At 36.6% G+C, this 264523-nt stretch overlaps 5 protein-coding genes and 1 non-coding gene across 6 annotated transcripts; 2 read left to right on the forward strand and 4 right to left on the reverse strand.

Moving 5' to 3' along the window:
* Nucleotides 1-646: 646 nt before the first annotated feature.
* On the reverse strand, nt 647-50031 carry LOC112058532 (protein Wnt-10a). The gene is made up of 6 exons (XM_024099419.2): nt 49272-50031; nt 38092-38339; nt 20216-20502; nt 4042-4173; nt 3282-3403; nt 647-2197 (listed from the first exon to the last, which is right to left on the reverse strand). Exons 1-6 carry the CDS (start codon nt 49367-49369, stop codon nt 1963-1965), a joined length of 1122 nt encoding a protein of 373 aa, XP_023955187.2. The 5' UTR covers nt 49370-50031; the 3' UTR covers nt 647-1962.
* A 24841-nt stretch (nt 50032-74872) lies between these two features.
* Nucleotides 74873-74943, forward strand: Trnag-ccc (transfer RNA glycine (anticodon CCC)). The gene has a single exon. It is a non-coding gene; the product is annotated as a tRNA-Gly (tRNA).
* A 19190-nt stretch (nt 74944-94133) lies between these two features.
* Nucleotides 94134-162448, forward strand: LOC112058531 (protein Wnt-6). Its single transcript, XM_052891217.1, has 6 exons — nt 94134-94390; nt 130997-131217; nt 158797-158903; nt 160166-160369; nt 161517-161657; nt 162072-162448. The coding sequence occupies exons 1-6, from the start codon at nt 94329-94331 to the stop codon at nt 162390-162392; spliced, it is 1056 nt and encodes a 351-aa protein (XP_052747177.1). The 5' UTR covers nt 94134-94328; the 3' UTR covers nt 162393-162448.
* Nucleotides 162449-162478: 30 nt separating this feature from the next.
* LOC112058595 (GATA zinc finger domain-containing protein 4-like) lies at nt 162479-165016 on the reverse strand. Its single transcript, XM_052891218.1, has 3 exons — nt 164825-165016; nt 164286-164446; nt 162479-163535 (listed from the first exon to the last, which is right to left on the reverse strand). Exon 3 carries the CDS (start codon nt 163488-163490, stop codon nt 162699-162701), a length of 792 nt encoding a protein of 263 aa, XP_052747178.1. The 5' UTR covers nt 163491-163535; nt 164286-164446; nt 164825-165016; the 3' UTR covers nt 162479-162698.
* Nucleotides 165017-170948: 5932 nt separating this feature from the next.
* Nucleotides 170949-200027, reverse strand: LOC112058530 (protein Wnt-1). The gene is made up of 4 exons (XM_024099417.2): nt 199868-200027; nt 189204-189466; nt 175594-175892; nt 170949-174246 (listed from the first exon to the last, which is right to left on the reverse strand). The coding sequence occupies exons 1-4, from the start codon at nt 199969-199971 to the stop codon at nt 173719-173721; spliced, it is 1194 nt and encodes a 397-aa protein (XP_023955185.1). The 5' UTR covers nt 199972-200027; the 3' UTR covers nt 170949-173718.
* Nucleotides 200028-243227: 43200 nt separating this feature from the next.
* LOC112057276 (protein Wnt-4) lies at nt 243228-244561 on the reverse strand. Its single transcript, XM_024097769.2, has 2 exons — nt 244488-244561; nt 243228-244290 (listed from the first exon to the last, which is right to left on the reverse strand). The coding sequence occupies exons 1-2, from the start codon at nt 244559-244561 to the stop codon at nt 243339-243341; spliced, it is 1026 nt and encodes a 341-aa protein (XP_023953537.2). The 3' UTR covers nt 243228-243338.
* Between the last annotated feature and the right edge of the window lie 19962 nt (nt 244562-264523).

The following is a 264523-nucleotide window of genomic DNA, read 5'->3' on the forward strand; positions in this document are numbered from 1 at the left end:
TTATTCTATATACTAAGAAATATTCTAACAACTAGCGGACGCCCGCGACTTCGTCCGCGTGGAAATCAATGTAAACTTTCATGCCCCATTTCACCACTCTAGGGGTTGAATTCAAAAAAAATTTGAATTACATTATTTTTCATATTTGTTTATGATTTATCAACAAAATTTCAACACCTATTTCACCCCCTTCTCATTTTATTTTCGCAATAAAAAGTATCCTATGACCTTCTCCGTATTATGGTCTTAAACCGTGCCTAGTTTCATTTGAATTCATTCAGTAGTTTCAACGTGATACCCGAATAACAAAAAACAAAAGTATAGATTCTAGATGGCGCTGTCATCCGTTATGCCACGCTAACGTTTGTTGTTAGAAATGGTATAAGTAAAATCTCAAATTGCGAATAAATGTATAGAATTCGACCAGTTTTATTAACCGACTTCCAAAAAGGAGGAGGTTCTACGTTCGGCTGTATGTATGTTTTTTTTTTTAATTTTTTTATTTATAAGTATAGATTGTAATGGCAGTTACTTTTTGGCTGACATTGAAAACAATTGATTTTATGCTTTCTATTCTTTTATTTTCCATCGATCACTCTTATTTGATTTATTTAATTAAAAGGTTTAATAATAATTCAAACAGAACCTGGTTTTATATCTTCATGTACTCCTTAAAATATTACATAGTCACCTTATTTCCTATATAATAAATAGTAAAATTACTACAAGATTCCGATCTACAATGATCTTCCTTTGTAAAGCTTTTTAATTAAATTGATATTTTTAAATCTATTTTTTTTTTCTAAAATTTATTCAATTCAATTCATTCTATTTTTCAATAAATTAAACATTACCTGAATAAAAATGTATATTAATTCAATTAAAATCTCGATAAGCAAAGCTAATCAGACTATCAATAAATATCACCGAGGCTGGGAATGTTAGTTGAAACAATAATATGTACAAGTAACAATTAAATAAGGAATGTATACTAGGAATGCTTTATACAATTTCAAGGTACCTTATAGTAATTAATTAGTCAAATATCTATGGATTATTGAGTATTTTTAACATCGTTCCAAAATCTTAATTTATTAGTAAAAATTACAATACTACAACTAAGCGCTTTGTATAAATTAATTTCTATTTTAATACTGATGGAGTAACAACTATAAAGTTTTCAACTACTTTTCTAAAATTAAAGGTTTACGTAATTGATCTTTCTTTTGTTTTCCAGAGAACAAGTTTCTTATAAAAATGGGTCATTATGAAACTTGCATTAGCTAATAAATAAAATTAACAATTTTTATTACACAATTGTGCTAACAAATATGTCTTTTGAAGTACTAAGTCTTATTATTTATTATGTTATCAAGATATTTCAATATCTCTTTATACCGATGGGAAATTTGGGCAACATTAGATATATATCAGCTATCGACGTATTGATTTTATAATGCCTTTAGAATCTCCATCAAAAATTAGCGTTTTTTGTTGTGTGGTAGAAATAGTCGAAACTATTTCTTTTATGCAATTCGTTAATTATTATAGGCTCATTTAATTTGTCGCCTGAATCTTCAATTTTCTGCATTGCTGGATATTCTGTCTCCATGTAAATTTCCGCGATCTTTGTGAAAAAATACTAATTTGAACTATTACGAGTACTTGTTAATTGGAATTAAGAACAGGGATGATGCCAGTTTTTGAATTGTTATAAATTAAGAATGTGCTAATAGTAAAGAAATTTGTCAGTATCGATTAGTTATTTACCCGAATGTCTCGTAAACATCAATATATTCAAACCTAGTCATCATCTCCATTGTCCTCGCTTTTGGGCAACATATTCAGCAGCATAAAAATATTAAATTACACAAAAAATGTCCAATTAATGTTCAGCCTGGTATTCTCATTCAATACAAAAGACTAACCATCTTAGAAGCAAAATCTGCTAACTACACGTCGTTACTTGCAAATTGAAATCCATTTATCATCCTGGCACCTCTGACAGTCGACTCTGCAGCACCAGTGAAAGGTGCAGTTACATGGTTTGATACTTGACTTTCTGATGAGGGCGTGTCCTCGTCCGCAGCACAGCAGGTCACAGGATCCAGTCCTTGTTGTCCTTCCGATGCGGCATACTCTCCCTGATGTACCCGCGGAATCAAATTTCGGGTCTGCTTCACAAAAACTTGGGGACCTGGTGATAAATATTTCCAATTTTGAAATGCTTTTTGCTTGGATTCTCAAGGCGACAAATCAAGAATACTGGTAGTGTGATAAATTTGCTTCACTGCGATACTACTCACCTTTGGCGGTAGGCTATGTTGTAAGTGACACCACCATTATTGTTGTGCATGGTAAAATGCACAATAAAAAAATATTATGGGGTCTATTAATTGGATTGTCTACAAATTATTCGACTTGACCTTGAACCCAGGCCCAGGCCTACCCGGAAATTTACTTATATCTAAAAATATCTTTATAATTCTAATTTAATAATGAAATCATTAGGTACTCTAACTAAAAAAGTTTGCTACAGCGTTTTATGACATTTTAAATTCATCTTTAATTTGTCCACAAAGGGGACAAGCTAAGATCGTTGACCATTCAGCCTGAGTTTTACTATGTTTTTTGAAGACTTATGATTGGTTTGTTTGTTCGTTTTCTTGTTTGTTAAGTTGGTTGGTAACAGAAAGAATAATACAAAAAAAATAATGCAGCTTCAAATGTTACTTCGCCAACAGAAAGAATAATACAGCTTCAAATGTTACTTCGCCTTATTTGTTATTTTTCCTATCGTTATTTTAATTTACCTCAAGAAACATCTTTACTAATCCAATAATTTAACCAGATCCTTATTTATATATTTATACATCATATTATCATGTCCATATACTTTTATACGGGTACCTATACCTGGGTTCCCTGTGCCGACGTTGTATGGGCAGGTGGACATTCCCCTTTCAGGATGTAGCAGAGGCAAGTGACTTTTTTAATAGGCATAGCGTGTGTCAGCGAAATATCTCGACAAGAGAATACATATCGTGACATATTGACGACTAATGGCGAAGTTCTTTCGTCCCAACGCAATGAAAGAGGGAACTATATCTCCGACTGCGTCGGTATTAGGAAACATTTAAATCTTGATCATTTGATGATCTTTCTCTCGTCTGATATGTCGCGCTTCGTAGGCATACAATTATATATTAAGTCTCGGTAAATCTGTATATCTAATCATTACTTATAAGTTATTATTGCCTTCCTATCTTTATTGTACTTACTTCTCAAAAAACAGCAAGCTAGACTTCGGTGCAGGTCTTGCTCGACTCCTCCTTCTTCCTCGTGGCCGCCCTCGTAACACTGAAGGGCTGTTATTGAGCTCTTCTTGGGCTACTACTAAAGCCTAAAAATGAATGGGTGTCATCATAAGTATAATTAATATCTCACTCTCAACACATGCACGTAGCATTCTGGACAAGACATAGCTGTTTAGGTTGAAAGGCTTAGGCAATAAAATCAGGTTATTGTCAAGTATGCCGATCAAATATGCCGCGATAGCCCAATGAATATGACCTCTGCCTCCGATTTCAGGGGGTGTGCCTTCGAATCCGGTTCCGCAATTCCATTTTAAGAAATTAAATATCACGTGTCTGCAGGTCTCAAATGGTGAAGGAAAAACATCGTGACAAATCCTGCATACTCTGAGAGGAGACTCGAGCTCAGTATTGAGTCGAATATGGGTTGATAATGATGATGAATGGTGAGTATTTAATTCAGACCTGTTGGGCCGAATCCGGAAACCCGTCTGAAACGGAAGTTACCATAAATAGGTCTTTCATCTTTTTTTTGACAAATAATCGTTTTAGGAATATGCGAGTAGGTAGGTGCCTTCGTAGTTTAAAAAATGGTATAAATATTTTGTAAAAAGCGTCACATGGAACTGCTGGTTTTCCAACAAAATTCGTTGTTCTAACAAAAGTCCTGCAGTGGACGCCCATCGACTAATGCTATGTAATATGTGAATTTTTAAGCTCAACTTACTTTGCGGTATTGTCTCTTAATAGTAGAAGCCACAGCTCTGAAGTCGGGCGTGGCGCGCCAACACGTCCGCAGTTGACAACTTCCTGACAGCCCGTGACACTTGCACCGCACCTCCATGTGAGATGATAGAATCTGGGAAAAATTTGCACACTTTAAAAACCTTGACAACTCCTTGCCTTGGAGAATAGGCTACTTGCCTCTTTTGTAAACAGTGTTTAAACTGAATTATGGAAGTATTATAAGGTATATTTTATTTTGTCCCGTCAATAATGAAAAGTAAAAAAAATAATATAAATGAAAAAATATCTACGTAAAATTTTTGCCGCCGAAACACAACAGATTAGCAAGTGACGTCATTCATAGAGATAACAGCGTGATTAGCGTTTGCAGTGATGTGTGTGTATCACGTCACCGCAAGCGCCAATCACAAACCGATGATTTGTAGCGAATGACGTCACAGTTTATGATTGGCGTTTGGGGTGACGTGATAAAAAATACAATTTTGTTTTATAAAGATATTACAATTACGAGATTATTTTCACAAATAAAAATGTGATTAGAGTTTTTAGGCATCTAAACTGCCTATATGCAAAAAATTTTATTAATTATTTACAGCTTTTTTACAAGTAACTGAGAATTCTCAAGTTTGAAGCCTAGTTCTTCATTGTGTTTTACCTTTGTCGTCTTAAGCAGTCATGTATTGCTTAAAATGTTATAAGTTCGTAAACTGATTTCCCATGAAACTCTCATCGCTTTTGAATTGATAAAAAAGAGCGTTTTATTCTTTTTAATGATGCCATTTTCAAGACGGTGAAAACATTCTTGACAACAATTGTCCAATACCAAAAAGTATATCTACATTTTTCAGACAGATCCGTCCAAAAAGCGCCGCACAAAGTCGTAAACCGTCCCGATACGTGAGTGCATCCCGCACAACTCCTCGCCACCCACTAGTTCATAACATTTACATAATTAAACGCCTCGCCGCAATCACGCTGACGTCTTAATTTCGCGAGAGCCGCCGGCGGAATAATTTCCCAAATTGAGTCGGGGCAAAAATTCAAATAAATCGGCGTCCCGGCCCGCCTCTCGATCCTGCGGGCCTTAATAACCCGGTATTAAGAGCGCCCGCGATAGAATTCGCCACCCAAGACGTTTGTAATACGTCGTAATGAAGCCGGAATATTAAAAATGGCCTCGAACCGCTTATTATGTTCTCACCTCGGCGGGCGTTTCGTGAAATACGGCGGGCTAACATGGGCCCCGGGGCGCGGGCTCGCCGCATAAGGTCATAATGGTGGCGCTTTCTGTAACACTTTGGGCTGTTTCGGTTGTATTGACCTTTGCTATGACGCAAGCCGTAATTGTCACAAGTGAATGGGCTAGAATGGATGCCGTATTCCTGGCGATAATGCTTTAGTTGAACCACATAGTAATGGTGCCGCTTTCTGTAACACTTTGGGCTGTTTCTGTGGTATTGACCTTTGCTATGACGCAAGCCGTAATTGTCACAAGTGAATGGGCTAGAATGGATGCCGTATTTCTGGCGATAATGTTTTAGTTGAACAACATAGTAGTGGTGGTGCTTTCTGTAACACTTTGGGCTGTTTCTGTGATATTGACCTTTGCTATGACACAAGCCGTATTTGTCACCGGTGAAGCTGGCGATAACGCTTTAGTGAGACAACATAATGCCTAAGTTGCCTATCCTGCAGTGGTCTAAATTCTGGGAATCGGTGAATTGTGGAAGAAAATAGAAATAAACATTTAGGCGCCTCAATATTTCACCCACTGACAGACGTACCTACATGATTTACTCGCGAAAACCGGTCCATTAGTTTAAAATTATATGGGTGATACTTGAACAAATAAACAGGAAAACATAATAACTATGATCCGTGCCACATCTATTCTATACTTATAATAAATCTGTAGAGAGGTCAATTCTGTACATGAAATATATTTCCAAAATAACTATCAGGGGGTGATTAGTGATCGATACTGATGCCAAAAATGCAATCATTAAAATTTTTGTCTCTCTGTCTGTCTGTCTGTCTGTCTGTCTGTATGTTCTTTATAGAAAAAAAAAACTACTGGACGGATTTTAACGAAACTTGGTACAATTATTCTACATACTCCTGGGCAGGTTATAGTATACTTTTCATTATGCTACGATCAATAGGAGCAGAGCAGTGAAGAGAAATGTTGAGAAAACGGGATAAGTTACTCAATTTTTTAAGCTTCCTTCGCGTGTACAGCCTTAATGGTTAAAGCTACATAGAAATCATGTATGACGGAAATGTTCTCCTTAAAATTATCTATAAAAACACAACAGCATATATATGTCAATCTATTATGGTTGACTCACACTGTTGTTAACACGTGTAACTCCCGATAGCTTAGCAGTTCGGAGCTTTCTAATTATATTTGTCTACTCTTATGTTTATAACACTCATAACTCATCCCTTATGAGAAAGTTAACATTATTACCTATTCAATAAAAAAAGAATCATTAAAATCTAGGGCAGGGGTAGTGTAGGGTAGGGGTAGGGTAGTGGTAGGGTAGGGGTAGGGTTGGGATAGGGTAGGGTAGGGGTAGGGTAGAGATAGGTTAGGGTAGGGTAGGATAGGGGTAGTTGAAAGTTTACGACGACTTTCACGCGGACGAAGTCGCGGGCGTCCGATAGTTTATTAATAAAATAATATCGTACACATATGACTTCCTCGTGTGTACCTTCTTCGTCTTCTCGGTGTATTAGCTCTGAGAGTGAAGTTTTTGAGATACTCATTGAAACCGCTGTACCTACTGTTAAATCTATGATTAAACAGTAGGTACAGCAACATCTAAGAAACTTTGAAATGTTGAAAAGGTAACATTATTTTAAATAGGATAGATAGGAGGCGGTGAACAGGAATGCGCCGAAAGCTCAGACCAATTATAGAAGGACCTGAATCGCACTCATAGTCACGAAGAAAATTGTATTTCATTTTCTGAGGAAAACGAGCTTAGATTTGGTATATATCTTATACTAAACGTTTTTGCCCGTTATTTACACAATTCAACAACACAAAAAGGTATTTTTACGGAGCTCTTAAACCGACGAACACGATTACAACTGTTTAACATCGATTCTATAGAGACAGTTTTTATAATCGCATTAGATCGTTGATCATATACTTTGACAGAAAAGTAACGTCTAGCGACGTAATTGGTCTGAGGCCGAAAGGCACGCAAATAGTGTGACATAGGCATGCGCTATGTAAGAATTTTCCAAAGTTCACTAAAGGTAGTTCTTGCATAGTAAAACTCCCACTAATACGAAAACAACGGGTACCAGCTTTTTATTAAACAAACAAAATAACAATCTACAAAACTTGAGTGATACTTGTGAACGAAATCAAGTGGTACTCACGGTAATTATTAAGACCGTTAAAATTATCAAGACCCAATTGAAATGGCCAGAAGAATTTGTAATCATTCGTCAAGCGCTGCTCGCGGTTGTGTACGCGCAACTATCATCAGTATATTGATCCCAATCAGCCTCTCTGGAGCGAAAGATTTGTTTATTCCTCCCAACGATGGACGTATTAACACTTTAATATAAATTGCTCTTGAAACTAGACTAAATATGATGTCATTAAGTGATCTCTCACACTAGCTTGTATGAGTAAGAAGTTTCTTTTGCTATATTTATTGTGGGTGTTTTTTAATGATTGGTGTAAGATAGCGTTTGACCGCAATCATGGGATGTTAAAATTTACCTCTTATATTAAAAAGACGCACAATCATGGAGAAAATTTCACTTAATAACTGGCTAATTATGATTTGACAGTTTTAGAATTATTGGTAAAGAAAATTATACCTAAATGCCTTTAAATATAGTCCAATCTATACTTATAATATATTCAATAAAATCCCAAATTCAGAGCAAATTCAACCTTAATGATTGAGTTTAAGGTTGAATTTGCAAATGCGGCTACTTGAATTGAGTGCCAAGAAGTTGTGTTTGACACTTATTGAGTGGGGACGTTTTTTGGTCGCCGATTGTGCATTCACTTTTTATAGAAGATCGATGGATGTTAAGCGTTGATATAGCATACCTATCTAATACCTGTAATACGCGCTTGCCTAGAAGATGCCTATTCACTGCTCCAGTTGATGCTTGTCTCAGACCAATTATTTTATAGGACCTGCCTCGCTAGACGTTAGTTTTCTGTCAAAGTATATGATCTAATGCGATTCTAAAACCTGTCTCTATAGTATAGATGTTTTATAGTTCTAACCATGTTCGTCGGATAGAGAGCTCCGTAAAATACCTTAATGTGTAATTAAATGGTGTAAAAAACGGGCAAAACCTTCTACTTTAATATAAAATAGGCATATAAGCTCGTTTTCCTTAGAAAATTACAGACATTTTTGTTCGTGAATTTTGGTGCAATACTGGCTCTATCATCATCATCACTATCAGCCGATGAACGTCCACAGCTGGACATAGAACTCTTGCATGGACTTCCAAACAAAACGGTCCCTGCAACCCGCTTGACGTCTTCGCTCCACCTAATGCACCTAACATTTATAATAATAGATAATTGGTCTGAGGATGCTTTCCGGTGCGGGGTCGCCATTCCAGCTCCTTGGGACCCCAACGTCCATCGGCTCTTCGAACTACTGGCCTGCCCATTGTCACTTCGCGACTCGCTGAGCTATGTCAGGTCCATTTATAATAATAGATAATTGGTCTGAGGATGCTTGTAGATGCTAGGTGGTAGGGAAATTGAAAGCTGGAAGGCCAGGACTCATATAAACATTTTTATTCAGTTTTTCATGTAATTTCGAGCAAACAGCATTTTATTTAAATATACTTTGCATTTGCATTTTTATATCTAGGACAAACGATCCGCTTTTAACGAGTACCTTCTCTGAAAAATAAATGTTTAAATAACTATTATCCCATTTAAATCAATTCAGTAGTTTTGAGAAAATCACAGACATAAGCGGAATATCGGATCAAATACAGAATACTTTTTTTAAGTTTTTTGGCAGTGCTAGTTTTTGATAAATAAATTAAATAAGTGTGATAGGGGCTTAATATACGAGCAGTAGGACTGCGGTAGCAAAAACTAGACAAATAACGACAGGCCACAGCCTAACGTATCATTACATACAATAGCTCCAATTAAAAACGTTCTCTGGTATATAATTTTGTATGATGTGTGTTTAAAAATAACAGATTAGAGGTGACTTTGTCTAGAGGTTGATATTATCATAAATTAATCATTATTTATATCCTTAAGCTTCTTTACTGGTCACTATCTGGGTGATGGGTCTTAAGTGCTGTTGTAAATACGTTTGACAAATATCTTATTGTATTTTTGAGGGGTTATATTGACAATATTTCAAGCTTATTATTTTAATTTTATAAAATACCCGTCGTCGTCGTGTGTCGTATCTACCTAATATTTATAATTTCTACCGGTTTAAAAAAATTAGAGCATTCAACAAAATATAAGTACCTCTTATTAGCCACTATTTTTACACTATAATATATAATAATGTGTTTTTTATATTTTCCATAATTTGATGATGATTAATGATGATGAATTTAAAAAATCATATAAACCGGCAAACGGTGCTGGGACACGGAGCGGGGTTAAATAAAATAAATTTAACATACATTTATTTAACATAGTCTGCAATTCCGCTCCGCAACCTCACTCAGCTCCGGTGGGAAGATCAACTCAACTCCGCTCCGCATTAATCCGTTTCTCCGCCACGCTCCCTCAACTTTGGTGGACAGGCCTTAAAAATTGCTAATATTTCTTTCTCTTTCCAATTACTCGTAAAATCTGGTTAGAAATACGACTATAGTTGGCCTAATATCCGTTATGAATAACAATACACGTTTAATTTTGTTAGCTTTATAAAAGTTAGATACTCTTAGCTATTGGAAAATATTTTCTTTTTCGAATAATAATAATGTAATTAAATAAGTAGAAATAAAAACCACGTTTAATATTTGGACATAGTGATGACGGCAATAGGTTTGAAGATATTGATTGTTATGAGACGTTTGGGTGAATGAGGTCAATATTAACTAATTAATTACTGAAAAAAAAATTGTAGTATAAATACGACTATGAAATTTTATCAACTAAAATTTCAATTAATTCTAGCAATTACTGTTATCGTAATTGGATGAAAAATACATTTTTAGATTCCTTACATTGCACGTGACATTTTTTATTACTTAAACAAATAACAAAGACATTTGTAAGTTAGTTTGTACGCCCATACAATTAGAGACCATTGCCATTTAGTATCGACGTTTACGTTGGATGTACGTTTTTGAGCGATCCGTGGCAGCGCCGTAAATATGACTCTTTAAGTCCCTGTAGCTCCGAAAGTAATGATCGAAGATCTACATAATTAATTTGTTATTAGCATACTCTTCATTTAATTACAATTAAATAAAAATTATCATTTCTATCGAGGCCCTTGAAAGCTGCTACCTCCCAAATCAAGGTCCAAAGTCCAAACTCCAAATCTGTAAAATTAACGGATTTCGGAAAACATGAGTCGACAGACTTTTAGCTTTTATAAAATGACTTGGTCTTTGGTCTAAATATCACAGCCTCTTTGTTTATTTAATAAATATTTTAAAAGAAAAAAATAGTCAATGATTCACAGTATAATCTACAGGTCGATTAGGATTTACAGTGACTAAGTTAATCGGTTTAACGTACCCGTAACTAATCCGACGTTCGAATTAGCTATGGATAAAACCCCACACGAGGACTGGCTATTAAGTAGGCACCTAAACAGCTTTTGCCTGATACGCACGTGTATATAACATGCAATGAGTATTAACATCATCTTCAGCCTGTTTTGATCGCCCACTGTAGTATCAAGCTTCCATCATCATCATCATCATCTTCATTATCAGCCGATGGACGTCCACTGCTGGACATAGGCCTCTTGCATGGACTTCCAAACAAAACGGTCTCGAGCCGCCGGCATCCAGCGGCTCCCTGCAACGCTTGATGTCTTCAATCCACCTAGTGGGCGGTACGTCTTAGTCGGTAGGGTAATTAGCCACGGTCAAAGCCTCCCAACAGCCAGTCTTGGACCAATGAAGAAAACCTCAATTGACCCAGCCGGGGATCAGACCCAGGACCTCCGTCTTGTAAATCCACCGCACATATCACTGCGCCTCGGAGGCCGTCATACTGCGCCTCGGAGGCCGTCATACTGCGCTCCGGAGGCCGTCATACTGCGCTCCGGAGGCCGTCATACTGCACGCCGGAGGCCGTCATACTACGACGTCACGGAGGCCGCCAAAACTTGACCGCCAAAACGTCTTTAAAAAACATTAAAAATATCCAAATCGGTCCAAGCGTCATCTAGTAATTGGGGATAGATTTGAAAATTAACGAATAAGAGCCTCCTTTTTTTGAAGTTGGTTACAATCTTCCTACTACAGTTAACCAGTGGCGTACCTAAGGTTTTAAACTAGGGTATGCACTATAAGGCTAAATTGGAAGATTCCTTGTCCAACTATGTATTCTGTGGTTCAACATAAGTTTTTATTAAGGGTAGGCAGTGATTCTTTGCATATATGAAGTGCACGCCACTGCGGTCAACCTATCCCAACAACACTGTCCCTACTATTAATCTATTATTATTAATGTAATTGTCACTTCATGCGGTATTTTGTAGGACTTCAGTAATGCGATAGGCGGAGTTTTATTATAGGTGACATTCGAACCTTGGCGTCACTTACATGTGACCAAGGCCTTTATATAACAATTTTCAATAAGGTTCTTAGTAATTCTTTTTATTCTATACAAGTATTAGCAGTCACCTGTAACATCGCCAGCGTGGTAAACTAATATCTAACGTCAAAGATTTCTGATCTTTTTTTTCCTTACAGTTAGCCCTTGCTACAATCTCACCTGATGGTAAGTGATGATGCAATCTAATATGAAATCGGACTAATTTGTTAGGAGGAGGGTGAAAATCCACACCCCTTTCGGTTTCTACACGACATCGTACCGGAACGCTAAATAATTTGGCGGGACGTCTTTGCCGGTATACATTTTTAATATAATTTGTCTAAAATTTCCAACAATTATCGACATATTTCAAACAATTGATATAAAACCTAGACTAATTATACCTATTAAGTACTTTCCTCATACATTTTTAAATTTATTTGCGAAAACCTTATAAAAATGCGTTTAGTAGTTTTTGAGTTTTTCGCGAACAGTCAGACGCGGCGGAGACTTGTTTTATAACTAGCGGACGCCCACGAAATTCAGTTTTTCACAAATCCCGCGAGAACCATGGATTTTGCCAAGATGAAAAGTAACTTATGTGTTAATCCAGAGTAAGATCTATTTCTATTCCAAATTTCAGCCAAATCGCTTCAGTAGTAGCGGCGTTATTCAGTAACAATGGGAATAAAGAGTGAAAATCTCATGAAAATACATTAAGTTGTTTCGTTTTTGGATACATAGTTTGTTTAAAACGAAGGAAAGGGTGTACTTACTGTATAAGTATGACCGTTCCTGCGTGTTTAAGTTATATATAACAACTACATAACAAAATATTAACTCATCCGATCGATTTTTTCTAATATAATTATCACCTCGCTCTCTAATGTAGAACCTAATTTCTTGCGTGGGTTGGAATCTTTTATTGTACCGGTAAGGGAGGGACTGGCTGACTGTTACACTGTAGTGTAATATCACTAACCTCGTTTCGTTGCTGTAACATTCGTTGCGAGCGTCACGAGTCACACCATTATCTTGTGGTTTTATTAGGCAAATCATATTGACGATTAAAATCCCCTTCGACTAACCAGTACATAACTACGAGTAGTATAGTACTGGTTTTGACAATCTTAATTGATAAATTACGTCTCATATGCAGTAGATTTAACGAAAATAAAATAAATAGATCAATGATTAAGGTATTAAGGTTTAATGTTATTAATAAAAAACAGTTTTACCAATATTTTAGACTGAGAATCGTGATAGTCTAGTGGATATAACCTCTGCCTTCGTTTCGGAGGGCGTAGGTTCGCATTCGGTTCTGGGCATGCACCTCCAACTTTTCAGTTATGTGTATTTCAAGACATTTAATATCACATTGTCTCGAACGGTGAAAGAAAACATGGTGAACAAACCTGCATACCTGAGATTTTTTTTAAATATCTAGGTATGTGAAGTCCGCTAATCCGCATTGGGCCAGCGCGGTGGACTATTATTTTGACCCCTCTCTTGCTTAACAGTGAGTCGAACATGGGTTGTTAATAATGAACATGATAATAATGTCTTTGTGGTCTTCAAATTCAATATCTTATACGTCTGGCTTAGTTTTCTTAGTTCGTAGTCGGATTTAGAACTTTTTTGAAACCAGAATCTGTACATGAACAATAATCCCGTGGAACTAAGAGGAACTAATTCTATTACTAACAAGTAACAGATTTGTATAAAATGCGTACACCAATCATCTCAGACGACGCTACAAATTAAAAATTCCTGTTACGCTACGGTGTGAGCGGAGCCGACTTTATTTTGACATTAATAAAAATATCATCGTGGGTTATTATAACCGAGCGTGTCTAACAGAGATCCCACTGGGTTGGAGGCTGTTAATTATGTAGCTACAAAACAAAATGGAGGGAACAATGGTCAAGTGTGGTCGGACCACCGGGGGCGTGGGGCAATCTCACCGCGCCTTTATCGGCCGAGATCATTGATTGTAATGATGATGATATAATGTAATGTTGCTAGAGTACGTCTAGTGTTGTGGAAATGAGGGTATGTACGTAATTTGTTCTCTTTGTTAGCAGCGGCATGCGATCTCCTTGTACGGAGTCGCTGCATACTTATTTGGTTCATACAACTGAAAGTAACTAAAATAGTACACAATAAAAATTGTATATGTTATGGTTAGGTACATGCTAATTAGTAACTAAGTTACAAGAACTATTAGGTATAAACCATTACCGAGTGATCGAGTATCATATAGGAGAGGGTCCACGTTTAGATGCTTACAGTGGCGGATTTACAAATTTGCCGCCAGTAGGCTATTGAATTTTTGCAGTCACTACTGAACTCTGAAATTCGATAGGTATCAAATCAATACAATTACCTTTAATTGTGTCAATTAATATTTTAGTAGGACTGTACAGGGCGTACAGGACGTACAGGACTAAAATATTGAAATTATCGTTACATTTTTTAATTTCTGTAGAAGATAATGTTTTTTGGGTCAAATTTGCCGCCCTCTGAAATATGCGCCCTAGGCTCCAACCTACTTTTAGCCTACTGGTAAATCCACCACTGGATGCTTATACCTTGACACCGGTGACTAAAATGCAATTTATAATTTACTTATTAATAAGAACTTAGGTTCATATTTAATCATCAATACATTTTTTTAGTATTTTACATATTTTAGCATTCCAAACTTAAGGAGATGTAGGTACGTAAAGTCACAAACAAAGATAGTGAGGAATATTTTTGTAAAGTAGTCTGTTCATTTATAGTAGTTAGGTCACCACAAATTCGAAAAGATTTGAGAGAAATAATTGGCTAAGAACTAAGTAGCTTCACTTTTAATTAATCTATACTAATATTATAATGAAGAGTTTGTTTGATTGAACGCGCTAATCTCAGGAACTACTGGTGCGATTTGGAAAAATCTTTCAGTGTTTGATAGCCCATTTATCGAGGAAGGCTATGATATATATTATCCCCGTATTCCTACGGGAACGGGAACCACGCGGGTAAAACCGCGCGGCGTCAGCTTACAATAATTAACAAAAATTATTACACCCATTAGATAGTACCAGATGACTGCAGACCCCCTCCCTACCAAGCTCTAAGGCCCTGAGTAAAACAGATATCGGACCTTATCACATTAATTACACCTATATTTCATAAATGTCCCTAGGCCATTTAAAATATAGTAGGTGAGTAGGAGCAACATTGTACGATAATCATTAGTTTTGACTTGGTTTTATAGCGACCACAGTGTTCGGTCATAAAACGTCAAATTAAAATACATGATAGTCAAATAGGTAATAAACTAATAAGACTTTCTGACTTTGTTTGCCTAAGGCAGTCTTTTAATGAAACGGTTGCAAGAAATATGTTGCCCGCTCCTGCTTTTCCCTTTCCCGGCTTAAGCAATTGTTTTAGATAAATAGATAGATAAATTATTTATTGCACATAAAAAAAAAATTCAATATTTATCAAGAAATAAAAATAGGTAGCCGAGCCGTGATAGCCCAGTGGATATGACATCTGCCCGGAGGGTGTGTATTCGAATCCGGCCCGGGGCATGCACCTTCAACTTTTCAATTGTAAGCATTTAAGAAAAAATAATAATAAATATCACGTGTCTCAAACGGTGAAGGAAAACATCGTGAGGAAACCTGCACGCCAGAGATTTTATTGGCCTAACCCCTCTCATTTTGAGAGGAGATTCGAGCTCAGCAGTGAGCCGAATATGGGTTGATAATGATGAAAATACGTAGAAATATGCACAAATGTTTTAATGAAGTTACGTTTTTAAAAATCCTTCATTAATTAGCTTTAACCGACTAAAAAAACATTTTTTTTGCAAATTAATGGTGCTATTATGTACTTTGCACTATAAGTCAGTCAATCATTTCTTCAATCTAGATTTATGAAGGAATAGAAATTTCACGGGGATATGTAATTGGCCCATCATCTCATCATTCCACCGAAAAGCCTTAAGCCAAAAGCCGTCAAATAATTTACCTCTCTAGTCTCTTTTATAACCTATTCACTAATTTGGTATTTATTAACAATCTATTAAAATAAACATCAAATCCATTGAAATGTCACATACCTACTGAATGATATCTACGAAGTGTCAGTAGAGACCGGATGACATTTGTTACATATAATCTCAATTTCGTATATGTCAACTAACATACGACAAAGTTTGTGAATTAGCCAACTCTCAATAAAATCAGATTATCAGTTCAAAACTGAACAAATGAGATCGAAGAATAAGTTACATTTATGAATATTGATTTCATGCTACGACGAATTAGCAATAGATAATCGTCTGCTAAACACATCGGTCCACCTCTAGTAGCATAAATGTTTATTAAGCTTAGAACTAACATGCTAATGCCGATTTAAAGGATATACTGTTATGTGCTTATAATTAGATAAACTCGTACATACTTACTAGACTGCGGCGATTAACAACAATAAATAAAGGCATTAAGAAGTCAAGCTATACGCCATTGATATCATAGTGATCGCATAAACATGTCAAATGCTGATTTGTTATTGTCAGCTTACAAATCTACCGCGAGCATCGGTTGACAGCTAAGCCAAAATACTCGGCCGACCCTACCGGATTACTTCTAATAATTTAATAGGCCTTCCGCCTAATAATAAACATGTCAAAGCGATTTTAAACACGCCACTGCAACGTTAGAAACACGTAATTAAACTTAAATGAAAATCAATTATCGCCTTTATTTTAAAAGCATAAAGAGTGAGCGTTAGTTTGGATGGAAACAAAGTTAATGTGGCGAATAATGTTATATTTCTGTCTGTAACAAAATCTGACACTAAAGCCGCATACCACACGTTCTTATTAGTATTTTATTAATATAAGTAATTTCATTTAAATGTTAGTGTTTTTTTATAGTCGCGGTATAAATTGTTTAATTTCTAATTCGTTTATTGTGCCTAATTATACGTTCAGTGGCTTTATAATTTTATATTGATGGAGTCTGGGCGATTAGTGACATTTATGGTGGAATAATTAGGTTGTTTTTACTGAGAACTTAATCGGTTTTAGATGTTCTTATCTATTTTATGCACTGTAGCGTATAATCATTTTGATAATATGCATAACATAGAGTGTTCTATGTCTGGTGATGATTAGTAGGATTTTTACGATTGTTTTATGAATCGCAAATGTTCATGCTAATTGGTTATTGCAAGTAATTCAATTAAGATTTTAGGAAATCTAGGTATGGTAGTTAAAATAATTAAGAAAAAACGTTTCTAGTTAAGAAATATCTAACTATAAATAGTTTTTGACGGCTAAGTAGTTACTTAAAAAAGGACTAAACCCTAATTCTATGCAGAGAATTTAAAATCCCGAATTGCTCTCCTATACGTAAATCTGAACAAAAATAGTATATGTAAGTTTTTGTAAACAAATATGGCCGTATTCATCACTGACATTAGTTGTGACGTCATCCTAGGGATGGGCCGTTGATGAACTATATCGAGAATTAACTACTACTAATCGAATTTTATATCTATTGTAAAAAAATCACTTTACTTAAAAACTCACTTCTAAGTTGGCAACACTAATCACACAGTAAAAATACGCGCGATATTAACTATCTACCTCTTTCTGTTGCATATTAATTAATACCTATCAAATATATATAATCTGTTTGTTATAAATTAAAAGAGTTTTAAAAAATTTAGGCAGTACTTGTTAACGCATTATCCTTTTTTAACATATAAGTACGTAACTAACTAAACAGCGCTATGAAAAAAATACTTTATTCAAATTACTCAATTACGATATCGATACTGAACGGAATACATTCGATATTTACAATCGGTAAATCGTTCATTTTTAATCTGTGGTGACAATTTTACTTGGCACAACCTTAGAGAGACGAAACGTCAAATTAACATTTAAATGTAATCTGTGAGCATAATTTCGTGTTTAATTTCGTTTATTTCTAAAAATTTTGATTAATAAACCCTGTGTAAATTAAAAAAATGTTACGTTTGTATGATTCTCCATAGGTGGATTGTAAAGAACAAAGTGTTTGTGCGTGTTTTAATAGTTTGATGGTTCTGAAAACTGTTATGAAAGTTTGGCATCGACAAAAGGGTTTGTTTATTTACCAAATAGCGCAATTCAATCTGGACATGGTATAAGGCTATATTTATCCCCGTATTCTCACGGGTGAGACCGCGGGGCGCGGTAGTCGTCAAAACTTTCCAGAGTTAGGACGGTATACCCTGTTTGTGTTATAATTCTATATTGAAACATCAATGGGCCACCCATCTGGCGGTAGAGGTGCCACGCCCTCTCACCGCTTTTCAATTCAAACTAAATATGTGTTATAACTTATGCCTGACGTCTATACGGCCATTTTGAACACCTTAAAGGTACACCCCCTTATTTCTTTGATCCCAAATATTGCCTTTTGGTTAATTTATAAGTTGTCAGTGGCGTGTTTGGCAGGGTCGGGACTTTTAAAAATTATTTACAGACATTTTTACGGTTCAATTTGAAAAATGTTTGTGTATAAAAGTCAGCTAAAAGATAGGTACTCAGTAGATACTGAAATAAGTTATTATATTTCATTGATCAACCCATATTCGGCTCACTGCTGAGCTCGAGTCTCCTCTCAGAATGAGAGGGGTTAGGCCACCACGCTGGACCAATGCGGATTGACAGACTTCACACACGCAGAGAATTGAGAAAATTCTCTGGTATGCAGGTTTGGCGGTCGCGGGCCTATTGGAGTCGGGAGGCCTTTAAGAGTCGGGGGGGCCTTTTGGGGTCGAAGGGCCTTTTGGGGTCGGGGGGCCTTTTGAGGACCTTGGTGCTCACCAGCTGTCTTCAGGTCACGGCTTACAACTATAGCAAAAACATTACCCTCCTTCTTACGCAGTCGGGTAAAAAGGGTCGTTACAACTTTTTGGTCTTAATTTTTTCCGTCTAGCCCCCTTTCGCAAGTAAGGATAATATTATTCATTTACAGTTCGTTTCATGTAGGATGGTGCGGATGACAGTTCGTTTCACTCTTGAAAGTTTGCCGCGATTCGCGATATTATGAACGTTATACAGGCGTCTGTCACCGTACTCATGCTATCTGAAAAATACTAGACCTAGAGCATAATTTTTTTATATAGACGCTTATAATATCCGTGTGCTATTAATTGAGGCAATTTTCAACTATCAAGCGTTTCAAATTCATTATTCACCCCTTCGATGATCAAACTGATGTTATGCGATGACGCATCTAATAGAGAAATTGAAGAGCCATCGGCTGGAGTGTCGCGGCTTTGTAGCTCCCTTCAGTCTGCCGACATCAAACAACAGTGACTTTTAAATTAACTTGCGGTAGACGGTGCTACAGCGCGAGCGTAGCTTCTTGATTTAAGGAATTTCTGCCTTGTTTCATCATCACCTTGATAAACCTAAAGACTAGGTACGCTACTGCCCTAAAGCCTAGTTCAGACTACTTTAGCAGTTTAGTCGAGTAGCGTAAAATTTAGCTGCTAAACTCCGAACACCAAAAATTTAGTCGAGTAGTCATTAGACTAAATTTTTTGTGTTCAGACAGCCTAGTTCAGACTACTTTAGCAGTTTAGTCGATTAATTAGACTAAATTTTTGGTGTTCAGACACGTTTAGCAGCAAAATGATACGCTACTCGACTAACTGAGGTAAAGGGCAAATAAACAAATGGGGCTCCACACTATCTAAACTGGTTTGGTTTTATCAAGTAAAAATATTAAATACATAATTATACAAATATATAAAAATGCTTAGTTACTAATCAGCTCTTTTTCGTTTTCAAAATTTTCTTACTTCAGTTCGCGATTTTCTGGTACGGATCAGAAGGCCTCCTGAGATTGAGGGGCCCGGGACACCGCCTTGTCCCTGGGTAGCTATGCCATTGCTCATGGGAATCACAAATAATTTATGTACCTACATTGTACCTATTTTATTTCAGCTACAATTTAGCGCTTGTAACATAATTATGTAAAGATAAAGTAACTGTATCATTAAATGGTATTGTACCCTCACTCTTGAAGGTAAGTCTTTGTCAGTAAGATGGTTGATTAGGTTAGGGCCAAAATTGGTCAATATTGTATGACGAACAAATCTCATTGTTTAAGAGTTAACCAAGTAATTTTTCATGTTGACTCCCATATTCAGATGTCGTCTATTCACTTTACACTTTGCGTTTGCGTATGTAGGTACCTACGAAATTTCAACGTACCAACCTATACTCGGTTTAGAAGCTTTGAACAAAATTGACTGTAACAGACGGACGGACCTCAGGGTTCTGTTTTGTCCTTTGGACGTGACTCTAAGATATTTTTTCTCAAAGGTCAAAGACACTCACCGATCTACCAGCATTGTTATTATGTACGTTGATCTTCGACTGCAGATCGTCCACCTTTTCCCGTACATCAAGGAATTTCTTGGAGAACTCGACGCCATAGGCCAGGTTGTGGGAGCAGCCACTCCACTCCCACTTGTTGGTCCTCGTGCGGCCCCTCTCATGGGCTGCGCGGTATCCCAGGGGGTCGCAGCCGCAGGATATGAGCCGGCCCTGGGCGCACGCCCGGGCCACTGCGTGAGATACTCCCGCTGCTGTTAGGGCGTATAGGAACGCGGTTTCCCGGAATCCTGGATAAAAGTAAACAAATTTGAATACAAATCGGCATATTTTAACGGCACAAATACCCTCCACGCTGCTCATAAGAGAGGTATATTACTAGCAAACGCCCGCAACTTCGTTAGCATAAAATTCAGTTTTTCATTAATCCCGCGGGAACCATGGACTTTTTCAGGATAAAAAATAGCCTATATTCGCTGATGCTAAAGAGTATCCCAGAGAGGAGCTTGGGGTTGACCAAGGAACTGATAGTGAGTCGCCGGAGAAAGCAAAATGCAGACCGGCTGCTAATAGGGCTCGTGAGCAGTTAGCTTTATATTTTAAGAAAAAATTGTGTTAATGTTAATTTAAATATTTTTCTTATTTTTCTTTAAGGGAAAGATGTTATAGAATCTGTCAGATGGAATTGTTAGAAAACAAAGGATTAAATAAACAGTTGGAATTGTTAGAAAACAAAGGATTAAATAAACAATGGTCTTTTGCTACTTAATCCAGGGTATTGTCTATTTTCGTTTTAAATTTGAGCCAAATCGGTTCAGTAGCTATCATGACTAGAGCGGCTGTTCCGTCACGCTAGAGCGGACATTGAATATGTTTACATTCAGTGAATGTAAGCAAATTCACGTTAGGTGTGGAGGCTCTCTTCGGCAGGTGCCTACTGCCTAGATTCGCTTAAAAACGATTTCTTATGCGTTAAAGTGTAAACAAATTCCAAAGAGAACCAGCACCGTATCTTCGCAATGCATCTGTTATAATATTAACTACGCTTTCGCGTTCACCGCTCCGATCCACGGAACGCGGACGTCGCGATCTCCATTTATCTATTTCATTGCAATAAATTAAATACAAACCATTCGAGATTGGAAGATAAGCTATTGGCCCCTAACAATGTAATCTTTTAACCATAAAGATAGAGATTTGCATTTGCAGAAGGCGTCGTTCACACGACAGAAAATTATTGCGACTTTTTATTTTGTATTATTAGTTCACATACAGCTAAATTAGATCAAAGACCATCTAAATGGCTGACATTTACTAACTATTTGATTATATGTTTTAGTTACAGAAACCAGTTAGGGTTATTCGCTAAATAAACTGTACCACTTCTAAGTTATCCCACTGTAACATATACCTAGTCATTAAATAAATAAAAGTATATTTGCTCTCACTGCGTTCCGAAAACGATGAGCTGAATCACAAGCACAAACAGCTGTATTACTCAAATTCTTATAAATGCGTAAGCTTTTTCAAGCTCTTTTGGGAAGTCGAGATTGTCTTTTGAAGTAACTCTAGATCCACTATGGAAGGCAAAATCTATTGCAAAGAGTCAGTCTTTAATATTATATAGGTACATCATTCAAAAATCATTGTTTATTATCTTGGGTAAAGCATTAATGATGAAAGGTGATAATATTACCTCCAAACATCTCATGCTGATAAGAAAGCTGTTTGGCAGAGTAACCTCGATATAATATCTGTGGCTTAACGAATTGCTTTCGGAACGACCGATAATTTCATTTTGTTTTCATACAATAATAGAACATACAACAATAATATATACATGAAAAATCTATCCAAGCATAGTAATAAGATACACGTACCAAAATAAAGCATACCCAATAGAAAAATAGCGTTAAGACAACTTATAATGACACAGCGACATATTAATCGTGCGACAGTTTTACATTTACAATGTCGGCGGTATATTCGCACACGTGTGTCTGATGCTTTATGTTCGATGTAACCGGTGCTTAGCTAATTGTATTCGGTTGTAAGTCTTCAAGGATAATTATGTGCTATTCCTGCTATTTCATTGTGCTCATGTCAATAGCGCTTGCAACCAATACCTAATGCGTCTCTAAAGTTATCTTTTATTAATGGGCGGATAATTGCCGTTGTGAAGCTAATTATCTAGCTTATTTGATGATTGGGTTACGGAGATATATTGAGTTTGAGTAAAGTGGATTTATTTAACGGTTTTTTTAAGAAGTTGTAGGTTTTATTTGTAGGTCTATTCATATCGTGGACTTATGGATCTAATATTTGTGCAATGCAAGTAATAGCGTGTTATTTCGCGTTTTATTTTAGGGATTCAATCGATTTTTTTAAAAGTATTTTTGCAATGATAGTGATGAGGGTAGGGGTAGAGGGGGTTATATATCGTTGCTATCGTTCTATTTTTAAATTTTAATAAGTTAATCTATCTATAGATAGATTGCAACGATTGCAACTATGTTAACTACAGCCTTGATAAGTACTGTTTACCAAAAAAAAAAATTAAAAATGAAGGTAGAAAACGTATGTCATTTCATAATTTAGTTGTTATAAATTATGTATGGTTTCTTTATAAAATGTTATATAAAATATATTAACAATATCTAATTGTTCTAAGCTTATAAATCAAATGTATTTTCATTATTTAACAAGTTAATTATAATTATTATTAGATGTGAAATGACTAGTGATTTATACCCTCATTTTTAATTTGATTGTTGGTAAACAGTACGCATCAAGAAAGGCTCTAGTATAGGTCCTAGGATAACCAGTTGTTGAACTATAGTGATTTTTAAGGATTAAGGTTGTAATCTCTGGATGTACCAAACCGATTTAAAACTTATTTTACTATTAGAAGGCCATTTTATTTGCAATTGTAGGTTATAGTTATCCCCGTATACCCACAGGAACGAGAACTACGCGGGTAAAACCCAGGGGCGTCTGCTAGTCCCCAATAAATTTGGATATAATACAGCTGTCTTGACGACATCGTACGCAGTAAAAAACCACACGGTTACATTATTACTGAATGAATTGATTGCAATCAGCATTTTTCACTTATTAATGTTTTAATTAGTAAAATCCTTCCAAGCACAATGATTCAACAAAAAAAAAATTGTCTCAGTCCAGCAGCAACAAACACGAGGAACATGAAAATTTATTAAACTCTCGAAACATATCCGTCTCGGCTCTAGGTCATCAAACCGCGCAAAAACCGTCCGCGACATGATTTAGGATGATTCACGTATAATAATATGATAATCATTATAAATCAAGCATTATCTCCGCGAGCTGATCGCTCTTCAGATGAATTAATACAGCCTTAAGATGATTGGTGCTTTTACACCTCACGACGTCTACGATTTATAAATCTTTACTGTCTGACCCGATAAACGTTGCTATATAAATTTCTTTCATACAAAATTGTGATTAAGAGCGCGCAGCGCGTCGGTATGGATAAAATTCGAAGCGCAAGCGAGACGTCGAATTATGACTTTCACGTGAGTGAAAAGCACGGAGCGATTGACGCGCGACGCAAATTTTATGACGTGAGCGCCAAAACCATTTTTACCTAATTCCAAGTAAATTAAACAACATAACGAAAAACAAAATGGCCATGTTCAAGATATATACCTAATTTTCTATATAAAACAAAAATTTAAGAAAATAAGTTTGCTTTTCCTGAGATTGAAAGCAAAATGTGAGCAAAACATGTATTTTTCAAAAAAATAAACTATCGAGAAAAGTTTTACAAATTGTGTATTTTGTATAGTCATAACGAAGCTAACACTTTGAAATATCATTTACCCAAATATCAGGCTCCTAACTTTTCCAGAATCTGAGATCCAGAACCATTTGTAACCACCAATTTACATATTGCACACTCTTAAAAATGGGGTTTGGGGTGTAAGGGGAAACTTATTTATCATTTTACTGACTGGAATTAATAACCGTACCTACTATATGTATTTTAAGTGCCCTACGTATAATCCAGGTCCAGGATTTTTTTTCAGTGCACGAGACTTATTTACTCATGTGTTTAAGGTTAGGTTAGGTTAGGAAAATGCAGGAAGTGTATGAAACTGAATAATGGATTAAGCAAAGTTTAAAAAATAGAAGTTTTTTTTCGGAGCTGACATTTACACCCCTTATAGGCCTTTCATTAATATTATAGATATAGTATATAGGTTTAGAAGTTAATAATATTGTATCGCACTAATAATAAGTACCTATAGGCTAACTTGATGGCCTTACATTTAGAAACCATCTTTGTAAGTGGTCACTTTTATGTTTCACATTGCTGCTTCAATGAATAATTATCTTAATAAGACATAATAATTATTTTCATGGAAAATACCAATAAATGTGCAGGTACAGGCATACAAAAAACTACTTATTTTGTATGCCAAACTAAAGAGCCTACCTACATATTATTTGAAGGACATCAAACTTTTACTACTAGTGCCTACTTGAAAACCCTACACTCAGCAAATGAAGAAGAAGAAGAAGAAGAAATATACTTTATTGTACATTAAAAACAAAAATAAACAATAACTTATAATAACACTTAGAAACTAATGTACAAATGGCAGTCTTATCGCTAAAGAGCGATCTCTTCCAGACAACCACCAAATGAAATACCTATATAACTATAAAATATTTGTTCTTAGGTTACGCGTACTTTGTAAAGTAATAGATAATAATCATCAAACAACCGTTGACGCAAAAAGATTGTAAAATAAAACAAGTACATATGTCAGTATAGAATAAAATGTTATCACAAAATCGCCATCTAAATGTCGTATAACATAAACTGCCTCTACACTATCGTTCGAAATCGAGCACGGACCATCGAATGTTACGGTGTACGGACCAAGTAGGGGTATGTTATTGTTTATTTATAAACTTGCCCAGCTTTTTCCGAAAGACCGGTGACAAATTTATACTTGTCGATCGACTGGGACGCGATAGAACGGATACGAGGCGATTTATTGCACGCACCATTGATCGATTTCGACGATTTCGACGTAGTCTTTGAGATAGTTGTAACATTTTCTCTAGTTCAAATACATGGAATTCTGTAGATGTTGACTGGATAATAATTGATACATTAGTTTGTTAAAATATAGAGAATTTCAATTAAAAAATTAAAAAAAAAATACGTACATAGAAATTAAAAAATACTAGTTTTATGACGTATATTTGGTTGTGACGTAATCGACTCTTCATAAAGGGGTGGAGACGTAGAGCTTAGACTGTCTCTATGCGGTTTTAAACTCATTTATGGCCACAATCTAATGTCAATGATAATAACCGAGTCCAATAAGTTTTTTTTTCGTATACAGAAAGGGAATCTTCATGGTTTTCTTCGTATACAGAAGGGGAATCCTCATGGACGCTTAGCTGAGTTAGGTAGTGCCGGACTTTTACCGGCTAAAACTTTACTTTTACCCTAAAACCGCCTTGTTTTTCGTGTACCCGCCTTTCAGCCTAACAGGGCAAATAATGTTGTCTTTTATTTGTCTGTCTTTCTCCATTTCTCTACCGAAACAGATAGGCTAACTACTGGACAAACGATACAGTTATTGATTTACCACATCATACTAGACCTTTATATAGCTTATCTATAATGAATGTCATTTCCATACATTTTTAATTTTCGAATCGTCAGCGTTTGTAGAAAAAGAATCGACGAGCCACATGGCTACAGACCAAGGATCTCTCTGCTGTAAACCAAGACACTATCAAGTGTGCCCGAGAATCTGGTCAATATCTCTTACTAAAGAACATAATGGCAAAGCACAAACAGCGTCAGAACTGATATTTGGTTTTCGGATAATATATACCTATGGTTGATCATATTAAAGTTGGTTTATTAACCAGTTGTTGAAGTTTATAGTGAATTTTTTAGTCTTTACAAATATTATAAAGAGGTAAAATTGGTGAGGTTGTAATCTTTGGATCTACTTAACCGAATATCAGCAGCAGATTCTCTAGCACACTACACTTACGAACACTACACTTTGTAAGTGTTTTTTTTTTATTCTTTACAAGTTAGCCGTTGACTACAATCTCACCTGATGGTAAGTGATGATGCAGTCTAAGATGGAAGCGGGCTAACTTGTTAGGAGGAGGATGAAAATCCACACCCCTTTCGGTTTCTACACGGCATCGTACCGGAACGCTAAATCGCTTGGCGGTATGTCTTTGCCGGTAGGGTGGTAACTAGCCACGGCCGAAGCCTCCCACCAGCCAGACTTGGACAAATTAAGAAAATCTCAATCTGTCCAGCCGGGGATCGAACCCAGGACCTCCGTTATGTAAATCCACCGCGCATACCACTGCGCCACGGAGGCCGTCAAAAACAAAAAAAAGTGTGACAGAAAATTTGCGTAATATCTCTTACTAAAGAACATAATGCCAAATCACAAATATAACGTGAAAAAAGAGTGAGAACTGTGTACCTAATGTGAGTTTTCAATATTTTCATACTGTTACTATCGCGTTAGCGTAAACGCGAATTGTTATGGAATTGAAATAGTTGTGCAGTAGTGCCACTAGATGGCGCTATTTCAATTCCTTAGAAATTCGCGTTTACGTTAACGCGATAGTATCAAACTGCTACAAGGCCATTTGATATGCAGAATATATCTGCATATCATAAACATGGTTGATCATATCAAAGTTGGTTGATATGGTGACCAATAGAAAATCTGCTACTCCATTAACTCCCAGTCTATTAAATGATTTCCGTTCACTGTTATTGGAAAATTTATAAGTGTCAGTATGTTTGTTTGCTCAGCCAATCACATATAAATCTGATAAATTTATTGCTAAACTCCGCCACTATTAATAGGCGTTTCTTTATTGTGTGATAATTTAATTGGTTATTTATGCGATTTTGTTGTGTGTTCCTAACACGTTCTACAGACATGCCGACTGTCGACTTAAGCTTTTACACACAACTGTGTTTTGTGATTTATCCTAAGTGATATCCACAGACGTTCCGACGTGGGACTCCAGCTTCGGTCTTAAACCACTTTTGTATAGTATACGATCACGATTACATACCTATTTCTTATATTTAGTAGTAAAGAACTGATATAAAAAGAACATGTGCATCATCATTCTATTAAGAAGAAAAATTATATAATAATAAATGTACAAATCCTACATTCCACTATGTTAATTTATTACCTAGCTTGTATAGTCGAAACGTATCGTGATAGTTTGAATTTTCAAGTTGGCTCGACACAGCTGAGGGCTGTTATTAAATAAAATAACATTTATTACGCCTTTTTACAACAAATAATATACTCTTTTCTTATCTAAATACCAGGAGTAAATACAAGAATACATCCACATCCGTTCAGCCTTTCGATTAAGATTACGAATAGATTTGTTGGCACGTCTGTAGAAGGTGTAAAAATTTGTTCGCAAACAGGCAGCCGTAAAGATAATGCGATACATCCGAGTGTGAATTAAAAGTGAGTTATTGATATACGCAATAATTCAGATGCAGTTTCAAACTTTAGAGGAACTCTATACTTGCTAGAATTTTATGGCAAAAATAAATGGTAGTTTATATTTGCCAATAAATAAATGGTAGTTTGATCAAATGCTGCAATTGATTTTGCTTTGCCATGAAGCATTGCAGTGTTTCAGTCTGAATGGGGATGCTGACTAGTTTTGAATATATTGATTTTTATGATATATTCGGGTAAATAAGGTCAATGCTAACTAATTTATACATAAAAAGCAAAGATTGTCTAGATATTTGCAAAATAAATAAGATTATAAAATTTCAAAATCTATTAATTTTTTTTTATCGTAATTAGATGAAAATTCATACAGTTTTCGCTTCCTTACATTAAATGTGACATTTTTCAATAAATGAACTATAAACATAAACGCACAAATAACAAAGATATTAGTAATTTTGTTTGAACGCCCATACAAACCTAACCATTTTGCCATTTTGTATGGAGCGTTTTTTGTATGGAGCGTTTTTCAGGGATCCGCGGCAGCGCCGCAAATCTGACCCTTTAAATCCCTGTAGCTCCGAAAGTAATGATAGCAGATACGCTGTTACTTTTACAAAATTGCTTTGCTATTAGTAGTACTCTTAATTTATATACAATTTAAAAAACTGTCATCATCCCTATTGTATAATTTCCCGAGTAATCACACAGTATATCTATTGACTTTTAGTTCTGTGCTTAATACCTATTTGAGAGTGCACTATATTTGTGTTTCTAGCCTTGTGAGTTTCTAGTCTACTTACATGCAAATAAAAAAAAAAATTAAACAACTGTCCAATGAGAGGCATGATAGCCCAGTGGATATGACCTCTGCCTCCGATCCCGGAGGGTGTGGGTTCGAATCCAATCCAGGGTATACACCTCCAACTTTTCAGTTGTGTGCATTTTAAAAAATTAAATATCACGTGTTACAAACGGTGAAGGAAATCGTGAGGAAACCTGCATACCCGAGAATTTTTTTAATTCTCTGTGAATGTGAAGTATGCCAATCCGCATTGGGCCAGTGGTAGGTGGACTAACCCCTGTCATTATGAGAGCTGACTCGAGCTCAGCAGTGAGCCGAATATGGGTGTAAAACTTAAAAACTGAAGTGACAAAGTCACAAACGCAGTGTAGCGAAAGAGATTCAAGATTAAACAATCTGCCTCAATGTATAAATGTATAGAAACATCTGTAGCTCAGCAGTCAATACGGTTAAATTTCCCTCCATCGCAACTTAAATCTCCCTTAATGAATTCAGCTCGTTCATTTGTAACTTTTTTAAGCGAATACCCTGAATTTCGAACGGGTGACAGATTTTAAATTCTTCCCTTACACTTGTACATCTCCTCTTTTTTCCCCGGGTTCGTATCAATAATGCATGACATGTAATTATTTTCGATAAAAGTTGTGAACGAAAAACCGATTCCGATTTACGATACAGGGGTTCTGCAAGTGAAATTCGGTGCTTGTATAATTTTTAAACGAATTGATAAATAAAATATTAACATAATGTTTAGGTGTTATACACTGTGTTGGCCTGTGTCCGTGGTTTTAGGCGTAGTATCGGTTGAGATGCGGATCGGATCGGCACAAAAACGGGCCCCGTCCGTTACTAGGACAGGTGACTGGCGCGGCGGTGGCGCGATGGCAGGGCCATTCGATTCCTGGAACCGCGGATTAAATTGGCAAATCACCATTCAGGCCATGTAAGGCAACTCGGCGCCGGACGGCAAAAAAATTCACAACGCTCCTAAGTAAATACAAATTTTAATTATCATATTGAACGTTTTGTTTTCATCTTCGATTCTTTATTTAAAAATGTACGGTCGAACGTGGACATTTATTTAATGGGATGCGCATATTGATAGGTTTTTCCGATATCCCTTGCGGTGGTCGACTTTTTCCGCCATGTTTAACATAGTTTTTGAGGCGCGCGCGCATCTCCCGCGCACGTCCATGTTATTTACGATTCCGTACTTTGTTATTTTAAATAGTTTTTCGCGACGATTCTCGCTTCCAACTTGATAGGCTATAAATCTGGTGCCAAAAATGAATTAACTCACGTTTATTCCACGGATTTTGGTGAGGAAAGTGCGTGTATTTGAAAACAATTTTATTCATGTAAACTTTTAATAAACTGTTTATTAAGACCTCCCAGTGGCTTCAGTTAAAACCTAAGATGCGATAAACTTCAGATGGTTTTTTGATTTTTTGTACCGCAGCAATCTTTTATTGTGTACAATATTAAAAATTACTTTTATTATATAATGATTTATTTATTTTGCTATCATCCGCGAAAAGTCGACGAACCCATGCGATAACGTCACCCAGGTCCGACAAAATACTCTCTACGTACGTTTCACCCCGAAACCGGAGCATCCTCAGGAGATGTCGACTCTACAACGTGCAATTGCAATTAGTATATAATAGATAGCAAAATAAATAAAATATTAAATAATCATGATGAACTTCCGCAAAGTAACGCCTGCTTCTATCCAATAATTACTTTTATGTTATCACCATTTGTTTCCTTTATTAATTGTTAAAAAATTCTTCAGTACGCCTAGCAATCGCCCCAAAATATATCTGGTGAAGACAAATTTCCGGTCGAGCGCTATTAGCCGATTTTGTCTTCACGAGTTGCATGTTAGGAGTACGTGCCATAAGAACGCTCAATTTTACTACAACAGAACAAACTGATGGCAAGTCAAAAAGTTATCGTACGCACTACCAAAAAAAAAAGAACATTATTAAGGTATTGTTGGCGAGCAGGTTGAACCTAATTGGTTCAAGCTTGGCCTTTGTCGGTGTGACGAATCGCTAATCACCGAAACAATACCTAACCACGGTTGGAGGTTACGGCAAACGCACAACAAATTGGCAGACTATTGTTATTCAGATTTTGAGGATTAAAATTATATTGGATTATTGAGCAACTCCTTTATCATCAGCCTTATTAATTGGCACACAATCAGGGTCTTCAGATACAGTTCGTGCAGATTAACTTGACACCTGGCGCGAATGATATGTGTTTGTTTGGATGTGTTTGATAGCTAGGTGTCAACTTAATGCGCACCAGTTATATATGTAACCAATAGACATGTTATATGTCATTATCGATATGTAACATGGCTATCGATGACATATCCGATGGAAATGATAACGCGACCTCTTGATAACGAATATCATTCCTATACACTTTAGTTTTCGAAGCTTTAGCGTTTGTAGAAAGAGATAGATGTGAACATGGCAAGAGACCTTCCATCATGTTCCTCCAATGCGAGTTGGTGGGCTTAGAATTATAGTATTGGACTTTAACTATTACTATCAGATGTTAATGATAATAATAATCTACAGCTTAATCTACCTACTACCCGAGAAAAGGAAGACCACCTTCCCAAGTGGCGTGCATAAGGTTGTTAATCAGGGTATGCACTACTAAAATAATTTAACTAAATTGGGAAAATGTGCATTGGATAAGCATTAACAAAGCATTCGTTAGGGTATGCTGTACTTTTTTTTTTAATTTTTTTTTTTAATTCTTTACAAGTTAGTCCTTGACTACAATCTCACCTGATGGTATGTGATGATGCAGTCTAACATGGAAACGGGCTAACTTGTTACGAGGAGGATGAAAATCCACACTCCTTTCGGTTTCTACACGACATCATAGCGGAACGCTAAATCGCTTGGCGGTACGTCTTTGCCGGTAGGGTGGCAACTAGCCACGCCCGAAGCCTCCCATCGTCCAGACCTGGACCAATTAAGAAAATCTCAATCTGCCCAGCCGGGGATCGAACCCAGGACCTCTGTTTTGTAAATCCACCGCGCATACCACTGCGCCACGGAGGCCGTCGTAAATGAAAATGAATATATGAAGTGCACGCAACTCAGGAATTTTTTGGAAGAAAGAAAATTCCAGTATTTGAACTTAAAACCTGATGATTCGAAGAAATAGCTTATATCTGGATCAATATGCTTCAAATTCCTTAAAATAATTGAACTTCACGCCAATCACAGAAGACCCTCATCACTATTGCACTGTGCACATATCAATGGCCCTTACTAATTCTGCAACCTCACTGCCACTCACTTAATTAGTTCTCAAAGGCAGAGTACATAATCCGTTAGCGAACAAAAGCTAACACAAAAAAGAACACTTCATGTCACGTCGGAGACCAGCGTCTGAAGTACTTTGGACAAAGTCATATTTTTATGGCCCTTTTGTGTTTTTTCTCACAGTCGAGATGAGTTTGAAGGAGCACGATTAGGTAAGGTAGTGACAGAGATGTTATCATGCCTATTAGAAGGTTTTACACATTTAGACACGTCCAATGCTTATTTTAACTCTTCTGTTATTTTAGGACATCGCTAATAACTTCCATCACTACATAGTTTATAACAAAGTCGCTTTCTCTGCCTCGATATCCCTATGTATGCTTAAATCTTTAAAACTACGCAACGGATTTTGATGCAGTTTTTTTTTAATAGGTAGAGAGATTAAAGGGGAAGGTTTGTATAAGTATAACTAGCGACCAGCTCCGACTTCGCACGGGTATCACATTAATAAAGGCTAAAGTTTGTGTGTAAGTGTGTGTGTATGTTTGTTCCTCTTTTACGCTGCGGCTACTGAAGTGATTTGGCTGAAATTTGGAATGGAAATATATTTCACTCTGGATTAACACATAGGCTACTTTTCATCCCGGAAAATCCATTCCTGTGAAATTTCTGAAAAACTGAATTTCACGCGGACGAAGTCGCGGGCGTCCGCTAGGCAATAATTTTTAAACTTTTTTTATGAAAGGAATATTTGCCATACCTTTTAAATACGACCAATATTCCCATTCCCCCCAACTAGTTGGGAAATACTGTATTAGGAGTGGGTACGACAATAGACCAACGGCGCGGGGATAGAACCACCACCCCTCGGTGTGAGTCCGACCGCTCTTGCCGTTGAGCTATTGAGGCTCTAAATATAATAAATCTATGAAGGTGTATTTTTTGTTCTATTAATAACTTTTTCTTATGTGGTTGAGTAAAAAAGAACTCGTTCAGATGATAAAGTCGTCACTGCGTTTCCTGACAGTGTTCCCACGAACAGCCGCCAGATAAGACGTCTCGTTACGACGCATCTCGTTTTTGCAGCCTCATAATCATACTTTGTCGCCGCCACTTCGTCACCTGTTGACACGTGGTTGATATAAAATGCCAATAAATGTCACTTTTTATGACACACCCGCCGCTTGTATTCGTGTCACGCGCGCTCGTCAGATTTGTATCGAGGCCCGCGTTCGCCACCCTCGCCGCGACATTTGACTTAGGGTTCCCGCACACGAGCCATTGGCCGCAACCACAAAACGCCGCTACCGACATATTTCCTGTAGTTTTTATATACTCGCCGTAAATGCCGACAGAAAACGCAGTAACACGTAAATCGCGCGATTATGATACTACATGTATGGGTTAAAAAAGTAGCAGCCACCGACCGCAAGTGTCGAACACCGGCCACAAGTGGCTGTCGCGCGCTACAGTAAGTTTTGTGGCCCTTCTTGTAGAGGCGTTTTTACAAATTATAATTACAAATTCTTTATTTGCTGAATACATCGAAATATGCAATACATTCAACTCTGGCATGCAAATTAAATGAATTAGTCTAAGAACAATTTATATTACATTAGTATAAAAATTCGTTTACTGAATATAAGCATTAATCTAACAACCACGATAATAGAGTTTTTTAAAAATTGATTTAGAGGTTGTTGACGTAACTGTTTTTGTGGAAAAATGACGTATTGGGCTTATAGTTCAATAACAATCTATCCTTATTTCTCATTGGTCATTTACGTCACCTGCTTAAGATAAGAGGTCACTATGTTTTTTAACAAAGAGACATATGTTAATAATATATAGGCATGGAAGTGGCAAAATACGTAAAGGAGATGGTCCAAAATTGTATGGAGCCCAGGTTCAGTCATTATATTAGTCATAGCGTAAATAAAAGAAAATATTTTTTTTAACTATTTTTGATTATACAAGTCTACGAATTTACTTTAATTCTTTCGAAATAATATTCATTATCTCCCAAGAAATGCAACACTAATAAGGATAATAATGGCGGATTACTGACGTTTTCAATGCAGAAATCGATTTGACGTTTGCTGTCAATAGGGATGATGACAGTTTTTTAAATTGTATATAAATAAATAGTATACTAATAGTAAAGCAATTTTGTAAAAGGAACAGGGTATCTGCGATCATTACTTTCGGAGCTACAGGGATTTAAAGAGTCAGATTTGCGGCGATGCCGCGGATCCCTGAAAAACGCCCCATACAAAATGACTCGAAATAATGACGTCATAGGCAATGTAATGATCGTTAGATTTGTATGCGCGTTCAAACAAAATTACTAATATCTTTGTTATTTGTGCGTTTATGCTTATAGTTCATATATTAAAAAATGTCACATTTAACGTAAGGAAGCTAAAACTGTGTGAATTTTCATCTAATTACGATAAAATATTTTTAATAGTTTTTGAAATTTTATAATCTCATTTATTTTGCAAATATCCAGACAATCTTTGCTTTTTATGTATAAATTAGTTAACATTGACCCTATTTACCCGAATGTATCATAAAAATCAATATATTCAAACCTAGTCATCATCCCCATTGTTATATCATAGTTGTTTTAAGGGCGCCATCTTGGAATAACTCAAAAACTCATTGGGTTTTAATTTTATTCATTTATTTTTATTTAGTTACATTTATTCACTTTAATAAATTTTAATAAGATCCTTGTATCTTTAAAATTTTAATGATACGGGGTACAAGAGTGGACCTGAAATGGACCGTCTCCTTTGTGGCTGTCGCGTGTGGCCCGTGTGCGGCGACACTTAGTCGTAACTCGAAACGTCTGCTAATCTCTCCGATCGACGACTATTAACGCCTGAGTCGAACGCTTTTTCCGACAATCGCCTCATTAGCTGTATAGAGCTCGTAAAATCCACCACATTGTCCTCAGCATTGTGCCAACGTCACGTACGTAGCGCTAACAACGTGTGGAAGATCGCGGGGAAGCGGAACGAATTGTGATCTATCCCGAATGCCATCCATCCCAGCGCTCTTTCATCAATATGTCTACACGATAAAAAAATCCAACGGTCCGGATTCATTATTATCTTTCTTCGTCGATCATCGATCGCCATTATCCTATTTAAAAGCATCTCTTGATTTGTTCTTCGATTTTTTTTTCCGTTTCGTTCACTCGACGTTTCAATTCGGGCCCCTAACAATGGGTGAGTTAAGAAAGATGTTTAAGTGTTTAGTTACGCTATTTTTTCACAATTTTTCAATTTAAACGGAATCGTGTATTGGAAGGGCCGGAAGGTGTCGTTACGGAGTGTTACTGCACTAATAGTGTCTGGTGAACAAAGGAGTCAACGTAATCCTTGTCAAACTCGAGTCCACATCAGTGCATATTGAGATTTTGACATGACGAACAAACGACCAAACATATCAATCTTCGATTCCGATGGAAATATTTATTTATTGTCAACAACTAAAAATATCGTACGTAAAAATATTTTGAGGTTTGGTTAACAAAAAAAATATATTAATTTTTAGTCCTTTAGTTCTGTAATATTTTTTTTTTTTTTTCAAAATCAAAAATCATTTATTTCAAGTAGGCTCAGTTTACAAGCACTTTTGACACGTCAGTTGACTATTTGTAAAGATTCTATCATTCTAATTTAAACACGGTATAAAAAGTAAATCCAAAACTTCTGTGTATTTCATATTTATTATTCCCATCTTATTTGAGGAGCCTTTTGACAAAAGTAAGTGTAAAATCAAGTTATATATAAATGATAATTTATTCGATAAAATTTTGTATGAAAATTAAGCATATGAATACCTACTTAGTAAGCTAGACCAGGTTTTCTCAAACTTACGGCTCCACGAACTGCTGTTAAAATTTCCAAGTGACAGGTGAACTCCTTACTAAGTAATGGGAAACCCTTTGAGAAAATTTGACTGTTGAAGAAAATAAGGTTTTTATAAAGTTTAATAAAAGGTAGCAATAAAGTACTAAAAGAAATGTCTTTGTAATATTAATGTGATGGGTGTGCTTGTTTGTTGACGCAAAAGGATTCAATGTTATGAGTAATTTTGGATAATTTCAACCTTAATTCTGACTCGGTATCAGTTATCAAGCCACCATTACGTAAATCTTGTCGCGAACCCCCTGCCGTCGAATGGCGAGCCCCTAGAGGTTCGCGTACCCCACTTTGAGAAACCTTGAACTACTAAGTTAAGAGTTCATATTAAGCATTACTAACTTACTCAACAGACTTTTAATGGGGGCTTTGTTTATTGGTTAATTTTATGAAACTAAAGGCTTTCGCTTTTCTTTCCTCTGTGATAAGATTTGTGACCAAAAAAAAGAAAATGTATAAAGTCGCGAGCGTCTGCTTAATATAATAAAATTTATTAATTAATGACATACCTACTTGATTTTGACATTTTAATTATTTTATTATTATTGTAAATTTTTGGTAAATTTTCTTAGATTTAAGTGTAGGTTAATTTTTTACTTTAAGTTTTTAACCGGACTCTGCAGTGCTGTGAATGCCTGTAAAAGATGGCTGCAGTAGTCCAGGAATTTTGTAACTGATTTATATATAATGTTTTCTGCTGTCATTGTTGGCATTACAAATAAATAAATAAATAAATTATAATAAAATAGCAATGGGTTGAGATAGCTTCAGTTAAAACTGTAATTGGTTCAGGGCACAGCTCGGAGTGTCTCGGACCCACACGTAGCGTGAAATCGCCGGCGCGGGAGCGGCCCGATGCCACCAAGGACTGTCTTATTATTTGTTGTCCGCCATCTTCCACGCTCGTAAATTTCCACGTCAACGTGTGCGATGATTGTGGACGAAAAAAAACAAGATCGACAAAGCCTTTTCACACCCGGCGATACAGACATAAAGACTCACCACGTAAATACCAATATAATGCGATCCCACCGGTGGGCTCTTAATATGCGTGTATAATTTTTCGTCGTAATAAATTCGGATCGTAATGGCCGATCGCGATTGGTTTGAATGTTTAGTTGCGTTTTATTTCAATAAAATTTTCATATGAAATTACGCCTCGGGACTGGTTTGTTGTTAATTGCTGCCACCTACGTGTTCCCGGTGGAGCCTACAAAGTCTTCGGCGGTCGATTTGCGACAAAGGTTTCGTAAATAAATAAGTATTTTTATTGTCGTTTTGAAGGTTTTATTACTGCGGATAATTAAACAATCGCCTCCGGTGGCAGCTCGACCTTCAATAACATTTGTTTATATGACTTACAAAGTTTGTCGCGTTGGACATGATTTTATTTGGACTTAGTCATCTTTTGTTAATTATTATTTGTACCTTTTTTTCTGATTGTGTAAGAGCCGTAGGCTCCTTATGGGACCTCAGCGGCGTCACCGGGGGGTTTGGGCGAGCGCAGAAGCATCGCCTGATGGGGCCCGAAGGCAGAAGCAGAGTAGATGGGCGGATCGACTCTTTAAGGACGTCACCTCTGTGACTCGGACCTTAGAGGGCCGTTCGGGTAAGGTGTTTTTGCCTGAGTGTATTAGTCTGGGGATCTGATCCTACATCACTATTAAAATTGAAATTGATTACTTATATAGATACTGTTGCTATTCATGATTTTAGTATTTCGTAAATGTATTGCATGTTTTATTTTTCAACACATAATCATCATTGACAACCTATATTCGGCTCAATGTTGAGCATGAGTCTCCTCTCAGAATAAGAGGGTTTAGGCCACCATCCACCACGATGGCCTAATGCGTATTGGCAGACTTCACACACGTAGATAATTAAGAAAATTCTCAGATATGCACTATAATATATACCACTGCGCCCCGTACCTCACATTATCATCTGATAGTGATCGTAAATTAAGTTAGTTTTAACAGCCTCCGTGACGCAGTAGTATTCGCGGTGGATTTACATGACGGAGGTCCTGGGTTCGATTCCCGGCTGGGTCAATTGAGTTTTCTTAATTGGTCCAGGTCTGGTTGGTGGGAGAATTTAGACGTGGCTAGTTACCAGTTACCACCCTACCGGCAAAGTCGTACTGCCAAGAGAAACCGAAATATTTTCGTCCTCCTCCTACCAAGTTAGCCCGCTTCCATCTTAGGTTGCATCATCACTTACCATCAGGTGAGATTGTAATCAAGGGCTAACTTGTAAAGAATATAAAAAAAAACCGGTTGAAATTTTTATCCGAAAAATAACTAACCTCTCTTCATAATAGCACTGGCATGGGGATTGGAACTCTTGACCAGCAGACTGGAGCAGTTCCACCTGTGCCAGCGGAACTGATGCTGGCACTCCTTGACCGCCATCTGCAGACCCTCGAAGGCGATGGCTGCTGTATCGGCCGCGTCGTGGCAGACAGATCTCTGTTCTCGGGTCAGACCACCGATGAGTCGACAAGTTAGAGTAGAACTGAGCTTAAGGTGGTGTGGCAGCATGTTGTCTCTTGAGCTGTGGACAAAATACCATCATCATCATCTGGAGGCATCCATCTTTTCCATCCACGAAGAATATTGTCCATAATCTTTTAACCACAGCAGAACTCCGTGGTTTAACCCGTGTAATTTCCATTCCTATGGGAATATGGAGATAAACTGTAACATATGTTACTCCCTGATAATGTAGCTTTTCATTGGTAAAAGTTTTTTTTTGTAATCGGTCCAGCGTTTTTGAGTTTATACGTTACGTTAAGAAATTAAATAATCCGAGTCTCAAACGGTAAAGGAAAAACATCGTGAGGACACCTGCATACAGGAGAATTTTCTCAGTTCTCTGCGTTTGTGAAGTCTGATAATCCGCATTAGGCCAGCGTGGACTATTGGCCTAACCCCTCTCATTCTGAGAGGAGACTCGATCTCAGCAGCAGTACATATGGGTTGACAATAAAATGTCCCATTCGCAGGACCTATTAGAAACGCAATCTCTGAGCGGCCGGATTTCAAAAAGGTACAAAATAGTTAAGCCCTCGATGATGAGTCCGACTCTAGGCGAGGCTATTTTATTATACCACTATTTAGTACCTCATAATTTTCAGCCAAAGGCCATCTACCAGGTATCCCTCATTATAGGAGAGGATATGAAGTTAAACTTACAACCCACCACAATGTTCCAATACGGGTTGGTTGGGCTACTACAAATTTATTGAATATGTGCACTGAAATTATGAAACTCCTTAAAAAAATGTCATCTACCTATAGATAAAAAGATTATCCGGCATTTAATTATAAATCATTAAGTCACTAAATCCGTGTCCACCGAAATTGAACGTTAATTGGCTTATAAAAATTTGGTTATAATTAATAGTCGAAGAGATGGTGCCAAGAAATGCTAAGAGTTAAAAACATAGAAGGACTTATTATATTTTTAGATTTTCTTTACCTACTATGTATAATAGACTATGTATAGTTAAGTATTTTAAAATCTGCCAAAAGCATAAAACATCAAAATCCTGTAAACTGTAAGCATACAAAGTCAATACTGGATAAGGAGTTGAGATGCATTTGCTTTGCTTGCAAATACTTTTGAGAAAGTTTAATGAAATCGGCAATTTTTATTGTTTGTTACAAGAATATTTGCTATATCTCATTAGGTAACTGACCAATATTGCCGTAGGTATGTTATATAAACTAGCAGACGCTTACGACTTTGTCCGCCCTTAGACCTCTTTAATTCGGCCGTGTCGCAGAATCCGTTATCAGTGGATATCTTTTAAGTGTACCTCCATCTACGTGTACGTCATCGTCAAGCGGTTTTTGATATTTCGTGATGGGTGACGTTTTGCTTATCAGAGAGAATAGTCTTTTTAGCATAATAATGGAATCGACTTCAAAGACGTATTTAAGTTATTTTGATTTTAACACAACATTAATAAACCGATTTTTATGAAATAATCTGGATGTAGGTATACATACCTACCCTTTCAAACAAAAAAGAATATTCAAAATTGTTTAATAGGTAAATGACGAAGTTTAAAAACGAACTTTAAAAAAAACATACGCGTCGAATTGAAAACCGTCTCCTTTTTTGAAGTCGGTTAAAAATAAAGTAGAACGACAATCTCTTAAACACTAATTAATTTCAATACTGATGTTATCACACGCGTCTAAAATATTTTATTAATGAAACAATTTGTATTCGCTTCCAAGTTCGTACAAATATTTTGAAAGAATTCCGAAGTATTCCATGTTGGAATTGTTCGGGGGATTTTAATTAATAATTTGGTATCTCTTTCTGTTGCTTGTTATTTAGGGGGAATCTTGTTGATTATTCGCTTATTTAAGCGAATTTGTATACTTACATATTTACGTTGTTTTAACTGGATATCGTTTTTGATTCTTTAAATATTATATCAGTTATTTTTATTCAACTTTTAATAGGTAACTACTTAGACCTGTTGGCCAATTCACTTTTTTTGATTTATGTCAGTGGACATATACGAAATTTACCAACTATTATAGATGACATTGGTCAGTTGACATTTTGATTTTACTTTGAACTTTACGAAAAACGAAACATGCAGTTCTCATTTATTTGATGATAATTATATTAGGTAGCTAACATATTACGTCAAAATTAGTAAATCCGACTGATCTATGTATAAACGACATTAATCCTAAAAGTACCTAAATAATGTTCTATATGTCTTTGTAAAAAAAGAAAATATAAAAAAATGTTTGACAGACCCACCATATTTTTTAATTAACTTTGAGGCTTAAACGAGTAAGACACATCTCCACATTTCATGCAGGGGAGGCACACTAAAAAACAATTTTCAAGATTTTTTTTACGATTTTGTCAGCCATATTAATTTACATACTCATACAAATCGCAGTTTACTAGTCTTTATTCTTTAATTGCAGAGGGAAAGATGAATATGGCTAAACTTTAAGGGTTAACGGTTACGGAACCTTAAAAACCACATCCTTCCAAAAAAATACCTACTCACATTTGACATCGCGACACGTCTCTGTCACGTACTAAGTACCTAGTATCCTGACATCGTGTTATCGTTGATGACTGGTCAGGTCAGCACGTGACTCACACTGGAGCAAGTTTATCTTTCATAAAAATTAGGTGTGTAGCAGATAAAATATAGAGTGAAACTATGACATAGCTCAACGAGTCGCGAAGCTGAAGTGGCAATGGACGGGTGCATAGTTCGAAGAGCCGATGGACGTTGGGGTCCCAAAGTGCTGGAATGGCGACCCCGCACTAGCAAGCGCAGTGTTGGTCAACCCCCACCAGGTGGACTGACGACATCAAGTGAGTCGCAGGAATTCTCTGGATACAGGCGGCTCAAGATTATATAATGTTTGGTAGTCCCTACAAAAGGACTATGTCCTGCATGATGAAACTATGTGTCAATTTCGTCTATGGTCTCCTATACTATAAATCAAAAGACAGTAATATTGCCTGGCAGTTTTACACTCGCTTGTAATTGACATGTTCCCTATCAATATATGTCGTGCCAATTATAAGTGAAGAGATTCGGGCCCGAATTACTGTTATAACTTAAAAACTTGCGAAGGCGGTAGCAAAATTAATTGCGCAGTACATTACGGACGATCTAATGGACATTGGTCTAACTTTCCTTTTTATAATGGGGAAAACGATTTTAATAGGACTTTCACTGGAAGTTGCAGGCATCCGCTATTACTCGCATCCGTACTTTGTTCGTAACACTCCCGATGGTCCGCGCGGGCCGGGGGGCGTGTAGCGACGAATGAAAAACCCACGACTAATGCACCTCACTTCCCCGCCCGCATGATTTCACACCCGCGCAGTCTTTCCCCCGTCGCCCGCATATCATGGCAGTGTCATCAACTTGCCAGGCTATACTAATTAATACTGGACCTGTAACCACGTGGTACGTCGATTAAATATCTACGATCGTGAACGCTTCGAAAATTAAATAATCTATGGGAATGACATTTGCTATCGACAGGTCACGTGGCCAAGCCATCGATCGGATTTGTCAAAATTGGCGTATCTAAGATTATTTCCTAGGGTAGGCTTGGCCCCAGACATCAAGTCTATTATTAGTATCATAATAGAATTCCATATCGGTAGCCCAGAATCCTGGGGTGGGTACAGGTCCATTCCAGACTCCTCTATATACGCCTATGCATCCTTATACATTTTTTTAGTTTTCGAAGCGTTAGCATATGTAGAAAGAGAATCGATGTTTCCACATGGCTACAGACCATGTATATACAGACAGTGCAACGAGCTCTAATAACGTTTTAACAATTCGTGTTAGTTGGGAACTTAAACAAATCTTCAAACTCCGGAAACTACGTAACAGACAACAATATGTTTAATTTTAGTCTGTCCGCTTCAGATTCCACTAAAAAGGGCTTAATGCGTGTAAGTATCGAGGTTTGTATATAGTTTAAGGTGTGTACACATCTATTTAACTTCCAGGAACATGCTCCATCTGTTATCAGTTAATTGCACTTTGGAAAGTGACGTGACACGATATGTGGAAAGCGACGTACTGGGTTCCGTCGAATTTTCTATTCTATACTAGCGGACCCGGTCAAGCTTCGCTTTGACTTATGTGCACTTCTTCCCTATCCCTACTCTATATTACTCTACCCCTACCCTACCTCTATTCTACCCCTACCCTACTCCTACCCCTACTTAAAACTCAAACGTTTATATGGGAAATAGAAAAGGGTTGATTTTATGGTTTTCCCAGCTATTATTTTAATTTTTCTCACCTTTTAAACCTTCCCTATACCTCCACGAACATTTCAAGACCAAGATGAGATAAATCCGTTCAGCCGTTCTCGAGTTTTAGCGAGACTAACGAACAGCAATTCATTTTTATATATATAGAAGATTAATTGTCATACCTAATATATTCAGTTGTAGTTTTTAACGGATTTTAAATGTTTCATTTATTTTTCAATAACCTTATTAGACTGTTTTGTAATAGATTAGCAGAACCTCACGGTTTAACTCGCGTAGTTTCCGTTCGCGTAGGAATAAGGGGATGAAATATAGCCTATATCACTCGGGGATAGTGTAGCTTCTAAATAGTGAAAGAAATTTGTCAAATCGATTCATTAGTTTCAGAGCAAACAAACAGTCTTTCCTCTTTATAATATTATGTACTCGTAGTATAGACGATACTATTTAAGAAATTAAATATCACATGTGTCAAACGGTGATGGAAAAACATCGTGAGGAAACCTGCATACCTGAGAGTTTTTTAACTCTCTACGTGTGTGAAGTCTGCCAATCCGCATTTGGACAGCGTGGTGAACCTAACCCCTCTCATTCTGAGAGGAGACTCGTGCTCATCTGGAAGAGGTTAAGACAGTAACCATCAACATTGTGATCGTTATAAAATCAAACATTAGCATCCACAGTCGAAGCTCAATATTCCGTCTCTTATAGTGAAGAAAAGGAAGGCTCTATAGTGTGACGATTAAAGAAACTGATGATACACGTCGTCGCGGATCACTAAATTTAAGCTGCTTGATGAGTCTAGCTCCAAGTCTTGTAAAGAGACCTAACCCTGTAATGGACCCTCAAAAAAGGCCTATGTAGATAATGATACACATCATCACGGATCGCTAAACGCGTCCGTAACAAAAGACAAACACCGTTTTCCGTCTTTACATAACTGTGTAAGTTATCTCGTTGCCTTCCCACGCTCAGGCACGCCGCGTCGTTAAAGGGTTGAGACGGACGACACGCTTAATGATCTTAATGATACGCACCCGCCTTTTAAATCGTTGTATCATTTTTGCATTACTTTGTAATACATGATTAACATTCAACACCTTGGTGTTTAATTTTAATCCAACTACGGATTGCTTGTTGTTGCCGACAATCGCTCATTGATACAAATAGCTGAAGGTCTGTACCTATACATACATTGGTCCACACTTGATATTATAAATGCGAATTCTCTCTCTCTGTTTCACGGCTACACCAATGAATTTGGATGTAATTGTAGCTTGGTTTCAAGTGTCTAGACACTTTATTAACCATCATAATTATTAGATTTCGCATAATATGTGGTGACCCAGAAGCCAACTCGCCAGTCACTTGGTTTTGATAATTAGCGTTGTTTTTGGTAGGATTGTCTATTAGTTGAAAGTCTCTACCAGGACTGCAAAGTATAACTATCTAGGTCCTAAAGCGTCAAACAATCTTTAGCAAAAAACGCATATTGGACTTGCAAGGATTAATTTTCACGTCACAAGCTGTCAAGTGGCGTAATAAATGTAGAGATCTCCCTGCCGACACCGAAATTATGATTGCAGTTTAAGATGGAATTACTCACTATAAAATAAAGTGGCCAAGTTTTCTTCGTCACAGTGATTTGTGTATGTTGTAAAGATAAAATTAGTTTTTCACCGCAAATCGCCGTGCGGGGGGAATTAACCGGCAGCTAACAGCAGTCGTTAAACTCGGTGATCCAATTAAAACTCCTGCCTGAGCTTAATATAATTGCTTCGAAAATTCCATCCGACGAGATAAAAACAATAATTTCGTGCTTTAAGACCCGAGGGAGTAAAAAATAATAAATCCAATGTCGGGGCCGGCTGATGAAATGCTACGATACTCATTCAAAAAGGTTATTTCAATACAAATTACAGCTACTTGCGTTGCTTCTCTCTGCGTGCCGACAATTCTGCAAATACTTTTCTCTTCTCTAACCCGCGCGTGCATAAAGACTCCAATAAAAACTGTGTAAACGAAAACCGGCTTTATTTCCTTGTGCCCTGAAGCTAGACTGGCGTGAACTAGTATGCAAATACGCCGTTATTATTATATGCATTGAACGGTCTGATTGAAATTCCATGCTCCAACAATGTGTACCCGTGCTTAGTACTTATTTGTTCAGTTTATACTTTACTAGCGATAGAACACGGATTCGCTCGTCTTTTATAAATATTAATAATATTTGACAAAAATAACTGAGGAACCTGTACACATCAATTCTCTTTCTACAATTGCTAACGCTTCGAAAACTGATAAATGCATGGGGATCAACTTATCGATCGAATATGTCCCATACGATTTTTTTAGTATTCGAAGCGTTGGCGTTCGTAGAAAGAGAATTCATGTGTAGATGTACATGCACATGGTTAAAGACGCTGAAAATATGAAAAATGTAGTTACGGTACACAAAATATTGTGCAAAAAAAATTTTTTTTTTTAAATATGCTATGGGGAAACTTGAAAAGCCTGAAGTTGAATTTAGCCATTTTGTTTAACCTGTAAGTTCGTCAGCTTTGAGTTCCCATAGGCAAGTGAGGTAGGCAACTGTGGAGTCAGAGCCCAGGTGACACGAGAATTTTATATATGTGATGATATACTCGTATACAACATATTATGTTAAATATTTTCCACTAAATAAACTTATCAGCCAATACATACTTACCTAAATAAAAAAAAATAAAAAAAAAGATCGCAATTGTATCCCTCCAATAAACAAACAAACTGATAATGCGTTTAAATATATTGATGTAGATAACCTAAGTACATAATTTGTAGAGTCCCTTAAAGTGTTACCAATATACGCAATTAGTTCAATCGATTAGCCATCCAACCACATCGATCTCTTGGACATTAAGAGGGATAAAGCATTTAAAAAATGCTATCAGCTCCGAAGTTATTTCTAGTGACTTTATAAACGACTATTGGCGTTAGCTATATTTAGATTATCTAAACTATTCTTGACTTTTCTCAAGTTAACTATAAAATTCATATAGCTAACTATTAGAGACACAAATTGAAAACTGGTCCAGTTCTATTTAGGGTATGGATTGAATATAATATACCAACCTACAATTTCTTGCTACATCAGTTGACTATTTTATGTATTTAAGTTTATTAATATATATGTATATACTTATTTATTTATTCTATATGGAAACATAAAAATGTAAACTGTTAATTAAATTTTATAAAAAAATAATGACTTGTTTTAAGGTTTGTTTTTTATTTTTTTTTAATTTTAATATAGCTAGCCCTCGATAATTTCTATTGGCAAATAATAGCCGAAAAATCAAAGAGACCCAATTTACCTAAAGTCCCTCTTCGAATTTTCCATTTTCTTTCTTCAAATTCGGATTAATTGACAATAGTTGGCACTTTTTCCAGCAGGCTAATTCATTATCTTTGACATAAGCTACTTGACATTATACGAAATTGAGATTCTATGTAACAAATGTCATCCGGTGCTTGTATTACTAGCGGATATCATACTGTATGTAGATGACATTTTGTCAATGTTTATTTTAATAGGTTGATAATAAAGATCAAAATAGTGAATAGCTGGCCGTGCTAGGTTCATCAGTAGTGAAAAGTAACGAAACAAAGTCATTGGAAATTGGCATTACTTTGAGTTGGTAAGCTTCAGAGCTGTATGTTATCCTCTCTATTCGAATGGGAGTAAATAAATTGAGCACAATTAAGCGTATCTAAATTACCGTAGAGATAAACGTATTCTGTCCATTAGTACACTAGTTTAATATAGATTATTTTTGTTTTATCGTTCGTGTTATTATTAAACAGGGTACGTCGTGGGTTCCGATGTTGTTTAAGTACTAAAAATGGCTAATGTTTTTCAACCGACGTATTAAATGCAGGTTCTGTATTCGATACTCAAGTGTGGTGTATGTTTGTGTGTCCGCAGTTTTCATTAAAGAAAACTGCGGACACAAACTCTGGCTGAGTTTGTTGTGGGCTCTTCTCGGACCAAGGCGCGTTTGGAACCCTCGTAACTTTAATTTTAAGTTTCGAATAATTATTATCACCATTATCTTAAGTTTAATATTATTACCTGACGTTTCGAAAGTAAGTCTATTTTAAATAAATGAATTTTAACTTTGACTTTGACTTTTTGACTTTGACTTTGAACCAATACCCTTCGGAACCGCAGGCAGATATATCCACTGGGCTATAATGGCTCTATTGGAATTAGAATATAATAAAGTATTTCCTATAATTGTCTTAAAATCCTATTCAGTTGTAAGTCCACCCAATTAGAAGGTAACTCCGTTAGCAGTATATCAATCACCCGGCAAACAGGCCGGTGATTATGCGACCACGTGCAGTGGCATATCGAGCCGCATTTACATACCCGGTAAATCTTGTGCCGCTGGGTGGCCCGACAAATGATTGTCACCTTTTAAATTTGCATTCATTACCATGCTTTAGCGTAAGGTGCGGCGTATAGACGCGATGCCAACAACAAAATGAAAATCAAAAATATTTATTGATTTGATTTTCGTTTGTTTTGTCCTGACTAACGTTTTAACTGGGCAACAAGATCATCTCCAAGGTCCAATGCTGCACATTTTTTTTGTTATATTGTAATCGTTACTGAAATTAATTTTTTTTTTCTGTCTATTCGTATTTTGTTGACTGGGCATCACGTTGAAAGTACAAAATGAATCCAAATGAGACTTGGGACGATTGGATACTTTCGCGAATTGAATAAGGATTGAAAGTTTGTATGGAAAGTCCCGCATTTTTCAAGCTACTTGTAAAAATTGTGCGCACCTCGAAAAAGACTAATTCAAGATTTTTTTTAAAAAAGGGGTTACGGTTTTTTTTAACATATAAATCATTCATGTTTTGAATTATACTATTTTTTGAGTATATTATTTGAAACACGCAGATAATTAAGATAATTCTCTGGTATGCAGGTTTCCTCACGATGTTTTTCCTTCACCGATTGAGACACGTGATATTTAATTTCTTAAAATGCACACAACTGAAAAGTTGGAGGTACATGCCCCGGACCGGATTCGAACCCACACCCTCCGGAATCGGAGGCAGAGGTCATATCCACTGGGCTATCACGGCTTATACCTACTTATGTGTAACTACGCCTAATATGAACTTAAGCGAGCTCACATTATTCATTGGACCTTACGATGCATGATTAGTGTCGTGATGTTTACGTTTAGTATTCATTGTGACGCCCCTGGTTGTCTGCGATTACTATTCGCGATTAGTTCAAGTATGGTAATTAGGACCTAATTACCGTGGCATAAGACTGAGTCTTGTGTGAAATTAAATTGTAGGTACATAGGTGCGGTAGCTTAGTACTCGTTACACAGATTCGTTTAGGAACTAGCAGATGCTCGTGGTTTTAAACCAATAGAAGCTTTATTATTACATGTTTATGCTATTTGGTTCCACTAGAAAGGCACTTTATTCTCACAGTAACGGGAACTACGCGGGTGAAACCGGGTGTGGGCTAGTTAGGAAGGTATAAATGAAAAAGAGTCTTTTTTTTATTATTTACAAGCCCTTGACTACAATCACACCTGATGGCAAGTGATGATGCAATCAAAGATGGAAGTGGGCCAACTTGTTAGGAGGATGAATTTCTGTTTCTACACGACATCGTACCGGAACGCTAAATCGCTTGGTGGTACGACTTTGTCGGTAGGGTGGTAACTAGCCACGGCCGAAGCTTCCCACCAGACCTGGACTAATTAAAAAAACCTCAATAGGTCCAGCCGGGGATCGAACCAGGACTTTCGTCTTGTAAATCCACTGAGCCACGGAGGCCGTCGAATTATTCTAGCATTACTTATATAAGACGACTTCTCGCGCATCGAAATGAGTTGTTTTCTTTCTAAAACAGGTTTAGAGGCGCAATTTCTAATAACAGGCATATCTAGCAGTTGTATACTCTATATATTTTTTTTTAATATAGCTATGGTAAATCGGAATCTTCAAGTACAGAGGTAGTAGTGTATTTATGTAAAGAAAGAAAGAAAGAAAATTTATTCAAATCTAAAAGTGTTAAATAAATGTTATTTAAGAAACTGAAAGAAATGATTTATATAATTTATTTATTTAATAACGCTATTTAAAAACATACAGATTTGCTTACTCGTACTTTGTGATACTGATTTAGAAAAGTAACCTCTGTATCTTATATATTTAGGGTTTATATTGTAATGTTGTATGCTCTAGTTACGTAGGTAGGTTCTGTCTATTAGTCTGTTCAAGATTAACTCGACTGAACAGATTTTCATGCGGTTTTTACCAATAGAGTGGTAGATAGGAAAATTTTTCAAGGTTTTGTAAATTTTGTTGTACCTACATTGGTCGAAATATATGACTAAAATCGCTTGGGAGCTTTCATCAAAAACGCTGCATAATCCCTTGAACATATAACAAAATAGTGTTGTGGATTATTAGTATTTTTAGACCTTCAAAGAAGACTGCGATAGCATATTAAAGGATAGCTTAAGGAGAGCAAATATGATCACGTACAATGAACTAATGATCTCGCGGACGAAGTCATATATGCCAAGCCATATACATATGCCATTACATATTGCATATGCCAAGTAGATAGACATATAAATTCAAAAGACACTTGCTTATACTCACCTCACAACCTCAAAAAATGCAATCAGCACAAAGTATATCGCCCCCGGGTACGTTCTGTGCATTCTGCGTTTTCCAACTGCAACTTTCAACTTCCTCATGTTGGTAACACTACATCTTCTCTTTCCGAATTCATCCTTTACGAAACGCGTTAACTCCCCGAAAGCCTCCCGCAAAACTAAACAAGATATTCTGCGACACCGAAAGTCATTTGCTCACTAAAATCCATGCGAATTTTTCCGTAAACATTGCATATAACACACGTTGTGTACAAACGGTATCGAATAATAAATACCGCGATAAATGTGCGGAATTTTATCGCTCGATGTCGTTAGTTGGGCCTAATTAGGGGAACGCGGAGCGGCTTGTTGTTTTCGGTTCACTTTTCGCATCACGCGGTTTGAAAGTTTGTATACGCGGAGGCCGTCGGCGCGTCGCCGACGCGTCGGTTTCTCTTTGGAGCGTTTGGCGGACGCGATCGCGCGTGGGATTCGAGGCGTGCTCTCCGCGCCGCCCAGACGTCGAGAAAAAAGTTAGAGGGGCGTGTGAGCGCCTCCGCCGGCTCCACCTACTCTCATTATCCTTGTTTACGCAATATTCCCCGATATTTCGGCACGGGACTGTTGCACACTTATCCGATTATACGCCCAAAGAAAGCGAGGAAATAATAATGACGTAAAACTTAAAAAATCAAAGGTCGGTTTGTCAATGTCATCGGAAACCATGACCTGATAGACGCAGCCGTGTGTTCGCAGGGCGCTCGCGTTTGACAGTGGCAACGTGGACACAGACCCTGCGTATATAAAATGCCGCCCCACGCGTATTCCCGGCCATGGGAAACGATATCCCGTTGTTATTGGTTTTTAAATTGTTTTGTTACGAAATCCTTTTGATTTGTATCTCGTTTTACTCAACAAGTATGTCTAGCTTGTAAAACGCGATAGCTATCCAATAAAAAAACGATTAGGTGTGAGTGAAGCTTTAAGCAAAATTATTGACGCCTATATCTTTTTAGTGAACAACGTAAAAAGCATATCTACATGGGTCGATATTATCCTAATTCGGTTGAGCCGATGTGGATGCTACTTTGGCTATTAGACAGATGTTTAAAAGGGGAAGATTAAACATTATACGCCAAGAAATGTAAAATAAAAAATGAAATGCTTTCGTCGAAGTTATATTTAAATGGAGTTTGGTTATGGCCTATAATAATAAATCATTGAATAATAAAAAAAACATACCTATCAAATTGAGAACATCCTCCTTTTTGAAGACGGTTAATAATAAGCATAAGGCCTCCACAATAATTACTACCCAAATAATGTCAATCGTCGCTGACAAACCACCCCGTTGATAATGAATCGTCGTATGATTGAGAGGGTTGTGCATTGAAATTGACCCGGAAGGGTGACGACCCCTCATTAGGGTGACGCGTGCGCAACGATATGCAAATAACATCAATAATGTTGTACTTAAATAAATAAATATAAATGGGTAGACACGGCAATGAGGAATAATGTAGACAAAAACATGATTTTGTTACAAATAAACTACCTTTTCATAAACAAATACATATACAGGTTTATTTCAAAATAATATTAAAACTACCTACCTACTTAAATTTACTATCTAAATCTATTATATTAACTACTATAAAAAAAACATTGGCCCAGAAGGCTGGCAGTACTGACACGTTGTATGTTACGAAATAGTACATTTATTTATTAATTTATTTTAAATAAATAAATAAATCTACTTTTTATTAAAATCTAATTAAGTGAATTTATTCACTAACAAAATAAAAAGAAATAAATAAAATTAAAACCATGGCGCCCATGGTTAAAGCAACTATGACATGACAATTGACAGCAACCTCAAATCGATTACTGCATTGAAAACGTCATAAATCCGGCATTAAAACCCATATTAGTGTTACATTTCTTGGGAGAGAATTTATATTATTTCGAAAGAATTAAAGTAAATTCGTAGATTTGTACAATCAAAAGTAATTAAAAAGAATATTTTCTTTTATTTCCGCCAGGGAAACTGATCCTGGGCTCCATACAATTTTGGACCATCTTGTTGCCATGAAGCCAAAAAATATATTATACCTACTAAACGAAACCACAAGATTTCTGTATAAAATTGTTATGATTAAAGTACGGCACCAGATTACATTATCCAAGAAACGATTGGCTTAGTTACGCGAGACTGTTTATGCGCTGTCAGGGTTATGCTAATATTCCTTTGATGTAGCGGCCACGCGCAGTCGAGGGTACTTGTATACGAGTATTGGTTTCATTTCATTATTTCCATGAAATTGATTGATCTCGGAAAACTTGAGGAAAAATACAAGTCAACTGGATACTTCGAATATGAGGAAAATAAGGTCGACTCTTACTAGGTAAATGGCGGCTCCAGACCGTTTTTGTTGGAAATCCATGCAAGAGGCTTATGTACATCGGCTTGATGAAGATGATGAAAAAGTCAACTAGTTGATGCTGGTGACTTCTTCCAAGAGAGATTTCTTTTTTCGCCAAGTGCCACCTCAACGAAATATGTGTTATGCTAGAGAGAATTTAATCTACTTCTGAAAACATCGTGATTGTAGTCCGAGAGCTGGTCGACATTTTTTAGTAGTTATATGGGGATAGCTGAATTTGATACCTCTCCTATAACTATAATCCAGAACTGGAAACCTAGCTGGAGAATAGTGAAGCTTTATTATTTAAGAAAAATATCCCTGAGGATTTTTTTTAGTATTTCTATAAAATATCCTTAAAGCCATTTTTAGCATTAGTCACGTTTTCAGCTTGCCTTAATTTTTTTTATTATTTACAAGTTAGCCCTCAACTACAATTTTACCTGATGGTACGTGATGATGTCTAAGTCAGTCTAAGATGGAAGCGGGCTAACTTGTCAGGAGGAGAATGAAAATCCATACCCCTTTTCGGTTTCTACACGATATCGTACCGGAACGCTAAATCTCTTGGCGGTACGTTTATGCCGAAAGGGCCGTAATTAGGTACGGCCGAAGCCTCCCACCAGCCAAAATATCAAATGTCGACTAACTCTCCAGCTATTAGTTCTTGTATGGAGATTCATTGAACATTGTAAAGCTGATGATTGTCCGATTTCAGAATGTTATTTAATGTAAGAAATAATATGAATAGCAGTAAATTAAATTCACACAATACATTCCTACAGTAAAATAAATTCACATAATTTAATTTCGGATAAGTAGGTACGACTTTTCTTTATGTATTCATTTGCTTTCATTAGCTTTTATTTTTATGGGACTCTAAAAAACTGAATTATATACATTGATAACGAAGTGTACGATGAAGATTGTACATGTTACATATAACTTTTATTACTTGACAATACATTCATGAGTTTTTACTATAAATACTGCAGGAAAATAAATTCACATAGTTAATTCCATATAAGCAAAATAAAATCACATAATTATTCGAAACTAAGCATGACTATCAATATACCTACATTTACTTTTCTTAGGTTTACATCTTAATAGACTCCAAATAATAAAATAAATTTTATAGAACAGTGTCCGTTAAACATTATACTTGTTAGATACTTAGCTCGTCTTTTACTTTACTATACATCAGTATAAAATAAGCATTTACTATAAAATAACTGTAGTAAGATAAATTTACATAATAATTTCCTGCAGTGAAATAAATGCACATCATCAGGCCTCAAATAATAAAATAAAAGTACATTTATAAATCAGTTTTCGGTTAGCGTGTTAATATTTGACTATACATCTATAAAATAAGTAATTACTATAAAAACCGTAGTAGGTAAAATAAATTTACATAATCAATTACTACAGTAAAATATATTCACATCAATTCAATTCACATTACGACTATCTACAAACATTTGCTACGCTTACTGTTTAGCTTTTCTTTCTATCAGGCTCCAAATAATAAAAGTACACTGATAATACAGTATACGATAAACATTGTACTTGTTACTTAGCGTGTCTATTACTTGACAATACATCCATAGAACAAGTTGCGGCAATAAACTGCCGGTGGTCAGTGAACATTTATTACGTTATAAACTCGCGGTAATCACAAATGATATTAACATTTAAAAGCTTCTTAAGGGGCTTCGCCGAGCGTTTTGCTTGTAATTATTTCATTTATTATTTTGTTTTTGTATTTATATAAAACTAGCGGACGCCCGTGACTTCGTCCGCGTCCTACCCTACCCTACCCCTACCCTACCCAACCCCTACATCTACCCTACACCTACCCTACTCTACCCCTACCCTACCCTACCCTACCCCTACCCTACCCCAAACCTACCCCTACCCTACCTTACCTACACCCTACCCCCATCCTACCCTTACCCTCCCCGTATCCTATCCCTTTCCTACCCCTATTCCACCCGCACCACTATCTCACGCCTATCCTACCCCTACCCTACCACTTTCCTATCCTACCCGTACCTCTACCCTACCACTACCTCACCTCTACCCCTACCCTACCACTACCCTAAACCCGGCCCTAAACCTACCCTACCCCTACACTACCCCTACGCTTCCCTACTCGTACCCTACCCTACCCTGTAACTTCTCTATCTTACTCCTACCCTTAGCAAAATCGGTCCAGTCCTTCTTCTTCTTCTATGCTAATAATATAAAGAGGTAAAGTTCGTGTGGTTGTAGAAGGTAATCTCTGGATCTACTGGACCGATTTGGAAAATTGTTTTACCAATAGAAAGCTACGTTATTTGCGAGTGTCATAGGCTATGTTTGATCCCCATATTAACACGGGAACGGGAACTACGTAAATGAAAGCGCCGGGCGTCATATAGCGGAATTTCTGCGTCTTTTAGAAATTTTGTATTATCTCCGAAACTATTTGAGTAATTAACATACTGTAAAGGGCAAATCTTATCTCCATAATATCCTTGTGATTATTAAATAATTTATTTTAATAAGGATTAAAGTTTAGTTGTATAAATAATGACGTAAACCTAAGTATATAAAATTAATATTTTTTAAAACATAAAATGTACTATATCTGCTAATATATAGAAGATAGATATATGGCGTCGCGGACTTTTTTGTAGAACTTTTAAAGATACATAAAGTCTCCATACATTAATTTCAATGTTACACAATAGTTAAGGCAGCGCATGCGAATAAGTCTGCTTAAGAGGATTTTTAGTCCGACCTGTATAACAAAAACTGTGATAACTCGGCTAATATATATGATACCAATATAAAATATAGCCTATAGCACTCCCCGATAATGTAGCATTCTGCTGGTGAAAGAATTTTTAAAATCGGACCAGTAATTCCGAAGATTACCCCATTTAAAAAATGTGACAAACTTACAAACTTACAAACTTTACCTCTTTATAATATTAGTATAGATTTTAATACTTTGTCTCCAAGCATTTGAGTATTTATATCATATTACTCTGGGTATATCATCATCATAATCATCACACTAATATATGATAGTAGGCAATCAAATTAATTTCTCAATTTAAAATACATATAATAAATCCTAGTGAACTATTAAAATTAGGCAACGTTTAGAAACTTACCATAATAAAACTAAAACTTTAGACGGCCCCCGTGGCGCAGTGGTATGCGCGGTGGATTTACAAAACGGAGGTCCTGGGTTCGATCCCCGGCTGGGCAGATTGAGATTTTCTTAATTTGTCCAGGTCTGGCTGGTGGGAGGCTTCGGCCATGGCTAGTTACCACCCTACCGGCAAAGACGTACCGCCAAGCGATTTAGCGTTCCGGTACGATGCCGTGTAGAAACCGAAAGGGGTGTGGATTTTCATCCTCCTCCTAACAATTTAGCCCGCTTCCATCTTAGACTGCATCATCACTTACCATCAGGTGAGATTGTGGTCAAGGGCTAACTTGTAAAGAATAAAAAAAAAAAAAAAAAAAAAAAAAACTACTCTTTTTACCGAAATTTTTTTTTTTTTCTAATATTACAATATGGGTATCAAATTCAAGAACTTTTTATGAGGATTCTAAAATCATGTCCAATGTCCATGTTAAAAAAAAACTACAATTAGAAAAACGTTATTTATTAGTTGTCTATACAAAATACGCGAGGCGGATGACTATAGGTGCAAGCAGGTTTGTGAAGTGAAGTTATAAAATAGACTAAATTAAATATATTGATTATAAAAATCGGCTAAGTGCGAGTCGGATTCGCCCACCGAGCGTTCCGTAGCGTATCGTACTTTGTAATAAATGTAATAAATAAATCCGAAATAAACCCTGTATCGTAACTAAAAAGTGTGAAATAAAATAAATAAATTAATTTAACAAATAAAAAAACCCGACTGCATAAAGTATAAAAAAACTGAAAAGAAAAAAAACAAGCTCAGTCCAGAAGTGTAGAAAGCAATTAGAAAACAGTCGGGACCTATTAAATAATGTAGAAGAAAATCATTCTATCCAATATCTATATAATACATACTTAAGTTACGTTTTGACTGCCTCCGTGGCGCCCGTGGTATGCGCGGTGGATTTACAAAACGGAGGTCCTGGGATCGATCCCCGGCTGGGCAGATTGAGATTTTCTTAATTAGTCCAAGTCTGGCTGGTGGGAGGCTTCGGCCGTGGCTAGTTACCACCCTACCGGCAAAGATGTACCGCCAAGCGATTTAGCAATCCGGTACGATGCCGTGTAGAAACCAAAAGGGGTGTGGATTTTCATCCTCCTCCTAACAAGTTAGCCCGCTTCCATCTTAGACTGCATCATCTCTTACCATCAGGAGATTGTAGTCAAGGGCTAACTTGTAAAGAATAAAAAAAAATGCTATCTACTCGATCATGTTCCATTAATGTTATAGAAATAAACTAACACATCCCAATCCAACAAACGTCAGTTATTATTTCTAGAAACCTCTCATAAAAGCTTGAACAAAAAAAGATTTCATTCACTCATTCATCTTTATGTGAATCACAAAACTTACTCGTAATTCACACTTATACAAACATGTCGTTTTATAAAACGTAGGTCGTAGCTTCATTAATTGTCTGAAAGCAAAAAAAAAATGCTATATACTCGTACGTTCCATTAATGATATAGAAATAAACTATCACATCCCAATCCAACAAACGTCAGTTATTATTTCTAGAAACCTCTCATAAAAGCTAGAACAAAAAAGATTTCATTCACTCATTCATCTTTATGTGAATCACAAAACTTACTCGTAATTCACACTTATCCAAACATGTCGTTTTATAAAAATTGTCTGAAAGCGGATGACTAAGCGTAGTTTCCAGATTGCATGTATTTAATGCTGTGAATGTCGGCAATGAATACACCATTGTCTGTCATTAGGTCGTAAACACTGGTGTTTAAATAAATCTCCCCCGAGGTCCTGCGAGGTTGCTTAATGTTGCCAGTTTTGTAAAATCTCCATTTTTGGCGAAACCCAAAAGTCTTTTTATGTTTTTATTTAGCTGCGTTGGTAACTATTGCGTATTACCTAATCGAGTGTTTATGTGTAATATTTTTATCAAACATGTATTCATTTTAAGCTTCCTACATTACCGAGCTAACGTTTTATAAAACGTAGGTCGCAGTTGCTTAATGTTGCCAGTTTTGTAAAATCTCCATTTTTGGCGAAGCTTTTCTTAGTCTTTTTATGTTTTTAATTAGCTGCGTATATTATTAATATTGTGTGCTATTGGTAACTTGTTTAACAATAATAATCAATTTGTTTTATTAAACACGTATTAATTTTAAGCTTCCTACATTCTGCTCTTCGTTCATAAAAAATACTTCATATTTTAACACCGAGCTGGTTTGAAACTATATAGTTAGTCATATATAGACGATAGGACTTCATGGGTTTCTATCGTTCTATAGAATTAAGGATTTCTAATGGCAGTCTTGCAGTCAGATTCTGTAAGTACAGTAAGTATTTGTCTAGTTGATCCACACATAATATCGATGCTACAAAAGACTGTTATACTATTTTAAAATTACAAGTCTCCCCTGCTTTTCTTTATTTTTCAAGATCTAGCAACATTTAATTTGGAGCGCAAATACCAAGATTGTTTCAAGTTACGCCACAGCGCTGGCAGCTACTGTCATGCATCATTTTCTGTTATTATCAATTACCTCGTGAATGTCTCAGCCACGCTGGGAAACAATGCCGCGCATCGGTGTTGCCAGATGCATTGTGAAATTACCTTTTGCAATTGTTATTCGTTGGTGGTATTTTGATGGATCAGCGGTTTTGTAACTAGTTTTGGTAGTAATAAAGATTAGAGTCGGCATTTTTTTGTTATTAAAATTATAACTGTGTTGCTTTAAATAATATTTTTTTAACATTGAATGTTAAAAAAATATTATTTTGTTAATAGTAAAATCATAAAGTCACGCAAAAAGAGACCCAAGCTATTATCACAGAATATACCTATAAAGGTGCAAGTATGCTACGAAGTCCCTAATATAATAAAGAATAATATTTTTGTGCAATCTATATGATTTTGTCCATGTACAGAATTGCTTACCCTAATCTCTTTTAATCTCTTTCACACTGTACTAAGGCGTAGTACTAAGAGTCTTTGTTCGCAGGAAGCAAACTACTTAGCGTACTAGAACGATACCTTCCCCCATTAGATACCAAAAAGGTTACAAATAACAATAATAGAACCATAAAATCACAAGCCATCAACACGGGATTCTCATAAGCTCGCGCTAATTACGGGAGATTGTTGAGGCGATGCTCACCACTGGCTCAATTAGAAAACTTAGGGGCTATATAAAGGGGCTATAAATCAGCCGAAGGGCGATTGTATTAAGGGATATGCACATGTGATGCAAAAACGACTGCCAATTTTATTCAAAGCTGCTTTAAAATACTAGCTTTGCTCACGTACCTAAATATAGCTGTAGATACGGTTCATGTATTTTTTTTAGAAAGAAGACCGTCTTAAAAGTTACTATAATTAATTATCGACAGAATTTATAATAACGATAACAAATCTACATACTCGAATTTATATTACTCGTCAGTATTTGTATGTACCCGTAATACGTAATGTTTTCATGTTGTTATAAGCAAATTTTTCCAACAACATCAAGAAAATCTATCATGATTTTCTGTTCAATTGAATTTATAATTACTCAAAAAAGGCTGGACTATATTTAGGTCAGAGAATCAGTATTGCCATATAACGTGGCAATACGTCACTGGGCACTTTACCAATGATCATCGATTCGAATGAATTCTACGACACCTAAGTTTGTAGATATAATTTTATATTTTCTTTTATTTTATTTTTATAATAAGTTTAGGTTAGGTTAGTTACTAGTAATTTAAATATTATTGTATTTAGTCGTATATGTATAATTGTAAAAGCAAACTTAAGTTAACTTAAGAGTGCTCAAAAAAGTGGATATTATGATATCGTTATGCTATATGAAAATTATTTTCAAAATCTTACTTTGAGAAAAAACAAAAAAAATATGAACTATACTATGTCTACTGAATATTGCAGAGGGTTTTCAATTATTTTGAAGGAACACATTGATATTTTTCGTTGTTAAAGAAAAGATGCGGACGCTGCGTTTTACCTGCAATGTGTTCACGTCTTGATTCAGTTGGCTGTATTATATTGTTATCGGGCATGCGCATTTTGTATAAGGCTGCGCTTCGGTGTGCGGGCGCACGCACACTCGCCTGGATCTCGTTAGCAAGTGTATGCGACATTTCACATGCGCTAATTGCTAGCATTTACCCATCTTGATAAACTGCCCGCGTCCGTGAGATTTACTCCGCAGATGGGCCGCGCGAGCAATCGCTTTTATCCTGCAGTGTATAAACATCTTTATTTCGTTGCGTTCTTTAGGGGTATATTTTTTTTTATATGGTAATAATATTTTGGTAATAATATTATTGTGTTTTCATAATATAATGAGAGCCTAAGTTAGCATTCCTTTATGATACGAGTAGCTAAAGTTAATCAGCCTATGCTTCGTTGTTAGCAATTTAGGCTTTGGGAGATTATGGTATAATAATTAGTAATTCTTTATATTTTCCTCGGCATAAATCATGTCCCCAGCCACGTAGCTTCGTGACGTCTACAAGAAGTAAATAAATAAATTAAATTAAATTAAATTAAGGATCTCTAGCGGAGAGTTTTATACGCTTCATAATCATCATCATCAGTCCACTGGACATAGGCCTCCTGCATGGACTGCCAAATACAACGGTCTCCAGCATCCAGCAGCTAACTGCAACCAGCTTGATGTCCTCGGTCCACCTAGTGGGGGGTCGACCAACACTGCACTTTCTGGTGCGAGGTCGACCAACACTGCGCTTTCCGGTGCGGGGTCGCCATCACCTTGGGCGGATCTCCTAATTTCTGATTCGATTACGCAGAGAAACTCCAAGCATAACTCGCTCCATCGCCCGCTGAATGACTTTGAGTCTTCTATTAAGGCCCATTTATACAGTTAATGTCCATAATTAAGCCTCAATAGCTCAACGGTAAAGTGTCCGGACTCATCACTCAAGGGTGTGGTTCGATCCTCGCCCCGCTGGACTATTGTCGTACCCACTCTTATACAGTCTTTCCCGACTAGTAGGATGGGAATGGGAATATTAATCACGTTTATACTAATCTGTACTAATATTATAAAGCTGAAGAGTTTGTTTGTTTGATTGAACGCGCTAAACTCAAGAACTAATGATCCGATTTGAAAAATTCTTTCAATGTTAGATAGCCCATTTATCGAGGAAGGCTATAGGCTATATATTATCCCCGTATTCCTACGGGTACGGGAACCACGCGGTTGAAACCGCGCGGCGTCAGCTAGTTTAACAGATTTTAGTTTATAGCAAATATTATTTAAAAAATATATATATGAATTAGTATTTAAAGGTACCTTCATATAAGTGTAGTTATTTCATCTAATAATAGTTAGATATTGAAAAAATATTTTCTAAAATGTATAGTCTAGGTATTTGCAGTTTGGTGCCTGGTTCATCTGTGACCATCTCATCTCTAAACAGTTAGTTATCGCGTCGATCGATTCCTTCCATTAGCATTCTAAACACTTGCGCGCCACGATAACTGAAACACGGCTATAAACTTCCCTGCGAATAGGACAACTTTCTCATTATATATTTTTATTGCACTTGGTTATTGATATATTAAACCCTAGACCTTTTTTCAAGTTATTAGTCCAGTCGATATGACCTCTGCCTTCGATTCGAAGGGAGCTGGTTTCAATCCGGTCCAGAGCATGCACCTTCAGCTTTTCAGTAAAGTACATTATAATAAATTAAATATCAAGTCTCAAACGGTGAAGGAAGACATCGTGAGGAAACCTGCATACATGAGAATTCTCTTAATTACGCATTTGGCCAGCGTTGTGGATCAAGGCCTGTGAGAGGAGACTCGTGCTCAACATTGCGCTGAATATGGGTTGTTAATGAATGAATCTAATGTAAACTTTTGATAACCTCTCGTGCTGTGGTTCTTAACAGAGAGCTTCTGGGCTTCATTCTCAGCTCCGGTCCCTTTAAGATTTAATATTTTCTAAATTCGTCGTTATCTACTGGTAGGACTCGGTCGTGGCTAGTTAGGTACCATCCTATCGGCGAAAACGTGCCGCCAAGCGATTTGGCGGTCCAGTACGATGCCACGTAGAAACCATCAGAGTATAATGAACTTGTATCTATTCCAAGCAAGCCGTGAGCCGTGATAGCCTAGTGGATATGCCGCCTGCCCCCGATTCCGGAGGGTGTGGGTTTGAATCTGGATTCAACTCCAACTTTTCAGTTGTTTGCATTTTAAGATATTAAATATTACGTGTCTCTAACGATGAAGGAAAACATCGAGAGGAAACCTGCATACCAGAGAATTTTCTTAATTCTCTGCGTGTGTGAAGTCTGCCAATCCGCGTTGGGCCAGCGTGGTGGACTATTGGCCAAACCCCTTTATACTGAGAAGACTCGAGCTCAGCAGTGAGCCGAATATGGGTTGAAAACGAACGAACGAACTTGTTCCAAGTAAACCCGCTTCCATCATAATCTGCATCACATATCGGATGAGATCGTAATCAAATAAAAAAAATATTCGATCTGTGTATCTTTGCATCACTATATCCATGTTAAGGCTTTGATAATTCGCTAATACATACAGGATTGTATGATAATGTGGGAATTATCATCGAATGGCTATCAAAGACTAGTTCTTTATCAAGTCACTCAGATGGAAATATAATGTGTGTACTGTAATACTTTACGTTGATTGTCGATGAGTGTGTACGGGCTTTTATACAAGTTGCATTTTATTGTTCGAATTAAAGATTGCTACGGAAGAGATTATTTTTATTGAAGTCTAGACTCACTGATTTTTTTTAAACGGCCAAGTGCGAGTCGGAGTTGGAAATAAAGGAGAAACATTACGAGTTTTCAGAAAGTTACTTGGTTATTTAATATCTACTTTATATTTCTCTATGCCAAATTTAATGTTTCTACATAAATGGGAAAAAGTCAAAATCCATTTTGATCATGAAATACCCTATTAAGTTTTTCTTCTTCTTTCTTGTTCATTGCACTTTGTACCTACTGCGATTCTTTCGCTAGGGTCAAGGTAGTGGGAAAGACAGGTTTTGGGGCTGTGCGAAAAATAAAATGTCACTAACAATAAAGTTGCCATAGAAATGAGCGATGTCACATCCTTGTAACTTTACAGAATGCAGGGGCAGGCAATGATAATTTTACAGTATAGATCGGTTACGTTTCTACAAAATCACCGCCAAAATTGATCCGAATAATGGGCTACAACACTAAGCGCACACATACATAATTTTGTCTTTAATCTATACTAATATTATAAAGAGGTAAAGTTTGTAAGTTTGTCACATTCTTTAAATGGGGTAATCTTCGGAACTACTGGTCCGATTTCAAAAATTCTTTCACCAGTAGAACGCTACATTATCGGGGAGTGCTATATGCTATATTTTATATTGGTATCATATATATATTAGCCGAGTTATCACAGTTTTTGTCATACAGATCGGACCGAAAATCCTCTTAAACAGACTTATTCGCATGCGCTGCCTTAACTATTGTGTAAAATTGAAATTAATGTATAGAGACTTTATGTATCTTTAAAAATTCTACAAAAAAGTCTGCGACACCATATATCTATCTACTATATATTAGCAGATATAGTACCTTTTGTGTTTTAAAAATTAATTTATTTAATTTAATTTTATTAACTTAGGTTTACGTCATTATTTATACAACTAAACTTTAATCCTTATTAAAATAAATTATTTAATAATCACAAGGATATTATGGAGATAAGATTTGCCCTTTACAGTATGTTAATTAGTCAAATATTTTCGGAGATAATACAAAATTTCTAAAAGACGCAGAAATTCCGCTATATGACGCCCCGCGCTTTCATTTACGTAGTTCCCGTTCCCGTGTGAATATGGGGATCAAACATAGCCTATGTCACTCGCAAATAACGTAGCTTTCTATTGGTAGAACAATTTTCCAAATCGGTCCAGTAGATCCAGAGATTACCTCCTACAACCACACAAACTTTAGCTCTTTATATTATTAGCATAGAAGTCTCTATTTCCCTTGGTCATCGCACCACTCTCGAAGGGCTGGACCGCTTTTGCTATGGGTAGGAGTAAGACAGAGAAGTTATAGAGTAGGGTATGGTACGGGTAGGGGAGCGTAGGGGTAGTGTAGGGGTAGGATACGGGTAGGGCTAGGGGTAGGCTAGGGGTAGGGTAGGGGTAGAGGTAGGGTAGGGGTAGAGTAGGGGTAGGGTAGAGGTACGGGTAGGATAGGCGTGAGATAGGGGTACGGGTGGGATAGGGGTAGGAAAGGGATAGGGTACGGGGGTAGGGTAGGGGTAGGGTTGGGGTAGAGGTAGGGTAGGGATAGGGTAGGGTAGGCGTAGGGTAGGGTAGGGGTAGTAGTAAAGTTGACTTCGAATTTTACGCGGACGAAGTCGCGGGCGTCCGCTAGTTCCATTATATACCTACATAACTATATATGTATATTCCATAATAAATATATTCCCTTCCTGAACACATAACTCGACATTGCAGACAATATTTAGGTTTTATTTGTTTATTTAACGTTCGTTGTTGACCTCAAAATGTGTTGTGTATAAACTTCCTCTTTTGAGCGCCTCATTTTTCATGCGCCTGTAACACATCTAACAGTATTTAATATCAGTGGGGGCAGGACAAGCATTTAGATTCAGTTTGAGGAATTTCTGAATCTTCTGAACGTTGTTGGAAATTATTTTAGTCACGTTATTTGTGAATGTCATTTGGCTACATTTTGTTCCCGTATTCTTACGAGGGATTTGTTTATTTTATTTATTTATTTAAAGCACGCCAACAATACACATATTAACCATTAAAAACAATACAATATGCCACAAAAAATCTGATATGTATATTAACGCTAGGCGCACATAACATTTTATATAATTTCATGTCAACACTTTCATAATAATTATATGTCAAGCTTATACTAATATTATATTATGTCAAAGTTAATAAAAAAAGTATACTATTATAGAACATTAGCATAAAAGGAAAACAAATTGATTGAATACAATTATTAAATTAGATTACTAGGTAAAATTACATACAAAATTAAATTAAAATTGACAATATATGGGGGATGATGGATAGTAGTTAAATAAAGACGTTCAAGTTTAACAACCTTTTTAATCTTGCCTACGGATAGTACATCTGAAACTCATAAATCAAAATGTCATCAAACAGAACCAAATAAAATACAAGCGCACTATCACGACTACAGAACACCGATACAATTAATCTACTTACTATACAAGACCTAACTAAAAGCACTTAACTGTGGCTTAATACTAGCAAAACATATATCAAGTGGGTCTATCAATCGAGCGCAGACAGGGCGTTCGGTATAATTTGTCAGCGATATCGATAGTATCGATTCATCGACAGTCGATAGGTTTATCGAGTTAATCGATCTAATTTCGTCAGTTCGGCCGGTGAGCGATGGCGGTCGTTGTGGGAACGCCACCGCGGTGCGCAGTCATTCTGTTCGGCATAGATTAGCTAAATGTAGAATGTGTTTCTGATAATAGATTTTTATTGTTGTATCTTTTTACAAGATTTTTTATATTTTTCGTGTTACATAGCAACATAAGTTATGGTTAAAAGAGAAAAAAGACTGTGCGAGGCACAGGAATTGAGTCTAGGACAAATGCAACAAAACGCTAAGGTTTGTGAGCTTGTATGGATGTTTGTTACTCTTTCACGCAATTTCAGATAGTATAATCCAGAATAATAAAAATCAAAATATCGACGTTTTTTCTTTGATATATCAGACATCAAAGTAGCTAGAAATATTAACTAAATTTATTATTAAATTTGTTCTAAATCCTACCATGAATACCTCTATAAAATACGAATTTTATCAAAGATCTATTGTGTGGATGAAAACGGAAAAAAATAAATTTTGATCCCGTAAAACTAAAGAATTCGCGTAAAATACTAAAATTCTAAATACAAGCAGACAGCAACATAATAATATCTATTCAAAACATTAAAAATAAACATAGTAATTTCATAGTATCAAATAGACAAACTTGTCTCACAGAGGCTTCAAAATATTAGGTACAAACATGAAAAAAAGATAATGATTAATGATGTTTGTGATTATTTTATTATTGCGACCACCGGCGAGAGATCCGCCTAGAATATTTGGATTGTGGTTTAATTACCTCCTATTGTAGCCAGTGATTCGTATCTATTATGAGCACGATTACTTTTAATGTGTGCGTGTATATGTGTATGTAGATGTACAATTAAAAACCATTGGCCTCTGAGCCTTGATGCCTCTGTGTTTTTGTATGTAGCCAGTGATTCCTCGCTATTGCATCGATAAAGTAGTAAATCTTGTGAATCATTTCAAATTTTTGAGAACAGCTCAGTTCTTCCTTTAACATTGTTAACTTTTAGGTAATGAGATATGAGAATTATACTTACATTTGAAAAAATGCACTGACCTTCCTGTTTATTATACGCCTTTAAATAATCTATCGTTTCTAGTTCAGTTCTATTCAATTTAATTAAAAAAAAATCTTCATTTTTAAATAGGGTAGGTCTCAGGGGTAGGTAAATATGGCTTTGACCTGTCTGGTATACATTGAGTAAACTGGTGGTTGTTTATAAATGTCTTATTCCTATTAGTCTCGTCTCAGGTTATTTAGTTTTGGACGACCTGTTAGGTGCAGTTGTCAGTGCTGTGGTTCTCAACTGAGAGGTCCTGGGTACGGTTCCCAGATAGGGTCAGTATAGGATTTTATATTTTCTTAATTGGCGCAAATTTGGTCTGGTAGCAGGCTTCGGCCGTGGCTATGTTTAGTCAAGCAAAGTCGTACTGCCAAGCGATGTAGCGTATCGGTACGATGCCGCATAGAAACCTATGGGTATGGTTCGAATAAACTTGCACCGCTTCCTTCCAACTAAGCCCGCCTCCACCAACTGCATCACTATGATAGCAGTCAAGGGCTAACTAAGGACGCCTTCAAATTTGTCGCTAACTGTTTCGCTCAATATTGGTTTTGGTACGCTACGAGAATCCGAATGCAATGTAATTGTTCTTCTTTAATGAAAACTTTTTAAATAGTTATATTTTTGGATATTCTTTTTTTTTATTCAAACACAAGCCCTTAAGGCGCCTTCAAATTTGCGGCTAAGTGCCGCGCGGAGGATGCGCGTCTACGCGCGCTAGGTTTGAGAACGGTAGTGATGTATTTTAAGTTTTACGATGGACTCAGACGAAGAAACACTGCTCTTAGTGATACTATTAAAAAGAAAAAGTATTTGAACAAAAAAAAACAAGCCTAAGACAACGTTGCCATTATTTTGTATAACTCAACAAACTGAATTTTATAAAGTGATAAGTTTCATTTGCGGTATTTTCAATAAATTTATTACATATTTCTTCCCAAGCCTTTTTCTTTTCGATTTTATTGCTGTACTTATGGAACCTCGAATCCCATATCGCTGGATGACTTTGGACTAAGTACATCGATAAATTCTTCAACCTGATTTTCGTTCATGTTAGACTTGAATAACAAATTCTAGTCCATCACTAGACCATCACTAGTCGATCGATGAACTGATGCGCGGACGCGTAAACGCGCGTTTTTTATCTGAATGGACTGTGGTATGGATTTACGAAGCGCAGCGCTTCAGACGCGCTGCTTCCGCGTGGCAAATTTGAAGGCGCCCTAAGAGCTAAGGACTTGTAATTGAATAAAAAAACGAATAGTATCGAAAAATATATTTATTTAAAAAGTTTCCATCAAAGAAGAACAATTACATTGCATTCGGATTCTCGTAGCGTACCAAAACCAATATTGAGCTCTCTATTAAAAAGATTCCAACAACGCAGAACAATAAACTGCGTTCGAATACTCGTAGCGTATAGAAATTTTTATCGTTCGGAATTCGAAATTGAAAAAGAGGGAAATTGGGCAATCGAATGCGAGGGCGTTGGGCGTGTAGGGGCGGGGCCCTTGAGTAGGCCCGACGTTATCGTGCCGATATCAGGGCCCAATACCTAAGTAGGTGTTTAAACATGTAAACATATTTATATAAATAATACCTATATCTAATTTAATTATTACATGTCAATAAATGTCCCATTGGTCCATAAGTTAGCCTATGTGGTTTCGGATCACGAGGGCCTGGGTTCGAATCCTGGTTTGAAATACTGAGTTTTATTTTAGAGAAAATTTTCATCTGGACTAAGGAAGTTGAAGAAAGCCGTCGGCCCCGATATTTATCATTAATATCTGATAATGTTTGATAAATAGTCAAAACATTATTTAAGCCAACTACCCTGGCAGTGGCGTAGCGTGCCTTGGAGGGGCCCTGTATCAAAATTAGTTGGAAGGCTCAAATGAAGAGTAAAGATTTCTTAAAAAAAAGAAACAAAAATGGTCGCCTAAAATAAATATGACAGTGACAACCTACTATGTAGAATGTTTCCAACTTTTGGGCGCACGCTTGACCGGGGAAGAAAAAGTTCTTTTTAATTTTGTCATTTAAGCAGTGCACATTCTGGGTTCCGAGTTCTTTTGGGTTTTTTTTCCCGGGAAGCACTATATTAAGTGAGATTAATACATTTTACTAATTTTTTGTTTTCACACGTAAGGGGCTCTGGGCCCTTATAGTCTGGGGTCCATCATTGATACGGTTGATACGGCGGTAGCTATGCCCCTGTACCCCTCATTGAAGCAGTGTGGTGGGTCAAAGCACCTATTATGCTTAAGCTTGGTCCTGTAGTGAACAAGTAGGTTAATTATCAGCCTATTTGTGTAACCCACTACAGGCCTGCCTTCTTATTTTTAAGCTGAAACTCACCACGCTGTGTGATTATTTTTTATTCTTTACAAGTTATTCCTTGGCTACAATCTCACCTGGAAGGTGGGAAGAGGATGAAAATCCATCCATCGGTCTATACGACATCGTAACGTACCTAACGCTAAATCGCTTGTGTAATCGTAACTAGCCACGGCCGAAGCCTTTTACCAGCCAGACCTAGACCAATTAAGAAGGCACGACGAGCGCCTTATATCGCAAGTCGTTTCCGCCAACGGATTGGTACCCCTCTCTAACTCCCCACTCTTTACGGAAACGAGTCGCGCGTCGCAAACGAGTCTGACGTCATATGTGTTGAAAAGTGTGACACACCAACATCCCTAATCCAGGCTCCTACTAAGAACTTTCTGGTTAGCGTTAGTTAGTTACCACGTGTAACCATATCAAGACGTTTACGCCATTAAAATCGATTGCAAAAATATCAATTATTAATTGACATCTTTTAAGTACCTACCTACCGGGAAATCACGGATCACGTATATAACACTTTTGTTTCCAATTGTTACCTGCACGATACGTCCTCCTTTTCGAAGTCGGTTAAAAAGCATATCGGCAATGATACGCAAATAATTACATTATGACGCGTCAAAATCATTTTGTCTCAACGTCGATCATCGATGACGAGCGATCCCACAGAAAGTACCGCCGATACCATCAGTGAAACGCACAAACTTACTTATTGCTTCCTATATAACCTTTATTTTGTGAGCCATAAGAGCTATATTTGTTTGGACATGTATGGTACAGTGTGGTGATAGGTAAATTAATGTGTCAAGCGCCCCTCCTTCGATGACCCCTCTTCATTCTCGGTTTGAAAAGTCGAGGAAATACTATGTTTTATTATAATATTAAGTTAAAAGTGTATGTTCTATTGAAACCTTGTCTTAAAGGCTCTTTAATATTGTTTTTTTTTATTTTATAAATTTAATTAATGATAAATAAAATTAGGATTTTAATCCAATTGTATACTTGTAACTGTTAAATCTTCAAAAATCATGTGCCAAATATATCTGAGTGGTGTAGCATTCATAAACATGATTAATATTAAAGTAGCAGTCGTCGTTATCAACCCATATACGGCTCACTGCTGAGCTCGAGTCTCCTCTCAGAATGAGAGGGGTTAGGCCAATAGTCCACCACGCTGGCCCAATGCAGATTGGCAGTAACAAGATTAATTAGAAAATATCTTCTTCTTCTTTTGATTTTGCTTTTTGTAGTGATATCACCAGCACAATGCATTTCGCCAACGACAAATTATCAAGAGAAAAGAAAATATCGGCTTAGTTTATGACTGGTGGGTGAGGAAATGTCTTAAAAATAAAATCCCTGTAAATACTATTCCTTTTGACAGCTTCCGTTGAATGAGCTGCGCAAACGATTAAAGTTACGCAAATATTGTTCTTCTTTGTCGTTACACTCTTGACAGAGTGGTCGTGCCTCACTATCCGTCGCCATTCCTCCCGTAGTGTGACTCTCCTAAAACATTCGTGGAACGATCCATGGAGAGCGATTTTTATTGGTCAGTCCAGCGCATTGGTAAATATTGTTAGTGACTATAAAAGTCACCATAAAAAATTCTAAAAAAAATCGCGAACGAAGTCACAGGACAATCCGTTATTCATTTATAAAATATGAATTGTATTATTATCCATACGTGCAGCGCACATTCTACAACCGTAGTAAGGAGTATGAGGCAAAAAAGTTTTATCCGACTTCGAGGAACCTCGGCGAGAGTGAGTGAGCGCCCTCGAAGCGAGGCACGTTATTAATAATCATGTCACTCCGTGAGAATCTCCGTCCCATCTCAAGTGACGAGGTAACTATTAATTTGGACGAGATCACAAGATTATTGGGTAATTGACGGTGTTGGTTTGTGCTTATGTAATTAATTTTATTTAATTTTCGTATTAGGTTGGGAGACTGCTGCGTCATGCGTGGTGTATGGAAGGCTTTTGTGTTGGTACCCATGATGTTATTATGGATTCTGTTGTGACTTACCACTTTGTATGTAGACCTTTGTTTGGAGAAGACGACCACCGTGGCGCAGTGGCATGCGCGGTGGATTTACAAGACGATGGTCCTGGGTTCGATCCCCGGCTGGACCGATTGAGGTTTTCTTTATTGGTCCAGGTCTGGCTGGTGAGCCGTGGCTAGTTACCACTTTACTGACAAAGACGTACCGTCAAGCGATTTAGCGTTCCGGTACGATTTCGTGTAGAAATCGAAAAAGTGTGGATTTTCATCCTCCTCCTACTAAGTAACTAAAGTTAGTCCGCTTGTATCTTAGATTGCATCATCACTTACCATCGGGAGAGATTGTAGTCAAGGGCTAACTTGTAAAGAATAAATAAAAAGAAGACAGTTTAGATCTATGCAAACAGTAAACATAGTTTTAATGAATTACTTAGTTTAAAAATTATTAAAGGTAAACTAAAATTTTCATTTGGCACACCACGATGAATTTCACCGATCATCATTATCATCATCAACAATCGATATTTGGCTCACTATTGAGTACGATTGTCCTCTCAGAATGAGAGGGGTTAGACCTTAGTCAACCACGCAGGCCAAATGCGGATTGGCAGACTTCACACACGCAGAGAATTAAGCTATAAATTCTCAAGTATACAGGTTTCCTGACGATGTTTTCCTTCACTGTTTGAGACACGTGATAAATTAAACAAAGTCTATCTAAAGTTAAACGTATTTATACGTTTTGTTTTATGATCATTGATCATTTATAAACAGTTTCTTTTCGATTATTTCTGTTTCTAAAATTAGTGTCAATTTCGAGATACTATTTTGTATAATCTAATCTCCAAAACTCAACACATTTTCATGCAGTTTTCACAAATGAAGCAAGCTAAATTTAGAATTAGTAGATACGTGTACATGTTAGTTACTACTTTGATATACATTTCATATATGTATACGCCCGCGACTTCGTCCGCGTGGAATTCAGTTTATCACAAATTCCTTGGGAACCATGGATTTTTCCGGGATGAAAAGCCTATGTGTTAATCCAGAGTAAAATCTATTTCCATTCAAAATTTCAGCCAAATCGCTTCAGCAACCGCAGCGTAAAAGAGGAACAAACTTACTAACACACTTACACACAAACTTTCGCCTTTATTATATTAGTGAGATAGAGTGATTAGTCTGAAGTGTGATTAACTTCTTTCAATAAAAATTGCACCATAATCGATTAGTATTACGCATATACGGATATGGTCGTACCAATGAAATTCCACCTTCAACAATGGCGGCTACTGAGAAAATTACGTGAATCATATTTAATTGATAAGTTTATTCATCTCTGAAAAGCCTGAATGACTAACAGACTGTCAAGGCCACGGTCTGACTAATTTTATATAGTTAATTTCACACTGAAGATATTGTACACTTCCGTAGGGCCGATAAAATGCCGCCATACACGAAATGTTTTTTTTTAATATGCCATACGAGGCAAAGTCGACGTTCCTGAATTTTTTTTTTTAAGTGACCGTTAGATGATGATTTTTGAAATGTAATTGAAATACACTTTTTTTTTGTAAATATTAATCTAATTGATGCTAAGAAAAATCGAAATTTAAAAGTAAATATTCTTTAATCATCTAAGCTTTTTCTGGAATGTGTACCTGTAATAGCCGGATTTGTTAAAGTTAGGATAGTTATGGGTATAATTTTCCCGGATTGGTATTTTTTCAATGGTGGTTAACAACAGAAGTAGCAGGACTATTATTTTAAAATTAAGATTAAGCCTATTTAACCTATTAGTAATTTAGTGTTATAATTAACATAAATATTTAAATGTAAGACTATTACGCAGGAGTTAATCATTATAAATGTTTGTTCAATAAGGACACTTTTCTTTTGACTTCACGTTAAAAATATGGGAGTATGTTGAGCGTCATTTTAGCGGCCAGTTTAAGGCTATTAGCGATCCATTAGGGTAGAAATTATATTGATTCCTGCCCCGCGCTCGCATTCCGATGAAATTGGTAACCCGATAACATCACCGGTCATTAGGAGCGTGTGAAGCTTTCATTTTGACATCGGGAAGCCGGTATTTTGTTGCAATTTTACGTATACCTCATGGAGAGTTGTAATTTTTATTTTTTCATTAATTGCTATTTTTTTTTAATTAATTATATTAGGTACAATAGTTAGAACATATCGCGAGACTGGTTGGACTTTAGCGTCCTGGGTGGGGACAAGAAATTATGAGCTTTTCTTTCTTCTAAGAAATTTTTAGTAAAATTCTTAGCACGGAATTGGAAAGTTCGTGGTGCTAGCCCCGTGTAAGCTGTAGGGCCTGTTATGTTGGTGGTACCAATATTTTTTTTTTATCTGAAAAATTCTTAGAAGTAAAACTCAGTATTTGATTGTCTGACCCAGGGTTCGAACTCAAGACCACATAGGCTAACCATTAGACAAACAGGGTATATTATTATCTATAATATTATACAAAGGAAGGAAACATTTGGTTGTATGTATGTTTGTTTATTTGCATTGAATTCGCTCTGAAACTGAACTGTCGGGAAACTACAGTAATCCCCGAGTGCTTTAAGCTATATTTTGTCCCCGTATACCTGGAATGGTGACCACGCGGGTAAAACCGCGCGGCGTCTGCTAGTCATTGATAATTTTGAAATATTTTTTATACACAGTAAAGAAAATTCATTTGTCCATCAAGTACAACTTTGAATTTGATGGACAATAATTATTAATATAAATTAGTAAGCATTTTTAACATTAATGATATTTTGGCCAGGAGTTTTTGAGGCAACCTCGTGATATATTTTGATATAAATTTGATTTAAAACACTTTTTCATTCATTAAACAGATGAGTGATGGTTTTTATTACGGTTCTAAGACTAGGTATATAGACTGCTAGTTAGCAGTTAGTCCAATGCGTAATTTTGGCGACTGATCGACACAAATGAAGAAGTTTTGTATAAATAAAACGCTCAAACTCCCGATGAAACCTAGCCCCATTTATTAATTTTATCACTTGACACCTCGTTCCATTGGCACTTATCTGCCTCTAAACCCATACGATTTACTCTCAAGATCACATAAATGTCAGACTTCGAAACTTCTGCTTTATGTAAAGTGCATCAATAATCTGACCCATTCTCACTTGGTGGAGGGAGATAGTTATACGGTATTCCATGTGTTGGAAAGGGATGGCTTGTGAATAGAAACATCAAAATTTTACAGCTTTTTTATTGCGCGTGCGCCGTACGCTGTTTACGTGCCGTGTCCGGTAGGTTTTTGGGTGTTCAGTACGTTTTTATTTTTAGTAAGTATCGATTATTGAGGTAGGATTTTAAATAGGTCTTGGTAGATAGGTCTGTCCCGAATTAGGTCGAAGCGAATTACTGTAATTTTCAAAATGTTTGTTTAGTTTGATTATTTTTTAGTACAAGTATTTTACTTTTGGTATTTTAGCCAGGTTATTAATACTAGGTCTTTCGTGAAATAGGTCGAAGCGATCAATCTCTGATTTTTATCATGTTTGTTGTGTTTTACGTTTAATTTTCATGCCCTACAATTTTATTTTCCGTAAGTGTTGTTTTTAAGTTCAGAACTTACCTTTGGTATCGCATTTTAACTCATCAACAAAATTGTTTGTCGTTTATTAATAAATAAATAACTTTTTATTTCGGTTTACACCATAGAATTGAAAATTAATCCAGAAGAGTTAGTAAGATTAGTAACAATTTTTTATCTTAAAATCTACTTTAGTATTGTTAGTGAACCTAAACTTAAAGAGTTAGGTATATTTCTTTACTTACTTCTTGGCCACAGTTACCCAATGTACCACTATTGGGCAGCTCAGCCTTTTCTGTATTGACTCTAGGATGCTTTTTGAGGGGGACGAGGTAAACGCACACATTGAAAATATTTAACACTAGTAAATATGTATCTAGTTAGTATAAACACGTTAGATCTTACCCTTTTGACAGAGGGACTAATACTATATAATATAAATCCTATGGTAATTGATCTGAGGTTAAGGTAGGTCAAGCTGGTTTTAAATTCTAGGTCTCTCGTGAACTAGATCGACATCATAAAAATGCTATGATTCTAAAAAATATGGTTTTTTAAATCTGATTTTGTAAAAAAAAACGCATTAAACTCATTGAGTTTTTCACCATATTTTAAAAGTGCCAAGTGTTTTTACCAAATTTTGTTATTTAGCTGCAAAATTTATCTATTTGACGCGAAACTTACGCCTAAAAATAGATTAAGGAATTTTTTGCAACAAAGAAGTCTCTAGTTTTAGAATAGATAAAATAATTTTCAAAAATTGATTGTGGCCTAGAATCAACATTTTATTTATCTAAAGTATGCCAACAATACACGTAATTAAACGTTATACAAAATAAAATATGCCACTTTTTAAAAAACATGCCGATATATATGTGTATATTAACATTTACATAAGTACACAAAGTCACCCGAGTGAGTCTTTACAAGCAACGTACTGAAGCCGGTGAAAGCCATAAAAACAAACGACACGCGTCTCCTTGACAACCACATATTTTGTATATGCGGTTGTCAAGGAAACGCGTGTCGTGTCTTTTTCATAAATTGTATTTCAAAACTTAATACTAACAAATATTACGTAAATTATTATAATAATCAATAATTACCAAAAAAATACCCCATCTTATTTCTTTAGTTGTAAACAGTTTTAAAAACATTTAAAAACTCAAGACGCCATTTTTCTTGAAAAATATTGAAAATTACTGATGCGACGGTTCGTGTCGTACTGACTCGAGAATGTATTTACTCTTTGAATATCGTATTTGAAGCGGCTACGACACCGTCGTGTTCCGTGCGCTCCATCTGTATATTATTGATTAATCTTTGCATAAATATAATATGTTGAATTTATTTTACAGATACATCAATAAAATTTAAAAATACACAATCGCGTTAGGTCTGCTTCTAGTTGGATTTTTCCATACTTCGTTATTCGTTTCGGGAAGGCTTTAGATTTAGTTTTCCACTAGATGTCGCTGACGTTTGATGAACTGCGCAGTTTATCGTCAAAGCATAACTTCCAAGAAGAAAAGCGTGGAAAAATCTCTTATACAGTACTATATAAATAATTCAGCGTCTTGCAACAAGCACTGCTGGTGTAGTGGTATCATGCAAGATTCCCATTCTTGCGACCCGGGTTCGATTCCCGGGCAGTGCACTCTTTTTGTAGAATATCATTTTAAATTAACTTGGTTAGGTTTTTTAATATTTTTATATGGTTTTTGAGACATATTTTCACAAAAAATAACGAATTATTGATTAACAGTAATAACTAAAGGATCCTCCCATAGATGTCGCTAGCGCTATTTCATACATTTTTGTACTCATCATCTATGTACTTTATTGTACTAATACTGTAAAGAGATAAAGTTTGTGGTATTGTGTGGTAATCTCTGGATCTACTGAACCGATTTTGAAAATTCTTTTACCACTAGAAAGCTATCTACGTTATTTGTGAGTAAAGGTTTAATTTTTTCCCAGAATTCTCACGTGAATGGGACTACGCGGATGAAACCGCGGGGCGTCGGCTAGTCTTTTAATTGCAAAATTAATTATACTTAAATGTAAAAAAACTATTATAGGATATTTTATAAGTATGTAGCTTATATACCCACACTTTAAATACCGATCATATTTGAAGCGTTAGACGCTGTAGGTCGACATGGGAATCGAACTTGCTATATGCGGCAAAAATCCCACCGAACATTCCAACTATGGGAAACTTACAAATTAGCCAAAAGATTTCACATACATGCGTCAGTTGTGATACAACATGGTTCTAAATTCCTTATATTCGTTCCTTAATTTGGAACTTTGTCAAATTGATCCGATAAATGTGAGTCAGAGATGAATTATGTAAATTGGTATTTATTTATGTGAATTTATTGTGACAGAAGCCGAGATTGAATGTAAATGAGACGGGCCACTGCTAATTATTGTTTAATTTGTATTTGCAAAGCGGAAAATACTTATTAACCGACTTTAAAAAAGGAGGAGGGTGCCAATTAAACGCGTATTTTTCTTTAGTGTCTGTTGTCTTGTTACCCCGTCATAACTCAAAACTGATCTTTTTTAGGGTTCCGAACGTACCTATGTACAAAAATGGAACCCTTATAAAATCACTCGCGTGTCCGTCTGTCCGTCTGTCTGTAACAGTCAATCTAATTATTTCGTTTAATATTTTGTTTTTTTTTTTTTTCATATTTTTATGTTGAGTGATAAACGAAGTCGGTTGAATTTTGTTTTTAATTTATTTTGTACGTGTGGGAAAAGCTTGGAAAAACTGTGAGACCTTATATTTTTCATTTAAATGAATGAGCCAAATATAGGCCTAATAGGCCTATATTTGGCTCAGGTATTGGTCTAGTTAACATTACAAATATTTCTAAGCTATAAAATAAAAATTCTTGCACTATAAGAGGTTGAAATCATGAAAGAAATCTATATACATATAATAATATAAATGCGAAAACAATCCAGTCTGTTTATCTGTTGCCTTTAAAAAAAAACAATTTAAATGAGTCTTTAGTAAAGTGATGAACAGGGCCTTTGAGCAGAACTTTTATAGAGAGTACATGGTAAGACAATACATGGTTATTGCGGGATTTCTAAAAAAAAAAAAAAAAAGAATTTAACAGGAAAGAGTTACGGGCGAACGCTAGTATCTATACAATACTTGTACTAAGGATAATATAATACGTTAGTAAGTCTTTCGTGAAGTAAACTCAAAAAAGTACTTTTGCTAAGTTTTACATTGAGCAGTACCTATACTCTTCTATGAAAAACCATTGAATCCTCCATAATTCCAAGTGAAAGGAGCATTCAATACCGAGTGGATATGGGGTTTGACTGGACTGGTCCGGCCCTATTTATAAACATATATTAATATTTAATCCACAAAGTAAACTAGACTTAATCAGTACTGCTTAAAGATCACTTTACTTTGATGAAAATTGATGTTTATGAAGAAGAACTGTTTAGAGTAGAACTGAAATATTAGTCATTTTTAAAAGATAATATATGGCTAATATTAAAATGAGTTAAATGAGCTCGGTGACTGTCATTATCTGACAGCGATTAAGATAATAAGTAGTGATATCCCAGTGGATATGACCTCAGCCTCCGATTCCGGAGGGTGTGGGTGCGAATCCGATCCGGGGCGTGTACCTTCAGTTGAGTTTCAGTTTCAGTTGTGTGCATTTTAAGATATTAAATAACACGTGTCTCAAACGGTGAAGGAAAAACATCGTGAGGAAACCTGCATACCAGAGAATTATCTTAATTCTCTGCGTGTGTGAAGTCTGCCAATCCGCATTGGGCCAGCGTGGTGGACTGTTGGCCTAACCCCTCTCATTCTAAGAGGAGACTCGAGCTCAGCAGTGAGCCGAATATGGGTTGATAATGATGATGATGATGATGATTAAGATAATGAATAACCCAGTAATTGTTGAGACTATTCGCAGACCTTTACCTGTTAAAAGATCGTAATTGACTATCAATCTATCTAATGTAGACCCAGCTTTATAGTTTATCTTTTTCAATAAACCAAAGCTCGTAAACCATTAAAGGAAAACAATGTTAGAAATTGCTTAAGTGATTTACTTCAATATAATTATTATACAGTCATATAACTTAGGCGTAGTGTACACTAGAAGAAAATTAATAAGGATGGGGTTTGGCTGGGGTTTAACCCCTAACGCAAAAAAGGGTGTTAGAAGTTTGATGGGTCTCTCTGTCTGTCTGTCTGTAGCACCATAGATCCCGAACGGATAAAGCGATTTAAATTTAGTTTTTTTTATGAAAGTGTTCTTATAGTCTGGCAAGTTCGTTGATAACACTCCCATGATATGCGGGCGACGGGCGGAAAGAAATCGCAGCGGCGCGGGTGTGAAATCGTGTGTGCGGGGAAGTGAATCAGTCGTGGGTTTTTCATTCATCGATACCGCGCCCCGCGCGCAACATCGGGAGTGTTATGAACGAAGTTACCAAGCTATAGACATTATTAAAAACAAAAAAAAAATCGGAAGTAAGAAACCGTATTCTGATTTTTTTTGGTTGGCATTAGTTATACATAATTGTATAATGTACAAACAGTTGTTAGGCAAGTGCGTTTGTGTAAGTGAAGAAGCGTTACATACAGAAACATGTTTGTAAAATTGTCATATATCTGTGAGAGATTGCTAAACGACAGTTTGTTGGTAATCGGATTTCTACGCCACAAGGCTCCTAGTCAGGGATTCTTGGAACATTTTGTACACCGGATTACTAACAAGCAAATTTTTCGTTAATAGCTTGATGAGACGATCTACTTTACGATATTATTATAATATATTTACGATAATTCTTGATTCTGGTAACTGAGTTACCAGGAAATGAAAATTTCAGAGCGTCGGAACGAGATAATGTACCACGCAATTTGTAGGACATTGTGGCTGTTATGTTGTATAACTATTAATTAATCAAAATTTAAAAAAAAACATCTGGTTAGTAACAACTTTTGTTACTTTACCCTCCTCCCAACTTGTATCAATAACGAGGTTATTAAAAGTTGTTACTGCTTACAAGCACTTTGGAACGTCAAGTTTGATAACTGTAAAGACTTTACCACACCGGTTGGGAAATTCATCGTCTCCTTACTGTTTTTTATTTAGTAAGATCTAGATATGCTGTAGTGTAGACTCAGCTTTAACTCGGCCACGTATACATTGATTGTGGCCAGAAAAACCACGATCGGCGACACGAGCGGAATGATGGATTGCGTGCACTGTCATAAAAAACTTCATAATTCATCTCATTTAACCTTGTTTATATACCGCCTGGATAATGTGGCACTTACGTAATGTATTACATCTAATGATAAACTTTTTGTACAGTATAGAGGTTTAAACTCACATTAACTATGTTATATCATCATCATCATCATATCAGCCAATGGACATCCACTGCAGGACATAGGCCTTTTGTAGGGACTTCCAAACATTACGATACTGAGCCACCTGCATCCAACGAATCCCTACGACTCGCTTGATGTCGTCAGTGCACCTGGTGGGGGGTCGACAAACACTGCGCTTACTAGTGCGGGGTCGCCATTCCAGCACTTTGGGACTCCAACGTCCATCGGCTCTTCGAACTATGTGCCCCGCCCATTGCCACTTCAGCTTCGCAACTCGTTGAGCTATGTCAGTGACTTTGGTTCTTCTGCGGATCTCCTCATTTTTGATTGGATCAAAATTTTTCTAACATAGCTCGTTCCATTGCCCGCTGTGTGAACTTGACTATGATAAATAGATATTAATTAAATAACTAGCGAACGACTGCTATATTATATTTATATTTTCTACATATAGTAGTCTCGTGGTTTCACTCGCGTAGTTCCCGTTCCCGTGAGAATACAGAGATAAAATATAGCCCATGACATTCACAAATAACGTGGCTTTTTTATTGGTTAAAGAATTTTCAAAATTGGTTTAGTAGATCCAGAGTTTGGGGTTACCCCCTACAATACCACAAACTTTGCCTCTATTATAATGTTAGTATAGACTAAGACACGCAGAGAAACTCCAAGTATACCTAGTTCGCTCCATCGCCCGCTGAGTGATTTTGAGCCTTTTTATGAGGCCTATAGTTAGCAACCAAGTCTCGGATCCATAAGCGAATATTATTTGTTAATATATTGGTAATTACTGAAATCGGAAATTACGTTATTGCAATATAAATTTTAAAAGAGCCGTGATAGCCCAGTGGATATGATCTCTGCCTCCGATTTCGGAGGGTGTGGGTTCGAATCCGGTCCGGGGCATGCACCTCCAACTTTTCAGTTGTGTGCATTTTAAGAAATTGAATATCACGTGTCTCAATCGGTGAAGGAAAACATCGTGAGGAAACCTTAGCAAAACCTGCATACCAGAGAATTTCTTAATTCTCTGCGTGTGTGAAGTCTTCCAATCCGCGTTGGGCCAGCGTGGTGGACTATTGGCCTAACCCCTCTCATTCTGAGAGGAGACTTGAGCTCAGCAGTGAGCCGTATATGGGTTGATAACGACGAATATAAATTTTTTAACTATAAATGTCGGAATTGAATTTTTCATCTCGCATTAGGGCAGTGTGGAAAACTCGTATAGACTTGTGCTCTGCATAAAGACTTTGATGATGCTGTTGATTTTAATATTCAAACTGAAGCGGCAAATCAATTCCCTTTGATTCGTTTGAACGGATTGTGGAAATAATTAGTGCCTTTTCAAAAATGCTCATTTGTAACGGGTGATAAATGTTTACGAGTTATTGTTCTTGGATGTTGGGAAAGAGTTGTATGGATGCGCCGAGTATAGATTCAAAACACTGTATTAAACAGAAGATTTGTGTATTTTAAATCAATATATAGATTTACAGAAACATTACAATTTAAAACGATTTGATATAGTTGGTCTATGATGGTTTGTGTTCAGGGTAGGATGTAATGGTTATACGTCTTATATTACTTAGTCACTTAAAAGATATAAAAATATAGATTATTATTATAAAATTGAAAGAGGAAAGCTAGCTATTAATGCGGTTTGTCCATTGTACATAATGCGTTACAGCAACCTCATCCGCAGACAAAACTCACTCACTTCAGTCATGACCAATTGAAAAAACACAGTGCAGTATCGCTATTCTGTAAAGATGATTTATAACTGTAAGTGTTATGTGTGAGTTTCGAATTCGTTTTTATCTTTCTCTGTCGATAGGATCGTTTCAGAAGAAGAGATAAAGAGACGAATTCGTGATTTAGCGTTACAGTTTCAGATCTCCGTGAGAACAACATATTGCAGTAGGGCAACAATGTTTTGCTATGATGATAACTCGCAACTTCACCTCTATTTTTCTCATTCTATATTATCGTGTTAGACAGAGAGAGAATGCGAGACTTGCACTAGCGAGTTATAAAAACTTTACTGATTTCAAGAGTTTTGTTTGATGAACGTCTTATCCACATTATCCTAGCATTTATTCGTTAGTATATTAAAACACGGTCACAAGCGTTTACAGTAATTTCATAATAACACAATATTTTATTAGTTCTCGGCGAAATGAGTTACTTAATTAGTTGTGTTCAAACAATGCGGTTGTAGCGAGCTGATTGCGAAGCTTATTGAAAAGGACCGCATAAACGCTTCACAACCAACTTTGTACAAAGCTTTTTACCTATTTTATGTTTAGCGTACGCCCTTGAAATTTTTCAGATTTCCTGCGGGAACCACGTATTTTTTGGTTATAAAAGAAGCCTATGTGCTAATCCAGGGTATTATCTATCTTCGTTTTAAATGTCAGCCAAATCGGTCCAGTAGTTGCGTCGTAGAGTAAGAAACATCTATACAAACTTTCGCGTTTATGATATTAGTAACTAGGATAACTTACATAGGCCTACCTAATATAGTGAAATGTATAAAGAGTTAGGTTTATCGTTTTATGTTTTGTGCTTGTAGACGACGTCATTAGCCCTGGTCTGTGAAAATAGTGATAACTCTTCTACAAAAGCAATCACTCGCTCCGTTACAATGCTGAATATAAACCAGTTAGAGAAGAAATTGAATAAACTATCTCTTCTGTTGTTTTAAAGATGCGGCAAAGAATTTCATCAACTCCGCAGTTTTAGATTGTATTTATTTTCTACAAAAAATTAACGCATCGATTAAATTGATCAGACAAAAAGAATACAAAACAACACCATGGATTAATAATAAAAATAGTTGTAATCGTTCGAAATAGTAGATTATTATCTCAACTGTCCCTCCATTAGACTCTCCTCAGTCAATATCCTTTCTACATGCGTCATTATAAGTCACAATTCATTAAGTTTTTCGTCAGGCTCACGATTTCAATAGGGATGTCTAGTGTCCGCATCGGAGACATATCGACATTTACATCTCAGATCATTATCGAACCATTCCTGCATAGTCACTTGACCGGGGTGGCATCATGTCTCATAGTATTACAGCTAGACTAATGTATGGAATTTAATTCCGATATAAAAAGACAGGTTGTAATATAAAGCGTAATGGCGTTTAAGACGTTTCAGATTACAGATTATGACATTGCCCGTAAGTTGAAAGCTAATCAAAATGTTTTAATCGATGACGCGATAACATCAGTGATGTTCGTATTACAGTAACTTGTTTATCGATAGAGTATCGTTATTTATAAAGACATTAAGCGTTTGTGGTGATTAAAATTATACATACTTTATAATTTTGCTGGATTCCATGTCCGGCGATAATTACATACTACTTTTCAACTTGTAAAACGCGTTGACAAAGTAGATATTATGTAGTACTTAAGTTGCAATTGGAAAATCAATGCATTAACTAGCTATTAAATAAATTATTAGCGTCACGTATCTACCTAAATTTAAAAAGAGTGCAAGTTTGCACTTTTTAGCATTTATTGCTGAAATTCTTAATGTTAAAACAACTTTTACCTTAAAGCTTAATTTAAAGTAACAATATTATGCTTAGATTTTTAAAGATATCTAAACCAGCATTATGACCATTAGCTTACCTTAATAAATATTGATCTTAATTCTCATAGTTCTTATTTACCAAAAGTTGCAAGTTTCAAACAAAACAATAATTTTATAATCGGACCAACATTGGAAAATTTGTGGACATGCACATCTTTACTAATATTATAAAGCTGAAGAGTTTGTTAGTTTGTTTGTTTGAACGCGCTAATCTCAGGAACTCCTTGTTTTATTTGAAAAATTCTTTCAGTGTTAAATAGCCCATTCATCGAGATAAGCCCATATGGGAACGGAAACCACGCGGGTGAAACCGAGCGGCGTCAGCTAGTAAATAATAATCGAAATCATGATTTCCTCCTTAATTAAAGTCGTTTGAAGATCTATTACAAATACAAATAAATAGACATCACTACGTTGAGACCTCCAAGAGTAATTTTCGATATCATAGAGACCAATGACATCAAATATTCACATCACCAGAGGTGAACGAATTCTTCGCATTATTTTAATTGATTTGTTGAATGTTTCTTGTTAAGTGTGCCTCTATTAATTGGCATTTGAATTATTTTAGATCGTTGTTTCGTGATATCGAAAACACATTACAATGGTGGGAATAACTGGCGTATAAATAAAATTTATATAGTTGAATATAAAATATCGTTGTGTCCGCATTCAAAATTTAATTTACATTTTGCAGTTATATGTTAATTGGAATAAAACATCAAAATATTACGATTAGTTTTATGTTCAGTAGACATGACAGAATTAAAATTAGGGAATGCTTTAAGTCTATACTTATTTCATAGTAGTCCTTTTTAGGTCGTAAAAATTATGACACCGCTTTTCCATCACTAAAATAACATTGATATTCAACGACAAAATAAAGCCTATACACAAAACGTTTTTAACCATATGCGTTGAAGATTACGTTTTACGTCCCACTAATCATCTATAAATCCTTCTACTGCATGTAACTTGTATTGATAAAGTACCCTCAGTAGCCTCCCATCTGTAAATAACAGACAACAAATAGACGTTCAATAAATACCTAGGCATATACATTCTAAAGTCAGCAACCGAAACGGTCGAGAGCAGCGCCCGCCGATATCGATCATACGATTAGTTGATTTTACGGTCGACAAGCAAAAAACGTAAAGCGTAAAGTTCGACATCGGATTCGTTTTAACTCAAGAGAGCACTCGACGTGTTTTGTTTGCGCGCGAGTGTTGGCCCTTTGCATTCTAGAGACCAAGTGGGCTATTTAGTTTGCCGTGACAAGTGCTGACGCAAAGGTCCCCGTCCATTTGTGCAAGGATGCGTGTATTTGCGGCAGTAAAAGGACCGGACGGTTGGTTGTGAGCCTCGATAGTTCGACGGTAAACGGGTTGACTAAAATCTTATTTGTCCTTTGTAGGCCAAATAAGATTTTAGTCAACTGCACTGGCGCACTGGTAACTTCATTATTATCATTATCAACCCATATTGATCTTACTGCTGAGCTCAAGTCTCCTCTCAGAATGAGAGGGGTTAGGCCAATAGTCCACCAAGCTGGCCCAATGCATTGCATGCAGGTTTCCTCACGATATTTTTCGTTCACCGTTTGATACGTGATATTTATTTTTTTTAAATGCACACAACTGAAAGTTGGAGGTGCATACCCCGGACCGGATTCGAACCCAAACCCTCACTATCTATCACGATTCTCACTGGAAACTTACTGATGATAAAATATTACTAACTAGCGGACCCTACCCAGCAAACGGGAAATAAATCCTGGCTGAGTTTGTTATGGGCTCGGATCAAGGCACGTTTAGAAACCTCGGAACTTTAATTTTAAGTTTCGACCTTTAATTAAAAAATTATAAGTTTCGACCAATTATTATTACCATTATCTAATATCTTATATAATCTATATTAAATAAATGAACTTTGACTTAGAATTGACTTTGACTTTATGGGTTTGATCTTATAATAATATAGCAGTTTTCATCTTAGGTGGAATAGCAACCTTGGTTTTTCGTGACAAGTGCCGGTATTATGTGAAGGTCCGAGTTTATTTTTGGAATAGAAATAGAGCAATGGGTGAATCGATGACCATTTTGTCGATATATGTTGCACGCATCCCTAGACTTCTAAATTAAATAATTGTAAAAATATATTATCAACAACAAAAACTTGCAAGTCAAATAGGAAGTACCTAGTAGGTATATTAGGCAGTATTCGTAATAATAAAGAGCCGTGATAGCCCAGTGGATATGACCTCTGCCTCCAATTCCGGAGGGTGTGGGTTCGAACCCGGCCCGGGGTATGCACGTCCAACTTTTCAGTTGTGTGCATTTTAAGAAATTAAAAATCACGTGTCTCAAACGGTGAAGGAAAACATCGTGAGGAAACCTGAGAATTTTCATAATTCTCTGCGTGTGTGAAGTCTGCCAATCCGCATTGGGCCAGCGTGGTGGACTATTGGCCTAACCCCTCTCATTCTGAGAGGAGACTGGAGTTCAGCAGTGAGCCAAATATGGGTTGATAATGATGATGATTCGTAATTCGTATCACATCACACTAATATTATAAAGGCGAAAGTTTGTGTGTGTAAGTGTGTCTGTTTGTTCCTCCTTCCGCGCTGCGGCTACTGAAGCAATTTTTCTGAAATTTGGAATGTTAATAGATTTTACTCAGGATTAACACATGGGCGATTTTTGACGCCGGATCAATGATTCCCGGGGGATTTGTGAAAAACTGAATAAACGCGGACGAAGTCGTAGGCGTCAGCTACATACATCGCAGTTGTTTACTTAAACATGTATTATTCGTCTTCAAACCATAGAATATCTAGATCTATAATGTTCTGTGTGTTACCTACCTCCTCTATCCAGTTTCTTTTCTATTTTTTTTTTGATTTATTCTTTACAAGTTAGCCCTTGACTACAATCTCACCCGATGGAAAGTGTTGATGCAATCTAAGATGGAAGCGGGCTAACTTGTTGAGGAGGAGGATGAAAATCCACACCCCTTTTCGGTTTCTACACGACATCGTACCGGAACGCTAAATCGCTTGGCGGTACGTCTAAAACATATTCTCCTTTCCAAACAGAAACATTGGTAAATTTCTGAGCTTTTAAATAATTTACAAACATCGTTTCGTAACTGAGTATGTACTTGTATTTGTTAGTTAGTTTTTTTAGTTTTTTAAAAAGAATATTTGCCATATATTTTATAATATGACCAATATTCCCATTCCCCTCCAACTAGTCGGGAAAGACTGTGCTAGGAGTGGGTACGACAATAGACCAACGGGGCGGGGATCGAACCACCACCCCTCGGTGATGAGTCCGACTGCTCTTACCGTTGAGCTATTGAGGCTTTGTTTAATATTAACTCATTTCATTTGAAATAATGCTAAGTGAAGTTTCATAATCTTTATGAAGTTTTACGGAAACAGCCGTTGAGCTTCATCGAAATCAAACAAATATTTGAACTCAAAAGAACATTTTGAGATTGTCTAACGTTTTAATAATATCCTTTGTCGAATACTTTTTAAACAATCATACTTCGGTTCGTCGAATTCTTTGATGTTTGTAAAGAGCTGAATATTCTTTTGAAGGTTTTATTGTAAACAGGCGCAATTTCAAAACTGATTCTTGTTAATGTTTTATTGTTAGCCGTGTATATGCGTATGCCGATATTAGTATATCGAGCCAGGCGCCTCACTATCAGTTGTGTGAACTTCATAGAATCAAAACTGCACTGCCTACTCTAAGTAATTACGAGTACAAACCTGTTTCAATTTTGTGCAAATTCGATTTTTTGTATTATTTACAAGTTAACCCTTGACTTTACAATCTCCATAGGCGTATGTATAAATCTGAGGGGGGGGGGTCCCATGAATACTATACTAGCAGACGGCCGCGACCTCGTCCACGTGAAATTTAGTTTTGTACAAATCCTTAAAACTGTACTGTAAAGTTTAACAAACATCCAAACATCCATACAAACTTTCGCGTTTATAATATGAGTAGGATTTTTAGTTCATAATTTCATAAGATTTTGATGGAAATTTGTGTAGTTAAAGATAAATGTTGGACTAAAGACGACTTTAAAATAGAAACTAAAAGAAAAAGTTTTGGTACCCCAGATCAGAACGCTTCTGCAACAGTATGATTTGCGATTCGATTCTCAAGTTCATCTCTCCAACAATATTTTATACTAGCTGACTCCGCGCGGTTTCACCCGCGTGGTTCCCGTTCCCGTAGAAATACGGGGATAAAATATAGCCTCCTCGATAAATGGGCTATCTAGCACTAAAAGATTTTTTCAAATCGGACCAGTAGTTCCTGAGATTAGCGCGCTCAATCAAACAAACAAACAAACTCTTCAGCTTTATAATATAAGTATAGATTAGGGCACTAACGCATTAAAACTGAGGCGGACAAATGTGCATTTTAGTTAGTTTTAGTAACCAACGAAAGTTATTTAAACAAATAATACCTAAATACAATGTTGAGATGTGAATTCAGGGAGTGTGAACTATAGACTTAAATACATAATGTAAACACGAAATTGTGCATGTGTGCGCTCAGTGAAGCTCGGATCACTTTTTGTCGTGATTCTGTAGGCACGTAACATGTCTATAGTAAACAATGTCATTGTCTCTTTCTATATCTGTCTGAAAAATCCGAGATAACCCAGTGAATATGACCTCTGCCTCCGATTCTGGAGAGTGTTGATTCAAATCCGGTCCGCGGCATGCACCTCCAATTTTTCAGTTGTGTGCATTTTAAGAAATTAAATATCATGTGTCTCAAACGGTGAGGGAAAACATCGTGAGGAAACCTGCATAACAGAGAATTTTCTCGATTTTCTGCGTGTGTAAAGTCTGCCAATCCGCATTGGGCCAGCGTGGTGGACTACTGGCCTAACCCCTGTTATTCTGAGAGGAGACTCGAGCTCAGCAGTGAGCTGAATATGGGTTGATAATGATGATGATGATGATGATGATGATATCTGTCTAACAAGATATTTAGATAGAAAGATACATTCCAAACTCGCGCCGTTGTTCTAGACATCATTTCAGAATAGTGCTGCAGGTTCATCTGTCATCTATTCAAATTCAACGAATCCTTGAGCGAGCGTTTCACCGGCGTGGTGTGAACTCGGCTATAGGATGTTTAGTTTTTCCTACTGGTCTCAAATTATCTCTCCGTTACATGTACTCTAGTATGAATGAAACGTGGTATCTATTTAAAGAATCTTAGAAAACATGGGCTGTCCGTGGTTTTATAAATAGGTTTCGCATTGAATTCCTAGTTCTGGTGCAAACTCACCTTCGATAGTTCGAATAGCGTCTGTATGTCGTTAGTTTCATCTTGCATTGCTCGTGGCTATAATATTGCCTACAACATTTATAATGTCCTCTCATGAGATAGCAGAAGATAAGAGTGAATGAATTGCTACGCAAATTGCAGAATCGCTCGATCCGAGGTTTAAACTATTCCTTATTTTCATAGACGCTGAAATTTCTAGCAAGATCTTTTATGACCCGTTTACATTGGCTGTGTAGATGTTTACAAAATGTACATTATTATGTATTTACAGTCGGTACACCGCGGGCTTTGAGTAAACGTAAACGTAGTCAATATCTCTAGGTCTAGGATATACTTACGCACAGCACTTGGACTGCCTTTCCAAATCTTCTCTTTTCTAGTATCTTATGAGCAAGCGCGCACAGACACAAAGTGCATCATTGATTTCCAGTTGTGATTGTATTCATATTCAGATATATAGTTTTTTTTTAAGTTAATTATAAAAAGGTGCTATTCAATTTGCAGTGACATCTACTATAGTGAATAGACTCACATAGAGCTTTTATATCATGTAACTAAATTATTGCTTAAATAATTATTAATTAATTTAACACGTCTTCGGTGTCATACTTAAACGTGTAGGTACAAAACTCTAATGTTTTTCGTTCTGCTTGCTTTTCTAGGCTTTTGTTTTTCGTACAACCTACAAAATTAAAATTGGGTTAGCTTTTTAACCCAATTTACGCGGCGTTTACCATTAAAATTGAAATCCAGTTGTTTTTTCGCGAAAACCCACTCTAAGCAACCACAATCCAAATGCGTATTCAGTTAGGTCATCATCATCATTATCAGCCAATAGTCCACTGCTGGATATAGGCCTCTTGCATGGATTTCCAAGAACATCGGTCTCCAGCCGCCAGCATCCAGCGTGACCTGCAACCCGCTTGAAATCCTCGGTCCACCTAGTGGGGGGTCGTCCAACACTGTGCTTTCCGGTGCGAGGTCGCCATTCTAGCACCTTGGGACCAGAACGTATATCGGCTCTTCGAACTATGTGGCCTGCCCTTCAGATTCGCGACTCGCTGAGCTATGTCAGTGACTTTGGTCCGTCTGCAGATCTCCTCATTTCTGATTCGATCACGCAGAGAAACTCCAAGCATAGCTCGCTCCATCGCCATCGTGTCTTTGAGCCTTCTAATAAGGCACTTAGTATGTTCAGTAGATATCTACTAATTTAGTATAGCGCTAGAAAAGCATACCGGGGCAATAAATACATAGCGTGTTTATAATTAAGGAAACTTTTGACATTAATAGGGTAATAAAAGCATTTATCAGTTAAACTGGATCAACTAATCTTAACCTGCAGTATGTACCAATATTTGGATTATGTTCTTTTTTTTTATTTTTTTTTTATTCTTTATTAGTTAGCCCTTGACTACAATCTCACCTGATGGTAAGTGATGATGCAGTCTAAGATGGAAGCGGGCTAACTTGTTAAGAGGAGGATGAAAATCCACACCCCTTTCGGTTTCTACACGGCATCGTACCGGAACGCTAAATCGCTTGGCGGTACGTCTTTGCCGGTAGGGTTCTCGTCAGTGAACTAAAATTGTATCCAACTGCGCAATTAATATTCATTTCTTTATAATATAATTTTTCAGCATAGGTAATGTCTAATAAAACAAACGTTCGTTGAATACATATTGAATACAGGTTATACTTTAGTGTCCCTAGTGTCAAAGTGAATTTATTAAATCCGTTATACAGGGTGGTCCCGTAATTAATGGATATAACGCAATTTTGAGATACCTAATTATCTAAAATTAATTTGAATAGTTTTTAAAAACCCCTAGGGTGACCAAGCTATATTTATTATTCAGATTTTTGAAGTTTTTCTATTTTGAATCAGTTTTTTCAAAACTGAAAAAATCACCGCTTATTATTTGATAAATCCGAAAAAAATATATAACTTGGTCACCCTGGGAATTTTTGGAAAACTATTCAAACTAGTTTTAGATAGTTAGGTGGTGTATCTGCCATTTGCGTTTTATCCATTAATTACGGGACAACCTGTATATGTATATATTTGCTCGTAGTGTCCCAATGAATCTGTTAAATCCATTATATATTTTTTGCGAGAATTTAGATGTACTGTACACCTAATAATAAAATCGTTCGTTATGTACTAATTGGACACATGTTACACTTAAATAACACAGTACGGTGTTCATTAAGTATATTGATGTGTGTATAAATAAATAAATAAATGATGCAGTTGGAAAAAAAAACAAACCATTCTGCAGTTTATGAACCTAATGCAATCTCTAATTAGTTAATTCGTTACAATGTCTAATATACGTGAAATAAATAAATCTGTAGCCTGTTAGTATGGTGTATGGATTAGAGTTTTATAATACATATAAATATTTATATAATTTATAAATACACACAGACACTGGAAAAAAACTATGCTCATCACACAAATATTTTCCAATTGAGGGAATCGAACCCACGGCCGTGGATGCAGAAAGCAGGGTCACTAGCCACTGTGCCAAAGGCCGTCATAGGTGGCTAAATGTCTTAATTTCATTTAGTTGCTTAATAAACAAGGAAAGCTATTAAAACATATAATAACTAAATATTGTCTGGGTGTTCCGTAATTTATTTATTTATTTACTTAAACAGTACCCTATCAAAAATCCCTAGGGTGACCAAGTTATTATCATTATAGACCATTACAACAGCTACAGCATTGAAAAAACTGATTCCTGATGATGAAAAATCCGAAACAAAAATATACCTTGGTCACCCAAGGAATTTTGAAAACTTTTCAAATTAGTTTTAGATAATTAGATGGTGTATCTACCATATGCGTATTATACATTAATTACGGGACATCCTGTATAATGTAAGTAAACACAAAATCGAGCATGTGTGCTAAAATAGAGTAGCTAAACTAGGATAACTTTTTGCGGTGATTTTGTAGGCTTAACATGTCTAATGTACATACAATAATTAGTTTTAAATTTACCATTTCACCGCGGCTAGTTGCCTCGACTGGTGACAGAAGGGCTGGCTCATTTTTTGCGCAAAGGATCAGCCTGGCTGTCCAGCGCGGAAATGCAGCCAGTATTCTTGCCACCATTCCACGTGGGCATGATTTGTATAGTTACTAGGATAAGTTAGCTTAAGTTCCCTATTGTATTCTTTCTCAATTAAAAAAAAAAAGTTTTAAATTTTAATAATAATACATATAACAATATTATAATAATATGTTATTTTTAGCTTCAATTATGGCTTGTTTTTGTAATTACAACAAAAAACTTACACTTATTATATCTTTGTAAGTCATAATTAAGACAAATTTGTATAGGAAACTATTAAAGTTTACAACGACAAAAAACTAAACTATCTAGTAAAAAACCGCGTTAATTAATTCTTCAATTGTCTAATTAGTTCTCTATTAAGTGTATCAGTATAAAGATTTTTTGTTAAAAGTTAAGTAAAAAGTTATATAGTTCGAGTACGAATAATTTATCTATTTTCAGATTAAGCATGTTGACATATCCGACACTAGATCCGTTCAATAATAAGAAGGTAATTTTATACAGGGTGGGTGAAAGTTTCGCACCTCCCATCCATTTTTACTAGCAACTTTGTAACTATTAAAAGTAGACGCAAGTTTTATACCAATTTACAAACCTCGATAACTGCACAAGTTTTTAAAGTAGTCGTACCCATCAGTTTTATAATTTTTTTTACAGAACACATTTTTAAAGTAAGGTCATCTTGATGAAAGAAAAATAATTATTGCATTTAAAGCTTCTTCTACACAACAAATAAAACATTATTTATAAAAATAGCAATAAAGTATTTTGGTAATTCAATCCGTAATGTTTAAAAAAAATTAAAACTTTAAAATCTTAATTACAACAGCTACACCATTGAAAAAACTGATTCAAGATAGATAAATTTGAAAAATCCGAAAAAAAATATTACGTGGTCCCCCTAGCGATTTTTGGAAAACTATTCAAATCAGTTTTAGATAATTACCTAGAAAATATTTAAAATCATAAAACGCCATTTTTCTTGATTATAATGAAAAATTACTGATGCGACGCACCGTGTCGTACTGACTCGAGAATGTATTAGTTTTTGAATTTTGTATTTGAAACGACTACGACACCGTCGTGTTCCGTGCACTCTATCTGCCTATTATTCTTTAATTACTGTCTACTAATAAAAAAAATACCAAAAACTCAAAGTTATTTCGGTGATCGGTTCACGTGTCCAATTCGCGAACGTGTTCCTGAGAGAGACCACTACTGACGTTTGCACTCGATGTATCAATTAATATGCATTATTAACAGCCGATTGGGTACCATGATAGCCGTGTGCATATGCAGCCGACGGGAAGAACGCGGGCACAGGTTCTAATCCACGCTCGTTTTGGTATTTCGGTTTAATATTTTGAATATGGAATTATTTATAATATTACATCATTACTTATCGCCGCGTAAAACTCCTTGGTGGCAATTCTCCTGTTCTTAGATTGTGTGAAACCCTAAATCAGCATTGCATTATTAACAGATTGGGTGCCATGATAGACGTGTGCATATGCAGCTGACGGGAAGAACGCGGGCACAGGTTCTAATCCAACCTCGTTTTGGTATTTTAGTTAAATTTTTTGAATATGAAATTTCTTATAATATTACATCACTATTTCTAATATATAGTGGAAGAATTGACTAAAGCTCAAAACTCATTATAAGTAACTCATTATAAGTAACGGTATGCAGGTTTCCTCACGACGTTTTCATAGGAGAAGTACAGGACAAGTTTGTAACTTGTTTAAAATACCTACTCAAAAATGTCCACCAGCTCTCGGAAATTCGAAGTGACGTAAAACGTTATCGGCCGGCGAGGTTGACGGCAATCCGTCGCCGGGTGGACCGTCGGCGGGGTGATACCGTTACGTATTTGAGGCGTAATAGTGAGTTTTAAGCTTAATTTGCTTCCAATATAATCCGATAATTCGTTAACAGCTGATCGGTTGTCAAACTCAGCCCGCCGCCGACTCACCGTGCAGGTTAGTAAGCGATTGTTTGCTTAACACAATTAGTTCCGCGCGAGGTACTTGTATCTATTATTAAACACAAAACTTCACAGCCGCTTCTCCCTGTCCATCACCCGTACAAAATTGATCTGCTTCGTTTTGCTGCACAAAAATGTACCTAATTAGAGTGGTCGCACATTTAGAGATACCGCACGTAGCAATTTTTTCAAAATATCTTACCTACTTTATACATCGTCTGGAAAATAGAGCAATGTTTTTGTCAGATCGTGATCGCGTTTTTATCATAACAGCCAATGGACGTCCACTGTAGGACATGGGCCTTTTGTAGGGAATTCCAAACATCACGATCCTGTGCCGCCTGCATCCAGCAAATCCCTACGACTCTGTCTGGATGTCGTCCACCTGCGGATGCGGAGTCGACTAACACATTGTTTTCTAGTGCGGGGTCGCCATTCCAACACCTTGGGACCCCAACGTCCATCGGCTTTTCGACCTACTCGTATGTGCCCACTTCAGTTTTGTGACTTCAAATTCGATTTTTATTCATACTTTATTTAATTATTTACTAAATCATCATCAACATTATCGGTATCATCCTTCCTATAATAAAATCATACCATCTAAACCTTTAAAATTATAAGAGAACTACTCCGATTTTACTTGCCAATTTAATTTCTGATAGCATTTTGGAAGAATTAGCGCAATTATTTCAGCTGATGTAAGTAAAACCTTGACAAATTATGAACCTTCAATAAACATTCCCTATATTAAAGCAAGCCGCGTAAATATCCGTTTGGTAGTATGTTTTGTGCGGCGTGCGGTGCTGATAAATATGCGAGCACTTTTAAACAGATGTTTATAAGTGTCTATCAAAATTACGAACACCAGTGTTACCGGGATTTATAAAATTATAAAATCTCACTCATAGCACAAGTTCGGCTATTCAAACTTAGGCTTTTGATGTTCCTTTCATTTAGATCTCCTGTTTTATAAACCATTAGAAACACTAACATCGATAGAAGTAAATGTTTGATATCCAGCGAAACAGTTTTCATTTGATGAGTTTATTTTGAATTTCGAATTTCAATTTTATTTGAATACATTACCATTATGTCAAATAATGTTGCTGGACAATTAGTTATTGATAGAGAGCAAGTAATTAACAAACATTTATGCATACGATAATAAATGAATACATTAACGAAAGGAAAACACTATCGACAAACAATCACCATAAATAAAAATCACATAACACAAAACATTAATTAATGTCGTATAGAGAAAACAACGCTGACACGATTTTAATTATACCCAAAACTAGATCGAGGTCCGAACGGGTTTGATCGGCCGCTTATCGTATGAAGTCGCCCACGCGTGTGGTCATATCCCCCACCTTAGTTTCTAATCATCAAGCCTAATCCGCTAAATATTAGCCAAAATAGCGCGAAAAACGTTTTGCGGTGCGCGTGCGCTGGGGTGGGCCGAGCGAACGTCAGTCGATGCCGCGATCTCTCGGCGACAGGGATCTTACACGCACGGCCCGCGAAATTTCGGAGCTGTATCGAAAAACGAACGAGCCGCAAAAAAAAAAAATTACCTTACCCATGAGGTCTTATTGGTAACATGGTTAGGACGCCGGAGTAGGCAGTGATGTTCTCAGAGCTATGCGGCCTGTGCTCATAGCCGCTTGCTTGCTGCTCCTCGCGCCTATCACCGACTCTTGGTGGTGAGTGTGTTATCTCAGTTCTATATACTAAGTATGTCATTGAAAGCAAAAGCTGTGACGTGATTGAGGTTAGTTTGATGTACGACGGAGCGGAAAGACTATACAAAGCTTTTGAAGCGCTTAACTCGCAACTTTTAGAATTATGTATTTGAGCGCCCTTTATATGATAAAAAAAAAATATTTGTAAAATAAAACACGTGAGCCATATTTTATATACTTAGAATCATTTATTTCAAAAGTCTAATGCACGTGGAAAACATACTCTACTATATGTTGTTAGTAAAATATTGATTCAAATAAGAAAAACCGAGATATTTTTTTACAACATGTTAAAAGTTAATATCTAATAATGAAAATAATCCTGTTTGCTATCATTTTTATATGAATATTAAGAATTTGTTCTAGAATTTTATAAATTAGGTATTTACATTGCAATTACAAACACCAGAACAACTAAAACTGAAACATTTATGCATTTTTAAGGTTCCGAACGTACGTAGTACAAAAATGGACACCTTATTTTCAATTTTCTTTTATTTTAGAAGAAAAAACATTTTTAAATATTTTTAAGTACAAAAGAAAATTGTACAGCATTGTAGAGTTATATTTTGTATATGTTAAAGGTTGTGTTTTAAATATGTGTTAATTTTTCTATTCTTCACATACCTATTCTACCAAGAATTGTCCAATTTTAGATCAAAAATAATAAATCTCAGCATAAACGAAGCTGATCGTAGGTTTTTGACACTGGACCATCAATTCACACGCATTTATTTTAAGTGCCAAAACAAAATGTCAGAAGTTAATGAAACAATGACTAGTTCACAATGTAGACAGTAGTAACAACAATTTATTGAAAAAATTACTATATTTAATTTTATTAATAGAAAATACTTTTGTACGTATACTTTTGTTTTGTTATGGCTGGTGGGAAGCTTCGGCCGTGACTAGTTACCACCGTACCGACAAAAGACGTACCGCCAAGCGATTTAGCATTCCGATACGATGTCGTGTAGAAACTGAAAAGGGGTGTGGATTTTCATCCTAATCATAACAAGTTAGCCCGCTTCCTCATCACTTACCATAAGGTGAGAATGTAGCCAAGGGCTAACTTGTAAATAATAATAATAATAAAAAGCGTATATAAGTAAATATTATTCGTTAGGCGGATATTCTTAAAGAATATTGGTCATATCTTTCCCGTTATATACCTACTAGCTGACGCCGCGCGGTTTCACTCGCGTGGTTCCTGTTTCAGTAGGAATACGGGAATAATATATAGCCTATAGCCTTCCTCGTTAAATGGATTATCTAACACTGAAATAATTTTGCAAATCGGACCAGTAGTTCCTGAGATTAGTGCGTTCAAGCAAACAGACAAACAAACTCTTCAGCTTTATAATATTAGTATAAATGTATATGTATCATCATTATCAACCCATATTGAGAACCCAGAATGAGAGGGGTTAGGCCAATAGTCCACCACGCTGGCTCAATGCGGATTGGCAGACTTCACACAGGCAGAGAATTATGAAAATTCTCAGGTTTCCTCACGATGTTTTCCTTCACCGTTTGAGACACGTGATATTTAATTTCTTAAAATGCACACAACTGGAAAAAAGTTGGAGGTGCATGCCACGGAACCACACCTTCCAGAATCGGAGGAGAGGTCATATCCACTGGGCTATCACGATCACATGTATATGTATGTTAAAACCATTTTGAGCTATATTTCTATTGAGGCTTTAATCTATATGATATATGTAACCGAGATAAGATGCAAACGCCTTCAAATTTTTACACCAATGATACGAGCTCAAGGTATTGTATTCCACTGATCACTTTCTGACTTAGACAAGAGGATCTTTCTTCCTCTTCCTCTTTCCATACTAATGTTATTAAAGCGAAAATAAGCCTTATAATAATAAGGCTTTTCTTTATGCATGCGTTTAGCCGTTTAATAAAAACTTAAAACTCATTGAGCGCCATGTCAGTGGTTTCATGTGGCAGTTTATTATAAAACATATACAATTACTCTTACAAGAAACGCTGGTAATGATGATGAAATGATGAAAATTAATGAATTCTGATGAAATCACTGTTTCCGATTTTTAAATGAAACGTCACAGTGTGTAGGTATCTAGTGTATTGTTTATGCTCGCATTTTAAGGATGTTGATATACAAGCCCGCGTTTTGTAACGTCTGTCTACTGTCTGTTTGTCTGCGCTGTTATTAATAAGCATCATTTGTAATAGTCTATCAAATGCGCTATCGTAGTATGACGGATTACGGGTATTGGTATTATAGTAGCTGGAACATTGTGTAGGATTAGCCTACATTGCTAAAGATCGTGACAAAAAATTGAATGCAAATGAAATAGACACAGATAACTATATTAATAATGTTGAATAGAACAAGTATGTCAGTCCAGCCCAACTAGCCAAGTGGCAATTCGGTTCTTTTTCTACGATCGCTAACGCTTCGAAAACTAGAAAGATGTATGGGAATGACATTTGCTATCGACAGGTCACGTGGTCAAGATTGTAGAAAGAGAATCGACCTGCCACTTGGCTAGGGGGGCAGTAGGTCCAATAGCAACTATATTATACTATCCGATATGTTACGGACCTATAAAATCACCGCAAAAGTGATTATAATTTAGCTACTCCACATACACAATTTTGTGTTTATTTACATTATAATATAATAATAATAATAATAATATACTCCCGACCGACTTTTCGGCCACGGCGGCTAATCTCATGGTGAAATTAACCATGTACGCAGGAGATATTATAGTGCACAAGTGTATGCGCAAGCACAGGTGCACTCTCTCTTCCCTCACTCTCGAAATCCGATGGGACGGCAGACCGACACGACCGGTGAGAGATCAGGAGCAGGACCGACGGCTTTACGTGCTCTCCGAGGCACGGGGGTGTACTAACACCGCCAACTTCCCAACTCCAGGCTGCTATTAAGATTTTCCTTGTAAGAAAAATCCCAATAACCTATTTTGTTTTTTGTTGGCCTGACCCGGGATTTGAACCCTGGACCTCATTGTCCGTAGCTGAACCAGCTAACCACGGGACCAATGAGGCAGTTATTACATTATAATATATAGTATAAATATATCTTTTTTACTCTACCTGAACACACTCGACATTGTAGACAATATTTAGGTATTATTTGTTTAAATAACTCAGCTTCGACGCACTAGCCACGTAAACGTCCGCGGGAAAAAATCATCTCGGCTTTCATTTGTGTAATAGGTAGGTATTCTAATCCAATAGGGTTCGAGTTCTATGTCGGGCTATACAGGTTTTTATACTGAAGCCCGATACTGAAGAATAAGAAATGGATGCAGGTGGCTCAGTATCGTGATGTTTGGTAGTCCCTACAAAAAGCCTATGTCCTGCAGTGGACGTCTATCGGCTGATATGATGATGATGATGATGAAGCCCGATAATTTTGAGTAATTACTCAAACTTAATATTTCATAAACTGATCCCTAAATCGAAAAATGGTATTAACACATCCACAAAATTTTTTTGCATGGCGTCGATGATTTTGTCGACATCCTGAATACTTACGCTAAACTACTGCTTTCTAGAATGAGATAATCATTGAGCAATACCGCGGACGGACAGACGGACAAACGGAAATTGCGATACATCAAGTATAAAAAAAAAACAATCAAAATATTTTTAATAAAGGCTCTGTGGGATTGATTATGGAACCCTAAAAATAATTCAATGGTTAAACGACTTTACAAAATGTAATAGAAAACGAAGGAACAAGACAAAGGAGATGAGGAGACACGGAATAGGGAATATCGTATGTAGTTCCATATCTTCAAAACAAGAGTGAATAGGCACCTTCTAGGCAAGCGTGTCCCATCTTAGACTGTATCTACATTTACCATCAGGTTAGATCATGGTATAAGCCGTGATAGCCTAGTGGATATGACCTCTGCCTCCGATTCCGGAGGGTGTGGGTTCGAATCCGGTCCGGGGCATGCACCTCCAACTTTTCAGTTGTGTGCATTTTAAGAAATTAAATATCACGTGTCCCAATCGGTGAAGGAAAACATCGTGAGGAAACCTGCATACCAGAAAATTATCTTAATTCTCTGCGTGTGTGAAGTCTGCCAATCCGCATTGGGCCAGCGTGGTGGACTATTGACCTAACCCCTCTCATTCTGAGAGGAGACTCAGCAGTGAGCCGAATATGGGTTGATGACGACGATCATGGTCGAAAGCGAGCGAATTTGCATTAAAAAAAAAGTCTAGCTGTACCCGGATACAGGCCGATGAAGATGTGCAAACATACGTTCGCTTTTACAAAAGGTAGGCATAGTACAAAATTAGTGATTTAGTTATTATTACGAGATTTATAACTGGGAAGTGCAATAAAGGCGATTATGCACGCGCCGAGTTCACCGCTGCGGTGCCAAATGTGGGACACGTTCATCTTTTATTGTTCGGATTTGATTTAACGGTGGTCTCATATTGGTCGGTGCGCATTAATTATGTCGCTCGCACGAGCTATATGTCATTGTTATGATTGATTTGAGGGTACTTTCCATTTCTTGGAACGATTTGATTGATTTAATTATGTGGCTTCAGTAGAGCGAAGAAAAGAAACTAACTATAAAAAAGTTTAATAAAAATTCAACCTACTTCAAAAACATAAAACATACTGACTAAACTAAAAAGCGAAAAATAATATCATTCTAAGTTCTATATATCATATTATGTACTAACTGATGATCAGTTTGAAGGTGGTGCTAGCCCGATGATGTATTTATAAAGAATATCATAAAGATTTAGGTTTTTCAGCCAGTATTTTTCATGTAATTCTTTCAGAAAAGAAATGACAAAGTTCTGAGGTAACAAACATAAAAAAAACATACTCATCGAATTGATAATTTCCTCCTTCTTTTTTTATGAAGTCAGTTAAAAAGCGTCATTTTTGCGGAAATTTATGATACATAAACGGATACATGCAGTTTCTTCCGGATTAGGGTATGTATGTATAAATAACATTAACCTCAATAAAAAATAATCATGTTATTGCTTGATCTAGGTAGTTGTGAAAGACATATGAAAATACGATTAATATTTTTGAAGGAAACAGTTTAGATGCAGATAATATAATATACTCGTAGTGGAATCAATAGAGCATTTTCCCTCGAAGTACCTACTCAAGAACAATTTCGATTTTAACGATTTTTTTTGTTAAGTTTGATTGTTTACCCATTAATTTTAATGTAAAACCAAGCATAACTTTTTATCGGGTTGTCCGATTTTGATAATACAACCCCGCACTAAAAGATTTCATATTTTGAATCATATAAAAAAACATGATTTTAAAAAATCATCAAAATGTTTCTGAGGATTTCCGGAAAATGCTAATTTTACGTTTTCATTGACTCGTAAGACTCACTTAAATCAATTTTTTGCAGTAACCTTATTGTTATTAGTAATGTTCCTCTTTACTTTTATTTGATAATGACACCCAATTCAGTCTGATATCGAAAAGTGCTGATAATTTTGCGCTGACAATATTCACCTATGAACACAAAACCTTTGCACAAAATTGCAACAAATTTAATACTATACTAATCTTATTACCGTCATTAGAAAACAGTGGTAACAACAAATCAACAAAAGTTCATCAACATCTAAATCAACCGACATCAACTCAACCGGTCACTGGCATCAACATAAAATATTACCCACAAGGCCCTTTTACACTATTATTATTTATAATCGATGTTTTATCCGCTAATAAATTCGTGATCCCTCGCATAAATCAGCTGCCATGAAATTCAATAAAGTCATATCGGACGGGCACCGCCGGGTACTGGAGGTTAATTTGCAATTAATCAAGAACCTTAATTTAGTGGCCGGGGATAAAAATTGATGTCTAAGGCGTTGATCACAGTGTAGCCTTTTATATTGGAGAAGTACTTCAATTATGGCAGTATATCTACATTTTCTTCTTATAGACCAAGAGCTATCACAGCTTGATATTCGTCATTTTAGAAAAACAGAAAGTTTGTTAATCATAGTCAGGACGCGTTAAAGTTATAAGCTTATTGGCGTAAGGTTCTCGAAACTAAGCGTATGCGAACTAAAAACTTCGTCTTCCCTCCCTCATTCAGTCTTAACTGCACAGTTTTAACTGAACACTCGAACTCCTTAGTTAAAGCCTAAAAAGCTCAACGGTAAGAGCGATTGGACTTATCACCGAGGGGTGGTGGTTCGATCCCCGTTCATTCGTTTGATCGTTGGTCTATTGTCGCCCACTCCTAGCAGTCTTTCCCGGCTAGTTGGAGCAGTTTTGAAAAAAAAAAATCGTACGTGTGTAGTGATAACTGTACCATCAGTGATAAGAAAGAAAAGAAATAAAGAAGAAAGAAAATATATTTATTACTACATTATGCCACACATCACAATTATTTAAGAACAATAACCTGCGATATGTGGCATAACCTAGAAAAAGTGATAACTGTACTAGTATAGTTTTTTTCTAATAATTTTGATTGAAATTTCGATTATATAAAACAGTAAATTTAAAACCGAACGTCTATAGCGCGGGTTGTATTTTCCTGAAGAAAATATTAACATATGATCCAAACTCTATACCTACTTGGATTATGAGCTGACAAACTTTCATCAATATCTACTTATTGATATAATAAAAATTAAAATATCTGATGTCTGTGATAAAAAATACCTGTGATTTCTCAATTGCTTATAGTTTACACGATATCATAACAAAAATTGTCTGTACTGGTACGGTAGAAACGATCTTAATAGGACTTTCACTCGAAGATGGAGGAGGTTATTTAACAACAAAATATAGGCTACCTTAAAAAATAATTTTACTTTCAATTAATAAAATTACGAGATTCTGGTCATGACAAACTCTTAGCCTATTTTTTCATTTTGGATAATTCCCGAGTGAGCTGAGTTATTAAAGGTAAACTGCTTTATTTCGAGCCATGACAGTACATAATATAACTGTTGAGAAGATTTCCATTATGAACAGATCTTATCGATTCTACATAGTCGTTTAAATAACTATTAATTACTCACAGACCCGATACGTTGTCTTGTTCGAACATTGTTGACTAACCGAATGAACTGAATGTATGATTTTTTTCATTGTGGTAGGTATATGTTAGTGGGGGGTTGTTGGTTTCAGAAAATGAAAGCTTCCGAACAATTTTTTTTACAGACTGTGTTTTTTTCTGCAATGTGTTTTTGGAAGATTGTTTGTTTTGATCGTAGTGGTAAAGTGGTACAGTCAGGCGCGTCTCTGTCTGAGGGAGCGTCAGTTAAATAGAAACATATTTATAATTATACCTAAATCATCCTTCAAAGAATTAAAAAAATTTCATCGGTCAATTAGTGATTTTTAAGCAACGATTTTTGTGTCACGCGTCTCCTTGTGTAAGATACAAAATATGTATTAAAAACAATTGATTAAGTTGTGCCGACGTTGCTTTACATACACATCTAAATCGTCTTCGTTTTTAGCATAACTATATCCTGTTTTCCTTGGTTCGTGACTCTAACCAGTAGTGCTAACATGCGACCAAATGAAAAGAAATAGACAAATTGTCGTCCAATAGCGTCGGAAATGTACCTACATACCAGTCAAATTTCTTGCGTACCAATGAAATGAAAATTTCCAGTTGCGCCACCATTGGTTGAAATTTGTCTATTTATCTTCACAAAATAACATCGTTGGTCGAATGTTAGCACCTCAGGAACACGAGCATTTTTTTATTTATGGCTTTCAATCCGAAACTAAAGTGCGGGGCACACAGTTCGAAGAGCCGATGGAAGAATAGCGAGCCGTAGAGATTCGCTGGATACAGGCGGCTAAGGATCATGTTTGGAAGTCCCTACAAAAGGCCTATGTCCTGCAGTAGACGTCCATCGGCTGATATGATGATGACGATGACTCAAGCGACGTCGACGTGTCAACAAATTCGCTAATGGCAATAAGGTTTGTTGTGAGGCATTACTTAATTCCTGTCAGACTCGCTGTGACAGATTGATTAATCGCCTCCAATGACTGACGGGCATTATTAGCTTTTTTTACAATTTGGATCCGCTAATGAAATCAACAGCTACTCGCTAATGACTGATAATTTAGTATATTATTATATTACTGGTTGTCTCTCGCGGTTTTACTCGTAGTTTTCTGCAAAAAAATCATTGATTTTTGGAATAAAACTTCTAACAAAAATACGAGTACCACTCAAATTTGTTAAAATGTTTGTTGAGCCTTCAAGTTGTACTTAAAAGTCAAATTCTGGAAGCTTGATTTGAACCAATTCCTAGTCTACACCATCTAGGCTTAGGACTTTTTAGGAATTGTTTAGCATGCTAGCTGAAGTTCTAAGACGTTGTTTTTCCTTCGTCCTTAAGTATCTTTAAATATTTGTATTTTATCACTTTGATTAACAAAGCTATATTACGAAATACGTAAAAAAAATATCTACTGCACTTAACAAAGGAAATGCAAAGTAATAAACGTAAAAATCAAAGTAAACACTTGGTACTTCAGCTTTTAAAATATTGTTTAGTTTCAAGCCACTACCTCAAAGACGTTATCTAAATCGTGCAAAAAAGGAAGTGTCAAAGGTTTTAATATTAATAATAAAAAGGTGAATATAAAAACAAGAGCGTAATGTGCTGTTTATCGCACGATTCATCTGGAGCCTTGGATGCAATCTAATTGTCACTGATGGTCCAGATATTGTGAGGGACGTGACACTAGTGTTAAAATGCTTACTTTTCATGACAACGATCGTATCTGCGCGACGGAATTGGGCATTCGAATGGTTTTACTTTAATGTGTGAACTAAAACACTTATACAAACTACGCCAAGTAGTTTTTTTTTTTATTCTTTACAAGTTAGAACTTGACTACAATCTCACCTGATGGTAAATGATGATGCAATCTAAGAATCGGGCTAACTTGTTAGGAGGAGGATGAAATCCACACCCCTTAAAATAGTATATGGGTAGGTACCTATTTTCGTGTATAGATGCAGCCGACGCCCCGCGGTTTCTCCCGCGTAATTTCATCGCCGTGAGAATACAGGGATAAAATATAGTGCTTATGGCATTTAAAGATAACGTGGTTTTAAAAGAATTTTCAAAATCAGTTCAGTGGATGCATAAGTAGTCGGAGGATTTCAGTGACAGTTGCACTTGATATTTTACTGGCTGGAATTAATACCAATAGTTTACAACATCTGAAAGTTTACCTATCTATGATATTATTATAGATAATGTGTTCCATTACATTTTCAGCTGCACCAATTTAGATGAATTTTGATTGCATGTATTAGATAGATTGGATTTTTGCGAAGAACTTAAGTAGGAAACTTCGCGAAAATAACAAAATTTTATTTTTACGATCCATCATCCGTTATCAAACATATAGACAACATTGTCTGCTTTTTTGAATTTAAAAATAAATTTGAAAATATGATATCAGTTACCTGCTATCTTGATAGATAAATCGACTTGTAAGAATTATTATTTAAGGAAATGCTTGCTTGTTGCATGCTGAGGAAATAACAAAGAGAGATGAAGCCTTTGGAAAAACAGACTATTTCAATCTGAATATCAAATTTTATACATGTGACTTCATTATTCAAAAATGTTCTGTAGCTCTAATTCGTTTTCAAAAATTAAAGAAACTAATATACAATTTTAACGTACTATATTAATTAATTTAAGTATTATAATTATTAAGATTTAAGTATTTTAATTATTTTTCTCTCTTATTAAACTCACTTAGATACAACTGTCAACAATCAATGCATATTAAAAAGTCAATATGTTGAAATAATGCAAAAACAGAACGCAAATAAAAAAAAAACGGCTGTCGAAAAATGAAGAGATTTGTCGAAACGTTGATCGATACAAGCATCAACGTTATTTCAATACGGTTGATGTAATACGCTTAATCATTTAACCAATCAAGCCTTTCATTTAAATCATTGACTATAAAAGTTGATCTCAGACGACGTGGGTGTGGCCGATGTGTGTACAGACTGCGTGACTTAGACACGTCGCTTGTCACATTGTCACGATGTTGATATTACACGTCAACTTTTTTATTCTATCGGATTATGTGCAGACATCAGTCAGGTCGGATCAGGGTCAGGGATTTCCGGGTTCGAGACTACCGGAACCAGTGTTCCTTACATAATTTGATATACAGTCAATCTGTAGACTTTTTCTATGGAGATAGTAACACAACGCTCTAAACAAAGTCACTTTGTGTCCAGATCCTACTTTCACTAGCGTCGATAACGATACTTTGCAACAAAAATTTGTAGATAAAATAGATTATTTCGTTGCCTTAAGTTGCTGTAAAAAATGATGTATCCAGGGCGTCTGGTATCCTATATAGGCTGCAATTAATATACTCAACCAACAGTTTTTAATAATATTTGAATATATTTCAATTTATAAAAAAATAATATATTTAGATATGCTGTAGCTACAATAATTATTTTAATGTGATTTACTCGTTTTACCTACCTACTCATTAAATGTAGACGATTTTTCCCGAAGTTCAGAATAAAAACGAATCGATTATGGATATTTGCACGTCAGATTCTCATTTCATATTATCGCGATGAGCGGTTATAAAAAAAAATATATAGTGCATTTTCTTAACTGATATTTTTTTTGCTTCTGTTCTGTATGTAATCTCCATTCTCTACCCTCGTTTCAAATAATATTTAGCTTGAGCCCAACCTTTAATTAATATGGATCTATTATGGGGATGTTAATGATAACGTTGAAGTAACATAAAAAGCTTTATATTTTTAGCAATATCATTTGTTTTTTTTTAATAGTGTTTTGTATTATATTTTGTATTGACATTGTTAAAAAAAAAACTACATATAAAAAATTATGGATTTTTTTTTAAAAAAGCAGCGCTCTGTTTCTCATAGACACTGTATGTGTACGTATCTTGGATCGATTTCGTTCGCCCACGATTTGATATAAAGCTAAAACATCGATTACCTAATTAATTACCTTTTTATTTTAATGTACCCGGTGTAATAGCGGATCTGACATACACGGCAACACTTCCAATTAAACAGAAGTATATCCAGAATTCATATAATTCGATGTCATATTGAGCAACCTATGTAGGTAGATATCTAACCAAATAGTTGTTGAGCTTTCTGTGATCATGCTTTTTCTTTTTTATTCTATGACGAGCTCTTGATTGCGATCTCACCTGATGTTAAGTGTAACTTGTAGGAGGTATAAGTTAGTTCTATCCATACTTTTGATGAGAGCCGTGATAGCCCAGTGGATATGACCTCTGCCCCGATTCTGGAGGGCGTGGGTTCGTATCCGGTTCGGGGCATGCACCTCCAACTTTCCAGTTGTGTGCATTTTAAGAAATTAAATATCACGTGTCTCAAACGGTCAAGGAAAAACAGTGTGAGGAAACCTGCATACCCAGAGAATTTTCTTAATTCTCTACGTGTGTGAAGTCGCATTGGGCCAGCATGGTGGACTATTGGCCTAACCCCTCTCATCCTGAGAGGAGAATCTGATCCGAATATGGGTTGATAATGATGATGCTTTTGATGGTTTCTAAGTGTTATCGCACCGGAAAGCTTGTCGCTTCGGCATTACCGGTAAGGTAGTAACAAGCCACAGTTGAGACCTACTACATGCAAAGACCAGAGCCAAATTAGAAAATATAAAACTAAACTGATCCAAGCTAGGATTCGAATTCTGGAACTCTCTATTGGGAACCACAGCACTACCAACTACGCCAGAAAGGTAATGAAGAATTCTTAGATCTCACATTCCGACCCAGGACTCGAATCCAGGACCGTGATCCGAAGCCAGAACTAGATCATTAAAAATCTATACTAATATTATAAAGCTGAAGAGTTTGTTTGTTTGTTTTATTGAACGCGTTAATCTCAGGATCCGATTTGAAAAATATATCAGTATTAGATAGCCCATTTGTCGAGGAAGGCTATAGGGTATATATTATCCCCGTATTCCAACGGGAACGGGAACCACGCGGGTGAAACCGCGCTGCGTCAGCTAGTGTATAATAATCGGCTAAAGCTCACATGACTGTAGAAAAGAGCGTAAAAGATCTGTCACGAAAATCCAACTTATTTCAAGTATTTTGATATAGGTACAGAAAATTTAGTACGTGAAAATGTGTTACATTGCGTGTAGCAACCTATTTATTAAAATACGTTAATAAAAAACCCATTAACAAATTGATATTGCCCAATTTCCCTAAAACACTCGTATAAACGTTGGATCGTGAAAATATATAAGGCGCTTACATTCAAATAATCACAAATTTCAACAATAATATTTAAATAATTCCGTCATTTCCATTATATCGGACAAATCTCCTTAATGAGTGGTCTTAAAACCGCATCTAAAGAGATTTACGAGGTAATTAATTTATTTCTTCTACATTAACAACCATCCGATCTATTAAGGCGACAGTGTTTGGTAACATTTTAAATTTTATTGAATAATTATGTTCAGGTTATTTTTATAACTTCATTTTAGATTGGAACATACGGTAGCGTTTTCAAAATTGTAACATCTGGAACTAGACAATGATGACACTTAACTGTTGTTCTCAACTCGTTTGAAACTAAAGCACATATATGTCACCGTTAGATTGTAAAGTACGTTAGTTTATAATCTCACTCGTGATATTATAATCTACCGTCATATTGTGAACTGAAAATACTGATTACAATTTAACGTGTTATTTTTCGGTTTAATCTATCGGAAGTGAAACCTTTAAATTGTCAATCAGGATAAATTTGCCATAGAGTTACAAAAATATTACAGCGGGCATAATAAAAATAGTAAAAAAATACAATGGACAAATCAAAGAGAAAAGGAAAGAAAATCGGAGGGGTGGCCAGTGCGTTCCCTAATTTTTTTAAACACTGTTCTTTCATTAGTAAAATGTTGTAATTGTTAATTATAAGTATAATTCAATTAAATCTTAAGTTAGGTTAGGTTAGGTTAGAACATGAGTAGGTCAGTCTTTAGGTATAAAAAATAATAAATAAATATGTGATGTCACAATTCTTGAAGTATTTTATTTGACTGACATACCTATGTGTTTCATTCCTAACTCTATGGACACAGAACGGTCTGCTGTAAGGCCGACCAATCAGGGGCAAGTTCGGAAAGTTGACGTTTTAAGATTGCAATTTAAAGGTTTTATTTCCGATAGATTATAATATACCGAAAAATAACACGTTAAATTGTAATCAGTATTTTCAGTTTACAATATGGCGGTAGATTGTAATATCACGAGTAAGATTATAAAGTAACGTATATTACAATTTAACGGTAACATATACAAATTTCATAATTTCCTTTAGCCTACGTAGATGATTGAAAAATAAATTCGTTAAGTTACAACTCAAGATTTAAGACTCAGAAGAACCCTTAGTCTTAGTAGTATTATTATATTTGGTGATCTATCATAGATGTTCTGATTTTGAAATCGTACTTTTTGAGTCGATAACTAAGAGAGTGTAAATCAACGCATGCGTATTGGCGCATGTGTGGATTGACACTGACTCTCGTCCACTATGACCACCCCCGCGACGCCAGTCGTGAGACCACGCATGCGCGCAAATAAGGACGCGTCCCCACTCATTGGGACGACAATGAATGACAATGTTTGCGGACACCGGGCGAGGCGCTAACTCGCGACTTCGACACGATTAGCGACTACATGACGACTTAACTGTAAACATCATTACCATTACCGTCCAACCAACATATTTCACAACCCATCCATGCCATAATGAAACTTATTTCACAGGGAATAGTGTTGTGTAGAACGCTGAAATAACTTTGTTGAGTGCGATTGTCAACAGCCTACAATCGTCAGACTAGATAGTTTTGTCACTGTATGAGGGTAAACACTTTTAAAATATTATGCGCCGATGAGCAATGTTGTCGCAAGGTTTTAGTGGTCGCATCATAGACATGTTTTTAGTACTGTTTAAAATTGGGTCTACGGTGCCCATTGTTGGTCATTTTTACGCTTTCGAAAATGTTGATGGCATGTGAAAGTTTGTGTGTGTGAGTGATAATTTTACGTTTTTATAGGTTTTTTTTTGTGTGAAAGTTTAGCTTAGTTTTACTCTTTGACGAAGATATATCAAGATCGTTATTTCGTAGGTATAGATAGTGGATAGTATTATTTGTGTTACGGCCATAAGTTAGTTACTTCTGCATATCGTCTTCAAAGAGTAAAAAAATCTTTTCTAGGTTTGGGTGTACTCTTCTATAACAAGATCCCCAAGACTGTGATGGACCTGCCAATGCATAGCTTTAAGCAATGTGTTAAAAAACATTTACTTAGTCGAGGTTACTACAACATTGATGAGTTCCTTAAAGATAAAAGCGCTTGGAGGCCATTGGATCAGCTTCCACCTTCACACAAAAAGTAAAACTATAAGAAATTGTAATGTTATCATCAATTGTAAATTATAATTGTATGATTTTTTAAAAAGAGCAACTGTTGAGTTTCTTGCCGGTTTCTTCTCAGCAGAATCTGCCTTCCGAGCCGGTGGTAGAATCTTTACAAATAGTCAACTGACGTGTCAAAAGTGCTTGTAAACTGAGCCTACTTGAAATAAATGATTTTTGATTTGATTTGATTTGTGTGTTTAAGGTTGCATTGCGTAGGTACATATATTTTTCGCCGCTGCTGAGACTTTGCCCTGCTGTACAATATTGCAGTGCGATATTATGACGTAAGTACATTACAGACACGCGGTAGTTTTTTTTTTTCTGATTGTGTAAGTGCCGTAGTCTCCTTATGGAACCTCAGCGGCGTCACCGGGGAGTTTGGGCGAGCGCAGAAGCATCGCCTGATGGGGCCCGTAGGCAGAAGCAGAGTAGATGGGCGGAACGACTCTCTAAGGGCGTCTCCTCTGAGACTCGGACTTCGACTTAGAGGGCCGTTTGAGAAGGGTGTTTTGGCCTGAGTGTATCAGTCCGGGCGCCCCCGAGATCGTGAGCTAAAGCTGGTAGTGCGTGCCTTATCTAATAGCAATCAAATTTAACTAAAACTGTACTGTGAAAACTACATCAATTATACAACAAAATTACACTTAGAACAGTCTTTGTTTTAATCGTTTCGTAGGGACAAAGAGTAAAAACAAAACGAAACGGGAAAATTTAATTCCATGCGACAGAAGTCTCAGCTTTTTTGTTATTGTGAGTTTACTGTAGGCTTATTTAAGGACGAAGGAAGGAAGGTCGTAGCTCAAGACAAAAGAGAGCAAAGTCACATCTATGACCGTAATGTTGTTATTAGGTATGTCATTTTTTAATCACACTTCACACTATCACATCACACTTCACACTAATTTTATAAAGGCGAAAGTTTGTGTGTAAGTATGTTTGTTTCTTTTTTACGCTGCAGCTACTAAAGCGATTTGGCTAAAATTTGGAATGGAAATAGATTTTACTTTGGATTAACACATAGACTACGTTTCATTCCGGAAAATCCATGGTTTCTGCGGGATTTGTGATAAACTAAATTCTACGGGGACGCGGTTTTATAAACCATCTCTACCAGGTGGACTGACGACATCGAGCGGGTCGCACAGATTCGCTGTCTCTACAAAAGGCCTATGTCGTGCAGTGGACGTCCATCGGCTGATGTGATGATGATAATGATGATAAACCTTCACTCAAAGTATCATCTCTACCTTAACCCTAGATTACTAAACTATCGTAAAAGTTCGCGTCATTTCCTCGTCCTCCGCTTCACTGTACCGTCCTAATTTCATTTCTTTTTTGCGTTCGCTACGCGCTGTCATTGTGGTCGCATTTCTAAATTGAGTTATAACTAATTTATTATCTTATGAAATCTCACCTAAAAGAACGAATAAATACTCCAACATTGCGACGAGACGTCAAAGGGCTCATAAAGGGTATTTTAGCTATTGAAGCTATTCGGAGAGACAATTATGCAAGCGTTTAATTCTAGAAAAACATGATTGTGCCCTGTATCCGTCTAAAGCTAGAAAAATTATAACAAACTTTTGCATGAAATGTAAAAGAGCCTTGGGTAGGGCGCACAATATGAATATGTTTTCAAATTGTGTAGAGTAAAACAATTAAACCATTTTCATTAATCTCTTAAGCCCAAAGAATAAATAATTGTAATTTCTTAAACAATTAAAGTTTATAATTCGTTGATTTATTTGCCTGTTCGTTTTTACGAATGTTTAGCAACAACGTGACTTGTAGGACAGTTTAGTAATCTAAGGTTAATCTGATTTTCAAAACGTTCATAAAAAGTACGATCTGTACCTTCATATACCAGGTCCACAATCAAACCACATTGAACTAGTTCATTTAGCACCGCAGCTAGTGCGATGGCCTGTCGCGCACGGCGGCCGCATATTTGTGCTGCGTTTAGCGTGCGTCCGCTAACACGCGCGTCGCTGGGATGCAGACCATCATAGACTAACTTTACTGGCAATAAACAGGGTTTGGCAGAACCGACACATCAAACCAAAGACTAAATAAGCCTATCCAGGGTCTGCCCGCCCATACGGTGAACGGAGCAGGCGCTCCAGGCGCCATATCCTTGAGGGCGCCTAAATGATAAAGAACAATAAAAGAAATTTCTTTATTTTCAATTGTCTTTATTTTGAGTGCGCGGGCGCCGTCACTTAGCCATCCGGTGTCCCGGGAGTATGAATTTAGAATTTATCGATATTCTTTTATTTACTTCTAAAACCGTAAACGTTAGTGCGCCTGATTTTCAACTGGTCACTGCATAGTATAGTCTAGGTCTTCGCGTTCTATACTTACTTTGGACTCACAATTTGCACATATAATTATTGTTAGGAACCTGGAGCAAACAGGAGAGGCGCCATAATTGGATCTCGCTCCATTCTAAAATTTACTTCAGGCCGGCGCTGAGCCTACCATATGATACCTAACGTTCCGCTGTAAGTTGAACAATATCTCGGCCGGTAAGCTAGTCATATTAAATATCATATAGGTATATCATTAAATATGACTAGCTCAGCCGGCAAACGTTGTTTTGCCTTATTTCTAGGGATTAAAAATTTTAGGGTTGAACCTCCGTTATCACTTAGGGTATGAAAATAAATGTTGACCAATTTCAGACCTATCTACTATGTAAACGAAATATCATAAAAATTGGCCCAGCCATTTCGGAGGAATGTTTTGAGTTTGGTAACAATCACTGTGACATGATAATTTTTTCATTGATTATTGTACTTTAAACTGTTTATGTCTGGTTAAAGTACAATAATCTACGTGCAAAGACCAACACTTAGGTGCATTCTCGTACAATAAATTATTACCATTCGGTATTAAATTAAAAACCAAATTAGTCGAATAATAAATATGTATTATCGGCTAACAGAATGCCGTCAGTCTACATTGTCTTATTGTATTACATTTTTTTTAAATCCAATATAAAATCAACACAATATCTGTGTTGATTTTCTTCTGTGTCAACTTCTTTTAATTCAACAATATTGTTATAGTATGTCATAGGTATGGTCATAAAATCTACTATTTTGTTCAAAAAAGGTAGAAATTAAATTAATAACCATTGTTATAATACATTTGAAAAAAAAAACTAGTCGAACCGTTTGGCACATCTGACTGTATAATCTTTGCGCGCGGGCCATTCAATGGACAGAGTGCATCATTGTGCGTACTCCGTACTCTCGTAGCGCAATTATCGCGCGCACCCATTATGGACGCAAACTGTGGCGCTAAAGCGATTTATTGTAATCTACTGTTGATATTTACGTATCTGCAGCGGAATATAATAAATCTATTGGTCTTTGCACCGTACGGTTTGGTTATAGATTGGTTATATATCTTTGTTTACATCTTGCTACATTTTCAAGTTCAAAAATCAAAAACAAAATTATATTGCAAGTAGCAAGTTTACAAGAACTTTTAGAACACCAAGTTTAACTATCTGTAAATACTTCTGCCAACGGTTCATAAGGCAGGTTCTGCTTAAAAGAGCTAATCATCGCAACAGTTGATCTATTAAAATCGTACATTGTAATACATAAACGCATTAGGTTTAACCTGTAATGTTTATATATACAGATATGTAATAAATAAATAAATAAATTATTATAATTTACAATAGTCAAAATCATTACCATTTATTTTACTTCCTGGTTAAAGGTGAAAGCTGATTTGGCCTTCCAGCATCTTTATAATTAAAGAATTCATCAATTGTGTAGTTACCTCGACTTAGTTAATATTTTCCGTTACTCATAAGGATAAATGGAACCTTTATTGAACTTTACTATCCGTCTGACTGTCTTTTTGTCTGTCAAGACGAGTTTTCTACGCTAGGGTCTATAAAAAAATTAATAAGAAAAAGAGGAAAGATTCAACTAGGTGGGTATAGGACTCAGACTAATTACAAAGACTAGTATCGCACCCAAATTCACGAACAAAATTATTTAGATATATATTTTATACTAAACTAGAAGTTTTTGCCTGTTATTTACAATATTCAACTACACAAAAAGATATTTTTACGGAGCTCTTTAACTGACAAACACTAATGCAATATAAATCATCGATTCTATAGAGAAAGTTTTTTATAATCGCATTAGATCGCTGATCATATACTTTGACAGAAAAGTAACGTCCAGCGAGGCAGGTCCTTATCTAGTTAGTCTTAGGTATTAGTCTTAGGACGAAGCTGACTTTGGGCCTTATTAGAAGGCTCAAAGTCACTCAGCGGGCGATGGAGCGAGCTATGCTTGGGTGTCTTTGAGTGATCGAATCAGGAATGAGGAGATCCGCAGACGAACCAAAGTCACTGACATAGCTCAGCGAGCCGCGAACCTGAAGTGGCAATGGGCAGGCCACATAGCCGATCGACGTTAGGGTCTCAAGGTGCTGGAATGGCGACCCCGCACCGGAAAGCGCAGTGTTGGTCGACCCCCCACTAGGTGGACCGAGGATATCAAGCGGGTTGCAGGGAGTCGCTGGATGCTGGCGGCTCGAGTTCGTTGTGGTTGGAGGTCCATGCAAGAGGCCTATGCCCAGCAGTGGACCTCTATCGGCTGTTAAGGTTATAGGACGTAGCCGCGGGTGTCCGTTAGTCAATAATGCTATTAAGAAAGGCACTTACTACTTACCCTTTTAACAAAGGATGATTAAACGAGAACACGATGTTAATTAGATGCGATTTGGCCGGTCTAGAGGAACTGAGACACGCGCCAAGTATTGTGGTAGGTCGGTTGTATGATGTCACTGACCTGCTTTGAGTGACATGTATTTATAATCTAAGAGTTCACGAACCCCAGACCTTCGTCAAATAAAAGTTCAAAATTTGTCAGCTCATCCTCCTACCATAGGTAAATTTAGTAGCCAACTATGATGTTTGGACCTTCAACCTATTAAGTATATGACAATTATATACACATACAGCAGACACATAGCTTCATGGAAACTCTTTGCAGACCCTTAATTTTATCTTAAAATAGTGGTTTTCCGCGAAGCTAAGTGACTGGCGACTATTTTGCAGCCTCGGCTATAAATATTCTTATTATGGTAGGAGCATGAGCTGACAAAATTCTAGCTTTCGACTGCCTAGACGAAGGTCTGGCAGTCGCTGGCTCTCCGCCTATTAGTTGAATATATTACACACTAGCGGACGGCCTTGACTTCCACGTGAAATTCTTCTTCAAAAATCTCGCGGGTACTATGAATTTATCCTAATAATTATTCCATGAATTGCTCAATAATCTCTTCTATCTTCAAGTGAAAGTCCAATTAAAATCGATTCAGTCTTTTCAAAGATTAGCCTGGACAAACAGATAGACGAAAATTTAAAAAAAGCTCCTTTTTGTTTTCAACATTTAATTATCAACCCATATTCGGTTCACTGCTGAACACGAGAGCTCGCACATTGAGAATTAAGAAAACTCTCAGGTATCCTCACGGTGTTTTTCCTTCACCACGTGATATTTAATTTCTAAAAAATGCACGTACCAGAAAAATTGGAGGAGCGCGCCCCAAACCGGATTCAAACCTACACCTTCCGGATTCGGAGGTGAATATTCACTGGGCTATCACAGTTCTGTTTCTGTTTTAGTGTCTTGTAAATAACTATATTCGCTTGAAAAAACACAATGCACCTGTCAACCAGAGGCATAAGGCTTTATGCTATGTCGGTAATTGCGCGATAACCTTCTCCTTCCTCGATTGGAACAGGGTAATGCTGTTTAACAACGCATAAACGTCCAGGGAATTACTTCCTGACAGTATTAACAAGACGGAGGTTCTGGATTCTAACCCCGGATGGGTCGATTGAGGTTTTCTTAATTGCTCGAGGTCAGGCTGGAGGCTTCGGTCGTGGCTAGTTACGGCAAAGCCGTGGTCACACCGACAGTTATTATTGGAACTGTGTATAATTGGTGTGACCACGGCTCTACCATGATCATTTTAGTACCTATGAATTTCCCGATTTCTATCAGAAATATTTTTTGTTTTGTCCTTTTTAGATCACTTTATTGTGTAGTCGGGTTATAGTCTTTAAACTTTTTTTTTTAATAAATATTTAACATCCCACACAAAAATCAACTGATGAATGTACCACTGTTCATCATCATCATCATCATCATCATCATCATCATCATCATCATCATCATCATCATCATCATCATATCAGCCGATGGACGTCCACTGCAGGACATAGGCCTTTTGTAGGGACTTCCACAAACATCACGATACTGAACCACCTGCATCCAGCGAATCCCTGCGACTCGCTTGATGTCGTCAGTCCACCTGGTGGGAGGTCGCCCAACACTGCGCTTTCTAGTGCGGGGTCGCCATCCCAGCACTTTGGGACCCCAAAGTCCATCGGCTCTTCGAACTATGTGCCCCGCCCATTACCACTTCAGCTTCGCAACTCGTTGAGCTATGTCAGTGACTTTGGTTCTTCTGCGGATCTCCTCATTTCTGATTCGATCACGCAGAGATACCACTGCTGCTGCTTCCAAACAAAAAGGTCCAGAGCCGTCTGTGTGTAGGTATTTATTCAACATCAGATGAATACAATTGCTGTATACTGTCACTAAAGGTGGGTACAGATTGGTGCAATGCAACATGCAATGCAAGAATTTGACGTCCACATTGCTGCAATGTATCACGAATGCTCGTGGTTTGGACGCCTCGCGCGCACGAACTGCGCCTGGGTCGCGCACGCTCCGAGCGTTACAACTCGTGCGCGGTTCGATCCGAGATTTGTCGGTTTTTGGTACGAACACAAAGGGGCGCGCAGTGTGCGCAGGACTGAGCCGACTGATTCGTAGTCAATGCGCGTACCGCGCGCGCCACACGTCCAAGGCAGCAGGGAACATGCAATGTAAGGCAGAATATTACATTACATGTTGCATTGCACCAATCTGTACCCACCTTTATACTGATGCAAAACAAAAATAACGATCATAAATTAGTTTGACGAAAGCGAAATGCGGCCAATTTCACACATTCAAGTACAAAGGAGCTAAAGTGGGCCAAATAAATGGTTTTAATTACTGCAGATAAATCGAACTGTAAAACTACCGAGTGCCAAGTATTGTGGCAGATTATGTACCTACTGAGTATGATAAAAAGAACGCGGTAAATGAAAATGTAGCTAATTATCCTTTGTAGATATATTCCCTACAATGAAATACTAAAAGCATATAAATATATAATAATAATAATAATAATAAATAAAAATCCTTTATTCAGCTAAAAAAACAGATTAAAAATCAAGAAGAAATGACAAACTAATACTAACAGAGCTTACAAGCTACTTAAAGATACCTACTTAAATTACAAAGTTACTCGAATTATTTTTTAACGATCATGACTTTTAAACAACGCAGGTATTCATTTTGATCCATGTACACGAAATAGGTTTTGATTTTTATCCTAATTGATGCTACAACCGTTAACCCTTATTAAAGCAACTTGGTGAGTCTATAGGAGAGATCCTATTGGTGATGACAGTGGATCAAGCAAACATGATACGCGTGTTAATGCTCTGTTACATATTATGGCTTTCAAACTAAATGCTTACTTTTTCAAATGTGATAAAAATTGCAACACTTGCAACATAGCTTAAACCATTCATCATCGTTATTTCAATTGCTTTTGCACTAGATTCTATTTGAATGACTACGGCTGCTATATTGATTTATTACCACCTCGTTAGTTCTCTTCTAGCTCTTTTCTTTCTGAATTGACTTTGGTAGCAGCAACCAAAGTCTTATTTCATTTACTTTTCATACAATACTGTAAATACGCAACTAAGTCTGTTTGTCAGTCTGTTTTTCTCTTACTTTTCACGGCTAAGCCTTTTGGATAATATTTGGTATAGAGTCTTGGAATACAAAATATTGTGCTATATTTCTTTAATTCTAACATTTCACGTAAACAAAGTAACGGGCATTCTGATACTTAGAACCTATTGATCTCCACATCTAACTAGTTTTCTTAAGTTCTTGGTTCTTCTTCTGTTTCCTTATTCTTTACATTAACTCGTTGAGTTACATCAGAAATAGTAGTTTCGGCTACTAGTTAAATATAAAACTTGAATTGTAACAATTCAGTGTCAATATTGTGTGTAATCGATCTATCTAAAAGTCACCTGTCTATCGTTACACTTCCTCGCTCTGCTTTGCCGACTTTCACACCAGATGGTGCTTTGAAGAATAATTAATTGACATACAACTTATCACAGCTAATTTATTCGTCTGGATAGACAGAGGTTTGTCACCGATTTGGCACTATTCCATGGACTATCCTCTTAATTGAATATAATTTCTATTCGCATTAATTTAAAGTTGAAAATCCCATGCTTAAAACCAGTATACCCTTTTGCTTAGTTCACTGAAACTGCTGTCACTAAGATACGCTCAAATTGAAGCCAAAATAAACTGAAACTGCTCATTGACGTATTTCGTAACTGTACTCTCAGATACGGTGTGACAATAATTATAGCAAATATACGAAACAAACTCACTGACTCATTTGGGGCACAAATAATGATGTGCTAAGAAATATTTTAAATATAATATCGTTATGGACATCACACTGTCCATATTTGAACGTTCACATGTATTTTTGTTGATAGTCAGTGTTGATTTTGCACGATACTTTACGAGGTGAAATTATTTTTAGTTATAAAAATGAATTGGTGTCAATAATACAGTGTAACCAACGATTTATGTTACCAGTGTAACTACAAAAATATGTTAAAACTTCTAAAATTTCAATTGGAACGAAGTTTACTGTGAAATTAATTAGGTACTAGACCTGTTTGATAGCACAATAGAGCTAATGAATTGTACGCTAACTCAGCTGTATCATCATTATCAACATATTTGCATGACCCTTCATTAAGCCAGGTCCTTAAAAGAGAGGGGATTTAGTATAACAATATTTGATTATGTAAGGATAACTAATAAAAGTTAAAGACCTGACGGCTGCTTTCTGAGACACAGGCGCGTAACACCACCAACAACAACTCCAGGTTGTAACACCACTAATTTCCTAACTGAGAATTTCTTAAAAGAAAGAAAAGCACAGTATTCAATAAGTCGAAACCATGATCTCATGATTCTAACTAACGGAACATCAATTACTAAGCAAATAGGACTAGAAGATCTTGAATGGATCATTTATGATGTAAGGTTGAAAAGTTATAAGGCGATAGGTCTGTAGACGTAGATGTTCAGATTACAAAAGGAACTCGAAACTTCTATAGATATCTATGGTTAAAGTACAGGGAAAGTATTAAAGCCGTGACCATAAACAAGTAAAAACAATTTGGAATCTGTAGCGCTCTTAGAACGATGTTTTTATAAATCGATGATAAGAGATTCGAAATCGTGTCTATCGCTCTCTATCTATAGTATCGTATTAGACAGAGAGAGTTAAAGACGAATTCAGCGCCACTGGACCCGATCAAATCGCAGTGTCGCATACACGTGAACCCTGCAAAGGACGAATGTCGCGAGGTGTCACCAGACCACCATTCAACTGTCACTCGCTTTCAACTGATTCAATTAATGTTAGCGCTGGTAATGATTTAGAAAAAAATGTATACTTAGATATTTTTAAAACTGCTATGCTTAACAAAGTAATAATATACCGTGATCTAAATGTTTTCTTATATTATTCAATAATTAAGTTGACTGTTGATTTTCGATTAAGGGTTTTTTGTTTCTAATTCAATATGTATTGTAAAATCAATTCAGAAATGATTAATTAAATAAAAATGATTATATCAAAATCACAGATTTGACCGTTCATTCAAACAGTATTCACAAAATTCACAAAATTAAAATCGCTAAAATCAATTACGAATTAATTCATTATGCACTTCGCTACTAATGCTTTAGTAGTATTTAACATTCATTAATATTCACATTAAATCAACTAAAATAATGTATCACAATTAATAAAAATAATATCACTCAATTACGCACCTTAGTTTTTTACAAGCCATTCCTTTTGTCATTCCGAAAAAAACATGGCGACCGACTCATAGATACAACCACAGACAACATAAAAATACTGAGTAACACGGTAATATAGGAAGGTCGTGTTACAGTATCTATTATGAATTCTGGTTGAGTTGGATTCCGATCTCTTCATATTAAGCATTAGCATCAAGATGGAATTCTGTATCTACCTATGCTAAAGTATCTAAAAAAAAGTTGGTAAAAAGTTGTTGTCAAAGTCAATTGTTGATTGAAATAATCATAGTGCTTCTGAGTATTCATTTGCAAGTGTTCATTTCTGTTATTGTAGTAAGCATGTGTTCTAAGGTCGTCAATTTAAAAATACTGAGTAACACGGTAATATAGGAAGGTCGTGTTACAGTATCTATTATGAATTCTGGTTGAGTTGGATTCCGATCTCTTCATATTAAGCATTAGCATCAAGATGGAATTCTGTATCTACCTATGCTAAAGTATCTAAAAAAAAGTTGGTAAAAAGTTGTTGTCAAAGTCAATTGTTGATTGAAATAATCATAGTGCTTCTGAGTATTCATTTGCAAGTGTTCATTTCTGTTATTGTAGTAAGCATGTGTTCTAAGGTCGTCAATTTAAAAATACTGAGTAACACGGTAATATAGGAAGGTCGTGTTACAGTATCTATTATGAATTCTGGTTGAGTTGGATTCCGATCTCTTCATATTAAGCATTAGCATCAAGATGGAATTCTGTATCTACCTATGCTAAAGTATCTAAAAAAAAGTTGGTAAAAAGTTGTTGTCAAAGTCAATTGTTGATTGAAATAATCATAGTGCTTCTGAGTATTCATTTGCAAGTGTTCATTTCTGTTATTGTAGTAAGCATGTGTTCTAAGGTCGTCAATTTAAAACCAAAAGTGATATCCAATTAAACGATACCTAAAGAAAATATTAATACACTTCGAATTGAAAATGAACTTTTATTTTCATGTTCTTCTTATATACTCGTAAAAATTAATTTGAATGTAGATTTAAGAATTTCTAAGCACAGTCTGCTTTAACGGCCCACTATCTTATATAGGGATATGTAGCTCAGACTCACCACGCTTTTCCAATGTTTTGAAGTGTAATTTAGGCTATTTCGCAAAATGATTCCATTATTGAGCATCATCATCATCATTAACAGCCGATGGATGTCCACTGCTGGACATAGGCCTCTTGCATAGACTTCCAAAACAACGTTTTGTTTGGAAGTCTATGCGGGGCATATATCTAGCAGCCCCCTGCAACACGTCCTCGGTCCACCTAGTGTGTGGTCGACTAACACTGCGCATTCTGCTGCGGGGTCGGTATTCCTCTCTTCGCTCTTCGGAACTTGTGCCCTGCCCTTTGCCACTTCAGCAGCGACTATATGAGCTATGTCAGTGATTTTGGTTTTTCTGCGGATCATCTCGTTTCTGATTCGATCATAGCTCGCTCCATCGTCATTAGTACGCATATTTATTGAGCATAATTTTACAAAATTTAATACGACAACATTTAATCAGACATTTATTTTGAAACAAAGTTATTTCCAATCGTCCAGCAGCAAACTGAAGTGTCACTGGAGGTCATATTCTAAATACAATCGATTAACAAAATGTTAATGCTATGTATGGAAGCACGGAATCTCTGCTGCATCAAGTCAATGAATTATATATTTGAACCGCATCTTGCGCAGGACAAAATGTCGCGGGGCGTCACCGACCGACCATTGAACAGTCAATCGTTCAATTGATTCAATTAATGTAATCGCTGGGATATACAATTAATGATTTAGGAATCGTCAATGGTTTTCTTAGATAATTTCGTAATCCTAACCTATTGAACCCTAATATTGGAACAATTAACAAAGGTACAAGAATTGTCTATTCGATTGCTTAAGTTGTTGATTTCATATTTTCTGAACACTCAGAACATGGATTAAGTGTTCTTTTTTCAAAATAAAATGACAGAACTAATTAATCTCGGAATGAAATTTCTTGATGAACTTATTGAGGCACTAGTAATAGAATCGATACGATTTTCGATGGAAGAAGGACTGCTATCTACAAAGACTAATGATATGCGACTCCGTCTAGCGATTTCTGTTGTCTTATTCAAGGTTACTCTTGCGTGGACAAAACTTTTTTGGAGCTTTTTAGTACTTGTTTTTTTTCATGTCTAATTGTGTTTATGCATTTTTAGTGTATAAACAAAAACGTTAAGGGTCACTTCGTTGTTATTTTAGTCCATCAATGCAGTATATACTCTCGTTACAGCAATTCTTATTGCTTTTATAGTTTACAAAGTTGCTTACCGTTGTTTTCAAATTTGTATGGGTCCTTGGTGCGATAATCTTTAATGGTGAAGCTTTTTCCAACCAAAAGAAAATAAAGTTCATCTTAGTGACAACCAGCGGCGTGCATTAGGTTTTTAACTAGGGTATACAATAATAGTAGAGATTAGAACATCGGAAAATTCCTTTTCCGTGTTCCAATATACGTTTGTATCGAGTCCTTAGGGTAGGCAGTGCATCTACAAAGTGCACGCCATTGGTGACAACAATGATAATATAAGCAATTCATCTCGGTGTAAGCGATATGCCAAATCGGATGGTAAATAAAATCCATCCATCCAAATACAGAGAGAAAAGTTTAGAGTTAATCAAGTCAGTGTATTTTATAGTCCTGTAGGTATACGCGTTTTATTTGAAACGTGTCTCGAGTAGCACTGATGTCGCGCGATGTCACTGAGGCACCATTGAATTGTCAGTCGCGCTGGATTGATACAATTTTTGAATGTCTTTAGTGCATACGTTAGATATTTACCAAACGATTTATACAATCGAACGATTAGTGTATTAGTAACGGTGAGTCGTTGATGAATATTTGGATTCAATATGTTTAAGAGCCGTGATAGCCCTGTGTGTGTTCAAATCCGGTCCAGGGCATGTAGGAAATTAAATACCACGTTTAAATATTGGATAGAAGCAGGCGTTACTTTGCGGAAGTTCATCATGATTATATAATGATTTATTTATTTTGCTATTATCCGCGAAAATTCGGCGAACCCATGCGACAACGTCACCCAGGTCCGACAAAATACTCTCTACGTACGTTTCACCCCGAAACCGGAGCATCCTCAGGAGATGTTGACTCTACAACGTGCAATTGCAAAGTCAAATATCATAAATAAATATAAAGTCAATATTTTGCAATTGCACGTTGTAGCGTCAACATCTCCTGAGGATGCTCCGGTTTCGGGGTGAAACGTACGTAGAGAGTATTTTGTCGGACCTGGGTGACGTCGTCGCATGGGTTCGCCGAATTTTCGCGGATAATAGCAAAATAAATAAATCATTATATAAATACCACGTGTCTCAAACGGTGAAGGAAAAATTCGTGAGGAAACCTGCACACCAGAGATAATCCGGATCGGGTCAGCTTGACCTAACCTATTTAAGACTATTGGCCTAATCGCTCTCATTTTTAGAGGAGACTTGAGCTCAGCAGTGAGCCGAATATGAGTTGATTGTATGTTGAACATAAGCCAGAATTAAATGGTTGAATTATTTAATCTATCCTGTTTGAAACTATAAGAAATCAAACGACAAAATTAAAATAATCAAGGATAGAAATTACACATTGTACATTTTTGTTATTCGGTAGGTCATACCTACACGGTACACCCTCTTTAAATAGTTATAGCTCATAGATCTTTATACTCTGTATCGTCTCTTAAATCTATGGTTATAGCCATTGTTGTTTAATTATATGAGTTTTGATAAAAACAGACCATAAATTGATAATGCCGAATTATATGACAATAATAATGACAAGGGAATCTAAAAATTCCTATTTATTATTCCGAAGTACGCTACGTAAAATGCTAAAAAGCAAAACGAAGAAAGAAGAAAATAAAATGCTGCATCATATCAGCCGATGGACGTCCACTGCAGGACATAGGCCTTTTGTAGGGACTTCCAAACCTCCTGAGCCGCCTGCATCCAGCGAATTCCTGCGACTCGCTTGATGTCGTCAGTCCACCTGGTGGAGGGTCGACCAACACTGCGCTTACTAGTGCGGGGTCGCCATTCCATTCGCTGCATCTAGACTAAATTCGAGTAATTTATCAATATATCAAAAAACCAATCACGGCTATGATTTCGAGTCGGTATTCCGTAATGTAGAATCACGAATGTGTAACCGTTAAAAATGTTGTAATAAAAAACTCCGCACTCCAGAATTCCGATGATGAAATTTGTTATAAAGGCGTAAACAACCCGGCGTATGGAGTTAATAAAATCATTTCGTGTGTACCATGCATTTCTGGAGCGGGTCATAACTTACTCGCTTACTGACTTTTACTGTTGAAGCATTTTTTACTGTTGTAGTAAAACCGCAAGGTCGTATAGGTGTTTATGTTCAATTATAGAAGCTCGTTACTGGAAACTCTTCCGTTGTTACTATAATGAGTAATGCAGAACTACACTCTAGATTTCTCTATGGGCGGTGCCCTTGTTATTAAAATGTATGAATTCGCAATTGTACATTGTAGAGTCAAATATGAGGAATGCTCTAATTTCGCAGTGACTAGATATTTTTTTGTCGCACGTGGCTAGGTGACGTTGCTTGGATTCGTCTGTTAAAAGGGAAAAGTCAAATCAATTATTATTCCCTATTCAGAATTGCTTATGGCAGAATAACGTTTGGCGAGTCAGCCAGTTGATAATATGTAATACTTTTTTTATGAAACAGTCGAGAATTCTTATCATATATTTTTTCATTTATGACTACCTAACATCCGCGACTTCGTCCGCGTGGAATTCAGTTTTTCACAAATTCCGCAAAAATTATAGTTTTTTCTGGGTTGAAAAGTAGCTGATGTTGGTAATCCAGAGTAAAATCAATTTTTATTTAATTAAATTAACTCGCAATCAGAAGCCCGCACACATTCGCACGAGAGCTTTTTTAACGAACGTTAAAAAAACGTTCAAATACAACAAATGTATTCCCAAGTATATGTTCACACGACAGTTTTTTTTCACGAGGCTTTTTTTCGAGCAGTGTTGCATTTTCAATTTTGGGCGTTAGAAATAGATCTTCATTTAACTTCATTAACCGACTTCAAAAAGGAGGAGGTTCTCAAGTAGACCGGTATTTCTTTATGTATGTACATCGATTACCCGAAGACGATTTGAAAAATATTTTTTTTTGTTTTATACTATACGGGTTTCACCCGCGTGGTTCCCGTTTCCCCTAGGAATACGAGTATAATATATGGAAAGAGTTTTTCAAATTGGTTCGTTACTGAGATTAGCGCGTTCAATCAAACAAACAAACAAACTCTTCTGCTTTATAATATAGTATTTGAACGGTTTTTAAAGTCCGTAAAAAAATCTCTCGTGCGAATGAGGGCTTAGACTCAAGTCTATTTTCCCAGTAGTCAGTTATTTTTAAATGTTTTGTTTATAATGTATTTATAATCAGAATTGATTTAGTTTCAAATCAATTTATCCTATTCCGATTGGTGTATGTTACCTCGTGGCTAGGAAATAAACCATATGGATGCTCCTGTCCATCATGTTAAATGATTTTGCGCATTCTATGAATTGTGTTTGAATTATTTGCAGGAACACAGAAGATGACCACACTTTTCAGGAATATGTAGTTTTCTTAGATCAATTACAATCATCATCTGCGGTAATGAACGTTCATTGCTAGATGTAGTCGTTTTCTGTTGGGATTTAGAATGGCTTGATTCGATCCCCGGTTGGGGTTTTCTTGATTGGTTGAAGGCTTCGGCCGTGGCTAGTTACCACCCTACCCACAAAGACATACCGCTAAGCTATTTAGCTTTCCGGAACGATGTGTAGAAACCGAAAGTAGTGTGGATTTCCATCCCTCTCCTAACCAGTTATCCCGCGTCCATCTTAGATTGCATCATAACTTACCAACAGGTGAGATTGTAGTCAAGGGCTAACTTGTAAAGAATAAAAAAAAAACTTAGAATGCCATTATATCTGCAATCCTGTGGGTTGAAATACAGCAGCGCTGGTTGGCGGCAGAAATAAGCAATGCGATAGTACATAACCGAACGAGTTATATACCAAAAAGCTCTAAAAACGCACTTCACATAAAGGGACAAAGTTTCCTTAACACCCACTTTGCTAGTTTTATAAATAACCGAAAACCTTTTACTGGGAGTATGTAAGATTTTACATTAAGTCTAGGTCTTGAATTTTAGTTAACAACTTAACCATTACCTAATTAAACTATTAACACTTTTATACTTTGTTGCAAGTCTAGTAAATATATCTATTCACGCAAGCACCATAACTATATGATCGCTAACTATGGGCCTCATAAGAAGGCTCAGAGAAACGAGCTATGTTAGGAGTATCTCTGCGTGATCGAATCAGAATTGAGGAGATCCGCAGAAGAACCAAAGTCACCGACATAGCTCAACGAGTTGCGAAGCTAAAGTGGCAATGGGCGGGGCACATAGTTCAAAGAGCAGATGGACGTTGAGGTCCCAAAGTGCTAGAATGGCGACCCCACACTAGTAAACGCAGTGTTGGTCAATCCCCCACCAGGTGGACTGACGACATCAAGCGAGTCGCAGGGATTCGCTGGATGCAGGTGGCTCAGTATCGTGATGTTTTGAAGTCCCGTCCCTACAAAAGGCCTATGTCCTGCAGTGGACGTATTTGCAGAGTTTGAAATAAATTAATATAATTTCCTATCATTTGATAACTGAATAATGTATTTACATTATTCAGTCAAACCGGTCCCATCGCGACAATCTTCGATGGATCCAATCCCACAATCGTCTCTATAATCGAGTCGTTAGTCTAAAACGAATGTAATGCAATCGATCAGTATCGCCCGAGACCCGGTTTACTGTAAAGTCTTGAAGACTTCTAAATTTATTCGAGCTAGCTTCGCACTCGGCTGTCTGACAATGAACTCTTATCGAGTAAACAATCACTCGCCGCGGGCTGGCGCTCGTCTCTCGACATCTCCTGAGGATGCTCCGGTTTCGGGGTGAAACGTACGTAGAGAGTATTTTGTCGGACCTGGGTGACGTCGTCGCATGGGTTCGCCGAATTTTCGCGGATAATAGCAAAATAAATAAATCATTATATAAATACCACGTGTCTCAAACGGTGAAGGAAAAATTCGTGAGGAAACCTGCACACCAGAGATAATCCGGATCGGGTCAGCTTGACCTAACCTATTTAAGACTATTGGCCTAATCGCTCTCATTTTTAGAGGAGACTTGAGCTCAGCAGTGAGCCGAATATGAGTTGATTGTATGTTGAACATAAGCCAGAATTAAATGGTTGAATTATTTAATCTATCCTGTTTGAAACTATAAGAAATCAAACGACAAAATTAAAATAATCAAGGATAGAAATTACACATTGTACATTTTTGTTATTCGGTAGGTCATACCTACACGGTACACCCTCTTTAAATAGTTATAGCTCATAGATCTTTATACTCTGTATCGTCTCTTAAATCTATGGTTATAGCCATTGTTGTTTAATTATATGAGTTTTGATAAAAACAGACCATAAATTGATAATGCCGAATTATATGACAATAATAATGACAAGGGAATCTAAAAATTCCTATTTATTATTCCGAAGTACGCTACGTAAAATGCTAAAAAGCAAAACGAAGAAAGAAGAAAATAAAATGCTGCATCATATCAGCCGATGGACGTCCACTGCAGGACATAGGCCTTTTGTAGGGACTTCCAAACCTCCTGAGCCGCCTGCATCCAGCGAATTCCTGCGACTCGCTTGATGTCGTCAGTCCACCTGGTGGAGGGTCGACCAACACTGCGCTTACTAGTGCGGGGTCGCCATTCCATTCGCTGCATCTAGACTAAATTCGAGTAATTTATCAATATATCAAAAAACCAATCACGGCTATGATTTCGAGTCGGTATTCCGTAATGTAGAATCACGAATGTGTAACCGTTAAAAATGTTGTAATAAAAAACTCCGCACTCCAGAATTCCGATGATGAAATTTGTTATAAAGGCGTAAACAACCCGGCGTATGGAGTTAATAAAATCATTTCGTGTGTACCATGCATTTCTGGAGCGGGTCATAACTTACTCGCTTACTGACTTTTACTGTTGAAGCATTTTTTACTGTTGTAGTAAAACCGCAAGGTCGTATAGGTGTTTATGTTCAATTATAGAAGCTCGTTACTGGAAACTCTTCCGTTGTTACTATAATGAGTAATGCAGAACTACACTCTAGATTTCTCTATGGGCGGTGCCCTTGTTATTAAAATGTATGAATTCGCAATTGTACATTGTAGAGTCAAATATGAGGAATGCTCTAATTTCGCAGTGACTAGATATTTTTTTGTCGCACGTGGCTAGGTGACGTTGCTTGGATTCGTCTGTTAAAAGGGAAAAGTCAAATCAATTATTATTCCCTATTCAGAATTGCTTATGGCAGAATAACGTTTGGCGAGTCAGCCAGTTGATAATATGTAATACTTTTTTTATGAAACAGTCGAGAATTCTTATCATATATTTTTTCATTTATGACTACCTAACATCCGCGACTTCGTCCGCGTGGAATTCAGTTTTTCACAAATTCCGCAAAAATTATAGTTTTTTCTGGGTTGAAAAGTAGCTGATGTTGGTAATCCAGAGTAAAATCAATTTTTATTTAATTAAATTAACTCGCAATCAGAAGCCCGCACACATTCGCACGAGAGCTTTTTTAACGAACGTTAAAAAAACGTTCAAATACAACAAATGTATTCCCAAGTATATGTTCACACGACAGTTTTTTTTCACGAGGCTTTTTTTCGAGCAGTGTTGCATTTTCAATTTTGGGCGTTAGAAATAGATCTTCATTTAACTTCATTAACCGACTTCAAAAAGGAGGAGGTTCTCAAGTAGACCGGTATTTCTTTATGTATGTACATCGATTACCCGAAGACGATTTGAAAAATATTTTTTTTTGTTTTATACTATACGGGTTTCACCCGCGTGGTTCCCGTTTCCCCTAGGAATACGAGTATAATATATGGAAAGAGTTTTTCAAATTGGTTCGTTACTGAGATTAGCGCGTTCAATCAAACAAACAAACAAACTCTTCTGCTTTATAATATAGTATTTGAACGGTTTTTAAAGTCCGTAAAAAAATCTCTCGTGCGAATGAGGGCTTAGACTCAAGTCTATTTTCCCAGTAGTCAGTTATTTTTAAATGTTTTGTTTATAATGTATTTATAATCAGAATTGATTTAGTTTCAAATCAATTTATCCTATTCCGATTGGTGTATGTTACCTCGTGGCTAGGAAATAAACCATATGGATGCTCCTGTCCATCATGTTAAATGATTTTGCGCATTCTATGAATTGTGTTTGAATTATTTGCAGGAACACAGAAGATGACCACACTTTTCAGGAATATGTAGTTTTCTTAGATCAATTACAATCATCATCTGCGGTAATGAACGTTCATTGCTAGATGTAGTCGTTTTCTGTTGGGATTTAGAATGGCTTGATTCGATCCCCGGTTGGGGTTTTCTTGATTGGTTGAAGGCTTCGGCCGTGGCTAGTTACCACCCTACCCACAAAGACATACCGCTAAGCTATTTAGCTTTCCGGAACGATGTGTAGAAACCGAAAGTAGTGTGGATTTCCATCCCTCTCCTAACCAGTTATCCCGCGTCCATCTTAGATTGCATCATAACTTACCAACAGGTGAGATTGTAGTCAAGGGCTAACTTGTAAAGAATAAAAAAAAAACTTAGAATGCCATTATATCTGCAATCCTGTGGGTTGAAATACAGCAGCGCTGGTTGGCGGCAGAAATAAGCAATGCGATAGTACATAACCGAACGAGTTATATACCAAAAAGCTCTAAAAACGCACTTCACATAAAGGGACAAAGTTTCCTTAACACCCACTTTGCTAGTTTTATAAATAACCGAAAACCTTTTACTGGGAGTATGTAAGATTTTACATTAAGTCTAGGTCTTGAATTTTAGTTAACAACTTAACCATTACCTAATTAAACTATTAACACTTTTATACTTTGTTGCAAGTCTAGTAAATATATCTATTCACGCAAGCACCATAACTATATGATCGCTAACTATGGGCCTCATAAGAAGGCTCAGAGAAACGAGCTATGTTAGGAGTATCTCTGCGTGATCGAATCAGAATTGAGGAGATCCGCAGAAGAACCAAAGTCACCGACATAGCTCAACGAGTTGCGAAGCTAAAGTGGCAATGGGCGGGGCACATAGTTCAAAGAGCAGATGGACGTTGAGGTCCCAAAGTGCTAGAATGGCGACCCCACACTAGTAAACGCAGTGTTGGTCAATCCCCCACCAGGTGGACTGACGACATCAAGCGAGTCGCAGGGATTCGCTGGATGCAGGTGGCTCAGTATCGTGATGTTTTGAAGTCCCGTCCCTACAAAAGGCCTATGTCCTGCAGTGGACGTATTTGCAGAGTTTGAAATAAATTAATATAATTTCCTATCATTTGATAACTGAATAATGTATTTACATTATTCAGTCAAACCGGTCCCATCGCGACAATCTTCGATGGATCCAATCCCACAATCGTCTCTATAATCGAGTCGTTAGTCTAAAACGAATGTAATGCAATCGATCAGTATCGCCCGAGACCCGGTTTACTGTAAAGTCTTGAAGACTTCTAAATTTATTCGAGCTAGCTTCGCACTCGGCTGTCTGACAATGAACTCTTATCGAGTAAACAATCACTCGCCGCGGGCTGGCGCTCGTCTCTCGACGATCTCCGTGGCGGATCGTAAATCGATATTTACCGGTTTCGGGGTTTCGGACAACACTACTTGTAGTAAGATTTTTACGACTGTTTCTGTAATTAGGAGTGTTCTGATTTCGAATTGTCGAGTGGGCGTTTAAGGTTGATTGCACATTACGAGACAATCTGAGTCGCACGAACCGCACCCGCTTGAAGTCGTACGTTCTTTAACAACAATCGTCAATGAATATCATATGAATATCATATTTATTTACTTAGATTTAAGTGACACATATTCAATTTATGATCTTATCGTGTAATTTAAGCTCAAATAGGAACTACAAATCTATCTAGTCTATCTAGTAGTTAGAAGAATATTTACCTAATTCTTTACTATCACAAAAAATAATATTATATAATGTAAGCTATGTTTTAAATATTACTACATTGCTGCTAAGCAATGCAATGATATGTATGCAGGACTTCTCCGATTTCAGTCCATCCTAGAACCGTTATGTTATTGAACTGGTAACGTTATACCTAAATAATTTTGTGACCTTCTTGCACTAATAACTAGAGATTTACCTACAAGTGTAGAATAACTAATCCATAGAAAAGAATAACAAGCTCCAATGAGTACCTACTTGAATACTCAGGATATTTTAAACAATTATGATAATTTTATATTGCAAATAATTTCTCTGAAAATGTCTTATATTATTTCTGTGAAAATTTCTCTGAAAATGTCTTATGTCTTTAGTGCAATGTGCGAGCAACTTTAGATTCTTAAATTTGCTCTTATTATCTCTCACAGATAAATACATAGTAATTAATACGTCCGTATAAAAACAAATGTGCAAAAACAGGCGGGGCGGGTAAGTACCATTAATAAAACAGTAGTAAACTTTTTATGACTTTATCCTTTCGCAAGTGGTACATGATCTTGTATAAATAAATACTCTACAAAAACATAATCGCAAAAAGGGGTCACGTGCAATACAAACAACAATTAATCCAAAAGTTAGATATAGTGTGTTAAGTTTCAGATCATTGAGAACCCCATATACGTAATTACGTACCTATTACGTATATGGGGTTCTTCTTTCAAAAAAGTTCTTAGTACTTCATAGATTTTAGGGTTGACATCCCTATAGCCGTATATATAAGACTTGGGAAACCCTGACCTACCTGATGATGATTGATGATGATGATTGTTTCAGGGCGTCTGGCAGCGCAGTGATCCTGGACCCGCGCATGGTGTGCAAGAAGAACCGGCGGTCCCGCGGTCGGCTGGCGCATATCTGTCGCAACGAGACCGGCCTGCTGAAGGAGATCAGCCGCGGGGTGACCCTGGGCGCCACCGAGTGCGCCCACCAGTTCCGCCACCGCCGCTGGAACTGCACCACGCAGCGCCGCAGCATGAGGAAGATACTCATGAGGGGTACACTGTTTTACTCTTAAAATCTTATAGTCAAGGGAACTAATATGCTAGATATGCTTATGAGGGGTATATCTTTACTCTTACAAACTTAACGGAACTAACGTCTACTGAAATAGATCAGCCGTGAGGTGACTCAAGGAGCCACCGATAGACTGCATCAGTTCTAACCCTAAATTTTTCAAGGTTTTACTTTTTTTATAGTAAATGGAACTGCTAAAATAGCTAACAGTAATCAGGTGTGTTCAGTTCCGCCAACGCCAATAAAGAAAAATCGAATATTATCTAATATTATACCCCGCATAAGCGCTCTATGTTCTGCGATTATACTGTGCTATGTTGTAATATGAAACATCAAATATCTTTGTTTTTTATTTTTTTTTTTATTTTTTACAAGTTAGCCTTTGACAACAATCTCACCTGATGGTAAGTGATGGTGCAATCTAAGATGGAATCGGGCTAACTTGTTACGTCTTTGTCGGTAGGGTGCTAACTAACCACGGCCAAAGCCTCCCACCAGCCAGACCTGGACCAATTAAGAAAACCTCAATCGGTCCAGCCGGGGATCGAACCCAGGACTTCCGTCTTGTAAGTCCAGTGGCGCATACCGGCCGGCCGGCCGTTTGCTTTCTTTGAAGAGAGCATAACAAAACTGTAAGTTACATGATGATCAGCCTTACATGATATGGCAGGTGAAAGATATTTACTTCGTACATTGACCTGACTCTATATAGATTTTAAGACTGTCAGGAGTTTTCATAATTTCCGAAATATAACTTAAATTTCTTAAAAATTCTTTGAGAACATCAAGTCGACCTTACACCTTACCTGTCAGAGATAGTCTCGCACGTCGCAGCAATCTTTGTATGGACCTAATTTTATGATTTTATTACACCGCCCATAAAACCGAATCACACGGTTTTAACACAGATTTATTATGTTGAAAAATTTATCGTTAACAGAGTTTTGAATAGAGTTATTGAAACGCGACGAGTTCATTAAAACCTGGGGCATTATAAAACTGCGCTTCACAAATGACTTTATCGTTCGTAAATGTTTTCTCTAACGTCACCGTTCTTAATATTCTTTTGTTATTGAAATTTTTATAATGTGTTAGTACAGTTTGAACAGTTTTAAGGCTCAATATGTCCACGATTAATGGTGTCTCATATCCGGAATCGACTTATAGAAAATTTTATATCTAGCGGACGCCCACGACTTCGTTCACTAGAAAATTCACAGAACATAGAACACTAACGCTTAGAAAGTCAATGTATTATCTTCTAGTATCTATCGAAGTAGAGCCTAATTTATCCTTAAAAGATCTATCATCATCATTATCAACCCATATTCGGCTCACTGCCGAGCGAGTGTCCTCTCAGAATGAGAGGGGTTAGGCCAATAGTCCTCCACGGTGGCCCAATGCGGATTGGCAGACTTCACACACGCAGAAAATCAAGAAAATTCCCTGGTATGCAGGTTTCCTCACGATGTTTTTCCTTCCAGACCCAGACCTTTGACCAGATTCAAACCCACACCCTCCGGAATCGGAAACAGAGGTCATATTCACATATCACGGCAAAAAGATCTGTACTAATATTACAAAGACGAAAGATTTGATTGATTGTTTTAAAACTACTGGACCGATTTCGAAAATTCTTTTACCAATTAAAAGCTGACTTTTGCAATTGCACGTTGTAGAGTCAACATCTCCTGAGGATGCTCCGGTTTCGGGGTGAAACGTACGTAGAGAGTATTTTGTCGGACCTGGGTGACGTTGTCGCATGGGTTCGCCGAATTTTCGCGGATGATAGCAAAATAAATAAATCATTATATAATCATGATGAACTTCCGCAAAGTAACGCCTGCTTCTATCCAATAATTAAAAGCTAACATCAGTGAGTAATATAGTTAGGTAACTATATTTTATGTATTCCCTATATTCCCATAGGAACGGAATCTAGGCGGGTAAAGGGGATGAAAGTTTTTATGAAAAGCCTTCAACGTAGACGAAATAAAAAAATCGAATTTTTGGACCGGACCTTCTAACTTTTCAATTTTCAAATATGCTAATAGATTTATTTGCAGTTCTATAAGGAGCGTGTGAAGTATACTAAATAGAATAAATAGTAGTTCTCCGGTTTAGTCTAGTTTTGTAAGCAATATTTGCTCTTCCAAAATACAGCCGCAATGTTTATTGGCTTACGCTTTTTTGCGATACAGCATCACAGCTCCTGTAAAATACACTGACATTAATAGTTATTTTTTCTAAACTACACTAAAGTAAAAAAAAATAGCTTTAATTTAAATCATCAATTTTATTTAAAATAATTGATGATTTAAATAAAATTGACGGTTCAAATTAATTATTTCTGACTGCGATTTAAAAAAGACTGCGTTTTCTCAAGTGCTTAGATTTACACGATACCTACATTTACACGATAGTAAAATACAAACAAACATTTTTAAATTACTGTCTGTATGTCTGCCTGCCTGTCTCCGGACTTATCTTTGGAATGGTTTAACCGAATTGACTAGGCTACGTTTTAACCCGGAAAAATATATGGTTCTCGCAAGATTTGTGAACTGAACTTTTCGTGAAAAACCGCGAGCCCACTAGTCATTTATATAATATACCTACTTATTGCAACGAAGGTAAAAGATAAAAAAACAATAATAATTACGACGTTGCAAACTCTAAGCATGTGTGTAGTTTTAAAATAAATATCGATAAAAAATCAACCGATAGAGGTTAGCTACCTGCAGGTTTATTAGCGATGGACAAAAGAATGCAAAATGTGTTAAATCGCACAGATAAGTATCGGTGCCTAATTCGATTAGGCCACGAGAGTTGATTTTTATACGCCCGGTCGTTTATTTTAATCCGTCGATTCAAGAGATGAGCAGTTTTTTTCGATTATGTTATCATAATCGAAGCTGAAACTTAAATTAGTAGTTTAATAACATTATATGCCTAAATTGAAGAATTGTGATGTGATAAAATTTGTGTTTTGTAATAGCCAGAATAATAAATAAAAAAATATCATCTTAAAATACTTTGCATGACTTTATTTATTTAATGAGACACCTACAGCTAGTTCAGACCATGTTTTAAGTGAAAAGTACACAATGATCGTGAACGATGTGTCCAGCCACTTACAGTTACATTAAAAAAATATAACCTGGACAAAAGAGATATGGATCTCCTTTAATATAATTACATAAATTAAAGAAGTACTAAAATGTGAAAAATATTTTTTTAAAATATAAATACATAAATGCGATAATAATCACTCTTTCCAATAAATAAGGTCATGACCTATTAATTTTTAATAATATGTATTTATTTTTCAAGCATCTATATGATGCGGAAATATTTGCGATTTTTTAGAAAATTTTATACGACCGTAAGTTTTTAATAAATTATTCTTAATTCATTTTGATCAATCTGTAAATATAAAGATAAGTATAATAGTTACAGTTAAATAAAACAAATAATATTTTTATCGATATGTGAGTTCACCACTAGACGCACATCACTAGAGACCTAATCGCTGGCCATTAATTGTATGCGCGCATTCATTTTGTATTCGTTAGTGCTAAATTAAGTAGTATGTGCCAAAAATTTGCCTGCAAAACAATGCATATTTAAAGTATGGCCTCACTGTTGTTACAAATCAAGTAAAAGTATACAAAACCAATAGAAATGAATCCTTGGGGATTCATTTCTATTGGTTATTACCGTAAAAAACATTATTAAAAATTTATAAAAATTATCATAATATTATTAAATATCAATAAATTGATGAATTACACTGTCTCATTTCAATATTCGTAATCCATGGATTACTAATATTGAAATGAGACAGTGTAATTCATCAATTTATTGATGACTTACATCTCATGTCTCATTTCAATATTCGTAATCCATGGATTACTAATATTGAAATGAGATAGTGTATTACACCAATAGCGCAAGTGATGATAGACCCTGTCCTCTGCATCCAAGGACGTGGGTGCGATTCCAACAACCCACAAAAGGAAGAGTAGTCTTAACTATCTACGTGTGGGAAGTCTGCCCATCCATATTAAGCTAGCGTGGTGAATGATTATCCCAACTCCTCTCATTATGAGAGGAGACTCGTGCTCAATAATGAGCCGAAAATAAATAGTGTAGAAGTCCCAAGAAAAAAACAACATTACAACGAGTGTGGTACAGTTAATAATCAATTTAATAAAACCTCAAACATTTTAAAGAATGCTAAAATTATAGTATTGAATACCCCTGATCCATATACTCACCTGCAGGTAAAATTATGTTGGGTTTTAAATGTCAGCACAATTTATTTTTTTATTATTAGGGTTATTGGGAGCCATTTTGCTAATGTAAGATACATAATTAACTGCTTTATCTCTCAAAAAGATAGCTTAATTTGATCTTTAGTTTTTCGTTTTTGAAATTAATTATGGCCAAACAAGATTAGCAGGTCAGCGAGGATGAGCATTCGCTTAACTTAATCGCACCATAATTATATTGTTTCGATAATTTTTTGAAAGATTAATCACTTTGTTTTGTTATTGTGAACATATTATCTTCTGTAATTTAACGTATTGTTGTAATTTTCATTAGCAAAAGTTCATGCTGAATAAATATATAAAGCTGTCGATCCTAGATAACTATTATGTAGTTATTGAGGATGAAGTGATAGTTACGTTTTTTTCAGTTTCTACTTGTGTAAGTAATTATTTTAATTAATTTTATTATCATTGGCAATATTATGTACTTAATACTTTTCTACCGCGTCTAAAAATTAACTGCTTAAAAGTTTATAATACGCTAAAATATAATTTTCTTTATATTAATTGCTCTTTTTGCACCATCCCTGCATTAAGAGCAAAATATATTAAACTAACGGACGCGCGCGACTTTGTCCGCGTGGAATTTAGTTTTTCACAAATCCCTCGGGAATCATGGATTTTTCCGGGATAAAAATTAGTCTATGTGTTAATCCAGGCTATAGTATATTTTTATACCAAATTTCAGCTAATTCAGTTCAGTTGTTGAGGCGTGAAAGAGTAACAAACATTCATATCATCAAAATCATCAGTTTTCACAAATCTCGGGAAACCATGGATTTTTTCGGGATAAAAAGTATGTTAATCCAGAGTATAATCTATTTCGATTCCAAATTTCAGTTAAATCGCTTCAGTAGTAACGGCGTTATAGAGTAACAAACATCCACACATCCATACAAACTTTCGCGTTTATAATATTATTAGGATAACAAGAGCGGTTAGCGGTCCACTACAGAACGAGGCTTCCTCGTAAAGGAGTGGGGATATGGAGCTTAAACCCACCACCATGCTCCAATAAGGGTTAGCGGGCTAGCTGTTAGCTAGACAAGCAGATTTCCTCACAATGTTTTTCCTTCACCGTTTGAGACACGTGATATTTAATTTCATAAAATGCACATAACGTGACATGAAAACTTGAACTTTTCCCGGACCGGATTTGAACCTACACCCTCCAAAATCGGAGGCAGAAGTATATCCGTTGGGTTATCATGGCCCATTCAAATAAGTATTAAGAAGCAACGATCGATCGACCTACGGTTAAGTATACTTAACTTATTTCAAATTGAGATGCGCAGCGGGTCGGTAGCAAAAAGGTATCCACGTCTGTGGAGCGCCTTATCCTTATCTATCTGATAAGCGCCACTCAATCTCAAACTTTGCGTGAAAGGAGACTAATGACATTATCACAGCGAGCCTCGTCCTAATCCAGGATTAGGGTCCTATAGATATCGGTGACACCATCAAAATGTTAAGAATCAATTAAAAATCCTCATGTTACTTGCTACATTCCGAAATTGTCCACTTTATTCGTATATACGTCTTTTTCTTCAATCAATGTAATTTGTAATATTATTTCTGGGCTGCTATCATCAATAGGCATATCTAAATATAATTGATTTTTTTTATAAACCCCGAAGGTCATGAAATTATTAATTACACTCTCGATCAAGTCATCAATATTATCTTTCAGTGCGCTTTCATTTGAGACCCCACTCGAGTATATTTTCAGACATTCGGTTGTTCTTTCCCACTTTTACATCCGACAACTTTTAAACGGCTCAACCGATTTTCATCAAACATGTCTAAGAACACTCGCATAAAAATATAAATCAAGTGCTTATCTATATCCACGATACTAAAACACAAACGAAGCTATTAAAATTTTAGTTTTTCTGTCTTGTTCGGACTTATCTATCGAACAGCTGAACTGATTTTAATAGGACTTTAACTGAAATATAGAGGAAGGAGGGAGGGAGGCAACTTATCCCAGAAAAGGCTTTTTATCCCAGAAAAATGATTCCCGCGGGATTTCTGGTAAACTGATTTAATAAACTTACCAGTATGTACTCGTATATCTACAAAAAAAATTTGAAAAGTGCTCAATAGGCAAAATAGTTTTGCTAGACTGAGAAACGTGTAAGAATTCCTTTCTTAATAATAGAAACACACTAATATCTTCAAATTGACTTACATTTTTTCAACCAAGAACCATTTCTTTAGAATCACTTTTCAAATTAGGAAAGAACGTCGAAATCGAGCCATTAATTACATCATAGAGTTGGTAGTGTTTTTTTATTTTTTAGAATGAAATAGCAGGTAATACAACTTACAGCGAAGATTTAATACATTTACATAATTTACGTGAGTACAAAATCACCGCAAAAAGTGATCCGAATTTAGCTCCTCCATTGAGCGTCCAGCGGGTGATAGCCCAGTGGATATGACCTCTGCCTCCGATTCCGGAGGGTTTCGAATCCGGTCCGGGGCATGCACCTCCAACTTTTCAGTTGTGTGCATTTAAAAAAAATAAATATCACGTGTCTCAATCGGTGAAGGAAAACATCGTGAGGAAACCTTCATACCAGAGAATTATCTTAATTCTCTGCGTGTGTGAAGTCTGCCAAACCGCATTGGACCAGTGTGGTGGACTATTGGCCTAACTCCTCTCATTCTGAGAGGAGACTCGAGCTCAGCAGTGAGCCGAATATGGGTTAATGACGACGATTGAGCGTCCACATGCACAATTTTGTGTTTAGTTACCATTATATATTTATGTATATACAGTTTTAATACTTCTTGAACACACATCTCGACATTGTAGACAATATTTATCTAGTACTAGTAGACGCCCGCGACTTCGTCCGCGTGGAATTTAGTTTTTCACAAATTTCTCGGGAACCATGGAGTTTTCCGGGATAAAAAGTAGTCTATGTGTTAATCCAGGCTGTAACATATCTCAATACCAAATTTCAGCTAATTCGGTTCAGTAGTCGAGGCGTGAAAAAGTAACAAACATTCATATCATCAAAATCATCAGTTTTCGCAAATCTCGGGAAGCCATGGATTTTTTCGGCATAAAAAGTAGCCTATGTGTTAATCCATAGTAAAATCAATTTTCATTCCAAATTTCAGCCAAATCGCTTCAGTAGTAGCGGCGTTAAAGAGTAACAAACATCCAAACATCCATACAAACTTTCGCGTTTATAATATTAGTAAGATTGTTTAAATAACTTTCATCGTTTACAATGCGACTAAATGAAATTAAGACAATTAGCCACTTTTTGTCTCAGTTTTGACGCACTAGTGACATATCTATACTATAAAATATCTTTGACTTACAGTAAATAATTACTTGACTATGCTTACCTTTCCTAGTTACGACCTGTAAATCACCCTGATATTAAATAGTTTCCACGTATACATAAAATTACTGAAACAACGTTGTCTGTTTATAGTATCTTTACTACGCGTTAACTGTAGCTCGCCAAATATTATCGCCGTTAAAATTTAATTTATGAAGCCACACTAGTTTCTACCTGTGACTTTACCTGATGGAAATTGTATTTCCTATTTATTTAACTCAAGTTTAAGGTAAACTTGATTAATTGGTTAATCAAAATGAGAAACCCATCTCAACGCTCATGTTGGAAAAAAATGAAAAATCATGAAATCAATGAAACCTGTTCTATAGAATGTAGAGAACGCCTTGCACTGGACCTTAAAAAGATCCAGGATCTAGTAGAAACTTGCAAATCAATTTCTGAGGTCACTATCCCACTGCAAACGATCGGGTCCAATTATTAATAACTAAATCATTCAGAGTCCTATTAGCCGCACATATTAAAAGGTCTGGAATACGGAATAAGGGGAAATAAAGTATATCCGCGAAGAATTTCAAACTGAAATTTATTAAGGCCTAAGGTCAACAATTTGAGAATGTTTTCGTCCACTCATACACATGTAGAAATTGTATCAATAACGGAGAAGCCGCTTTGAAGTTATGCACGTACATATATTAGGCAACATTTTTTTTTTTTATTTTTTATTTTTTTTTTATTCTTTACAAGTTAGCCCTTGACTACAATCTCACCTGATGGTAAGTGATGATGCAGTCTAAGTTTGAAGCGGGCTAACTTGTTAGGAGGAGGATGAAAATCCACACCCCTTTCGGTTTCTACACGGCATCGTACTGAAACGCTAAATCGCTTGGCGGTACGTCTTTGCCGGTAGGGTGCTAACTAGCCTCCCACCCGCCAGACCTGGACAAATTAAGAAAATCTCAATCTGCCCAGCCGGGGATCGAACTCAGGACCTCCGTTTTGTAAATCCACCTCGCATACCACTGCGCCACGGAGGCCGTCAAAATTTATATAGAAGACTAGCTGACTTTCCGCGGTTTCACCCACGTAGAATACGGGTATAACATATAGCACTCACAAATAAAGTGGCTTAGTAGTGGTACTAGAATTTTCAATGTCGGTTCAGTCTCTGTAGCAAAGTGGCACGTCGATTCTCTTTCTACGATCGCAAACGCTTCGAAAACTACAAAAATGTATGGGAATGACAGATCTTGATCACGTGACCTTTCGATAGCAAATGTCATTCCCATACATATTTCGATTTTTCGAAGCGTTTGCGATCGTGGAAGAGAATCTACGTGCTACTTGGCTAGAAAAATGTATGGGAATGACAGATCTTGATCACGTGACCTGTCGATTGCAAATGTCATTACCATACATATTTCGATTTTTCGAAGCGTTTGCGATCGTAGAAGAGAATCTACGTACCACTTGGCTATATATTCAGAGATTATACCCCTAACCACAAACTTTACCTCTTTATGATATTAGTACAGACATATAGTAGAATTTGTAATTAATAGCAGTCGCTAAACAAAGCTGGCATACGTGTGGGAGGTTATGGGGGCCAAAGCAACAAATTAGGCTAAAAGCACATAAATTGATGTGAACGACTATGGGTGGTGCTCTCGGCAGCCTGAATTAGTCCCGGATTTTTATCACTTGGTGACAAGAAAAAGTGTCGTGTACAGGGTGTTCCATGTTTTGAATTACATTTTCACGTTTATTCTGTTTTTTTATTGACGTCACATTAATGATTAATAAAAAATATATCCAACTAATATTATAAAGGAGAAAGTTTGTGTGTAAGTGTGAAAGTGTGTAAATATGTTTGTTCCTCTTTTACGCTGCAGCTACTGAAGCGATTTGGCTGAAATTTGGAATGGAAATAGATTTTACTCTAGATTAACACTGGCTACTTTTTTCATTCCGGAAAAAATCCACGGTTCCCGCGGGATTTGTGAAAAACTGAATTCCACGCGGATGAAATCGCGGGCGTCCGCTAGTTATAAATAAAACATTTGGAACAATTATTTAGTTTATATTAGTATTAGGTACTGCCTAGCCTTGCAGTGTGCAGCTATGTATGCCGATGAAAGGAATAAGGTCACACATATGCCTTAGTGACAAACTGAGCAGCGCATTGTAGTTCTTACTACTTGCATGCTTTGCGAAGTATTGCTCAGTTACAAGTATGTACAATAGGTTCATAATCATCATCATCATCATCATCATCATCATCATCATTATCAACTCATATTCGGCTCACTGTTGAGCTCGACTCTGATATAATTAGATCTAACCTACTAGTTATAATTAATTGATTTTATAGTAATAATAATTACACGATTTTTTAAAATAAAATCGCGATATTTAAAAATATCCTTGAACTAAAGGAATTATGGATGATTGATTTTTAATATTTATTTAAATTTCTTATTGCACAAAACAAAAAAAAATCAAAGCTATTAAAATAAAAATATTTAAGTAGATAAGTACGTAATTACTAATCTACATTTTATTTTTGTGTAATATCACAAAAGTTTTCACTGTACGTGTAAGTAGGTACGTAAAATACAAATAATGAAACACCTCCAACAAAAACTGTCCACGAATGAATTTCCAAAAAAATATAAATATAAAAACTGAATCACGCTGTATCACATTAGTCATGAGAAAAAAATAATCATCGTTAATTGGTCCCTTTCATTAGTAAGTCCCTGCATTCCTCGATTCGTTGTTTTTTCCGTGTCAAATCTTTATCAATGAAAAAGGAGATCATTTTTATTTAAATTGCCTTATCATATACCTACTCACTGTCCAATGACTGGTGGACGTAATGTTACACTTAATGAGGTTTCGGATATTAATAAATATAATATAATCTCGCTTATAATGTCGTCGTGTTCTGAGACGTTTATATCAAACTTACTCGTCTTTATTTTTTTGGGATTCATTCTTTTTTTTTAAAGATTATAATTTATATTACAGTGACTCGTAAGTACTCTTAGGCGTCGTCCGAATGAAGGGCACTGAGCGTAGTTTCGATAGTTAAAGGCAAATTGAAGGTACTTAAGTACATCGATCGTAGATTGTTAGATGGGCCTCAAAGCGTCGCGGAATTGCCATTGGGTACGTCATCACTCGTAACACATTTCTCTTTATTCCTGTTTTGGCTTGTGTTTTTACACTTCCAAAATGAACACGAAGGCACAACAATTAAGGGATTAAAATGAAAAAAAAACAGTAAATATTTTTTTTAATCCACGTCCACTCACAACATATACGCTTGTTACGTACCTACCGAGATTAGATGTGCGTGCACGTCTTTGGGGTAATGACATGAAATTGTGCGTTCTTTAGTATGGAGGAGCCCTTTAACGATTTATATCGATGCTTAAGTAAATATAAAATTGCTTATTATATCTATGAAACAGCTGTAATGCGTGTTAATTACAAATTACTAATGAAAATTGTTTATAACAATTTGGGCCGATTTCGCCATCTTCTGATAAGTGTCAGAATGCTTATGCACATTTTGTCTTTATCATTTGTTATAGAGTAAGAAAGTGAAGAAATTTAACTTTGAATATCCGTCATTTATCAAAGGTGGTGAAACGTAACGCACGTAAATTTAATACTTAACAAAAGTTCAATATGAACACTTCATTTCGTGATTTTAAGTTGTCTATTAATTATCAACCCATAATCGACTCACTGCTCAGCTCGAATCTCCTCTCAGAATGAGAGGGGTTAGGCCAATAGTCCACCACGCTGGCCCAATGCGGATTGGCAGACTTCACACACACAGAGAATTAAGAAAATTCTCTGAGTTTGAGTCACGTGATATTTAAATTCTTAAAATGCACACAACTGAAAAGTTGGAAGTGCTGCCCTGCCCTGGACTAGACTCGAACCCACACACTCCGGAATCGGAGGCAGAGGTCATATCCACTGGGCTATCACGGCCTAACAAGTTGTCTATAGGAATATGAAATTCTCATCATCAAGAGATTTCCGTTGTCGTAAGTGTTTGCAAGTTAAGAAATTTCGGAAACGAGAGATTTTGTTTAATATTAATGGTCCAAGTAACTCGACATTAGCGGCATTATATCAGTTTGGAACATAATACAATATGAAAACAATGGTAGACGAAATATTGCGATATAGAATATACAAAATAGAATATACGAAATAGAATATACGAAATATAGAATAACTCGCTATTGACTTGCTTTTTTGTCTACCTACCCCTAAAAAGGGACTATTTTGTATTTATGTACAAAACCATCCACACGCGAGTATTTATAAATTAACCTTTAAGGCTTCTAGTTCCAGAGGCGCACTCGTAAAACTTGATCAAAACAAAACGACTACACCGAAACCCCGAAATCAAAGTCATCACCACGATATCAAATCGTAAATACCTCGACACCTTATCAGCCTAGACTGGACCCGGTACCAATTCCCACTTAAACAAAACAGCCTAATTAAGCTATAAACAAAGCCACAAACACGGACTCCCAAAATATTGAAGTCCGTTTAGTGATGTACCTACCTACCAAGTTTGTAACAGTCAAGTCGAGATTTTTCTTTATATGAAAATAAAAACACATACGTTACAAAGATTAACAATCTCCTCCAACTAAGCGATTAGTAAGGAGTCAACGTAATTAGATGAACTCGGAGCTACATTAAATAGTGTGATTTAAATTTTAATGCATAAATAATATTGGTCACTCAAATTTATTAAAGTTACCAGTGTTTTGTCAACAAGGTTGTAAGTCTCTTTTAACACATATTAGTATTAAAAAGACGCTTAGACACAGGTAGAATAAAATACATCGTACGAAAACAGAAAACAATTGCTAACTCTAATAATCTTAATGATAAGCTATTAGGCATATTACCTAATTTTACGTATCAAATAGCACACTGCACAGAATCTCAAAAACAAAACTCTACATTGAAAAAAAATGGACGATACTAAGATTACATTATCTGGTAGTGATAGGTACTATCGAAGTCGGATGCTAACCTTACACACATCCCTAGTTTGTACTAATCTGGGAGAGCCATTAAGTGTCGACAGGTCGCCGAGAGGAGTCAGCGGGGGCTCGTAAAGATTACCAAACGATAACCCGACTACTGCACCATTCGGACCTCACACGTACCCCAAGCCCCGCACATAAATATCCACGGTTAGCCTCATATCGACAAAAAACTCGATAAATTTGGCGCCCCATACACGTAAATGTTCTTAATTATAGTGTAATTTCCGGGGAGTGTTTTGGTTTTGGTCGTATCTAATCGGTTCACTCTTATGTTCGCTCGCAGCCAGCCTCCGCGGATAATGGACGTACGTAAATTTAATATTCATTGTCGGCCGAGTACTCACGATACAAGGAATTTAAGTACATCTTAATACGTTTCGAGATACGTTAATGGTAATAATCGGGATGCGAGGCGATGTTTTAGTGGGGGTTAGGTTAGAGTAGCGTGGAGATAGAACCGCTAAACTTGGCTCACATTAATTTGTTTATTTACGAGTATACGCTTATAAATTATTATATAATAATACGAGTAGCTTTTGTAATAATTTTTGGTGTTATAAAAATATTTTACTTGTCACACAGTACTTTAAGTTGAATAACAGTCAGGGAATGTTCTCGGAGGCGGATTTTTCATGACCACTGATGCTCTGCTTTATATTTCAATATTAATTTGCAGCGACGTTTTATAAGGTTCATTCAAGGATATTTAGTATAAATATCGTTGGGTTGCTTTGTTTATAAAATAAAAATATTATAACCTCGAAGAAGAAAGATAACTGAAATAAAGTATTAACCTTGTCAGACATTCAGGGGACATACTTGATTTCCCAACGACAACCGTCACAGTTAAAATAAAGCCTTACTTAATATGTAAAAGTTGATCCTAAATCCTTCCAAACATTACAATCTTCCAAGTTCCAATCTATAGCACAATTCCAAGTCATCCAACCCCAATCGCGTTTTTATTTTTTTCAACGACTACCGTCACAGTCAATCACAGTGACTGACGTGCGCGAGTAGCGACGATCCGCTCGTCAGTGTCATAGCCAGCACCAAATTATGAAATACCCTTACTAATTATTATTTGTTGTCTGACGCACCAAAGTCTGGAAGATGATTAGGAAGGAAAACGCCCTAAAACCACGGTTAGGCTCGTTTAGTTTTGTCCAACTTGCTATGAATACGACACACGAAGTTTGAGCAGTATGATAAGGAATAAATATTTTGTTCCTAGTCAAGGACTACAAAAAACACAAATTGAAATAAAACCTTGCATAATATGCAAAAGCTGATCCTTAGTCCTTCATGGTCCTTCCGAACATTACAATCTTCCAGTCTATAGCTTAATTCTGAGTCATCCAATCCCAATCGCGTTTTTATTTTTCCCAACGACAACCGTCACCGTCAATCACAGTGACTGACGTGCGCGAGTTGCAACGATCCGCTCGTCAGTGTCATTGCCAGCGCCAAATTATGAAATACCCTCACTAATTTTTTAATTGTTGTCCGACGCACTAAAGTCTGGAAGATGGTTAGGAAGGAAAACGCCCTAAAACCATGGTTAGGCTCCTTTAGTTTTGTCCGACTTGCTATGAATACGACACGAAGTTTGAGCAGTATGATAAGTAATAAATATTTTGTTCCTAAGTTAAGGACTACAATAACATAAATTAAAATAAAAGTTGCATAATATGTAAGTTGACCCTAAGTCCTTCCAAACATTACAATCTTCCAGTCTATAGCTTAATCCCAAGTCATCCAATCGCGTTTTTCTTTTTCCCAACGACAACCGTCACAGTCAATCACAGTGACTGACGTGCGCGAGTCGCGACGACCCGCTCGTCAGTGTCATTGCCAGCGCCAAATTAAAGAAATACCCTCACCATACGCTAAAATAGGATGCGACACTGCAATCAGTTTTTACCGCACATCAGTTCTCAGGGCAATGAAGCTTTTAATGCCCTTTTAAGAAAATCATTACCTTAACTGATTATTCGCAGATTGTAAAATGTAGGTACGTAAGGTATACTTACAATTATTATATTTTTTAGTTAGGTATATAATCCGTCATGCACTTTACTAGTACTTATTGTAAATTCAATACTTTATTTTATAATTCAGTGTCTATTTTACGACCTCCGTGGCGCAATGTTATGCATGGTGGATTTACAACACGGAGGTTCTGAGTTCGATCCCTGGTTGGGCTTATTGAGGTTTATCTTAATTGGTCCTGGCTTGGGCCGTGGCTAGTTAACACCCTTCCGGCAAAGTTCCGTCAAGCGATTTAGCGTTTCAGTACGATGTCGGGTAGAAATAAAAAGGGGTGTGGATTTCATCCTCCTCCTAAACAAGTTACTCAGATTCCATCTTAGACTACATCATCACTTGCCATCAGGTGAAATTGTAGTCAATTCTGTGGTCAATACTCAATAAAATTCATTAGATATTAAGGGTCGCATACGTCGTTTGCATTTTTTGATAGTTTGATCAACTTCTTAGTGAATTGTACTTTTGTGATTGACTTTGATGTCACAAAGTGTAAATGCTGTCTAAGAACGTATAGAAGATGCATATTATCGTTGGTTTAAGGATGTCTTAGTTGCAAAAATCAGGAAACAAAAACATTGAAGGGGAATCCCAGATAGCAATGCGTTATGAGGAAAGTAGACACAAAAGCTTTACCTCAAATCATCGTGTTTCTTCTTGAATTAACTTTTTTTACTGTATATTAAATTTCAAAGCCGGCTGGTGCTATGGGTAGTGACCTTGCTTTCTGCATCCATAACCTTGGGTTCGATTCCCACAACTGGAAAATATTTGTTATGCATGGATGTTTTTCAGTGCCATGGGTGTGTTTAGACATTTGTTTAAACATTTAAGGGAGGGAGCATTCACAACATTAAGCTGAAGTTTGATACAATAAATTAGCTAGCGCCAATGATTTTACTGCTACCAAACCTTATTTAGATGTGATTCACGTTAACAGCCTTCCATCTGACTGCACCGTCACATAGCTTCAGATGAGATCGCGATCAAGCGTCTACTTGTCATCGAATAAAAAAGATCTTAAAAGCTATTAAAATGCTTTTTACAAGATTTACTAGGCTATATTTAGCCAGTGCAACACTGTTTATACTCTGTGCACGCAACTGGCAAACTGTTGACTAAGAAAACAAGAGTTGACCGCATCCAAACATCAGCGGAGATGCGACATCGTCGTCCGTTGCACACAGCAGGGCTAATTATTCCCATTAAATGGGCACAATCCATTCAAATTAACCTCCGTACGTTGAATAAAGCGCGTTTTGTGCTGAATGACGCGCGGCCTTCCGGTGGGTGGCTGCTGTCACAACATGCAATGCGCGTCGAGGACGCACCGCGCCGCATAATGAGACGTTTACTCGCATTAGCTAAAGAAATTGACAAGTGAACAATAGCGGCCCGAGGGGCAAAAGGAACGCGAAAACTGCAGAAAGAGCCGGACAGTGTCGTATCGTATTACCCGACGTAAAATATCTGGGGGAAAGGAATGAGAAACGATCGCCCGATTTAAATATGGGTAGGACACGGGAGCGTTCGCGTGCGTTCGGTAGCGTGAGAATGCTCTTTATTCGGGTGGCGACAGCGGGCCCCGTCGGCCGGGGCTCCGCGGGACGTCGATAAATCAGCTGCGCGGTTGTGACCGCGCGTCGCTCGTATATCCAGGGCCACAATGGCCGCGCTGTCAGCTGACAGTGACACTGACGCAATTGCTCGGCGCATGCGTTATCCGTCCGACAGGTCGACAGCGTTACGAGCGTGCACCCCCACTCACCCCGCTATTTATTGCGCTAAATATTTGAATTAATCAGATGAGATAAAATGCCCGCGTTCGTTTAAACATTCCGCTGCGGTCACGGCGACAACTCGATGTATTGTGCGTGCGTTGAGCTGATCCTTATAATAGCTGTCCACCGTATCTCGCTGCATAATTGCTTTTCCTTTTAGAATCTTTCACTGTCCTGCTATTTATTGCGGCCGTTTTATCAACTTGCTATGTTAGTTTATTGATATCAAATACTTTTCTTATTCAATCACCTTCCAAAACAAGGGTACTATTTATATATAAGTGAACCGCCTGACAGTTAATTTGAATCTCGAATCGTTCTTGTAGGTAGATACTAAATTCCGAGTCAAACGAATAGTTTATTCACACTGCCACCTACAAACTACATAATTGCCTAACATTACTTCAACTTTTCTATTTATCATCATCATCATATCAGCCGATGGACTGCACTGCAGGACATAGGCATTTTGTAGGGACTTTCTAACATCACGATCTTGAGCCACCTGCATTCAGCAAATCCCTGCGATTCGCTTTATGTCATCAGTCCACCTAATGGGGGGTCGACCAACACTGCGCTTTTTAGTGCGGGGTCGCCATTCCAGCCCCTTGGGACCCCAACATCCATCGGCTCTTCGAACTATGTGCCCATTGCCACTTCAGCTTCGCGACTCGTTGAACTATGTTGGTGACTTTGGTTCTTCTGCGGATCTCCTCATTTCTGATTTGATCATGCAGAGATACACCGAGCATACTTTTCTATTAATTAAATTAAACTAAAAATTTGTGATGGCGCTTCGAATCTATTAAGTGAATACCTCGAAATTTCAGATTCAGAAATTGTTGACTGGACTACTCAATTGTGAAGACTGATTCGAATTGCGTAGAACAAAACTTGCAAAATTGTGTATAAAAATTTTACACTATTTTGTAATAGATTTTTTTTTACAGTTAATGATAAATTCCTTTTAATTGAAATTACACTAATATCACATCACACTAATATTATAAAGGCGAAAGTTTGTATGTAAGTGTGAAAGTGTGTGAGTGTGTAAGTATGTTTGTTCCTTTTTTACGCTGCGGCACACATAGGTTACTTTTCATCATCATCCCGGCAAAATCCATGGTTCCCGAGGGATTTGTGAAAAACTGATTTCCACGCGGGCGTCCGCTAGTGTCAAATAAGGGCAAATAGCTACAGCAAAAAGTGAAAGTAACGGAAATTAAACTGCATTTCCTCTTACTAAAATATGTCAGATTTCGTAACAATTGCAGCATGGCAGTTCTGTTATCATATCATTAATCTGTGGTTATATTTCTAGCGGGTGCGTATTTTTATGTGCGCTGCCCGCGCCAACCTCGGTGGCGGGCCGGCATACATGTGGCATACAGTTTTATGACAATCCGACACACGATACTTGACAGGCTCGGCTAGGAAACATCGCATCCCATGTTACTCGGACGCACCAGCTAAGTATGAAGATGTTACGTGCAAGAATCCGCTCTGGGCACTTGTTTGAGTTATTTTATTTGCCACTTTGTAAAGATTACAACAAGAAAAATACTATATTTCACCGCGGCTAGTTGCTTCGACTGGTGACAAAGGGCTGGCTGATTTTTTGCGCAAATGATTAGCGTGGCTGTCGAGAGCGAAAACGCTGGTTTCCGCGTTTCCAGAATTGTTGCCATCATACCACGTGGATATAATTTGTATAGTTCTTCTTTCTTCTTCTTCTTTTCCTGGGCCTTTTCCGCACTTCGCAACTGAGTTTTGGCCGTTGTACGTAGGTCCCTTCGGTGCTGGTCCCCGCTGGAGTCACTCCAGCCAACCGAGCTCGCTCCAGAAGCTTAGCAGGCCGCCCAGGAATTTGTATAGTTATAAGGATAAGTTAGCTTAGGTTCCATAATGTATTTTTTGCGACATTTGTCGCGCGACTCTGCCGCTTGACACGAAATTCACATGTCTCAAGCGATGTCGCCTGCCGTCCCAAGCGACGTTTACGGGTCGTGCAACATGTCGCTAGTCGATGCTCGAACGTCGCGGGACATTGGTGCATATTGTAAAAGAGCTTAGGTGTTATCTTAAGCCCGCTAACCTGCATTGGAGCAGCCTGGTGAACTAATACCCTCTCCTACAAGGTGCGAGACTTGGCTCTGTAAAAATATAATAAAAAAATATAAAACCGTCACTTTGGTTTAGAGATGCTTGCCTATCGTATCGGTTTCGGGAGACTTCTACTTATATCGAACTATCGAAAAATACTCGAGTTTTCTACAGACGGTTTGCTAATAGGCATATTTTTTTTTGTAATAATGTTAGCTTACGTTATTTTTTTTAAGTGATTTAATTTTTTTTCGCCAAAAAAAACAAAATTCTTCATTCGATTGCGTCTAGTTGCAATCTACTACGGTAAGGTGCGTGAGGGATAGAAAAGTAGCAGTAAGCGATAACACTAGGGCTGTATGTGGCAGAACCGTAGTTAAAAGTTCGCTGAATTAAAAAAAAAAACAAACAAGTGAACACCTGCACAGAATCTTACAGATTAAATAACAGTAAACTGCAAAGGGCAGGCCAGTGTCGCGTATCAAATCTAAAATTCCTACGGGCAGTGCGTGAACGGTTAATTTAAAGTCGGCACAGACGAGCGATCCGTATCGGAGCGGGCCCAGGTTATCGGCTCCTAGCGTACGTCCGGTTGGAAATGTCATGTGGTGCGAGTACAATATGCAGTTAAAAACGTAATAATAATTACTGGTAGACCAGACAATAATAATAATAACAGTTCGTTTCATGTAGGATGATGCGGGTGACAGTTCGTTTCACTCTTGAAAGTTTGTCGCGATTCTCGAATAGTACTAACTAGCTTTTGTCAATAATTATTAAGTCTCATAGTTTCGTATTTACTGTGTCACTGTCGAATTCACTGTCTAATGGAAGCTGTTGACAGTACAAAATATGTAGTGAATAGCGTCTTTTAAACGTGTTAGTGTATATCGATGTGTGATTATAGGTAAAAAATGTCATAGGTAGGTAGAGGAGATTGTCCTGTTGATATTATGATTTTTGTTAACAATGGGCTAAAAAAAACGAAAAATGCGGTTGTTATTGATTTGATGTTAATTATGAATTTATACAATAATGCATTAAATATCCCTTTAACCACTTTCCGCTACCTCTTTTAACTTACACAGCAAATCATACATAGAACTTGGTTTCAAAATTATTCATCCGCTGCATTCTGTAACTTGGACCACGTCGTTATAAATAAAATTAAAATTGCAAAATTCCCAGCGATTTCATATATGGTCTCTAGATGATCTCGCGCGTTATCAATTTGACATCCGAGGCATTTGCACGTTTATATCGATATAATTTATGTCCCCAACACTATTGATTAATGTTGTAATTGGCTACAAAATACAATAGTCGAGGAGGGGGTGGAATATTTTAATTGAGTTTATATAAACTGGAAAAGATTTAAAAGGAAGAAAAATTCCTTTATTGGCCATCAATAAACAAAATTACCAATATTAATTTAAAATTAATGCCTTTAATAGAAATATGCTGGTCCAAGTGGATTTTGGGGTTCAATCCACTTCTGTTGAAGTATATACCCTAGGGATAAGACAATCGCTTAGTTGTAGGTTAAAGGAAATTTTCATATTTGCATAAAAAAGGCAAAAGGTAAGGGAAATTGTCGTTTAAAACTAAAAATCATAAAAAGTATTGAGATAGCTTTACTTTATACATTGTGAACTTTACTGTATTCATGTTACGTAGTAAAGCGCTTTGTGACATGTGTTACATTCAATCTAAAACAAAACGGTAATCATATTTTTGTTAGATTGGCTGGTTGGATTGAATATGCGTAGATCGCGCTATTGAAACATTCGTAATGTAATGCAATCAGTTTTGGGTTGAGTGTTAAAAAATAACAAGTCATCTTTTTTATGTAATCCACAATTTAAAAGTGGATTTTTTAAATCTTATTATGCTTAGTAAAAACAAAATATAATATAAACAAACTTTGAAAGATCAAGAAAGCAAAGAAACATTGAATTAACCACTTAATAAATAAAGAATTTATGATATATTTAATTTCAGTTTTTATTCAGTCCCTCTTGAAATTAAGCCACAAGCTCTTGCACTAATCATTAAAGCAATGGAAAAATTTATTAGGGGTAATTATTTGTGATGCATACGACTACATATTTCTTTTTCATACATTTTAAATATATATAATCTGTCTTTATTATCTGTATATATAAAAAATAAGAAATATAATGGGATTCAAAAATTCTTGAAATTCATACTATAAAGTGGTGAAATGAGGCTTGAAAGCTTACATTGATTTCCACGCGGACGAAGTCGCGGGTGTCAGCTAGTTGAAAAATAATGCGGTGATAACAAATACATATGTATAAACTGTCATGCCAGCATGTCAGGGGCCAAGGCCTACCTTAGGAAATAATCTTAGATACGCCAATGACTCGAATTAAGCGTATAGCTCGTGTTATGGGTGAGAAAGCTGTTTCATCATACACATTTAAATACTTATATAATGTATATACACACCTAGATGAGCCACATTAGAGTAACATCACACATAGAGTCTGGAATAGTCTAGTCAGTGTGCGGTAGACTCTACGCGTGATGTTAGTGATGTTAGGATACCTTGTGCTAGGATGCCTTGAGAATCGCCGCCCTAGGGCAGGTCGAAGGCGACGTGCCCACGATCGCCGCCTAACACCCTAATGAGGAGCTCCGGGTGGTGGATTTGAGGAATCTACCGTCCGACAAGATATAAGATCCTTGGGTTGAAAGGCGTACCTTGTTGCCTTGGTACGCAACAGACGGAGCAAGGGGATCTTTAGATCCCCAGTGGAGGGTCGGCCTCGTGGGACGCCGCTGTCTAAGTTGCGGAAGATTAATTTTTTGTTCCCGGAACTCAAGCATCAGGCGAGGCGATAGAACTTTGCTGGGTTTTAGTGGGTATTCTGGCTGACTCGCAGCCGGTGAATCCCACATACTCCCTCGGAAATAGTGCCAGCCTATGCCACTATTTCCGAGGGAGATGCGTAAAAGCATTTCCTAATGTGAAAAAAAAGGATGCCTTGAGCATAAGGTATCCTATAAAATAAAAATGTGATGAGTTATGCCGTTACTCACAGGAGACGCTTATATACTTATACATACAACCTTCGAGCACTAGGGTTCACTCTTTGACCGAGCTCTGTTTAGCGGTCGGTTCTTTTCCAGTTGTTTTTTTTATTAATATTATATATATCACAGAACACATACAGAACTTATCATATCTTGGATAAATGGATGTTATTTCTTAGCCGGTTTCAATAAAACGGATAATTTTTTATTCAATAATACAGTCTTTATCAAGTGGTTTACATCTGTTGCTGATTAGCAAAAGCGGACAAAATATTCCAGCAAGATTCCATCCATGTTTGTAGTGACGTGCAGTATTGACAGGCGGCCATTGTCAGTTATAAAAATATAAAATATTTATAGATTCATCAAGACTTTATCTAATCATCGTAAGTTTTATAATAATTGAAAACAAATGATATCTAATTTTACAAGCGTACTGCATTCAATACTTATCTCGAGATATAATTCCTGAATGGAATCTTGAAAAGTTGCCATACAACCGCGACGTTTCTACTTTATTTCTTTGTCCAAGTACCCTTGTATCTTATTTATGCCCTTTCGTCGAGAGCTTCCTGCAAGAACCGGTCCCAAGGTTACCACCTACAACGATCGCAGTAGGCACTCGATCCAACGGAACTAGTTATCAATTATCCAATCCAAGAAAAGAACAAACAGCATTTTCATGAGACACTCGGCCAGCGCGTGCTTGTGATTGACTGGCCGTGAATGGCGGAACGACTCCCGGGCATTTTGACACGACAAAAACGCGCGACGCGTTATGGAAGCTATACGATCTACAAGTGTGAATCAATTTGATCCATCGGTTTTATTGATTGATTGACAATTTCGCTGAATTATTCAACTGGACACGAATACCGACATTCCGGGGCGCTGCAAAAAGCGTCGTCGCGAAACCCCAAAATATAAGGCTCCGCGGACGTCGTGGGAGTGGCTCGTCACGTCGCATATCTCGAGAGTGGAGATGCTAGAAAAACGGGAACGTTCGGTGATGAGAATGTCATGTCCCTCGTTCCCGACGACATATTTGCGAGTCGGGGCCGCGTTTTGCGATAATTACAGCGCATAACGCGGCCGGAGCGCGCGGAATGCCCCGCTCTGAGCTCACCGCCTCGGATTTATAATGACGCTGGAGTGTCGCGGCCGCGCGTCCTATCGCCGGCGCGACGCGGGGCGGACCTGTTCCCATGCCGTCCTCCCCCCTAGCCGCTTTTTTCCCTATCGACCGCTAAACGACTAGCGAAAATATCTCGAAATTGACATTCCTCTCATATTTCCACCCGAGACATATCCTCGGCGATGTCCGGCGAAATTTAATCTGTCTGATAAAAATACTCACGAAATTCGCCGTCGACAGCGCTGACGCGGTGTAATTACCGGCTGGATTTCGAGTCGGATGGGTGTGCACTCTCGCTTTTTTGTCGCACGTCAATTATATAAATTGTTTGTGTAATAAATTTCGCTGTATCTCCTCGGACGGGTGGCGGTCGCGCGGTATGCGGGGACGATACAGCTCGCAGTTCGCTATACGAGTCCAATTAGCATGGGATCGATAGGCGCGTCCGATGCCGATCTGCTGTCAGCCTGCGTACCGCACCGCATTGCGTAAGCGCCTTATCTAATCTGAACTTAACGAATGCCGCTACTATCACGAAAATGATTTAACCCATATGCGGGCACCAAAAGTGTGTGACGGTTTTATTGCTATAATCAATCCACCTCGAAGCTTTAATTTGAGAGATGAGACTCCTGACATGATTATGAATATCGATTTGACACGACTTTTGATAAATGATAAAACATTTTGGATTTTATTAATACATTCAGACCTGCTGCTCGAAAGAATATTTTTCTTAGAGCCAAAAACAAAATTTATCTACCGATATAAATTCTACTTACCTACAAGATTGCAGCTGTTTTCATAAAAATCTGAAATACATACCGAAAAACACCATCATCAGTCTATAAAGCCTTTTGTTATAATTAATTAAAGTTTAAGAGTAAAACTTAGGGAAACACATTAATTGACAGACATCAAAATTTCTATAATATTCTTCCAAATATATGCGCTTCAATAAAACTATAATGACCACACGTCCGATCATCAAGCGTTTATTATTATGTAGTTTAATAAAATCCACAATTAATTAGTCATGCACGTTATTAAGAATCTATAAAACCAATCTAAACTCTACCATTGCAACTCGATAGTATGAAGTCATCGACCCAAACTGACTTCGCTTAAGCTGAACGCAAACTCCAGGTTTTTAACGCAGATTAGGAATATATTTCACAGGTATGTGAATTTTAAACAGATAGTTAGGTCTATCTATTCAAAGTTCGAAATGTCATATTAAAATGTTTTCGGATCGCATATGGTTTTAGAAAACTATATGCGATCCGAAAACTCCCAAAAATGGAAACGTAATATTTTACTCATAATCATAATTCATAAATATTATACATCTTTTAACACAATAAATTGAAAAAGCAACGATTTCAATAAAACATTAGTACCCTACAATGAGAGCCGTGATAGCCCAGTGTATATGATCTCTGTGTACAATTCCGGAGGGTGTGGGTTCGAATCCGGTCCGTGACATGTACCCAACTTTTCAGTTGTGTCCCTATGGTGAAAGAAAAATCGTGAGTAAACCTGCATACCAGAAAATTTTCTTTCATCCCTAAATCGCAGTTTTTAGTCCCCAGTTATGATTTGCTAGATTCAGTGTATTGTCAGTCAGTCATTCATTTTCAGTGTTGAAAAAATATTTCAATACCAATATTATAAAATTAATTAAATATTATTAATCATATGCAAGAAAATCATTCATGGGTGTTAATACAAAACACTGTATCTAAGGCTAGTTTTAGAGTCACGCTGACCGGACGCTGACAAAAACCATCGACGCTGACCACCGCACGCGCTGATAGCTACGCGTTATTCTGAAGCGCTCGCTAGGAGTTCATACATTTCGTCTGTCAGCGCCGACGGTCAGCGTTTTGTCAGCGTGACTCTAAAACCAGCAAAAAGGTACAGCGTGAATGTCATTCACGACAGAGTGTTTAGACAGTCGTCCTGGAAAATTTGATTTGGAAACTTCATCAGTATGCGCTGCGCCTTATACGCTGTCCGAGGCCCATTCAGTAGATGGGCACAACAATTTTCACATTATTCATGCCATCTGAATATTCCAACATCAGTTTCACCCGCCATTAATTGTTATAGCCAAGCTTTAAGTGTACACACTGTCGTTAAAATCGACGAACGGCGAGAATTTTAAACAGAGTTAATAGGAAATTGTGGTGCTAATTTGGTTGTATAATGAAGGTGCAATATTAAATACCACTATGCTTTGTTAACAATAACTGCATTGTAAATGTTAGAAATATTATTCCTGTCTTTTCAAATACTCATCGACGCCTACTATTCCTTATTTTATGGACACATTGGACTTGAATGAATTATATTTATTATGCTTTAAATATAATCATACTACTTATTGTATCACACATTATCGTATTCAGTTATTTTTTAAATAATACTTTTGTATAGAATATTGTAAACCAGCGGCCGGCTGACAGTAACAGTTTAAGCTGTCCGTTCCTAGTATCCGTCACTATCGCTAAATTTTATTGTGACCTTTAATAATCTACGGATATTAATAATTATCTACTAAGTGTGATACTTATTAAAAATAACTTTTTAAACTAATTATATAAATAATAATGATAGGCCCTGATAAGTTATAATAATACATTTGAAATCTTTGAAAAGACAAATTAAAATTGCATGAATTTGGAGTTATGAAACAAAATTGAACACCATTTAAGATCATCGAGAAACTTTTGAACTTTATAAGTTTTTATATTTAACAAAATAATTATACATTACCAGTTCAGTATATTACAGTATCACAGTTTTATCCAAATATTTACCTAGGTATCACATAGTTACAAATGGATAGTGAGTGACTATATTGTGTACACCTTGTTAAAATGCTCGACATCCTACGCGCCCGTGTTACCCGCTAAGATGTTTTATGGATGCAGCCTTCGATTCGTAAAGCCCATAGTTGTTTATTACAGCGGCCGTGTGAATATTGATTTTTGGGTCAACAGCTTCACTCATTGTGTCGGTGCTTTATGCTTCAGGCTTTCGTTTCTTCGGGCCCTAGCTCGCTGTGACGAATCGACGGCTGGATACGTAAACTCTGAGGTTGCGTCATTTTCGTTAGGTGACACCATAGATTAAAAAATAACAGGCAGATAGTGGCGTAGCCGTTCCAAATACAAAATTCAAAAACGTGTATATTCTCGAATCAGTACTACACGAAACGTTGCAACAGTAATTTTCATTTATTGAAGAAAAATGGCGTCATAAGTTTTTAAATATTTTAAAAATTGTTCACAAAAACTAAAGAAGTATTTTTATATTAATAATTATTGGTAATTATATTAATTTACGTAATTGTTGTTAGTGAGATTTTGAAATACAAATTATAAAAAAAGTTTGTATATGCGGATGTCAAAGAGACGCGTGACGTTTTTTTTTTAGGTAACAGGTGTTATAGTTAAAAACTCAGTCTGGTTCATTCTTTATTCTGTGAGTGACACGTAAACTTTGAGGTTGCGTAATTGTTAAGTTTAACTTTAACTGCACTATAAAGATAAGCACGTTATGATTGTTACTTTCATTTACTATTTCAGTTGTCTACATAAGAACGTTTGTTATTTGTTTTGGTTTTGGTATTTGTTAGAGAAACCTTCTCGCCACGAGGAGGCAAGAAGACCTAAACCGACTAAAACCCCACGGTGTTCCGACTCGTTGCCTGATGACTGGGCTATGGGAATGTAGCCAACCAGCCAGTGGCAAATACAGGCCTGTTGGAGGAGAAGCCTGATGTACAACAGGCTCTCCTCTAGTGTTCAAAGCGCATTGGGAACACTACAAGCATCAAGAACTCGAGGACTTTTTTTTTATTCTTTACAAGTTAGCCCTTGACTACAATCTCACCTGATGGTAAGTGATGATTCAGTCTAAGATGGAAGCGGGCTAACTTGTTAGGAGGAGGATGAAAATCCACACCCCTTTCGGTTTCTACACGGCATCGTACCGGAACGCTAAATCGCTTGGCGGTACGTCTTTGCTGGTAGGGTGGTAACTAGCCACGGCCGAAGCCTACCAGCCAGACATATACAAATTAAGAAAATCTCAATCTGCCCAGCCGGGGATCGGACCCAGGACCTCCGTTTTGTAAATCCACCGCGCATACCACGGCGCCACGGAGGCCGTCAAAACTTATCCCCGGTGGGTGACACATTCGGTCATTATCACCTTCCGTCAACCCTCATTGAAATGGATTGAAGCTCCATATCCCCTTTCATATAAGGAGAGAAGCCTGGCCCAGTGGTGGGAAATGATGATTATTATGAAAAGAGATTAAACCTATGAATGTTATTTAAACGGGTACATACCACGATAAAACGACGAGATTTTTATTGTCGATATTTCGACCCAGTTGCATGGATCGTGGTCACGACGGGACTGAAGTTGCGAGCTGAGAAGTGAAGTCAGATGTTAGGGGCAGAATCGATCTACCCTCTTACTGGTTCTTTTTCTTTTTTCAACAACCTCGCGTTTTTGGCTGTTTAGGAAAACCACACTCACGACATCGCTTTTGTTATTATGCTTTTGTTATCGTGGTATGTACCCGTTTAAATAACATTCATAATGAACAACCACGAAATAAGTTTAAAATCATTAGAGATTAAACCCACGATTAATAATGAATTTTGTTGCAGATACAAGAGAGACGGGGTTTGTGAACGCGATCACTGCAGCCGGAGTGACATACGCGATCACCCGCGCCTGTACTGCGGGCTCACTGCTCGAGTGCTCATGTGAAAAGGTATATGAGTTGTAGCAGTGGCGTGCATAAGGTTTTTAACTAGGGCTAGCAATTATATTAACAAACTCACATAAATCAAGAATTTTCGTAAATAAAAAAGTTGATCATCATCGAGATGAAGCTAGTCACGAAAAATTAACTTGATAGTAATCAGCTGTACAAAATGTTCTACAGATCCCTGACTATGAATATCCCTACTAGCTTATTTCAATTCCCTTCTACTAGGAGAGGGAATATGGAGCTTTTCCACCACGCTGTTCCAATGCGAATTTGCGGGCTTAGGGTAATAAATGACAATATAGGCCTTAATGAAAATAACCAGGACCGACTTGCTCTCCCAGGCACCTCCAACATCCTAACCCCGGGCTGAGAATTTTTACTGAAAATTTCTTTTAAGAAAGAAAAGCTCAGTACTAGATAGCTCCACTCAGGTATGGAACCCAGGATCTCGTGATCAGAAGCCACATAGGCTAACCACGGACCCAACAAGGCAATTATGAAAAACTTTGCTTTTATTCAAATACCAACACTCGCGACCCTCACAAAACCGATACACTTTTTTTAATCAATCCTGTGAAAGTTAAATGACTAAAACAGTGTGCCCAGTGTGAATTTTCAATATTTTCATACTGTTACTATCGCGTTAACGTAAACGCGAATTTATATGGAATTGAAACAGTTGTGCAGTAGTGGCAATAAATGGCGCTGTTTCAATTCCTTAGAAATTCGCGTTTACGATAACGCGATAGTAACAAACGATCTTATAAGGGTTCCGTTTAATTCGTTTTGATGTTTTTCTTTTTCTCTTTGACGGCCTCCGTGGCGCAGTGGTATGAGCGGTGGATTTACAAAACGGAGGTCCTGGGTTCGATCCCCGGCTGTCCCGATTGAGATTTTCTTAATTGGTCCAGGTCTGGCTGGTGGGAGGCTTCGGCTGTGGCTAGTTACCACCCTACCGACAAAGACGTACCGCCAAGCGATTTAGCATTCCGGTACGATGTCGTGTAGAAACCGAAAAGGCGTGTGGATTTTCATCCTCCTCCTAACAAGTTAGCCCGCTTCCATCTTAGATTGCATCATCACTTACCATCAGGTGAGAGAGAGTGTGAGTGTAATCAAGGGCTAACTTGTAAAGAATAAAAAATAAATTCTTAACGAGTTAGCCTTGACTTAGCCAGCCCATCAGGTGAGATTGCTCACCTGATGGGCTAGCTAACTTGAGGTACGGAGTCCTAATAATAAATACTAAATTATTGATCTAGGGTGTACCAAAACCGCGTCGTGGAAGAACTCAAACGCCCCAGCCCCCAGCACCAACTCAGACAGAGCAGTGGCAGTGGGGCGGATGCAGCGACAACGTCCGCTTCGGCCTGCAGAAGTCCAGGGAATTCATGGACAGTAGATACAGGAAGAGGAGCGACATCAAAACGATGATAAAGCTGCATAACCACAACGCTGGGAGGTTGGTCAGTAAACATTTTGAAAATTCAATAAAGTTAAACTTATTTTATAGAAGTGTAGGATATAGTATTCTGAGACGGATATGACATCAGATGTGCGCGACTCCGTAAAGCGTGGGGAGTTAGAGAGGGGTACCGATCCGCTGGCGGGAACAACCTGCGATATGAGGCGCGGTCGGTATACTCGTGGCGTTCGAGCCGTCCATATCTCTTATTGTGTACTTCTTTATGGGTTACTATAGATAGGCGGGGAGAGTGACTTGACTGGAAAAGGAGAGTGTTTGTTAACTGTTAAAGACGTCTTGAACCCTACACACAACGTTCACAAGTGCGTGACTCCACTCAAGTTCATGCTATTCTACGGTCTTGTTTCGGTTACAGTTTGATTTGTCAATTATGTTGTCCTGACAAATATTGTGAATCTTCATAACCTTCGTTCGACATTGGTTTTCTTATTTTTGTAAACCAAGCCTGAGTCTGCTAAAAGGAGTTTATCCTAATAGCACAAACCTCTTACAAGAATATTGTAATTATTGTACTTGCATCTTATTGAATTTAATGCCAGTGGAGTGTTGTTTGAAGAAATTAAGATAAAATTATAAAAATTAACAAGGCTTTAGTCTAGTATTGTTGCATCTCGTGTTAAAGTTAATAAAAAATGAATACTATTCATCAAACGTAATTTTTATGGAGTAATAAATTAGTTTACTTAAACTAATACATACACAAGTCTAGCAAAATCTTAGACCAAATACCTATGGACTTCTATCGCACTAACAAAATTGTCTCTCGTTTTTTGAGGGGCACGAGGTAAAGTCATCGAATCATCAGTAAACATCAAAAATATTCAACACCTATAAATATATTTTGTATCCTTAAACTACACAAAAGTATTAATTTAATTCACAACACACACACACACAATTACAACAATGAAACATTGATTTTATAGAAACGGTTTTTATAAACGCGTTAGATCGTTGATCTTATACTTTAACAGAGGGTAACTTCTAGCGAGGCAGGTCCCTATATAATTCGTCTGAGAGCGAAATGCGTATTAAGAGTAATTAGGAAGGAAATAGACTCAACAGTTATTTCGCTAGCAGCGAAAAAATGATGTAAATAGTGTATATTAAATAGTTATTATTTTCAGGCAATCAAAAATAACATGAAAGTAGACTGTAAATGTCACGGCCTATCTGGCTCATGCACACTGCGAACTTGTTGGTGGAGAATGCCCACCTTTAGAGAAGTGGGGGACCGATTGAGAGACAAGTTTGAAGGTGCTGCTAAGGTAAAACTATAATTCACTAACCAACGCCCCGCGGTTTAACCCGCGTAGTTCCCGTTCCTATGAGAATATGGGGATAAAATATAGTCTATGACACTATCAATTAACGTGGTTTTCTAAAGATACAAGAATTTTCAAAATCGGCTTTGTAGATCCAGATATTACCATCTACAAACTTTACCTATTTTAGTAGGTATAGATAAATGTTTACAGTATTCTTATTTGTTAACATAAATTTTAATAATATTTGTACTTAAAGCGATTACCAATCAAGATTCTTATTGAAAGTCAGAGCCTATGCAAAAATCTAGCAGTTCCCTTTGGTAATATTAACACCTTTTTCAATCTCAATGAGTTCCCACATTAAGAATCAGTTACACAAAGCAACTTTTTTATGTATCTGTTTTTGTTTACCAGGTGATCTCAAGTAATGATGGCGACAGTTTTATGCCCGAAAGTCCTAACATCAAGCGACCTGGGAAAAAAGATATCATATACTCTGAAGAATCACCCGATTTCTGCGGGCCTAACATGAAGACAGGGTCACTCGGCACTGAAGGGCGCCAGTGCAATATAAGTTCTGCGGGAACTGACAGTTGCGATCAACTTTGTTGTAGAAGAGGGTACATACAAACATCTATAAAGGAGGCTGAAAATTGCAATTGTCAATTTAAGTGGTGTTGCGAAGTCATTTGTAAAACATGCTATGTGAAGCGAGACATACAAACGTGCCTTTAATGTGATAGACAATAATAACATGGTTAAAATTTTAATTAAAGTATTTTTGTAAACAATTGTTTATAATTCTTTTATTTTATCCTATTATAAGTATTATAGAAACAACACCTTACTTAACAACCTTAATGTTCAATACAAGATTTATGTTGCATAAAAACTCGAAGACTGGTTCAACGTTAAACGCTTTTTATCAAAAATGTACAAGAGAAAAAATGTTATTACACCTGCAGCTTAATAAATCGTTACAAGGGGAGTTAGAGCTGCGATATGTATCAACAACCTTATTGCTAGGCACAATACAAGGTCTTAAAACGACTTCTCATGAATATATTTCTTGTCGCCTTCATCACCTGTTTCATAGTCAGATTGGCCTAATAACTTTTGTATTGTTAAAGTATTCTTTTTGGATAAAGGATGTTTACTGTTAGATATTGTATATTTTTTAAAATCATTATAATTATCGTTCGATTTCATGACACTTTCATTCGTGACATTGCTATTTTCTTCATTTATACTGTCTTCTTCCATATCATCATCACCATTATTATACATTTTTGCATCAATATCGTCAATAAGTTTATCATTTGTTGTGTTTGACAAAGTACTGTTATTTTCAACACTTGCAGTTATTTCGTCACCATTATCCTCTTGTTGTTCAGCTTCTGCATCATCATAGTCTTTGTTATCATTATTACCAACATTTTCGTGATCATTTACATTTTTCTTGTTATCATTATCATCATAATTATTAGTTTCATGGTCACTATTCTCTAAACTAGCATTATTTTCATTCTTATCACCAGTCATGATTTCACTACTGTAGTTTTCTTTATAATTTTTGTTGTTATCATTATCATCATAGTCACTTGTTTTATTGTCACTATTTTCCGAACTAGCATTTATTTCATTTTGTTCGTCGTTGTAATTTTCCTCATAAGTTTTGGATTTACTAAGATATCTTTTTGGTTTTTCTATAGGCTTCAAATCAAGTTCGGTATTCTCCAGAATACTACTAGATAGTTTGCTTCCTGGTGCGAAAAGCTTTTCACACTCTGGCAATGCTGCTTCTCTGTTTCTTACAATGTAGTTATAAAGCATTGCAATTTTTAAAATATCAATAGAACTAAAACCATTTTCTTTAGGCTGCAATTTATTTAGAAGGTTTTAGGCTACACAGTTCTCAATAATCTTACTGCTGTGTAGCTTTATTGTTTTTTTAGATTTTTATTATTTGCACTTAGCACTTTTTGTATATATTCTTTAATATATAAAAAGTGTGGAGTGCAAATATACATTCTATATTTATGAACGTTATGCAGACATTTTTTAGGCAGGAAAAGTAGAAAGAAAAAGAATAAGACAAAGCATTTTCAGGATGTATACTGAAAGTTTAAAAAAACGTTATTTTTAAAGTAATGACTGATGAACCATCTCAAGTTTAGTGAAAATAATGGCCTATAACAGAAGATATTAGGAACAATTCTCAAGACTGCATTCTTGAGCCTATCAACTTGATACATAAGTGTTAAGCCTTATACGCCAAACACTGACAACTGCTCTATCGCTACTGAAACTTTCAGAAATATTGTTCAATCTGCGGATCTCCTCAGTTCTCATTACTAATTTAATAGGTCTGAGATACTCCGAGCATCATCATCATCATTATCAGCCGATGGACATCCACTGCAAGACATAGGCCTCTTGCATGGACTTCCAAACACAACAGTTTCATCATCCAGTGACTCCCTGCAACCCGCTTGATCGTCGGTCCCCTAGGGGTTCCCTCTCTGAGAATAGGGCGCTATAATTATAAAGCTTGTTAAGTGGCTTTGAGCCTTTAAAAATGACTAATTAAGTGTAGACAAGCAATAACATACGAAACAGAATATTTACAGTTCCTAAAAAGCTATAATCCCGATGTTTTTTTTTAATTGTAGCTTTCCCATTTGAAGTGTACTTGTAAGTTCCATAGTGTCCTGCACTTTCAAAATCATATGTCACATTATGAAACAACCATTCATCGTCCTTTAATTTCTTAAATAAATCAAGTTTATCTGCAACAATATTAAAAATTAGCATCCTCTCTAGGTATCTAACTCTAATAAAACTAAAACTTTGTAATCATACGCTTCTACTGAAGTACGATAGGCAACTCTGGAGTTAGGACATTGTTAGGACCACAGTGGATTTCTGAGGTAGTAGATAACAAAGATACCTCAATCTTCCAAGTAAAAAGCGTTTATTTTTAACATAATTTATATTTTCTTTTAATTTATATTTTAGTATGAGAACTCATGTATCCCCAAGACACAAGTTTCATGGCAACCCTTCCAAATAAATCTCTGGCAGTGTTGCTCCTTGAAAAGCGATTAAGGTCTATTTTTAGAATACTGAAGAAATGTGTTATATTGTATCATTTACGTTCAACTTACCTGTTAAAATGTTATTTTTCTTAATTTCTACATATTCGTCTCGATCCGGAGAGTTATGCTGTGGCGGTACGCCAACCAGAGAGAGTACAATATCAGCGAGATTTTCATCTGAATTCAGACAGTGATACCCCAATACAACTTTCTGTGTACAACGTTAAACATTTTGATTAATCTTTTTCGATCACTATAATTAAAGCTGACATAAAAAACTTTTTTTGTTTTAGTTTTTTTAAGCTAATTTAGTATAGTGTTAATAAAAGTTAACTATCTTCAAGTATTACAGACATCTAATTAAATCTTAAAATCCATACATTTTTAAGATTGAGAGACCAAATTTCACACAAATTATTGATGATGAAATAATTATTGATTTAAACATGTTTGATATTTTCCGGAAGGCTATGGTTAAGAGATGAGGAGCTCATATAAAAAAGTTACTCCCCTTCTTCGCTCGTGAACAACTTCCTAGTTTGTTAGGTATAATCTTACTAGAGCAGCTTTTAATTTGAAGCATCTTCCGCAATACTTCAAAGAATACAAAATACCTGGACTCCTTCATTAGTAAATTGATGAAAAGAATGATCAGCGCAATCAAGCAATCCTTTTCTATTAAGAAAAAACACCCATCTAGTGTTGTCATCTTCGGGTGGTCGAGGAATTTCGACAAAATGCAAAGTAGATAAACTGTTGACTCCACTGAGAAACATACGTATTCTATCACGTAAGGCTTTATCTGAAATATAAAAAAAAAAATACAGAATCTAAGATCAAGAATCATTAGGCAAAACATTGCGTTTTCTCGTACATTTAAATTGTCATTATGTCCGAATGTTTTATGCAAAAAGGTAATTTATTCATTGATTGGTTTAAATTTTTTATTTCTACTAATATTATTAATAGGAAAAGCCCGTTTAAACGCGCTAATTATAGACTTTTAAGGCGTGAAATAGAAATTATAGTTAAGTTAATAAGCAGTAATAATTTCGTTACTAATAGTAATTTATTTTATTCATGATCCTGATGATGAAAGGATTATAAAACTAGTATTACAAAGGTCATTGAAGATCATGATGAAATTATCAATGATCATATCATAATTCAAATCATAATAATAATACAAAAACATAAGAAAAAGTTTATTAACGTCAAATTGTTACCAAATGAGAAATCATCGATGTAGTATGGTATACTCCCTGTGGGCCATATATGAAACTTGGCCATATCTTCCTCATTGAGATTAAAGCCTGATTCGGATACTGGATTTATTAAATTAATCGATGATTCTTGACCATTTTGTTTTACTGATGCAGAAACGAAGCCTGTGAATAATTTTAAGATATTTTGCATCTATTAAGTAGTTGTGATTTTAGTCTTGTATTATAAATATTTTAGCATTGATATGGGATAGACCTCGTTATATAATAGATTAAATAGACAAACATATCACTGACAATCATCATCATCATCATCAGCGGATGTACGTTCACTGCAGGACATAGGCCTTTTGTAGGGACTTCCAAACATCACGATACTGAGCCTCCTGCATCCACCTAACCCCTGCGACTCGCTTGATGTCGTCAGTCAACCTTGTGGGGGGTCGACCAACACTACGCTTTTTAGTGCGGGGTCGCCATTCCCGCACCTTGGGACCCCAACGTCTATCGGCTCTTCGAACTATGTAGTCCGTTGTCACTGACAATAATACTAATTAATTATTCGAATGAAGCCAAATAAACAGATTATGCTTTAATAGATTTAACATTAACATTAAAAAATATCTCTATAGTCGGCCAACTATAAGACCAGATCTCCCCCCATAAAGAAGAGGGGATATAGATTTTTCCGGCCTCCGTGGCGCAGTGGTGTGCGCAATAGATTTACAAGATGGTCCTGGGTTCGTTTCCCGGCTGGGCTGATTGAGGTTTTCTTAATTGAAGTAAGATGTCGTGTAGAAACCGAAAGGGGTAGGGATTTTTGTCCTCCTCCTAACAAGTTAGTCCGCTTCCATCAGGTGAGATTTTAGTCAAGAGCTAACTTGTAAAGAATAAAAAGAATAAAAAAGCCTATGCTCCTCAAAGCTATGGGTCTAGTGACTGGAGGCATACATTTTAGTATAAAAATTCTACATACCAGTAAAAAAATAAAACACTAACAATTTTCCCCAAGTTGACGAAATACACGTAAACATTGCATGGAAGTAGGAGAGAAAAACTATTTCACTCCATAAAATTTATATCACAAATTGTATACCACTTTTGTTTTAAAACTTTATCGCTCATTCCTATAATCAAAATATGGCTTGGAACTGTAACTTTAGTGCTGTTTTATGACTACTATTTTTCTCTAGTAGGTAACAATAATGTAAACAAATTTCAATGTAGATAAACATGGTCGCACTCTCTTAGTCTATTAGATCCGAATTAAAAATGACCTTCACCCATCTATTTAATGGATGGAAAGTGTGAATCTAAGTTAGTATGTTAGAAAATACATTGCGAGAGACTTGGTCGCTAATTATGGGTCTCATAAGAAGGCTTAGAGTCTCTCAGTATGCGATGGCTCGAACTATGTTTAGAGCTGCGTGATTAAATCATAGATGAGGAGATCCGCAGAAGAACCAAAGTCACCGATATAGCTCAACGAGTCACAAAGCTGAAATGGGCGATATAATTTCTAGAGTCGATCATAGTTGGGGTCCCAAGGTTTTTTTTTTTTATTCTTTACAAGTTAGCCCTTGACTACAATCTCACTTGATGGTAAGTGATGATGCAGTCTAAGATGGAAGCGGGCTAACTTGTTAGGAGGAGGATGAAAATCCACACCCCTTTCGGTTTCTACACAGCATCGTACCGGAACGCTAAATCGCTTGGCGGTACGTCTTTGCCGGTAGGGTGGTAACTAGCCACGGCCGAAGCCTCCCACCAGCCAGACCTGGACAAATTAAGAAAATCTCAATCTGCCCAGCCGGGGATCGAACCCAGGACCTCCGTCTTGTAAATCCACCGCGCACACCACTGCGCCACGGAGGCCGTCGTTTATCGTATTCGGAGGCGCTGGAATAATGACCCCGCACCGTAAAACGAAGTGTTGGTCGAATCCTCACTAGGTGGATCAAAGATATCCAGAGGGTTGGTAGCTGTTGGATGCAGACGGCTCATCATTGTGTGGTTTTGAAGTCCATAAGAGAGGCCTATGTTCACCTGTGGACTTCCTTCAGCTGATAATAATAGGTAATGATAATGATAATGATGATAATGAATATACTTGCCTACCATTACGTTCTACAAGTTCTGGTCGATAGTGATGATGGTATAAGGTTATTAACTTGGGAAGGCATCATATTTATAGGTGCAAATATATCAAAGTAGAAAATTTTAAAATAAATCTATACTAATATTATAAAGCTGAAGAGTTTGTTTGTTTGTTTGTTTGATTGAACGCGCTAATCTCTGGAACTACTCGTCCGATTTGAAAAATTCTTTCAGTGTTAGCATTAGTGTGTGATAGCCCATTTATCGAGGAAGGCTATAGGCTATATACTATTCCTGTATTCCCACGGGAACGGAAACCACGCGGGTGAAACCGCGCGGCGTCAGCTAGTTATGACATAATCCTGACCTTTCAAAAGTGCTTGTAAACTAAGCCTAATTGAAATAAATGAATTTTGAATTTGAATTTGGACTTGCCCAATAGGTACAGGTCCGTAAACCTCAAGGTAGACATTTTTGCATTTATGAAATGCTTGCTACTACTGGCAAATTAACAACATTCAGGCTGATGATGAAACGGTTGTAATGATGCAATAATTATATGTGGTAGGCAAAGATTTTATACTAGCAGATATGTTACTAACACGTTGAAACTGAGGCGCAGAAAGGTGGCTAATTGTCTTAATTCATTTAGTCGCATAGTAAACAACGAAAGTTATTTAAACAAATAATACCTAAATATTGTCTATAATTTGTTGAATACCGACTATAATAATTTATAGGTGCAGGTTTCTTTCTTCGGTTTTCTTGCTTCTTCTTGATTCTATTTTGAATATATGTATGATGTTGCAGATTTTGATAAGTAGGTTTTATGAGTCCGTCGTTGATGAGGTCTGTAGCTCAATGTGTGTGACGTTTTATATGAATTGACGTCTGTCACTTTGTTTTCTTGTCTATTTATTTTGACATGTTATGAAATGACGTTTTACGTCATTGTAATTTTACTCAGAGGATAAAATGATAATGAAGTTATTGTGGTCGAGTATTTTATCCTCTGAAATTCATTTGTTGTTTCACAACATAATGTCGATTGTGTTCAGGAAGTGTAAAAACTATTAAAAACTACTAAAAAAAAATGTGCGCTCAGTGCGTAGATAAATTCGGCTCACTTTTTGCGGTGATTTTATTGACACGTAACATGTCTATAGTATAAAATGTCGTTGGAGGTAGGTAAGATGTGTTGTTTTTGGCTTATTGCAAACGCATGGTAATATTAAAAATTATATAACGCGAAATCCTTCCGAGTGAAAAATTATTTACGCTATTTCAGATTCAGCCACGCCATTCGTATCTCTTATGACAGATTCCTTCGTTCATAAACATAAATTTTCCCCTGCGCGAGATACTCGTGGGAACATGCCCTGGGCAACCGCGACCACCAACACTGAACGACTTTTCACTTTCGTAATCATATACAATTCAAAAATGAACTCAAAATCTTGCTATATACAGTCCAATTTCGCAGTATCTCTGTTGTCTTTGTTAGAAAATAAAGCCGTTTCAGAAAATTGCGCGATCAAAAGCACGCTACAGTACGGTTGCGTTCGCAATAAAACAAAATGGCGGAATTATGACAGTTCACATGGCGTTCTGAAACGCGCGCGCATAAATTTCAAAATGGAAACATCATCGTATATTGGCATGGACGTCCGAGGTTGTTATTGAACGTTCCCTGTTGTACTCTTTGCCAATATACATTTGATTTGTTATCTTGCTTTTAATGGTAAACAGAATGAGTACTGTACAATCACGGTCAAGATGTTACTTACGGTAATGATATGACTGTATATTTAATAATAGCTGACGCCGGGCGGTTTTACCCGCGTGGTTCTCGTTCCTCTAGAAATAAAAGGCAAATAATAGCCTATAGCCTTCCTCGATAAATGGGTTATCTAACAATAAAAGAATTTTTCAAATCGGACCAGTAGTTCCTGAGATTAACGCGTTCAGTCAAACAAACAAACTATTCAGATTGCTAATATTAATATAGATTTATATATATACCAACCGACTTCAATGAAGAGGAGGATCTCAATGTTATCATCATCCATAGATATAATAAAAAGTTCAGATACTGTGAAATGAAGTAGTGACGCACCCCAATGATGACAGTTCGCATATATATGTACACGTACACATATGCACTTATGAAGACAGTCGGCCATGAATATTTTCTTAGATCTGGCACTTCACGCTCACACAGATACTCGGCACCAAAAAGAGTGTTTTAGTTGTTTGACGGCGAAATACCTGTCTGGTTATAATTATTAGTCTATGTCATAATCATTATCAGTCTAGGGCCAAGCATTCCTCTTTTTTCTCATCTCTCAGAAGAAGGTATATGCAGCCCAGACACACAATGCAGCTTCAATGCTTTTGGCAAGCTATTGAATGGACGTACACATAATCGTTTACTTTAAATTATTTAAAGATGCATAATAAAATTTAAGATTAATTTAAATAGGGATGATTAATTTGACTATCACGTCATCATGTTGATCGTGGAACCTTTGCAACATTTATAGATGTAGCAATTCTATAATAATAATTACTTCGAACTAAATTGCTTACATACTGATGTGGATCAATGAAAAATTAATGATTTGAACTCAATGCTAGTATGGATGTTGCTATTTCAAAGAAAGGTCTCCAGATTGCGTTTGATAAATCTCTTTTACTATATTCGTCTATGATTCCTATCTGATTACCAAATTCAAATCATTCTTTAGTAGGTCATAAAATTGGTATTCCTTATTATGTATGTACTTAATCTATTTTGTCGGGCATAAATGTTTTTCAAAGGTACTAGAGGTAAAAAAGGTAAAGGTAATGGTTTGTGTAATGAAAATCAAAAAGATTTGATTAATTTTGTATTTTTTGGTAACAACTAATCAATATTTTAATCATAAATAGATGCTAATGTACAACCAATATCGTTTACAATAGTGCGTCAACCCCTAAACAGTCACTGGACGAAATATAATTTTATAATATGTAAATTCACTATACAATAATAGTTATTTGAGATTCAGACACGTTCAGCTGATTTAAATTGTAATTGTTTATCTAATATTAACAATAAGAAATGGTATATCCACATAAATAACTTAAGAATTATCATAAAAAATATTTACATGCGTTTTTTTTTTACACTGGCAACCGTTTGTGACGAGGGCATCTTAAAATGAGACAACTGTCATCTATAAAAGATTACATTTCGAATTCTCGACAGATAAAATTGTTAAAATCGATTCGTATCACATTCATTTAAACGCTAAAATTTAAGAAAGAAATGGCTTCGTGATCCAAAAATGGATGATACAACTATGAAATAAAAATAAACTTCAGTCTTTTAAACATGATGACGTAACATTTGATTTCATAAAGCCTACTAGCAGTAAAATGTTTGATATTTACAAAGTACCTATCTATTAATATAAGATGTACTAATAAGTACCGTAGGAAGGCCTATCACAGATCCTACTCAACACCATAGTCACTGAATCTTAGGACAAAAGAACATAGAAATAAGAAAACTCTTGATAAAGTGAAGGTTGTCATTTTTGGTAGTGCCGTGTCTTCAACACGAATTTTCCATTTCACCTCCAATTTCATAAGGGAAAAGCTTGTGTAAGGGTTAACTCTTGCAACTATACAAGGAGGTGGGAATCGAATTAGTACATTTAGTAATCTGACCCCTGACACTTGGATTAATTGACACTTTTTCATTGGAAAATGCAAATTTATCAGGCCAAACTATGCTATTTGTTATATGTTATTTGTTAAGTAACAAAGAGATTCGAAAATGTAAAATAACTCTTGACCTGGCTACAAGTAAGTTATTTCTAAGTCTTCAGTAAATATGATGAAAATATATCTCCAAAATTCAAATAATATAAAAATATAATATTTGACATTTTTTTACATATTTAACCCAAAAACACAATTTAGAATAATACTGAACATTTTATTAAATAATACTATAACAAAATGACGATATACGTAAGAAATTGAAAGGAGTTAATTATGAAGTTATATTATTTGAATTTGACGATATATATGAATCTAGCGATAACAAAGTTAGGAGATTCTTATTATTGTTTTATATACTCGTATATCGGGCGACTTAAACTAACATTTCATTAATTAACTTTAAAAACAACATAATTTAATGTATAATATTCAATAAATACCTTCGAAACATGATCGCGTCGTTCCGATCTCGTCTCCTAATATATTACATAATGAAGCTCAGTGGGTGAACTTATGCTATCAATATCATCTAAACTATATTTATATCACATATGATATCATCCACGTTGATACGAATAATTATGATTAATAAAGCTTCTCATATTATAATGCAAACTGTCGTATCATAAGCGGCATTAAAAATGATGTATTGTATTTCTCAGTCTAATAGAAAATATTATATATGTCGAGTTTCCATATATTACAACCTAATAAAACATCGGAAGCAAATAGTCAACTATATTTTTGTGTGAGGTAAGCAGAAGTTATATATATCTATTGTTTGTGTAGGAACATATAAAATGTAACCCAAATCAACAGTTTGCGTTATCTCCTTACTAATTAAAAAAATATATATACAAAGGCAAAGAAATATATTTTGTACATGCTTAAATAAATAATGGACAATTTAAAAGCACAGGCGAGTGTTTAAAACGTATAACATGTGTCAATCGGGCTTTCGTGCAACTTTATCTCCAATATCGGAGTAGCACGCATACCATATTATACGTATAATACTGATTATTTAATTCGTTTAATATTTAATTAAAATTCTCGAGAGCCTTTATCTCATAATGTGGGACACTTTTACGATGGCGCTACTTATTCAATGATAAGGGACGAACGCAACGTTTTTTAGCGAACACCCAAGATGGCACTTTATGTTAATGTATTAAGCAACAAAATCGAGTGACCGGCGAAATAATTAATATAAAATTATAATTACAAGATAATTTCGCTCTCGAGTCTCAACAGTTAATACGACCAGTACACCCGATGCGGACGTCTATAAAATAGAAAGTACGTAAAACTGGATTTAATGTCCGCACAAAGGCGTCCGGCTGCATTAAAATATAACAATTTCAACTTTATAATGATATTAGACAATACCATTTAAAGCAGTCTACATTTCTGTCGCCCGGTGAGTAGTCACATAAGCGGTTATCTTAAATAATTCACACACCTGACCGCGTAAGGAAACCAATAAGTCCAATTTCGATAACGAAGACGGGATAAGAATGAGTGGTCCACAAACTGGTCTCATCAGTGTCCCGACATCGGTGTACACATTAAAATATACTTCACTAGATCACAAGTTCGCACTTAACAGTCAAATAAATTAAACGAACAAGCACCGCTCATTTTAATTTCACGGGTCACAAGCGTTAACGAGGAATAAACAGCGGCACAGGACTATTTAAATAAGTCAAAATGAATTACGAATTCAACGACTCCTATACGGAGAAAAGTGAACCGATTATGTACACGGCCTCTTATCTCTCCGAATACTTTCAAACAGGTTCACACTCGAGTCCGAGTCACAAGTCCAACACTAAGTTTCTCACAAGCACAAGCGCATCGTCCACCGCTCGTCTATAAACACGTGTTAACTACCTTTTCCGTGCGACACAATTTGCATTTGACCTCGCAGCACCAGTGGAACGTGCAGTTGCATCGTTCCACTACGAACATGGTCTCGGTCCGGTAGCCGCGCCCGCAGCACATCAGGTCGCAACCGTCGACGCCGATGCTAGTGTCGTTGCAGGCACGCCCGTGCGTACCCGGGATGCCCAGTCTGGGGTTCTTTTCGCAGAAACCTGGTGAAGATTCCAAGTATACAAGGTCCTTGACCCCGGGTGTTTTGTGGTCAGGGTTGTGCGGCCGAAGTTGGAACCTGTAGCGGTCACGGCGCGGGACCCTGTGAGGTGCGGCGTCGTTCCTCTGCGACGGCGCCTCCACCTCGGTATTGGGCATCATGACCCGCGACGCCCCGTCGAAGCTGTCTTTCAGGGCGTCGCCTACAGACCGGAACGTCGGCAGCCTCATCCAGCACGTCTTCACCGTGCAGGACCCAGACATACCGTGGCACTTGCACTCCTGGCGCATCTCCGTTTGCACGTGCTGTGGACAACACAAATTGATCAATAACACGCCAAGAAACAAGCTCTTAATTTATTCAATCGTGTGAGGGGGTCTATAATGATGTCCAAATATCTTTAAATTCCTCCGATAAGCGCCGATGCAGGTGATCGATGATGTTCGAAGCGCACTTCATCGATCGCATCTTACGATCGAGCAAATTGTTACAAATCGTGAGGAGGTGGGCCGGTCGTCACCGCGCGTGGACCGATCATAAATCATGCTCTAGATACATTCATCATTCTAAGAAGGTAGATAAATGACGCGAGGACGGAGACAGTAAATATTTTCCTATACAACGAGTGTATACGCTCTGGAACGTTTCCTAGAAAATGGTTGAGAGATTTTTTATTCTCATGTAGATGGAGCGTTTTACAGGCTAGTGTTTAAATATGTGTTAAGCAATCGATGGAATGTTGTGAATATTCATCAGGTGGACAACTGGACACCCAGTGCGTCTGTCGTGACAGGAATTAAGCGGCTCAGTTAATGATGTGTTCGGGTGGCGAGACTGAAGTCCCTTTTTGATGGATTTTAGGTAGGTGCGTACAGCGGGTATGCAAATGTGGGTGTGCAGTGGGAGGGAGAGGCGCGGGCGCAACGAATGGGTGCCTGTGCAGTGTCGCGCAATGGGCCGAGCCGTCTGACGCATAATTAATTTTAGACTCGACACGTCAAGTGGCTGACAATCGATCGTCACCCGTAATGGTAGTGTAAACAGTGCGATGACAAGTAAGCGACGGCCACTCGGATTGTTTTATTTATCATGCGACGTACCGCAAGTGGCGATTGGACGAGCGGCGACGTATCGTAATAGAGAGAGCCTGCGTTGATCAGAGTTTCTTCTACTTATAAAAGCTAAATATTTATCAGTCCATGCCTCTATGGTTAGCAACTATGGAGTTTGATTTGTTGTAACATATTACCATCCAAACGCATTATTGCCTACTTTTAGTAGGAGCCCACGGGCTCACAAACTTTTAGGCAGCTTGGTTAGTGGCTATTGGTAAGTGCACCTAATCTTTATATTCCATCAGGCTTGACTTCAAGTAAATACACAGCTTTTATTTCTAGCAAATATATCAGCCTAGAAAAGGGATGTTGGTGGAACTACACCCTCGTGCGTCCAAGAGAACCATAAGCAGTCGGTTCTGGTCATTATCATTAACAATTGAAATTGATCATTAAACAGCACCACCCTGAGTCTGCAAAACAGCTTGGGCGACTCGACCCTGAAGTGGGACATTGTGGTTCTAAGCTTCGTATCTCTCTTCCTTCAAAGACGGGGCTTGACTTTGTAAAAGGGCTGTCAATAATGATGATACTCACCATTCTGCCAGCCTCATTGTTGTGCAAGTTCATCTTCTCCCTAAGCGTCTTGCCCCTTTCCCCGGTGTCAACGAACTCTCGGCTGAACTTGAAGCCGAAGCCGATGTTGTCGCTGCACCCGCCCCATTTCCAGACCCTCACGTTGGCGGCGGCGGCGGCGCGCGCGCGGTGCGGCGAACGGTCCACATGAGAATAGTCGCACGTGCAGGACTCGATGGAACCTTCGGCGCATGCGCGCGACACCGCGTGCGTCACCCCCGCGCTTGTGATGGCGTAGATGAAGGCGGTTTCACGGCAACCTATGACAAACAAACAAATTAATATCATCATCGATGAGGCCTCGCTCGACAGTAAAGGGACTCATCACCGAAGGCTCGTGGTTTGATCCCCGCTCGCAGGATTATTGTCGTACGTGGGTGCAGTACAACATCAGTCGCCACTTCTAACACAGACTTTCTACCTAACAGAGTATTGGTCATATTTAAAAGGTATGACGATTATTCCCCAAAAAAAATATAATCAATGTATTTTGATGACTTTTTTACAAGTTGAGCCCTTGACTGCAATCTCACCTCATGGTACCTAACTAATGATGCAATCTAAGATGGAAGCGGACTAACTTGTTAGACGTAGAATGAAAATCCACATCCATTTCTGTTTCTACACGGCACTGTACCGGAACGCTAAATCGCTTAGCGGTGCGTCTTTTTCGGTAAGGTGATAACTAGCCGAGGCCGAAGCCTCCCAGAACCAGACTGACCTGGACCAATTAAGAAAACCTCAATCAGCCCAGACGGGGATTGAACCCAGGACCTCCGTAAATCCACCATCCATACCACTGCGCCACGGAGGCCGTCAATTGAGTAAAAAAGTATCCTTCTTATATTTTTCTTCAAAGGTAGCCTTAAGATATTCGACATTATAGACTGCTATTAACTTGTAAAATGCAGGTAAACCTTGCTGCTGACTTAATATGGTTGTTTTTGTAATAAGAATACAAGGTTTATGGTATTTTGCGCAGGCATGTTTGGTATCCACATAATTAATTCGTACCAGGGTATGGGGCACCCATATTTTAATCAAATTTTATTATGGCTTAGGGCGAGTAAAATATAAAAAGAATTGAGTTTCTAATGCGTTTGGTATTCAAATAAAACTGATTTAGGGACACGATTACACAGCATTTGTTGATTATTATAATGAGGATAATGGAGATGGACCTTTATTGATAAAACTCAGTGTCCCAGCTCAGAATGAGAAGGGTTAGGACATATTCCACCACGCTGGCGAAATGTGGATTGGCGGGCTTTACGCATCTGGAGAACAATTAGTTGACTCAAGATAGTTTGCTTAGTTATTTCACGGCGACCAATCTGTACCTACGCGAGAGATATAATGAGATATAATAATGCATAAGTATGAGCGCAAGCACATGTGCCTTCTCTATTCCCTCACTCTCACAGTCCGATAGGATAACAGACTGACACGACACCAAAAATCAGACGTAGAACCGACGGCTTTACGTGCTCTCCGAGGCACAGGGATGTACTAACACCGCCAACGTCCCAACTCCAACAAAAACGCAGCACAATAACGTATACATAACTAGGCAAGTGCTCTCCACATAGCTTTCCACCAGTCAATATTGGAGACACATCTATTTAATATAAAAATTACTCTGCAAAGTACAAATAAATGGAATAGATTGCTCCATCTTCAGAACAAAAGTCCAAGTCTTAACCAATTGCTGTCACCGCTTTAAAAACAAGTACATAACCAAGTTTTAATATAATTAAAGTTAAACGTGCGGACCCTTAAACCTCCATCGCCATTTCAAGTATTCAGTGCAAAATTAATATCAATTAATGACTCGACATTAATCCCCACGCGTCGATATTGAATAAGCCGTATTGCAGTAATGCCCGGTAATTATCTCAAGAACTCGATAACCGGACAAAAGGATCGATGCCTCCATTCATCTCCCAAACGAATACATAAATCGATACTCTCATCCCGTATCGAATACTATAAATAATTAATGGCCCGGCATTAGAATCAAATACTCATAAAATACAATTAAAAGAGAGAGGGTATATCTCGACGATTGAAAATAAAAGAACTGCCTCTTACCTACCCGGGAGATTATAAATCTGATCATTACAAGTGGTACTGGCGCGCGCAACGAATCTCTTATATCGATATGGCCGAGTATTCTTTATCGATTAGTGCGTATCGATAAAGATTGCCTTATCGCGAGTGATCGGAGATTATCGAGAGTCGCGACATTGATATGTTTCATCGTAGTGAACTACTTGAGTCAGTAGGTGCTTGATCACTTAATCAATTTAATTTGAGTGCCACAAATATTCGAAGTGCTGACAGGACATCACTATTCACGACTTTAGTACCCTACTAATGTAATAATAGTAATATTTGGTGTTCCTTGGTAGTATCGGTATAAGTCGCGCCAATTTTCGAGTCCTGTCTGATATTGCTACACGCGAATCTGTGCAGCTACTATTAACTCGGCTGCGACATGTTTTCGTTTACCGCCCAACCACACACCTCGTGTTCAAAGAGGACTCGAAGATTGGCGCGACCTGTACTACTTATTCTATTTTGAATACCTAAATCACCGTTCCTATAGGTACCAACTTATCTACAATAGATTAATAGGTCTCTAGAAATGGCATGCATTTCATACTCGTAGATGTAAAAATGCACTGCCTTATTTTATATACACTGTTTGTAACACATCTTTATGCAAATACATAAATAAATTATTATTGAACCTGTAAGTATTATTCCATTTTTTTAGAATTATGTATAATGCATATTCTAGTAAAAACCTAATGCACGCCGCTGGCTAGGTTGTGACTTTCGCTCTATGTCTGGATTTCGTTTTTATTTTCCACAACGTTCAACAAATCGTTTTCAATTCAGTTTCTCGAAACAGATGTAGTGCGGAAAGAGTCTAATATCGCTTCACAATCAAAACTCGTACAGTAAATTATATTCTCGCTCCAATGCTACCATAAAACAGTGAAAGTCCAAAAGGTTTTTTAGAACAAACAAGCTCTACAGCTTAATATTACAACAAACACGGTAGACTATTCAGAGTTGAGTCATCGGAGGCTCAGCGTCAAGGTCAGATGAGATGGCTCTGATTAAAACCGAAAGTAGTCCGACTGTCTATTAGCATTAATCATAATTATAAAGGTATCGTATTAGCTAACACTATAAAAAGTAAACGAATTAAAATATGGCCCAAATAGCTCACGAATAAAATAACAGTGTTATTAAATACTTGACTTGACATTGATTTACAAAGATATACACGATCTGGATGTGGCATTATTTAACTGTTTTTCGCTCGTATGTTAATTATTCTCTGCGTGATCGAATCAGAAATGATAAGTTCTGCAGAAGAACCAAAACCACTGACATATCTCAGCGTAAAGCTGAAGTGGCAATGGGCGGGGCACATAGTTCAAAAAGCCGATGGACGTTGGGCTCCCGAAGTGCTGGTTGGTCAACCCTCCACTAGTCTGACTGACATCAAGCGGATTGCAGGAAGCCGCTAGATGCAGGCGGCTCAGTATCGTAATGATTGGAAGTCCTATGTCCTGCAGTGGATTTCCATCGACTGATATGATGATGGTAGTGATGTTGAATCTATTTTTATACCAATCGTAATAAACATCAGTGTTATTTTCCATCCGACGTGGAATTGTATCAAATATTCTTAAAGAGTTACTTTCGTACAATGATATTGCGGCTAAAGAATATTCGAAACAAAATAATAAATCCGATACAAATGAATGATGGCGAAATTGACATTAAAATTCCCGGTCGAACGTCTCAAGTAATTGCTGAATAAAAAACTCCCAGTGTAACGTCCCAAAGCGAAACAAAAAACGAAACGGGGCCTACGTTGCGCCGTAATTTATATAGGGAACACGATGACAACTCAATAAAAAAATGATTTCATTTGCTTATTGAGTCCTTAATACCGATGGCGTGGAGTCTGGGGCCGTTTCACATATTATAAAGCAACTAATATATTGCTTATTACGTTTTTAAATTCGTATTTTATAAGCGTATTTTCCATTAGTGTAGGGCCCACCTAAGACGATGCGTGATGCAACTACCTGTTTGTTGTTGTACAGTTATTTTATTTTTATTTCACGACATGTTATCTGCGTTGGAGTTTCTCTGCGTGATCGAATCAGAAATGAGGAGATCCGCAGACGAAGCAAAGTCACCGACATAGCTCAGCGAGTCGCGAAGCTGAAGTGGCAAAGGGCAGGCCACATAGTTAAAAAAGCCGACGGACGTTGGGATCCCAAGGAATGGCGACCCCGCACCGGAAAGCGCAGTGTTGGTTGACTCCCCCACTAGGATGACCGCGGATAATAAGCGGGTTGCAGGGAGGCGCTGGATGCTGGCGGCTCGAGACCGTTGTGCTTGGAGGACAATACAAGAGGCCTATGTCCAGCAGTGGATGTCCATCGGCTAATAATGATGATGATGAAAATGACGTTAGCTGCAATCTCGTCTGATGTTAAGTGACGATGCAATCGGAGATAAACCACTCATTTGCGTTTTTGGTTTGCACAGTAAACCTGGAAGAGGGCTGCTTTATTCAACCAGTGGATTATCTTCTACGCGAGACTTACTAATACAAACCCGACAAATTAAAAGTAAAATTGTTTTTTTTTAAGTTTTTAAAACTTATTCAAAATCCTGTAATTTTAATCAAATGAGGATATAGTATAAGAACTCAACCAAACTAAAGCGACGATACTTATTGGTACATATATGTATTTCATGAGATAAAGCAAGTAATGTATGAAATTCTTTTTAGAAGAAAGTAATGTATGAAATTCATATATTCAGTTCTAATTCAGAATTTAATATTTAGTGCTTATCAACTTCAAAGTAACTTTTACTAAATAATCAAACGTCGTGTATATAAATATTCTAATGTATTTAGCGGCTAATTTTATAGGCATCACAAGTGATACATTCACGGATGTCGGGGGCCATGAGTCAGACGGCGGCGGGGTGCCAGTTTATACAGCCAGGTGGCTCTACCACGTGCTGCGAACGCTTCTCCGTAACTGAGATATCAGTTGACACACCTGGTCACGGCTATCTAAGAGCATGCGAAATTTCTTTTAGTGATACATATTGTAGAACGGTGTCATACTGTAGAATGGTATGTATCACTAAAATCAGATTTAAATGTTACAAAATTTAAAAGGGTCTTAAATTTTTCATGAACGTAGATTGAAAAAAAATTAAATGTTAAATCAAGATATTCATCTGATTTTTTTTGATTACAATAATGGCAGCTATATTTTGTTTTCTATATGTTTCTAGATAATATTTTACAATACCTTAGAACGCAAGATCTTCGTCTAAAACATTTGTTAAAAGTTCCTCGATTACGGGGGGGGTATTATTCATTATTTATGTTATTGTGGAGGGGAGATATCAGTGTTGGTATAAATAAGAGTACCTATTTGATGACTTTAGCTCAGTTGTTTGTTAGGCAGCGTAGACACCGTCATGCTGCCAGTCGCGTTAGTGTCTTGGTGCAACAATGTTTTGTGTTATAATCATTGATCATAAATTGTTTAGTGTGGGCATGGAGAATATGTTCGACAGGGAGGGTGAGTGTCTACGCATTCTGAAAGGATCTTTAAGGATTTAAACCTACTCCCTAGGTCACAAGTCCTGGGACCTGCTCGAGATGTTTCCTCTACCACAAAATAATGGTACAATCACTGTCGCTGCTACTTATCACACACATGTCACACATGTATAGGTACGCCCACCGAGATTTTTATTTCGCTACTTTTACTCCATCTCCGGCTATGACATAACGGAACGCCATTACCTTACCAATTACGGACATAAATAACAACCGGAATATCAATTTTAATTGCCCCGATATGTTTATTAATCTTCTGTTTAAATGATTCACGAACGAAACTAACCCGTCCAACATGATCGTTTATAACTCTTTGTTATTCTACTATTTTGTAAGTGGAATGGATAAATGTACTAGGGAGTATCAATTTTGTACACAAGTTCAGGAACTATGAAACACATTTTCCACCAACGGAAAGCTACATTAGCATCAAGTAACATAGGCACACAATACATATGGCTATATCTCATCGCCGTCTTTTCACAGGAATGGGAATTAGATGGGTGAAACCGCTGGTACGCAAGTAACTGCGAAAATGAGTTCATTGTTTTGTAACGCTTTAATGCCCAAGCCAATAAACCTTGTCTTGAATTTTAAAAGATTAACGGTATCAGTAATACGAGTATATAAGATTTTGCTCTAAACCCCACTTGGGTAAGTATATAATAAAAGGTCAAAGCGAATTTTATTAAAGTTTTCAGCAACATACATAGAGTTACTGCGTAAGGTTGTCATTACAATAAACGAAACCGGTTGCGAGAAGCCGGGACGAATCGCCTATCATTGTATAAATAATTAAATAATATATTCCTCGAACTTGCACAACCATCGATTTCCCCTGAACAAAGAGGTTTGTCGCGTTTCGCGAACGAATCGCGACGTAGAAAAATTATGACAGATTCAAAAGATGTTTTATTTGAGCCGTATTAGTCACGGTATTAAATAAAATGTAAATTCCATCTACATGCCTAATTAACTACGCGAACAATGTTAATCTGACATCGAGCGCGCGTAAGCCTGTAATACAAATAACACTGGAGTTAACAATAAGGGTTAGTCGTGCTGGTTATAATGGCTTCAGTATTACTAGTTGAATGACTGTGCTATAATATATTCTTTACAAGTTAGCCCTTGACTACAATCTCACCTGATGGTAAGTGATAATACAAAATAAAATGGAAACGGGCTAACTTGGTGGAGGAGGATGAAAATCTACACCCCTTTCGATTTCTACACGACATCGCACCGAACGCTAAATCGCACGGCGGTACGTCTTTGCTGGTCGGATGGCACGGACGAACTAGCCACAGCCGAAGCCTCCCATGCAATATTGTCAATCAAAATTTTGGGGTGGACCATCCCTATTATCATTTGGGGTATGTAAAAGGGTTATGAAAAGGGGGCCGATTCTCAGACCTACCCGATCTGCACACAAAATTTTATTAAAGTCGGTCCAGCCGTTTCGGAGAAGTTTGGTAACAAAAGCCGCGACACGAGAATTTTACATATTAGAGACTTTTAAACTTACTTTTTAAATTAAATCTATAACAATATTTCGTATTCCCATCCACGACTCTAACCTAGTTCTTCGACTTCCAGGCCCACCGACCAACAATGCATAATAAATGTTGTACGCTATATTATTAATGTAATTCTTTGTGCCATTCAGAATAATCATCAGCTAAGCATAAAGCGTTCACAATGATTGAGGCGAGCTATTATTTTATTGGGGCAATTCCCCAGCATCAAACCGCAGTCAAATAAGAACAAACATGAGTAATGTGAATCTATAAAAGTAAATTATTATTATAACTGATAATAAAGTGCTGTCGGTGGATTATCTGTGCTGATAATAAATGGTCCCGGAGTCGGTTCACAGCGAGCAGCGAGCGATAATTCCATCCCGCCGGATTGGCAGTTAAGGCGAGGCGTTGAATTTATAAAAGTCAAAAACTCGTAAATCCTACGTGGCGGCCTCTCGCCCGCCCCGTAAAATAAAACTTAATCACTGTTGACATTTGATGAACACCTGGCCTCACTGGGAACACCATTAAATAATTCGAATTGAATGCACTAATTAAATATGCTCCCTTTAACATTAAGCCGTCACGTAGCTGTTTTCGAGAGATTAATTTGTGAGATTGACTTATGACGATTTCGCGCGTCTCGCCTCTCGTAACGCGTTATTTATGGCAACTCGCATTATTCAAATTTGATGAGATGTAATTACTCAAAACAACCATAAATCACCCGTTTTATATCGTGTCGTCCAGCCGGTTTAGACGACGACCTATTGAGGACGGCCATCGACACTAATGAAGTCATTTATTAGTGTTTTACGTTATTTTACGAGAAAATGATGGCGGTTTTGTGTATATCAATTATTTTTTTGTTTGGAACAAATGATGCTCCAAGATAGACATAACGTCTCTCTATTCAATTTGTTAAAGCCCATGCTCATTGACATCACAAAGTAAAGTATTACAGAAAATACTAATGAAAGATTTCGAATATTCAAGACAATAATCGAGCTATTGACGAAGTAAACGGTAATAGTTAAATGTTATTTATTGTGATGGAACAACAGCCTTAGTAATAGAATAAGCTCAACTTAGTTATCAAGAAACACACAACAGAAATAGTTGAGTAGCGAAGCTAATTTTCGCTGCAAAGGCGCAACGAGAAAAGAGCCATAAAAGCTATAATTCATTTTCGTTATGCCGTGTACGGTGATAATTTCACATTGAATCCCCAGAGCGAGGCTTCGCTGTGACAATTCAGAACTACGTCGCTCATATATCACTCATTGTGAGTGGCACAAAGCGCGGGGCTACCACTCGCTACCAGCCACCTCTCCGAGCACCCATTCACGTAACGGACAAAGACGTTTGTTTTCAAACTCAGCGAAAAAACACCGAAAATAATTTCTTTTCAAAAAGCAACCTCCGTACGCCCATAAATAATACGTCTCAATCGCGAATCGTTTTGTAAAAATAATGCCACACTGACATTTATTAGGCAGATATAAAATTCACTTCGTCCTTTTTCAATCACAAATCGCCTTACTTAAAAACAATTCAAACTCCACAAAACACAAAACGCTTATCTAATTGAGCATTAAATATTTCGTCGAAGACATTTTATATCCGTTTTATTTTCGGTGCGGATCGTTTTATACCTTTTATCCACCCACGACGATGGAATCTCGGGGGCTAAGAGACGAAACCTTCAAAACAGGAAATATTTTGAGAGAGGTCGTTTTATTGGGCGCGTTACCTGCCATTAGAAGCTGCGATAGGTGTAAACGGGCTTCCGTAGCGTGCGTTCCGGCCGCGCAAACCTCGCCGCGGGGCGCCGCGTCCGCGCAGCGGGGCTCCGGCCCATATATTTTTCTATTCTCGGGTCAACAATGACCCGTTCTATAAAGATAGCACTATTGTGCCGTTGTCATCGTCCGTGTTAATGCGATCCTTGAGGTTTACACCACAATGAAATGAAGATGTCGCGTCAATCGTCAATGGCGTGTCGACGTGTATATTAGTAATTATAGCCGCCCCGGCCGGGGGGGCTTTGTCCGGCGAAACTGTAATTATGGCGAGCAAACCCTATTCAAAGATTTCGGTGCTCGACTTGGAGCGATTCGAAATCATATTTACGATTTTTTTTTTCTTAATGAGTTGCGTTGTATGGAGCTCCCGCCGCGATCGCTCGTCCGTTTTTATGCGTTCCTCAAATGAACGTAATTGCAATGTATTAAAAAAGTTTATCGGCAGATATTTGCAGCCGGCCTGTAATATAGGCCCGCGAGATTCGCCCGCCCTGCTTGCCCTTAATAAAGTAATATGCTCTAAATGCACACGCATATAACATAAATTATGTACGAGTATTGAGTTTTGCTCTTTTTGCCGAGCGAAATTATTGCGACGGCGCGGTGGTCCGCCGTGCAATATCTGGCTTTTAATTTAGAAAAACGCTACATGCGCTTTGCGATAGTTCGCGTTGAAACGGAGATCAATATTTATACTTGCTCTAGGCGTTTCTGTTCACGATTGTCAGTGTATAATTATTTTATTGCCCCGATCATGTTCACGTGGGGATGGAGAAAAAAACAGCATCTGAGTAATTGCTGGTCTCGCATTAATGAACTTTATCGTCTTAATTGGTTCTGTCTCAGCAATTTACATTATTCTACTTACATAAATAAGACGGAGCTAATCGCTTGGCTCTAAAACTATTCTCTTTGATTTAGTGAATGAACAGGTCCATTCAAGTGGTAACTTGTCCGAGCCCGCCGGCCGGCGACGACGAAAACCTGATTTTTATACGAAACTTAATGTAATGTAAACATTTAAATCTGATTGCTATTTGTTACCAGTTTCTACCGATTAATGAAAACTAGATTGTCGTATAGCGGACGAAATTCATTAAACTTCTAATTTTGTGTCAGTTTATAATTTGTGCAGAACCATGATGGAAATTTATTTATGCGCCTGAATGTTATACTTACTTAATTAAATTTATTTATAACAAATTCAATCTTTCAATCCTGCCAATCCTACAGTAAGATTTGGCATAATTAAAAATTTATCTGCATGTATTAATATGTAGAATCCAACTTCCTCAGTGTGGAAACTCATGTCATTTTCTATTTAACTATATCTATGTATAAATCTTCCTCTTCAATAAGTCTATTGATGAGACTGCATAAATATGCATTGCAGTTCAGTAAGTAAAAACGGGAAGCGACTTAATTTGAAACACTAAGTAAGTTAAGATAAAAGGTATTATTATTAAGTAGAAGGCGTTTCTTTAAAGAAGTTCATTAAAAATATTGAGTAAATTGTCAAATTTGTCGAATATCACTCGAATTTCTCAGTAATTTAAAAACCTAACGAAATTTGCTCAATTTGCATCAACAACCTTCGCTCGACCTCATAAGTCGACTCGATTGTTTGAAAATCGTTCCAATTTATGATGTAACTAATGATTTTGCCAAATTCGGACGGGTTCCAAATATTCGTTATTCGAGTCTTTGTAGGTATTTAATTAACAGCTAAAAATAATAGCGAACAATAAATAATGTAATTGACATACTTTTTTTGTTATATAAGCAATAGCAATGCAAACACGCCTGATGGTAAGTTCAAACTTTAAAGTATTTTAATATTATTTAATACTAGCGGACGCCCCCGACTTCGTCCGCGTGGAATTAGTTTTTCACGAATACCTCGAACCAAGGATTTTCCGGGATGAAAAGTAGCCTATATGTTAATCCAGAGTAAAATATAATTCCATTCCAAATTTCAGCCAAATCGCTTTAGTAGCATCTGCGCAAAGGACAAACAAACAAACTTACACACACAAACTTTCGCATTTATATATTAGCGTGAGGTTTGATAGTGTGATTTATACCAATCGTTTGAAATATACAGTTCCATAAAATATTTTTCTGTTTTTTGGCAACATTCCCCATCAAAAATAAGTCTTTACTTTGTATCTTGTCCCTTTAATTTGGAAATGAATAGGTAAATGGGATTAATACAATTTATTATGTTTTAGATATAAGATTATATTTATTTTTAAGTTCAAATTTTTAATAATTAATTTTCATATTCACATTTTTTTCACATTTAATTTTTTAATTTTTTTTACTATTTCATATTTCACGCAGTTAATTACGATTCGGATACTCAACAAAGGTACAAAAAGAAAGCCGTGCGCCCAAACGTTGTAAGTTTAACCTTTTAAGAGAGCTATATTTCAACTGTGACTTCGACAGAGAAGTGTGAGTTAATAGAGACATCATTTACGGAGTGCGTTTGCGTTTTTCATTAACGCAAGAAGCGGGGGGTCAATAACCGTGGCGCACGGCACGTACATACCAACGACTCCAGATATCGTCGTATTTCAAATGAGATCGAATTAGACCAAGATATCGAGCTTTTAATTTCAAAGATAACCCCAAAGATGCGTGACCCCTGGAGCAAAGCTGTTTCTATTTCGATCCAAAGTTGCGTTTGCATCAAATCGCATTTGTTTTGGTTATAAACATACAAAAAAAACGAGATACTTTCGATTTACAATGCGACCTCTTTTTTGCTAATAGCGAAAAATGTGAAGAGCGGACCAGATGTTCGCAGTTCGCAGGCTCATAATAAGGCATATCGCGCACAAAGCATCGAAATCGGACACCGGAGATAGGGCAGCCCTGATTTGAGGTACAAAATTAATTTGTACACCCGTGAAACTCAAGTGCGATTCACTCTCGACCTTGCCACTCTCCGAATAGAGTCCTCACCACTTTAGCGACGTCAAGAGCAGGCGAACGCAGCCTTGTTATAACATTTTAATTTTCGTAAGTGCACCTTTTATAAATTTAATCTCGCCTCTTTATTATAGCCTTCCTACCCACTTCATCAAACTGGCCAACTATATGCACCATACTTTCTCTACAACGGGGCTTTTAGTCATAGTTGCGTATTTGCTGATTTTTATCTCCCTAATGCTGTCGATAGTATCAACTTCATTCACGTCAAATGGGATCGATACTAACGCCTATTGTGGTTCGATATTTTTAAAAATAGAACATTGTTTACTTATTCCATTAAGAAGCATCGGAGCGAAATTAAGTCTGCATCGAAAAGTTTCAATTCCAAATTCAAAACATCCAATCGATATGAAACACTGTCCGGATGAAATATAAATCGTTTATCGTGAGGCATTCGGAATGATTTCATAATGGAATAAATAAAGGGCCATCGACAAACGGGATTCGGAACGTCACTCGGTCTCATGTAATTGATCCAGGATGTTTTATCTTGATGAGCCCTTTATATGTGCCCCCGGCGAGCTACCCTCCCGGTGAACGAGATAACATCTCTTAAAAGGGTTGCCAACCAAAGATATCACTTAATTTGTAGCCACTCTTTGTTAACTGGGATTAGGGACTTGTAGACTGTAGTCAAAAAAGCGAACCTTTTTGTATCTTTTAAAAATTTCATTATTGAAAGGAAAATTTCGATCGTGTTTTTTAAAATACGCTTAAACATCTCAATGCGTCTTAATCTGTTTCCGTGGTATTCTCGATGGGTATTTAGAGATTATCTCCTAAAGTTCTTTTTGGTGTTTTGTCTTTTTTTTGTTTGGGACAAAATTGAGACAAACGAATGACGCGTGTTCTCATATTCGATATATAAGCTTCTTGTTTTTTTTTTCATTGCAAAAAGGATAATCGTGGCTCAGGCATTAACTTGTCAGTCTTTATCAAAATTTATTCTTAATTAAATCCATAATAAACAATTTATAAAACTAAAATTTTATGTTTATTGTGGCCATACGCTCTGCAGTAGGTAAAGGCAACACGCAATATTCTGAATACATTATTATCAAATTAAAAGCATCTTATACTGGAATTCTTTTGACTACATCATTAAAATCTGTTGTTTTTGTTCATTTTTATGTCATTGAGATAAACAATCTCTATTCTCAATAATATCTTCATATTAAAATGTAATATTATTATCGTGTACTTAATTTATGAACCTTCTGTTAAGGCCCTTCAAATGTACGTAAATCGTGTACATAATGTTATGGTTACTTAAGCGTTAATTCGTTACGCAACAAACAGTCCTACAACACAGGAGGCTAATAATGTTGCAGTGTACTGCGTATGGCGAAACCTAACTTAGCTTTCATTGTATAGGGTCCTGGGGGTCCTGCTATTGTACTTATTATATTGATTTAAACCTAACCTATTGTCAGTCAGTCCGCAATGGTGTAGCGAGGTGGGCCTTAGATACAAATCCTTATAGCAGGAGGACTGTATCGTGGGCTATTAGAAACATGCTAAACATAATATTGATACCTAATGGTTTTTAATTTTAATTCTTACCTCTGTCAACAATTTTTCCAAATAGATTCTTCCCTCGCAAAAAATTTCTTGTAGAACAGTTCCATCTCCTGTATTTGAACTGATGCTGGCATTCGGCCACAGCCATGCTGGCTCCCTTGGATATTGCTGCGAGAACCCCAGGGTTCTCCCTCGCTAGCCTTCTCTGTTTCCTTCTCAAGGTGGCGTGAACAGCCGGGTCCATGTATAGGACACTTGGAGACAAGGGTGATAAGTTATTTGGTTCGCCTGCCTTTGCTATGCCCCTGTAACAAATAATATTAAAATATTACTATCTACTAAATATTGTCCTTACTTTGGAAGAACCAAGTCACTGGCATAGATCAATGAGTCGAGAAGAAGTGACAATATGCAAGGCACGAGTTGATAGACGTTGGGGTTTCAAGGTGCTGGAAATTCGACAGCGTATTGGAAAGTGCTGTGTTGATCAACCCCCTATTAGCTGGACTGACAACATCTAGCTGCTGGATGCTGGCGGCTCGAGACCGTAGTGTTTGGAAAACCATGCAAGAGACCTATGTCCAGCAGTGGACGTCCATCGACTTTTAATGAATACATTACTAAGCTCTAATTTAACGTTTCCGACGTATCATCAAGTGCGAATATTTTGCAAATAAAACATGAAATTTCCAGTCATGTAAAACAAAAGTTCACAACTGCTGTTAAACGCGAAGGTGTCAAAAATAAGTAACAAAATACGGTCGCCAAACAATAAGCCAGATAAGAAGTGCCTTTCAGTGTCTACATTTGTTAAATTTACTTTTGTCACCATCGCGAAAGACAATGCCAAACACCACCAAGCAGATCCTGAGAACTTGGTAAAAAATAAAGCAAACAATCCCGAACGCCACTTAAGGGAATGGGTGCAACTCGAAATGAAATGCTCATTTGGGAAGGTAAAGACAACAAACAATTGACGTCCGAACTGTCAATCCGCAGACGTTTAGATAAATATTTGCGTCGCGCATTAATCCTCAAGGGCTGAGCGAGTAAACACGAAGACCGATCGACATCTCGTCCTATTGACTCGGCCTCGGCCTAATGTGTGCACATTGACGGAAAACGAGCTCTCTGGAATCCACTAAAACCACGTACATTGCTCCTTAAATACTTCCAATTTGACAATCTTTGTCTTAAACCAGGAGATGGATATTTCGCAGCATACTCACATCCTTGTAGTAGTCGAAATGTGACACATAATGAAAGGTTAGTCCACAAAAAAAAAATGCTGTGCGCGCTGGAAATCGTATTACTTCTCTATTTATCTTTCTTTGTAGTCAAGTGTTACGTAAATATGAGCCCGTTCGTCGGAAATTCACATTTCCTTCGAGAATTCGTGCGTGCTCTTAAAACTATGATATGTTTTGAGTTAACATACCTCGAGTGTGGAAGACATTGACGAAGGTAATTTAGTGTCATTTTTTACGCACCGTTGAAGAAATTTTGTGTTATAATATTAATTATAAAAAGAAAATTGAACTAGTTAACTATGTTTTAGTTCTTTCTAAAACCTCGTTAACTTATAAGTTGACACAATCTTTCTTGATATGAACCATTTAATTTCTTGATTGATTGAGTACCTACTCTTGTAAATACAATAAAACCATAAGGTGAAAATTTTCATAATAATCAAAGGTATCTGATGGTTTTAAGTTAAAGACCGGCTGCTCAGTAATTGCGTTTCTGACAGGTCGTGATCGAACAGGCGATGTTACATTAAGAGAGAGACAAAAAACCGAGGCAATTGTAATTCAATATATTCGTTCCATTCGCACAACCTGTCTGAAAAGCAATCTCTGAGCGGCCGGACATTTATAAACCTTTAACTTTGTTGATATTGTTAATTCTATATGGAACAAAAGGACGTCCATATTTGTCCGTCCGCTAAGTTCCTACACTTGTCACTGTTGGAAACCAAATATGAGACACGAGGGAGAAAATAATGAATAGCTTTCACGAGCAAGCGTTATGTTTGGACAACGATAAAGACTGTGTGAATGTGTCAAAATAACAAATATTGTCCCTCTCTACTCCGAGTTGCTATTCGTCTACGTTTACTCTGAGCGTGTACATACACCTTAACTACAGTTCACGTTGATTTTACTTCTTACTATGAAGCAAGTACGAATTAATGTAAAAGATTTGATGGTAGGGTTAGAATTAAAATTTCCATCCCAATGATACCATGGGAATATTAAATTATTCAAAATTATTATCATCATCATCATCACAACCGAGTCCACTGCTGGCTATAGGCCTTTCTTTAGGAATTTCACTACGGTACTGTCGCCATTGCAGCACCTTGGAACCCAAACGTCCATCAGATCGAACCATGTGCCCCAACCATCACATCAGCTTTGGACTCATTGAGCTATGTCGGTGAGTGTGGTTATACTTCTTCCTCATTTCTATCACGTATACTCCAACTAGCTGACACCGCGTAGTTTCACCCGCGTGGTTCTCGTTTCCGTAGGAAAACGGGGATAATATATAGCCTGTAATCTTCTTCGATAAATGGGCTATCTAACACTGAAAGAATTTTTCAAATCGGACTAGTAGTTCCTGAGATTAGCGCGTTCAACCAATCAAACTCTTCAGCTTTATAATATTAGTATAGATAAGATACGTAAGATACTCCAATCTTCATTACTTCATCGACCACTAGTTGACCCTAGGTCCATATTATGAGGCCGTTAGTCGGCCCAGAAGTGAATTTGATTGCATTGTTCTCCTTTGACAACAGTACGTACTCAACTCTGATGCAATATTTCGACCACATACTTAGGTATTTTACTTACACTCGCTGTCTAAGGAAGGAAATTGTAAAATGTCTACTCATAAAGCTTTAAATTAAGAAGTTCTATATAATTACTGCACGAGCCTCATATTAAAATCGTTTGCCTGATAATATTTGTTCGGGCATCTGAACGGATAAAGCTAAATGCAGCGGAACGCAAAGTTACATAGCGGTATGTCTTTGCCATAAGCCGCTGCCGAAGCTACGCTTTGACCGATAAAACAAGAGCTTTTTATTGAATTATCCACCTACCATACTTGTTCCTATTGCCCCATAAGGAGTGAACACTTGGTAAACTGTTACTTTTAACTAGGTAAAAGTATTTTTTAATAGATGGGTAAAAAATATAGTTAAAATGCCTATTACCTTCATTTGACGATAGTATTTCTTTGTTATTAGGTATACTTTTTATTCAAATTACAATTTAACAACCGTTACCGAAACCAAATAAGACCTAAGTCATACCTTACTAACATGCAATTTTGGGACTTAATTACGTGATAACTTGATAATCCGAAATTGACTATTTTACGGGCGAAGTTGTATTTGATTATTTTTTAGTATTTTTTTTACTTTTAATTTATTTTTTTGTGTTAAAACGAATGTTGCTGGGCAGATTGAGATTTTCTTAATTTGTCCAGGTCTGGCTGGTGGGAGGCTTCGGCCGTGGCTAGTTACCACTCTACAGGCAAAGACGTACCGCCAAGCGATTTAGCGTTCCGGTACGATGCCGTGTAGAAACCGAAAGGGGTGTGGATTTTCATCCTCCTCCTAACAAGTTAGCCCGCTTCCATCTTAGACTGCATCATCACTTACCATCAGGTGAGATTGTAGTCAAGGGCTAACTTGTAAAGAATAAATATAAAAAAAAAAAAAGAATATATTTTTGAAGTATCTTAAAATTATTTTATATCGTGAGTGTTATTCATATTCATTGATTGTGAAACACGGCTCAAACTCACGTGATATTAGGTCGGAGTATGCCCGACTAGTTTCGAACCCATACGGGGCCCTTAGTCATGAGCTGGTTCTTGCAACGCGGCACGATCCAAACTAATCACGATCATGACTAAGGGCCCAGTATGGGTTCGAAACTAGTCGGGCATACTCCGACCTAATATCACGTGAGTTTGAGCCGTGCTTCATAATCAATTAATATCTTAAAATTAGTTAAAAAAACACATTAGTTTTGACAAAAAAATACTTCTCGTATATGTCAATTTCGAGATATCACGTTATTAAAGCAAAGAGGCGAATTAATAAAACAAGGATTAATATAGATACCATTGAAATTGCCTTATATTGGAGCCTCAAGTTGATTGCTCTCACACCTAAATACCTTTCGAGTAATTAAGTTTCTCACATTTAATGAGGTTTTCGGTACCTTTCAACTTTTAATTGGCATTTGCGAACGATATAGGAAATACTAATTACCCATTACTAATTAACAATTATACTTTTATTAGATAATTTACTTAAAGAGTCATGTCATGATTGTGTGTGAATGTAGTTACGGCTTTTACTGCTTTTCCGTTGGGAAAAACTTTTAGTTTTTGTTAATAAAGTTAAAGAACTTGTAATTACGTACATCTTATCTTTTTATTTGTTAACGGACGGAAATAGTTTCAATAACATTTGACGAAACTAATATACGAACATTACCTTGCGGACCATATACTATTAGATTACTAGCAGAGGTCCCATGATTTTACCCGCCCCGTTCCGGTAAAAATACGGGGATAAAATATCGTCTTATGATACTCAGAAATAACGTAGCTTTCTATTGGTAAAAGAATTTTCTAAATCAGTTCAGTAGATCTAGATATTACCTATTACAACCTCACTAACTCATTTTACAGGTTTCTTCTTTAAAAAATCACGGATTTTAACGAAACTTGGTTATTGGGTTATTCTTCATACTCCTGGGCAGGTTATACCTAGTATACTTTTCATCACGCTACTATCAATAGGAGCAGAGCAGTGAAAGGAAATCTTGAGAAAACGGGAGAAATTACTCAATTTTTACAGCGATACTTCTGTAAGGGCTGGATGAAAGAGGTCTAAGGGCGGTCGAAGTCGCGGGCTTCCACTAGTAAAAAATATGAATTTAAGTGTAATGAAATTTTTTCCTCCTTTACTGCCACATAAGCGTAGGTGGCTTCGAGATTCGTCTCGCACTCGCCGCATACAAATAAGGGGTTTAATATTTAATTTGTTGTCGCACGAGGCGTCAAAATATCGTATTTATTGGACCAAGGCTGCGTGAGCTGCGATTTTTTTATATAAAAATATCTTAAAGTTTATTGTAGGTAGCCATGTTATAAATGTATGTAGATTTAGATTCGTTAAGCAGATTTCGTTGTATTTTATTTAGGTATTTGTTTTTTGTCGCCTGAAACATTGGTTCAGATTTATTTTAAAGACTGACTGACTTACGACGTTCATAATACGTAATATCGGTAATCGCGAAAAATTTTCAAGAGTGAAACGAACTGTCTCCCGCACCATGCTATAGCGCACTAACTGTAAGATTTAATTCGGCCAAACTTATAATTTAAAGTACGTTCTACTGTTACCCATATATTTCATGAGCAATGCATATTATATATACGTAATATATACTAAAGGAATAAAATAGTTGAAAATAATGCTATAATTTAGCAATTTCATACAATATTGTATTAGGTATAATAATCTAAGAAAAAGAGAAAAGAGCAGAAAAAAATAACTTTTATATGATCCTAGTGTTCCTATAAGTATCTAAATATGTTTGTGTCAAATAATATTTTTTTTTGCAATTTATATGACAGAGCGGAAAATACACGGTGCGAAATTCGTTTCGAAATAAATTTTTAGGTACCCCCATAACTCAGCTTTGCAACAGAGCTCTTTTAAGGATGGCTAGACCTTATCAGTGGTATCATGACGCCGGCACGCGATTTCCAACGTAATGTAATATGGTGTACGTGCCGTGAATACCAATTAGCCGAGGTGTGGCGATTTTTTTGCGATGTTGTTTGATCGAGGTGTTTCATCTTATGTGTGTTTCGCTTTTAATAGAGATGTTACCTCAGCTGTGCTATTTTTGCAGTTTTTTTTTATCTTTTGACGTAGGTTGCAAGCTATCTATACTAATATTATAAAGTTGAAGAGTTTGTTTGAACGCGCTAATCTCTGGAATTACTGGTCCGATTTGAAAAAATCTTTCAGTGTTTATCGAGGAAGATAGATAGATAGCCCATTTATCGAGGAAGACTATATGGGCTATATATTATCCACGTATATTTACGAGAACGGGAACCACGCGGGTGACACCGCGCGGCGTCAGCTAGTTAATGATAAAATAAGAATAGTTTTATTGTATTAATGGCAGAGAAATATTATATAAGACTAAGCTCATTTAAAAAAAGCATTTTGTCGGAGTAACGCGATGTTAAGATTGGAAAATCACACAAAAATCCATTTAGCCGTTTCTGAGATTGAACGTGAACAGACAAATAAAATGAATTGAACATAGACAAGACAGATAAAATTATAAGTATTAAAATGTATCCCTAGATTCTAAATCCCTAATTCTAAAATAGGTCTAATTTAGGGATTTAGGGAATTTTTGTCAAAATTAATTAAACAACAAAATATTTTTACAGTTCCGACGGCAAATAAAAAATTTCTTTTGTAAAACTTTTGTAATCCGATACTGTAGGAAATTGACTAGCATATCATTTTAGTTAAAAAGCAGAGCCAGGCAGAGCTATGGATGTTAATTATTGAACTTATAAGAAAGCTCGATGTCATTTAGCGTGCAACAGAATGAGCTTTGCAAGGAGTATCACACCCGTAGCTTGAAGAGTCGAGAAGATGATGACATCAAATTTATCGCAGATATTGGTTACAAGTGACTCAGGAGTACTAGTTTTCAGTATAATTTTACTGATTTATTGACTTAGGTTTAAGTTAAAATATTCACCTTTCTGTAACTACTGTAGTGATTCGATTTCTAACAAAAAAAAACCATGTCAAGCTATGACATTTAACAGCTACTAATAACATTATAAGGAATATTCTAATGTTTATATCGTAATTAGTTGATTAAACAAACAACCGGGATATATTTATTTAACGCAATGCGCACGCGCCACAGTATCTCACTCTGATAGTGGCTGATAAGTTGTTTAGTGGTTATAAAAACTTTTAGAACAGGCAACGTTCATAATACAATCGTAAAATGCTGACAGATAATTACGCTTTGCTTTATTTCAAAGTAACTAATGCTCGGTGCGTCAATGGTCAATAAAAAGTGAAGGCTAGACTAACAACAGTCGCGGTGGGTACATTAGGTGCAGTAGACCACCGCGATTGTCGCGATAATTTAATTAGCGCAAGGATGCGACTGTCGCGGGGATTTAAAGCGTTTTAAACAATTTCACATCTTGTCTTAAACTAATAATATTTTATATAAAAATATTTATTTCATATATTCAAAATAGTTAACAGAATCTAGTGTTTATGTTTTTGATTACGTTATACTGGAAACGGCTCAGATCATATTTATCAAATTTTATATTTAGTAAGTATAGCGTTTAAGTGGTATCTATTATATGGGTATAATACACAAACAAATCTATGTCGTTATATCGGACATCTTTGTGGTAGGTACATTTATCTTTAAGTATACTGTCACCTCTAAAATATACAAGATGGCGTTACAATAATCTATCAAAAATACACTAAATGTCGCTTCTAAACTCCAAACCAACAAATTTTATTATATTTTTCTTTTTGCCGCTAATTTTTCATTTTGTACTGTAAAAGCGTTTATTTTTTTTATAACATAATAATATACTGTATATTAGTAATTAATCATTATTAAGGCCCAGCTCTTAATGCGTGGATATTGATGATTGATCGCGGACCTCCGACGGCCTACGATGCTTATCTTGAATATTTATATTATGGAGATTCAGTAAATATTCAATATTGTGAATGTGTACGTATAAACAATATGCTAATAAAGTGTAAAATAATTTAAAACATTTTAAATAGAATATACTAATAGATAAAAAATGTTTCGAGTAAAATTAACAAACGTGAGCTTTCCGTCGGCAAACTTTCCACCTAATAAATGAGTTATTACTTTCATAAATATTTTATATTTCGTTAAAATTTTAAATATATCAATTATATTTATTGCATGTGTATATGGTACGAAATTTAAAAGAAACAAAATTAAAATATATTTAAACTAATTGCATGGTACAAAATTATGGCATATAAAATAAATCTACTTTAAGAATATTAAAGATTGCGCAAAATTTAAGGTTGACAGGTTAATATGTGAAATTTCAAGCATTTTTATATGGACATTAAATTTTCATGTAATTAAAATATACCCTTTTAATATACTGCTGCTATAAAAGCGATAATGACATAAATAAATGAATTAAATATATTTGAGCAATAAATTACTGAGTATGGGGTGTTTATTTGGTTTTCAATTACAGGTCAGCAAATTGTACGAACATGTTTCTTATAAAATTTTTATATTATAATTTTTATTGGCATTATTTAAAATTTAGGTGCAGGTACATAATTTTTTATTTATAATATTTAGTAAATTAAAAATATTTACTGATTAATAAAAGTTAATATTTATTTTATTATTGACAACATTTATACATTTATATTACAGAACATCTAGTTTGAATTTTAATTATGATTTTCTGTTTAGTCTGCTATTTTTAAAATCAGATATTGTTGAATTTAATGATTTCTTTGTTAACGTTTAAATGTTAAGTTATTTTTTAAAAATATAAAAAAAGAATAATTTTTTATATTTTTTAATGTTTGAGTTGTAGTTATAATTTTATTCTAATGGATGTCAAGGTCTATGAAACGGGGATTAGGGTTGTCGCATACCAGGAGCCGGGCGATAGTGTATGCAAATACAGATTTGACTGCCGTCCGTCACACGTACGGAATACAAGACAGGTACTTTCACTATATGTTTCTACAAGTTTTTATGAGAAGCGCCTCTTCATTCTTCCTTATGAAATCATCACAAGAAAGAATGAAGAGGCCATAATTTTGCCACTTTTTATTAAGAATATAATTATTATTAGTAATTTTAATTTTAATATAATTATTATTAGTAATTTTAATTTTAATATAATTATTATTAGTAAATTTAATAGCAAGGAAAAAAGAAAGTACCTACTTTACTTACGTATAGAATAAGTTGTTAATAATGTTGTATTTTTAAACAACTGTGACTATCGTTTTACTATAATCTTAATATGACAATAAATATGATCATATTTGTCAGATCTTTTATATGATCGAGTGTAAGGCAGTCTTACCTATTATATATTATTATACATTATACTTAATACTATACTTACAATAATATATATAGGTATATTACAAAGGGCACAAACTTAAATATTCATTTTTAAATTTTGTTTTATATACCCATATTTCAGCGAATACGTATTTTTAAATCAACATGCCTCACCATCATCACCTTTATAGGGCAATAATTCAAATAATGCTCGTAAGACGCGGGTTTTAGGGCGCATTAACTTTAACAGCACCATTAGCGAACTCGCGCGCGTATGTTTACGCGCTTTTTAATGACATGCTAATCATCTCTTCTCTTTTGCACTGGATGTAAGACCCAACAATGTATAGTTGAACTAAGTCTAGCAATTTTGTTAATGAGAATTTATGCCGTTTTCTATTTTGTTTTTAATTTTTGCTTAGAAATGAATGTGCAAATCGTAGCTAGTGAGTTACGAACTCAAATTTAAGTACAAAGACTTAAAAACTTATAGTATTGGTAGCTATAATAATATATGCTTATAATAGATCTATTTAATAAAAACAAGTTCTTAGTTAAGAAAGGCCGTATCAATCAACGGCTGATAAAATTATCAATTCAAATATTTATATATTTAAATATTGTTTTATAATATCAGGTAGGTACATACCATACACTTAAATACCTAAATAAATAGTTAGGTAGATCTAACATTTGAACTTTTTCAAGCATAGCAACAAAGCAAATCAAACAGATATGGTATTTTGAGTATCTTAATTGTTATTTATTCATATATTACCTACATAGGCACGTATTTAGTTATCTGTTGTTTACGTATTTATTACCGAAAATGCAGCTTACACTTGTAATTTATATTATTTTCTTATAGAAATTTGATAGTTTTCTTGTACTACAAAACAATTTTAATATCTACCTACCAAGATTAATAGGTAACTACAACATACCGTCTACCTACATGCGACAATATTATTGTACAGTTACTACAACAAAAAACAATATACGAGTATAAACGGTTGCCACTTATTTACCAAAGTAATTTGCACTTTATTGTATGAACACAAAGTGTGATTTTAATGTTATCATACCCATCAAAAAAAAATAACTGTCAATGTCATTCATAATTTCAAAATTAGAATCTGACGTTTATGCACTTGTCAGAATTTGTACTTACTTTCATTTGTTATGATTAACCTGTAAATATTTCAATTTAAAGTTAAGTGGAATAAGAATTTTATGTATCTATTTTGTAATTGACATGTGACATTGAATAAAATAACATAATTCACACAACTATGTACCTAACTAAGTTGATTTTTTCCGCTGTTTCCTTATTTTATTGTTGTTTTAAACCACCCATTTTTAACCCAAAAGTAAAATATTTAAATCAATAATTTAGTATTAATGAGTGTTAACGAGACTAAGGAACAGCAACAAAATTTTGTAATATTATGATTTACAAACAAAAAAGTTTTTATTTAAAAACATGCAAAATCACAGGTTAGGTCAACTCACCACCACATGCTGCCTCGGCCTCGCCTCGGCTTGTTGGCCTCGCACCTCATACACAGAAACAGCACAAACAAGCACAACCACTTCATTATGGGCGGACCCGACATGGGGCATGAGCGCAATCGGTCAGCGCGCGTTACAGTCTGACTGCGACGGCCGAGTGGCGAGGCGGAGCTCGTGTGGGTGGGAGGCCTTACCTGCTACGCCTCGACTTTTTTATGCAATTTGATAATGCTTTGTGATTAGTTTGACGCATTATCGATAGCGCCGAGGAGCGCCGGCCCTTGCAGAACAAGGGCTTTAGAACGAGATAACACATTCACTTGCCGCTTATTGTCTATCATGAGAACATTGTCAATGAATTGTACAAAGACGTACCTAATCTAGACATGTCTCTTTTAAATTAAATAGTGTCTATGAGACCCTAGGTCACGTAGGTTCATAAGTATCTAACTGAACTATCATTTGTAATTTTTATATTAATGTTGAGTACGTCTCGAAATTTTTATGCAATTGGATAATGCTTTGTGATTAGATTGACGCATTATCGATAGGGCCGAGGAGCGCCGGCCCTTGCAGAACAAAAGCTTTAGAACGAGATAACACAGTCACTTGCCGCGTATTGTCTATCATGAGAACATTGTCAATGAATAGTGCCAAGATACAATCTTAGAAAATGTGTATCTCTCTTTGGATTGAATAATGTCTAAATAGGTAATGTAGGTTCAAAGGTGCCTGATTAAACTATCACTTGACCACCAGAGGTCATATCCACTGGGCAATCATATCTTAATGGCTGAATAATGGCATAACTTGATCCATGGAAATGTTTACTAATACATTATTGTCACTTACAATACATGTTGTCTCTCTTTATTTTTAAAATTGTCAACTTCAGAAATGAGAACCTAAACCAACAATAAAGCTGGCCATACAGCAGTTAGCGAGTTATCAACATGGACCTCTCTGGCAGTCAGAGTCAATAGCTTGATTTTTCTTTGTTCATTACAAGTTAGCCCTTGACTACAATCTCACCTAATGGTAAGTGATGATGCAATCTAAAATGGAAGCGGGTTAACTTGTTAGTAGGAGGATGAAACACCACCACACCCCTTTCGGTTTCAATATTTTCGTCGTCATCAATCCATATTCGGCTCACTGCTGAACTCAAGTCTCCTCTTAGAATGAGAGGGGTTAGGCCAAATAGTCCACCACGCTGGCCCAATGCGGATTGGCAGACTTCACACACGCAGAGAATGAAGATAATTCTCTGGTATGCAGGCTTCTTCACGATGTTTTCTTTCACCGATTGAGACACTTGATATTTAATTTCTTAAAATGCACACAACTATTTGATCCATTGATCAAGTAGGTACCCGGTGCAGTTCTAACTGCTTTAGCGGTTCGTATAATACGTACGTAGAAGTATGTAATTATATGTGAAGTCGCAGCTTAAAGCAGTCGATGCTGACTGCTTCGAGCTGTTCGTGTATGCCCAGCCTTAGCGATACCGCCCCTACATTTTGTAAAGTTACCACCGAACTTAACTTAAGTGAACGCTGTGACATCATTCGTTTCCATGGCAACTGGTAAGCAACATTTTAATTTTAGTATCCTATAGGAAGTGGCAATGGGCGGGGCACATAGTTCGAAGAGCCGATGGACGTTGGGGTCCCAAAGTGCTGGAATGGCGACCCCGCACTAGTAAGCGCAGTGTTGGCCGACCCCCCACCAGGTGGACTGACGACATCAAGCGAGTCGCAGGGATTCGCTGGATGCAGGTGGCTCAATATCGTGATGTTTGGAAGTCCCTACAAAAGGCCTATGTCCTGCAGTGGACGTCCATCGGCTGATATGATGATGATGATGATAGGACATCCAAATTCGAATAAGACGCGTTATGGGCAAATGGTTCATCGACGAGTGTACATAGAAAATTGCGGAATCGCTACCTCTGCGATGGCCGGCAGTTTGCATAATGATATTTCAATTTATTTTACTTAACAACTTAATACTTTTTACTCACTGTTTTTACAAACTGTTTTATATCTTAATTTATTGCCTTGAAAATACCTACCATAAATATTGTTTAAAAAAAATCTATTCAATTCACGTTTTACAACTTACACCTGCAGCCACTAACTGGGTAGAGAAAAAAATTGGCAAAAACCCGTTTAAAATAAATTGGCAAATAAGATGAGTTTATTTCTAGAACAAAGAACTAGAATCACTATACTGGTAGTAGGTATTGACTCCACATTTTAATTGGGACTTTTGCCGACTTTAATTTGTGGTAGTTGGGAAGCTGTAATTTGCCATAAGAACTATAAAAAAACAATTTTGAAAACCATTACTTTTCTACTGGCAAGAGCTGTAAATGATTTTTAAACTTATATTTCATTGAAAGTTGTTGGATCAAATTAATTATCTAGGTACTTATTATTTTAAATTTAGATAGTAAACCTTCCTCCTTCCCCTCCTCCTATACCAAGAAATGCAAATAACTGGCTCGTGGGGGCTAGCCTATAGATTAGGTGGTATTGGGTTCGATCCTGGATCGAGTTATAAAGTTTTATTTTTTCTTAGATTTTTCAGTAAAACTTCTCTGACCGGAGTTGGGAAGTCGATGTTGCAGTATATGCCATATTTTTTCTGATACTAAGTAGAATTGTCCACTTATCGGAATATATTAATAAATACCTACATCTCCGGAAGAGCTTTACATAAAAACTTTCTCATAAAAAGCCGCATTGCATAGCTCCAAAGGTAATGTTTTTCGGAACAAACATACGAGTCGTAAGATAACATCTACTAAGTATTTCGTACACCTACAGCTTTCTTCAATGTTTCCAAACAATAAGCACATAACCGACATCATAAACAATTGACCCGCTTCTTTGTCTGCTGCCGACCAGCAGGCTCCCTAGAAAAGGGTGAAGGTTTTTATTACTCTATTCATCTAATGAGTACCAGGAACTTATGGGATATTTAGCGGTTACGCAAAAATATATTTACATATATTGTGTGTCTATGTATCTATGAATTGACGTATGGATCTAAGCAGAACTGAACTTAGTTTCAAGAAGCAAACTGTTTTGTCGCTCGCTTCACTGCGTATATGTAGGTATACCTACCCTTATCGCCCGCGTACTTTTAGAGCAATTAACCAAAAGGTACATATTAACAGCTAACAGACGCCGCGTGGATTTCAGTTTTACACAAATCCCGCGGGAACAATTCTTTCATACATGATTTAAGTGAGTATATAGTTTGGTATGATGATGACATGAGTAATAGGCCGTTAAAATAGGCTGCTATTGACAACGACAAATGAACAAATAAATAAATGCCCAGTCAGCAATATTGAAAACTATCAACAGAGACCACATTTCACCTATTATTTTTTTTTAAATGCAATCACACTAATATAATAAGGGCGAATGTGTGTAAGTGTGTTTGTTCCTCCGTTACGCTGCGGCTTGCAAACCGATATGGTTGAAATTTGGATGGAAATAGATTTTACTCTGGATTAACACATAAGCTACTTTTTACACCGGAAAATACCACAGTTAAACGTAAGATTTGTGATAGACATAACTTTTTTTTAAATAAGAATATATGCCATATCTATTAAATATGACCAATATTCCCAATCCCCTCCAACTAGTCGGGAAAGACTGTATTAAGAATTGGTACGACAATAGACCAAAGGAACGAGTATCGAACCACCACCCTACGGTGATGAGTCCAACCGCTCTAATGCTCTAAGTTTTTCACGCGAACGGAGTTGCGGGCGTCCGATAGTAATATATAAAGGATCAGTGACTTGCACTTCATAGATGCATAAACGCAATGCATACCCTGAGGAATCATTACATACTTGTATTGGAAGAAGAATTACCTACTTACTCTATTTATCAACCCATATTCGGCTCACTGCAGAGCGCGAGTCTCCTCTCAGAATGAGAAGGGTTAGGCCAATAGTCCACCACGCTGGCCCAATGCGGATTGGCAGACTTCATACACACAGAGAATTAAGAAAATTCTCTGGGTGTGTGAATATGTAGGTTTCTCTCACGATGTTTTCGACACGTGATATTAAATTTCTTAAAATGCACACAACTGAAAAATTTGGAGGTGCATGCCCCGGATCGAAATCGCACCCAGACCCTCCGGAATCGGAGGCAGAGGTCATATCCACTGGGCTATCACGGCTCACGTGTAGTGTATACCCTAGTTAAAAACCATGTGCACGCCGCTGTAAATGATCATTCAGCAATACTGCGAACTGTGTGCGCACAGATGCGCGTCGGCGCCGACTGCGTGCGCGGGGCGGTGTGAGTCATGCGCAGTGGGAGGGGCGGGCGCGGCCAATCGGCGCGCGCGCAGCCTGCCGCTCGGACGACCACGTGCGCCGATACGTACAAACAACTATATTAAAAAAAAATATTTTAATTAAATTTTTTCAAATATAGAATGAAAATTAAAAAAAAAATGTTAAATTTAAATTATACCTGTAATTTGTTTTATTTTATTTGAGCTGTGATAGCCCAGTGGATATGACCTCTGCCTCCGATTTCGAAAGGTGTGGGTTCGAATCCGGTCCGAGGATGCACCTCCAACTTTTCAGTTGTGTGCATTTTAAGAAATTAATTAATACCAGAGAAATTTCATAATTCTCTGCGTGTGTGAAGTCTGCCAATCCGCATTAGGCCAGCGAGGTGGGCTATTGGCCTAACCCCTCTCATTCTGAGAGGAGACTCGATCTCAGCAGTGAGCCGAGTCCACAGTGGACGTCCATCGGATACGACAATGCTAATAAGATACAGAATATATAACAAAACACTATTAACAATTTTCTAAAAAACAATTCAAGCCTCCCGCTGCGGGACATATTTTAGTGCCCAAGCAACCGGTGGTCAGGACTTCAGACTAGGGAACCTTCTCACAATACGTGCCGTCTCAAGAATACACTGCCTTCTGTATCTGACCCTTGATCCAACAGCTAAGCGAAAGCTTCTTTAGGTGTTGGTCGAAGCTTTCCGCTATATTAAATTATTCATGCACATAGGTAATTATTACATTTTCATATCTACAATTATGCCTCGTAAGAAAAGATTATTATTATTCTTATTTCTATCTTTGTATACAACAAAATTAGGAAAAGCCAGTTTGATAATCTACACTAACTTAATAAAATTATAAAGCTGAAGAGTTTGTTTGTTTGTTTGATTGTACGCGCTTATCTCAGGAACTACTGGTCCGATTTAAAAAATTCTTGCAGTGTTAGATAGCCCATTTATCGATGAAGACTATAGGCTATATATATTATCGTATTTCTAGGGGAACGAGAACCACGCGAGTGAAACCGCGCTGCATCAGCTAGTATTAGATAAATTATAAGCAATTGAAAACGAAGGAATATTTTCGTTTTGAATTTTTAACAACGTACAATACACGTAAAGTATTACAAATGTAAATTGTAAAAATAGAACGTGAAAGTCCCCCTTTACTTTCGTTTAGAACCTCCTTTTTAAGTCAGTTAATAAGGTTATTTTTTTATCTACTTGCATTTTTTAGCAATACAAAAGGTTTTGGGTTAATTCTAAGAATAGTTTTTTACCTGTAACTTAGAGGTCTAGAACCTATCTATTAATAATAATAATAGCTACCTAAAGTCTACCAAGCTCTTATCTATAGATTAGGTTTTGGTTTTTAGTTCTACTTTTAGAGAAAGTAAAAATTAATATATTATTAGGTAGGTATATCTAATAGTAATATCAAAGAAATAATAATTCTGAGCCTTCTGAAACCAATATTTATACTTAATATAATTTAGAATCTGTAACAAATAGATAAAATTGTGCCTAATAAGTACAATGTCAACATCCAAAAATGTTTACAGAAACATTAACTTGCTTTTTTCTTACTTATATTTTATTTTATCGCCATCATAGTACTAAAACGAATATATGGGTCACCTGATATTAAATGATGAATACCAATTTGTAATATAAAGTACAATTTAAACTAGCCTATCCATTTTATACATGCTTAATGTTCGCACGCGTTGATGTCTTTTTTAAGGGCTAATCGCAATCTATTAACTCATAGCGATACACAAAACTTAGTCTAGGGCAATACAGTTATAACCAGTCCTGATCAAATCCTACTATCAGGTAACTTTTGTAAAGTAATTTAAAATTAACCCGTGGAAATCGATCAAAAACAACCTCATCCATACAAATATTATAAAGCTTAAGAGTTTGTTTGTTTGTTTGTTTGGTTGAACGCGCTAATCTCAGGAACTGGTCAGATTTGAAAATTCTTTCAGTGTTAGATAGCCCATTTATCGAGGAAAGCTGTAGGCTATATATTGTCCCCGTATTTTTACAGGAACGGCAACTACGCGAGTGAAACCGCGCGGCGTCAACTAGTACAATATATGGTTGCACAACAGTGGTCGACGATTATTAATAAATAGAACCGGTGTTAAGTTTTTTCAGTTCATTTCAACTACCAATTGACTACTTCTCAAGTGCTTAAAAAACGGCACGTGTCCCACATGTGCCTCATGTGAGGTCATGCTTAATTGACTATCCGTGTATCGGGGTTAGATTCCAGATGTCAATATTGCTCGTACATAAACTACACGCTGTTTCCGGGTTGATCTATACGAGTAAAAAGTTGGTAAAGTGATTTTTTATTGGTTTAGTGTTTAGGAAGTGGAAATTATGCTTAATGGTTTGTTGTTACAAACTACTATATTTATAATACATATTTTATTTTACAAATATCTGTAAACCTTTTAAACTTATGGTCAGGTTAGATCGAAGCGTATTTTGTATAGCTTCTTTGCGTCCGGAATTAAAACATCTTTGACGCAGTTTTATATGCGTCACTTTATACATAAATAAGAAGAAATAGATTCGATTCCCATCACGTATCAATTTTGGAATTGTTATTTTTTATATTTGCTAAGATCTGGTTTAATAAGTAATAGATTTTGGTCTTGTATTGCGGTTCGATTAGGTACTGTCGTTTTGTAAGTACATAAATGACTTAAACTCGTACCCTATGCATATATAAAATGATCCTTTCTTTTTTACTCCAACTTCCAGAAATGGGAATTTTTTGTAGTCACATACAAAATAAATACACTAAATTACGTTAATCATTTTACGAAGCAATAAATTATTGAAAATGTCCATAGACATCATTATAAAACAGAAGTCACAATTAAGTAACTTACAATACTCATTGTAGAGACATAATAAGAAAATAAGGCACACTATATTGTCATAATAAATCCCCATGGAATTCCAGACCACTGCAAAATTGCCCTAAAATTTACAAGAAACCAAAAATATCCAGAACACTTATCTTAAAGGAATAAGGTTTAGAACTCCATGGCAACAGAGGTCAACTAAAATTGGTTAATTTGGGCCCCATTGACTGAAACAGAAGTGTTACTAATTAGGGAATTTATTTTGTACTGCATAAATAATGGCAGACCTTTTGTACTAAATGAATTTGGGACTTGAAAAGAACTGGTATAACAATACAAAGTAAACTAAACTAAAGTAAATGTTAACGCTTTAGCGCGTGCAGTGGCTTTTAATATAGCATTCCTAAGGTAAGTCCTAATTTTCCAACATCATTGATCTTTGATAAGATTATCTTTTCCGACTAGATGGAGAAGGAAATCAGTTTCGTAAACTTTTCATAATTTTGTGCGAGGCAAAATAATTGTGCAGCATTTGTGACCCCGTTCCATTCTCTAATGTTCCTCAACCAAGACTTTTTTCTGGGACCAGCAACGACTCTTTTATCGACAACTTTATGTGAGCTGTAAGCGCTCAAAACTCTAGTTCCATATTAGGTATAGCTTACGCATCAAATAAGCGACGTTCCTCATCATCATGAAAGTCTGTAAAAAATCGCGCTTTTGGCGCTTCGCAGAACGTCCACGTTTCTGACTTTTTGAGTTTAATTGATACGTCGTCATCTCAAAACTTTCATAAATCTTTAGATAATTATCAATCTTAAAGTATCGTTAGTACAAGGAGCTTTATCTACCTAATTTCAGCCAAGTTTTCTATGATTCAACGACATGTAAGTCTTCGACTGCATTCTCGGTGTATTACTAACAAAATAAATCTGGTCTAGAGTCTAGAATATAAAATTTCGCATTGACTTGAATCTATGTTCTCTTGGATTAAAAAAAAATTAAAACCTCAATCGCTCCATGTTAAAGGAACGGTCTCAGAACTGAGAACTTATGGGTTCTATCCCCACCCGTAGGATTATTGTAGTAGTTCGTTAGTTCGTTCTAACTCCCAACAGCTTTTCCCAACACTGGGCCGAGAACGCAATTTATGTGTATATTTAAAAGATACGGCAAATTATTTTTTAAGCAAGGCTTTAAATGCGCCAGAAAGGTCTACAATCACTTGTAAAATTGCAACCGGTTGTTCACAGCAGTATGTTATTTATTTGACTCCGTCAATTCGTTATTTACCTCGTTCACACCAAAACAAGCTCAATTACCACCTCCCCCAACTCGCAAACTACCAAGAAATACACCAAACTGCCTACTGCTAAAAATAAACAAATAAAACCGTCAAATGAATCATAACACAGCCATCGCCTTATCTCTTACGAAACGCAAATATCCTTCTAAGACAAAACGCAACTTTACAAATAAGTTCCTCAAACTCTCGAATATAAAACAACTTAAATACAACTGATACTTGTGTCGGAAAACTAACTTAAAAACAATAACCATAAAGTATATTTCAGGTTGTGGGATAGTAAGAAAATCGGGCAACGGATATTTTTACAGTACTTGCATCTTTATTGTTCGGAGTGAACGTAAATATAAGGGTTTTATTATATTTACAGATAGGTGCGTCCAAGGCGTGTGGTCGCTTCCAAGGCGGGCCGCGTCGAAGCCTTCCGCCCCTTATGTAATGATAATTATATTAAAACTGCATTCATGCAATCGTAAAATGGCAGAGTTATTATAAAATATCATTGGGTTTAAAAGCATATTAAATACTTTGCGATTGCTTAATATCCGTCGTAAAGAAAAGGTACCTAAGACAACCTTTTAATCTACAGTTATACTTATTTTAATGGTTTTTTATTGGGTTTATTGAGTCGGATGTGTTATTTTTCTATGACAGTATATCATAATATATAAGATTTTGCGATAGTATATCATAATCGCAAAATATTTGAATTGTAAAAATAATTTCGCCCTAATTTAGAACCATAGCGAAATTTAACTATCTTTTCTCGCTTTTTTTGTTAGCATTGGTTGTAGAAGTAAAAACTCAATAATTTCAAACGGAAATGGAATGGTGGTACGAGTACTTTATAAAACAAAGTTCCTTAGCCGCGTCTGTTTGTCTGACTATCTGCTTGAATGTATAAACTTAGTAAAGTAGTGCTAAGAACAGAACAGATTTTCATATACACAAAGCTAAAACTGTATGAATTTTTATCTAATTACGATTCAAGATTTTTTTGATTTTGGAATTTTATAATCTTATTTAGTTTGCAAACATCCAGACAATCTTTGCTTTTTACTTATGTATAAATAAGTTAATATTAACCTAATTTACCCGAATGTCTCATAAAAACCTAGTCATCATCCCCATTATAGCAGCCTTCCTCGATAAATGGGCTATCTAACACTGAAAGATTTTTCAAATTTGACCTGTAGTTCCTGAGGTTAGCGCGTTCAATCAAACAAACATACAAACAAACAATCTCTTCAGCTTTATAACATTAAGTATAGATAATAATCATTCATTCACACAACATCAGATGGCGTTTACGGCTGGACATAAGGCCTCCCAAATTCTTGAGATTTATGTTTCTTCGATTCTTTGAGAATTTTTTTCAATTATTAGGTAAAAAAATAACATGATTCATAATCAACTAACTGAAAAATGTAGACTCCAATAGTTCAACAATGTCACAAATCTGCCGCAGACCGCAAGCCACCTACCAGGCGCCCAGCGAAGCACGGAGGTCTATTCCGCGCCCGACGTCCAAAGCAATTCGCACATAAACAATCATCAGACATCTCGGCCGAATTCATTTTGCTGTTTAAGTTTTGTTCACACGAATGTGAGATTTCGTCAATGTTTAATTTCATTTTATTCCTTCGATTCATCAGTAACGAGTAGTAGTACATCCATTGATATTAACATTATAAAAGCGAAAGAAGTCTGCCTGTATGGTTTCTTCGGGTATGTGTGCGTTTTGTATTATATTATATTATAAGTTATTATTATTGTATTTTATTTTTTATGTGTGTTGTGTATGCTGTTGTTTTATATGTTGCTTATTGATTGAGAACTCAGAGTGCTGACGACGTTTGCCATTGTGCAGAGAAACTCGATCGAGTTTATGTCACACTGCTATGTTATTTAAGAATAGTTATAAAAACGTATATTTATATGGCTTAACGATTTGGATGAAATTTGGTGTTAAGATAAATTGGACCTAAAAGCAAAAAAGAAAAGGTTCATGGTTGCCGCGGAATATGTAAAAAATATACACGCTAACAGATAATTTATATTTTTTACAAATATAAATTCTCCGTTAAAATAAAAATGTATGAAATAATGAGAAAAAATAAAATCGTAAAGATAAAATTAAACTAGCAGGCTACCAAGCGATCAGTCTGAGAAACTTCTGATTGAATGGTAATAATTGGCAAAAAAAAAGTGAAAAGTGGATCTAGCGTCTATATTAAGAATATGGATCCTATATAAAAGGAGGCCTTACCCTGTTGTAATTCGTTAGCCCCATTCACACGAGAGTTTTTTAAAAAAAAAAACGTTCAAATACAACAAATGCATTCCCAAGTGTATGTTCACACGGCAACGTTTTTAAAATACGACGCTTTTTTTCGAGCTGTTTTGCATTTTTAACATTTGAACGCTTTTTTAACGTCCGTAAAAAAAACTCTCGTGCGAATGAGGGCTCAAAGCTGATAATGATGTTTCTTATCAACGGCTCGTGACTGAGGGATAAAAATATAACATCATGATTTAAAAAGTTGAAAATGATTTACAAAAAAATACCTCGATCACAAGTATAAACGCAGCCCAAGCCAGCCTGCCCTGTTAATGGCAGCTCGAACATTGTTTTTGGCCGCGCAAAAACCGCATAAAAAAATTGAGACATCGGAATCCCTGTCCGCATTTAGGAGCGATAAAATCACCGCCCAAAAATGATATATCGTGAGTCCATCTAATACTAATAGCGTTTTAATATCGCGGCTTAGTCATTGGGGCCCGCAAAAAGTGTTGGGTATAGAAAAAAAAAAAAGTGGCTCGATTTCAGTGGGCTTAATTGCTGGCGATTGGTGTTAGAATTGATACGTTGTGATGGGTTTGGGTGTGCTGTCGTTTGTCTATTCTATTATTGCTTAATGCTTTTTCTTGGGTTCTGTGTGGGTTGGATTACCTGATGGTCTGGATGATTACTTGCATGAAGTAGGCAAGTTTAAGTTTTTTGACTGCTTCCGTGGAATGTGGAGCTGGTGAATTTACTAGACAGAGGTCCTGGGACCGATTGAGGTTTTCTTTGGTCCAGGGCTAGCTGGTGGAAGGCTTCGGCCGTGGCTTATTACCACCCTATCGGCAAAGACGTACCGCCAAGCGATTTAGCGTTCCGGTACGATGTCGTGTAGAAACCTGATTGCTGGTTATTGAAACAAAAACTAAAGTTGTCTGTTTAAAGAATAATACTATTTACTAACCTGTAAAGAGAATCAACATTAAAACTTATTGCTTCAAATATTCATTCAGAATCGTAGTTAAAATTATTTCCAATAAAATCGCTAACGCTTTAATTGTACAAAAACCTCGAGAATTTTCTTACAGATAAATTTCATAATAAACATAGAATAATAAAAAGTGCTGCCACCACAGATAATACTTTGACGTGTGTCTAAACAGTAAGGCGCGGGAAATTCAATTTAAATGAAGTGTAAAAGAGCTTCATTTACATGAATATGAAAATACAACTGTTAAATAGATAGAAATATCTATAAATCATTTAAGTTTTTCTTTAGATTTAGATTTTTTTTAGCTTTTCATCGCCCCTTTTTTTTTCTTTTATTCCTTGATTAATCCCATGAACAAAATTACCCCCCATACAACCAAAATTTTCGTTATTTTCAGTCAAATATTCTTATTCTTGTGTTCATGCATATAAACGAGCCTACTAACCTTATTAAGATATGAAAAAAAAGATTAAAAAAATAAAGTTTTATAAAAGATAGTTCTGTTAATGATACTAAAGATAAATCAGGAAAGATTTATTAGAGGTTGCTAACACTTCGCTAGAGCTTCATCTAATAAATTTAGTAACCCTATCATACGTATCTAACCTAGGAATTTAAATAAAAAACGTGATTAATCTAGAACAACCTTTTTGCAATATGATCACAAAAAATAGGTTTATGGACATCGCTAATTGCCTAGACATCAATCTTTGTTAAATATAGTGTTTGTTGAAGGTCTGTGGAAGGTCATCTCGTCCTTGCAGTGGTTTTTATTGATGACTTAGTTGAGCATGTCTACGATCTCAGGGTTAATATGATTAATCTGTATATATATTTTTTTTATTTTTTACAAGTTAACCCTTGATTACAATCTCACCTGATACGTGGTCATGCAATCTAAGATGGTAACGGGCTAATTTGTAAGTAGGAGGATGAAAATCCACACCCTTTCGGCTTCTACACGACATCGTACTTGGCCCTTGGCGATACGTCTTTAACGGTAGTGTTAGGGTAACTAACCACGGCCGAAGCCACCCACCATCCACCAGCTAACGTATAAATTCAACTATTTGTATGTATCGTCAAAATAACAGCTCGTTGAGTCTGTAATGATGTTTTTTAAACTTGGAATTGTGAGTTCCGACTTTGTCTGTAACACAGATCATAAAAAACGCTAAAGCTATTTTTTTATGTCCTGTCTAACATTAATTAATTATTAATAAATAAATTAAATACTATGATACTACTTAATTAATTACATAACGATTTGTAGAAAATCGTATCTCTATTTAGACTAGAGATAGAGACGAGTCGAGAAGTAAAATCGTTATGTTTTAGCGCTAAAGGAATAAATGCTATACATACGAAATTAAAAAAAAATGCTTGTCTGTTTCATTATAGAAAATATACCTGGGATCGATTTTGATGGTGATTTTACTTTCGCTTTATTTTACATAAAAATTATGATAACTAAATATGTACTTAAAATAAATAAAGAAGAAGAAAAGCAGGCTTAATTTCTTGTACACAATGAAATATTTTATTTGTTGTAAAGAAAATTCTACTCAGTGGTACGCTCCGCATAAATATTGTATCTAGATTCTAGGCTTTTGTTTCATAGAGAATTAACGTAAATAATTTCTACGGAAAATGAACTAATGTGCATCCTCGATTTCTATGCTTATTCTGTTTTCAACATTTATTTCTCCTTTTTCTATAAATTAAAAGGTATGGATGTTTTGTCGATTTGTGTGATCTATTTAAATATTTTATTTTTATTATTTGCTCTAATACCGTGGTGGCTTAAAAACAAATAGAAGTAGGAAGTACTGTACGTCCATCATCTTATTTGGTGCTACGACGTTCACCGGATCAGATAATTAGGAGTATCTCTGCGTGATCGAATCAAAAATGAGGAGATCCGCAGAAGAACCACAGTCAAAAACATAGCTCAACGAGTTGCAAAGCTGAAGTGGCAATGTGCGGGGCACATAGTTCGAAGAGCCGATGGACGTTGGGGTCCCAAAGTGCTGGAATGGCGAACCCGCACTAGTAAATGTTGGTCGACCCCCCACCAGGTGGACGGACGACATTAAGCGAGTCGCAGGGATTCACTGGATGCAGGTGGCTCAGTATCGTGATGTTTGGAAGTCCCTACAAAAGGCCTATGTCCTGCAGTGGACGTCCATCGGCTGATACGATGATGATGATGAAGTGCAAAACATGATAGACAAACATAATATACATAACATTAACAAGCGAATCCATCGCATGTTTATCATATTAAATAAATTAACGATGTTTTTTGCAATAAACAAATTATGAATTATGTTATAGCTAACAGAAGTTCATAATTCTTTTGCAAATCGTGTTTTACACGCTGCTTTATCTGGACAGCGATCCAACACTAATGTTATAATTTATTAACAAAATATTTCTCTGTTTGTCTAATAAAGGTGTCCGTGGCAACATTTTATACTGATCACGAACATAAAAGTCGACCCGCGTAAATCGACTTAGGTGGCGCGTCCCGACCTGTGTTAATTATATAAATATATTTTAATGTCCTTCTTTTACTGGAGTTATTAGTCTACCGTTTGGAATCGTAAATTAAAATGTATAAGCTAGTTTTCGTAAACAATGTTGTAACTTAATACAAAGAAGTTGTAACTTATTATTTACAAGCTGACGCCGCGCGGTTTCACCGACGTGGCCAGTGAATATGAATTCTGCTTCCAATTCCGGAAGATGTGATTTCTAATCCGGTCCGGGGCAACTTTTCAGTTGTGTGCATTTTAAGAAATTAAATATCACGTGTCTCAAACGGTAAAGGAAAACGTCATGAGGAAACCTGCATACCAGAGTTTTTTCTTAATTCTCTGCGTGTGTGAAGTCTGCCAATCCGCATTGGGCCAGCGTGGTGGACTATTGGCCTAACCCCTCTCATTCTGAGAGGAGACTCGAGCCGTATACGGGTTGATAACGCCGAAATATATCTGTCATCTGTGTAAAGGCAACATCCCATTTGCTCGCTAAAACGTCACAAGTCCCAACATGTTGCTCTCGCCGCAAATCGCCGCAAAACGACGTTAGTTCACGGCGTGAGGTCCGCCGCAGGCTTGACGGATCAATTACTTCATTGTTGCCTCCCTCCCTCCCGACATAGAGTTACCATACTACTGGGGTGATACTTTTTAACTCCTTTTTAGAATCATATTATTTTTTAATCCCTAACGAAAGTTGCACTGTGTTATAAGCTAAGAACATTGGAAATTATCAAATAGGTATGTTTGACAAGGTTTTCTAACATGGCGTTTTCATTAAGCAAAGTTTTTGTTTTTTAAAAGAATATTTGCCATATCTTTTAAATCAAAATTCCTATTCCCCTCCAACTAGTCGGGAAAGACTGTGCTAGGATTGGGTACGACAATAGACTAACGGGGTGGGGATCGATCGATCGGTGATGAGTCCGACCGCTCTTACCGTTGAGCTATTGAGGCTTGAGAAGAATTAAAAACCTCATCCTTTTTTTGAAGTCGGTTAAAAATTGACAAATGCTTCAAACAAAGCCGCTGCATTTGCTTGGTACATGCAGAAAAATGCTGAGCCTTTTTCAAGTTTATGCCAACCATGATAGTGTGGTGTTTGATGCTTCTACTATTTGAGTTTCGATCTTGCCTTGCGCATGTGGTTGAGCCATCAGAACTACAATTAATGCTCAGGCATGTGGCACGATTTTAAAATAAACGGGTTTCTTTCTTTCTTATAAGTTATCAAGTTATATAAGTTATTAAAGTAAAGTTAAGAAAATACATATTTTTCAATCGACTTCAAAAAAAGGACAAGGTTCTTATTCCCCAATTTTGAAAACTCTGTTTTTATTTGAAAGATTCCATTCCCATTCCCATTTGATTTTCATGAAAATTAGTAATTTTGTGTTAAAATCAAAATAACTGAAATACGTCTTTGAAGCCAGTTCCATTTTTATGTTAAAAAGATATGTGTTTGAAAATGTTTACGCTTACTAATATTTTTTTGGAATTATTTTTTCAAATGCAATGTGAAAATCAAAATCCAAAAACGTTATGCTAACACTAGGTTTATTATATTTTTGGATTTGTTTACTACCTAGGAGGAGCCTAGGAGTTATGGTAACATTTTTGGCTACCCTACACTTTGCCATGCTCTCACACCTCGACGCAGCCTCCGGTGATATGAACCTTTCAAGTCTCACCTCACGTTATGAACATAATATGATGCTGTGTTGTTGACGAGTAATTTAACATTTGCAGATAAATAGTGAGTGCAACACAAGTTAGCCCTTGACTACAATCTCACCTGATAGTAAGTGATGATGCAGTCTAAGATGGAAGCGGGCTAACTTGTTAGGAGGAGGATGAAAATCCACACCCCTTTTCGGTTTCTACACGACATCATATAAATAAACAAGAATTAAAAAAAAACATTTAATTCGAAGCTGTTTCTGAGGACTTCCTGCATATGCTTGTTTTATGTATTCTTATATCCCTAATAGTTATAGTAAGTATCTTGATTTTATGTCTACTTTTATACCTCACATGTAGGCACGTGAGTCACATTAATTAACCTTTTTTATTTGACACCGCAGCGCTGACGTATTAAACCTTTTAACCAAGTTATCAAACCACATGATTGCCATTTGCGGTATTTCCGATTGGCTAACTTCATTAAACAGGGACCGTAAACTATAAGTCAGAATTAACATAAATTCCTTTTTTATCTCGACCAAAACAGAATTAGGCTTTAAATACAAAATTAACCGCAAAAAGATAAATACTACAACTATTTTAACGTTGACTAATAAATTTGTTTTGGGCTATAAAACTTTACGGATTGCTTAAAGTTATTTAAATTGTAAAAAATGACTGTTTGTTGATTCTATATATGATAAACATTATAATATACTAGCCGACGCCCCGCGGTTTCACCCGCATAGTTCCCGTTTTCGTGAGAATACGGGGATATAATATAGCCTATGACACTTACAAATAACTTGGTTTTCTAATATAAAATTTACAATTTCGGTTCATTAGATCCAGAGATTACCCCCACATTACCACTCACCTCTTTAAATACTCGTAGCTTAGTCGATACAAATGTAAATAACTTTAAATAGTCCAAAAAACTTAAAAACACGCTTTTAGCACGCACTAAAAATTACAAATATTGGATTTAAGTCACGCGACACGTAACCATTTCATTTGATATCATGGGGGAGGATTTCAAACAGCCAGTCCGACATCTTGGGAAGACCGGCATATTGGATTTGTAAAAACGTTTCTTAGCTAGCGAGCGTGTGCAACATTCTAATCGAAAACCGAGGAGTGGGTCAAATTAAGATTCCAAGATTTTCTTACATACATAGTTACAAGTGAAAAAATACGCTTAGCTTGCATTCGTCAGAGGACGCTATTCTACAAGGAACAAGAAAGAAAGGTTTTCATTGTCCACTATAGTGTTTTTCAGATAGCATGGTACGGTGACAGTTGCCTTACGACGTTCATAATAAGTACTATTATCATGAATCGCGACTAACTTTCAAGAGTGAAACGAACCCCCGCACCATGCTACGTGAAACGAATTGTAAATATATTATTTTTAGAGAAAACAACCGCGTTAAAATTATGTACTACACCTTCCCTGAAATATATAAAGTAATTAAAATAACGAAAACCCATTCCATAGTTAGACAACCGGGGACTGGAAAAGTTGAATGCAGAACCACAGAACACCTAATCTAAGTGAAGAACTTTCAATTTTGAGTCATTCAAAAATCGCTAATCACCCTATCATTAGTATGATACAATCAAATGAGCGATCTCTTTGATGCAACTCTAAACGAACAATACTATCACCGAAATGTTATCAAAACATCAATCGAAGATTCAGTATTAACCGATTACAGGGTACGTTTAACTAAAATGCCTTAACACAAAGACATCCCACTCCAGAGCGTGTGAATCTCTGACTTTTCGGCGGCAAAAAAAGAAAAAGGACCAAGATGGCTGCCATTGATGAAATGTATCGAAATGTTGCTGTGGGAGCCGGCGCCAGTTTTGTAATAATGAGTCGGTATTTCATACAATGTATACTCATGCAGACAGTGCTCAAAATTGAATGAAGAAGATTAAAGATTTAAAAAAATTACAATGACTTTATTTTATGTATCTTTTATTAAAGTATTTTAATATAGTATTATATGTTTTAATAATACATTTTAACAAAGTTATTTTTCATAATGTGTTTTAGCAAATACACAACTTGACAAACCCCAATTGATAATGAATCCCGTAGGGGCCATGTCAATGTAATATATGTATTTACTTCAATTATTAAAAAAAAAAACAAGATGTTATTATCTTGTAATGTATGTAAACAGTCAAACAAACCCAAAACAATTGTATTTGAATGTAATTTGTTCAACCATCGCAGCACAATCCAGCTAAGCTAAGTAAGATGGAGCCTATGTACTAATTGAAATCAAACGCAGAGAAAATAGGTAGGTGCCTAACGAAATAAAGTCGCACGCACGCAGATTAATTTACGAGTTTAAGTTTTCATTAATAGGTAAATTGAACTTGGCCCATAGACCTATATTAAAAAATAAAAACACTTGTCTCTACGACTGTACACTTCATGAATTGACACACAGATACAATTATTCACTTTTTTATCGAAATAATAAATGTTGGCTTGGATTTTCGTTAGATTACCTTCATTGTATGTTTTGTTTATTTAAGTAATGCTTACTATTAAAACTTACTTAACGAAAATTGCTTGGTTGGGCTTAGTTAGTTTTAACTCCTACTTAGTAGTAGAATATTAGTAATACAAATTTAATGAAAGAAAGGACACTATGCTAATTTTTGATTTATTTGATTTGCGAATGGTACGACAAGAAACTGTTTAGTGAAATTTATAGACAGCCTTAGATTTGCTTGCGGCAGTCGACAGCAAATGCTTTTTATAAAAAATATTTGCCACATCATTGAAAGGAGATGGTCCATTTCAGGTCCACTCTTGTACAAAGTATCATTAAAGTTTAAAAAATAAAAGGATTTTATTAAAATTTATTAAAGTGAATAAATGTAACTAAATAAAAAGAAATAATATAAAATTAATACCTAAATTTTCGAGTTATATCAAGATGGCGCCCTTAAAGCAACTATGACATGACAATTGACAGCAAACGTCGAATCGATTACTGCATTGAAAACGCCATTAATCCGTCATTATAACCCTAATGTTGCATTTCTTGGGAGTAAATAATTATTATTTCGAAAGAATTAAAGTAAATTCGTAGATTGGTATAATCAAAAATAGTTTAAAAAAATATTTTCTTTTATTTCCGCCAGGGTACAATGACTGACCCTGGGCTCTATTAAATTTTGGACCATTTCTTTTAACCAATGTTCCTCTACAATTAGCCGGAAGGTCTTAGGAGTGGGTACGGCTATAGTTTAGCGGGCGGGGATCGAGCCCTCTCAGTGATGTAAATTCCCCTTTACCTTGTAGCTACTGAAGCTTATAAAACAGTGTAGTTGTTTTGCTCTATTGTGCCTAAGAAGAAGTTTTTAATAGACTGCGATTTTTCTAGGTTAGGTCTGTTTTTACTAACTAGGCCGAATTCATAAAATGAAAGCCAGCAAAGAAAATATTCCTAGAAGTCCTGAAAACTAAAACTTCTCAAAATACAGGCGGGTATCTTTGAATTATTAATAGAAAGATAGGCCAGAAGTGTGGAATGTGACGTCATAAAGACACCCCGGGGTTTTTACACACTTTGTGAAGTTGTAAACACGCTCACTGATTTTATTGGTCCAATCTATTTGTATACAGTATGTTATTTTTATGATATATACATTTCTGAGAGACACTAATAATGCAGTTGATGATAATGTTCTTAATATTTTTCTTTCTATATCTAACTATATTATGTGACTATATTCTGTTGAAACATTTTACAAAAGTTTACAAATTCATTTACAATTTTGGCAAAAATATTCATTCTGGCAATATATTTTTAACAAAAGTGCATTAGTCATCGACACTTTATCTTCAGACAAGAACTAGGAGGGAAAAAATGAAAAAAACGCCAACTTTTATGAAATTATTGTAAATATAATTATTGTTTCAACATATAATACCTAAAAATAAAAATCTTGTACCTATATTATACAAAGAACGTACGTAGAACATCTAATAATAATTACTTACCTCTAAGTAAGCAATTGAAGAAAATTCCTAGTAAATTACATATAACAGGTCTGCATGGCCTCTACAATCAATAGCAAGACATTAACAAAATTCACAAAAAATTCATAATATTGACCATACATTTATTTTGTTCCCATAACATTTCACCTTACAAAAGTAACCGGAAAAGAGTACCATTGTGCACTCGTTATCTGATAAGAAATCCCTTGTTTGCGGACTTAGATAATAGATGTTTAATTGTTTACACAAAATCGGAGCATCGGCGTTTCTGTGTGTACAAACAATAGCAAATTAGGTGAACACTTTTGAAAATTCTCATCACATACGAGGATGATTCTTTTCAAAATGGAAAACAATAGTTCGGTCAATACAACCCTCAAATATTACCATTGAAACTGCTGTGATAATAGGGTAGTTCATCATTTCATCATTATCAACCCATATTTGTCTCACTACTGAGCTCGAGTCTCCTCTCAGAATGAGAGGGGTTAGGCCAATAGTCCACAACGCTGGCCTAATGCGCATTGGCAGACTTCACACACGCAGAGAATTTAGAAAATTCTCTGGAATGCAGGTTTCCTCACGATGTTTTCCTTCACTTTAATTTCTTAAAATGCACACAACTGACAAGTTGGAGGTGCATGCCCCGCTTCGAACCTACGCCCTCCAGAGTCGGAGGCAGAGGTCATGTCCACTGGATTATCACGGCTCTCAATAGGGTAGTTGATTCATATAAATTTACAGGTAGTAGGTACATGGAATAAGGGTCCGAAATATATGATAGACACCCTACCAGTAAAGACTTAATGCCAAGCGATTTAGCGTTCCGGTACGGTGTTGTGTAGAAACTGAAAGTAGGGCAGATTTTCATCTTCCTCCTAACAAGTTAGCCCGCTTTCATCTTAGAATGCATCATCACTTACCATCAGGTGAGATGTAGTCAAGGGCTTGTAAAGAATAAAAAAAATTAATTGTCCCTTAATTATCAACATATACAAGCAAAATTTAAAGGAAAATCAGCTTTACTTCAGTCACGTCGTTTAATAATAAAAACATTTTCTAATGATAACATAAAAAAAAATTGTGAAAAATAGTCATAGTCATGTAGTCCTATTGTAATTTTTTTATTATATAAAATCAAAAATTCTGAAATACAATCATTCTTATGGAAACACCTGATTTCATATAACATTCCGTGGGCTAGACAATTCAGTATTTTCTCGAAAAAAGTCATAAATGTACTTCCCGGTGTCCAAAGTTACACACAATTAGTAAAGATCGAAGCAGTAGTTACTGTTACTTTTTTATGGCACGCACCGCTAAAGGGCAATAAAGTTTTATTGACTGGGTTACCGTCCTTTGTAAACGCTTTACAATTTTTAACCAACAATTTTCACGTTAGCACTTGCTCAAGTACAGACGTCAACAAAACAAATTTCTTCAAACGAATCTGTCACTTATGTTTTAATGAATAAAGACGATTTTTGTGTACAAAATTTGTTTAGGAAACTACCCACCGTACACGGATTACCAGGACAAATGTCAGAATTACGCTTACTTTTGTCCAATGTTACTGATAATGATTCTGAGAAACATCCTTGTACTGATGTACCGATAACAGATAAACCTTTGAAATGTATAGCGATATTTGCAAAACAAAGGATTATCCCGTATTTTTATCATTTTCGTTACACAAAAATAGATATTCTTATGTTACTTCTCACTTACTTAATTTTTAACTACCTATTTCTTAAAAGTCCAAATATTATTTATTTGTAAAAAACTACAATAGATAAGTAAAGAATTTACCTAAAGCTACGCTAAAGCTTTTAGGTGACATGGTAACCTAAGCCAAATGACAAAAAAATACCAATCACCAACATATATGGTCGGCTCACGATCGTGATGTTTGACGACGTGGCGCAGCGATATGCGCGGTAGATTTACAAGACGGAGATCCTGGGTTCGATCCCCAGCTGGGTCGGTTGAGGTTTTCTTAACTGGTCCAGGTCTAGCTGATGGGAGGCTTTGGCCGTGGCTAGTACCACCCTATACCGCCAAGGGATTTAGCGTTCCCGTACGATGTCGTGTAGCAACCGAAAGGGGTGTGGATTTTCATCCTACTCCTAACAAATTAGCCCGCTTCCATCTTAAATTGCATCATCACTTACCATCAGGTGAGATTGTAGTCAAGGGCTAACTTGTAAAGAAAAAAAAAGTAACTAAAAAAGGCCTATGTCCTGCAGTGGACGTCCATCGGCTGATATGATGATGACGATGATGATGAAGTTAATGTTGTATGTTACAAATAGTTTACCAAACAGAATAATGTTAGCTCTCCTACTGGACTTTGAGTGGGCAAGCAATAAGTCAGGGCTTTAGAAGTCCAGAATGAGGCCTTTATTATCCGTTTCTTGTTCCAACATTCAAGGGTAATTGGCCGAAGCTTTTCGCTATAAGACTAATGGCTTAAATTTTACTTTAAATTTAATTTTAAGTCTTCAACTAATTTGTGAAAATATTGATAAGCATATGCGTTTTCCACTGTCTGGGTGTAGTTATACATTTTATATAAGTATTTATACTATTAGTAAATAGTAAATAATATAATTATGTATATGATAAAATCCGTTATCTTAGTACCCATACTGACACTCCGAAAGTACTTACTTGTAATCTAAGCCTAATTGAAATTAACGAATACGCTTACTTTGTGGCTGTGTGTTGTGAAGATTTATTTATTTATTAGGTGACATGGTAACCTACGCGGCTACGCCAAATGACAAAAATATACCAATCAATTAATTACATAGTTTGAATAGCCGATGGACGTTGGGGCCCTAAGGTGCTGGAATGGTGACCCTGCAGTGCAGGAAAGCGCAGTGTTGACTCCCCACTAGGTGGACCGAGGATATCAAGCGGGTTGCATGGAGCCGCTGGAGTATGATGATGATGATGATGATGATGATAATTTATTAATTATCACCATTAGGTATGTAATGACATTACGTGCTTGTAATCTAAACCGTATTAAAATAAATATATAAATTTTGACTTCAAATGAAACATCTATCAGAACAAACACTCAACATTCCACATTACATATAAATGTTGAGTAATGGTGAGATTGTTTATTATTATGTGCATTTATTAGTTATTTAATATTTAATATATTATTAATTATGAAGGATTACAAATAAATTGGACAACGTTCGAACAGGAGCATGAAATGATACGGAAGAAAAAAATGGATGCTCAAACCAACAACATTAATCCATTAGCCTATTAAAAATAAATAAATAAGTCGATTCAATCAAAATCTCGGCCGACAAATCCAAAAGTAATTAAGTCGGCTATAACTCATCTCCCGACGCTTTTGTACGGAGGGTACTATGAAAAATTTGTTAACAACTAATTCAACAAATCATTACACCCCCCACACACCAGGTAGAGAGGTTGCCTGGACGGTATAGTCTAATAGACAACTGAACGTGAACCGTATTCATACTGTGTGGTTCTGTATAATTATTTTCGTCGTCTCTGTTCTGTAATATCGATTATGTGAATAAATTCCGTAAATCTTTTTTACTATTCAACTAGCGGACGCCCGCGTCTTCGTTCGCGTGAAATTTAATTTTCCACAAATCCCTCGGGAACCATGGATTTTCCGGTATGAAAAGTAGCCTATATGTTCATCTAAAGTAAAATCTATTTCTATTCCAAATTTCAGGCAAATCGGTTTAATAGTTGCGGTGTTAAAGAGTAATAAACATCCATATCCACACAAACTTTTGCGTTATAATATTAGTAGGATGTATATTATTTATTTTTTTACTTTATTGTAAAATTATATTATCTTTGATGTTATACAGGCTGTCCCGTAATTAATAGATAAAATGCATATGGGAGATATACAACCTAATTATCTAAAACTAATTTAAATAGTTTTCCAAAAACCCCTAGGGTGACCAAGTTATTAAAATATAAGAAAACTAACTAACAGTAGGTACTTTTCTTTGAAGTAAAAAAATACAAAAAATCATGTTTTTTTCGTCACTTCAATCACTTTCAAACAGTTAAATTTTCTAGGCTAAGTTTTCCTAATTAAACTTAAAATGATAAAATATATTGTAGGTACCTATTTAACTTAAAACGTTTAAAAAACTGCTTAAAACTTTTTGGTCAATAATCATGATATTTAAAAGTAAATAATACCTAATTTGTTATGTCATAAACTTAGTAGTTTTACTTTAGATATACCTATTTTAAGTTAGATATTAGGTGGATTTTTAATTTATTTTATTAAGGAACCCTAAAAAGTCAAAAAAGTTACTTTATACAAAATAATAATTCATGTACAATAATTAATCTTTGGGACCCGCCGTGCGCCATAATCGCTTACTCATTTTCGTAAATGTACAAAGGGAATAGGAACGATTTTAACAAATTAGGCGACAAATGCGACGGATTTTGCGGTGAGAATTTGTTTCAAGACTGTTATTAATAGTGTGAAATTGTGTTGGGCGGGGTCGAAAGATACGACTCTCTTCCCTAGAGAAGGTACCTTCATAAAAAGAGTTCCAACTTTTAATGAAATATTTTTATTGTAAGCAAGTACTCGTAGAGATATAATAGATCGTGCGGGGACGAACATGCTTATTTCTGCCAATCAGCTTTGCTGTATGAGGTAAGGCCTAGATAACACGTATGCATCCGGTCAGGTACAGGGGCCTTAGCCCTGTGGCACGTCGAATCTCTATCTACAAACGCTAACGCTTCGAAAATTAAAAAAATATGAGAATGACAGATCCGATCGATAACTTGATCACCTGTGACCAGTCGATAGCTTTCATTCCCATACATTTTTTTTTAATTTTCGAAGCGTTAGCGTTTGTAGAAAGAGAATCGCCGTGCCACATGGCTACATGTTCAGGGCCAGAAGGATGTGTTGATTATTGCATGTTTTGCTCCATTATGGGCAATGATTTTCTACTTATCAGTAACTAGCTGCATATTCTGTGAACTAGATAAAAAGTAAGATTTTTCTAGAAATCAAAAAGTTTGAAGAATCCAATTCGAATCCTCCCACATTCTTAAACAGAGCACACGCATTAGTAAAATAAATGTGGCAAAAGTATTCAATAATCCCATAAAATATTCCCATTCACCACTCACCATTATAATAAGTATTACAAATTCCTTCACCATAATCAGATGACCGTCTCGAATGAAGACATAACGCGAGGAGATAAAAGGACTTGGTCCCTACACCCTTCCCGCTCTGACATACCCTGTTAGACAGAGCTGGCTGAGAGAATATTAAAACATCAGCATTTTCATTATCAACGTGTGAGTCCAACAGTCAGTTCACGCCGACGTTGGATATACAATCAAAGTAGGGTTGCCAAGTTTTCTCAAGAAAGATATAGTATTTTTTAAATTTGGGCCTAAAAAAATATAGTACGATTTAGAAAATATAGTATTTTACGAAATAAGCGAAAGAACACATTTGTTCTTATATGCATTTTTCAAGAACTATTGTCATATAAGTAAATAACACCTCTATGCTTTTTCACGTTAAATATTTCGAAAATCAAAAAGTCATTTTTTTGGTTGTTAATATTAAGTTCGGAATTTAATAATATAGACAAGTTCGGATTCTATGACAATGTTCATAAAGTTTTAGAATATAGTATTTTGCGTACCATATATTTCTTCAACACTTATATAGTACGCAGACCCGAAATATAGTACAATACTATATATTATAGTACGGTTGGCAACCCTAAATCAAAGTAAATTATGTACTGTATTAGAATTCGTTTGTTGGGTCCCATTATACAAATATGTCGGAAAGATCCACCCAATATTATGTCGTGTAAATTATTTTTTTAGTTCTTTGTACTTCTATTCATTGTTTGGGTTACCAATAAATTGAACTGTTTATTGCTGGGTGAAAAGGACTTGGGAGAGACAGTTTCAGCACAGAATTCATAGTTAAGCCATTCATATTTTAAAGGGGAGGACATTTAAGGCAATAGATTGTGAAGTTCTTTCAAATATACTAAGTATACAATGAATGAAACTCGACGCCTGATGACTTACCCAAAAAAGAAAAACCTTGTCCAAGAACCTTGACAAAAACATACAACAATAAAAACTTGCTTACCTTAGGATAATTTTACACAGTAAGTTAATTTAAAAAAATAGATAAAAAAAATACGCTTAATAATATTGAACCATTTTTCAATATTGATGAAAGCTTGTACGAAAATCCTACTTAAACCTATTATAGACGCGAAAGTTTGTATGGGTGTTTGTTACTCTATAACGTCAACTACTAAACCGATTTGGCAGAAATTTAAAATGAAACTAGATAATACCCTGGAATAACACTTTTCATCCCGAAAAATCCATGGTTCCCGCGAGATTGGAAAAACTGAATTCCACACGAAGTCGCGAGCGTTCTAATAATCGCGGGCGTCGTTCATAAGTTTCCACGCGGACGGGGTCGTATGCGTTCGCTAGTATAAAATATCCCACTTAGATGCTAACATGAGGCGGTCCCGGTACATCATAATAGCAATATCCTGTCTATTGATTGTCAAAAATCAGGAATTTCGGCAATTACGTCCCACCTCCCACGTGAATGTTTGAAAAAAAATCTCGCACCAGGCGCATCCAAATTTTCTTAAAAGGCCCGACATCTCTTTCGTAGTTGTAGTACAAAGCATAAGCTGTAGCGGTTAAAGCTACTGTAAAATGGCAAAAAAAAAACCATCATTAAAAATATTTAAAAAACGAATAAAAAACCAAGGTACTCGTATAGTTCTATTATCGTTTATTTTAATATAACAATTACGTTGCAATAATGTTACAATGCAATAATAATATATATAGTATTAATATATATATTTTGGTAAACTCAAAGTAAGGAAGTATACCAAGTATGAGCCTAGTTGACCTTCAGTTATCATCTTTATTGTACTATTTTAATGGCTACTGGTACTACAGAGATAGGCCTTATTCCGTATAGAAAAAGAAAGAAGGCCTGATATGGGCCCAATACGCTGCTTCAACGAATGATGGCGGTTTGACTATTTTAGCGATCACTATTACATTTTTCTATTGAAAATCACGCGCATAAAGTGACTTGAAGTAATAGCTAGTATACCTACTTAGTATATAGTCTACGAATAACTTATTGGGCTGCTTAGTAAATTAATAATAAAATTAATACAGCAACAAATTGGCATTTTACAACAGAGGAAAGAAAGTATTAGTTGATTATTCAAAAGTATTATGTTGAAGGAAATGATCGATGGCTTATAATGCACAGGAGTGTACAACTACTAAATTTTTAACACCAATGACAATATTTTCTGAGAAAACTAAAATCGAACGAGGCATTACTGATTATTTCTTACATAATAATTGTAAAATATTGAAGATTGACTGTAACAGAAGTACTTTTAATAATGCAAAATCGCTGTCCGCTCATGGTATGCGACATAATCAAACCGTAACATTTTTTTGTTATTTTCCCCTTTGTACCCTTTGTACGAGCTAGCGCCGGCACGAAGAGATCCCTAAAAGGTGTTCTAAGGCCAACCTTCACGTAATGGCCACGGTTACATATTTATTTTTGTGTTTCATTCTTGTCTTGACGTAAATAAATTAATGTGTTACATTCGGACATTTCGCGCTTTCATGGTGGCCAAATGAATTCACAAGGGTGCCATTAAGTTAATACATTTTTGCATTTTTTTGCCTTATGTCGAGGGCCTGTCACTGTGGCTGCGAAAATAATAATACTTTCATTTTAAATTCATAACTTTTCAGATGGGTCTCGCATCCACTTTGATGACCTGATCAGAAACTTGATCACTAATTATGGATCTTAAAAGTCACTCAGTGGGCGATGGAGCGATGGATGGATGGAGTTTCTCTGCTTGATCGAGTCAGAAATAAGGATATTTGTAGAAGAACCAAAGTCGCTGACATAGTTCAGTGAGTCGCGAAGCTGAAGTGGCAATGGGCAGGCCACATAGTTTTAAGAGCCAATGGACGTAGGGGTCCCAAGGTGCTGGGATGGCAACCCCACACCGGAAAGCGCAGTGTTACTACTACCACTAGTCTGACTAGGTGGATCGAGGATATCAAGCGGATTGCAGGGAGACGCTGGATGCTGGCGGCTTAAGATCGAGGTGTTAAATTTTTAAAAACTATGTGTGGTCTACCGGTTGCTAGCGAAGTGGCGATTCTCTTTCTTCGATCGCAAACGCTTCGAAAACTAGAAAAATACATGGGAATGACAGATCTTGATCACTTGACCTGTCGATAGCAAATGTCATACTACAAGGGATGGGTTAAATGAACTTGTACCTCTTCGAAGTTAGCCTGCTGCCATCTAAGACTGTATCGTCACTTACATCAGGTGAGATCGCAGACAAGAATAGAAATCATTCATTGAATAGAAATTAAAAAATACAAGGCAAAGGTTTTCATGTTTTTTAATGTATACAAATTCAAAACACATGTTTTAAAATTACGTACAAACAACTAGAAATTATATTAACACGTAATGGAGGCATTTCAAGTACTAAAACAATTTGTATTAAAAAATACCTTTACAAAAGAGTACTAATTTCACATCCCACCAACGAAGCCACTCGTCATGAATGGGCGGTTTATTGCCACTAATTCGTTAGTGAAACTTGTGAATGAACGAGAGACAATAGATCAGTGGGACCCGGCTCGGTAGAGATGGCGCCATTGCATCACACAGGTCGTTTTAAAACATAAATGGGTAGAAAACTCTAAGATCCGGCGTCCATTATGGGCATCGGCAAGGAAAAGGATTCTCCGTCATGTCTACACACTGTGTGAGCGGCGGTCGCTGACTATGGTCCTTAAGAAGGCTCAAAGTCACTCAGCGAGCGATGGAGCGAGCTTGGAGTTTCTCTGCGTGATCGAATCAGAAATGAGGATATCCGCAGACGAACCAAAGTCACGCTGACACAGCTCACCGAGTCGCGAAGCTGAAGTGGCAATGGGCAGGCCACATAGTTCGATGAGCCGATGGACGTTTGGACGTCCCAAGGTGCTGAAAAGGCGACCCCGCACTGGAAAGCGTAGTGTTGGTAGGATATCAAGCGGGTTGCAGGGAACCGTTAGATGCTGGCGGCTCGAGACCGTTGTGCTTGGAGGTCCATGCAAGAGGCCTATGTCCAATTGTCCAGCAGTGGACGACTATCGACTGATAAGGTAAGGTAAGGTGTGAGCGGCGTGAAAAGCAGAGACGAGAACGAAACACATTTTGCGATAATACTTTTCCGGGCGAATACCAAACAATTAGTCGATTCTCTTTTTACAAACGATAACACACACCTTGATCACGTGAACTATCGAAAGTGAATCTTCTGTCAATCTTCTGTCAATGCAAATGTCTTTTTCAGAAGATTCACTATCAATTATTAACAGCTAATTGCTGGACATACCTACTCAATACTTGTAGGTAGACGTATGTATATATTTTGTAAGGTTTTCCAAATCCTACTACTAAAATACTTTTAACCATATAATATGTATATACTCGTATTAAGTATATCTTGTGTTACTCATAGTTATGTTGTGTGTGTTATCTAAAATATAAAAATTAATATTTATTCAAGTAGGTAATTAGGTAAGCTCGGTAAATAGACCATTTAATTTAAAAAACGGAATAAATAAGGAAATTGACGTTCGGTTTCGTTAAAAGTTTATAAATAAAAATGTGCAGCGACTATCTCGAATACACTCAAAACTGATAGCAATCTCAGCACGCGATCTGCAGTATGCTTGAGCTTTATATTAATTAAATATCATCGCGGCGTGTGAAAAGCTACTAATTAACAGATCTAGTATGCGCCAGATGAAGAGATAAGACGGGAAGTGTTGCTTTTATTAATTTAAACATTGATTGCAATCTTGTACACTTTTCATCTGTTTTATTTGTATATGCTACAATACTTTGCACTTTTGTTTTATAATTTAAAAATGTTCTAAACTGTTTAGTTTGTGCGGTTTTATGCACTAATTTAATGTTACGCTGGTTATCGATATATGTGATGAGTGGACTGTATTTATTTGTATTTTGTATGTATGTATGTTTGCTGATTTCTGCCAAAACCAAACAAGTAATTTGTGATCCACACCAACCTTGCATCACTCGCCCCCAATGGCAGCACGGCAAGACCAAGGAGAGCCCGCGATTTGGAGTAGTTCTTTCTTGAGGAGGTAGGCACCCACAAACACACAGATTGTTCTTGCAAGAAAAACGTTTTCTTATAGTTAACGCGCGCACACGGTGCGAATTTGTTTCTTAGGCACGGCCGAATGAAAGAAACACGCGTACAGGTACGACATGCACACAGCACGGCTGGATGATGCAATATAAGTGGCAAAGTAGTCCAAGTAGTATAAGATGGCGTCTTCCAGAGATGACGCTTGCATCAGTTGTCAAACCGACATCTGACATTGATTGACGATTGACACAATTCTGATGTGGTTTTTCTCAAACTACCTGCATGGTAATGGCAAGATCGAACATAGTTTTCTGGTCCAGTTGATTGCCTTGTAGCTTCGAATTACGGGATCTATGGTCTATGATATCGAGCTTAGCTTAGAAAGAAACAGTAAAATTCTTCAGTTGAGAGTTGGAATGTTAGTGGTTGCCTCGGAGAGCAAGCTGGTGGTCCCAGTCATTATGATTAACGTCTGATAATGATAGTAGCTAGAGAGCCGTAATAGCCCAGTGACCTCTGCCTCCGATTGCAAAGGGTGTAGGTTCGAATCCGGTCCCGGGCATGCACCTCCATCTCCTCAGTCGTGTGCATTTCAAATATCACGTGTCTTAAACGGTGAACGAAAACATCGTGAGGAAACCTGCATAATTATCTCCATGTGTGAAGTCTGCCAATCCGCATTGAGCAAGCGTGGTGAATTATTGGCCTAACCCCTCTCATTCTGAGAGGAGCTTCGAGCTCAGCGGTGGAGCCGTATATGGGTTGATAATGATGAATGAATAAAGAGTGAAACATTATTGCCCCAAGTTTTAGAGCAGTGTGTTTGGTGTAAGCTCCATATCCCTAATCCTATAAGGAGGGAGGTCTGGGCCCTTAGTGCGCTAGTAAAATTTTAAAAAAATAAAAGAAAAAGCAGCAGTACTTTATTTCACACAATTATAACAATTAATAATCTAAACTTAGCATGCAAAGGCGGCCTTATAAGTAATCCTTATCAGGCAACCCCCGTCGCGAGGACTTGCGAACAAAGAAAAAGAAGCTGATACGACAATAATTCGGCGGGAAGGGATCAAATCTTTGACCTCTTAGCATTGAGTCTAACTACCGTGGAGCTATAGAGGTTTATAAATTATAAGTACAGTAAGAATAAATTGTAAACACCAGCACGCACTGCAAATTAGTTTACATTGTAAAAAAATCTTAGCGAACCACTAGAGGTACAACAAACACACCGTGACTTGATTGACGAAACATTAAGGCAGCGACGGGCTCTACAACCCGTTCCAACTGTCACCCGCGCTGCGGAGGCCGTGAAAAAATATCAACCTATTGCCTCTGGTGCTAGTCATAAGAGATCCGCGTTTAGGAACGCTTTTTGGTAGTGGGAGAGAACTAAGTAACAGAAGTTGCAGTTGCTTGCTTATTTATGTCACCAAGCAGCGTTGGTTAAAGTTCATGATCTAAAAGGTAAGAGTTGCAGACAAAGAAGCGTAATTTAGCTTGATTTTTGAAGTTTTTTTACATCAGAGGGTCTTAGCGACCAAACGATGTAAAGTATCCTGAAGAGAAATATATGAATGTCAACCAATAGCAGTGCAACAGAATAATCACTTTCTCTTTCGTTGCGTTGGGACGAAAAATTTGGAACTGGGACGAATCCGCCGCCATTGGTTGACATTTTGTCTATTTGTATTTGGTCACGTGCTAGGCCACAGGTGAGCCATCTTTGATGTGATATCTAACTTACTATTTTAAAACATCGTTACTGTAAAATAATTTGTTATGTCATACATTTGTCTGTAATAGGCCAGTTCTGCCTTACAGCAGCCATGTTAATATGATTCGTAGACTACTTGTGAAATATAAACACTCGTAATAGGCTCTGCAATGAGGTGTTATAATTATATTATTAAGCAAAAATTGTCTTTCCAATCATTAAATCAATTCGATAATGTTATATTATAACGATATATCGAGGACGTACCTTGACGCCTTTTTTAGACCAAATTCGCACCACTCTCGACATCAAGATATACGAGGCTCTGCAAGTCACGATAATCCGAACCACGTCGCACGACATCGACAAAAGCAAGCTTGTGTTAGGGGTCACCCTAACACAAGTAACCCTCAGTAAAGAGGAATATGACGCAAGGAGGAGGAGAATAACATATACGTACTAAAAACGCCCTTAAGGGTGCACGATATAGCGTCACATTTGTTTTTTTTTTTATTTTTTACCGCGTTTTCTTAGAACAGATCTACATAGTAGTAATTAAGAAAAAAACCTTTTCTATTTCTGTGATATGTCAACGTAGATGAAAAAAAATATACCTACCACTATTCGTTTAAAAATAATAGATGCCAAGAAAATATAATTTACTTGTAACATTACAAATAACGCTCTGTTCTTAACACTTGGACCACTACTTAACTGTAAGGACTCAACAGGGTGCCTGCCAAGAAATGTGTCGAAACCCGGTAACGTGTTAAATAATACATTAACGGTGTCATACATAATTGAAGAGGAACCTTGTCGTAGAGACACAGCCTTAGGATTCTGTAGCGTGAATAAGGACATCTAAACGACTTTTTAACCGACTTCCAAAAAGGAGGAGGTTCTACGTTCGGCTGTATGTATGTTTTTTTTTTTTTTTTTTTTTTATGTATGTCCAGCGATAATTCCGTCAATTATGGACCGATTTTAAAAATTCTTTTTTTGTTTTGAAGGGTTTACTTCCAGGGTGGTCCCATTTTTTTCATGTCAGGATCTGATGATGGCATCCTGGAGAAATTGAGGGGAACTTTCGAAAGTTGTAGAGACGGCTAGTGCGTTTGTTAGTGTTTCCATAAGGTATTTTAAACCACTACAACTTTATGAAGGTTTGGAGTTGGTCTGATGATGGAGCCGAAACACAGACGATGGAACTCGTCAACGATTTACAGCAGTCACCTTTTGTTTGGGCTTGATTAATTTGTATTGATGAGTACCTTCCACCTATATGGGTTGTGACTGTATTAAGGGTCTGGTGATGAAGACGAGGAACAGTGAAGAGAACTCCTCGACGTTTCACAGTAGCTACCTTGTGTTTGGACTTGATAAATTTGTATTGATGAGAACTTTCCACCTAAATGGATTGTGACTGTATTAAGGGTCTGGTGATGAAGACGATGGACAGTGAAGAGAACTCCTCGACGGTTCACGGTAGCTACCTTGTGTTTGGACTTGATAAATTTGTGTTGATGAGAACTTTCCACCTAGATGGATTGTGACTGTATTAAGGGTCTGATGATGAAGACGAGGGACAGTGAAGAGAACTCCTCGACGGTTCACAGTAACTACCTTGTGTTTGGACTTGATAAATTTGTATTGATGAGAACTTTCCACCTAGATGGATTGTGACTGAATTAAGGGTCTGGTGATGAAGACGAAGCACAGTGAAGAGAACCTCCTCGACGGCTCACAGTAGCTACCTTGTGTTTGGACTTGATAATTTTGTATTAATAAGAACTTTCCACTTAGATAGGTTGTGACTGTACACACGCAGTAGGTATGCTAACACTAAAAATAAAAAAATAAAAATTTTAATAAAAAAAATTCAACCGACTTCCAAGTCAAAAAATAACTTTAACTAAAAAGCAAAAAATAACATCCTACCTATGTGCTACCTTCTGATCAGTTTGAAGGCGGTGCCAAGCCAGTGTCGTGTTTTAATTAAAGCTGTTTCTGAAAGAACCACAGAAATTTTGTAGTTAAAACGTGTTTAATTAAAACATCACTGGCTTGGCACCGCCTTCAAACTGATCAGAAGGTAGCACATAGGTAGGATGTTATTTTTTGCTTTTTAGTTAAAGTTATTTTTTGACTTGGAAGTCGGTTGAATTTTTTTTATTAAAATTTTTATTTGTATTGGCATTATTTTTAACCGGCTACCAAAGAAAGAGGTTCTCAATTTTTCGCATATCGTCGGTCTAGATATGATAGCTTATAAGTGCAAACTGACCAACTTTACAGGAGAGACAAGAAACATCTTTTCGGTATCACTAAAAGTCGTTTTATGCGACTTTTAGTTAACTTATTTTAATGTATGCACTACAATATATTTACGGTCTACCATCGCATCTGCATTCTGCATCAAAATCAATTTTTACCAAAAATTGTTAGTTACGAGATATCACATCTAGACCGACGATATGTGTTTATTATTAATAGTAATGGTGGACCCCTCAGTAAGTAGGTTGACTGACGACATCAAGCAATTCGCACGGATTTGCTGGATGCAGGCGGGTCAGAATCGTGATGTTTGTAAGTCCCTACAAAAGGCCTATGTCCTGCAGTGGCCGTCCATCGGCTGATATGATGATGATGATGATAATAATGATTTTGAAAATCATTTAAGAACATACTATATACTAGTACGACTCTTCCAAAGTAGTTGTTTAATAAAGCGACGCGGTCGAAACCGTTGATAATCAGGAATGGCGTCGGTCGGCTGCGGGTTCGATTATAATAATATAATCCCTACGTTTGAGACCACGGGTATGTTGCGACTGTGTGTATAGTTGAGATGGAGACACACTTGTTTGAATTTTTAGTAATATAAATAGTTATACACACTTACACTTGTAGGATGTGTGCATTCTAGGTACCTGCAAACTGCGGCATAAAACAGATATAACAGATATGTTCCACTTAATATAAAGCGTTTTGCCATTATAGCTTATTTTTCCCATGTCAACCTAAGGCATAGGTTTTAAATAAAGTTTTTCGGTGACAGATCACAGAATTACATTGAACTACCCTGGATGATGTATGTAACAAAAAAATAATTAATTACATTTAGAACCACGATGTGTTTTACACATTAAAATTACGTTAACATTAAAATTACGTACTTATATAATTTAATCCACTACCTACATTTATTATGTATTAATGTTATTCTTACTTGTAAACAACAAAAGACTAATACCACCCACTAATGGCCACTTACAAATACCCTTAACCCAAGTAGCTTATTCAAAAGCGCAACAGATTTAAATAACCAATGCATTTAGTATACTAAAAGCCACCGCAGACTGTAGACTTTTTATCGCAAGACAGTTTAGTCGGTTTCCTAATCAATATGAACGTGTACGCTTGTGAACTTACTAAAGTAGTCGTATTCGAAAACTGTCGGTTTTCTTTTACGCCTCTATAGCTTAAGGTTACCTTAAAGGTAACGGAGGCCGTACTTACAAGCAATACCTACTGGATTCAATCCCTGTTCCATAGTATCATTAAACAAATTAAGATCATGACGTAATAACACATATAACACATTGAACAATATATTATTAAATAATATAGATAATTGAATGTATATTGTTTTTATTTTAAAACTTTTATTAGGAACTAGGAATGTATGCAAACGCGAAAATCAGATATGCAAGCGAGAAAATCGCTTGGAGATGGAATATGGGAGCCAAAAAATGCCGGAAGCTCCAGATAGTGTATTATTCAAATCAGAAGTAGGTCTATAGTGTTCAGATCGATAGCATTCGTAGGTACGTAGCTACATATAGTCCATCAAATTATTGTATTGGCCGACATTATATCGGTATTGCCGACATTATATCGGTAATAAATGATAACTGCATGATTCTGAATTCACGTGCTGGAAAAAAATGGAAAGGAAAAAAGAAGAAGAAATGAACTTACTGAAGTGGGTATTAGACACATTTATAACAGAAGAAAGAGAGCGCCACATTATATTATTAAAGAAGAAGACATATCGAATCACATTATACATAAATATTGTATTTCACTTTCGTAATAAATAACTAAGACACGAACGTAACAAACCGGTAAAAAGTCTAAAGTCTGCACCGGCTTCTAAAGGCTTAACACATCGCTAACTTACGCTGGGATTAGAAAACAATATCACTATTCATATTCGCGTATTTAGTGAGTTTCTATGAGTTTACAGTCAAGTTAACAGCAATAGGTAATTAGGATGGATCTCACACATAGCGACTTTTTTCGGTAGCCGTCTTTTGCTAAACGTCGTTAGAAAGTCAGTGAGATGAAAAATTATGTGCCTTCAAGGAAACGTTTAGCGAAAAGGGTTGATAATTTAAACGAAAAATAATTTCGATAATGGCGTATTTCTATTTGTAAAAATAATAATACTTAGTAGAAGTGGTAGAAGTCTGTAGACAGAACATTGAATCTGTCAACTGCCTCTATAGTCCAAAGATATGTAAGTGAGTTTGGGTATTTAGTTCTTGGGTTAGAGTCCTGCTAGGCTATTCTGTAGGATGTCCTGCTAGGATATTTTTATAACTCGCAAGTGCGAGTTTCGAATTCACCTCTATCTCTCTCTGTTTAACACGATAATGTAGAATGAGAAAGATAGCAGTGAATTCGAATCTCGCACTTACGAGTTATACAATACATCGACTATGCAATATAGAAATCCTTCTTCTAAAAATCAAAACATTAAAAATAGTATATTAGTAGGCTGGAGGTGGGAAGTTGGGTGTTCCACCCTGTGCCTAGGAAAGCACGTAAAGTCGTCAGACATTAACTATCACTCTAATGGCAGGCGTCCACAGATCCGAATCGTACTTGTCGAACGCATCGCATCAAACGGATTTTAGTATTGTTTGTATAGGCAGTCATACAAGTGCATCCACTGATCAGCATCCTACGGATTTTATCTACTGTAAAATTAAAAATCCGTTTAACACGTACGATGCGGATATGTAGACGCCTGCCATAAGCCACAGCCCCTATTGGCGCAGCGTGGTGGATCTAAACTTCATATTCAAGAACGGAGGCCCGGCCTTCTAGTGGACTTTAGACTAGACTTTTGTTTAATAATAAAACGAGAGCCTGCCAGAAAGAAAGAATGAAAGAAAAATAAAAGACCTGACCAACGCATCGGGCTACGTCCTCGAGATCTCTTTCTTTCCACTTTGCCAGTGGTCACTAGTTTCTCTAAGTTATCTCCTGCTCTCCTGGCAATGTGACCGAAGTTCCCGAGGATCCTCTGAAGATATGTGGTCTCTTCGAGATGTTTGACTTGTGGGAGGCCTCGGCCGTGGCTAATTACCACCCTACCGTCAAAGACGTACCGCCAAGCGAATTAGCGTAATGTGTTTATCGTCCAAGTCTCAGCTTCTTAAGTAAATATTGGAAAGAGCAGTGCAGGTCTTATGCAGCTGAAACATGATGCTTTTGGCCATTCAGATTCTTCTTCAGAATCTTGCTTGTATAACCTGTGATAAAAGCATGTGCTGACAAACACAGCCCATGCTTTCTACACAGAAAAAAAACTGTCTACACAGGTTTATTAGTCCATAGAGAAAATAAATGATTTTAGATTTGAATTTGTTTATAGAACAAACGCAACATTCTTTGTGTAACACATTACATGCACCACAGCCCGCAAAAAGAACGGCGTAACTGTAAACTGAAACAAACTCGCATTTTATTGATCTTGACACCATTGTGAGGGGATTACGCCGTGGATTAAATGGACATGTCCATTGAGAGACTAGTATGCCAGGTAAGTGCGCATTAGATGTTTAAAGACTTTCATTTGGTACGTCATGCGCATAATTGGGTGGATTCGCTTCGGGGGATGATAATACATCCCCTTTGTAACACGTTACGTTACAGAAATGCTTATGGACATTTTGTTTGTGTTTCTTTTATAAAGAAAAATAGATTTGTGATGATAAAAATCATGATTTTTAAAAGTTACATATATTACTTATCAAGCCATATTCGGCTCACTGAGCTCGGCTCATTGAGCTCGAGTGTCCTCTCAGAATGAGAGGGGTTAGGCCCATAGTCCACCACGCTGCCCAAATGCGGATTGGCAGACTTCACACATGTTTATTTTGAAATTTCATAAATAAAGTTTAATAATAAGAGAGTCATTGCTTTACTGGGACCAAACGATTATCACTGACAGGTCTATTTTTGCTAATAGACCTGACATAGTGCTGGTCGATCGATCAGTGCGGCGTGCAATAATTGTTGATATTACTGTTCTACATGACTATAATCTGGTTAAAACCGAAAAAGAAAAAGTATCAAAATACTTGGACCTTCCTCACGACATTACCTCCATGTGAAATGTTGAGTCAACTATTATTGCTCCGATAGTTGTGTCAGCCAATGGTCTTATAGCGAAAAGCTTCGACCAACATCTTAAGAAGCTTTCACTAAACTGTTGGATCAAGAGTCGGATACAAAAGGCAGTGATTCTTGAGACGGCGCGTATTGTGAGGAGGTTCCTCACTATGGAGCCCTGACCACCGGTTGCTTGGGCATTCAAATGTCCCGCAGCGGGAGGGTAATTTTTTTTTATAAGTTTTAATAGTGTTTTGTATAATTTGTATGTATAACATTGTTATAAATAAAAAAAAGGAGAAATAATTAAAAGAGAGTCAATAAAATAATTTATATCATCAGCCATTAAAATTCCTGACGAATCAAACCACATGATATGAGGACGCATAACACCGCATTATTTAACATAATTAATTATTAAAAGACGCTCGCCCGTGACAGACATACAGACACAACAAAAAGGTATCTACATTACGTCTTCATATCGACAGCCTCATCTGTTCACGGCTACATTAATAATTACCTGTGACGTTTGATTTCCGCTCGATTCGTATTTGGATAGTTCGGATGCCTTTTTGATCATTTTCTCATCATACTATTTCATAAGCCGTGATAACCCAGTGGATATGACCTCTGCCTCCGATTCCGGTCTGGAACATCGTGAGGAAACCTGCATACCAGAGAATTTTCTTAATTTTCTGCGTGTGTGAAGTCTGCCAATCCGCATTGGGCCAGCGTGGTGGACTATTGGCCTAATCCCTCTCATTCTGACAGGAGACTCGATCTCAGCAGTGAGCTGAATATGGGTTAATAATGATTCTATTACAGGAACACGACCTCTCTGGTGTTGTTGGTAGTCCACCACGTAGAGAATTAAGAAAATTCTCAGGTATGCAGGTTTCCCCCTTCACCGTTTGAGACTTGTGATATTTAATTTCTTAAAATGCACATAACTAAAAAGTTGGAAGTGCAGATTCGAACCTACACCCTCGGAATCGAAGGCAGAGGTCATATTCACTGGACTATCACGTAACGTAATTGCCGTTCACATACACCTAAATGGTGAATCAATAACAATATTTCATTTCGCTAAATGATATATTTTAACGTGATTAAAATACACCAAACGCAATTAAAATGATACATTTAATAAAAAATCAATCATCATTTTATAACAGAAATCAATTTAAATTAAATAGAAAAGCGTAGATTTATCAATGACTCGTAGAAAAAAGTTACTAATTAATAAATGTGGGATGTGTTAATAAATAACAAGTTGATCGGATTTAAGGTTCGGCGGTGAAGTTACAGAAACTCTTATTTCTTTATTCACAGTTTGCGCATTCGGTTAATAATGATGTTTGTAGGTCGGTTATTTTCTCAAAAACTATAAAAGAGAGGTCTTATAAGTTTGACGTGTCTGTCAGTCTGTCTTTGTCAACATAGTCCCCGAACGGATGAAGCCATTTAGTTTTTTTTATTAAAGGTGACTTAAGTGCTAGTGTTCTTAGATATGTTTGATGGAAATCGGTTGAGCAGTTTAAAAGTTATAGGGGGGTAAAAGTGGAGAAAGAATAACCGACTGTATGCAAATATACTACAGTGGGGTTTCAAATGAAGGCACACTGAAATAGAATATGGATTTGATGAAGAGTGTAATTAATAATTTCATCACATTCGGGGGTTTTTCAAAATTCTCAATTTTGTGTTATTATTCACATATTTTTCAGGAATGGCTTTGGTAACACATACATATTGATAGATTCCTGGTACGTCAAATAGTTAACTGCTTAGTATTAGTAGCACAGAATTCATATTATACTTTATGTGCAAGAGTCATCATTATCAACACATATTCGACTTTTGAGCTCGAGTCTCCTCTCAGAAAGAGAGGGGGGGGGGGGTTGTTAGGCCAATAGTTCACCACACTGGCCCATGCAGATTAGCAGACGCAGAGAATTAAGAATATTCTCTGATAAGCAGGTTAAATTCATAAAATGCACACAACTGAAAACTTGGAGGTACATGCATGTACCTCCCGGATTCGAACCCACACCCTCCAGTATCGGAGGCAGAGGTCATATCCACATATACAAGAGTAGTATCTATTAATTAGTCATAGTTTCTCCTCCTCAAACATTTAAATAGTCATACATTTAAAAAAATAATCGAATGTGACTCGAGCTTGGTAATTTTTTTTTTGTATGGTCAAGTATTACATTAAGCTATAAAAGCTTTGTTTAATAGTCTATAATTGGTCGACCTAACATGATTTTTATAGGCATTGTCCCGGTGTGTGACTTCTACCATGGAAACTCGATTGTTTAATCGTGCGTGTTGCCAGTGATGACCTATAGTTCCGAGACTTGGTTGCTAACTATGGGCCTCAGAGGAAGGCTCAGAATCACACGGCGGGTCAGAAATGAGGAGATCCGCAGAAGAACCAAAGTACAGCTAGCAATACAGATGGGAAAATACCGAGGAGCCGTTCACCTATTATGGACTCACCTGAGTCCGGACAGAGGATAAGAATACATTTCTACACTCTGGAGATTTAAGATAAACACAATAGAAGCCACTGGAAAACATGGACTCATTCGAGGTTGGGATCATACCAGGGCCGTAATCCTCCTTTTTGACGGTCTCCGTTGCGCAGTGGTATGCGCAGTGGATTTACAAGACCCGGATTTGATTGAACTGGCCGTGGCTAGTTACCACCCTACCGGCAAAGACGTACCGCTAAGTGATTTAGCGCTCCGGTTCGATATCGTGTGGAAACCGTAAGAGGTGTGGATTTTATCCTACTTGTAACAAGTTAGATGGCATCATCAATTCAGCAAGTGATATTATAGTCAAGGGCTAACTTTTAAAGAATAGAAAAAATAATCTTCAGAAATGAAGGAACGACTGCAGAGAGAGAGTTCGACAAATACTCGATCGTAAATACTTACCAATCGAGTTACATGAGTAGCGCGCTCTCGTCTGAGGTCAATAAATAAATAAATCTCAACGCTGCCGTTTTTTTTTCTTAATATTAATAACGCTATCGTAATTACGTGAGTTGGCATCGAAAACAAACCGCAATTTTGTGGCCCGCATCATGGTTTATGGGTCAATTATAGGCGTTATAATTATAATGTAGACCGATGTTTAGGACCTTTATAATGTTAAGTCGGTAATACACCAGCGCTATTTATTACTGACTAGTTGGGTGTGTTATTTAAAGAAATTAATTATTTTTATTTTTAGTTGTGATATTCGATGACCCGGATCTCTTGGTTACCTGACTTCTTTTTAAACGACTTCAAAAAAGGAGGTTCTATAACCTATCTAAGCTAATGACGAAGTAATATTTGATTTTTTGTCTGTTTGGTTTATTTGTTACATTACACAGATTGATACACATAATATGCAGACACACGCACATACGCAAATGAACAGTTACACAGACATATTGGCACACAGAATGCGCAGATACACTTATATATACATAATCAGATACGGGTGCACAGTTACGCATATTCACAGATACACACTCACACATATTCACGGATATGTAGCAGTAGCACACAGATACAGATATACCCAGGTTCACATCTGTGCATCTACACATATACACAGATACACAGACACAAATACACAGACATACATACACACGTTAAAGAGAATATTTGTTTTTGTATCGGAGGTTAAAAATTTACTAAAAGGTATAAGAACCACTTGAGAAAAAGAAAAAAGCATGCTGGTATGATGAGAATACTTAACACAAGTCAGTACGTTGGTACGTAATTTGTTTCGTGTTAATGTTTTCCACGCATATAATATTTCGCGATCAACGTGAGCAAAATCGATCTTATCTCCCGTGCATCTTAATTCGCAAAATGTGAGAATCGCATTAATCTTGACTGGGTACCAGGAATCTGGACATAATGATAATGGGTATTGACTGCGAAATTTTCAAAATATTTTAATAAAAATCAAGTTGAAAACATCGAAAAGTGTTCGCAAGCTTTAATTTAAATCTTGTAACGACGAAGGTTACGAAGCTTCAAAATTGCTCCATCTAGCGGTGAATTTTTGAACTACCTTAATTTGTATTTTGTGACAGGACGCCGTTAATAATAACTGCTTCCACAGAAACTTAAAATCACGCCATCTAGTAGCCTGCACTAAAACTAGCTTGTACAGGATGTAGTCGTCATGCGTTTTCGGCAATAGGTAAATACATCTCTGTAATGTTTAGTTATTATTTTAAAATATTGTCATCTTTTTTTTAAATAGATTGACAATAATTTATAATGTAAATAAAGTAAATAATGTTATGAGAAATTTCAAAATAAACGACATCTTGTGGCACATACCAAAGCTAGTTTATATCTTTAGAGTTCCACAATGTGATGGTATGTCTCCGCAATGTGTACTTTTAATAATGTAATAGATGTCACTACTTCTTTCACATTTTTCATTTATTTCATTTTCGGGAATAGAGCAAAACGAGAGATATTTATTATGTTAGATAAACAAAATGTCTTTTAATTGAATTGTAATACTTTCTTCGTACAAATGCCTTTTACAATACAAAATAATTAACTTTACTACATAACAGGTAGGTAGGTATTTTACTACATCTACATCCAATAAATAATTTAGAATAATTTTTAGTCAGATTGTACCCCAATATCACAGTCCACTATTAAAAACAATTCCTACAATAAACACTTACTCGTACAAATCATCCTTAGGTAGGCAGGTGCAGTTTTACAATAATTGTCAGCCTGTTTTTTTTTTAAGAAAATAAACTACCTATCATTAGTATTTTCCATGATACTGATCATGATACGGAACCCACAGTTTTTAAAGTCAGTATTTTTTTAATGACTTCAAAAAAAGGAAGAGGTTCTCAATTCATTTGTGGCTATTTCTCTTAAATCTTATAGTTATAGGTATACCAAATTTTGCAACAGTTAAATTATTCCAGTGGTTAAGACAAAATAATGTATATTATTTACAAGTATAAACATCCACTTCTTCAACACAAGTGTCACATTTAACGACACAACAATTCACCATTTTACATCTGCACCTAGAAGCCACTGTTTTTTGAGTCACAACAAACCCGCGACCGCAGCACAAAGTTGCACAGTTGTGTTTGTCTTTACAAACCCTTCCTTTCGTACTCACACACAAGTTTGGAGTCTTCTGGAAATAAACCAAATTCTTAAGATCCATTTTCAACTTTCTTTTCACCTTTACCGTAACAGCTCTTTTAGATGTAAAATTCACTAGCTTTTTCTTCACCGCGTGGTGGTAATGTTTCTTCAATAAACCCATAGCTGAGTTGAAAGGACCCAGTCTTTTCCAGCAAGTCTTCGTTGTACACGAACCGGAAAATCCATGGCATTTACAAACTTCTTTCAACTGTTCGCCTATGGAATCAATACCTATGTTGACATCTTGTTTTAAAGCATCCGCTATTTGATCGTTCCCCGCTGTTTTCCATTCGAGAAAGTTCTTAGCAAATCGTTTACCGAATTTAAAATCATCGCCACAGCCTCCTCTCATTTGAACGTTCGAGGCGTTTCTAAAACTACCGATACAAGAACATCTGGATAGCTCACCAGAAGCACATCCTTTTGCTACTGCGTGAGTGATAGAAGCTGCCACAAGAGAGTGTATAAACGCAGTCTCTCTGTATATCTTTTTGAAAATACTCCTTTTTGGCTTCTTATTGAAAACAAGTGAACAGTTCCACCTGTCGTATTGAAAAGTCTCCTCACAAGCTTTAATTGCTTGCTGTTTCGCTTTGACTAGTATATTCGGCAAACCTGGCTCTCTTTTGCACATTTTTGACTGACGTGTAGACGATGTGAATACTTTACACGTGGCTGGATGAATAACTTCAGATCTGTCAGCGAATAAGGCTTCAACTGTCTTCTCTAGAACCGGTCGAGATCTGTAAAAAATATCATTCGTTTAGGTAATTCCTGAAACCTGAGATTTATTCATAGGTAATGTTTTAAATAGCATGTCTCAACGAATTTGCACTCGGAATACGACCCATCTCACTCTTGAGAGAAGACTGGTGCCTTGTCGTGAGCCATTTTATTCAAATTATGTACTCAATTTCACTTCATTATAAGTATTACTCACCCCTCAACATTTTTCAAAGCCAATATAGAAACTGTAAAATATATCAGTAAAGTGAAAACACTAGATTTAAACATGATTGCGGAAAAACACCTTCAAAATACCCCATGCAAGTTCTCATGATGACTTTCTCGAATGCAATTCTCAAATGAGCTCAGAGCACAAAGACAAAGGTGTAGCAAGATAATGAGTTTATCTGATTGGGTGCGACCCTACCAAAAAAGGTATAAGCAAACTTAGAAATCAGTGTAAACACATTAGTCCATGTCATAGAGCAAATAATTGACTTCTTGCTTCGATGAAGTGAACGGTAAACGGGCTAGGGTTGTCTTATTTTTCTTTCTAACTTTGTTAGTTCACTAAATAAACACCTGTCGGTTCTAGGTATAACCGACAGTCCTGTGTACAGAGCATGCATGGAGGAAGAGGAAACCCCGATACATGTTATTCTTAAATGCAGAGGTGTATCCAAACAACGTGCAGCACACATTGGATCCAGCAACACTCCAAGAGGCGGTCGGCGACCTGGGCGACCTGCTAAGCTTCTGAATCGAGCTCGGTTGGCTGGAGTGACTCTAGCGGGGACCAGCACCAAAAGGACCTACGTACAACAGCCAACCCAAATGGCCAAGAGCGGAAAAGGCCTAAGAAAGAAGAAGAAGAAGAAGCTGTGTTAGTATGTGTGGGTCAAATCTGGCAAACCTTATTTAGAACCACGTGACGCTCGACTGGCCTTGTATGTGTTTGAGACTATACATTAACGAATACGTTACCTTACATACTTTTGCAATCACAGCAATACGGTAAACTGCCAGCTATGAACTGCCTCTTAAACATACTTTCAACTGAAACTATATACCTTCACTATATACCGAAACACTGATTTTACCGAAATACTTAAGACGGCTTCCGTGGCGCAGTGGTATGTGCGGTGAACTTACAAGATGCAGGTCCTGGGTTCGATCCCCGGCTGGGCCGACTGAGGTTTTCCTAATTGGTTCAGGTTTAGCTGGTGGGAGACTTCGGCCGTGGCTAGTTACCGTTCCGGTACTATGTCGTGTAGAAAACGAAAGGGATGTGGACTTTCATCCTCCTCGTAAAAATTTTGCCTGCTTCCTTCTTCGATTGCATCATCACTTACCATCAGGTGAGATTGTAGTCTTTAAAGATTAAAAAAATGTATGCCGGTAGAATTAAGCGGACTGGCTTTTCTTTCTTTATTGGTTCTTTCCAGGACGACATACATGCTATTTGGTAGTAATTTGAACCTCAATAGCTCAACGGTAAGAGCGGTTGGACTCATCACCGAGGGGTGGTGGTTCGATCCCCGCACCATTGTCGTATCCACTCCTAATACAGTCTTTCCCGACTATTTCGAGGGGAATGGGATTGGTCATATTTAAAAATATGGCAAATATTCTTTTAACAAAAAAAAAATATACTAAGAAGAAAAACAATATTTTTATAGTCCAACCCAGGAATTTAACTCAGGATCCTATGATTTATACCTGGGTAGATAGTAATCCAGTGGTCCAAAAACATTTTAGTTTAATTCAATTAGTAACTGCCAAAAACAGGTTATCGGGCATCCCTAAGTTTGTAAGTTATCTTTACTTCGCCGATAGCATGGTGCAGGTTACTTATAATACGTTACTTGTATTCTCAATAGTAACTATACCTACATCACATTAGAAACTACATTACATACCTACCTATATAATTCAAATTTCGTTGGTCTGTCTAATAAATATATATATATATATAAAACCATTTCATTGTATGTAATGGCTATTTTTGGCTGGTGGGAGGCTTCGGCCGTGGCTAGTTACCACCCTACCGACAAAGACGTACCGCCTTTCATCCTACTCCTAACAAGTTAGCCTGCTTCCATCTTAGTGTGCATCATCACTTACCATCAGGTGAGATTGTAGTTAAGGGCTAACGTGTAGGGAATAAAAAAAACGGCTTTGATGACATCATCAGATTTTGGATGGAAGGATGAGCCTTGTCATAAAGCATAATATTGGACTACGCTCTCAATACATACAATAAGCACATTATACGAAGGAGTGTACTTATTACTATACTATTTCTATGACTATTCTTTTATTTATTTATGTAACACGACAAACTCAATATTTTTGGTTGGTCGCATCAATATTATATATCCAGTCAGTTAGTACCTACTTACCTATCCCTGCCGAATGATTCCGAACACACGCAAGACGCGGGACGCGAGAGGGGTAAGAGCCCGATCGCTTGATCGAAGTAGAGTTCAATTCAGTGCGCCTGCGACCAGTGTTGCCAGAAGGTTACTTTTGTAACCTTTTAGGTGATTTTTTGACTGATTAATAAAAAGGTTACTTTTACGTGATATTTCGGAATTTTTAGAATTAACTTACAATTTCGTATATCTAAAACAGAACGGTCGTTAAATCAAGAAATGCGGACAAATGCTCAAGAACTCATCGATGTTTCTGTGTCAATCTCACTATAAATGAAGACGTTACAATTGACGTTGCGAAATAAGCAAGTTGCAGTCACATTGAATTTCTTAAAAAAATCAAGTATGAATTTAAGAAATTAACGTCTATTGTTTTTTAAATCCTTGCTCTTTAATTGCATTTTTCTTATCCCATAAGTAAAAGGCAAACAATCAGGGCCTTACTTAAGATGATTCTATTTACGAGTAAAATCTCCTTCGGTTTGTAGTAATTTAGTACTTGGCTAGTATTCGTAACAGACAGATATTAAAAAAAAAAAAAACAAAATTACTTTAGCCCTCAGGGGCTGAAATGGTGGTTTAGCCATGCTGTGGAACGCAAAAAGCAAGAGTAGTAGTAGTCAAAGGTTACTTTTTACACAAAAAGGTTACTTTTTTAATATTTCGGGTAACTTCTCATAAAATCCAACTGGCAACACTGCCTGCGACCAAAGATTACAGTGTATTATGCCTGCGACCTCTCCAAACGCTGCCCGCGCATTCGTGAGGCTCAATGCTCCGATCGTATCGTGTATTAAATTGTACCTACCTAAATCAATGTACGAATGTTGAGTGTCATTAGTAAATCGTCTATGTCCCATCAAAAGTTGTTTAATTTACAATAACAAACCGTGCTCCTAGAAGACCCCCTTACATTTATTTCTTTACTATTACTACTTTTTTATATCACGCTTTCATAAGCATGAACAAATGTATGACGCTAGCATAAGAAATTTATTATGTACGAGAAAGACGGATGGCAGGGTTCTGTAAAAAATTGATCTATCACTCCCGACTAGCGAGCAAAGGAAGCAAGTGTAATTTGTATCATATTCTGATATATCACTCGATCATATTTTTATCATGTGAAACTTCGTGTCATGAATCGTGTCGAAAATTGAAATCGAAAGTTTTTTGGAAATACGGCACCCTAAAATGATTCAGGCACGTTCGCTGCGATACGAGGTCAATTGACCTCGTACGTCTAGCGTCTTCAAGAGTTACGAGGTCGATGGGACCTCGTACTACACCACATCAACTTTTAGTACGAGGTCAAAAAACCTCGTACCGCACCTAACGAAAGTACAGAAATATCAGTGCCGCAGCGAACGTGTTGCCTCGTTGGTCCGGTGGGTAGCATGTGTGGCTATGTGCCTTGGGGTTCTGGGTTCGATATTTCCCCTTTTATAGTTCGTTGATACAAAGAAAGCTTCCATAGATTTTATCGCGGACGAATTTGCGGACTTTATTAATGTATAGGTAACTAACTAGCCGACGCTCCTCGGTTTTATCCGCGTAGTTCCTGTTTTAAGAATACGTGAATAAAATATAGCCTATGACACTTACAAATAACGTGGCCTTCTAGTGGTAAAAGAATTTTCAAAATCGGTTCATCAGAGATTACCCCCTTAAAACAGCTCGAATTTTACCTCTTTATAATATTAATAAAAATTACAAATACAGGAATTATTTATTATTTTCAAAAAATGCCACCGTACAGGCGAAAAGATATATTTACCAGTGGATTCAATACTTATCCACCGAATATCAAGCTCTAGACCTCGAGCATTAGAGTCTAGCCACTTAAACCTGGAGATACTATTACAAGAAATATAGTGGAGTTTTGTTTGCTAAATCATAAAAGTCATCGGTAGTTCAATAATGTATACTTGATGATATCTTAAGAGCTAAAACATATTTAAAAATAATGATTAATATTTAAACATCAGTTCTCTTCAATGTAAAGTCGACCTAATAAATAATATTGAAATGTTCACTTTGCTTTGACAAAAATTGAGGTTTAAATTAATCCATGTTTATAAATAAAACCGTATACAAGATTGATACTTTGTTGTGTGCAGTATACATGGTTATTTACACTCGACTATGTTGAACCGCGAGGGGATCAAACACTCATTTGTATGTACATTGCTCTCAATGGCATCGAGTGTGAAAATGTATCCGAATACAAAATGACGGAGTACTGATTTGTATAGAATTCTAGTTTTGCCCTATAAATTATTTCTAAGTATTACAAAAACCTTGGTGATATTACTTAGGGGTATAAAAAGTAGATTGGCTCGATACTCACACACACAAAATTTCATCAAAATCGGTCCTGTCGTTTCAGAGGAGTTTGGTAACACAGCGACATGAGAGTTTAGTATAATTTCTTTAAGTTTAAATTAATTTTAAATTTAAGTTTAAATTTAAGTTTTCGTAACAAAAAGTTCGACGGCCTTCGTGGCGCAGTGGTAATCGCAGTGGATTTACAATACGGAGGTCCTGGGTTCGATCCCCGGCTGGGCCGATTGAGGTTTTCTTAATTGGTCCAGGTCTGGCTGGTGGGAGGCTTCGACCGTTACTAGTTACCACCCTACCGAGAAAGACTTACCGCCAAGCGATTTAGCATTTTGGTACGATGTCGTGTAGAAACCGAAAGGGGTGTGGGTTTTCAACCTCCTCTTAACAAGTTAACCTGCTTCCATCTTAGATTGCATCGCCACTTACAATCAGGTGAGATTGCAGTCAAGGGCTAACTTGTAAAGAATAAAAAAAATAAAAAAAAGTTAGTGGGGTATTTTTCAATTGGAAAACTTAATATAGAAAACAGTGCTTATGATATGGTAACAGAGGCTATACATACTCTAGCCTCTGTTACTATGTAATACCGTCTTTCCTGCGTCTAGACTCTCTGATTGGCTCGGTGTAGCGTCCAGCCAGACTATTATAGTGAGGAAATAGAGATCGCAGCAGTATTTGTACTCACGCTGATATAATATCTCCTAGAGGATATTTATATATATGCATAAGTTACTAGCTAACGCCACGCGGTTTTGCCCGCGTGGTTCCCGTCCCGTCCCTGTGGAAATACAGGGATAATATTATTGCTCGATAAATGGGCTATCTAACACAGAAAGAATTTTTCTATTCGGACCAGTAGTTCCTGAGATAAGCGTTCAATCAATCAAACAAACAAACTTTTCAGCTTTATAATATTAGTGTAGATACGTAGCGAAGACCGGAGCTAGTAGACTTGGTTTCATAAATCATAAAATGTCTTCTTATTATGTTAGAAAACTTTAATGAACATCTATTAATCTTCACTACAAGTGTGTGGTAAACCGAATGTAAGAAATATATAACTGAAAAAAAGTCAGAAAATGAGTCAACCGTCCCCAACACCAGGGTTGATAAGGGGTATGTTTTTGTGGTATTATTAGGTATCACATTAAAAACCAACCCCGCTTCTTTCCTATATATTTTTATATAACATAGTACCTAATTTGGGTCCCACTTAATGTGTAAACACTTAATGTGTATACTCATAATTGTAATAAAATGATTAGATTAGTGAATTCGCCATTCTTAAAAAATAAAAATAAACCTAGCCCCTCACAAAAACGCCAAGTTTATGAGGATTAAGGATGTCTAACTTGGTACCTAAATAATGTAACACTTCTTGTTTTTAGAATAAAATAAATTAAAAAAATATATTGTTTTACCTCTGTAAAATAATAAAATTATAAAATTAAAATAAATTAATAATAAAATAATAAAAAAATTTTTATAAATTTTTAATAATGTTTTGTATATTATACTTATATTGTTAAAAATTAAAAAAAAAGAAGTAATAAATAAATGAGAGAAAAAATAATAATAAATAAAATCCTTTATTCAGCCAAAAAAAAAAGAGAAATTACAATCTACTAGCTTACAAACTAATAAAAAAGATTAAAATTACTTATGTACAATCATAAGTTAGTATATTAATACTTAATTAATATTAAACAATACATATTTAACTAACATACATATATATTTAACTAACATTATACTTAATATAAGTGTATACTATAACTAATGTAATGTAATCACATAAGAAGGTCATTATGATCATTATCATTGTACCATGTGTATATTCGTATAATTGGAACTAATGATCTCTCTCGTTTAAGATTGGCTCAGACCAATTATTGTATAGGACCTGCCTCGCTAGACGTTACTTTTCTGTTAAAGTATATGATCAACGATCTAATGCGATTATAGAAACTGTCTCTATAGTATCGATGTTAAATAGTTGTAATCGTGTTCGTCTGTTAAAGAGCTCCGTAAAAATACCTTTTTGTGTAATTAAATTGTTTAAAAAACGGGCAAAAACTTCTGGTTTAGTTTAAGATATATACCAAATCTAAGCTCGTTTTCTTTAGAAAATGACAGACAATTTTGTTGGTGACTATGATTGCGATACAGGTCCTTCTATAATTGGTCTGAGAAGATTGGTGATACAGGAACAAGTACCGCGCCGGTCGCTATCGATCCGATAAAGCCATATTGCTAGTGATGGTCTACATTTGTTAAGCTTCAACTTAATTTTAACCGATTTAAAAAAGCGGCTTAGGTAAGTATGTATTTTACTATAATTATTAGTTTTTACAAGATGCTCAAATATTGTAGTCTAATTAATTATTAGATACTTGAATCGGCACTTATACAAATAATCACACGTTAAATAAGACTTTATCGTTATGTATCCATCAATTATAAAAAAAATATAGTTACACCGCCAGATCTGCCTTCTTTGATGGGAAGAGCTCAAAAACTACTAAGTCTGAAGGTTCCAGTGAATAATAAATGCATACGTTCAGTCGGTAATCTTCTAGCCACTCGACTTACAGCATGACGCCCAGTTGTATCCTTAGATGTTTTTGTGCTTGACTATCGCGTTCCAGGCATGACGTCCGGACGTATTCTCTCTTCCAATGGATTTACAATTTACGGAGGAAGTCTGAAACTGACGCCAGTGACTAACAAAAAGTTGCGGAGTAAAATGTTAGCTTGGTTTGGACCTATAATTCTGCTGTCAAGGGGCTAGAGTACTTTGATGCCAAAATTAATAGGCATCTATTTATAGTATACTTGCTGACCTAATCACTTTATAAAATTGCAATATTTTGACACTTTAGTTCCCAATGTATGGAAAATGACACAAGAGAACGAATCAAACGTCGCCGCATGATTGAGAAAGTCCTTAAAAACTGTATAACGCTATGCCTAAGAAGAATGAAGAACATAGTTCCATGTGTCTTGCTTGCACCACTCTATCCATCACTTAAACTTCCGCTCCGAAACCAAACAAAACATCCGGGTGTTATGAGTTTGACGTGTTTGTCTGTCAGTCTCTCTGTGGCACCATAACTCCCAAACGAATGAAGCGATTTCAAATTAGTTTTTGTTTTTTTGCATTAAGTGTGACTTATGCGCAAGTGTTCGTAGACATATTTAATGAAAATCGGTTAAGCCCTTTAAAAGTTGTGGGGGGTGAAAGTGGGGATCGAATGAATCGAATCGAAATCGAATGTCTTGATTGAGAGTGTCATTAATAACTTTATGACAATAATGTACGTGAGTAATAGGTACATAGAATTGAAAATTTTGAAAATCCCAAAATGTTTTTCAAAAAAAAAAATGTTTTTCAAAATTTTCAATTTTATTTATTGCTCATAATAAACCTTCCATTTGGTCCATAGTTATCATAGTCACGAACTTTTACTACTGTTCATTAACAGAATAGATTGCCCTTTTTCCGGCGGTTACAACATTAATAGATTATCTTAAATCCGGTTATGAACGAATTTTTGTATGTCATCAGTAATGTTTTCATGAATTACATGCGAGTATAGTGGTATACTAAACACTCCTTGATATTAATCGACTGTTTACAACGTAGACATAACTGAATTCGTGCTACGTTTCCGGTGTTGTTTTTGTAGACCGTCTACGCCCGGTCGTTGACCGCTGCTGGCGTAGCGCCAACTGTGCTACGCTGCTACGAAGTGACATGACATAATTATTGTTATTGTTATAACATCATTCTGTTTTTGGCTACCTTGTTATATGACTGATAGGGCGTTATGACTTATTACTTGTGATTACTGACCTTTGACGTACCTATGTTATTGACATATACAGCGTGGCCGAAAGTGCTAGGAAGACATGGTGTTGGTAACATGAATAGTAACGGCCAACTGTTACTAAGTTTCTGTGCTGAATTCGACCTAGCAATTACTAATACCATGTTTCGGTTAGCTGCCAAGTATAAAACAACTTGGATGCACCCAAGATCCAAGCACTGGCATCTAATTGACTATGCAATAGTAAGACATCGCGATCTATCCCAAGTGCAAATCACGCGCGTAATGCGTAGTGCGCACTGCTGGACTGACCACCGCCTGGTTATTACTAAATTGAAGCTCTGTTTACGTGCTCCTCGAAGATCTTGCAGCGCTAAGTCCTTACGTTTGGATTTAGAACAGCTTAGAAACCCAGGAATGAGAGAGGAGTATCGGCAATCCCTGGAACAAACGTTTCCAATACTCGGATCAGATACTGTAGGTATTGATTGGGCGATCTTCTCCTCTCACCTTCTGGACACAGCTGAATCCATAATAGGGCGTAAAGCGGCTAAGAACATAGACTGGTTTGACGTAAATGATGAATGCCTAAAGGCTGCTATTAGTAGGCACCGATCTCTTCTACAACAACATACAGGCAAGCGGCAAGGGGAGTTACCTGCTAACATCAAGATGAGTGGTGCGGAGCTGCGCAAACTCTGTCGTGAAACGAAGAACAGATGGTGGCAGGACAGAGCACGTCACATACAGTGGCTTTCTGATACAAATCAGTTCGGAGAGTTTTACTACAATGTTCGTAGGCTGATTGGTACCACCCCTCGCATCAGAGTACCGTTGAAGACTGTCAACGGTGACCACCTACTAAAGACCAAGGAAGTGGTACTGAACAGATGGGCAAGTCATTTTAATACGCTGCTCAATGTTGATCGAGGAGTGGATCTTCAGCATATTGCAATGTTGCCACAGCTTCCCGTATTTACAAATTTGGACGAGCCGCTGTCATTGTCTGAGGTCGTCATTGCCATTAATCAACAAAGGAACGGTCGAGCGGTGGGTACGGACCTTTTATCAGGGTAGCTTCTAAAATACTGTGGCGAGGAGATTCACAAAGCCATCTGGAATCTTTTTGGGCGTATGTGGGACGAGGAACGTGTTCCAGATACATTCAAGACATCACAGATTATTCCTCTCTACAAAAACAAAGGTAACCGCTCTGAATGCAATTCCTATCGGGGTATATCTCTCTTATCTTCTCCTGGTAAAATCTTTGCCAGGTTGCTTTTGAACCGCCTAAAGCCATTGTCAGAAAGCTTGCTACCAGAAACTCAGTTTGGCTTCCGGCCTGACCGTGGTACATGTGAAGCTATTTTCTGTGTCCGTCAACTGCAAGAAAAAAGCAGAGAACAAAGGCAATCCATCTACCTTTGTTTCGTAGACCTTGAGAAGGCTTTCGATAGTGTACCAAGAACTGCGTTGTGGATGCTGTTAGAAAAACTGGGTTGCACAGAGAAGTTCGTAAAACTTTTGCGCCTCCTCCATGACAATATGACGTGTTGTGTAGCAGTTGATGGCGAGCAGTCGGACTTTTTTCATGTTACGTGCGGGGTCAAGCAAGGGTGTGTTCTGGCACCCACCATGTTCGCTTTGTATTTCGCAGCCGTAGTACGCGAAGTTTTGCAAATTGTGAATGAAGGTGTCAGAATTCGCTTTCGGACAGATAGTGCACTCTTTAATCCAGCTAGGCTTAAAGCAAAAACTAAAGTATCTTACGCCATGATTACTGACATTATGTATGCAGATGACCTCTGCTTCGTGGCAGATTCTTCAGATGGCCTACAACAGCTTGTATCCGTCTTGGATACTTATTGCTGTAAGTATGGCCTTAAAGTTAGCACAGCAAAGACAGAGGTAATGTATGGTGTGGGCCACGAAGACCTGTCCATACAACTTGACAACAAGATTCTCAATCAAGTTGATAAGTTTCGATACCTTGGGAGCACCGTAACAACAAAGTGTGATCTCGATATTGATATCAATAGCAGAATTAGCGCGGCGGCAGCAGCATTCGGTAAGCTGAACGCCAAGGTCTTCAGCTCACACGACCTTAAACTGTCTACGAAAGTGTCAGTATATATGGCTGTTGTATTGCCTAACCTTTTATATTCGGCTGAGACGTGGTGCTTATATCGTCATCACATACGCACACTCGACCGTTTCCACCTTCGGTGTCTAAGGAGCATAATGAGGATCCGATGGCTCGATCAAGTGCGCAATACTGAAGTGCTACGAAGGGCCGGTGTGGATGGAATTGAGGCTTACCTTATTAAGCGACAACTACGTTGGTGTGGGCACGTCCTGCGAATGCCGGATGAGCGGGTAGCTAAACGCATCTTCTTTTCAGAACTCCAGAATGGCAAGCGCAAGTCTGGCGGCCAGTACCTTCGGTACAAAGATGTTCTAAAAAGACACTTAAAACGATGTAATATAAATCCCTCGCGTTGGGAGGACATGACTACAAATCGTGCAAAGTGGAGACAAACGGTGAAAGACAAGACAAAGGAGTTTGAGCAACAACGTCGACTCGAATTAGATCGGCAGCGAGATGATCTTAAGCTTCGTCCACCTGCCGCAATTCCATACAATTACTGTGATGGTGTGCTAACCTGTGCCCTATGTAGTCGCACTTTTAAGGCCAAAATAGGGTACATTAGTCACTGGAAAGCACACCAGAGAACTATACATCCGAGTTCCTTACCCTGATTTGAGGAGTCTGAAGCGTCGCTGTAGCCGAAATCGGCTTTGAGGCATCATTTGAGGCATCATCATTGACATATACAAAATTGAGATTCTATGGAAAAATGTCATCCGGTGCCTACTAGTGGATATCACACAGTAGTTAAATGACATTTTGTAAATTGATTTAATGTTTATTTGAATAAGTTGATAATAAAGACAAAAATTGTGAATAGGCCAGCTGTTTTTATTTTTCTGTTAACTTTCAGTTAACAAGTGACCAATTCACTTGTATGGATTACTAGCGGACGCCCTCTACTTCATCCGCGTAAAACCTTACCCCTACCCTACGAATCCTATATCCGTCTCCTGTTTCTAACCTCTCCACCAATTTCCAGCCAAATCGGACCAGCCGCTTTTAAGGTATAAAAAGTGTAACTAACACGATTTTTTTCTACATATAGTTATTCACCAGTTTAAGTACATAATAAGCTTTTATTATACTGTATACTGTATAGCAAAAATAATTTACGGTGGCAAATACACAGTCTAACAAATGGTTCATTTAAAACTTAATTCAAAATAATAATGTTTCCTAATAAACGTTTTCTTCGAACAGTGCGTGTTGCCAGATGACCTACGGACCCGAGACTTGGTCACTAACTATGGGCCTTATTAGAAGGCTCAAAGTCACTCAGCGGACGATGGATCGAGCTATGCTTGGAGTTTCTCTGCGTGATCGAATCAGAAATGAGGAGATCCGCAGAGGAACCAAAGTCACTGACATAGCTCAGCGAGTCGTAAAGCTGAAGTGGCAATGGACGTTAGGGTTCTAAGAGCTGGAATGACGACCGGGTTGCAAGGAGCCGCTGGATGCTGGCGACTCGAGACAGTTTTGTTTGGAAGTCCATGCAAGAGGCATCCATCGGCTGATAATGATGATGATGAATAAACGTTTCCCCTTTAGAAATTCGCAAGTCATAAACAGAAATCAGGATAAAAGACTTGGTTTTAAATCATTAAGTTACTATGCCAAATTAAAATAATAATTGAAAACTTAACGAATTTAAACCATTTCAATCGCAATGGAGGTCAAAACAAAATATCAAAGTTCAAATGTTCCACACGTGTAGGCTTACATTAATACCAACGTGTTTCAGCTGAAAACGGATATATGGCACATGTTACCAGTGAAATCTGAGCAATTAATTTATTTGTTAATTACAAGAACCGAAAGGGGGTATGGATTTTCATCCTACTCCTAATAACCGCCTTAGCCCGCCATCTTAGATTGCATCACTTATCTTCAAGGTGAGATTGTGGTCAAGGGCTTACTTGTAACTTCTCCTCCTAACAATTTAGGTAACTAGCTACGGCCGAAGCTTCCCACCAGCCAGACCTGGACCAATTAAGAAATCAATCGGCCCAGCGAGGGATCGAACTTAGGACCTCCGTCTTGAAAGTTCAAAATTCAAAATTCATTAATTTCAAGTAGGCTCAGTTTACAAGCATTTTTGACACGTCAGTTGACTATTTGTAAAGATTCTACCACCGGTTTGGAAGGCAGGTTCTGCTGAGAAGATACCGGCAAGAAACTCAACTAAACTTGCTCTTTAAAAAAATCATACAATATTATATTTACAATTGATGACAACGTTACAATTTCTTATAGTTTTACTTCCTGTGTGAAGGTGGAAGCTGATCCAACGGCATCTTTATCATTAAGGAACTCATCAATGTTGTAGTAACCTCGACTGAGTAAATGTTTTTAACACATTGCTTAAAGCTATGCATTGGCAGGTCCATGTCATGCAATATGTTCTATTTTAGTTCTGTTGGGCTACTTACAAGAACTTGTCAAACTATTTAAATCAAATGAAACAAGAACAAAAGACAAACAGTAGCAAAGGTAGGTTGATCTTGTAATAACAAAACATCAAAGGCTAACTTAACTCAGTCCACTGAGCCAGACCGACCTCCGGGGGATATATCGAGTAATCTCCGACGAAAAGGGTCTGACATTTGACAGGTGTGTTTCATTATGACAAGTTTTGACGTGCCTTGTTTGTATGGATTTTATTCATACAAAATTAAACAAACATGGATCAAGGGACTGCCAAAATTGTCTTTGAAAATTTCTTTGTGAAGATTACGTTCTAATAACGTAACAATTTATTGACATCAAAAATTCATACTAATATTATAAATTCCGTCTGTCTGCTTGTCTTTCGTTTACTTTTTCATGACGAAACCACTGAACCAGTTTTTATAACTTTTAAGGCACTGTTACACATGCTCTAAAATAGCATGCTAAAACGTGCTATTGAGTATGCTCCATACGAGCATGATTATCATCAGTTTACATTTGCTTGCAATAAGTATGCTATTTTTAAGAATGCTCCTGAATAAGCATGCTAAAAACATTCCAATTACACAAGCTAATTTTTATCTATCGCTCTCTGTCTATACTATCGTGTTAGACAGGGAGAGATGAAGGTGAAGAGAATACAGAATAACAATGCTGATTCGACTAGCACACTCAGTAAGCAAACCTGTACGCCCCCTTCCACCCGCGCAGCAAGTAGCATGCTCATAAATCGCACGACTGTTGATTCTTGAGCAAGTTCGAAATAAGCATGCTCATTATTAGCAATGTTGCGATACACATGCTAATAAGTAGCAAATCAATAGTAGCTTGCTTTCGTGCTTGAAATGAGCATCTGTAACTATTCTTTTTATTCCAGAAAACTCCATGGTTACTGCGGAAAACGGAGTTACGGACGTCAGCTAATATTTTATATAATATTTTGCAGCCTCAGTACAAATAACTAGTGTAACATCATAAGTTTTATTGTGTTTGTGGTTCTTGGACCTCTTTGTGATAAAACTCGACCAGAAATGTATTATCGCCACGTTTTCTAAGAGAGCACTTTAAGCCACTTTAATCTTTAAAGAAAACGAAGAAAAATGCGTTTAATTCAATATTATCACAAAAAGGCCCCAGCTCAGCATAATGCTGGTACCACAGATTTAACATGTATGTTACAAACTTAAAAGTTATCAATTTAAATCCTGTTAACACGCACCATGTTCAATGTAAGCTATTCAAACAAACAAACAAACAAACAAACAATCTCTTCAGCTTTATAATATTAGTATAAATTATTTCCATAATTAATATTGTTCTATTACAAGTATGTGGCGATGTTAACTTCAAGTAAGTTGCGTTTAAAACTGTTGTACCTTTTAGTTGGTGACTTTACTTTATTATTGCTTATTATAATCACGCAAAAAGCAAGGTTTAAAAATATATTGACGATTCTTAATGAACATCTGAATGAATTTTTAATAAATAAACATATTTTGACCGTATGCATATTTCGTTGACTGTAGAAAAAGCTTAGAAACATTTTTTATTAATAATAACAGTCCTCTGGGACATATGCCTCCTGCATGAATTTCAAAACCCAGCGGCTCCCTGCAACTCGCTTGATATATCAGTAAGCTAATAGGGGGTCAACCAACACTGGGCTTTCCGGAGAAGGGTCGTTACCTAGGACCCCATCGTCCATCGGCTCTTAGAAGTATGTCACCTACCCATTGTCATTGAAATCGAATATTTGAATTCAAATGCATTGAGTATTACATGAAAAATCAAAATGCTTTGAATGTAATTTAAATTAAACTAATTAATAAAAAAAAGATTCTGACGAATTGATAACCTCCTCTTTTTTTTTAAGTTGGTTAAAAGTTAAATATTTAAATGTATTACATAAAGCTTTTCAACTTTATTACAAAAACAAATAATTGCGAAGATGTCTACTAGTAGATTAATTCACAAGACAAACTAAGTACTAAAGAAAAACTGTGGGAGCACGTTCACGCAGTACTTTTTAACAAGACTCGTAAATCTAGATTCAGTTGGTATGGATGAACCTGACTAGTATATCATTGTAAAGCTCCAGCCATAGACTAGAATTTCACTATATCCTATTTTTTTGATTGAGAGAGAAAAATAGTTTAACTACTTAGTTCTATAACAGGTGTGTTTGGAATGTTTGGAAATCCCTATGTTTGGTAGTCCCTACAAAAGACAGTCCTGCAGTGGACGTCCATCAGCTGATATGATGATGATGATGATGATGAGCCTACTTCAAATAAATGAATTTTTTTTTTTTTAATTTTTTGAATGATTTTCATCGGTATCCGGCGAAGGTTTGTATTAAATGATTTTTATTATCCCGACGAAATATGGAAACTTTATGCTTTATACTTAAACGTTTGAAGGTTTGGACTGAACCTTTGTGTCGTCTATCTCCCAAAGCCATCATGATAGTCTACAACACCTACCTATGGTACATGCATGGGGTGATCAAACGACATGAGCTTATCAACGAAAGCTGAAAATAACTGAATATATATCTTAGGTATACGTAAATTGAGGACAAGTCTTGCTCACAGCAATCAATCCTACTAAACGCGAAAGTTTGTATGTATGTTTGTTTGGATGTGCTGAAATTTAAAACCAGCTATTATATATTACCCGGGACTAACACAAAGGCTACCTTTTATCCTGAAAACATCAATGGTTTTTGCAAAATGTTCGAAAAACTTATATATCAGAACAAAACACTCAGTTGGCACGTCAAAGATCGATATGCAATATTAGTTGCACGTAACCGCAGTAAAAGCCCGAGGATCATGCTCCAAGGCAATAAGGCGCCGCAGGTGCTCGGTCTGGCTAGACAGGCAATGCCCCCAGCTAACACTAAGACACTAATATCCCATCAATGTTGCCAACTTAACAGTCTTTCAGCTACATTAGTTGGTATCGTAACTGAGAGTACTATACGATTAGTTTGGTTTTTAACCGACTTCCAAAAAGGAGGAGGTTCTACGTTCGGCTGTATGTATGTTTTTTATTTATGTATGTCCAGCGATAATTCCGTCATTTGTGGACCGATTTTGAAAATTCTTTTTTTGTTTTGAAGGGTTTCATTCCAGGGTGGTCCCATTTTTTTCATGTCAGGATCTGATGATGGCATCCTGGGGAAATCGAGGGGAACTTTCGAAAATTGTAGGGACGGCTAGTGCGTTTGTTAGTGTTTCCATAAATTAAACTAGTGGTTTAAAATCCAGTGTTATGTTTTAATTAAAGCCGTTTCTGAAAGAACCAATGAAGGGTTTCATTCCAGGGTGGTCCCATTTTTTTCATGTCAGGATCTGATGATGGCATCCTGGGGAAATCGAGGGGAACTTTCGAAAATTGTAGGGACGGCTAGTGCGTTTGTTAGTGTTTCCATAAATTAAACTAGTGGTTTAAAATCCAGTGTTATGTTTTAATTAAAGCCGTTTCTGAAAGAACCACAGAAATTTTGTAATTTAAACGGCTTAAATTAAAACATCACTGGCTTGGCACCGCCTTCAAACTGATCAGAAGGTAGCACATAGGTAAGATGTTATTTTTTGCTTTTTAGTTTAGGTTAATTTTTTAGTTGGAAGTCGGTTGAATTTTTTTTATTAAAATTTTTTAACAATTATTTTTAGTTTAATTTTTGGTTTTAGTTTAGTTTTATGTCGCTATATCTACGCACTTCCATGGTGTCACCTGGTTGAAGGTTGTCAGCTGAAAATCAGCTCTGTATGTCCAATATTTCCTTGCTACATGCAGCACAATGCTGAGCTGGATCCTTTTTCAAGGTTGTGCCAATTAAGATTTAGTGATGTTCTGATGCTTAGACTAAGCGGTTTGAGTATTAGGCACTACAATTATTGTATTAAGTAGTTAAATGTGGCACAATTTTTGAAATAAATCTTTTTTCTTTCTTCTTTTTTCATATGTATACAACTAGCAGACACATCGCGGTTTTACCTGCGTAGTTTCCGTTACCGTGAGAATACGTGGATGATGTATGTTACTCGGTGAAGATGTATTTTTCTATTGCTGAAAGAATTTTGAAAATAAGTCGAGTAGTTTTAATTTAACAATCAAAAAATCAAAACTTACGTCTTTATAATATTAATTTAGATAGGTAAAGAAACAACTGTACAAAAAGAATTAAAGTTCAAAAACTACAAGACGACCCGTAAAAAAGGGCCAAGAAGTTAGGAACAAGTAACTATTTCTGATCGATATAGAGAAATGCCATATGTGCAAAAATGCACGTGTTGATATTGCACGGTTAGTGTGACTGATTGGATAACGGAAAAGTATTAAATAAAAAATAAAGCTTTCAAACCATAATCCGACTGTTTTTTATTATATCTGCTGGGATCGCTTTCTCAATTAAACATAAGCTTACCTTGAAGTTGGTAAAAAAAACAACAAATTTAAGGCAATGCAGACCTATCAAAGCAAATTATTTCTAAGCAAAATTACATAGAAATATAATTCAATGTTCTGTGATGTATTTGTATGATAAACAAGGTGCGTATTGGATAATTTAGTTACGCGAAGTTTCCAAGTACTTAGACAAGACTTTGTTTTCTGTAATTAGTTACAATAATAGAACGTAAACAACATTGAAAAGGATTTGTATAGAATCTCAGCGGCCTTGTTTTAGAATTCTAAATATAACTAAAAATTTGTATTTATATGATTAAATTCATTAAAATAAATTTATTTCAAGTAGGCTGGTGGAAGGCTTCGGCCGTGACTAGATGATAAGTGATGAGGCAATCTAAGATGGAAGCGGGCTAACATGTTAGAAGGAGGATGAAAATCCTTAGATATCTCTAAATCGCTTAGCGGTACGACTTTGCCGGTAGGGTGGTAACTAGCCACGGCCGAAGCCTCCCACCAGCCAGACCTGGACCAATTAAAAATACCTCAATCGGCCCAGCCAGGGTTCGAACCCAGGACCTCCGTCTTGTAAATCCACCGCGCATACCAATGCGCCACGGAGGCCGTCAAAAACTAGGCTGAAGCCTCCCACCCGCCAAATTCTTCCAATTGAGCAGCCTGGTGGGTCAAAGCTCCAAGTCGTGGGCATCCGCTTGTATACAGATATAAAAGACTACTCTGTAACAGGATAAGTTTCTCAGTAAAATTAACTCTAAAACTTCTTTAATACCTACAATGTAATATCGTTAGGAACTGTTACCAACTCGTTTGCTCAGAGCTTGTGTAACTTATATATTCTTTGTGTTTTAACAATAGATGTTGGAAAAACTTAGGAGACCATTTTCTGTAGCTTTTAGTACTTGTAGAGTTCTTTGTGGCGGTGAAATTACAGGTAGAGACTTAGCACCTGTGTTAGGCCTTTAATTATAATTATCTTAGCTTTAGCTACCTTAGAAGAAGAAGAAGAAGAAATACTTTATTGCACACAAAAATACAATTATAAATTGAAACATTAAAAACATAAATTAAACTTAGCATGCAAAGGCGGCCTTATTACTATAAGTAATATCTACCAGGCAACCCCTGACGAGAGAACTTGCGAAGAAAGAGCGGGAAGGTGCAATACATTATATATGTAATTATATATATAAATAATTAAAAAATATATATATATATAGAAATATAATATAATATACTAGCAGACGCCCGCGACTTCGTCCACGTGAAAATCGATGTACATTTTCGACCCCGTCGCCCCTTTTATTTATATTTCCGTATGTTTTATATATAAAAATTACAAAACCACAACCGTCACGGTCGGAGGCTGTATTATAAACTCCCGGCCGAAGGCCGGGCCACAATACAGTGCACGGCCGAAGACCGCGCGTTCCGTTTTTTTGTGCATCGGTAAAATGCCCAGCCGTAGCCACGATCAGAGGCCATATTACAAAACCCCGGCCGAATGAGGGTCTATAATAAAGTTTAAAGCGCGTTTTTTTGTGCTTGGGTAAATGGACCAGGAAAAGGGGAGGACTTTTCGTACAAACTTTCACCCCTTTCCGATTTTATTTTCGCTATAAAAAGTATTCTAAAACCTGCTCCGTATTATGTTCTCAAACCGTGCTAAGTTTGATTTGAATTCATTCAGTAGTTCCAGTGTGATGGTCGGTCAACAAAAAATACGGACAGACAGACAGACAAATAATCGAAAAAAAAATGTTTTTGAATTCAGTATCTATTAAATTAATCAAAAAGTTCTGTAATTTGACCTGTTACAGTTTTATTATAAGTATAGAGTATAGGTAAGTATTTAATCGCTATTACGCCAAATTCGTCCTCTTTTTTATAGTAATAAATCTTGCATAACATTATACGATAAAAAAGTGGACAATGTGACTAATAAAACACAAAAAGGATTATTCAGTTTGAACTTGAACTTTTAAGTAGTTCCTGAGATTAGTTTCGCGCGTTCAACCAAATAAACAAACAAATTGGTCAGTTGAGTATAGAATATGTGCCTCAATATCGATATTACACAGTTTTAGTGGAAAACTCGTTTCTCCAAATAACGCCTGCGAATCAATTTGAGCAATCCGGTCTTTTCAAGATAATATTTTTGTATTCTATTGCTCATTTCTAATCGCCCTAATTTGATTTTAGTTAAATTTGGTCAAAGTACAGACACTCAATTTCTACTCTTTTATTTTAGTATAGATAGATAGATAGATATATGCTGTCGCGACATTTTTTGTAGAAAATTATGTGTTCTACAAAGTTGTTGTACATTATTTTATTCTAACATCAATAGTTTTTGCAGCGCACGCTGGTAAAGAAAAACTTGGAGAAGGTTGAAAAGGTTTATTGTAAGTAAGGTTAGGTCCGATGACAAATTGGCAAGCTACAACCGTCTCGTGCGCGTGTTGGTTGAGAGTGAGGTCATTTCACGGTCGAGTGAATGACGCTGCTGTATTTGCAACCCCTTGGCCTTTTGAATAGCAATGACAATGCTTGAGGGGACTAAGCAGACTTTTGGGAAGGCGCGAACACACGCCATGTACACCTTGGG

Source organism: Bicyclus anynana, chromosome 3 (assembly GCF_947172395.1).
Source record: "Bicyclus anynana chromosome 3, ilBicAnyn1.1, whole genome shotgun sequence".
Classification (NCBI taxonomy): Eukaryota; Metazoa; Arthropoda; class Insecta; order Lepidoptera; family Nymphalidae; genus Bicyclus; species Bicyclus anynana.

Bases quoted from the DNA above. Each gene is read 5' to 3' on its own strand.
- LOC112058532 (XM_024099419.2), bottom strand. From the start codon at position 49,369: ATGAGGAAGTTGAAAGTTGCAGTTGGAAAACGCAGAATGCACAGAACG. The intron at 4,174-20,215 runs GTGAGTGTCTTT...AATTTTTCCCAG, and splicing joins ATAACAATGCTGGTAGATCG to ATTCTATCATCTCACATGGA. The intron at 3,404-4,041 runs GTAAGTTGAGCT...ATTCATTTTTAG, and splicing joins TTAAGAGACAATACCGCAAA to GCTTTAGTAGTAGCCCAAGA.
- LOC112058595 (XM_052891218.1), bottom strand. From the start codon at position 163,490: ATGCTTTATAACTACATTGTAAGAAACAGAGAAGCAGCATTGCCAGAG.
- LOC112057276 (XM_024097769.2), bottom strand. From the start codon at position 244,561: ATGTTTAAATCTAGTGTTTTCACTTTACTGATATATTTTACAGTTTCT. The intron at 244,291-244,487 runs GTGAGTAATACT...TATTTTTTACAG, and splicing joins GCTTTGAAAAATGTTGAGGG to ATCTCGACCGGTTCTAGAGA.
- LOC112058531 (XM_052891217.1), top strand. From the start codon at position 94,329: ATGCGGCCTGTGCTCATAGCCGCTTGCTTGCTGCTCCTCGCGCCTATC. The intron at 131,218-158,796 runs GTACACTGTTTT...ATTTTGTTGCAG, and splicing joins GAGGAAGATACTCATGAGGG to ATACAAGAGAGACGGGGTTT. The intron at 158,904-160,165 runs GTATATGAGTTG...TTATTGATCTAG, and splicing joins TCGAGTGCTCATGTGAAAAG to GGTGTACCAAAACCGCGTCG.
- LOC112058530 (XM_024099417.2), bottom strand. From the start codon at position 199,971: ATGTCGGGTCCGCCCATAATGAAGTGGTTGTGCTTGTTTGTGCTGTTT. The intron at 189,467-199,867 runs GTGAGTTGACCT...TATTTGTTACAG, and splicing joins GGCCGAGGCAGCATGTGGTG to GGGCATAGCAAAGGCAGGCG. The intron at 174,247-175,593 runs GTGAGTATCATC...TGTTGTCCACAG, and splicing joins ACAATGAGGCTGGCAGAATG to CACGTGCAAACGGAGATGCG.